Consider the following 220,641-nt stretch of genomic DNA (forward strand, 5'->3'; position numbering starts at 1 on the left):
GATGATAGTGGCCTTCTGGATGACATGACTTTTGTCAGTGGTCACACGCGGGTTCCATAATGAGGATTGCAAATCACTCTCCATCTTCTTGGAGCCGGTCCTATAATTAGATGATTAAACATTTTGTTTAAATTAGTAATTTTCCCCCTATCTCCTCCGTGTGCTTACCATTAGAGAAAGATGGAGACTGGTTGTCTGATACTGGGCTCCACATTCAGTTGTGATTGTCAGCAAGAGGTTCAGGAAGTCTTATTTTAATTAAAAAAGCAATTTTGGCCATGGTTCACCTTGTGTGAGGCAGAGGCACTTCTGACCATGTGAACTTTTCGATTGCTATGTACAGTGCATAGAGCTTTTTTCAGGAGCGTGACACTGAGCCTAAAAGGATAATATCAGGAGACGGTGTGTGGCTGGGCTTGAAGTCTTGCCTCTGCATTAATGGCAGATTTGCCTTCAATTGACAGATTGTGTTTGTGGCAAAAAAGGGTTACTTACAGGGAAAGTATGGTCCTGATTTGAAGTGAATGAAAAGCAGCTCATAGAGGAGCTCGTAGAAATTTCAGTGTGGTAAAAAAGAGTATGTGTTTTCTCCCCCTCTGCGCCACCACACCAGAACAGAACAAAGGGCTAGGAACTACCAGCTCACTGGGAGCCAGGTACTGTGCTCTTCAGTTCATAGGTGTTACTGCATTTCATCCTAAAAGCAACCCTGGGAATGTCAGTATTCTTATTCCCATTTTGTACATGAGGAAAGGAAGTTCACAGAGGTTTAGTAAACTTGCCCAAAGACACAAGATAGCAAATGGCAAAATATTTTCCTAATAGAGGGCTCTGGTGGGTGAAGGGAGCTTAAAAACAGAAGTGTCTTGGGAAATAGAATGCAGCAGAATGCTACCATCACCGCAGTCTTGTACTGCCTGAGTCTACCATGTGTATCATTCTTGTCCATCAGAACACCGTGCACTGGTCATCAAACCCAGGGGAGCAGAACACTCCCGTCCGTTACCAGTCCCGGGAGAGGACTCCAAACACTTCTGCCCATTGCATCTTGGTACTGGAGTTGCCAGTGAAAACCCCACACAGTCAGGTACTGGATGGACTAATGCTTTACTCACACAGAGAAGAGGCAAAGCAAGACCAGCTACTGGGATGTACATTAGTCCCTTGTGGCTAGCGGGGCCCTCCTCCTTCCTCTGAAGCTAGCGCAGGGCAGTGACCTACATGTGTCCATCTCTCTTGCAGCAGAAGGACCCCAACCTGAAAGCTGGTGGTGTGCCTGAGGGGCACTGATGTACATGTTTAAGCAGAGCAAGGGGACACTCGTTGAGCAAAAACAGACCGTTATTGCCATACAAGGTGTTAAGCCTGGCACAAGCCGTATGGGCTCCTTACTACCCATTCCAGGCCTGAGGCCCAGTCCTGTGCAGCCGAGTGGGGGGTGGAAATACCGCACGCGTGGACTGCCTTTCCCAGCAGTTCTGTATTGAAATTACTTGGTTATGTGTCTTTCTTCCCATTAGACTTTGAGTTCCTCAAGGACACTGATCAGATCAGTGCATGCTATGTAGTACAAGCTCACTAAATGTCTCTTGACTGAAGAAAGGAAAAGAAGAATGGAAATAAGGAAGAAGGAATAAGGAAATGAATGAAGCAGTGAATCAGTGATTAGCCGCTGAATTTGGTTTTCTTCTAAAGGCATCTTTAGCCTTTAGGTGCCGTTAGCACCTTCACAGTTGCCTTCTCCTTCTTGTCTCTTCTTTCTCAATGGAGAGTAGAGTAAGCCACTGTGACAGTGATTCAGTCATTGCCTTAAAAAAACAATAGATGATCTTCATAAAAGCTTGATTCTAATACTGTCATAACCTGAGAGTGATGGCCTTTTTTTTTTTTTTTTTTTGGACTGGAGTTGTCTCTGACTCCAAAGCAGCAGATTGATTGATCCATTTATTTGCCCAGGATTTGCTGTAGGTCTGCTGTGGGCCATAATTGCTATTTTCTCTTTACCCAACCTTAGAGACAAAAAGTAAGAGATAATACAAACAACAAGATTAGTTTTTATTTCATGTTGTTGTATTCGGCATATCCATTTCCATTTTTTTTTTTTCCCCTTATATAACATGTATTAAGTACTTTACTGGGTTAGATGCTTCCTCACTGGGACAGCATTTTTTTCCGGGGATGAGGTGGTGATTTACGCAGGGTCACACTCTAGTAACAGACTTGGATGTCTGACTGCTGAAGTCCATTTTCTTCTCAATGCACCAGTCTCTCCTTTTCATAGGACTCATTTAGCATCAGTTTCTTAGGTGCTTAGGCAGTTCGCTAAGCAAGTCACCTGAGCCTTGGTTTCTTTACTTGCAAAAACAGGGAACCGATGTCCCCTACCTAGCAGGGCTGTGTGGGGAGGAAAAAGATAATGAACATAATCACACAGTTAATGGTAACTATTACACAGCTTGGATAATCACTTGGTGAGAAGCGGTGGAAGAATTCTTTATGGTTTCTTTAAACCCTAAGATTCTCTGACCTCAGTGCCTCCTAAGAAGCCCTTTGCAAGATTTATATCTGACTTTGCCTGACGAGGCCCCGCCTGGCTTCCTTATGCAGCTTTTGTTTAAAAGAGATGGCCAAATTCCTTTGTGTGCAGGGTTTTTCAGCCAGCGTCTCTCTGTTTTTTGGTATGTTTGCCGGGATTCTCAAGTTTCTAAGTAATTTCAGTCTGAGGCGAGTTGGATTGATGGCAGGCTGCTTTAACACAGGTGTTATAAATAAGATTAAGAGGTTGTTGAGAGGTATCAGTGGAGCTCTGGGACTGGCTTTCTGGAGTCATTCTAAATTGACAGCTAATGGGTAGTTTGCCTTGATGGCTTTCTCTGAGTTGGTTGTAACTGACTAGCGATTCACCCACAGAGGAAGCTTGCTTATGAAAATTCACTTTCCTTTCCTTTCTCAGAAAGTAAAGCTACCATAACGTGTAATAATGGCTCTGCATTGTGCACAAAAACAGTTGCCGTTTGTTTTCAGGTACCTTTTTCTAAGGCAGCCGGTTCTGTAGGGTTTTTTGGTTTTGTTTTGCTTTTTGTTTTGGTACTGAAGCCTGCCAAGCTTCAAAGAAAACTTTAAAAAGGGGCGAGATGGTTCACATTATTTTATTTTTTAATTTATGTTTCTCTATAAGACAGTTATTTAATTATCTTAATCCTTGGTAGAGTCCCTTCCTGCCCAGCAAAATGGGCATTTTTGCCTTCTCTGGTCTACGAGATGCTACTGCTAGGAAATTGAGTGTCCTAAAATGTTCTTGAAATGAAGAGTTAGTAGTTTAAAATCACTTTAAAGTCAGTTTTATAACCTTCTTGCAAGAGAGTTGTAGTGGTGGGGATAGAACTCGCAGGGGGAGTTTGTAGGTGGCAAGAGGCATTCACCCAGGCTCCCAGACAGTTCCTTTTGATCATATTCCTTGTGGCCATGTGGTCAGTGTTTGTTCTGTGTTCTAGGTGGAGGAAATATTTTTGACTATAAGAAGAACTCATTTCCCATACTTGTCTTTATTGGGAATGGAGGTGTTTTGCAAACTTGAGCAGTTTGTAAAGCTTCTAGAAATAGTAAGGCCTTTGAGTTGAGGAAAATAAAGTGCATCTTAGACAAAAGTAGACATGAAAGCATCTCTTTTCATTGTTTTTGATGGGCTCATCAACAAGCATGTATTGAGGCCAGATACACCAGATACTTTGTTCAAGCTGAAAGAGGTAAATGGGCACTAGACAGCAAGTAAATTATATAATCATGCTATGTTTTCAGACTTTAAAGTATTACCCATAATGTTGAAAAATACTCTCTTTAAAAAACAGGATACTCAGGGTAAAGTTTGATGTGAGTTCTGTCTTCCTTGAAATAAATGTGGCAGCTATTGTGTAACAGGCTTATGTGGGTTAAGTTTTAGCTTTGAAAGCAAGTAATGGTGGTAGCTAATGTCTTAAGTTCCTGAGATCAAAACCGGATCAGAACCGTTGAATTAATGAGCAGCTGTGAAAGATCTTGATTATGTAAATGAATGAAATTATTTATTTCTTACTTACGATTTGGTTCTCACTAATTCAGTCCCAGCTTATTCATCCCCCCTCCTTCCCATTTTTTCAGAACATCTTCAGTTTTTTCTTTCCTACCTGTCTCCCTGGGAGTGTACATACTTTCTCCCCAACCACTCTTTTCTGTTTGAAAGAGGAATGAAGTTTTAAGTCTTGGCAGTGACCTCAGAGGCAACTTACAGAAAAGGTAATTAAAGATTTCCTTGCCCCACTTTAGCCTTAATGAAATTGTCCATTGCTAGGAGCAATATTCCTCTGGCTGGAATCTTCTCTGTCAGCGTAATTACATGTAACAGGTGTGCCATATTACGTGCAGAACCACTCTGTGGGGCTGCTGCTTGCTGAACCAGTACTCTACCTCTCCCCTGCCTCTGTGACAAGCACTTACAAAGTATCTAACCTTTGTGTCACCCAAAAGAATAAAGTGAATTCATTGTATCTGAGCTTTGCTTTAACTATAAATAATTTAAAATAACATTGCCTTATTAATTTTTTACTTAATATTTAAAGATTCAGAGTGGACTGGGTAGGTTCCCTAAATGGTCTGGGGGAGGGAGTTCTTAGCGCAATTTCCGTACAGAGAAAAAAACGTTGCTTTTACAAATGAGCAAGGAGAAGTGACAGAGAAGAGCTTTCCTGGTTAAAGCCATAGATAGAAAAGTAGCAGAAGAAATTTTAAAGTTAGTTGAAAGATGATGGCAACAGGGAGCAATGACGAAGATTAGGCCTTTCAGATTATAGTTCCTAGGGTTGTGACTAAGGAAAGGGATCGGGAGGTTGTGTGTACTGCTCCCGCAAAAGTGAGAGGTTTCAGGGGCACCTGGGTGGCTCAGTGGGTTAAGCCGCTGCCTTCGGCTCAGGTCATGATTTCAGGGTCCTGGGATCGAGTCCCGCATCGGGCTCTCTGCTCAGCAGAAAGCCTGCTTCCCTCTCTCTCTCTCTCTGCCTGCCTCTCTGTCTACTTGTGATCTCTTTCTGTCAAATAAATAAATAAAATCTTAAAAAAAAAAAAAGTGAGAGGTTTCAGACCTCTTTCTGTCTATGATTTCAGGCTCAAGTCCTGTCACTTCTTGAGTCTTGGTCTATTCATTGGTAAATTATGAGGTTGAACTGATAATTTTTGTCTGAATCTGAGTTTTACTGTTCTTATTGTTTATATCGCTTGATGCCACCATTAGAGAATTAACAAAGCGATACATGAAAATACAATCCAGGATGGCATAAAATGATCAGATATGTAGGTGCGAATGAATCCTGCCTAGCCGCAGTCAAGTTAAAGACCCAAGGACCCCTGAGAATATGTGTACCTTATATATATTTGCTAATAGTAAGTTATGATTCCTGGGTAGTTCATTGGTTTAGCTGTCCTCCCCCATCTGTCAATCACTGATTTAGCAACGTGGGTTGAGTTCCTATTCTGATGTTGGGCACCGTTGGATGCTGAGGTGTTAGCCACAAGGGTCGGATCCCATGGTTCCTGCTCTTGAGGACCCAGTTTATGAATTGGTAGAGGAGATGGAGATTTATCAATGCATGTGTTATGTGCTGATAGAGGGATGATCAGATACACTGCTGAGGAAGCTCCAAGGTCTTACTGGAGTTTTGGGAATACCCTTAGAGAAGGTGACCTTAGAGCTGGAGCTTAAGGCTGAGTAGGATTTCTCCAGAATGAAAGAGGAAAGGAAAGTGATCTGCTATTCGTGGTAGCACAGTACGGATTTACCCCATTCCAGGGCATTGTTTAAATAACCCAAGGTGACTCCTGGGTCCTTCCCTGAATCTTTGCTGATGTCCTTATTGGTTTTCCCTATAGCAGGGTTTCCAGACCCTGTACTGTCCGGCTCATACATTATCTAGATTTAATGCCTCTTGTTCATGTGTGGTGGCTAATTCAATGCTGCGAGACTGTAGCCAGATTGGATATTACACTTCTGATAGTGTGACCTTAATATGCATTAGCTTTAAGGATATTTAAAGTTGGTCATCCTGTTGATTCATTGAATTGGAGATTTACTGAAGCCATCAAGCTCTTTTCTGACTGAATTTTTTTAAGTCACATTTTTCCTGACAGGGACTTTATGTATTTGCTATTTTGAGTTTAAACAAAAGGACTCCACAGTGCTTATACTCTTTTGGTTCGACCAATTATGGTTCTACCTATCTGTGCTGCCTGCCATTCATCCACATTTCTCTTTCTGCCTGCTTGAGTAACTTTGTGAAAGATCCTGTTGAGATAAAGTTACCCAATATGTGTTGTAAACCCTTAACCTGAGTGAGCCACAACAACATCAAGGAACTGCAACCAGTGGGGCATGACTTGTTCTGCATGATTCCCTGCTAGCTTCTAGTGGTCCCCCTTTTCTCCCTGTAACTGTGTGCATAACCATACCATTTTGCCAAATTTACTTCAGATCTTTAAGAAATAAAATTTTATAAATACAATTGAAGTCTCCTATATACTCTTTCCTAATCCCATTTTATTGTGTGCCCCCTCCCTAATCCAATTTATTACTCTCTTTAGAAGCAATCACTATCTTGAATTTGGTGATTATTATTCCCACACATTTTATATTGTTATGTGTACAGCCAGTGATGGTTGAAATTTTCTTTTTTCTTATTACAGATATGTTCCAGTGAACATTATTTAAGTATTTCCTTGTACATATGTCTGACAATTTCTGTGTATATACCTGGGAGAAGAATTGCTGGGGTAGTCAGAATATATGCATTTTCAGTTTTATTAGGTATCACCAGTTAGTCCTATACTCATTTATACTTCTCTATCAGCAAGTTTTTTTTTTCTAACATTTTATTTACTTATTTAACAGAGATCACAAGTAGATGGAGAGGCAGGCAGAGAGAGGGGAGGAAACGGGCTTCCTGCTGAGCAGAGAGCCCATGGGGCTCTATCCCAGGACCCTAGGATCATGACTTGAGCAGAAGGTAGAGGCTTTAACCCGCTGAGCCACCCAGGGACCCCCTATCAGCAAGTTTTAACAGTTCCTGTTTCTCCACATCTTTAACACATGGCTAGATTTTAAATTTTTCATTTTTTGCCAATCTGATATCTTATGGTTTTTATGTGCATTTTCCTCATTACTAGTGACATTGGGTCCCTTTCTAGATACCTATGGGGTGCCCGGTGTTTTTTTTTTTTTTTTTTTTTTCTTTTGTGATAATTGTGATGATATTCCTGGTCAAAAGCTGATTTTAAGTAAATCTAAAAGTGTTGTATATATTAGAACTTTGCAGTCATTAAGGGAAATTAAATCATAGTTTCTGTTTTCTTTTCAAAGTGCTATGTCTTTATCTTATTTAATCTTACTTTCCTTATCTTACTAAGACAGTCCTGTGATGTAGAGCAAGGGCAGAGCGTTTTTTTAGAAATGCTGCACTGATAAGTCAAATGACTTATCTAAGGTCATGTGACTCTTAAGTGATTCACAAACACCTACATTTTCTTTCTGATTATTGGTTTGCTGCTCTTTGCATTGTACTATGCTGCTGCTTTTAGATCAGTGCAATTCTGTTGTTATTGTTATTGGATTGATGTCTGATACTCCCTCTAGCACCTAACAGAGTGATGTTCAGGTTCTATTAGCTTAGTAAACACTTCCTGAGTGAATGAATGAATGATGATGGTTCGGGTGTAACTGACAAAACATTCCTAATAAGTCTGCTAAAATGGGGGTAGTTTACCTTCCAACAATTTTACAAGTATCTGCCTCTGTTAGCCTTGATAAATAAAGAAACTGAATCAACATTCAGCTTTCTGATGCAGCTGCAGAATTAATCAGAGAAGATGTCAAAGTAAATCATGGATGCTAAAGTATAGTTTGTACTTTTAAAAAAGGAAATCTACACACCCTTTGGAGGTGAGATGAAGATATTTCAGGCTTTAAAAAGAAGTAAGAATTTTTTTGGTAGGAAAAATGGATTAAGTAGAATCTTAATGACTAGTGATTTAAATCCTAAATCACATCCATGTTACTTGTCAGCCAATCAGATTATAGATCTTAAGTGAGAGTCTTGGTGATTTTAATTTTTGTTACATTGATTCCTCCCCACCCCTGACTCCTTGTGGGCAGTTAAAACCCATGTTCTCCAGTAATTATTGTGTTCTCAGTACCTTTTTTTTTTTTTAATTGGGAATCAAGTAAATGAGAGTTTTGTTTTATATTTGCAATAATTTTGCTTTGAGATTTTGAGGTTCTGGTACTTGGTTTTCTTCCAGAAAAAAAAGGTAGTAAATTGTCATGATTCATTGATTTTTGTTTTCCCTAAGCTTTAATTCTTATAAAGACATAATATGTAATTGTGTATGAATACCTGGAATATTTCTTGGATATTTCTTAAAAATATCTATGATAATCCTTTGTTGATATAGCGCTTGATAGTTTACATAGGGCCCCTTTGTAAGGAGTTTTAGTCATCACAATAACCTTTTGAGTTGAGGTAGGTAGAATTTTCTGTCTCTGATGGCTTTGATCCCTGATTATGAACTTTGGCTGATGGTAGTTGCAGCATTAGAGATTGTGAGCTTTTTCAGTGCTGGTGCCTTAAGCAAATTTGCAAGGGAGCCCTGATGTTAACTTTGGCAGGTTTCATGCCTGCAAATATTGATTGAGCCAGAAGTCCTAGCTGTAAAATGTCACCAGTGAATGTGCAGCCAGCAAAGGCAAGGGAAAACTCATTACTGCAGCTCATCTGTAACTTCTGGGTCAGGCCACTCACTACCATCTGGTAAAAATGAATGTTTGAAAATTCCCTTTTATTCTGACAAAATGTAATCAGGCGAGGTTAACAGCAGATGATTTCTGAGCATTTCAAGTTGGTTATACCAATCCATCCACAGCCTGGGTTCGTGACATTCCATATGTCTAATTACCTTTAGAGGTATCAGAAAGCTTTAAAATTACGAAACCTAATGGCAGGAAGGAATTTAATTATCTGTATACCTACCTTTGTCCCCTGCATTGTGTGCACCCCGCCATATTGAAAGTGTTTATTCTGAAAAAGAAAAGGTAATGATAGAGGAAGAAAGAAATAGGATTACTGTCTTGAAATAATCTGAATTTTTTTTTTTTTAAAGAGAGAGTGGGACTAATCTTGTTTATATTGCTTTAAAGAGAAGATTAAGGACCAAGGAAGAAAGTTGTAAGTTGGAAGGTTTCTCCTCAATTTAACAAACTCTGTGAGTGATCCAAAGATTGGTGGGGGAGGGGGCACGGTTTAGGGAGGGGTTAAGTTTCACTGGAAGTGTTAGGAAAGCCCCAGTCTATACCCAGTGATCGTGTTTTAAAGGGGATTCAAACCTCAAATAGATGATTGGGTTAGATTCAAGACTTCCTAAAGTCTGGGTGGCTCTAGTGGTTCAGAATTACTGTAGGAGATTGTGAATTGAGACAAATGTACACAGGCATTTTCTGTAGAATGAATCTCAGTCTCTCAAAATCTCTCTCAAAATTGATCTATGTCTCTGTGTAAATCTTTCGTAAATATAGGAGTTAAAAACAAATGCAATTAAAGTATTGTAAAATAGTAATATATTTGTGTTCTTTTTCAGTCATTGGATATTAAAAGGTGCAGTAGCAGGTGGGGCCTGTCATATTTTGACATAAAAATTTTTAAAAAAGGATTTTCCCTTTAAAACCTATTAATGGTTAACACCCTTTCCAACCTTGGAGTTCTTTGATTTTTGAATCAGGTGTGTCCGAGAGGTGGAGGCTACATGTACTATCTTCTATGAGCCAAACTCTGCTGGGCACTCTAGAAACCTTGGCCTTTTTGTGCTTACATACATATATACACATAAATGTATGAAAGTGTTATTGTTTCTAGCTTATAGATTGAGAAAACTCAAGCTTAGAGGGCCTAAATTACTTCCCAGGACTGCTAACTAAGTAGAGGGACTAGGATTTGAATTTAGAAAGATTTGACTCCTAAACTCATTCTCCATGTAGGGTATCACCAATTGCAAATAGGTTAGCAATGACTAGTTAGTATTGCAAAGTAGGAAAAGCACTATATTGGGAATTAGAAGCTTTGTATTATCTGCCTATCACAGACAGATTGCTTAAAGCCACAGAGCTCTGATTTCCTTATTTCTATAAAGAGAGGGATAAACTAGATTATTCGTTTGAGCCCAGATTTCTAAGTCTTTCCCATTGTTTGATATTGAGGAAATCGTACTTCGGAAGTCGGAAGTCCCTTTTCTGAAGTTCGGAAGCTTCTTGGTGCTAGGTGAAAAATTCCTGGCTTATTATGAGGTTTCAGAAGATTTCCTTTGACTTTTTCCATTTTTTAAAATAGAATCGAACCTATTTTTTTTTCCATTAACTTGAAAGTACATTTTATGAAAATCACCCCCTCCTAACCCAGGTAACCTGGAATACTGAACTTACTTAGATGCTGCCCCCTCCCCCACATCTCCACTGTTATATCCTGGTATAGATGTGCTCTTCACATTAATAATTGTGCTGTGTGTTTTCATAATTTATCATAATGATGCCATTATTGCTTATTATAGAAGGCCCCTTTCTCCCACCCCCACCCCAAGTCTAATTGAGGTCGAGACAAGACCATAAATGTGATAATATAGATTGCATGCTCAGAGGAAATGGAGTTGGTTTCATAGTGGAGTTTTAATTTAGGATTCGTTCTGGTGATGTAGCCTCTTCCTATGGTACATTACTTTGAGCCCAATATAACTGCATTTTCCCACAGCTCCTCATTATAGCTACAGCTTCTCACTGCTTTTTAATTAAAAAAAAAAAAATAGAGAGGGAGAGAGGGAAAAATGAAACCTACAGCTTAGGTTGGATATTGTCTGGGTATGCAGGGAGTATCCTAGGCAGATTACTTACTTAATTCTTTAACTCTTTCCAAGCTTTCGTGGAGATGTCTTGATTTCTGTTTCCAGGGGGATGGATATATATATATATATCATCCATCACGCACACACACACACATAATAGGCTTCAAGTTTTTGGGAAAGTAATAGCATCTTATGTATATAATCTTGAAGCTTACTATAAGCTTTGAACAAGTGGAAGTCCTTTATGTAACCTAGAAAGGCTACCAGCTGTGTGGTTGGATGGTGGCAAATGCTTAGAGAGCATTTATACCACTCACAACCTATTGGGAGTAGGGCAGGGAATGTAGTAGATTTTTTAAATCCTTAAAGGCTGATGTTCTGGTACATCAGAAGTTAAGAGTTAATCATTTTTTCTCTAGTCTTGTGGGCAGCAGAAACCAAGAAATGACTTTATGAGTAACAGTTTCTTTTGTCATTCCTTCATCTTGAGGGATTCCAAACACCTTTCAGATACCAAAACAAATTAATCTCCAAAGGTGACTGGTAAGAATGGCTTAATCCTTTTGGGATTGGTTTTGTAAGACACAAGGAGAGCTCATGCCTGAGCCCTGACCTCTCTGACCGGCTGCGAGTGTTGTATTCCCTTCCTGAATCCAGAGCCCTTTGGCTCTTCTGTAGTGGGATCCATCTGACAGCTCTGAGATTCTTCCCCACTTATATATTCTTGCTTTGTTTTGGGAACTGATCACTCTCTCCCTCTCTCCATAGCAAATATTGGCAAATACAATGTAGACGTTTATTTCCAGGTCAGAATCTTGTTAGCTTTATAAATTTTTGTGGGGACCTTTCACAAATAGGACTTCAGCTTTCTATGAGTCTGTATTTTATGCAGGGTTGCTGGAAAGATGGTTCCATTTTGTCTTTATCAGGGATCAGGAAGCCCTTGGATGAAAATCTTCTAGACCTGTGGAGACCTGTGGTAGCCAGTATGGTAGCTGCTAGCTGTATATGGCTGTTGGGCATTTGAAATGGGTCTGGGTCTGGGTTGAGATACACTCTGAATGTAATAATATGCCAAATTTCAGAGACTTGTTTAGTATGAAAAAAAGTAAAATATCACATTAGTAATTTTTAAAATATTGATTACATGTTAAAATACTATTTAAACATATTAGATTAAAAACATTAAAATTAATTTCATCTGCTTTTTTTTTTTTTTTTACTTTTTAAAATGTGGCCCCTAAAAAATTTTAAATTACATCTGTGGTTTGCATTTCATTTTAATTGGGCAGCTATGTCCTAGACTGTTAAGCCCCATGATAGTAAAGCAATGCTTGTCTTACTTTTATGTCCCAGTGGCCAGCAGAGGCCTTATGCATAGTTGGCATTTAATAAATATTTGTTAAAGAAATAAATCCTAAACTTTATTCTTGAGAGTGGTCAAATTTCAGATATGAGTAGAAACTTCTCTTTTGGAGGGTTAGTGTCTGAAAAAGAGACAACGCTTGTTGAGAAGAACAAAAGTTCGTGAAATTTTGCCCTGGGAGAAAAAAATGGCTGAAATAAAATATCTCTGGGCCTTTGAATGCCTTACCTGTCCGCTGGAGGTGGGAGCAGATGATGGATGTTGGTGAAGGAATCATGGCAGAGCACCCTGAGGGGTTCTGCTTTGCTCCGCTGGAGAGTTGTCCTGAGAGGAGCTCGAGCTGGATGTCCCGTGTGACAGAGCGGGGAGTTGTAGAAAGAGTTAGCGAACCTGAAATTTGCCCTCTTAGGGGTGTTATGCTTAGACTATTCCTAAAGATTAACAGAGCTATTCTTGTCTCAAGAATCCATCCTGGCCCTGGCTGTCCTCGTTTCCCCATTTAGACGTGACCCAGATGGAAGCCTGGGACTGCCACTGGGCTGCCTTATTACTTGAAGACCTTCAAGTCCTGCCGTTCTTCAATACATCATTTGTTGAATGAATGGTTTAACAAATATCATTTTAACTTGACCAAGTCATATAATCTTGACTGAAAGTCCCTCAGACCTGTCTCAGTTAGGGCCCTGGCATCATGATAGATTAGCAAACTTCCCGGAGATCAGGTTCAACTTTGAGAAGGGACCAGGTTGTCTTTGCAGGAGTTTATTAAAGGATCTCAGGCATCCTGTCTCCCCTCTTAGAAAATAGAACTGTTAACCTACTTCTCTTGCCCAGAGATGCGGTGAAGATTAAGAGAGGTGCTTTAAGTTCTGCAGGAGGAAAGTGCTATTTCAAGGACAATTATTAGAGGTAAAAGTGAAACTCCTCCCCTACCTTTGAAATGTTTGTTTTAAAAAAGTAGATTGGAAGATGTATTCCAAAGAGAGACTGCCAGTATTCTTTAGGTTTGCATTTCTTAACTGTGGCGGTATTTGGCTTTCTCCTTTTAATTGTGGTCCACTGCCTTTTCTCTCTGCCCTCAGAGATAAACAATCCAGAAATCTCCTTTCCGTGGAGAACTATGGACCTCGTGCTTTGATTTGACTGCTGCAGCAGCCTCACGCTAATCAGAATCGCAGCAGGCCTCGTTTTATGAGCCTGAAAGAATTAGTGCTCCCAGGGGGCTGAAGTTCCTTACCTGCTGGGGAGCTGCAGATTTCTGGTTTGAAGTCTGCCCTCCTTTAGGATCAAGCTACCTTTCCTTCCTTTCTCACATGAAAACCACCACCTCCTTTTGCTTATAGTCCATGGTGACTGGCATGTTGATTTCTTTTTGATTTCTTTCTTTTTTTCTCCTCTTTTTCTGAGTGCCGACCAGTGATGATGACAATAGATTCTTATAATTTTTGTATTTATGGAATAGAGTGTTATATGAAATTATAATCTATCTCATGGAGACTAGGAACAGAGTGAAAAATAGCAGGTGGTAACCTACAAACTGAATTGTCTAACGTGAGTTTTCTAAGCAATGTCATATGCTTAGACTTACTGGCACACCTGGTATGTGGAACCAGCAGGGTATGTGACTATAGAGGGAAATGACTTTGCACCACTGGGATAGTGGAGTTCAGTAGCAGTGTGGGTTATAAGCCACAAGGTGAGATGTGTAATGTGTATAGTAGAAATTTGTCTCTTATCACCACCAAACAACTTAGCAGGTTGGCAGGAAATGTGGCATTCTTTTCTGTTGATCCTAATAAATCATGTTGCACCTAGCACACTATTAGTGTGCAGTTATCACACACTATGTGTAGTTATCATAACATATAAAGAAAAGTTCATTGAGCCTAACACAGATGTCTTATATTGAGGAAGACAGAATCATGTGGATTACCTTATAGTAATAATCTTTTCTATTTGTTTAGTACTGTTGTCGTTTGCGTTCTTTTTTTTTTTTTTTTTAAAGACTTTATTTGAGAGAGAGAGAGCATGCATGAGCCCGGGGGGAGGGTAAGGGTAGTAGAGGGAGAGGGAGAAAGACTCCTCACTGATCAGGGAACCCAATGCAGGGCTCCATCCCAGGACTCCGGGATCATGACCTGAGCTGAAGGCAGACGCTCAACGGACTGAGCCACCCATATGCCCCTTGTTTACCAAGCATTCTTTCACTGAAGTTTGCACCTTGTAGTACAAACTACCAGTTATGAATAAGTTCTAGGAACCCAATGTATAGCAGAGTGACTATAGTTAGCAATATTGTATAGTATACTTGAAAGTTGCTAAGAGAGTAGATCTTAAAAGTTCTCACTACCAAAAAAAAAAAAGGGTAATTTTACTAGGTCATGGAGGTGTTAGCTAACTAACAAATGTAATCATTTTGCAATATATATATGAATCAATATCACATTGTATGCATTGGTATATGTCAATTATATCTCAGTGAAGCTGGGGAAAGAATGGTAAAAATACACACACATAGAAGCGTCCTTTGAAGCTCACAGAGAAAAAGGCTAGAATTTCCATTTGCCATTTGAAGATGAGGAAGCGAAGGTATAGGGAGATTAATGACGTGCCCAGAGCTGCACCAGTAGTAACCTGAGCTGCTTGGAGACATTGGGCTCTTTGATTCCTGGTGCAGTGCTGTCTCTCCTCAGCTCTGAAGCCCATTCCAGTAGTGTTTCATTTTATTCCAATTTAATGGAAGGCCGCTGTTAAGAACTCCTTCATGGACTGCAGTGTCAAAGGCAAAACGAGGACCTAACAGTGTGGCAGCCAGAGCCCTGGACCAGAAGTCAGGAAGCACTGATTGTGTTTTCAGTGCTGCTGCTGGCTTTGTGACTTTGGGTAATACTACCTCTGGCCCTTACTCTACCCGGCTCTTCCGTAAAGTAGGACTTCGGAGTGCAATAGACCCTTGGATGTTACATATGTAATCTTCTCTGTACGGAGTACTTGTGAGTGACTGTACTCTTTCTTAGACGTGAATTAAAACCTTGCAAAGGGTTTGGTGTTGGGGATTGTATCATAACTAGTAAATTGAGCCTAACCCATCTCAAGAGTGTCTGTGTTCCATGTGATTTCTGTATACACAGCAACTTTTGTAAAGTGATAAAACTTTGCATATTAAAAAAATTCTGTTAAAAAAAAAAAAAAAAGCCAGCTCCCGTGTGGGAGACTGGAGACTTGAGTCATATATTTATAGAATCACTACAGGTCTGAAGAAATGACCACTTGGAGCTTCATTTTGTGGGAGAAATCATACTGTGGAGCTTTTCATTGGTGAATCCTTGAAAGCTTCTAGAATGTCTGCTATTTGTGCCCTTCTAGGTCTTTTCCAGCTCTGGAATCCCATGTTTCTTTTTTTTCTTTCTCAGCCCAACAGGGGCACAAAACGTCCCCGGGATGATGAAGAGGAAGAGCTGAAAATGCGTCGGAGGCAAGCTGGTCCCCGAGACCGTGGCCGCTATCGGGAAGAGGAAATGACGGTGGCAGAAGAAGCAGATGATGACAAAAAGAGACTGCTGCAGATTATTGACAGAGAGGGCGAGGAGGAAGAGGAGGAGGTAAGGTGGCAGGCTAGGCTGGCCCAGACTCAGTGGCTCTAGACTGTCATTTTAGGTCAAATCCTTAATTTCTCTGAGCTTTGCAGCTTCATCTGTAGAATAGGGTTAAGAATACTTAACTGTACAGTGTTGACATGAAGGGGAAGTGTGATAATGGAGTTGGAAAGCATTTTCAAATTGTGAAGATCATTTTTAAAGTATTCTGGATTATGTCTCCTAATCGAGGCCTGAGCACTGAACTGTGGGCTTGTTGCTGTTGACTGGGGAGGGCCAGGGAGGCCTCTCAGACTGGACACATGGACGGCACTTCCATTTTTTAATGTAGCCATTAGTCTTTGAAAGAGGAGCAGAATTTTATCAGATTGGTGAAAGAAGCCTTTTCAGTTGAGATGGCATTAGCAAAGCAACAGAGGTGGAGAAGTTCAAGGTGGAGGTAAGAGATTAGGTATTTAGGTGTAACTGAAAAAATACAGTTTTGGAAAAGAGGTGCTATTTGCTCATCCTCAGGATGCCTTAATGCGTACTCATTCCTACCTCTGGACCTTTTTTCTTCTGTGCCCTTTGTGAAATGCTCTTCCCCTAAGGCTTTGCATGGTGGGATTCTTTCTTCTCATTTGGGTCTCAGTTCAGATGTTTCCTCCTCAAAGAAACTTTCTTCCTCTCTCTGAGATAGACATGTAAGTCATTCTCCTACACTTTGGTCAGTATATTTTCTTCATGGTGCTTACTGTGATCTGAAATCCTGGCTTATTTTCCTCATTTGCTATCCTCTCCTTCACCTTTTAGGCAAGGAGGGACTGGCTCTGTTTGTTCACAGCTGTATCTCTAGCACTCAGTGCAGTGCCTAGCTCTTGGAGGGCCTTAATAAATATTTATTGAATGAATAAATGAAGCTAAAAGAGTAGAGGTAAAATGCCAGTGATTAAAAATAAAATGACCTTACCTAAGTGTCTTTTTATATCCTTAAGTGTTAACTTGTATGTTATTTCACTCTGGCATTTTGTTCAATATGAATTATGGAAATAGATTCTTAAGAGCCAGCTGTTTTCTGGTTCCCTGAAAGATATGATGCTAAGTTTGGATTTAAAAAATGAAGCTGGAGTGTGAATCTGAGAAAGAAAAAAAAAATGGATTCATATTCCAAAAAGGTCTTTACTGTGTTGTGACAATAACTCTCTCCTCATTAGGATTTGTACCAGTGCTAATTTGGGGTCTGCCCCTAAAAGATGGTGACACTTTGGAAATCTGTGGTGGGAGACAGTCCTGAATTTCCTCTCTTGAGGGCAGTAACCCTGCTGGCTTAGACAAACAGTGACAGTGTGTGTAGCTCATCCTCCCTTCTTCCTTTGCTCTCCACTCCCCCTTCTTCCCTTTCTCCCTCCCGCCCTCCTCACTAGCTTCGGCTCAATCTGTTAGCCCTGCAGCAGCAGTTAATTGGCAGGTATAATTCCCATGTAGGGCAAGGCTGGTACTGGAGGATTAGGATAGTAGCTGTCATGGGTAAGTGGTTTCTAGCCTGGGAGACAGAAATGTAGTGTGGGACCAGGCCTTCTGTTAAGGGACAAGGGAAAAAGAGATCGCTTTGTAAAAATGACACATGGAAGACTGCAAGTCCAGGAGTTATTTTCTCACTGCCACCAAAGTCCCATTTAATGAAAAACAAGTGATGTTTGCCCCTGTAAAGTCACGTGGGCTTGTAAAATATTATTGTCCTTTTTGTGCTACATCACCAGCATTCATCTTTCTGAAATCTCCTTCTGGTTTCTGACATTGAGCTATTGGCGATACTGCTGTGGTCGATGACTAAGATGGATAATTCAGTTTTCCCCCAGCGTTGGAGGGAAATTAAAGGAGGGAAGGCCAAACCCTGGAGAGGCTAAGATTTGGGGGATCCTGTGAGAGCTGTACTATTAAACCATTTTTTTCTACAGAGTGGGCAAGATGTTAGCTAGGGGAAAGAAAAGAAGTGGCGATTGAAGTTGTTTGAAAGTGACTTAACCCTTCCTAAAAATTTAGATTATGTAGTGAAATCCATGTGGCACATTGGATACATCGTCCCTGTTGCTAGTAGAACAATAAGGGTTTACGTTAAGGAAGCGTCCTTTCGTTTGTACAACAGTTTATGCCCATCTCTATAGGTCATCTCCATGACCTTGAAAGAGACAGGTAATATTTTCCCCCTCCATCTCTCCCTGCCTGCTTGCCTTCCTTCAGCACATCTTCCCTGGGAGCTTGCTATGCGCCAGGCACTGTGGTGGGCACTGGAGAGTCAGCAGTGAACAAGTAGACGTGGGCCACCAAAAGGGGTGTTTTGGAGAGATTGTCTGGTTGGGGGTTGGAGAGATTGTCTGGGCTAGATCCTGCCAGACCTTCTTTACATGGGTCATGTGAAGGATTTAGAATTTTATTCTGAATGCCAAGTGGTTGAATTCAAGGACTTGTGAGGTAGAGGCAATTGGACTTGGTGAGGGTTTGAGGATTATATTCAGCAAAGTAATATTGCCATGTGGCTAGTGAGTAGTGAAGCTTGACTCTGAGTCCTGACTGAGCCGGGACACTGAGTTCAGTTTCTGAAATTTCTCTTTACGCTACAGATAACTGGGCAAGGGGTGGGAGTCCAAAAGAGGCCCTCAGGGGCCAGGAGTCATTGATAAAATCTAAGAAATCTGTCATGCCCAAAACAAATTTATAAATAACTCCTACATAAAACCCGATATATATTGGCTAGCTGAACATAAAACAAAACAAAACAAAACAAAAAACCCCCAACATATGAACATTGAAATTTAATAAAATAATATCTAACACTTTTGAGTACTTATACAATTATGAGATGATTCAGTGCTTTCCAAAAGGATCTGTTTCTGGTTCTCTTAATAGCAGTCTTCGTATTGCTTTTAGTTGTAAGCTGTGGTCAGTGGCCACAAAAACTGTGAAGCCAGGAGTTGGGTGTAAGAGAGGCAGAGTGCATCGCAGCAAGTGACTGTAACCTTGAAAAGAAACGGAGGAGAAAACATTCCTGAAGTCTTAATGTAGATTTTTTGGGGGGAAATGATTCTGTTTACAAAAATTCATTTTATTTACCTTTGTAGTTATTATTCCAGTGTTTGAAATAAGAACACTGTATGGTCTACTAGTTTTTTATGTCTCCCCTGAGTGAGTTTCCTAAATTCTTGATGCTGTATTGGGCCTCTCTGATTTCCTTCTCAGCAGCTAGTAAGGACCCAAAACAGTAATGTGTAAGAAATGCAAAGCTGTGACTGTTGCTATTTAACAAGCATTCTTATGGTATGGGCTGTCCAGAAATAGGCTGTGAGTTGGATTTGGCCTGTGGACTGGAGTTTGCTGACCCCTGGCCGGGGCGGAGGAAAGATTGAGGTCTGCTGTCACTGACTCAGGGTTTGACCTTGAACACGTTCTTTTAAACCTGAGAGTTATCTTACCTGTACAACAAGAAGGATGGGTAAGTATTAAATAATACTATCTAATATTGTTGCTTATTCCATGGCATACAGTATGCTCAAGAAATATTTGTTGAATGAGCCGTCTTTCAAACCTTAAACTGAGCTTCCTGAACTAGTTGTGAGACAGTGATACAAAGTAGCATGTGATCTAGACCCTTAACCTTCTTTCCAATGGGGGAGATAAGTATGTACTGTATATTTAAGCCAGAAATGTGAGTGGCAGAATACCATTTAAGAGCTGGGGAAAACAAGTAGTGATCAGTGAATCAGAAATCCCTTTGGACTGAAATTGTTGCTGTTTGTTCCCTTTGTACCAGGAGGAACCTTTAGATGAGAGCTCCGTGAAGAAAATGATCCTTACATTTGAGAAAAGATCTTATAAAAACCAAGAGTTACGGATCAAGTTTCCAGATAATCCAGAGAAGTAAGGCTCTGTTTTGCTGAACCTTCTTTCCTCCTATGTGTTGTGCTTGTTGTTTTTGTTTTGTTTTTTGTTTGGTTTGCCTGCTTTGGATTTGTGATTTGTGTCAGGAGTTCCAGGACAACCCACCTATCTGGGAAATCACTGCAAACACTCAAGGCTCTGAGCCAGTGGTATTCGAGGGCACACAGCAGGATCAGCAGGAGGGAAAGACAGATCAGTCAGACTCTGGAGTTCATGCATAGGCTCCTTGTCTTTTTTCTTCCTGGGATACACGCAGACATGTTCCTTTCTCCAGCAGTGAAATACATCAACATGTGTGGTGTTTCTGTCCAGGGAAGCCCATTTGAGTGAGACTAAAGAGTCCAGGATATTTATTGAGGACAAGTTATGTAGGCCTTCTCTGTCAACAATGACTATCAAAATTCCACTCTCCCAGAAGGAAAGCAGAAGTTAAATGCTCCAGGTAAGCAAAACCCCCTTACCACTTAGGGAATCTTTCAAAAGCCAAGTTCCCAGATGCCAACCTAGGACTAGAGTCTTCTAAAGATCTGGACTACTAAGTTAGCTCTTTTCTGTATTATTCTTCTCAAGGCGCAAAGAAAATGGACCATGCCTGTCATCAGTGATAGCTTTACTGGTGAGAAAAATGTCCAAGGCTTTGCAGTTAGACAGATATGGGTGTGATTCCTACATGACCTTGAATAAGTCGCTTCTCCTTTCTTAGCTTCAGGTGTCTCATCTGCATAAAGAATACCTCCTTCACAGGGTTATTGTGAAGACTGAGTGAGAGTGATGGCAGGTGTTTAGCTCAGTGCCTGGCACACAGTAGGTGCTCACGAAATGACAGTTCATGTGATTTTACCACACCTGTGCCTCCATGTGCTGTGTGGTGCCGTCATGAGGAATCTGGTGTCTTCTAGTCCATCCTGATGAGTACTGACATGGAAAGAGCACCTGTATGTGACCAAAAAAATCAAGGTGTGGAATATATACAGTCTGATTTAGGTAGGGAAAAAAATGAATTCTAACTAAAGGAATTTTCATATTTATACAGATTATAATGTTCTAAATTTTTCTTCCTTCCCTGTCTTTCTGCCTCTTAGGATGTACACTTTTAATGAATCTTAATAGACCCAAGGCCTCTAGGCAATTAAGAGTTGAATCGTACAGTCTTTGTACTCCAGTTTATAGGGTACTAGGGAGACTGACTATAAATGCAGGGTAGAAGGAAATATACTTTAAAAGAGATACAAGCAGAGGGCTGTGGGAGCATAGGGAAAGAAACCATGAATACCAAGTTGGGGGCAAGTTGAGGGCTTCACAGAAGAGGTGGTATTTGAGCTGGGCCTTGAAGAATTATTTTTATTTTAATAGGCAGAAAAGAACCTAGAAAGGTCTGCCAGGCAGTGTGATTGGCATGAACAAAGGCACAGAGTCCTCCTGGCAACCTAGTGAGGCTCATGTGATTCAGTATGTCCTCTCTGTGCTATAGGTGAGGAGGTGTAGGGAGAGGAGAGCCTTGTTACCAGACCCAGGCCACAACCGTCTTCAACAGGAGGAGTAGCTTGATCAGAGCTCAGCCCTCTCAACATGAGAGACCTGTCAGTTTAGTGCTGACCTCTACCATGTAGTAGCACTTGTAAGACTGCACTGTGTCTGTGTGTCTGTATATGTGCATTTGATTACACAAGTAGCACACGAGCAGGCTGTCATTATAAAAAACACCAGCCGGGGGCGCCTGTGTGGCTCAGTGGTTAAGCCGCTGCCTTCGGCTCAGGTCATGATCTCAGGGTCCTGGGATCGGGTCCCGCATCGAGCTCTCTGCTCAGCAGGGAGCTTGCTTCCCTCTCTCTCTCTCTCTGGCTGCCTCTCTCTCTACTTGTGATTTCTCTCTGTCAAATAAATAAATCTTTAAAAAAAAAAAAAAAACACCAGCCGTGCATAGGTTAAGTAAAAAATGAAAGTTCTCCTTCACTATGCAGACCCCTTCTCCATTTCGCTCTCCAAAGATTGTCTCTGTGAGTTTTCTTTTAGATTGTTTTCTGTACATACATTTACATATGGAAGCCATTCCCCTACCTAAATCATACTGTACATATTCTGAGCCTTGATGGTTTTACCTACATGACAGGAGATCTTTCCATGCATGTTTACCTTATGTTTTGTGACTGGTATGGAGTGTTTCGTGGTGTGAAGATACCGCAATTTATTTACAGTTTTTTCTTTGGATGGATATTTGGTTATTTTAAATACTGACTTTTGTGAACAATGCTGCAGTGAACCTCCATTTACATGTGTCTTAGTGCACATTATTTCTGTGGGATAGATACCTAAGTGTTAAATTCCCAGTTGAAGAGAATGTATTTTAAACTTTGAAAGCTCCTGCCAGATTTCACACCCTGGCCTTTTATTCTCCCACCAGGAGGTCTCTTTCCCTAAATTCTTGCCCACGGTGAATTGGATCAGTTTTTAACATCTTTGTCATTTGGTCTATTATTATTTCTTTACTCAGTGGTTTTCCTGCATTAGACTCCATGTGCCTTTCAGGAGGTAGACTGTGTCTTGTTTGTTTCTGTTTGTAGTACCTAGCACAGTACCTGCCATACTGTAGGTGCTCAGTAAATATGAGTGATCTTACACAGTTGAGGTCATCCTTACTACATTCCCATTGCTTGGAACCTGAAGATACAGTATGAGGAAGCTGTGCTGTAGGTTGGTAACACTAGAAATTTAAGAAACAGTACTTCTTGGAATGCTAATATTGCCTTTGTTGGCTTGTAGGTGTACTTATGTCAGAGCACTGAGTTTCTGTGGGTTATATTCACCATCTATATCTTAGGTACCACAGATGCTCCAGTGTTACCATTTATAAAGTGTTTCTAAGAAAATATTTTGTTTAAAAAACAAAAAACAAAAAAACAGCAACAGTAGTGTTTTCCATCCAGACAAATTTATACACTATTTTAGTTTTTAAGTCACAACATTTGAAAATTGAAATTATGCATAAAGAACATTTTTTTTCATATCCAAAAGCAGTTAGGAAACTACATTGTGTTTTAACCTTGAGTTCTTGAATTCTTACTGGTGCAGTGTCTTTTATAATTCTCTAGACCAGCGAGGTGCAATTAAGATGAAAATTGCTAGAGCATATTTGAATGAAGCTTTCCGGTTGAGATCAGAAACGTTCAGATTTATTTTCCCATATATGCAATTGTCATTTTGATTGCATACCCAAAAATGCCTCTCTTCATCTGGCTGCATTTCAGATTCAATTGACAATTCTCCTTACACAGCGTCTGCTTTGCACCGTGCGATCATTCTCCCGAACATCACACCGAATAGAGTGTGCCCCTTCACTCGTCCTCTTCATTTTTGTAGGGCTGGAATTCTTTAGGTTAGTGGCTCAGGACCCCTTTGTACTCCTAAATTTTTGAGTACCCCAAAGTGCTTATCTTAGGAAATTTTAGAATATATAAGCACACATTTTATTGCCCTCGGGGCAATGATAGCACCACGTGTTGTGCAGCCCTCTGGAAAATTCTGCCGTACACTCCTGAGAGAATGAGAGTGAAAAAGGCAAATAATGTTTTGGATTTACCCTAAAAATAGTTTTAGCCTTATAGACTCCTGAAGGATCTCTGGCTACCTCCTACCCCACCATGGGGTCCCAGGACCACACTTTGAGAATTGCTGATTCATTTGGGCTCAAGAAACCTCATACTTCCTATGCATTGATAGCTGGTTTTATGATTGCGGGAGATCTCATTGGTTTCTTTTGCTTTTCTGGTATTTTTTTGCTTCACTGGTCATTTGCTAACATTCACTCTTGTGGTTGAAGGAGAACATCCTGCTGGTCTGAAGCAAATGTACGTGAGCAAATGAGCAGAATATTCTCTGTCATACCAGATGGAATTGATGACCCTGCCTGAGACTGGGTTACTGTTTTAATATGTTGCTCTATTGCTTTCCCATTGACCTCTAACTTGATCCTTTCTTCCAGCTATGCATCAGCTGTTTCTAAAGGTATGTCTAATCCCTAGACGGTCAGTCCTCTACAAATATTGTAGTGTGTGCTTTAAATGAGTAAGCTTATTCTTGGTCAGCCAAAAGAGAAGAACATTTTTTTAGAGCAGAGCAGACTTGAAGTTATCTAGATTTATTGAGCACCTGCTATGTGCCTGCTGTTGTTAGGCACATTACATTTATTATCTCTTTTAATCCTCACTATAATTTAGCTAGGAAGTTTAAGGAAGTTGAAGTTTAGAAATAGATTAGTTAATATTCTCTGTCTGCATTGTTCAGACTGGGGCCCTGTGATCTATGTTCCAGTAACAGTTCTCTTGGGTGACACTGGACATCCTTACAATTAATTGCATTGAATAAATTGTTTAGATTTGTGCCTTGCTAGAAGCTCTGTGAGGACAGTAGCTGGGATTGTTTTGTTATTTGGTATTTCCTCAGTGCCCAGCACAGTGACTGGCACCTAAGATATGTCCCATGAATGCTTGTTGACACACTACTCTTGGTTACACAGCCTATAAATATGGCTTGGGGTATGACCCCGGTGAGTCTCATTCCCAAGCCCAGGCGTTTCCTACTGTAACTCATTACTAATATAACACTGGACCCAGTGGTAATTTTTGATGTTTCCCTCCTCATAGTTGAATTTTTGCTTATTTTGTTGGTTTTGTTTTGATAATTTTATGACTTTCTAAACTTAAAAACATTGGGTTAAAACTGCATAGTTGGAAGAAGAATTTCCAAGTTGGAAGGGACAGAAAGGTGCAGTCCATTCTTCCTTCTCCTTGATCTTTTTTTTTTTTTTATGTCACTCATTATTAATTACCCCCAGTGACAAGGATCTAACTTTACAAAGAAACCTGTTTCATCTTTGGCAGCTCTAACTCCTAAGATTTCAACTTGGAATGAAAAAGAATTTCAACACATTTTTATGAGAGGATGTCTAGACTCCTTATAATCTCAGTTGCTTCCCTGAATTGTTTACTTAGGTTTCTACATAAAGTATGGCTCCTATAACAGATGTCCTAGACCTTACGGGTCATCTGATCTGCATGCTAACTCTTAAGTTATCTTCTTCTAAGCAGGCTAAAACCACAGCAGCTTTTGTGGCAGCTACTTTGCTCTGCTCCTTGCTTTGGCAGGTATCTGCCAAATTTCTGTGGTGGACCAGGGAGTGTTGCCCGGTGCTGGGCGTCCAGAGATGAAGGAGAATTAGTCTCTGCCTGGCAGAACTGTCTCAGGTCTGATTTGCATTGCAGTTAAAATTGACTAAAACCGTCAAGTCCTTTCTGCACATGTGCTCTCACTAAACTGTATCTTTCTCACCCGTGCATTTGTACCTGACTATGGTTCAGTGCGGTATTCGGTGTGAATCCTAGGTAATTTTCATCCTGTTGGATTTGGCCCATCATTATTGCTTGTCAGGAACTTTTGGAATTGAGTCTGTCGGCTGCTGTGTTCACTATCTCTATAAGCTTTGTGTCATACAACATTTGTTACGTTTGCCGTTTATATATCTTCACCCAAGTTGTTCATCAAAAACAGGCTTAATAGGCGCTTGGCTGACTCAGATGGAAGAGCATGTGACTCTTGATCTTGGGGTTGTGAGTTTGAGCTCCACATTGGGTATAGAGATTACTTAAAAATAAAATCTTTAAAAAACAAAAAACAGGCCTAAGGATGGAGCCCTGCAGGATGCCACCAAGAGGCTTCTCTCCAGGGTGACATTCATTCATTGATTATACCCCAAGGTCCCAAAACTTTTCCTTGCACTCAGCATGACTTTGCTTAGACTGTTAATGCCCTTGCCAGTTCTTCCCAGTGAACTGTAAAAGTCTTTTGTCAAGTTACTCCCTAGTATTCACGTAAGGCAAATAAGCCTTAGAATTTACTGAGCCTTTCAGGTTCAAGGATTATACAGATCTACTGTCTCAATACCTAAATTGGACACCATCCCTCCCAAGTCTTGATTCTGATTTGGCTTCCACGCCTTAGGTGATAAGGAACCGAGTGATCTGAAAGGATAATCTGTTTGTAAGCATAGATGAAGCAGCCTTAAAAAAACTGGTGTGGAGGAGAATCTTGAGAAAAATAATTTTGAAATTAGAATAATAAGCAGGTGAGAATAGATGAGGAAGCATTGGAAAAGAAGAACAAAGGAGTGTTTTGTAATAACAGAGGTAAAATATGCCATGATAAGGTGGAAATGTGGTTGGTCCTGGCTCAGGAATTTGCAAACAAATCCATGAAATGGAGTGAAAAGCCCATAAAAAGATTAGAGTATACATTAAAAATTTAGTGTATGATAGAGGTGGTATTTCTTCAGATCCGTGGAAAAAGGATAGATTATGGTTTTGGGACAACTGGCCAAACATTTGCAGAAAACAAAGCTAGATCTTTGCCCTATTTCATATGCTAAAATATATCTCAGAATTACTTCTAAACATTTAAATATGTATAAACACAGAAGTAGTATATCGTAAAATATATTTGATCTTAGCGTAGGAAAAAATCTTACTCAAGGCACATGTAGCATAGAGTTCATAAAGGCTAAGATTTAACTACTCAGACTTTTAAAAACTTTTATGTTAAAAAGCACAGTGTAAAAATTAAAGGGCAAATATTTTTCACTGGTTTATTGTTTTTTTTTTTTTACAATATATGACAGAGATTAATTTCCTTAATATATAGAGTGCTTATAAATCAGTGAATAAGTTGAGCACCCTTATATAAAAATGGTCAAAAAGAAACACAAATAATAGTAAACATTAATAGAATTTTAACATATTATCAGAAATGCAAAATAAAAAATGTTCTATTTCTTCTCCCAGAGGAGATTTTAAATAGATAATACCGGCTTTGAGGAATGTTGGGAGGAAATAGGCACACCTGACACTGCTGGGACCTTTCTGGCAGGCTATAGCAAAATCTCTTAAGTTATTTATTCTTTCTGCCTGGGCACCTTCCTGGGAATTTATCCTAACACGGTACTGATGAATACATACATCTTAGTGTCATTTGTTATAAGGGAAAAGATTGGAAACCAGTTGAATGTCTGACAAAGGGGGGACTGGTGAAATAAATTATGATAGATCCACATAAGGAAATACCATGTAGCTTTTTAAAATGTGTTATTTAGAATAGAAATTTCAGATGGGCTTAATCTCCTACACCCACTGTGGGACTGATTAGTGGTTTCTTCTTGAAACACCGTGTTGAGAAGGATTCTGAAGTCATGTCTGGGCTAACCACGGAAGGGCGCTGGGTTCAAAGAGGGATTTTGCCTTGGGAGAAGGAGTGACAGCTGCGTCCGACACTGGCTTTTCCTATTGTAGAAGAATGCTTAATGATAAGAGAAATCGTGTCAGTCTATGTTAACAACAATAGCAAAAATTGAATATAGAACTGTATACTGTGTAGGCTCCTTTTTTATTTTATTTATTTTTTGGGGGGGTAGGTGGGGGAGGTTAGGGGTTTAGAAAAACTACTTAAATCCACCAGAATATTACCAGTGGTTATTTCTGGTCACTGAGATAACGGATGATTTCTGTGGTTTTTTTTGTTTTGTTTTGTGTTTTTGTTTTGAGAGACAGCAAGAGAACATAAGCAGGCAGAAGAGCAGAGGGAGAAGGAGAAGCAAGCTCCTCACTGAGCAGGGAGCCCAATGTGGGGCTTGATCCTAGGACCTTGGGATCATGACCCGAGCCAAAGGCAGTTGCTCAACCAACTGAGCCACCCAGGTGCCCCTGTTTATTTTTTTGAAGTTTATCTTTTCCCAGTTTTCTATAAAAAGTAGTATTTTATAATTATAAAAAATATGTAAATGTTACGATTAAAAATAATAAGGGGGGAAAACAATGGTAAGGATATTGTCTGTGTGTTTTAAAGAATAGACTAAATAGTCTAGATTATTTTCCTTGCAGAATCCAGATTTCTGGAGAGGTGGTCTTTGCCCAGGCCCTCAGCATCTGAATGAGGCATATGTAACTTCAAGAGTCCCTGCTTATGTTTCTTTTCTTTTTTTAAATTAAAGCACCCTGATATAAAATTAAATTGAGGCCATTTGATTAAGCAGGCAGCTGTGGATATATAGAGACAAAAGATATAATCTCTGTCTTTAAGAAGCTTACATTCTAGAAACAAAGATAGACAAAATAATAATGGTAGTGGCGGGAGAAGAAGAAATGAGAGCAAACACATAGCTTTTTATAGGCCAGGCCTTTTTCTTAATTTTTATATATTATATATATATTCATTTATTGACTCTTTACAGTAGCTCTGGGAGGTAACTTTATGGTATTATTTACAGATGAGAAACTGAGGCTTAGAGAAATGTATTAAGTGGCTAAAGTCAGGTTCAAACCCAGGCAGTCTGACTCAGAGTCTATTAAACCACCCACCACTGGGGTGCCTGGGTGGCTCAGTTGGTTAAGCGTGTGACTCTTGGTCTCAGCTTTGGTCTTTTTGTTTTGTTTTGTTTTGTTTTGTTTTTAAGATCTTATTTATTTATGTATTACAGAGCGAGTGAGCATGTGAGCAGGAGGAGGGGCAGGGAGAGAGGGAGAGGGAAAGAATCTCAGGGAAACCACACTGAATGCAGAGCCTGACGTGGGGCTTGATCTCAGGGTCATGAGTTCAAGCCCTGCATTGGGCTTCATGCGGTCATGGAGCCTATTTCAGCAACAACCACCACCACCACCACAACAACAACCACCACAGCAACATCACCACTGCTTCCCTTCAGTTACTCTCAGTCGGGTATTGTTCAGTTGCTTTACATGGATTGGCTCACTTCTTCCTCAGAGCAAACCTTCCTGTCTTATTCATCAAAGGCTTAGTGGGCATTTCTGATATGTCAAACACCAGGGGAGGACTGGGAGAGGTAAATGCACAACAGTTTTGTTCTTAGCGCCTGGGCACAGGTTTGTTGAAGGGTTCGGGTGTGGAACTATGAGTGGAGTATCTGCCATGCCACGTAAGGTGTGGTGGTGATTGCAGGGTGAGGGAGACTAGCGCTGCTTTACTGTGGGATCTGTCTCCAAATCAGCTCACTGAAGGGAGAGGGTTGGTGGAAGGCAGGGTAGTTTTGGATGGCAGGAGAATCTCAGTATCTTCCTTTGGGTAAGGGGGATAACTGGCTCTTGATCCGAAGTGGCAGGTAAGAGAAACCCTTTTGGGATTAGTGGGAGAACTATGTCAGGGCAACACCATGGTCATGGTAGCTAATCCACAGGACTGGTGGGCAGATCATTTAATGCTACAAAATGTTTCAGGAGCCTCTAAAAGGCAATTTGTGACTGCAAGAGTAAGGGGAACCCTGTAATGAGATCTGAATCCAAGATTGATTTTTGTAATGAAGAAATCGATTTCTCAAGGAAATTGTGTGACAATATGATGTTTGGATGAGTGTACTTCCTGGTTGGTCTGTTGCAGACACTTTGACAGATTGTTTCCCTGTCTGGATTATGTTGCTGTTTGCTCCTCAGTGCTGATGGTACCCCTTTCCTTTCACTGATGCTGTCTTGTTTTCCCCTCCTAGGTTTATGGAATCTGAGCTGGACCTAAATGACATCATTCAGGAGATGCACGTGGTGGCCACCATGCCAGACCTCTACCACCTTCTGGTGGAGTTGAACGCTGTGCAGTCTCTCCTTGGGTTACTTGGACACGATAATACAGATATCCTTGCAGATCTGTTCTCAGTAGGAAGGCTGACAGGGTGAGGGAATACTGTTTACTCTCTTCTGTCTGTCTCTGCTGATGTCTGCTGTCACGTCTGGTGTTCTATTTTCATTCTAATTATCTCCCATCTTGAAACACACGCTGCTCTTTACTCATTTGAAAATCTGTTTTTATCTATGAATAAATCTGGGGCAATCCTTAATTGTCCTATTTTCTCTTATTAGTGCTGGAATTCATTGTGATGTATCTGTTCATACCTTAATAACGTTAATTTCTCAGGGTCTTGATTTTCCAGGTCCATTATAGCAGCATGGCCAGATAGGATTTGAATCTGTTGATCTAGACATCATTCTGCTAACAGATGGCCCAGTGGAGTTGAGACAAGAGGAGGCAGTGAACCGTGGTAGAAAGCACACTGGAATGTCCAGGAAGACGGGGATTTTAATTTCTTTTGTCCAGCGCTACATTCCCTATTCCTTAAAAAAGCCTCAGTGCACAGAAACACGTAATATTTGTCGAATGAGCATTAGACCTAAACAGATGATCTAGCTTACTTACTGATCCCAGCTTACTTTCTTGTGTGAAATTTGATGGCCCTCCAGCCCTCAGTATTGTCCTCTGCAGAAATGGAATCAATAACTTTTGCCTTTCATTGTTATGGAATATTAAAGGAGACCATGTGAGGGCCAAGCGATTTCTGATACACAGTAGGCACTTAGTAGATGTTACTTTTAGCTGAATCTGAACCATGACTTCCAAAACCATTTTATACTTTGTCTTTGCTCTCAGATGTGCAGCAGCTTCCTGCAAACGGGTTTTGATATGCCTGTGGTCGGGGATGTGTTCATTAAAGCGAATTCTCTTCCAGTGGTTCTGTTTGAATCCAGATTTCCGAAGGTAGGAGACAAATGTAGTTAGTCTGCCTGAGTGATATTCACGGGGAATCTGCTGCTGCTTCATGTTATTTTCATCTTCCTGGTAATCTCTCTCCTGAGAGCATGTCTGACTAGGTTCTTTCCTGCCTGATAATTCTCATAGAAATAAATCAGTGAATAATTTTAATGCAGGCTTCTTGAGGGGTGATCTTAAGCCATTTCTGAGACTTGTAAGGTTAGGTAGCATTAAAAATCACTCTGTCTGTCCCCAGGTTGCTGTGTTCCTTAGGGTTTACTGCTGGGTTCTGGGTTGTACGAGAACCCTGGTGGATCAGCTTGTTTCTGGATCAGTTTAATATAGGGTCTCATGAACTCATGCAGTAGACGTGCTTTGAGTGCTTATTATGTACCAGGCACTGTACTAGACCCCGAGGAACCATGGACTAGACTGGATGTTCAAGCAGCATCAGTTAGTAAATATATATTTGAATATCTACTATATAATCAGCCGTATTCAAGGTAATGACTAGTCCTCACAGAGTTAGTAAGGTAGAAAGAGTTCTTAGTTGTGACTTCACCTTTTAATTCACCTACAGAACGATAGATTTTCAGAATCTAAGCAGACCTGACACATGATTTAGCCCATTGCCTTATTTATTTATTTAGTGACAAATCAGAGGTCCAAATAGTGGACAGCTAACTGTTGAGGTTGAGTCTGGCCCTCTGGGCCCCCAATTTCCAGGCTGGCCTTGTTTCAAATGCGTCCTAAACCCTCCCCCTGCAGGACTTATTACATCCCTGAAAGAGTTGCATAGTGTCATCTGCTACCTTGTGTATTCACACAGGAATCACCAAGTTTGTTTCTGGAAACACATCTCTCGTTCTTTTTCTGTTCCTGCTAACTCAAAGTAATAGTGGCAGCTTCCCGAAGATCCTGACATTTTGCTGATTCACCAGCCTGGTTCCTGCTGGGGAGGAGACTGACACGAGAAGTGCTGCTCGACATCAGCATACTTGGGAAAGGCAAGGGCACAGATGTTCCAAGTTGTTAAGTTCTGGTCTTTAAAAAGGAAAAAAACAAGTCCCCCTATAATAACTTTGACAGACTGCCATTTCCCTCCTGTTTTCTGAGAGCTAAACTGCGTTTTGTCCCCCCCCCCCCCGTATGCCAACCTTCACCTTACTGCCCTAATGATATTTTTTAAAAATCTGATTTTTAATTATGCCCTACATCAAATTTAAAGTGCATTTGAAATTTTTTTAATTACCTAATTTTAATTAGATGCAGCAATTAGGGTAAATGTCATCCTCCTCAAAGTACAGTTTTTCTTGAAAGTGGTTTCAGGATAGGGTAGGCCCTCTTGACTTGCATCTGACACATCCTCTCCCATTCCGGGGCGCTGATCTCCCAGTAGCAGTGTACTCTGCATCTTGTCTTAACTGTGATCTATAATGGAGATTTTTCTTTGGGAGATGCTTGTTAACAATTTACTGTTGTACAGCTGTAACTGCCCGAAACACCTTACCATGAATAAATAATTTCATGGCAGTCATGACTTAAATTTTTCATCTTTTTTAACTCTTCATTTATCAACCAACACCTTATGTGGCTGGTTGTGCTCCCGACAAGCCCAGGTCATCTTTGCTTTGTCCTTCTCTGAGAAAACATCAACTGTAGGGATTTTAATTGGATCAGAGTCTGGTTCGTTGTAACCTTAAGAGGCAGAGGATGCGAAAAAACAGCTTGTGCCTTGTCCTTTCAACCGTGAGAAGCAGCTTCAGAGTTTATTCCGGCGCTCTGCATCACTGCTGCTCGTGAGGGCCTGTCAGCGCTTCTGTGCCTTGTCTCCCCCCTTGAGAGGCTGGAGCCGCCATCGGCTGGCTACAGAGTGGAATTCTGGTCTGTGAAGAGCACCTCTGGGGGTGAGGGGCAGAGAGGGAGGGGCTTACCCCTCACACGGTATTGAAGAGTCGCTCCGAATGTGCTAGAAGGAAACACACGGTATGATCCAACAGCTGCTGCCTTTTAGAAATACTGTTTTTTAAAACCATTTTTCCTTTGAAGTAGTCATTTAAATGTGTTTAGAGCCCTTTTTTGTGAACCTTTTGGAGTGTTTCTACAGAAACATAAAATCAAAGGTACGTTTAAAGATATTTTCTTAAGGTACTGCTAAACAAACAGTTTTTGTGGCCCATTTTAAGCCATATTTACTCATTTTGCCCAAAGGAACAAGGAGGAATAAAACAAGGGGAAGATAAAACCCCAGATGGTGACTCATCACCCCTTTTACCACCAACCAAAAAATAAATCACCACAGCACCAAATCCAAAAACATCCTATCTTTGTATACAAGCTGCATTCTCAATTTGAGTGAGTGGAATCCTTTCTAAAGTCTTTGTGGTAGATCATGGCATTTATGGGCTTCCTCCTTTTGTGATAAGCCCTGTTGGGTCCTGTTGGGGAAACAAGAAATGATAACTCCAGTAGAGTAAAAAACACTCACTCACTTACAAGTTACTTACTGTGTGTGGTAAGTGCCCTTGGAGTATTACGCTCACGAAATGCCTTTGGAGTTCTGAGGTGTGAGTCATTTCTGGCTTAGGGGTGATAAGGGAATTGGGCATTGGAGATGGGTAAGCTTTTGACAGATGTGGAGATTAGAGTGTGTCTCTAGTTTATTTTCATGGTCTGTACCTTGGCAGTGGAAATTGCCATTCCTTACATGCTAGAAGCTGACGTGCTCATGTGGTCACTACAAACTAACCAGGATATCAGGCTCAGGACTTTATTAAAAACAAACAAACAAAACAAAAACAAAAATAAAACACCAAGACTACTGCTTTCCAGCTAAGTGCTCTATTATTTAAAAAAAAAAAAGAAAAGAAAAGAAAAGAAAGAAATTGGGTTTTATTGAGTATCCCCATTTGTACAAAGACTGCTTTGTCTCTACCTGTTTGTGACTCAGAAAAATGAGGTCTCATCGTAATGTTGACCTAAGGCATTATTACAGTGTGTTGCATACTAATAATGCGGGAAGGGAGAAATTTGTTAGTTACATAGGAGATCATTGGTGTTGATGGGACAGCTTTTTTTTTTTTGGTCTGGGATAATTTCAGGGAATGGTTGTTAGCTCTGTTCTTTTCTATACTACTGCCTAGTTTTCTTTGACTCTAGAAAGCCAGGAGGACCTGCAAAGTTGTCCTTTTGGATTTTGTGAAGAATTACTGTGGGGGTTGGAAAATAAAGAGCAGGCAAACTTTTCTTTTTAGACCGCAGGGATCAATTGAATTTGAGCAGTTTGGGTCTGAGAAAGCTGAAGGGAAACAAACTGACTGCAACACACCATAGTGTCCCACAGGGTGTGTACAATAGTCAGGGGTGCCATGTATTAGAGCCCCAGTGTTAATGAGCAGGAATAGGGCTGGGAAGGGTTTGAGCCTCTTAAGGGCTTTCTTCTAATTGGACTGGGAGGGAGTTGGCTATTGCTCCAGTGCTTTCCTGCAAACACTGTCTAACAAGACTTGTGAATCTTGAGCTATTACTTTGCTGGGAGCTGTTCTCATCTTGACATTTCCAGAATCAAAACTATATTGCAGAGAAGGTACTTCTTTTTCTCATCAGTAGTCTGACATGTCTGATAATCTGTACAGATAAATCACCCATTTTTCTGGAGCCTTTTAGATTCGCTCTGGAGAAAGTCAGATCAGGTAAAAAGAGCCAAATGTCAGTCTAGGAAAAGGACCTCTTAATGCAGCTTTTGTTCTTGTTTATGAATTTTAGGTGAATGCCATGCCCCTAGAAGGTTAGGGTGATTATAATGTGCTTTGGACATCTCCCCTGTGGCATAATAGTGCCCATTAGCATTTGTAGGTACTTAATGAATCTTGAATGAGTGTATTTTCTCCCTCATCTTAGTTTGATCTAGGAGTGGGAAAAAATTAAGAGTCCAGGTTTATTCTAGGTAGCTCTGTGCCAACTGTTTTAAAAGGAGGAAAAGACCATTGTGTCTGTGTTTTGAAATTGATCTACATTAACTGAGCCTTTTCTAATCATTGTCCTAATCTAGAAGTAAAAGAAAAAAGTTTGGTTTTTTTGTTTGTTTTTAAACCAACATTTGTTCCATTAAATCAGTTGTAGTCCCTGAATCTAGACTGGTTTATTTTTCTTAAGGAATTCTTTTTGAGATGACTTATTTATTTATTTTTATTTTTTATTTTTTAAAAGATTTTATTTTTTAATTTATTTAACAGACAGAGATCACAAGTAGGCAGAGAGGCAGGCGGGGGGGCGGGGGGTGGGAAGCAGGCTCTCTGCTCAGCAGAGAGCCTGATGAGGGGCTTAATCCCAGAACCCTGGAATCATGACCTGAGCAGAAGGCAGAGGCTTAACCCACTGAGCCACCCAGGTGCCCCCAAAATGACTTTTTCAAAAAAACCATCTGCTTACTACATCTTATTCTTATTTTTTTTTAAGTAACTTTGTTCCTTACAGACACATCTAATTGGAGATTAATGAGATTAACATTCAGTTTCTGTACCAAAACTCTACATGGATCATACCCAAAAGCAAATGTATAAACCAAAAAGTGGAAGTAAATACTACCTCTTTTTCCAAAAGCCTTTGTATTATGGACCATTTTGTGCCCAGCTGGTCTTTTCTCCTTCACCTCCTATTACACTAGCTTATTGCCCCAGTAGTGGACAGGTACAGAGGGAGTGTGCGGGGTGGCCTTTCTACTCGACATGACAAAATAGGCTATCAAAAACTGTGTTTTAGTAATTCACAGAGAGACAGGCTCTCTGTTTTCCTATTATACTTGGACGGGAGAGCCTTTTACCTTGTGAAATGAAATTGTAACTACAGTGGAAAAACCTATCACCCATGCCCAGAGTCTGCTTGTGAAGAAATGTTGGATGGGCGGCAGACCATGCTGAATTTTCTCATCAAGATAGAGAGTCCCTTTGTCTATCTTTAGTTTGGGTTCTCATTCCTCTTTCCGGTCTTCAAATGACCTCTGTCTTCTGGGTAATATTATATTACCCAGGAGTTGCTGATTACAATATGGACTCATTACTGCCTTGCTGAAATGTTATTTGGTGAAAGTTAGGAATTTATGTAAAATCAGCTAGCAGTAGAATTGAGATGTTTACCAGACCCAATAGCTGATATCTCCTTTCATGTTTGACTTCTCAACTGAGGCAGGAGGGTAGGCAAGGAGATAACCACTGGAACATTTCTAAAAGTGATTTTCCTTGGTAAAAAGTTAGACATTTATCCTGTCCTACATAAAACCACCACCATTGTCAATTATTTTCCTTTTAAAAAAATTATTTTCCTTTTAATGTGACACATCTGTGAGCATGGTATAAGACTAATGAAAGAAATATATGATACCCGGCCCATAGACCTTAGAGGCTGGAAAAGGACTTGATCTATCTGAATGTCTGTAGCATAGCCAAAAAATAAAATTAGATCTTCTAACCCATTGTGACCCAGAAAGGGAGACCATGCTGTTGTTAGCTTACATTTTAGATTTTAGAGGCTTCAGGAAAAAGTGAAGGCAACAGGGAGGGCCTTGGCCATTCTGTGGGAAGACCTGACTAACAATCTTTATTATAGAACGTTTTCATATTTTCTTAGTACTTTGATTTGCTTGGCTTTCGACATATGTAACCTTATTTATTCCTTTTAGCTACTCAGCGAGATGGGCTGGGCAGAAACTATTGCCACCATTTTACAGGCGAGGAGACTAAGCTATAAGGAGATAAAGGGGCTTGGACAGGATTACATGGCTAGTGATAATTTGGGGATAGGTCAGTTCACTAAAGATAGGAAGCAGAGATGAATACGACATGACTCCTGTCCTCATGTTTGCTCTGACTCTTCATCTATTGTTCTTTCAAATATACCCCATCTGTGTTTTAAGGCTGTTTGTGTGTGTGTGTGTGTGTGTGTGTGTTTAAATTTTATTTATTTATTTGACACACAGAGCGAGTGAGCGAGCAAGACAGAGAACAAGCACAGCAGGGGGAACGGCAGGCGAGGGAGAAGCAGGCTTCCTGCTGAGCAAGGAGCCTGTTGTGGGGCTTGATCCCAGGACCCTGGGATCATGACCTGAGCCGAAGGCAAATGCTTAGCCAGCTGTGCCACCCAGGCACTCTTTGAGGCTGTTGTTTAATGAACAGATGAGTTAATAAATACTTAGTTCTGTGTGGCATTGTTCAAGGGAGGTAATGATAGTGCTTATTACGTGCCTGATTCGTATTCTTGTCCTGTTGACATCTGGCTCCACAGTGGGTCGATGGATGGATGGATGGATGTATACATAGATGAAATGTCATATATACATTAAATAAGCATGTGAATAGGTAAGATTTTTATGATGTACATGTAAGAATTTTTCAAGAGAATTTATTTGGGAGTTTCTTAGATGAGGAGGATGAGGAGGAGTTTTCAGCATCTTGTTTGTTCCTGAAACTTCTAATAAGTTTTGGTGGAAATATGTGACAGATCTTTGTAATTACAGTGGGGTCATTGGCTAGAACTTCCTGGAACCTAGCCCTGTTTAAAGCTGGTTTGTATTTCCCTGTGCATTAATCTGGAGTATAGTGGCAAAATTATCATTTTTGGAATCAGATGGACCAAACATTCCCCCTTACTATTGCAGCGCCTTTAGGTGAGTTACTTAACCGCTTTGAGCTTTTAGCTTTCTGACCTGTAAAATCTTATAATGCCCTTGTGAGAATTTGGTAGCTCAGCACTTGGTGTAATGATGACTTTTAGACATGTTATTACAATGGTGACCATTGCAGTCCTACTAATTCCTACTAGTCAGGGGTGGCTCTGGAGTTTCTAGGGGTTAATTTGGGAGCCAGTTTTTGTTTTTTAAAATTAATTCAAACAACTGTGTTTTGGTTTACTGTATGTCAAGTATGTTACGTGGTCTTTTGTGTCAACCACTTTCTGGTTAATGAAGACTAGACACGGCACATAAAGGAGTTTTGTCCAAAGACCTTTCAGCTCTTTTACATATTCAGTTTTATAGCACTCCAGTGTTTTGGGTACATAACACTTTAAAGAGTGAAAGAAGATGACACTGATAGCTTAGTTACTTGTGCATGATGATCAGCCGGTCAGTTATAAATAAATAAACCAACACTCCAATAGCATTTCTTTCGGCAAAAGATGTTCATAAAATACCTGGAACATTAGCTGGTTGTTAGCAAGCCCTATCATTCCTGTTATTGTGTCCTTTATCTTTCCTTTTACTTTTTTCTTTCCAGTTCTGGGGAAACTGCCCTGATTCTGACCTTGTCTCACTCTGGACTCTTGTATGTGGTATCTTTTCCTCCAGACCTGGCTTCCCGCCCAGCCCAGCCCCTTCAACTACCTGCTCATCCTGCCTCCCATGTGCCCAGTCCTGCCCTGGCACTCTGCTTGAGTGCAAGTCCGTACACAGCTGTTAGGTTATTCTTTCGAAATATTGTTTTCCTCATAGAGCTCTAATTGTAATTTTCTCCCTGTTCTCCCCTTTCTTCTGTCCTTCCCTCCCTTCCCTGATCCTCTGTGTCCTCTTCATGTGCCTTTGTGCCTTCCAGTCTCCTTCCTCTTCTTCCCATGGCTTGGCTTTCTCGCCCTTCTGCCCTCATCCTTTTTAGTTGCCTGTTTTCTGACCAGTTTTTCTCTAGCAGATCATGGCTGATTTCTGAGTTCAGTTTGATCGCCCCCTTTGCAGGACATCTGTATTCCTCATTTGTTACATATTGGCAGTTGCCTGTGGTGCATAATTTTTTAAATGTCTCTGATTATTGAACATCCTCGTTTTGTAGATGAGGAAACGGAGGCCCAGAATGAATAGTGGATTTGCTTTTGTCACCAGCACAGTGCTTTCTCCATCGTAGACATTCAGAAATGCAGGTTGGCAGAGCATGGTGTGTGTGTGTGTGTGTGTGTGTGTAAGAGTGAGAGAAAAAAGAGAATGTGTTTCCAAGGTGAGGAGGGAAAGCGGTTTCGTTCTGCCTTCTAGTTTCCAAACATAACTCCTTTTTTCTCTCTTTCTTGTTTTCTTTCTTTCATATATATCTTCCTCTATTTTTGTCTTGTGTTTATCTTGTCGTTCTTCCTTTTATGTCCATAGTAGCTCAGTGTTTGAGGGGAGGGAGCTGAGGGGAGGGGGAGGTCTAGCACAGTCCAGTATAAAGCCTTCCCTCTACATCTGAAACTGATTTTGTCCTGCCCCGCTCTCTGCCGACCTCTAGGTGAACACCAGCCATCTCATCTCAGAAATCATTACTGCCTTCGAAGGTGAACTGTACAGGGTAGTTCAGATTATACTGAGTTCCAAGAATTTAAATCGTGAGATAGGGTTAAGGGTGTTGGCCTACTTCTCACTGGAAAAGCAACCTCCTGAGCAATTTATTTGAAATTTTGAAATTTATGAAAATGTAGTGAACCTATGGAGTAAGTGACCAGGAAGGCAGCATAAGGAAAAAGACTGAGTCAGTTAACAACATTTACTGAACACCCACCATGAGTAGAACCTCATTGAAGAGATGTTAATAAAACCACAGTGTATTAAAGGTGAACGGTAATAAAATGATTGATAGGGAAACAGAAAGGAACCAAAGATTTTAATAAAATGTCAGTAAGGTTTCAGTATGTACGTGATGCCCTTAACACTTTTCACATGTGTCCATAGCTGTGGTTGATTTGCTTCAGGAATTAACAGATATAGACACCCTCCATGAGAGTGAAGAGGGAGCGGAAGTACTCATCGATGCTCTGGTAAGTTGCACATCCAGCGGGGGTTTTGCGGGTGTGTGTACGTGTTAACATCATCACCATTTTCTCTGAGTGTACCAGGTGGGTGTGAGCTCTGTGGCAAGGCTACACTGAATGAGGAGAATAGAAGGTAGAAATGCAACTTGTGGGGTTGTGGGGTACATGATACTCTGGAACTGTGTTAAGGAGGGGTTATAGAGGCCTAGCATTTATTAAATATCTGCTGTGGGCAGGCCTTTTCTCATTTTTTTTTCCACTTTATGTGATCTTCACCATATCCTCTTAGATGGGTATTACTGCTACTATTCCCATTTCCAGCTGTGACACTGAGGCTTAGAGAGGCAAAATAGCTTGCCCGTGGTCACGCAGCTGGGATTTGAACCTGTATTCTTTTTGACTCCATGTTCCTGTTCTTCTGTCTCCAACTGTGGTGCTGCTGGTCTTTTCACAAATGTTTCTTCTCTCCTCTGCCAGCACCAGTGAGGACAGATACCATTATTATTTTATAGATAGGGAATCGGAGAATGTTAAAAGCAAGAACAAACCTTCTAACTCATCCAGCCAGAGTTGCAGCCCCTCCTTATAGAGACAGGACCAGTGGATTTCTGTGTGTCTTTTTCGTGGAGCCTGGGTGAGGCTTTACAGTCTTCTAGGCAGCAGCCAGTCAAAAGTCTATACGTGAGTTAAACCAGTCTATTCTCCTCGCCTCCCTTTACATGTGAGGAAACCCAGATACAGAAGGGCAGCCATCCAGTGGGTCATTCAGCCAGGCCCTGTACAGCAGAAATGAGAGCCCGTGTGTTCAGATCCCCGCCACACCAGCTTCCCTCTTTCACCAGTGATCGTAGAGGCCTCCAAGACTGGAAAGGCACCACAGCCGGCAAGTGGAGGAGGGAGTCTAGTCCAGCCTCTTACCCTGACACCTGTGGGGCTCTGTCCACCATCAAGCTGTCTCCCTCCTCTAGGATGGAGTTAATTTTCCTTCCTCTCTGTTTTCTGTTGTCTGGTCTTTTCTTTCTGCTAAGAATGTTAGTAAATACTGGTTTTGATGCAGTTTAACAGTTTATCAGAAAAGGCTGTAGTCCCTTGTGTTAGAAGCACCGGGGTGTGTGTTAGGCTATATTCCGACCCCATCCCAAACCCACTGAATCAGAAATGGTTGGGACTGGGGCAGGCCTCAAATGGTTCTGACACCCCATCGGTGCTCCACCCACCCTCTCCTCACTCTGTCTCTCTCAAGGTCCTTGACACTGGAAATTTCCCATGTGCCATGCTTGCTGCTGGCATTCGGTGTGAATGGAAAGGCTGTGAACCCACTGGATATGAAGGACTGTCTGCTACAGAGCGTGAGGCTGGAGTCCAGCAGGGCTATTTGTGACTGAGTTTGATGAAAATTTCTATTGCCATTTTTCTTTCAGGCTCAGTCCTAGAGCGAACTGCCACTTTTGTAGAATTCAGGACCTTTATTTTTCCCTGGAACCACTGTGCAGAAAGAAAAGGATGATGTTGGGTTGTCTTTTTGTTTTGAGGAGCATCTGAAGGAAGGCTGTGGCACTTGCTCCTGCTCTGTGTCCCCACAGTGTCATTTGTGCAGTCTTACCTTCCAGAGGTTAATTACAGTGGCCCTGAGTGAGCCTTCCTGCCTGGTCCCTGGGCTGATTTTAATTACCATCCTTTGCCCGTGTGAATAGGGGAGACGAGAGAGGAGCAGCTAGCCTGGCTGCTGCTGTAAAATGCACCCAGAAACAGCAGTTCACACAAAAGCCCCCTTTGTGTTTTCTGTGTCGCTAAGCCCACCAACCAAAGCTGGATCGTGCAGATTTTATTGTTTGTTTGGAAAGGAACAGTTCATCCTCAGTCTGGGGAGCCATTAGGTAGCTGCTATACAGGGTTTTCTGTTTGTTTAGGGTTTTTTTTATTATCATTTTAAGATTTTGACTCTTACAGCTTTATACTGGTGGGGCTGGTGTGAATCACAGTTGAACATTCCTAGCCTCCTATATATGATTTGCTCGTCTGCAGCCAGTCAGAAGGCATCAGTAAATAACAGAGCAGAACTGGTGGGTGGTCTTTCATTTATTTATTTTTTTACCCTTGTGCTGCACTCAGGAAGAAGTTTGATAAGTATTCTCATATTACAAGGGTTGAGTTGTCTTTGTAGTTTTAATTTGGGGCCAGTATCCGAGGCCCGGAATAGCACGAGCAGAGGCTAGAGGGCGCAGAGCAGAATTTATTGTGGTGTGCAGTTTGCAGTTATTGCCTCGGTCTTTTTCCCAATTGGAAGTCCTAGGCAATGAACTAGCACATTTCTGGGGAGAGAGTGCTATCCTGGCATTCTTGGGGGATCTTTGGGGCTTAAAATTTGGTTCACTTCCACTGCTATTACTTATGCAGAAGGTGAATATTTGTGCTTTGTAACAAATTGATTTGGTAGCCTAGAAAATAGTGTCTTTTCTAAGAGTAGTAAATGCAAGGGTATGTTGCTTTAATGGCACTTCTCTGAAGTCTTAGGACTTCTTGAGAGTTGTGATTAGATGACAGCCATTTCCTACTTTCTAGTCCCCAAATCTGCCAGGTGCTTGGCAGCCCCATGCCTTTGCTCCCATCTGCCTTCAGCTTGGCAAGCCTTGCTTTTCCTGGGCTACCTGGAATACTCCTGCTCATCCTTTAAAGCCTGACTTAAAGCTTATCTCTTCTGAGGTTTTTGTTTTGTTTTATTTTTGTTTTTTATTGGTTTTTTTTAGGCTCATCATCCTAGCCCCGAACAGAATTTGTGTATTTGTGTTCTTTTAGCACTTTGTATATCCTGGCACTTGTCACATTGGCTTATAAATATCTGTTAATAAGTTTGTCTTTCCTGAGATGTGATTTGCATCAAGAGAGTGGCTTGAGTGGTAGCTGTATCATTTACCAACTGTGTGTCCTTGGGAAAGTTACCTAATCTCCATGTACTCGAGTTTCTCCTTCTGTAGAATGGGGATAACAGTAGTGCCTGTTGCATAACATTGAAGTGAAGAATAAATGAGTTATTGAATCTTCAGGACAGTGTCCAGCACAGAGTGAACACCCAGTAAATGTTGGCCATTATCTTCATAAAAGTACTATGCCTGGAACATACTAAGTTCTTAGTAAATGTCAAGTTAAAATGATATGTATCATCGGCCATACAGCGAGAGCAAACATTTTTCTCATTTTGACAGATGTTCAAAGAGCATTTTGAATGACTACTAAAAAAAATTTTATGAAGGGAATGGACCAAAGTAAGGCATGAGAGGATAGATGTTTAGCTTAAAAAAAAAAACGAGGATGAAATGAGTAGTGATGATAATGCAAGGCAGAATATTAAGAACAGTTACGAGAGATGTAAGCTTCTGTGGAAGTGGGGAGGAGGTAGCAACCAGTTGTGAGGGGAAGACTCAGGAAGGACTGCAGAGCTGCAGGTACTTTCTGTGCCCTCAAAGGGAAGCTCAGTGGGAGGATGTGTGCAGGTGTCCCAGCAGAAGAGGTAGGAATGTGGCTGGGCCACAACATTGGCCATAGTGGCTAGGAGCCACCATTTGTCATAAAGAGTTTCACAAAAGTCCCGTTGATGTGGAGACTCAGGGGACTGCCCTCCATACCCATTCTCTTGCACTCACTTAACCCTTCGGTAAACATTCAGCTTTGAAGTTCTGGAGTGCTGTGGCTTGGGCTGCTTGGCACTGCGTTTGTGTTGCTCAGGTGAGGCTGAGGTTGGCAGGTTTTCAGTTGCTCTAAAGGTATTTATTATGTAAATTTCTGGATCCTGTCTTTTGTATCCCTTCTCATTTCTATTAATGTCCACCTTCATTTGTATTTGTTCCCAAGCAAAATTCATTTGTTCATTCATTCTCTGAATGTTTATTGAATACTTTGTCTGTTCTAGACTGCAGAAATGGGGTATATAGCAGTGAGCCAGACTGACAGAGTCTGCTTTTGTGGAGCTCAAATTCTAGTGTGGGGAGAAGCAGTAATCAAACGAGAAAGCAGATAGTGATTCTCTGTTACATAAAGAATTAAAATAGGGAGATGTGACATCCGGTGATTGGGAAGTCACGTTAGATTAGCTAGTCGGGGAAGGCCCAAGTTTGGCATGACACGAAGAAACCAGCCATTCAGAATGACGGAGGGCAAGATGGGACAAGTGCAAAGGATGACCTAAGGCAGGAATGAGCTTGACAGACTTGAGGAACAGAAAAACTGTTTGAGCACAGCTGGAGGGAGGGGAGAGAACGCAGTCAGGGGCGTATTGCTCAGGGTTTTATAGGCCATGGTAGGAAGCTGGGGTGGAATTGCCGGTGTGAAGGGGAGTAACTGGAGTATCTTGGGCAAGGGAGTGTAGCATAGTCTGACCTAACAGTTTAGGAAGACCGTTCTTGACCGCTGGATAATGAATTGCAGGAGCAAGAGGAGAAACTAAAATATTACTAGGTAGTTTTGCATTCTGACCATACTACCATTTGTACTCTCATAACTTTCTGCTTGATCAAGATTCAGTGGATGTAGGAGGTTTTTTCTTAGTTTTTTAATTATGAAATTTTCAGAACTCACAGCAGGTAGAAAATTTAACTCCACACTCTTAAGAAAGTTTATTGACAGATTGTACAAGATAGAAAAAGAATCCTTCAAACCTTCTCATCTGTCCTTTTTAAAAGTGTTTTCCTTCTGTCTTGTATCCATCTTCCCTGGGCAAGTGGGAAAGGATATCTGAACATGCCCTTGACCTTTGTCTTAGTAGGACCTGCCGGAATATTGTTTAGGAGACCTGCTAATGGGGAGAAGTATCTGGTGGACTTACCAGAAAACATCAGGCTTAAGACAATCTTGATTTCCAAGGCCAAGGTTTCTCGGCTGACACTTTGGTCCTTGACCAGGATTCATTTTTGTTTTCAGGTTTAGTCACAGGTCCAAAAAATTGGCATGAAGGTGGTAGACCCAAGCGGCTAGAGTGAGTGAGACAGAATGCTAATTTGTGCTTCTTACTAGGTGATATTCAGAGCTATGCATAATACAGATATTTTTCCGAGGGTTTTTTGAGCTAAATGTATTTTGACTGCTTTGACCCTCCTACAATCAGATAAAATTGCATTTAACCCAGCTAAACATAAACTTTCATACTTTGCAAGCTTGAAAAGGCTGTCTCTTAGAAGTTAGATTTCTGTGGCAAGAAAAAATTTCCTCCAGCCAGATATCCATTCAGTTCTGGGATTTGAATGCATTGCATACTGTCACTTTCCCCTTTACCATTTTCCAGATAGCAGAGATGGGAAACATAACTAAGAATCAAGGAAAGGGGGAAAGTAGTGCAGATAAAGCAGCAATAAGCAATTGAAACGGGTGAAGCAGTTTGCAGAACCAACAAGCAGTGTGATACCCAGTGGATTTGCAGTGTCTGCTGCTTTAGGATTCAGGGAGATTATAAGTCAATCAGGGTGATTTAGGGAAAAACAAACTGTGACATGGTTCATATTTTCCCCCCAGATGTTTTTCTGTTTCCTCTCACATACTCAGATTGTCCAATTAATTAAGGAAAACATTGCAATGGATTTCTTTGGTGAAGCTTTTGCTGGCTGTGAGATTTGAGAGTGAGATTGTATATCTCCTTGGGATAAGAGGGGAAAACAGCTCATTCTTGTATTTACGGGCACCCTCAATTCTGGCATCAGTATCCCCTCAGATCTGCAGCTAGTGTCTTGCATTGTTCTTCACAGTAGAAAGGGCAGAGCCTAGAAAATTCTACCTTGTTTATGATTGAGGTTCACAAATCAGTCAATAATTGCAGGTTTTCCCCCCTTGCCAGCTGCTTTCTTTAAGTGTCACCAGGAGTGGAGGCCTTATTTCAAGATCTGTCTTTCTTGCCATTGTTCCATCCTCCGGCTCAGTTTGAGCTGTGTCATAGGGTATCTTATATACAGGTGCTCAGGCAGTATCAGCTGAGTGAGCTGATATGTTTCCGTATCTCTCCTTTCTTTTCCCCCTCCCCAGAGTGACAGGGTATGATTGGAAAAAATAGATGCTTAGAGTCAGTCACTTCTGCCCCAACCTTTGTGGCATTGGCCAGGCTAGTTATCCTCTCTGGACCTTTTTTGGTCACCTATAAGAGCTGTGAGGATGCGTGATAGCAAATGGAACAGTTTCTATAAAAGACCTGATTGCAGCACACAAAGTAAGTGTTTTCTCAGTTTATTTGAATTTAACAAAATGACTGATTATCTGTCATGTACCATAGCATTGCACTACCCTTGGAAGAGTATGCCAGGGTGGGAAATCCTCCCGTTTGCTAAGGGAGGCAGTCAGAGAGGATATACCACAGACACACGGCAGGTTTTATTTTCCTGTGCAGGTTACTGACTGGCTACTGATGAGAAAGTTATTACCAGGTGGGTAATCACTTCTTGATTCTGCGTTTCCTTAGTTACCTTCCTGGGTTTGCATAAGGGTTACCCAAAGGGCAGTATCCCTAAGAATACAGATTGTGTGCAGAGGGAAGCATGAGGTAGTATAAGTGTTATTTCACCAAAGAAGGAAGGTTGATTTTTGCTTTTCTTCTACTGCCCAGTAGCCATTTGGTCTTGGCTAAGCTGTTAATCTTTGAATATCAGCTCTGTGACATGGCTACTGAAAGTTTTCTATAAGGTTGTATGAATTAAATTAGAGAAATTTAATTGCTGTTCTATGTGTTAAGTGTAATACAAATGTCAGGCATTTTATTACGTTAATACTCTTCTCAAGAAGGAATTAGAAATTCATCAGAAGTAATAGTTTCATAAAAGCTTAACACAGAACGTTAGGAATGTTTTGAGTTTAACCCTAAATTTTGAGGTCAGTGTAAAGTATGGCAAATAAACTTCCCAACTAAACATCTCTTGGTGCTGTGGTCTAGAAACATGATTTTGACTTGAACAAACTATTGACCCGATTTAAGATGGCACTTCTGTGAGGTGTTTGTTTCAATTCCACAGGGAAGTAGAAAGAGCAGTGAACTTGATTTCAGAAGGCCTGGGTTCAAGTGCTAGGGCTGATACTCACCAGCTTTGTAACCTTGAACTTTACTTTGTCTCCTTAAGCTTAGATTTACTCATCTTAAGTTAGGGGTAAGGAAGCCTGCCCTTTCTTTGTCTTGGGGTCACTTCAAGACCCAAAGAGGTAATGAGATGGAAGAGCACACTGTAAACCATGGATGGTTTACAGTTGATTTGTTCTTTTGTTGGTGCAGGTGAGAAGAAAGTATGGGAATGGGAACATTTTGGGACTGTTCTGTGACATGTATCCCTCTCTCCCCTTGCTCCCCTGTTGCTGAAGGTGGATGGGCAGGTGGTGGCCCTGCTAGTGCAGAATCTGGAGCGCCTGGATGAGTCCGTGAAAGAAGAGGCGGATGGTGTCCACAACACTCTAGGTGAGGGGCAGGGCAACCAGTGATCTGAGACCTTTGTGTTTATTTGGGGGTTCGGTGCTCATTTCTTTCTTCCTTCATAATAGAGTCAACAGCAGTGGTGTTTTCTTTCCTTCTAGTCTCCGGACTGCTTTTCCAGAAATGAAGACCCTTGTGTAAATTTCATATAACCGCAGCTTTGCTTTGGCTTGCAAGTAATAAAAGCAGAAATCCACTAAGTCGGGTAACTTCCTGGACAAAAACTGGCCCCTTTTAGCAGACCTCTGCCTCCAAATGTTAGGGTCATGTCTGTGCAGGATGAATTTTTTTAATTTTTAAAATTTTTTTAGCTTTAGAAAGTATATATTTTACTATTTTTAATCTCTCTATATTGGTTTTTCTTCCTATTCCCTTCAGTGGGACTACAAACTTTGGAACAGTGGAATACCTTTATAAGACAGTTTATTTGGAAAACAGTTAAGTGTGTCTTTGTCTTCTTATGTGTAGTTTGCCACGTGAACCAAATTGAAATATTGCTGTTAACTTGGATGCACTTTCATCATATGTTAATTTAAGTGGGTGTCTTTGCTGTATTTCCCTTCCTCCTCTTCAAATCTCCCAGATCTTTTCCCCTGCAAAGTTGCTGAACCATTATCCTATTTAAAATCGTGCTTTTGAGTAGTCCTCTTTATCACTGGTCATTGTCTTATTTAAAAAAAAATAAAGGTGACATATCTTAAGCAGAGCTTGAGAAACGAATGAAGTCCAGCTGAAGCAGAAATTTTGATGAGATTAGATTTTTCTCTCAGCTATTTTTGTCTACCACAGATTTCTCTTATAATTTTATACTCTCTTCTGTGAGCATTATCATAAAGAAGAGGGAAGACATATCACCGAGGGAATACGAGAAGAGAGAACACAACAATCTAACTTTGGGGTTGGCTTTAGTCTAGAGCTAGAATTTAGCGTTACCATCTGTTAGCCTAATGCTGGATTTTGCTGGATAGAAAGCTTATCAAAAGTTTTAACTGATGGGCGCCTGGGTGTCTCAGTGGGTTACACTGCTGCCTTCGGCTCAGGTCATGATCTCAGGGTCCTGGGATCGAGTCCCGCATCAGGCTCTCTGCTTGGCAGGGAGCCTGCTTCCCTTCCTCTCTCTCTGCCTGCCTCTCTGCTTACTTGTGATCTCTCTCTGTCAAATAAATACATAAAATCTTAAAAAAAAAAAAAAAGTTTTAACTGAATGTTAATAAAAAGGGCCTGGTGTAATGAAAAAAGCCCCAGGCTTGCTGTCTGTAGAGATCTGTCTGGTTTCAGCATAGTCACCTACCAGCAGCTCAGGAGGTCCATCCCACTCTCATTTATTGAGCACCTGCTGTTTGTGAGGCACTGGGCTAGGCACTGGAGTAGATTAAAGATGAATTGGGCATGGTCTTAACTCTGGGAGAATCTTGATCGGAAAGAAAAAATAATACAGGGTGACAAATGGGATAATAGTCAGTGGAGAACAGTGTGGAAGTGAGGAAGGGCCTCCAAAGGCAGCTGAATGGGGCTGAGTATGAAGACGGGTACGTTTTGACTGAGAAATGTGAGAAGGACCCTTGGGTGGGAGAGAGTCACAGTTGCAAAGCCAGGAGTGGGCGTGGACTGGGGAAAGAGTAGAGATGTATTGTGGCAGTGAGAGGTAGCAGTAGTGGAAGATGGGACGGGAGGCGTGAGTTTGCCCAGACGGTGGAAGACCTTGTAAACTGAGGCAGGATGATTGGATTTGACTGTAGTGAGCAACAGGAAGCCATCTAAAGTGTAAGCAGAGGAATCAGATAAGGGCATTGGAGATTAAAATGAATGAGTTGATTTTCCCAGGAAATGTGAAAAAGTAATTTAGGGTATTGTGATGATCCTTGCCTCTCCCCAGTCTCTTACTACTCTGCTAACCTGGCTTTGTATTCCATGCCCTGAGGAGGCTGCCCACTGAGTCATTTAACTTGCCACTGGCTGACAAGGGTAGAGGAGTGAAGATGAACAAGAGGCATGGTGATTTCTTTATCCCTTTCTCCTTCAAAACTCAGATCTGATGTCTGGGCATTGGGCTTAGAGAACGTGGAACTAACTATGTCTCCTTTATAATGTAACATATCCTAGGATATGGAGCAGAAGGGGCCCTGAAAGAAATGAAAACATTGGATGTGTTAGAATGGAACTGAAGGGGGTTTTTTAAAATATCCCCCTTTTTTAGTATCATAGTCATGTAATAATTTTTTTCTTTTGGCATCCTAAGTTTTAATTTTCTATTAAGCAGCAATTTGACCATTGTAGGAGATAGCAAGACCAATTATATTTGCTTCGAGTACCTGACAGTTACCTCTGCCGGCATGGCCTTTCCCCTCTGTGCACTTTATTTTGTGCAATTAAGAGGATCATGCTTTCCTCCTTTGCTGTATCCAGAGAAAGAGAACTGAAAGTGAATTAATCAGAAAGGGAAGAGACTGAATTCACCATCCCGTTTTTTTTCCTAGGCTTCCTGCCTAGTCCTGTCTCTTCAGTTACGGGTCTCTGGGACCCCAGTGCAATGAGTTAAGAAGGCCTTCCCAGGCAGATACCCACATTTCCCTGTGTTCTGCACTGGGGTTGTTCCCTATGAGCGCAGAACATCTATCACATTCCTTTTGTGAATTTCATCATTTTCATTATGAGTTTTACTTGCAACATTACTTGAATTGAAAACAAACCATAGCATCTCCCTGGTTAATCTAATAATGACAACATAGCATCTGGCTGGGAGGAATACAGGAAGTGGGAAGAGGAATATGGTGTCTGTCATGGGCAGGGAAGCTGGCTTGTTGCAGATGGAAACAAAATTGCCCTCCCAAATGACTGGTGTCTGTCTCCCTTTAGCTATTGTGGAAAACATGGCAGAGTTCCGGCCTGAGATGTGTACCGAGGCTGCCCAGCAGGGTCTTCTGCAGTGGCTGTTGAAGAGGCTGAAGGTCAGTTTGGTGTTGTGGGACGGCAGCTCACACCACCCTTTGCTCTGGGTCTGGCTGAAGCTGGCTCACCCACACCGATGTTTGTCCCTTTTGCTGTGGGATCTAGTTTGGAAATCTTCACTAGAAGATCCCTTTTGTCTTTTTCTGCTTTTCCTTTGTTTGTTTTAAAAGAAGAGGCTTTAAAAGTAGGCTTTAATACCTCCGAAAATATTTAAAACATTTTGTAAATACAAATAAATTCGTGTGGTACAGAATGCCTTCTGTAAAAGTAAAAGCTCTTCTCAGTAGAGTCCTTCTAGTTCAGCTTGCCAGAGACAGCTACTGTTAACAATATTTTACCTATCCTTCCAGAAGTTTTCTGTGTATCTAGGAGTGTGTGTGTTTCACAAATAGAATTATACAATATTTTATTTTGCAAGTTGGCTTTTTCAGTGAACTAATAGCTGCCTAGTAGTCTGTTTTATGCATATACCAAAATTAATTTAGCCATTCCCCCTTTTTATAACACTTACTCACTGCCGTATAACAATTTTCTACTGTTACAAGCAGTGCTATAGTGACTATTCTCATATACACATACACATTTTTTTTCTTGCACACTTCTTTTAGTTTATCTGTAGGATAAATTCCTGGAATTAGAATTGATAGAGATCAAAGGATATACACATTAACATTTTTGGTGGGTATTGCAAAGTTGTTCTGTGTAAGGGTGCCCCACTGATTTGAGAGTATCTATTTCCCCCTAGCAACGTTGGGTACTATCAGTCTTAAAATTTTGTTAATCTGCTAAATGAAAACGGGTTTTTTTTTTTTTTAATTTTGGAATTTTAAAATCAGGGAAAGAATATTGGCTTCTACATGTTTGTTAGATATTTGTATTCAACTCTTTTAATTTACTATTATCCTTTGTGTATATTTATATTTCTGTTAGATTATTTATTCTCTTTTCTTCTTAGGGTAGCCCCTTTGACTATCTTTTTAACAATTAGTGCTGTCCCATAGAGTAAATGAGGAATAAGTGGCAAGAGCTTGTCTTAAAAGAGTAGTTTTAACCAAAGGCATGATGGGAGGCAGTTTGGGATTGCTTATATGCTACTGAAATGGTTAGCAAGCAAGGATTCCCAGCTTTTCTGTGAGAAGGAGGCATTTGTTCATAGATAGAATGATTCTCTAAGTGTTCATGGCCTTGCTATGCTTCAGAGCGTCACAGAGATCCAGAAAGTCTGAGGTACGTCAGGATGTCAGGTCAGATTTACCCCGCCATTGTCTTGGCAGGACTCAGAAAGAATGTTCTGCCTAAGAGGGCATATGCCCAATGATTACCCTTCTTTCTGACCATCTAGGTCTTCCCCAGTCCTACTTTAAATAAGTTAAATACCATTTGTTTCCATGAAATCTGTAACAACACAGATTATATAGCATGACTTGAATGTATTCATATTCAGCTCGTCTAGATACTTCCATCAGTGGGAATGGGCACATTTGCCTGGCAGACTATAAACTCAGTGCCTATTTCAGTAGATTGCAACTCCCTTTACACACACACACACACACACACACACACACACCTACTTTTTAGGGGAAAAAAAAATCAGGTCTGGTTAATTCATGCATTGTCATCTTTGCAACTTCCTTGACCTCTTCTCATGAGTCTCGATGTCTTTGGTTTTTAGGGCTAGAACTGTTTCCCCATGTAATTCTCAGTTTTTTCTTTCCTCAACATTCAACACATTTTTATTCTCCAAAGCCTTAAAACATTTGGGGAGTGAGGAGTGGAGGGGAGGAAAGTAGGACACAGAGTTGAGGGGATGGGATAGATTGCAGGGACCTGAGCTGTTCATGGGGGTGGCCATAGGTGAGAGCTCCAATGGTAAAATATACAAAACAATCCAATGACTTTTGTCTCTGAAGTCAAGACCAATTCCTTTTAGTTCCTTGAGACTTCAGGGATCCTTCATTAAACCAGGATGTCAGGCCTCCTCTGCCCTTCGAAAGGTGTTGACACTTGCCAGTCTTTTTTTGAATTGGTAACAGGAAGGAAAATTGAGACCTTTGGGGGTTTAGCTTGGATTATATTACCCTAATGAGAGTAAAGAGTCCCACTTCACAGTCTAGCAAGCTGGTGACTCTTGCCTTTTAGGCACAATGTTTATGTAATCCTCAGGGCATAAATAGCCATGTTGCTGTCTCTAAAACCGTTTTTTCAAGGTTTCAGGGTATCTAAACATTAAAATGCTATTCAGTTATTTTACTAGTAAGCAAGTGCCCTTAGAAAAATCCTGTGCTGCCCAGATCATTAAGAAGAATCCTGCTTAAGTATGAGGCCAGCAAGAAGGCATGTTTTTAAAAAAACAATGCCTTGCTCTTTTTTCTCATCATCTGGGACAGTGCTTGCTATAACTTTCACTGTCATAAACATTGAATCTGAGTGCTGGGCATAGACCCTGATTTTTACCAGCAGAGCTCTAAAAAATTCAGATTTCCATGGGGCACCTGGGTGGCTTAGTTAGTTAAACGTCTGCCGTCAGCTGAGGTCATGATCCTGGAGTCCCAGGATCCAGCCCCGCTCAGCAGGGAGTCTGCTTCTCCCACTGACCCTCCTCATCTTGTGCACACTCTCTCATATACTCTGTCTCTCTCAAATAAATACACTCTTAAAAAAACAAAACAAAACCAGTTTCCCAGACCCATTGTCTAGTCTCTGTCTTTGGCATATTTTAGAGAAGTTCCGCCTATGATGCTAATGGACAGCCCTCACTGATACCCTCTGTTCTCTGGAGATATGAACATTACTGTTAGCCATTTTTATTCTGCTCTACTCCTGCACTAGATTTAATACTCCATTTTCAGTGTGCCATTCCCTATTCCAGAACCTTCCTCTACAAGATGCTGATGACTTCTCCACCAGAGCCCACCTTCTCTGCCTACTTTTAAAGTCCCCTTATACCTGGCCTAGTCTGACTTTTTCATTTCTCCCTTTTTAAACATTATTATTGCCTTTCAGGCCTTATTACCTTTCAGGCATCTTTTTTTACCTACCATCTGCTCTGCAAAGGTCAGAATGATTTTGACCTCTGTATCTGTTTTGTTGTTCATGCTCCTCTTTCCACCAGGAATGACTCCTGTCTTTCTTATGTACTTCTCAAGTATACACAGCCTTCATTAACCAGTTTAAATCCCTAATCTTCCACGTAGCCACCATCATTTTTAGAACTGAAAGAAAATTTATAACTTCCATTGCAGATTAAAAAAAAATCAAGACAGATCGAGTCCCGAATAGGGCTTCTTGCTCGGCGGGGAGCCTGCTTCTCTCTCTGCCTCTGCCTGCCACTCTGTCTGCTTGTGCGCTCTATCTATCTCTGATAAATAAATAAATAAAAATTAAAAAAAAATAAATAAAATAAAAGCAAGGACTGGGTCTCCATTATTTTTGCTTCTCTCAGTTGTTCTTAAGGTGTGGTTTCCCTGGCAACTTGTTAAAAATGCAAATTATTGAACCCACCCCTTCACCCACTGACTCCACCCCTCCTGGGTGAGACTAGTAATCAGTTTTAAGAAGCCCTCCAGGTGAGTTGGAGGTAGGTTAACATCTGAGAACACCGTAGTTTATGTTGCCTTTTAAGCCCTGTTCTTTAACTGATCATCCTGTATTTATTCAGTAGTCTTTGAGTAATTCTTTAGTGAGTGGCACCTTGATGAGTCCTCTTTTTGTGCTGGTAGCCTAGCAGTATATAGAGATACGGATTTCTTCATCCATTAAGTGAAATGTCACTAATTTGTGCTAATGAGGATGAAACCCACTGCAGACCGATTGCATTAAATGGGTTAGCAGGTGAGCAGATAACAGGATTGTGAGTGAGACTATCACAGTTCATTTTTATGGAGAATACAAGCCTTTAGGACATTGTGTACTATTGAAAATAATGCCCAAACCCAAAGTTTTATTTTTCCTTTTTTAAAGAAACAAAATTAGGATTCTCTTTGTTTCCCAGTGAGGTCAGTGTTTCAGAAACAGTTGCAACATTCAGCATATGAGCTAACGGATTGAGAACTGGCTACACGATACTACATGTACAACTGGTTGATGAGAAGCTCTTAGCCTCCTATGACCAGGAGCTGGGATTTTACAGGGCACAATCTGCTTCAGCAGTTGTACAGAGCTGTGGATGTGTCTGAACCTGCCCCATGTGTTCCAGGTACCAGAGGTGAGCTGCAGAAATAACCTGCAGCTTCTGGCTACGGGTGGTAGCATAATTGTTTTGTACTTTCCAAAAAAGCAGCAGTTCCCAGAAAGGTGAAGTTTAATTTTATTCAAGGCTGGTACATGCTGAGTACAAACCTATGCTTGACTCTGTAATTACTCTGACAGCTGAAAGATTTAGGATCACCAGGCTCCTGGATAGAAGAGAGCCCCCAGAAGCTTCAAGTCCCATTGGTTAACTTTGCAAACTCCAAGAGACCATACCTCCAAACTGAATTCTCCTTTCTCCTGATGTCCACTAACTATCCTTGTAATTTGTCACTTTGATATTTTGTAAGCTTGGAGGCCATCATCTCTGGCTGATACTTAAGTAGAAATAAAACTTCCTTGGTGACTTTTTGTCTTTGGTTAGACGTGAAGGATTAGACTCCTTCCTTCCCACCAGTCCCACCATTTCTTTTATTTCTTTACCACAAAAGTAAAATACTTGGTTGTCATTATAATCATCATTAAGTTTTTCCCATCTGATACAAGTGTCATGTGTTGGCTGTTGATTATATGGGAAGCGTTATTCTGGATACCTCACATATATTATTTCTGATCCTTACGCCCTTCCAAGTGGGTGCTCCTGTCCTCAGTTTACAGTTATTGGAACAATTCTACAGAAGGGAAGTGATTGTCCTAACCCCACAGGAATTACATGGCAGAGCCTGTGACAGTTGGGGCATGGGTATCTCCAAAGCCTTCCCTTCTTGTCAAGGTACTTTCCAGCTGGTACCCATTTCAGGCTCTGAAGCATTTTAGGGCTCAGTATTGTGGAGTTATGGGGTCTAATCATTTGACTTTCTAATTAGATTCCTCCTTCATGCCAGTTTTTCAAAGAACCTTTATTTTAACAGAAAAAGTGATGAAATTATTATTTTGATTTTTAAAAACTTACTTTGGGCACATTGGAAACTCCTTGAAGTGTCACAGCAAAAGCTGGAGATTTCCTGGGGGACTCCTTCTCAGTAGAGGGGAACTAGCTATTGGGTACCTGTGATATATAAGCTGGTTAATTTAATCCAACTACCCCCTGAGGAAATTATTACTTATTTTTACTTAACATAAGAGAAATTGGGCAAGAGAGGCAAAATAATTTGGCCAAGATCATGTAGCTGGAAACCATTAAGGCTGAGATTCTAGCCTGGATATTTCTGATTCCAGTCATTAGAAAAAATTCTAGTACTTAATTTATGTTAGGTACTTCCATACTATAACCTTATTTATTTCTCATAGTAACTCTCCTGATATTATGTTATCTTTTATTATTTTATTTTTATTAGGCTGTTATTTTATTATTTGCTTTTTACAGATAAGGAAACTTTAAGAAAACTTAAGATCGAGATACATTTCTTGGGTCATAGATGTCCACTCTCCGTTCCTGGTGCCCTGGATGTCTTAGGAATTTCGTTTTTACGTGTTTACATGAAACTGTGCCTCTATGCCAGAGACCTAACAATCATGTTTATTAAGTAGTTAGATCCAAATGATTTAATACATATTTATGTCCTAACAATTTAGTAGCCATTTGAAAAAGTAATACACATGAATTAAAAGAAAAAATATTTTTATTTTATACTTAAAGACCGCAGTTACTTATTAATAGATGTGTGTGCCTTTTGAGTGCTGCACAACTTCTAAAGCCTTGGAATACAGTTGAACACCACTACCCTCATTCCTGCTCCATACTGATTTTCACACAGTTCTTTTATTACAGCAACCACCAAAAACCAGCTTCACAAAGACAGGATGTCATCAAAAGAGTATACCTGGAGCTAGTAGTTAATGCAGTGTTCAACACATGTCATATGTCACTGTGCTTTCTTTGGAAATTTTAAAGTACCCTGCAGTGCCCCTGTGAGTTGAGTTTGACACCCTAGGTACCTTGGCACACAGTTTGGGAACTGCAGATTTTGTCTCATGTAGGTAGTACATGCTCTTGAGTCAAACCTAGGTGCATCAATCCTAGATTGATATTCTTCTCTTTTTTTTCTTTAACAGGACCATATTACTTTCTAAAATTAATTTTAATTCAGTGTAATATTTTTTAAATGCCTTTAACAATGGACAAGGTTCACGTCTAATTCACATCTAATTCAAGGTTCACGTGTGCTTTCGTGTTTATTTCTTTGTCTTGCATACAGCAGATGCCCAGCAAATACTTGTTGAAAAACAAAAAGAAAATCTCCCCCTTATCTTGGAGATAAGATATATAAAATCAAATAAAAGACAAGAGGCATCGAAAACACAGAAAGGCTGTGAGATCTTTTGGCTTCTTTTAGTTAAGTGCATCTTGTTTCAAACAAGAACCCTCGTCCTTGAAAAACTGCATATAAAGTGAAGTGGTGTGGCTTAAGTCATTTAAAATACCAATACTTATAATTTAAATAATTTTGGATAAGTAATTTTATTAACAAATTCTTGATTCTGATAGAGATGCTTACCCCTTGGCTTATCACCATGTTTTCATTTTCATAAAACTGTTTTCCTTAAAGTGAAACACGCTACAAATTGCATTTAAACCCTGGCTGTTATACTGAATTTCTTGAAACAAGGCCTCAAGCTTGCCCAGGGAGCATACCCTGCAGTCAGTACACGTAAGACTTTGCATTAACAGATCTTTTAACCTAAGATGGTCAGCTTCCTGAAACCCTGTGGGGTGCACTTAGGCTTGACGAGAAAGACGTGCATAGGAAACTGAAAAGTTGCTGGGTGTTGCTTCATTAGGGGCCACTCTTCCTTCTTAAGTACAAAATCAATGTCCAGACAGAACTGGGAATAGCTCTGAGGTGATGGAGGTGTTAGCTCTAAGATGAACACTTCCCTGTCCTTTCCAGGTACAGAAATGATTTGTCATTTCAAAAACCTGGGTGGGTAGCAAAGCTGCTGCTGATTAACAATTGTTGTGTATGTGCCTGCATTTTAAGGATCAAGGGACAGTAAATAAAAACACGTCAATGAGGTTTGCTCTTCTCTGTGCACCTTTATCCAAAGGAGCCTTATTAGTGGTGAGATATTTGCATCTCGCTACGGAAGCAACAATATGGACAGCCATAAAAGATAGTCTCTGCAGTAGATATGTCCCCTCTGAAACACCAAGTAGCAGAGCATGCAGCAGGGAAAGAATTGTGGGTAGTAATTTGGGTGTTAAAATATTAACACATTTCTGCATTTTTAATGTGGTTTCCTTTTTAAATAGTAGGCAGATTATGGCACACGAGCAGATAGGTTTATGATTTCAAATTAAATTTTAAGCATTAAAAAAAACCCAAAAGGAACTACTTTGTTATAAATACATTCAGCTATTCTAAACAAGAACTTGCTTTCTTTTCACCTTCTCTGATCATCTGTCAGCCTAATTTTATGATTGTAATATGTGAGCAAAGCTTCAAAATGGATTTTAGTTTAAAATTTCAAAACTTTCAGTCATTCCTCTAGTTCACATTTCAGTATATACTGTGTGCTAGACAGCAGTCCCTGGACTCAAAATGGGGAATCTGGGAAGGCTTCACTGAGGAGGTGACTTTCATACCTGGGCATGAGCAATGTGAGAGCCGTTGTGTCCATCTGCCATTTATGGTTTTACTATGTAGTATTTGAGTCTGACCTCTTGAGAGCAGAGGCAGGCTTTTCTCTTTTCTTTTTTTTTTTTTTTTTTTAACCTTTAACCTGCCTTTTTGCTTTCTAACTTCTACTTTCTAACTCAGATCTTAGTTTTTGTGAAAAATTCATCTTGGGGAAGGAAGCAAGGCCCCTTAATGTTTTTTTCTCATCTCTCCTATTTCCCCACAGGCAAAGATGCCTTTCGATGCCAACAAACTGTATTGTAGCGAAGTGCTGGCCATATTGCTCCAGGACAATGATGGTGAGACTCCCTCTCGGTATTGATATTCTGTTAGGATAGGAGCCAGCCTTGTTTCAGATCATGACAGCGAGCTCTCTTGCCTTTGGCATCCCCTTGCTCTCCCTCTCGCTCTCTGTGCAGCTTTTGTACTCTGTCAAGCTGTATTGATTTTGTTTGCTGATGTATCAGTGTTAGACGGCTGTAAAATCTGACAGTTAGCTTCATTTTTTTCTTCCTCTATTTTTTTCCTCTTTTAGAAAACAGGGAATTGCTTGGGGAGCTGGATGGAATCGATGTGCTTCTTCAGCAGTTATCCGTGAGTAATTCTTATGCTTCCTGTCTGCCATGAAGATACATGGCTTGCTTTAAAGGGGAGGTGGAGCTGGAAATTGTGGGAAGAAATAGGCCATGTGATGCAAGCCATATGGAGTATGTTGGCAGGTTTGAGGTTACAGTGGAGCTATGTAGTTTGCCTCCCTTTCTTAGTCATTTGCTCTTTATGCCCAGATACCACTGTCTATCTGCTGTGGATTTTCTCCGTCTTCTGATATTGGTCAATTCAGAAGAGGTGTGCTTCCTGCTTAAGTGTATATTCTTGGGCCAAGAATACCAAATTATTTCCAGTTGACCCACTCCCAAGATTTTTCACTTCCTTTCCTTTTAATCTCCCAGTAAAATGGATTCTCTTCATTTAGAATCCTCATAAGCTCAAGGAGTCCCAAGTTCCAGTGCAGTGGGATGGAGGTCACAGAGGAGGATAGGGAAAGATGTGGTTCTAGAGGCTGGAATAAGGAATTAGAAAATGCCATTTTCTCATTGTAAGACATGTAAATCTACTTGAAATGTTCTGCTGGCATTCTGAAAATACTGTTAAGATTTCTTCTAACAAATCTCATCTGTGCTATTCCAAAACCCAGACTGAAAATAGACCATTTGGATAAACTCTTGAGTGTTGGGAGTGTCTGAGATGTCAGTTTGCATACAGCTGCCATCTTGGTGCCAGCAGCAGAGTGGCTTGGCCTCCACCCCAAAAAATAGAGCTTTGAAATATGAATCTGTTTCCAGTTTTCTGGGAAGGTGCTTAGTCCTGTTCTGCAAGATTATTGATCATTTCGTAGTAGAGTCTATGGGTATGTATATACTGTTAAAAGGCTTTCCTCTTAACATGCCATATATGTCTGGCAAAGACAAAACGTCTGCTTTCAGCTCTTTCCCTGACTTCGAGCCACAGCTGCTGTGTGAGGCAGTTCAGTAGCCCCAATGGTTAGAAAATTCTTCCTCGGGTTGTGGCCCTTCCGGATTGTGGTTTCTTTTAGAAGGAGTAGAATAAGTCATGGTTCAGCTGGGCAAATAGAGGGCTTTTGAGGTAGCTGGCAAAGTTGTTTTTTGTCCTGGAGGTGGTGGTTTCAGCTGTATATGCCTTTTATAGAATAGTCTGTATCTGTGTTCTATTTCACAGAAAAAGGGCTTTGTTGGTTCGTTGTTGCTGTTGATTTTTTTTTTAATCTTTTTTTTTTTTTTTTTAATCTGCCTCCTTGAAGCCATCAGTCACTCATGGGCCCAGTAGTCAGTTGAGTGTTTTGTTTTTTTTGTATGAACTGATAGCTATCTAATACCTGTGACTCAGAAAGTCCAGGTTCTCTAACATGGAAGCTGCTGAGAATCTTGTTGGATGAGCTTCTGCTTCCTCAATTGTTGGGGTTGTCAGGACAAGCAGACTTTGGAAACTGTTGAGTGCTAGCTGATGAAAGACATTCTCTTATGGCTCTGTGCTTTCTGGTGTCTTCACTTGACAGGTGTTTAAAAGACACAATCCAAGCACTGCTGAGGAGCAGGAGATGATGGAGAACCTGTTTGATTCACTCTGTTCCTGCCTAATGCTCAGTTCCAATCGTGAACGCTTCCTGAAGGGTGAGGGTCTGCAGCTGATGAATCTCATGCTCAGGTAGGTTTATCTCTTAGTCCTCTGTTTTTTCTGTCCAGCTCCTCACTGTTAGCCCAAATTCCAGAACACATGTCCATGGTCTTTGAGTCCATTGAGTTTCTTAGATGTGAAAAACAGTTAGGCCTTCAGGGGTGGGTGTGTGCATGGGCATGTGCCTCTGTGTGTGTGGGGGGGGGGGGGTTCAGGTTAGGGTATGTAAGTAGAAGGTACATTTTGGTCTGTTTGTGCCCTGTTGTGCCCGCTCCATTGAAGGGAAATGTCTTTTTGCTCCTTCTCTTACTGTGTTGGTTTTGGGAAATCTAGTCATGACCTTCTAAACATAACCTATGTTAATTTTTAAACTTTGTATCACACATAGACCTATCAATGCCATATGTTTGTCTGTATTTTTCTTATTGACAAAATATCATTTTTTATTTATACATATTTTTCATTATATATTATTTTCTATAAATTGCACATGAGCTATGTGGCTAGTATAGGAGATATGAAAATGTGAAAGTTCTAGAACTTTTCTTTATAGTACTTTCTTTATAGATCTTATTATTGATGTTCTAATTCCTTAAGATATTTAAAATGGATATCATGTTTAGTATATTTCATAGACTCCTACTGTTGGAAGTAAATGGGAGGTAGCTTATGTCAATAACTCTTGAGAAATCTGGCATGGAAGAAGGGTAGAGAAATGGGGGCAGGAGGTATGGTGACCAGAGTGTGGTGTGGAGTCAAGGGACCATTTTTTAAACTGAGAGCCACTAGAGCATGTTTGTATGGGTGGAAGACACTAGTCATTATTATTCTTAATGAAATTGAGCTGGAGTCTGCACTCTTAAAACTTCTGTTCGTGAACATGCAAAACGCTGTTAAACTAGTTCTTTGAAAAAAATTTTTATAAATTCAATAAATATAGCTATTAAGTATAATTTAGAATATAGACATGCAAAACTGCTGTTAAAATGCTGATAAGTGCTGTGCTTACAAAGAAAGGAAGAAGACACGATTCTTGCCTCTAAGAAGCTAGAAAAACAGCTATCACATAAACACAGCCCAACTTTGGGTGTAGACTTCTTTCACTCTTTTTTTTTCTTTCCTGTAATAATTTCCTTGTTTTTACCAGCTTTTTAGTCCTGTCACACATGTAATTTTCGATACTGTTTCTTTTTGAACTTAACATGGCATTTCCCATGAGGTGACATAATCTTCGTGAGAGTTTTCAATAAATGCATAATGGGCTCCAAGGAAATATAGCTTACTTAGTATTCTGTTGGTGATATTGAGACTGTTTCCATTGTTTTGATATTGTAGCAAATTCTACAATGATCATGTTTTTGTTTAAAACTATTTTCATATTTAAGCTTATCAAGGCATATGTTTCTAAAATATCTTCTCTTTAGGCCTGTGGAGGGCTGGGGGCACAGTAGACCTCTTCATTTGTCAGCGCACACCAGACCTGGGATTGATTGAAAATTCCCTTTGTGGAATTGCTCTAAAAAATCTTTTTTAAAGTGCAGAGTGGGGCATTGGAATTATTCAGAGGCCTTTAGTGTTCAGCTGATTTGCTAGCTTTATTCTCTTGAGTCTTTTGTTTGTTTATCTCCTTTACCCTTTTAATTGCCTGTCCTTTTGTTGAAATGACCCCACCGTCTCTCCAATAAATAGCATATAAAGAAGATGCATTTGGCTTCCTGGGCCTTTTAACCTTAAAACTGTACTCTACGGGGACTTTTCCCTAAGATTCTTAAAGGTCTGAACTGCCAGTGTCTGTGGATGGTTGAGCACAAATATGAAGTGATGTATTCCTGTAGCATATGGCTTGGTAATGTGCAGCAGTGGGGAGCTGAATAAATAACCAGAAATATGGATTATTCAAACAGGAATGCTGAGATTCTAGGAGCCTAATTAAAAAGGTGCTCCAAAAGCCTTAGAAACTGTACCTCTCTAGATCTCCTAACTTTTCATTTTTGAACACTGAAGTTACTGTTAGATTAATTCTTTTGCATTAACTAGCTATTATAGCAGATTCAGCATTCCCTTTTTTCTCTTTCCCATCCTTCTTTGTTCTGTGTTTTTTTTCTTCTTCAGACTCCCAAGTGGAAAGTTTAATTGGGAGGGAATTTTTTCTCTCCTACTAGATTCATCCTGATCTAGCAAGAGCTGCCAAGTTGCTCTCTATCTAGAGAGAAGCCCGTTTAGGACTTGGAGGCTATAGTACCAGAAGTTCAGGAAAGTTCCTGTGGTTGCACTGTCCCTAAGTATTAGTCTTTACTATGATTCAGGCATTGAGCAGTCATGAAATGCCCTCCTGGAAAGGTGGCAGTGTGGTACAACATGGAAGAGTGGGCTTTGGGAGTTGAGGTCAGTGTAGTTTTGGAACATAGCTCTTTCACTTATTAGTGGATATTTGGTGAGTTACTCTAACTTTCTGACCTCTAGCCCTTAGTTTTTCATCTGAAAAATGGGAGTAACAATGCCAAATTTGCAGGGATTTTATGGACATTAAATTACATGTAATGTGCCTGGGACAATTCTGTAGCTATTAAAACACCGATAAAGTACCATATTAACTCACTGTGTTAAAAGCTAGGCTTAATACAGAGAGGAACAAGACAGGATTCTTGCCTTCAAGAAACTCAGTCACTAGTGAAGGAGGCTGATGTTAGTTAAGTAATGGCAGTATAATTTAATATGTTAAATGAACCGTTCCTCTTAAGGGTTTGCATGTCTGTGAATTTTTTTTTTTACATTTCTGATTATTGATAAGCAAAGGTCATTACAAGATAGTCATTTACCCATACACATTATCACACATATACATATACTACCCAATTTAATATTTATCAACTTTATTGAAGCACAATTTATTTATAATAAAACAATGCCCATTTAAGTGTACAGTTTTAATTTTAACAGAAGCATCCATCTTTGTTTTCAACACAATGAAGATATGAAATGGCAATGTCCAATAGAAATGTAATGCAAGCAAGGTATATAGTTTTATATTTTACAGTAGCATGCTAAAAAGGTGAAAAGAAACACAGTTAATTTTAATAATACATTTTATTTAACCCAGTTTAATAACCATGTAAAAACAAGTAATCAAAAATCAAAAAAATACTGCTGAGCCGTTTTACTTTGTTTCCTACTAAGTCTTTGAAATCTAGTGCATGTTTACATCTCAATTCAGTGCTAAATTTTCATAAAGTACTTGCTTTGTATCTAGATTTCCTAAGATTTCTAGTTGAAAAGTAGATTCCCATACCTAAGTTTCTCCAAACCTACTTAAATATTTCCTAATAACTGAATCAAGTATCAGTGTTTAAATTTAAATTTATTTAGTCCATGTTTTGTTTAGCTCGTGTCACTCAACACATTCTTTCTGAGATTCATTCATTTTGCATATATCAGTAATTTGGTTCTTATTCACTTTTAGCAGTATTCATTATATTTTTGCATTCCAGAGTATATCCTTTTTTTTTTTTTTTTTAAAGATTTTATTTATTTATTTGACAGACAGAGATCACAAGTAGGCAGAGAGGCAGGCAGAGACAGAGGAGGAAGCAGGCTCCCTGCCAAGCGGAGAGCCCGATGTGGGGCTCGATCCCAGGACTCTGGGATCATGACCTGAGCCGAAGGCAGAGGCTTTAACCCACTGAGCCACCCAGGCGCCCCGAGTATATCCGTTTTTTAATTTAGTCACCTATTGATGAACATTTGGGTTGTTTACAGTGTCTTGCTATTATTAATAAAGCTGCTTTAAAGTCTTTGGATGAACATGTATTTTCATTTCTGTAGGGTAAATACCTAGGAGTGGAATGACTAGGTCATATTGGAAATGTAAGTTCACTATTAGAAACTACCAAGCTGTTTTCCAAAGTGGTTGTATCATTTTCTATTCCCCACCTCCCCACACACGCCAGCAAAGCATGAGAATTCCAGCATATCCTCCTTAACACTTGATAATTAGGCTAAATGTCTTTAAGAATCTTCTCCTCCCATGTCACTTCCTCAGCCCTGTCCTTACACCCACCCACCCACTCACAAATGTTGAGAATTAGCATCCTGTCCTTTGCACTGTGGGAGCATTTACCATTCTGTGTGGAAGGCATCTGTTTGTCTCTGACTGTACTGGAAGACTCCTGAGAACAGAAACCAAGTCTTCCTCTTTTATCCCTAGCACCTAGTAATAGATAAATATTAGGTTGTAAATATTTTCTAAATGAATGAGAGAAGGATCTGAGAAACATTTTTGATGTTTTAAATCATTGCGTTACAGAATTTCTAGCAAATCCTATTCAAAGACCCAAAGAATGAGGAGTGATTTATTAAAAGCTGTATAGTTGAGACTTCATTCTTCTGCCTAGATATATTTAGTCCTAGTTTTTTCTGTCAGATTTTTTTTAAAAAGATTGATTGATTGATTGATTGATTGATTTGAGGGAGAGGGGCAACTGGGAGAGAGAGAAAATCCTCAAGCAGATTCCATGCTGAGCGCAGAGCCAGGTGCAGGGCTCCATCCAATGACCCTGAGATCATGACCTGAGCCAAAATCAGGAGTCAGCTGCTCAACTGACTGAGCCACACAGGTGCTCTTCCCTGTCAGATCAGGTTTTGAACCTGATCATCAAGACTCTGGGGAAGCCAGGCACTAGCTGCAATACTGGACTTGCTGCCCTGTTCGGCCCGTGCTCATGCTGTGCTGCAGAGAAGAAGCCAACACAAGTGTCCACACTTCACTTTATCTTCCTTTGGGACACTTGAACCTCTCAACACTCTTCCTCCATTATCCTCCAAGGTATTTCAGAGTTATGGTTAGGCATTCATTTTTTGTAACCTTTCTACTCAAGGTCCAGAGAATTCCTTCATGCAGATTCATAGTTTCTCAGCATTAGTTTATAGGGGCTGTAAGGAGGTCTACTATGCCTTTGCCTTTACCGGACAGGCCTTTTCTGCTTTGCCCTCCCACCCAGGTGTTAGTTTAGTTGTCCGGTGACTTTTTTTCACTCCCCTATGTTAAGAATGTTTGGATTTTACAGTACTCGACAGAATCAATAAGAAAAAAAAAAGCTTTTCATTTTTTGTTTTTCCTCTGTCAAAGGACAGACGAAGCATTTTGGAAAGGAAGAAAAGATTGTTGAGATGATATTTAAAAATGGAACTCATGCTTTGGAAAAACCCGCAGATAGCCATTCTAGCATCTAGGGAACCCCCCCCCCAAAGGAATTTCTTATTTAGTCATAGTGTTTTGATAAGGAAGGAAAAAAGATGGAGTGAGGGTAGAAGGCGCAGAACCTCTTGGACAGAATATTCTGTGTGTGTGTACACACACACACACACACACACACACACACTGTGCTTTGAGTGTCAAGAGTTATGGCATAGGGAAGAGATGTGCATGGTCTTTGGCTAGTAGCAGAAGAGTTAAGATACGACTATGAACCAAGTGGTATTTTTGTAGTCAGGGATAGTGGAGAGAAAAAGACAATTTAGGGAAGTCACAATTTATTGTGAATTTAACAGAATGATCAGATTCAGAGAGTCCAGTTCAGAGAAATAAAACTAACTTATACTTATGGGGGAATGGCCATTATAGAATTTATCCAGACATGAGGGTAGAACTATACAAAGTCCTCTTTACCCCTGAATGGAGACTGATTTTCCATTTCTGCATTCTTGGTTATAGATGTCTCTCTGGTAAGATGGTTGCTGCAAATAGATTTCAATATATCAGGTTTAATTATAGACTGTACTCCAAATCATTTGATTCCTGCCACCACAAAGCGCTTTTTTTAACAGTATGTCCTTGTTTCAAATGGTTCAGTGTTCTTTAAGAAACAACAAAGCCACTGGGAGACAGAAGAATTACATTGTCAGTTTCCTTGAAAATGTTGACATGAAGCTTATTACTTCTGTTGTAAAACCCTGTTCCAGTTAGAAAAAGAAGAGACCACTGAGATCCCAAGGGATGTGTACAAACGCAGCTTGGGGTTGTGTAGCAGAAACACAGTGAACCCGTCTTGGTTATTAACTGTATAGATGGGTGAAGAAAAAGAAAGAAAGAAAGAGAAGGGTACATAGACACATCCCTTTAGGAACCACCATTTTTTTCCCCCTGAAGTTTCTCAGTAAGATTTTCCTTAATCTAAAGAAAAGTGTCTCCGACAAAGAAAACAAAAAAATGACGATGGTATACCATCTGCAAAGTCGGCTTTTGCAGGCCCAGTTCTGGATTGTGGGCTTGAACCAAAGTGTAAAGGTAGGCCGGCCGGCCTGGGAAACTTCTAAATCTTGGAATTTTATTCCCTTTGTTTTTACCTTGTTGTGTGTTGGTTTTATTCCTAATGAGCATGGGAAGGTCCAAACTCGGTTACATTTTTATTCTTGTGGTCCTTTTCAGGTTTTTGTTGTTTTTTTAAGAACTACAGCATTTTCTTCTTTCAGTCTCTGAAATTTAACTGAAAAAGCAAAATAATAATGCTGACATTTTAGAAATCAGTTGAGCTTCCTGGTGGGTTTGTATACAGTGTGTGCTCCAAGCTGCGTACTCACATCCTGCTTACTGTTTGTCCAGTGAGCAAGCGTTCCCTTTCCCCATTCACTGAGTATTATCATTCTTTCTTAGATGGATAATAGTAGTTTGCACCTGTTCTCTGGGAACCAGAAAAACGCTTCAAAGCACTAAGTAATCCTTCCGACAACCCTCCAGGGTGGTGTTACCTCTTCATAAATGGAAAGTGCTGTGGCTGGGAAGACAGATTAAACTGAAGCAAGATTACTTGGCAGGAAATGGTGAAAGACCTGTCGGAGCCCTTCCATCAGACTTCATTGCTGTTCATCATTCCAGGGCTGCTAAATTGTACATATTTAAAGTACACAGGTTGATGAGTTTGCAGCATGTGTCCACCTGTCATACCATCACTGCAAACATAGCAACAAACATATTTATTGTACCCAAATGTTTCCTTGGCCCTTTGGTAATCCATAACTCCTTCCCCTCCAGTTCAAGTCTCCAGGCAACCATTGATTTGCTTTCTGTCCATTATAGGTTAGTTTGCATTTTCTAGAACTTTATGTAAATGGAGTCATATAGTATGTACTCTTTTTTTTTTGGCTTGGCGTATTTAATTATTTCAAGATTCATTTCATGTATATCAGTAGTTTATTCCTTTTTCTTTGCTGGGTAGCATTCCATTTTGAATATATCACAGTTTATTCACTTGTTGATAGACATTTGGGTTTCTAGTTTTTTGCTCTAATGAACAAAGTTACGAATATTTAGGTACATATCTTTGAGTGTACATATTTTTCATTCCTCTTGGATAAATGCCTATGAGTTGAATGTCTGGGTCATATGATGGGAATATGGTTAACTTTTTAAGACACTATCTATCTGTTCTTACAAAATTGTTACTCCATACCATTTTTATATTCTCACCAGCAGTGTATGAAACTTCATTTACTCCATATCCTCACTAATTCTTGGTTTGGTGATCAGTGTTTTTTGTTTTAGTCATTTTAATGGGTATGTATAGGTATCTTGTGCTTTTAATTTTCAATTCCCCTGTGGCTAATGGTAATGGACTTTTCCCATATGCTTATTTGGCACTCATACATCCAATTTGGTGTGGTGTCTTTTCAATCTCTTGCCCATTTTGGTGGGAGGAGGGGGAGTTGTTTGTCTTATTGTTGAATTATAACAGTTCTTTATATATCATGGATACAATCTTTTGTCAGATACATGTTTTACATATAGTTTCTCTGAACCCATAACTTGCTGCTTCCTTTTCATAGTTTTTTGAAAAGTTTAAAATTTTAATGAAATCATTTTTAAATTCATACCAATTTTTTTCCCCATTTGAGTAAACTTAGGTAGTCAGTGTCTTTCAAGGAATTCATTTTATCTTAGTGGTTGAACAAATTGGTATAAAGTTATTCATGAATATTCCCTTATTTTTTAATATCTGTAGAATCTGTAGTGAGTGCTCTCCCTTATTCCCAATGTTGGCCACTGATGTCTTTTTTTCCTCATCAGGCTGGTTACCCATTTGGTTGATCTTGTCAGAGAATCAGGTTTTTCTTTATTGATTTATCTCCTGTTTTTTTTTTTTGTTTGTTTGTTTGTTTCTATGATCATTATTTTTTTTCTTCTAATTATGTGGGAGTTCAGTTTGCTATTTTTCTGATTTCTCCAGGTGGTAATTGAAGATCATTTAATTGAGATCTTATTTTTTTAAAGATTCATTTATTTGTTTATTTATTTTAGAGAGAGAGCACACAACTCAGGGAAGGACACGGGGAGAGGAAGAGAGTCTCAAGCAGACTCCCCGCTGAGCCTAGAGCCTGATAGGGGACTTGATCTTACCACCTTGAGATCATGACCGGAGCCCAAATCACGAGTTGACCTCTGAACCAATTGAACCACTCAAGAGTCCCAAGATCTTATTTTTTAATATGTTTGATGCTATAAATTCCTAACTGCTGCCTTAAGCCTTGTCACACACATATTGGTATGTTTTCAGTTCAAAATACTTTTATTTAGGGGCGCCTGGGTGGCTCATACAGTTAAGCATCTGTCTTCTGTTCAGGTCTTGATCCCAGGGCCCTGCGATCAAGGCCCAAGTCGGGTTCCCTGCTCAACAGAGAGCCTGCTTTTCCCTCTCCCCCTGCTTGTGCCCTCTTGCTCTCTCTGTCAAATGAATAAATAAAATCTTTTAAAAAATACTTTTATTCAGTTCAAAGTACTTTCTGATTTATCTTTTCATTTCATCCTTGAACCATGAGTTATTTAGAAATGTATTATTTAGTTTCTAAATATTTGGGGATTTCCCAAATGATATTTCCGTTTCTTATTTCTACTTTAGTACCATTGTGGTCAGAGAACATTTATTAAAACTTGTTTTTAGCCCAGGACATAGTCTGTGTTGCTAAATATTCCACGTGCATCTGAAAAGAATGTTCTGTAAATATCAACTAGGTTAAGTTAATGGTGATGTTTAAGTCTTCTGTATCCTTACAGATTTTCTGTCTACTTATTCTATCAGTTATAAAAGGGGTGTTGAAACCTCTGACTATAACTGAATATGTCTGTTTCTCCTTTGAGTTCTGTCAGTTTTTACTTTATGTATTTGGAAATTCTTTTAGGTGCTTAAACATTTAGGAGTATATGCTGTCTTGTTTAATTGTATCTTTCATCATTATGAAATAACTCTCTTTATCCCTGTTAATGTCCCTTGATCTAAAATCTGCTTTGTTTGATATTAGTGTAGCCACCACAACTTTCTCTTGATTACTATAGGCATACTACATCTTTTACCATCTATCACTGAGTAAATTTTGTCACTCCTCTATTTATATTTGAAGCCCTAATTCCCAAGGTGGCTGTATCTGGACATAGGGCCTTTAAGATGGTAATTAAGGCTATATAGGGTCATAAGGATAGGTCCATAATCCAGTAGAATTGGTGGTCTTATGAGAAGAGGCATCATCAGGAATATGGGTACACAGAAAAAAGGCTGTGGGAGGACATGTTGAAAAGACAGCCATCTGCAAGCCTATGTGTCTTTATATTTAAAATACGGACTTTTTTTGTAGGCAGTATTACATTGGAGTCTTCTGTAACAATTTCTGCCTTTTAATTGAGATGTTTATGCCATTTACATTTTTGCTTTGTTGCCTTCTTTTTTAAAAAATTTTATTTATTTAAGATTTTGTTTCCTAAGTAATCTCTACTCCCAGTGTGGGCCCGAACTCATAACCCTGGGATCAAGAGTCAGTTGCTGTACCAACTGAGCCAGCCAGGTGCCCCACATCTGCCCTCCTTTAGCTTAACATTTTTTATTAATCCATGTTATTTTCTTGGGTGGTTTCTTAGCTCTTTGTCTTTGCTTTTTTAGTGGTTGTTTTTAAATTTATAGTATACATCTTTAATGTATACAGTCTGTCTTCAGGTAGTAGTATACCATTTCATCTATAGTATAAGGACTTTGCAACAATAAACTTCCATTTCTTCTGGTTTTTGTGCTATTGTTGTCATATATTTTACTTCTATGTATGTTATAAATATCAATACGTATTGTTTTATCTTTCTGTTTAAATAATCAATATCTTTTATAGAGTTTTTTTAAAGTTAGAAAAAATCTTTTATTTTTACCAACACATTTGCGATCACCCAGTGCTCTTTGAGAATTCTTTGTATAGATTCAGATTTTCATCTGGTATGAGTTTCTTTCTTCCCAAATGATGTCCTTCAACATCTCTTGTAGTGCTGGTCTATTGGTGATGACTTTCATCAGCTTGGGTATGTCTAAAATAATATTTGCCTTCACCTTTGAATGATATTTTCATATATAGAATAGAATTCTGTTTTAATAGAGTTTTGTTTTGTTTTGTTTTCATTCAGTTCTCTTAACAACATTGCTTAACTGTCTTCTGGATTGCATTGTTAGCTTTGAGAAGTCTGCTGTCATTCTTATGTTAGTTCTTCTGTATGTAATGATGTCCCCTTTTGTCTGGATGTTTTTAGGATCCTCTCTTTTGCTGATTTTGAGCAGTCTGGTTATGAGGTACCTTGATGTAATTTCCTTCATGTCTCTTGGGTGTGGGCTTCATTGAGTGTCTTGGATCTGTGAGCTTATAGATCTCATCAATAGTGGAAATTTTTGAAATCACTGGGATTTTCAATTTTTTTTTTCCTGTCCCCGTCCTTCTGTCAAGAACTCCAATTACATGTGTATTAAGCTATTTGAAGTTGTCCAACCACCATTCACTGGTAATCTATTAATTAATTTCAGTCTTTTCTTTCTTAATGTGTTTTAGTTTCTATTATGTATTCAAGCTCACTCTTTTCTTCTGCACTTAATCTCATCTAGTGTGTTGTTCATTAGACATGTATTTTTCTTCTGTAGATATCTTCCCTGTTTCTAGTTAGCATACTGAAGCTTTTTTTAACCTTCTTGAATATATCAAATATAGTTATAATAAAACTAATGTCTTCTGATTCTGTCATGTTATTTTTATTATTTTTCTCCTGTTTATAGTTCATATTTTACTGCCTCTTTAAATGCCTGTTAATTTTTTTCTGAAATTTAAATATTGTGAATTTTACCTTGTTGGATGCTGGAAGTGTGTGCCTGTCTGTATGTGTGTGTGTGTTTCTGTTTCTCATAAATATTCTTGAATCTTTTTCTAAGATATAGTTAAATTACTAGAAGTAGTTTGTTCCTGCAGAGGCCTACTTTTAAGCTCTGTTAGGTGGGACCAGACTAGCCTTTAGTCTCTGGTTAATTTTGCCTCAGGACTGAAGTAGTACCCTCCTGAGGACTCCACCTGATGCACTGTGAATTCACAGTTTTTCCATTCCAGCTGGTGGGAACACAAACTATTTCTGGCCCTGGATGAGTTCTAGGCATTGCTTCCCCTTCTTTCAGGTGGCTCCTTTCTGTAGCCTTGGTTAGTTTCCTCACAGGCACGTCCTAATTAGCACTCGGCTGCAGACTTAGAGACCCTGTGCACATCTCTGCACGGCTCGTGGTCTGGCAGTCTGCCCTGTGAGCTCCAGCTGCACTCGTCTGCCCTATTGCTTTGCCCTGTGTCTCTACCCTGTTCTGAGGCCTGGAGACTCTCCCAGGCAGCCAGCTGGGCTCATGGCATGTGTTTTCCTCTCTTGGGGATCACTGTCTTGTGCTACCTGATGTCAAGTGAAAACCGTTGCTTTATATGTTTTGTCTTTTTGTGTGTTAGTTTGTTTGGGAGGGAGGATATAAATTTAGTCCCTATTACTCCATCTTGGCCCAAAGTGGAAGTCCAAGAGTGTATTATCCATTTTTAAAAGTACTTTCTAGTTGGGGTGCCTGGGTGATCAGTCGGTTGGATCTGCTTTCAGCTCAGGTCATGATCTCAGGGTCCTGGATCGAGCACCGCATCGGGCTCCCTACCCATTGGGAAGACTGCTTCTCCATCTGCCTCTCCTCCTGCTTGTGCACTGTCAAATAAATAAATAAATAAAATCTTTATAAAAGAATACTTTCTAATAGACATTTTCTTACTGTTCAGTGCTAGTGGACAGTAATACAGATAACTTTTATATATTGATCTTATATTAAGCAACTTTGCTCTGTCACATATCAGTCTGGTTTTGTTGCAGTAGCAACTCTGCAACCTCAAGGACTTTCAGTGACATATTTATTTTTCACTCCTGATACATCCATCACTGGCCATCTGAAGTTCTGCTCCACATCTTTGTTTTGGGATCCACACTAAAGGAACAGTGTTCAATGGGATGTGACTTTCTCATAGCAGAGAGAAAGGCTGAATAATGCAATAAATCTTTAAACTTCTCCTCTGAAGACACATGTATTACTTATGCTCACATTTTATTGGCCATAAAAAGTCACATGGCCAAGCTTGATGTCCATGGTGTGGGGAGGGAAGTATAAACAGTAATATGTTTGAGCTAGCTCGTATAGGCTCATGAAAGCTCACTGTACACCTCTCTTTCCAACACCATGTTTAGTGGGATCACATTGGTAACTTGAAATCCAGTATAGTGAGAGTATTTACACCGTGTAAATTGGAAAATAAGACAAATCAGCACTTTTTTCCTGGAGAGCTAGTTGAACTTTTACTAGGAAAGCCCAGGGTATATGCCCCTATTAGGGAGTAGTAGTTAATAGGTGGGAACAAGATTATTTTCTGTCACATTTCATTTCAATAATTTATTAGTTGTGTGTATGTATGTATTTACATTTTACTAGCTGTGACCTCTAATGTGGGGTTAAATAGGAAGGAGTAGTGATCAAGGGCAAACTTTTCCTATTCCTGGTGTTACAGGGAATGCATTTTATTGAGTATAATGTTTGTTTCGAGGTTTTTGGAGATAGCACTTATCTGATTAAGGAAATTTCTTCTCTTACTAATGTCACAGATTTTACATAATTGATCAACCAGTTTTATCAGATGCTTTTTCTGCATTTATTGAAATGGTTTTTAAAGTTAATATGGTGAAAATTGCATTAATGGATTTTCTAGTGTTGAACTAGCCTTGCTTTCCTGGAAGAAGCCCATCTTTTTAATGTTTTTTGAGATTCTGTATTTTATGTAGGAATTTGATACCTATACCTCAGTGAGTTTGGCCATAAGTTTACTCTCAGAGGGTTGGGTTTTTTTTTTTTTTATAGCTTTATTAAAGGAATCGAAGAATATAAGAGTTTACGTAATACTGGAATTATTTCCTTCTTAAATATTTGATAGAACTTGATAGTGATTGCTTTGAGAGAAGGTTTTAACTACTGATTGAGTTTTCTGGATGGCTGTAGACCCATTCAGGTTTTCTTTTTTCTTTTTGTTGAGTTACTTGGGGAAATTTATATTTTCCTAGGTATTTGTCCATCTCACCTGTTTTCCAAGTTTTTGACATAAAACTATGCCTTATGCTCTGTCGTCTTCATATCGGCTCGATCTGTAGTTCTCACCCTTTCTTACCATACCCGTTATTGGTTTTTTTCTGTGTGCTTTTTTTTTTTTTCTTTCTTGATTACCTTGCCAAAAGTTTGTCCATTTTATTGGTGGTTTTGAAGAACCAGATTTGAGCTTTGTTGATCCTCTTTATTGGGGATTGGCAGCTAAGGCCTGTTTTTCTGTGACCAACAAACTAAGAATGGTTTTTGTACCTTAGAAGTGTCGCATGTATTTTAAAACAAACACAAAGAAAAAGATGCTACAGAAACCATACACGGCCCATGAAGCCTACGGTTATTTTCTGTCTGGCCCTTTGCATAACATTTGCCAACCTGTGCACTTCAGAGCCCTGGATTTTGGTCACTGATTGTTCATCTTACTTTACTGTCAGCTCAGCCATTCTGTGAGTGGTTTCTCTGCATATCTGGCCCACCATAGTGCTATACACTGAAATCTTAACCTCTGTTTTCTACATATTTGTTTTGTTCTCTGGCAGTTAGTCAAGCAGTGGTTGGTACTGGGAGTTTATGAAAAATGGATGGGAATAGAAATGGAAAATTGGAAAAACGATGTCTAGTAACATAGAAGATCGCCATTATTGTGTTTTAGCGGTGGAGTATCTCTTAACATCTCCCAGAGCACCACTGTTCTTTGGCACAATAGTTTGAGAACAATTATTAGTTTAGTTACATTGATCTCACGGTCTCATTCATAGAAATCCTAGATCGTGGAAAGTGATCTTCTGTCCTGGGAGCTAAAAGGAAATTAACTTTATTGTGTACATTGTCAAACAAACAAAAATGATTTCATATGGCATTATCCAAGTTTCTTGCCAGGACTAGTTTGTGGTTCTCAGTATCTTTTAAAGATTGCCTGTCACTTTTTTTTCCCCATTCACCAGTCCCTTAGGGAGGGAGTAGACTTTACCTCTTTCACTTGTTCTTCAAGTCACTTTCCTCCAAGGTTCTTCCCTTTTTTCTGTACCCTTTCCTGGTAGGTACCATGGATTCAGACACTGCCCATAGATTGAATAATTCTTCCAAATTTGCCCCTATTTTTAATCTTATTCCCAGACTTCAGACCCATAAGTTTAACGTGTACATCGACACTATGTCTCATAGGCACCTCAGGTTCGATCTGAATTCAGTCCTTTCCACTCCTAGTCTACTATTACTTTGCTTCCCCCCATCTAATGTATTTTCCCTCTGTCTTCTGCTCCCCTCACCACCACCACATACTGTTCGATCCACTGTGGCAGGTGTAATCTTTCTAATACACAGAGTCAGCAGGCTTCATGTTTTGCTGCTGCCCCTCTTGCTCTTCGTATTCTAACTGTACCATGCACCACTTTCCTGAATGCTCCCAGCTCACTTGTGTCTTCTCATGTGCTATTGTTTCCATCTGCTTGAAACACCCTCTCCCTTTTCACCTGTCTGGGAAAGACATCCAGTGAATGGCTGATGGTTCAGGCATCATCTCTTGTGAGGCCTCTGTGCCACAGATACCATCAGCCCTCCTTCCTGCAGTCATTTTCTACTTTGTAGAACAAAACCTTTACTGTGGTGCTTTGCTTTTCTCATTATACTCATCATCTGCGTATCTGTCTCGCCTGAGAGCTGAGTTCCTGACACACACAAGCTGTGCCTGCCTCTATGTCGTCAACTTATATCTGGCACCTGTTAGGTACCTCATATATTTGATGAAAAGAACAAATGAACAAAACAAAATTATAGTCAAAATGTGTGTTTATTGCAAAAGTGGTTTTGCATAGTAAAGAAGAACAAGCTAATTAAGAAACTTTCCTTTCCCTATCCCTTTCTCCTCATCATAAGGTTCATTTTGGCAGAATAAGGAGCAGTAGATGACTCTGTGTCATTTCCCCAACCACCCACTTTTACAGAGGCTAGCATTCACTTTGGTCCTGGCGTGATCGACAACCCGATGAACCCAGACAAGACTAAGATAAACTACTTGTCCTCCAGTAGAATAAATATTTCAAATAAAGTCAACCCAAGAAAGTCAGGCCAAACAGCTATTGATTGCTAAAAGCCTGAACTTAAGCCAATGAATATTCCAAAGTTCACCTCCATGCAGCTTGCCTAAATGGTGATCAATATGCAATTACTGCCCCCTTTAAACGTGTCTTACACTGCCTACATGAAGAAAGGTTTTACTTTTTAAATCTTTTCTTTGTTGAATTTGCTTAGGCAGGAAAAAAGAGAGAGGGAGACTTGGCCAAATCAGAGTCTTTTACCTTTAGTATTTCCAAGATTGCTGTGTTATTTGTGAAATGGTTTGAATGTATGCTGCATGGTAACTGAAGGTGCCCTGGTACACGACCATCCTTCATGTCAGGAGGCCTTTTCCTAGTGACTAAACAATGAGGATATTATAGCTCGGTTTCCTAATTTCTGCTCACATCGTTATGTGCCCTAGTCATAACCTTTGCAAATTCAGCTTTGTGAAGTAGGATGCTCGAGTCCAGCCGCAGTGAAAACAAATGTATTATTTGCCTTGTTTCCTGTTAGAATTCCAGCTTGGTGCAAAAAAGCCCTTTTCTGCTGAATTTGGAACCTTGTTTACCCTACTCCTGATATTTAAGATTTCATGTCTGACAAATATGTCTTTTTTTATACTAGTATGGTAGGTAAACTCTTTGTCATTTTACACTGATAGCAGTATCATGGTCTCCTAACTGTCCTCCTTGCTCCCCAGCCCTGTCTTCGCTCTAGTGCCTTCATCACACAGCCACCAGAGTAAGCTTTCTAGAATTATCCATCCAGTCCAGTGCCCTCCTTTTCTCCAACATCTCATGGCTTCTCAATGTCTGTGGCATGGAGCCCAGGGGCCCCAAGAACACATTTAGGGCCTGTTGTGACCTCTGCCCACCTCTCCTCAGTAATCTGCCAGCCCCAGTCATTCACAGCTACCTCTGCTTCCCCTGGGTGGCATAATCTTATGGTCTCCCATAAGATTATACCTTTGCACGGGCTGTGTACCCACACCGTCACCAGTGGCCACACTCTCCTCTCTGTCTGGCCAATACTCATTCTTCAGACTGTGTTCAGATGTTACCTACATGTGACACCTTCACTGACTTGTCCTAGATAAAATTAATTTTCTCTGCCTCTCACCTCCTTAGACTTAATTTCCATCACTTTGGGCTTTTGATATTATTTTTGTTTAACTGTCCTTAAATTGCTCAAAGACTGGGAGCTTAGAGTTTCCAGCAGCTAGTGCAGTGCCTGCTGCATGGAGGTACGAGCTCAGAAGGAACCTTTTTTTTTCTTTTAAACTCAGTAGTTATGTTGAGTGTTATTTGTGAGTATCTGTGAGCTATTTTGATTAATTCTTTGGTGAGGAGAGTTAAGGTAGGAATATTTACAATACATCCTTGGTCTTTTGAGGTTGACACCAAGTAAGATGTCTGTCGTGGTTTGTCTGGGACTAAGAGGTTTCCCAGGATGTGGCACTTTTAGTGCCAAAAATGGAACAGTCTCAGGTAAACCCAGATGGGCTAAACCCAAGGGGCACTGTCAATGAGATTTTTACGTACGTAGGGGTGCCTGGGTAGCTCAGTGAGTAAAGCCTCTGCCTTCAGCTCAGGTCTTTTCCTATAGTACTCCTCCAAAGACATACAATCTCTCCCTCTAAAGTAACTGAAACATACATAATGGTCTCAGAACAAGTACATTGAACTAGATCTCCAACTCCTAGAACCAGTTCTTTACTTGAAGGTCTTATTGTATCATATAAGACAAGGTAACATGGCCTTTGGTATAGTTCATTTTTCCCTTCAGATCTAAGCTAGGAATACCATTTCTTTTTGCTTCAGAAAGCCAGCCTTCTGTCTGTTCCTAGAGCATGCCAGCACATTCCCACCTTAGGGTCTTTGCACATACTGTTTCTTCTGCCTTTAATGTTTGCCCCTAAAATGTACAAGACTGAATCCTCTCAACACTCAGATCTCAACACAGATGTTAACCCTAAAGAGGCCTTGCTTAATAACCTAACCTAAAATATCCTCTCCGTTCATTCTTTTACATTGCAGTATTTCCATGACACTTAACACTATCAAGTATCTTGACTTTCCATTTGTCTCCTGCAGTTAGAATATAAGCTCCATGAGGACTGGAACTTGATCTGTCTTACTCACAGGAGATGTAGCCAGTAAATATTTCTAGATTGAATAATACATGGGGGAGAAATTTATTTTCTGACTTCTACTTTTGCCTTATTATTTCATATTAATTTAGTCTCCCTGAATAGATTTTCATGTTTTTGAAAGCAGAAGCCATGTCTTAATTTTTTATTTTCTCTTGTGTCTACTACAGTACTGAGTAAGTCCTCAGTGAATACTGAATATTGGCTTGGTTGGTTGATTTACCAGGTATACTAGGATATGAAACAATTGACTTATTCTTCTCTACCTCATAGAGTGTTAAAAGAAAACACTGTAAGGTTATAGAAAATCATACCCCTTAAAGAACTGTTTGCAAGAACAGTAGCCAGCGGCAGGGGAAAGATCACCTTTGTTTTTTCTTGAAAACAGTTGAACTTTCCTAAGTCTAGAAAGTAATGCATGTTCATTATGGAAAAATGAAAGATACTGAAAAATAGAGAAAGGAATAATAAGATGCAGAAAGCATTTGACAAAACCCCACACCTTTCATGATAAAAAAAAAAAAAACCCTAAATTAAGAATAGAAGAGAACTTCTCCAACCTTTCGTATTAGAGCATCCACAAAAGATCCACAGCTAATATCATGCTTAATGGTGAAAGACTGCATGCTTTCCCCCCTAAGATCTCCAACAAGACAAGGATATCCTCCTTCCCCACTTATATTCAGCATTGTACTGAAGGTTCTAGCCAGATCAGTTAGACAAGGAAATGAAGTAAAAGGCATCCAGATTGGAAAGGAAGAAGGAAAACTATTTCTTTGCAAATGACGTTATCTTGTCTGTAGACAATCCTAAAGAATCCACCAAAAAATTATTAGAACTAATAAGTGAGTTCAGCAAGGTTGCAGAGTAATGTAGAGATTGGTGTATAAAAATCAGTTGTATTTCTGTACACTTGGAATGAACAGTCCAAAAATGAAACTATGAAGACAGTTCCATTTACAATAGCATCAAGAATACAATACCTAGGAATAAATTTAACAAAAGAAGTGCAAATTTATACTCTGAAAACTATAAAACGTTGTTGAAAGAAATTAAAGGAGAGCTGATAAATGGAAAAATATTTCATATTCATGGATCGAAGGCTTAATAGTGTGAAGATAGCAGTACTCCCCAGAATGATATACAGATCCACCACAATCCCTATCAAAAAGCAAACTGACTTCATTGTAAAAACTGACAGACTGATCCTGAAATTCATATGGAATTTCAGGGGACCTAGAATAGCCAGACAGTCTTGAAAAAAGAATAATAACGTAGGATTCCCAATTTTAAAACTTACTACAAAGCAGTGGTTCGTAATCAAGACAGTGTGGTACTGGCATAAATTAGAATATATTTGAGAATCCAAAGATAAAAACTGTGTCTGTGGTCAGCTGATTTGCAACAGGAATACCAAGACTATGGAAAGGGGAAAGATTAGTCTTCAACAAATAGTACTAGGACCGTTGGGTATCCCCATGCAAATGAATGAAGTTGTATCATTTTTTCACACTACATACAAAGATTAACTGAAAATGAATCAAAGAATTAAATACTGGAACTTAAACAATTAAACACTTAAAAGCAAACATAGGTGTACATCTTTATGACATTGGATTTGGCAGAGTTTTCTTAGCTCTGACACCAAAAATGCAGGTAACAAAAGATAAAACAAGTCAGTTGAGGGACTCCTGGGTGGCTCAGTTGGTTAAGCAGCTGCCTTCGGCTCAGGTCATGATCCCAGCGTCCTGGGATCGAGTCCCACATCGGGCTCCTTGCTCAGCGGGGAGCCTGCTTCTCCCTCTGCCTCTGCCTGCCGTTCTGTCTGTCTGTGCTCGCTCTCTTCCCTCTCTCTCTCTCTGATAAATAAATAAAATCTTTAAAAAAAAAAAAAAAACAAGTCAGTTGGATTTCAACAAAATTAAAAACTGGTGTTCTTCAAAGGATACCATCAGGAAAGTGAGAAGATGACTCCTAGAATAGAATAAAATATTTAAAAATCATATATCAGGGACTTGTATCCAGAATAAAGAGCTTTTACAACTAAGTAATAAAAAGAATTAAGCTAATTAAAAAACAGGCAAAGGATCTGAATAGGCATTTCTCTGAAGAAGATAAAAAAATGCGTAATAAGCACAGGAAAAGATGCTTGACAGCATTAGTTATCAGGGAAGTGTAAATTAAAACTACAGTGAGATAGGGGCACCTGGGTGGTTCAGTGGGCTAAGCCTCTACCCTTGGCTCAGGTCATGATTGCAGGGTCCTGGGATCAAGCGAGCCCTGCATCGGTCTCTCTGCTCAGCAGGAAGCCTGCTTCCTCCTCTCTCTCCCTGCCTGACTTTCTGCCTACTTGTGCTCTCTGTCTGTCAAATAAATAAATAAAATCTTTAAAAAACAAACAAATAAACAAAAACTACAGTGAGATAACATTTCATACTCACTAGGATGGCCAGAACCAACAAGTCAGCTGACAGGTATTGGTAAAGATGTGGAGAAGTCAGGACACCTACATACTGTTTGTGGGCGTGTCAATTTGGACAGTGATTGTTCCTCAGAAAGTTAAAGAAAGAGTTACCATATGGCCCAGCAATTCCACTTCTATGTGTACATACATCCAAGAGAAATGAAAACATATGTCCACTCAGAACCTTGAACGTGAATGTTTTTGGCAGCATTATTCATAATGGCCAAAAGGTAGAAACACCCCCAATGTTCATTAGTAGATGAACAGAGAGACAAATTGTAGCATATGCATACAGTGAGGTGTTACTTGGCCACAGAAAAGAAATACGACACATGCTACAGCTTGGATGAATCTTGAAAACATGCTAAGGGAAGGAAGACAGTCACAAAACACCACATTTTGTAGGATACCCTCTACCTGACGTGTCCGGAATAGGCAAAGGCATAGAAACAGGAAGTAGTCCGTGGTTGCTAGGGTGAGATGGGGGGGTGGTGACAGCTAAAGAGTAGGGGATTTCTTGTCAGGATAGTGAAAATGTTCTGTAATTGACTGAGGTGATAGTTGCACATATCTGTGAATATACTAAAATTCATTGAATTATGTATTTTGTGTGGGTGAATTGTGTGGTATGGGAATTATATTTTGATAAAGCTATTAAAAGAAAGAAAAGGAATAATAAGGTAATCCATAATCCCACCACCCTGAAATAACCTGTTAACATTTTGATCCATTTCTTTCCAGTCTTTTTTAATGCATATTTTTCACATAATTGAGGTATTGCTTCATATAGAATCTTGAATATTACCTTTTGTGCTTATCACTCTGACCATAGGAATTTAGTCATTCTATTATGGACTTTCCTAATTATTAAGAAGTATATAATATTCTGTGTAAATCTATCATTATGTAATAATTTTGTCATTGGTGGACGGTTGTTTTGTTTTTTTCTTTCTTTTCCCCCAATTATAATGAGAAACCCAGCCCCCCGCAACTTTTTTGGAGACTAGAACATTCCTATGACATGCCTTATATGAAACCTCTTTTGTTCCCAGAGAAAAGAAGATCTCCCGGAGCAGTGCCCTGAAAGTGCTGGACCATGCCATGATTGGACCCGAGGGCACAGACAATTGCCATAAGTTTGTTGATATTCTTGGCTTACGAACCATCTTTCCCCTCTTTATGAAATCTCCCAGGAAGATCAAGAAAGTGGGAACCACTGAGAAGGAACATGAAGGTAGGGTTCACTGGAAAAATCAGCCTACTTTAGGTGCATTAGAAGGAATGGGGGTGGTGAGAGCTACTTTGAAAAACTGTGATGTGCGGTTGAGGAGCGGACTCTGAGGGCCACTTTTTTTTTTTTTTTTTCCTTCCCATTTTCTGTGCATGTAAATGCAGCCCGGAGACCCCAGATCACTGATGGTCTTTGTTGCTTTGGTTCTCTGCTCCCTTAAATCCTGTGGTTCCATTTCCTTCTGTTCTATTAATAAGTCTGTGCATGAGGGTTTTGTTTTCTTTGCTGTAATTTGTGGTGAGGTGTCTCTCTGATGGAAGACCCTTTTGAAAAGAGTAATGAGGTGGCAACACATGTCACCTCCAGAGTGGTGCTTTCCTGTATTTCTGTATTAAAGTATGATTCAGCCAACATCAGGAATTGCCGAAATAAACTATTTACAGCCCAGGTTCCCCTTTTTATGTTTCTCCTCCCTGGTGGTACACACTCCCAGCAAAATGCTGCCATGAATTGCGATGCCGTAACCAGAGTAGTTACTGCTCGGCCAATCTCCTCCTGCTATTGTCTGGTGGCCTGCTGCATCCCTCCCCCAAGGAAGAAGCTACAGTGTAATCTGGAAGGCCAGCAACTTAGGAGCACTGACAGTTCTGCTGGAGACTAACAGACACTTGCACCGGGCAATTTACATGGTTGGATGGTTATTTTAAAGGAGGGAGGGAGAGGGGGTAGCAGGGGCACTCTGAGGAGCTGGTGTGTGGAGCTGATTGGCCCATTTGGTTGTCTTGTCAGAAGTTCATGTTTGTTCCATGGTTTGGATGATTTTTTTGTTGGCTATTGGTAGAATTGGTGTGGGTATCTACAGGATCTTTTGCACTCCTCACCCTCGTAGGTAAAAGTTGAGAGTTCCTGTCTATGCCTTCTCAAATGGATTTGGCTTATTAGCCTCTTCCAACTCAGAGTAGCTAAAGGGAAGGAGACGTGGCTCTCTTTAGGGGTGTCTTCTCTGATCACACCAGCCCTCCAGAGACAACAGAGAGTCTGGCAGGGGTGAAACTGGCAGGGCAAAGAACTGGACTTGAGATCTGAGATCAAGGAGAGAGCTCAGTTGATCCCTGATCAGTTATTGGCCGCACACCAGTGGTGAACACGTTAACCCCATGGCCAGTCTGTTTTCTCTCCTCTGTGGGAATTCAGCAAAATGAGGCCCCAGGAAAGGGAATGGGTTGTTTCGGAGATCTAAGAGACAAAGTTTTGCAGACAGTCACTAGTCATTGGACACTTGCCACCTTTCTGGCACTGCTGGGTTACAGGCTCTCTTATTTAGACCTCACAACCTACAAAATAAATCTGTTTTTTCGGTAAAGAAATCAGCTGAGAAAGGAACCAACTTGTAGTTCTACAGCTCACTGGCTGTGTGATGACAGACCTTTTACTTGACTTCTCTGGGCTGCATTTTCAGGTCTATAATGAGGAGACTAGACTAGTGAACTAGAAGCTCTGATATCTGTACCTTAAAATTCCGAGGCACAGGCCCTAGTTGTCAAGGCTTCATCATGCCATCCGGGAAACTCCTCAAGAGCTGGGCCATGGCTGACCCGCTAGGTTCTGTTGAAAGACCTGATGCTGCCTCTTGAGCATGCTTGAAGGAAGGTAGAGTAGAAAAACAGCCCTCAGCCGGCTCTTGTTCTGTGCGCATGGTACCAAGTAGAGGAAAAGTGACAGATTCAGTGAGCAGCTGTGTCCTTCTGAAAAATGTGCCCAGTGGCGTGCTGGTAACAGTACATTTGCTTTAGAGTACCCGCATTAGAAATTTGATAACATTATTATTAGTGAGGGCAATGGCTTGGTAAGACAGCTCCTGGAAGGCATGTTTGGCCTGTAATGGCTGGTGAGGACGAGCGCTGCATTCTGAACACACCAGCACCCAGGCAGAAGTGAACCCCAAGAAGGAAATGCAGCCCTGGGCCTCTTCCCGCCCCTGCCAGCTGCTGCTACTCCTGGCACACTGGCCCTCAGGCCTTGATGGGAGTTGAGAAGGGAGGCAGAGCAGAGCAGGGGCACATGGTGCAAGATTTCTTTGTCTTGTCCTCTCCTCTGGGTTATTCTCCCTTTGCGGCCCTTCTGATGCAAGTGGACCAGGTTTATGTAGTAGTAAGCCGGAGCTTAGCAGCCTCAGACCACTAGGAGTATCTGCAGACATGCCCAGCTCATTCTGGCCCCCAGGCTTCTACCCTGCTCTCCCCTCCATCCACAACAATTTTCTCTGACCTTTCTGTCTGGATACCTTTCAGTCATTTTCAGGTGCTTAGTTTTTGGGGTTTTGTGTCTTCTTAAGATTTACTTACTCAGAGAGAGCAAGAGCATGAGAGGGAGAGAGAATCCCAAGAGCAAACTCTGGGCTGAGTACAGAGCCCAACAGAGATCTCCATCTCATGACCATGTGATCACAGCTTAAGCTGAAACCAAGAGTCAGAATGCTCAGCCGACTGTGCCACCCAGGCACCACTTCAGGTCCTTAGTTTTGGTGTCCCTTTCTCAGTGAAGCCTATGATGAGCCCCTAGATTAGAATAGAGCCTCCTGTTACATGGAGTCTTGGTCCTAGGATTTTGCCTTCCTAGCCCTATCTAAGATTACGGAACCGATGGCCGGGTCACCTCTCAGATCCAGGGCTCAGCCTGGTGCTCTGCTTGTGGGGGATGCACAGTAAACATTCACTGACTGCAGGAATGAGCAGCCACTTCTCTAAAGGACTTTTCAAGAAAGTTAAGCACAAACAAGGATTTGGGACTCTCCCTAGAACCCTGCATAGTTGAAGTCAATGCAGTTGACTTTAGTAGATTGTTTGAAAGCAAAAACAAGTGGGTGGCTAGTCATAAGTTTTACTTTGTCTCACTGGCTTTGAAATTATGGCAGAAGCCCCACTTTAGAGCCATGCCCTTAAGAACCACCTCTGAGGGTGCCTGGGTGGCTCAGTGGGTTAAGCCGCTGCCTTCGGCTCGGGTCATGATCTCAGGGTCCTGGGATCGAGTCCCGCATCGGGCTCTCTGCTCAGCAGGGAGCCTGCTTCCCTCTCTCTGCCTGCCTCTCTGTCTACTGTGATCTCTCTCTGTCAAATAAATAGGTGAAATCTTTAAAAAAAAAAAAAAAAAAAAAAAGAACCACCTCTGAAATTGAATAAAGAAAACCTCATTTAATATGGAGCGAGGAGGCCAGAAGGGGGAGCTCTCACCCCCTAACACTTGCTATCAGTTGCAGACCCCAAAAGGAAGAAACAGATCTTGCACTCCCCACAGGAGGAAGCTTATAATTTACTAACCCAGCAGGAGGAAGAAAGATTTTCCCCTTGCCCAGTAGTAGCCTAGCCAATGACAAGCCACTACACTTCAAACTCTTGGTTTATTCAGATGTACTTTTGTTCATCGCATCTCCTCAGAACCCTCCTTCTCCCCCCATAAAAGAGCAGACTTCTCCTTTGTTCTCTGGACTTGCTTATAATTTTGTCATAGCTTGAATGGCCTGAATTGTAATTCTCTACCAATCCTGAGAAAACCCCCTTTTTTTTTTTTTTTTTCGGTAAAATTACTAACAGTTTTATTTTTAAGATTAACATACATTATGGATAGAACTTCCTTATATAAGTGAGGCCCTCCTATGACAAGCTTCTTCTGATAATCCAACAACTCCTAATTAAGCACCCTAGGCTGGGAATTAGCTTGCCAGCCCAGAACCTCTAGAGAGCTGCCCTGCGCTGCTCCCTTTCTTATCAAACCTCAGAGACTTGTCACGTGTAAGAGTGGATTGCCTTAAAGTTCATCCTGGTCAAGGCTCAGCACTTGTCATCTTTCAGCACCATCCACTAAACTCCTCAGGTAGCCATATTGCCTGGTGCGCTACCAATAGCTCCACTGCTTAGGAACCGTGGTGGTCTTCCTAAACTTCTCCAAGCCTTAGTTGCCCTGTCTGTGAAATACTAGCTCTACCACATGGGGTGGTTGTGAGCGTCAGGGGAAATGACCTATGTAAACTCAGTGTGGACGCCGGAATAGAGTAGGTTCTTTAAGAAGTATAAGTTCTCATGTCTGCCAGCCCTGTCTCCCCTGCCCCTCTGGGCCCTTGTCCCATGCACCCATCCTGAGAGGTCACCGGGAAGCCGGTGGGAGAGTGTGAGTTGGTTTTACTAGCCTGCGGTGTAATTGCTCCATGAGATCTGCGTAGACTGGGCAGACTGCTTGTTGATGGGCATGTACAGTGTCATGATATGCTAACTAGTGGGGTGGCATAAACACAGCTGTGTTCCCCACTCCGACAGAAGGGGTTGGGAGGGAAGACTCTCTAGATTAAGGTGACTCTGGAGGGAAGGTAAGAAGCAAAAACCACCGTTATGGCCTAGAATTGCTGGTAATTTAGTTCTGCTTTTGTGAGTTGGGCTGGAGAAGGACAAGAATTATTGTAATTGAAATCCTTTAGGTTTGCATAATAAAACTTTCAGAAAAAGATCAGGGGAGGCACTTAGCTTGGGGGTTGGGTGGAAAGAAAAAAATTTGCCCTTGGGTATAATAGCGTGATTGGCTGCCTCCTTGGTTATAGGGATTAGTACAGTGTGCGTTGTCTCCTTGGTATTAACTGCTTCAGAATGGGAGGGAAGAAGAAAAGAGCTGGGATCCAGAAATGGCATTTGACCTTTACGTCTTGTCTCTTTTAAAATTCTTATTAAAAGAGGTCCAATTTTCCTTGTATTGCTTCATTAGGTAGGTGAGTTATTGAGTTTGTAGCAGTTCTAGTTAATTGCGCTGTTTTAACATGGTTCCCCTGGAGGCTGTTACAGGCTTGGGGGGGGTGCGGGGGCTAGGAAGCAGTGTGTAGGTGTGTGGTGTGCATGCTAGGCATATGCACACATTCTACCTCATCAACAGTGACAGCAGTTGATAACAAGTCAGTGTTTTAAAGACTACTTTTCTGTCATCAGCAAAGAATTGTGATTCCAGTGGACTCCACGCATCAGGAGTGCTGGGTGCTTCTTAGACTCCCAGCAGCCAGGAGGTGTAGACCAGAGCTCCTGCCACCTGCCTGAGTCAGAAGAGGGAAATGGCAAAACCTTTCCTACCGTCGGAAGAGAACCGAGTTTGGTCAGCATCAGTGAAAAAGAAACATTTTTGATGCCTCCACAGTAGGTCGTGGCAGTGACATGGCATCATTGGTGCTGCCTTTTATCAGGGCTCCTGCTATGTTCAAAATTTAACAAAGACAGGAACAAAATCCTGGGTCCTGCTGCTCTTTCCTGGTATTCCATCTCCGGATCCTTTTTTCTTGCCCTGTCCCCGTTCCTCAAGCGTTCATTTTTGCATGGGTTGGCAGTGTCTTCCCCTCAGTTGTTTTTGCGTTTTACTGTGTGCACTCTCCTTGATTTCATCTACTTCCTGCAGCTTTAACCCACATCTCTCTGCTGTTGATCCCCAAATCTTCAACCTTGTGTCTCTTCCAGGCTCTAGTCAGTTCAGCTAATTAACAAACGGGAAAATCCCATCAGACAGGCCAACTCAGCTCATTCAAAACCATTCCTATTCCTTCATTGCCCAAGACTCATCTGCTTTTCCCCTCTGGAAATGGTTACGGCACCACCCTCCACTCCACCAGCCAAGGCAGAGATCCACACGCCGTCTTAAGTCTCATGGTCCCCACACATAATTGATTACATTGTGAGTCAGTCCCCTCCAGTACCAGTGTCTCTGCCCTTACCACCTTTCCTAACTCACTACAGCCTTACTAAGTCTCTCTGCCCTAGCCTCCCAGCTCTCATGTCTCCTCAAAATCTGTCCTGCATGCCCCCACCCAAATGAGAGAGACACTCCCAGCCCACAACTGTAAAATTACAGTTCATAGAAGGGAAGGAATAAACATAGGGAATAAAGCAGTTTTACCTGTATTTACCAGAAAGCCATATTAGCAAATATAAAAACATACCGAACAAGAACGACTTCATTATTAAAGGGAGCAGGAGAATAGGAATGCTCAGTGAGGAAGGCGCTTCCGGTGGAAGGGAGAGGAGGGGTCTAGGCTAATAACAGACAGTACCAGGATTTCAACGTGCCAGTTTGCCATTACTGTATTCAGCGCTTGTAGCAGTATCTTTACATATCTGATCGCGTTCGAGTCTTACAGCTACCCCACAAGAGTAGTGGCTTTTCTCTTCCTGAAAATGAGGAAATTGTAATGACTTCAAGTCATATAGTAGGTAAGTGTCTAAACGAAGACCTACACCCTCAGCTTCTGACCACAAATCCCACACTCGGCTCATGAAACTAAGCCATCAGTATGTGTTCTGCTGGATCCAAGCCAGCTTGCTCTTCTCTGGGTTGCTGGTGAAATCAAAAGATCTTAACCAGAAGACCTTGGTTCTAATCTTGATGCTTTGACCCAGGGCAGGTCATTAAGATGGTGGAGACTTTAATTACTTACCCTTTCAAATTGCTCAAGTTATTAGGAGCAAATGGCAAAATGACTCAGTGAGATTGTGTCTAGGCAATTCGAGTGCCCTTCACGGGGCTCACTTATGGTAGGTGCTCAGTAAATATTGGTGGAATGTACAGATGAATTTATTTAACACCAGTGTAACATTAACCATCAACGGTTAGGATCAAGGCACATGTTAGTAGTTAAAAGCTTTGCGCAATTCAAGAGATTCTTGCCATGGTAACCAGTGTATGGTTCTCCCACAAGGCCACTCAGCTTTTGTCCACCATAGTGTTTAAAATATATTTGTTTATTCATCTGTAAGAATAGGATTAATACAGACTTCCTTGGGTTAGTGTGAGATTGTGAGGTGACTGGCTTAATTCAGGTCTAATATCATGTGGGGGTCTGATAAATGTTAGTGTATTATAGATTATTATTTTAATACTGACCCTAGACATCATACTATACTAAGACTTGTTATACTAGAGGTTGCAAAGGCCTAGAGGAAAGAGTATTCTAGGGATTCTGGGAATGCTTAAGAAAAGAGATGGCACTGGAGTGTTCCTTAAAAGATACATAGTATTCCTTCTTGTACAGTGAGGGAAATGGCAGGGGTGGGGGATAGTGAGTGCTAAAGCATATATAGGTAGTTATTGTGATATAGATGATTAAGAATATGGGCTTTTGATTAAAGCAAGACTTATGTTGGTGTCTTGGTCTTGTTGTTTATAAGCTGTGTGACTTTGGGAAAGTTGCTTAACCTCTCTGAGCCTGTATTTCCTCAGTTGTAAAATTAGGATGATATTGGAATCTTATCTCGGTGCTATGCAAGGATTAAGTGAAATAAGACAGATCAAGTGCTTATTAGCACAGTGTCTGTTTCCTTAGTATTAGTGGCTGGGATGAAGATGGGTTTCCCATTTGTGTTTCTCTTCTTTCTACTCTGTTGGTGATTTTTAAAGTATCTACCTAAAGAAATGCTTTCCCTCCCTGAGTCTGCCATTCATAGCTGTGTACTGGTCCCCTGTGGAAGGTAACAAAAACCTTCCTCAGAGAGGACTTACCAGGGAGTCCCATGTCCCTGCTTCTCCACATGGTCTGTAAACAGAAACATCAAAGGTTTTTCCCCCTTTTTATATTCCTCAAGCTTGAAAATTACGAAAGGGTTGGTTATAGTGGTCAGAACAGTAAGCAAGTGAAGAGCGAACGGTATTTAATTTTAAGAATAGCATTAAGTCATGTACTAACAGGCACTTTATGTTAAACAAGGATGGAAATGTCTTGCTGTTGTTTCGTTGCTATTTGAAAACCTCATAATTGAACAGTTTCTGGATCAATTCCTTTTCTCTCCCTCCAGCTGCTTGTCTCATTCCTGACCTCAGATGACAAAATGTAGGGATGCTGAAATAAGCAATGTGTTTGTGTTCCTTTCATCAGGCTTGAGGGGATGATTTTGAGTGTTGCACATCTGGCTTGCTAACTGGTTCCAGTCATATTAAGGATTTACCCACAGGCCTTTCCCAACTAGAGCACAACATAGTTGTTTGCCAGTGAGGAAGACCATGAAGCAGGATTTATTTGCCATCCCGGAAGAAACTGCTCTTTTTTGCAGGGCAAGAGGGAAAGTAGGCTCATGGCCAGCTCACATTTATTGGGCATCTACTAAGAGACTCAGGGCTTTACAGGGTACATACTTTATGAATTAGGCAGTTTAATCTTCTTTTTAGAGATGAGTCTTAGAGAGTTTGTTAATTACCAAATACCTTTTAGCAAGTAAGTAACAAAAGCAGAATTTGAGCCTGGGTCTGCTTCCAAAGCTCCTTCCCACACCAAGGTGGCTCCTGTGGTCTTCTGGCTGGCATCCAGAGGCAACACAGAGCAGTGGAGGGAGGGATTGTCTTTGAGGCGGATGGACCTGGCTTCAAATCCCATCTCTACCCCCAAACTACCAGGTAGCCTTGGGCAGGTTATGCTCTCTGGATTTTGAATTCCTCTTCGATCAACAAGCTGGATAAAACCTTTCTGAAAACACTGTGTGAAGAATAACGATCATGAGCATCCTATATAGCCAGCATATGACAGTTTAATAAACGATAATATAGGGTGCCTGGGTGGCTCAGTGGGTTAAGCCCCTACCTTCGGCTCAGGTCATGATCTCGGGGTCCTGGGATCGAGCCCCACATTGGACTCTCTGCTCCGCGGGGAACCTGCTTCCTCCTCTCTCTCTCTCTGCCTGCTTCTCTGCCTACTTGTGATCTCTGTCTGTCAAATAAGAAAAATTAAATCTTTTAAAAAAATTAAAAAATAAACGATAATATAGATATTGCATATCAGTCTCCTTTTGTCAACCTGTTCCAGTTTTCACGTTTATGTGTAGGATGCCCATTCATTAACTTTTGTGGGTGTGAAGCCCAGTTATGGACCAGGACTTCATGTATGGACAAGCTGGGTCATAGCAACACTTCCAAAGAAATAGAACAGCCACTGTTCATCTCGATGGCCTGTTATCATGGGGCCTCACTTATCTTGATCATGCTAATCCCATCAAAATATATCATGTCTCAAATGAGGTACCAGACCCTTCTATTTGAGTTTGACTCGCATGTAGAGGGTCTGTTTCTATGGATAAGAGCCCTGAAGATAGGTTAGTGGGGCTTCATTCATTCTTTCATTAACAGATCACTAGCCCCTGTTTTGTGCCAGGCTTGGTGCTATAGATGGACAGTGAACAAGCTCACAGCTCAATTAGGGAGACATAGAAACCTGTATTTATATTGCAAGGTAAAAGGCAGAAGCAAGCATGAAGCACTGTGGGAGCAGGGACCAGGGACTTCTCTCATCTGTCCTGGGTGGTGAGAGAGCAAGTGGATATTAGAAATCATTCCACGTCACATACATGGCTCTTGAGCCAGTGTTCAGTATGAGTAAGCCAGGTGAAAGAATAAAGTAGCACGTATAAATAAAAGTTGGAAGGGATAGACTGTACTGAGCCTTAAACCTAGCTGCCTGTAAGAATCATCTGGAATTTTGTTTCAAATGTATTCTTCTGGGACACCTTCTCATACTTCCCGGTTTCACCAGTCTGCCTGATGTCGGCAGATCTATATTTATATTCGGCTTCCCAGGAGTACCCTCTGAGACCAGTCTGGCACCAGCCGTGGTGACAAGAGCATGGAGGCAGAGATGAGGTAGTTAAGCAGAAGCCAGACCTTGAAGGATCCTATAGAGCTGTTATGAGGACTGACTTAGTTAATTCATGTAAGATGCTTAGGACAGTACCTGGCATATTAGCATTCATTGTTGGTGGTGGTTATTGCTATTCTTATATTATTTCATTATGTTATACTAAGAAACGGACTCCCCCAAATTTCTACAGATCATGGTATAGTAATAATTTTAGTTGTTTGACTATCTCAGCTAATTTGGCACAAATCTGAGTGGAGAGGATGAAGGAGAAATAGTCCCTCCTGTTTTTCTTTTGCGTTTTTCATTTTGCCAGGTAGAAACTTAGTTCTCTAGTGACAGCATTAGCTGAATTTGTATTTTGGATATAGAATTTTCCACCAGTACATTTATTATTTTGTCAATATAACTCTGTTAGTTTTCATTTATAATCTTGATTAAATTTTATAGAACTAGTTTTGTATGCAATGCATCTCCTTCACAGAAAGTAAGACAAATACCAGGAATGTAGAAGCAACAGTAGGGAAGTAGCCAAACCTTTTTATGGTATTTCCCCAGCATTTTTAAGTGGTGCCAAAATGAGGAAGTAACCTAGGGGCCAGGCACTGAGGGCTCTGGTTTCTTAGAATTCAAAACATTATCTTTAGTCAAATTCGCTTCCTAATGTTATCATTTGGGAGCATTTGGTGTTCTGAGTACTCTGGAAGCTTTTTACATGCATTATCTCATTTCACCTAATAACCCACAATAACCCCATGAAACGTGTAATTACCCACATTTTACGGATGAAAACACTGAGGCACAGAGAAGTTGTTGTCTTGGAAAATCACAGAGCATAGGACATGGCCTTTGCTAGGATTTTTCTGTGGCTTCCAAAAATTGAATCAGTGTTCTTCTTTTAGTCATAAATCAGGGCTGGTCACTTGTAGCGGACCTAATTTAAACTGCCCACTGCCTTTTCCTATTCAGTTTCTTTAAGTCCTCAGTAGCCCTGCCCCCAACTATTGCATAAATGTCCTCTGTCTCTTAATCCTGAACATTTGCCCTGTTACACTTTATTCATCTTTTCTTGGCTTCCAGCTTTAAGTGTACCTACCTACTGATAGCCTCCTCTCTCCTCATGGTCTCCCAGACCTGAAGCTCAATACCTCTTCAGCCTTTGGTTTCTGTTCCTAAACAGTCCTGTCTGCTTCCCTTGCAATTGCCTGCCTTTCAACACTTCACTCAGCACTGGTCTGTTTTCTCCCTCCGTGGGGCCCCTTTTGAGAATGAGACCTAAATCTGTAGTTTTTGACCCCCCACTGATCAGTATCACTCGAAGAGCGATACACATGCCTGGGCCCCACTTCCAGAATTTCTGAGGACTGGGACTCCGAGCCTCTATATTTTTAAACAGCTTCAGAGCCCGTTACTTAGCTAGTTCTGAGAACCACTGGCTAGAAGTAGAAGCATAGATAAGCATCCTTTTTGCTTTCCCTCTATGCCAAATGAAGATTCTTGACATGGTGGGTCTTAGGGGGAGGCTTGCTAAAAATGGCTTTGTTGCTTTTTCTGAGTATGAATAGAATAACCTAGGATAGGAAACTCAAGCATTGTGGAAAGGATGGAGGGAAAGTAAAAATCACCCCAGTCTCACCACCCAGAGTTAATTACTAGAAGCATCATGGACCCCATCCATTCAGACATCTATGTTAGGAGTAGGGGTTGTGTCTATGTGCATATAATTTTACATAAATGGAATCGTGGTGCGTGTGCTGTTTTGTGACCTGCTGTTTTTACTCAGTGTGTCTTGGGCATATTTGTGGGGGGTGAGTCTTTTAATACAGTTAGGAAGCTAGACGGTATTTGTAGAAGGCAGGCTTCATTTTAGGTTTCATGATCAGCTTGTGGAGGAGATAGTTTGGAAAGGTAAGCTGTGCTTAGATAGTCAGGTGGGCTTTTCCAAGGATTGTGAATGTGCTGGGACTTGAGGATGGTAAGGAAATGAGGCGTGGACTGAAGGCTAACACGTCTGCGGTCCCTTGGTCACAGGGTAAGGGGATGTGAAGAGGCCTTTCAAATGGTATTTTTTTTTTAATTGTGTGACTTTGAATGTGTTAGACATGTTGGCATCTAGCAGTAGATACAATGTGGAAGGGGGTAAACTGAAAATAAACTTGTATACATTTCACTGATCATAAAGAATACAGTTACACGAGTTCCATGTTTGTCGGTATCCACCTTCCCAGACTCTTGGGGTATGGGATGTGATTTTTTTACGTGCAGCCGCCTGCAGCTTGCTGGGGAAATGCTCTGTGTATTTAATCATGTTGCAGTCTTACTTGTTTGTATTTTTTTGTTGTGTTTTTTATGGTAAGAAATGTTTTTGGCTTGCCTTTATAGTCAGATTGATTTTGCTTGTGGGTGTCCAGATGCTGATGAGCTGTAATTAGCATAAGAAGGAGGTTGGAAAGATGTTGAACATTCTTCTCTGGTAGCCAAACGAAGATCCCCAAACAGAAATTATTCTCAGGTATCAGGTCCAAGGGAAGCAGCTCTTTTCTCTTTTAGGTGTGGGTCTATTAAAGTGTAGGAGTGTTGGCTGAGGAGATCACCACTGGGAATGGGGCTGGAGAGTCACGGGGCATGGGGGTGATTTTCTGTCTGCAGCTGAGTGCCTCTGTGACATAGTAACTTTAAATCCCTTCAGTAGCCTGTTAGAAAAGCTCCTGGGCTGGGTTAGGGGATCTGTGTTTATGTTTCTGGCACAACTGAGGCTCAAGCTCTGTGACTTGGGTTAAGTAGTTTGCCCCTTCCAACCTGTTTCCCCATCTTTAAGAAGGAAACAGTAACATTTTAGTGTGAGAATTGCTTAAGATAATGTATGGGGGGAGTGCTTTGTATACCATACAATGATGCAGTGTCTGTAGTGTGGCGGTGTGTGTTCCATGGTCTTTCCCTGGTCTCTTCTACATTCCTTATATATTTTTTTTCTTTTAATAGTTTTCTTCCTTGTTCCTGGCTCCAAAATAGAAAGAAAATGATTGTTAATATGTTCCCTATTTGCTGCAGGGTTACCATAAAATAAATTAAGCGTATCATTTTGATAATCACTAAAAAATATGCCTACAACTTTCTTAAATGTATTGATTACTAATAAATCATGTCTCTGTTAAGTACGCCTGCTGGCTGGCAAGCTTGCAGAATAACAATGTTTGCCAGCCTCAGTAACAGGCTGATTTTCCTGCTGACCAAGGCAGCAGTGGTGTCATGTTTATGGAGTATATTGGCTGTGTTCCTTGAATATGTGCTTTCAGTGTCCCTACCATCAGCCCCATGTGGGTTGTCATTAGTCTGTTTCATGACTGAGGAAACAGCCCCAAAGAAGTTAAGTACTTTTTCAAATCATGCACGTGGTTTAAATTAACATCTGCTGGGGGGCACCTGGTTGACTCAGTGGGTTAAAGCCTCTGACTTGGCAGGGTCTTGGGATCAAGCCCCACATTTGGGCTCTCTGCTCAGTGGGGAGCCTCCTTCCCCACCCCGCTGCCTGCTGCTCTGCCAACTTGTGATCTCTGTCAAATAAAAAAACAAAATCTTTGAAAAGTTAATTAATTAATTAATTAACCTCTGCTGGAACACAAAGCCCATATTCTTGACCTAGTGCTTCAGTTTCCCAAGGAGACATCTGAAAACCAAGAAGTTAAATGACTTTTAATCACCAAAGCAACAATCCAGTAACTTTAGTTATTTCTAGAAATATAATAGGAAAATTTATAATACTGGCATGGCCATAAAGTTCTATTAACAAATGCTCTGGTATCTGGTAATGGGTTGTGAATTTTTTTCTTTTTCTTTCTTCCTTTTTTTGGCGGGTGGGGATGGGTGTATTTTGTAATGTGGGATGTGAAAATTTTTTTACATCAATCTAGATTTTTGAAATAATGACGCTTATTATAATAAAGTTCTTTTCTGTACATTTTATATTAAGTTGGATATGTTTTTCCGAGCCAGAAGCTTGGCATGGTTCTTAATATAGAAAGAACGTGATGCAGACTTGAGTTCAAATGCCACACCAGTTGTGTTTTGAGACTCAGCTTTCAGTGTGATGGAGGAGGGTTCCTCACAACAACAAGCAGTTCATGGGCACCAGCATACTTTCCAGCAAGAATTCAGCTCCGTTCTGACACTATCTACGCAGAGATAGCTTCACATTCCACAGATTCGGGGCTCAGTCCTACAAGATTACCCTCCTCCATCAGATGCCATTTGCAAGCCCAGGTTTTTACCTGTTCTTCTGACCAAGTGGCTCTAAAATCAGAGGTTCTCAGGACCCCCTCCTCTGGTTCAATTAATTTGTTAGAGCAGTTCACAAAACTCAGAGAAACAATTTAAGTACTAGGTTACCAGTTAAATATGAAAGGATGAGCCAGGGACAGCAGACGAAGAGCTTCACAGGGCAGGTTATGGCTGTGGAGCTTTCATGCCCTCTCCAGCTGCCACTCTCCCAACACCTCCATATGCTGACCTGCCTAGAACCTCTCCAGACCTGTCCTTTTAGGTATTAGGGAGGCTTCCCTATATAGGCATGGTAGATTGAACCTGCAACCTTTCTCCCCTCCCGGGAGATCTGGGGGTGGGACTGAAAGTTATAACCCTCTAATCACAGGATGGGTTTTCCTGGCAATCAGCCCCTCACCCTTAGGGCATTCGGGAAGTCACCTAATTAAAAAAACAAAAGACACCTTTATGGCTCTCTTCACAGGAAATTGCAAGGGTTTTAGAAATTTTAGGCCGGAAAGGGGGACAAAGACCAAATATATGTATCTTACTATAAATCACAATATCACAGTAACCTTAGGCACATTAATTACCTTCATTGATCCCAATGAAGGTTGAAAGTGAGTGGGAGTGTCCCAAGTGGACAAGAAAGGGAAGCGCTTTGAGGTGAGTGAATAGCATTTACCAGAGTACCAGAGGATGTGGTGTGGGGCTCTGGAAGAGGCAGGCATTTGATGTTGTGGTCTTAGGGTTAGAGTCTAATAAACACAGTGAACCAGACTGCTGACTGTATTTGTCAAGGCTAGTTGAGGTGACCAAGAGGGCAGAGGACCTGGGCCGGGACAGCCTTCTCCTAACCCAGCCGGAGCAGACACTCCTAGACTCAGGGTCCTAGCTCTTAAATGTGCCTAAAACCTTCAAAAACTGAGAAAGGAAACAGCCACAGCCCGTGTATTGTTGTCCTCCTTGGCTATCATTGATAAATCTACTAAATTTATTTTATTTTTCTAGCCCTTTTGTAGATTCTTCTCTGTTAATCCCAATTTTGGTATCCTTAAGGCATATCTCTCTTTCAGTGTCTTTGCAGTTAATTGATGGAATTAGTTATAATCATAAATACCTCCTTAAGTTAATCTCATTATAATTCCAGTAAGTCCACACTAACCCCCATTCCCTTTTAGTTCCTTTCTCAGATGAGGATAACATTTTTCTCCTCTTACAGACTCCCTATTGGAATCCTTGCTTCTCTCCAGTCCATTTTGCTTCTTCCAAAGCACAGGTGAACTGCCTCGGGCACCTCTAAAACACGTATCTGATCACAGGACTGTGCTGCTGCTTTCTTGAGGGCTTCTTCGTGCAGGTCCAGGAGAAAGTCTAGATTGTTTAGCATGACCTGGAAAACCTCCCCGTATGGTCTTCTCTTGCCGTTCCCCGTTCTCATCCCTGCCCTGTCTCCAGCCTGCACTATAGTAGTTCCTCCGTGTCTTGACTGCCATGTGTTGACACTTGATGCTTTCCCTTGACCGAGACACTCCTTTACTTCCTTTTCTGTGGGACTGATTACTTACTCCTTGGAATTTCCCCCAAACCTGCTCCCTCCTTGAAGCATTCCCTGGTTTTCCACATTTGTATTTAGACTGGTCCCTTTCTTGGGCTCCTAATAGCATCCTCGTGTGTGGTGGTCTTGGCTGGCTTTTTTCCATTCATTTGTGAGTTCTGCCCAGCCATAGGATATGGCTCAAGCTGAAGCGGGGGAAGGGGTAGAATCCCTTTGATCTTTTATATCCCTCTGAATAAAAACTCACTTGGAAGAAAAAACACTTTTACTATGAAAGATTTCAGGGACACCTGGCTGGCACAGTCAGTAGAGCAAGCAACCCTTGATCTCAGGGTTGAGTTCAAACCCCATGTTGGCCATAGAATGTATTTTAAAAAAGAAGAAGAAAAAAAAAATATTATGAAAGATTTCAAAAACACAAGGTAGAGAAAATTATACCTTGAGCTTTATATACCCATCACCCAACTTCTATGATTAACATTTGCCAACCTTATTTCATTCTCCTCTTTTTTCTCCCTGGAATATTTTAAAGTAACATTAGACATTATATAATTTCACTGTGTGTGTGCAATTTGTAATTTACAAAATTAATAAATGAATGAGAGCCTTGGATATAGGCATTTTTCTAGCTAGAATATATATTCTAACATAAGGATCTGTTGATAGCATAGTGTCTTATTATTAGATGTTAGAGGTAGCTTCAATTGTGGCGATTCTCAGCCTGGGCACTACTGACACTCTGAGCTAGTTAACTCTTCGTGGTGGGAGGCTGTCGTGTGCATTATTATAAGGTGTGCAGCAGCATGCCTCCCCTCCACCCAGGAGATGCTGGTAGCACCCCTCAGTTGTCACAAGCACACACATAAAAATTACAGACTGCTTCCGACAGTGGAATCTTTCTCTCAACATCTTCTTTTTCTATGTCAAAAGAGAAAATCTTTCATTTTCAGTTTCAGGCTAACGAACTAAACTGTTCTCCAAACTTGCACACAAAAAAACATTGCGAAAACATGTGGTGATCTGTGTGAAGATGCTTCCTGATCATATTCTGACAGGGATGTGAAAGGTCCCTCAAAAGAGAAAGATTCTCTCTTTTGACATAGAGAAAGAAGAATTTTGTAGATTTTGAGGGCTAGGAGCACTGTTCAAAAGACAACTGGGGAAACTGAGGTCCCAGAGGAAGAGTGCCATTCTGATTATTACTGTGCTTGTGAGTATCTTGCTAGAGAAGAAAATGTTTCCTTGTCCCTGTGCCAGTGTGTGTCCCTCTCTACCACACAGACTTTCTAGGAGCTACCAGAGTGATGTCAGAAGCCTGTTGGGGGTGGCTCACTGAGGAGGGAGGATCATGTGGCTCGGCTGAGGGGAGTTCTAGAATCCCAGGACCAGCAAGGACATGCTGCTGCTGATTTGCTGTCACGCCAAGTATCCGCCGAGGCGGCTCATCATTCTCCTTTACCAAATATTTATGATGAAGCAGGCAAGGGAATTTTTTCCTTGGGAATGCATCTGGGGTTCCACAGTGGTAAACAAGTAGGATTTGTTTCACAGAAATTACTTTGAAGTCAGTTTTTGCCAGAAACCATCTGTTTTATATAAAGCATAGGGAGGGACATTGGCAGTTCAGTTTGTAGGTTTGTTCAAAACGGCCTCTTTTTATTTCTCACAACTCAGTTTGCTAAGCAGTACCCTGGAAATTTGGGTGCTAGTAATTTTAGTTCACCACTAGAAAGGCAGATTTAGGGTGACAGAAAGAACGCTGGCCTTGTTGGGGGTTGCCTGCATGGCTTAGTCGGTTAAGCATCTGCCTTCAGCTGAAGTCATGATCCCGGGATCGAGCCCTGCATCGGGCTCCTTGCTTGGCACGGAGCCTGCTTCTCCTTCTGCTGGCCACTCCCCCTGCTTGTGCTTGCTCTTTCTCTTTCTCTCTCCCCCTCTCTCTTTGACAAATAAAATCTTTTAAAAAAAAGAAAGCTAGCCTTGGAGGTCAGATCAGTCTCAGACTCTCACTAGCTCTGAGAACTTGGGTAAGGCACTTAACCCCAGTGCACCTTATTTTTTCTCCTCTGTAAAATGGGGAGAATATTATGCTTTTTTCCTCCTGAGAGAGACCCCTTGGGAAAGTCACGTTGACCTCTCAGACCCATCATTCTTTCTGGGACAACTGGTTGCAGTGGGGGTGGCAGACCACTTCATCTATTTGCCAGTTGTTGATGATAGCCTCTTATTAACCAGAACATGGAGTTGCTGTTCACAAGTGCAGTGTTTCTTAAGATTAAGCAGCTTCCCTTCTCTCCTCCTTATTAAGGGCCTCATCCCTGTTAGAATCTGATCAGGAACCATCTTCACAGAGATCACAACTTGTTTTTGCAGTGGTTTTGTGTGTGCAAGACTGGAGGACAGTTTAGTTCGTTAGCCTGAAACTGGAAATGAAAGTACTGCGTTAGTGCGACACCGAGATGCTCCTATCCTCTCCCTCTGTGGTGTTACTGGCTGATGGAAGAAGGTTAAGAAGTCAGACTTCAAGAAAATGAACATAAGGCCGCCTTGGGTCTGCAAGCAGGGTTTTCTGGTTTCTGTGGAAATCAGCTGAAGCCCCAGAGTCTGGAGGAAGAGTGTGCGGAGCTCAGCAGTTGGTGAGGCCACAGCAGCTGGAAGGAGGGCCAGGCTGCTAACTGCGGAAGAATGGGAGGAGGGGCCGGTGGCTGTTTGAAGAGCGCTAAGGCAGGCCTGGTGAAGCAGATGAAAGGAGCGAAGAGCTAGGTTTAGATCATTCCCTGAAGGCCCTGAAAACAGGCTCTTCTTTTTCTTTTTTTTTCTTCTCTAAACTGAATTTCTAATCTAAAGCAGGCATCCAGGGATGGCTTTCAGAGCACAAGAACACCGCCCTTGCTTTGGGGCTGTGATGATAAGCTCTGCTGCTCCTTGGCAGGCGGGTACTTGGAAAGTGGGACTTGGAATGGTGGACAGATCATGGAGAGGAGAGAATGTGGGGGAATTCTGGTACCCATGCTTAGCCCCAGATATGTCCATACATACCCAGGTATCCAAAAAACTGCCTGGATTGTGCTGAGCCTTCCCAGAGAATATAGTAAGCTAACCATTGAAAAGGACTCTTAAAAAAAAAAAAAAAAAAAAAAAATCACACTACACACATTCATGGGGATTATCTCATTTTAGGATCTGAAGGTTTCTATGTTTTTGTTTGGATGTGGGAAGGAAGATGATGGTAACTGTATCATGCCCTTTTCAGACCCGAAGAGAGCTTCTAGGCCACAGAATGAGTTTAAATTCACTTAGGTGGAATACCCCTAAAAGTGATATGCTATGGAAAAGGAAGCTGTAACCAGCCACACCTGACATTCAGCTGTCTTCATTACTGGAGGTATCAGTCTTGGGAGTCAGAAACCCTGCATCTGGGCCATCTCCGGCCATCTCAGACCAGTTCTTCCCAATACTGCCGGGTGTGGGTGCTACCAACCTAAGTATTGGCAGGAGTGCAGAGAGAAAACAGAGGTCCTGAAACACTAGGCATTTATTTCTGTCTTCACAAGGATGAGGGCTAATAACCTAAAAAACAAAAACATGTTAGTGCTTCCAGCCAAGTTCTCCAGAATATAATGGAAAAGCGTATAGAACCTTAGAGACATTGAGGCAGAGAAAAAAGGGAATGTACCTTCTTACTAGCTGTTACCTCTGGTTCTAGGACTTTCCCCACTGGGATGTGTGGCTAGCTCCCCCAAAACAAGTGGGACTGTATACTCAGCTTTCTTGGAATGAATACCTGACTTCTAGGCACACAGTGTCTCTTTGGACTTCCTAGAAAAGAACTTACCGGATTAGTGTTATCAGTTAGGAATTACAGTTCATTGCTAGTAACAGAGACTGGAAATAATACTGGCTTAAATAAAATAGATCACTAGAGATTTATTTTTGTCTCAAATAAAGAAGTCCAGAGATCAGGACTAGACTGGTAGCTTTTTTTTTTTTTTTAAGATTTTATTTATTTATTTGACAGACAGAGATCACAAGTAGGCAGAGAGGCAGGCAGAGAGATGGGGGGAAGCAGGCTCCCCGCTGAGCAGAGAGCCCGATGTGGGGCTAGATCCCAGGAGCCTGGGATCATGACCTGAGCCGAAGGCAGAGGCTTTAATCCACTGAGCCACCCAAGCGCCCCTAGACTGGTAGTTTTAAGATGTCTTCAGGAACCCACGTTCTTTTTGTTATTCTGCTCTGCTGTCCTTCTCACAGGACCAGGGATATTTGTTTCCTTATTGGTGCATCCCAAGCGCATATAAATGTGCCTGGCTTCTGTTTTCAAGATTGCCTCATGGTCTTGATCATGGAGTTCCAGTAACTGTGTCTATATTCCAGGCTGCAGAAAAGCAAAAAGGGGAAGGAGGCAGGGCAGAAGGTGACATATCTCCTCCCAGAAGTTCCATTTCCCCATTTTTCTTAAGTCTTGACCCAAAGTGAGTCACTTGGGTCACTTGGGTCAAGCTAGGTCATACCTAGCTATAAGGGAGTCTGTCGTTTGTTTTTCTGCCTTTGTTTTTTTTTAAGCTGAGTAAATTACCAGACATATATGGGTTCTATTGGTAAGGAATCAAAGAAAATGGGTAGGTAACTGGCAGTCCTCACTAGTCAGGATGCTACCAGTTGGCATCTCTCTTCGGTGGAGATAGTCCAGGCCTTCTGAAGAGTTCCTGAAGTCACTGGTGGCCAGTTCATTCCTCATGGTGCCCACCAGAACCAGCATCATTTCCCAGTGCCCACTGCCGCCACTAGAGTGATGGGGTGATTGGACTGGCACAGCACATTGTAGGAGTCATCAAAAACTACAGGTTGGAGTCATTTTCCACTGGAGATGGTTGGGTGTGCACTTAGCAGACCCTTAAAGCTTCATGGACTTCCCTTTCAACCCATCTGAGGTACGGGCTTTCCCTGATACACAAACATTTGACCTAGAGAGCTTCATGCTTTTCCCCTCAAACCCTGAGATGGAATGTTAGCTACCACATCATTCTGTTCTTTTCACTCGGAGCCCTTGGAGAATAGTTGTGTAGCAGAAAGAAGTATTTTTTGAGCATATGTATCCCTTTCTTGCTGCAAGGCCTATTTTCCCACAGATTCAAGGCTGTAAATTAGTTAAGCTAGCACTTAAACACTTTTTTAAACCCTTACTGGTGCTCAGGCTCTGAAAGGAGGGGCATATCCCATGGGAAAGAAAAAATAAATCAACCAAAAGCAACACCTATCATATTGCTTTGCAGTCAGTAGGTGATTAGGCAATGTTTGTGGAATCTCATCGCAACTGAAAAATGAGAATACTGAATTAATTTTGGCTATATTTCAGGTTAAATGGGTTTCAGTGGGCCTATTTCAATGGAAAATGCATTCAAAATTTCAAACAACAGACATATTAAAAACTACTTTTTGGAAAAATAACCTTTAGGAATCTCATCCCATTTATATTCCCAAGTGCTCATCTCTCACTTTTTTCCCTTGCCTTCTTCCTCCCAATATTTTCTTACAGAAATTTTCAAACATACAGGAAAGTTGAAAGAATTGTACAGTAAATGCTCACATACTCACCACCTAGATTCTGTAGTTAACATTTTACTGTATTTGCTTTGTCACTTCCGTCCATTTCTCTCATCCATTCATTTTAATTTTTGATGCAGGAAATAAGTTACAGACATCAGTACACTTCACCCTAAACAAGAGTACAAACCTAAGTTTGTAACAATAAGTTACAAACATCAGTACACTTCACCCTAAGCAGGAGTATTAGCCTAGGAGTAGGCTAATAGCCTAGAGTTTAGTTAACAACAAAAAGCACATAGAGTGAAATGCACACATCTTGAATGCACTGTTTGGCAGATTTGGACAAATACATATTCTGTCAAGGTCCAGAATGTTATTGCTACCCAGAAAATTCCCTCATGCCCTTCCCTAGTCAAGCCCTCCCCCACCTTACAAAGGCATCCACTGTTCTGAGGTTTTTACCGTGTCTTAGGTGAACCTCATCTAGAGCTCCATGTCTGCAGGCTTAGGCAACGGATACCCTTTAGGGATAAAGCTTTCACTGAGCAGACTGTTTTTGACATTCACCTATGCTGTTTAGTGCATCAATAGTTTGTTCTTTTCTGTCCCTGAGTAGTATTCCATAGTGTGGGCGCATTTTTCCATTTTTCCTGTTGCCGGACTATTTCAGGTTTTTGATCATTACGAGTGGAGCTGACCTGAATGTTGTTTTTGTAGAATGTCCTGTGTCCGAGTCTTTTTGTGGTCATGTGTTTTCATTGTCTCTTGAGTACTATCTGGGAGAGGAATTGCTGGGCCACTTGGTAGTTTACATCTCATTTTGATAAGTAGAATCTTGTAATTCAATTAAGGGAAGACCTTACTTGTGTGTCATCTAGGCTACTTCTCTCTTTTATAGACAAGGATATTGAGGTCCAGAGAGTAGATGGACAAGAGACCTATGCAGAGCCAAGGAGAAGACTTTTTTTAAAGTTTGTACTAGAAATCCCTGTAAATCCTTAAGTCTTTTCTGGTGTTCTTTATGTCATACTTTACTTCTTCCCTCCAGAAGGGAGCAAGGAAACTGGGCTTGTTTCTGAAAGACCATTAACTATTTCAGTTTTTGCTTAGGGAGAAGTAACTCTTAGATATACCCAAATGCAGTTTATTGCATTTGTTTCCTGTGTTTCTGTAATGATCTGGATCTGTTCCTGCTTTCCCTCCAGTGTACATTCTAGTAAATCTTCCAGAATGATCTTTCTGGAACATAAGTCTGAGCATACTACTTATTCTCCATCCTGCGTTCTTTAGGTCTTATGGGACAAAGTCCTGCCTCTAGTTGAGTGTTCAGGGTTCCTGCTTCTCTTGCTTCATCTTACACGCCACCACCCACCCCTGCAGCCTGTCCCCTGTTGTGCTCCTTCACACCTCCATGCCTTTCAGCCTCTTGTGTTTTGTCTAGAATGGTGTTCCTCCTTTGTGTCTGATAAATTCCTCCTCAATCTTCAGAGGAGACTCTGAAAATTCCCTGATTGACCCAGGCCCTCGCAGGAAATCAGTTACTCCTTTTTTATGCATAGATATCTGATGGCTAACTCTTAAAACCATGGTGTTCTCTTAGGATGTCACATTCAGTATTAGTTGAATTTTTGTGGTGCAAGACTAAGTGCTGAAGGTGTAGAGATGAGTATGATGTGGCCCCCACTTGGGAGGCGGGCTTGCCATCTCTTGAGAAGACTCCTACGGCAGAGCAGTGGTTTCGGTGCAGCGGCCCGAGTACTCCCGTGGCCAGCAGTGTAGGGAGCTCACTGCCCTGCAGCCTTCCAGGCATCAGCTGTTGTGAAATTTTCATCGCATGAAACTACCTCATGGCTTTATCTGCAACACTAGTGAGGTTGAATGGTTTTTAAATCTACTTATGGAGTATTTTTAACTCATGAGGAAGATAATCAAGTTTTAGTATAGTGGAACTAATTAGGTCACTTCCTAGCTGTGAAACCCTGGGAAGCAAACTTTTTTCCCTGGCTGAGTCTTTGGTTTCTTATCTATAAAATGGGGAGAATAATAAACATGTTTCCTAGGATTGTTATGAGAATTCAGTGAAGTAATACATGCAGAGTACACACAGGCACATAGTAGGTTTACAGTAAATATTGATTGCCTCTTTAAGTCGCTACTCTCTAGCCCAGGGCCTGCCTCATATTCAGGAGTCAGTAAATGTTTATGAAGAATAGGAATGTATGCATTTTGTATGTATGTGTCTAAAGCGCTATATATAGATGCTAACACAGATCCATCTGTTTCGAGAAGAGTGTTTGACTTGACTTGCATCAATATTCGACTGGAGTGGCTGAGCACACGCGCGTGACTCTTCTTGGGTTACCACATCCCCTGCTAAGCAGATGTCCATTATAATGGAATGTAAAAAGGGAAAAATAATAATAAAGGCAGAGGAGTGTAATGTTGTGGCTTGATTTGACAGGGCCTCCTGCTACTTCAGCTGCTAGTGCCGGGCATGAAGCAGATTAATCTGTATTCCAGCACACTACTGCTGAAGTCGGGATCGGTTTAATTAGGATATTTTAAACATCCTGTTTGCATCTAGAGTCTTACCAGGAAGCAGGATGTCTGTCTGTCTGTCTGAGGGAGTTCAGGGACAGGTAGGCAGCAAGGATGGGCAATAAAACAGAGATGGTTTTAATTTTAGAAACGAGAGAAGAACAATTCTGTATGATCTCCTTAAGACAAAAGAGCTAATGGCCTTAGATGTTCCATGGAAACAAAGGCAGCCCTACTGCATGGCCTTGAATTTAAAAGTGGCCCTGCAAGATGTTGCCAAGACATGGGCCTGCTGGTTGAAATACAGGGACCATTTCCATCCTAAGAGTAGAGCTGTAGCTGACCCATATCTTTCTTAACCATTTGGGCTTCTGGAAGGCAGGTGCAGGCTCTGAAGCTGGATGCGCCTAGGAGGGGCCCTGAATTCATTGTCCAACCACACAGGCTGGGCCAGTATTGAGATGCTAGGCTAGCAAGGCAGTGATCAGGGTCCATAGTCCAGCATTTGTACTTATCTATGGTCTGCACTCCACCCCCACCTTTCCAACCTCATCACCTTTCATCCTCCCTTCTCTCTGCCACACAAATCCTTTCCCAGTTCTTTGTCCGTAACCTGCGCATTCCAGCTTAACGCCTTTGATGCAGGCTTTCCGTCTGGTTGGAATACCTTTGTTCCCATTCCCTCCCCTCCCCTTCAAAGCTCTTTTCTTGCTTGCTTCTCTTCTCTCAGGCTCAGCTCACATGGCATCTTGCCCACCAGTCTTCCCAGACACCCTGGCTAGCAGAGTATTTGCCTCCTCAGTTTCTGCCTCTTTCTCATCACTACCACTGCCTGTCAAGTAATTTTAGACTTGATAGACTGCAAGCACCTGGAGGGCAGAGTCAGTGTCTGGATGTCTTTGTCCCCAAACACTGTATCTTAACATTGTAGGGTTCTATTTTATGAATAAACAAATGAAGCTATGTCCGTTCCTGTGTCTAAGACCCCTGGAAGCTGCCTCCTGTGGCCCAGCTCAGGTTGTTAGTACCTCTTCTTTTGGTGGCCTCCTGGAACCAAAACTTCAACAGATGCAAGCAGGACACCTCTGACATCTGGAGGCCTTTTTCTTGGCACAGAATGGTAAGGAAGTCATTTAGGGATTGACACTGTGCTCCCTGTCCCCTCCATCCCCCTGTTCCCCACCTCCCACTCCAATCCCTACTTTGGGAGACCTGTAGGAACTAAATGTGTCCATAGAACCCAAAATCCTGGCCTCTGTTTCTCTATCCGCTTTCCCACAGAGAGCTTGGAGCTCTGAGCTTACAGCCATTCACTTGCCTATGTAACGCACCCAGCTCTGTGTCACTTCCAGGAGTCTGAGAATGCGAAATGACGAAAATAGCCAGCCCTGCCCATTCCCATTCCTTCCTTTTTCCTCCCCTACCCCAGCTGAGTTAGGGACCCTCCACATGTGTGCTCTGCGTATTCCACGTGTACCACACACTCACGTACTCAGTGGTAGGTGTTTATTTCTTGGCCTCGCTCCTAGGATGATGAGCTCCTTTAGGGTGGTCTGTCTTCTTTCTTCTCTGTGTCCCAGCACTTGCTACATTGCCTGGCACATAGTAGGTGCCCAGAAGTTTGAGCTGGTGTATGCACCACTTCATGCCCTGTAATTAATTATCCTGTGCTCACAAAACTCATAAAAGAAGAAGGTATTTTTCATTACCTCTACAGATCATGGGCTGTGTTTTCAATTCTACAGCAAGATCAAAAGGCAAATGATTACCATGGCCGAGTACATTTATTTTTATTAAAAGGTAGGACCATCTCTGCTTCGCTGTGCTGTGTCCTTCAGCTTACTAGTAAATAGCCACCGCCCACTGCAGGGCTGTCTGCAGGTCTCCCAGAACTTGTATTATCTGGCTTTATAGGCAGTCATGCACAAGCACTTTATTTTAATTTATTCTAGGATTAAAGAGTCTGAGTGAAGTTGGCCTTGCGCCATCTTAGGGTTAGAACAAATCTCGAGTTACAGAAGATAACCCCACCAGCTGAGAAAGTCAGGCCACCTAAGTTCCTGTTTCCCTCGGCACAGGCTAGTGAGGGTGGCACAGGCAGACTAAAACACATTGAGTGGCAGGCACGCAACCAGGAAGCACTGTGGGAGGCGCTAGGTGGTGATCTGCGACAGGTATGTGGGCTGGAGACTGTCTTGCCATGTTCCTCATCAGCACAGAAAATCTCAAATGAATGTCTGTTGGGTGCCTGTTGTGCACCTGTCTCATTTGATACAGGGGATTTAATAGCTGGAAGGGACAGCCGCATTTTACAAACAGGAAAACAGACTTACTGATTAAACAATATGCCCAGGTTTTAGTGAGCACCAGAGGCAAGACTCAAATCCAAGTCTGTCTGATCCTAAAGCTCCACATAAGGTTAGTTAATTGTTGGCCTTTCTGGAGCAGGTCCTAGAAGTTAGACTTCCTGCTGTACCTATGCGTCTTTCTCAGCAGTGGGCCACCAGTAGGCCTGGTTGTTAACAGACCTATCTATGGATAAGGAGCTCTCCTCACAGAGAGAGGTGTTAACCTCCTGGGGTTTGGAGACCACCCTTTTTTAAGACCGAGGATGAGAAATGTTAGTCCATCTCCTCCTTTACAAAAACAGTGCACCCTGTACGAGGCTAGTTGGAGTCACTGCCACTGTCTGGTTTGTTCCATTCTGGAAAGACCTCTGATCTGGGTATACTAGATCATAGGTTCTTAACCAAGGAGCCATCCCCAAGAGATGGAAACACTCTGAAAATCAATGGAAGTGTTACATTTGTATATAATACGTTTTGCAAAGGATAGCATGCATGAGTTCATCAGATTCTCGAAAGTTTCTGTTGTTATTTTTTAAAAAGATAAATTGCAGATCTAGATGCCAGCGGTACTTTTAACCTGAAGCAAATCACATCCCTTATCAGGGATATGGTTTCTATACTCAAAATTCCAGAGGAGTTGAGGCAAAGATTTCTAATTCTCCTTCCAGCTCTGAAAATGACAGAACTCAAACTGACCCCAGAGAATCAAACTGCAGATACCCAGGGGTCTAACCCATTGCTAATCACCCTTGAGAGGCTCCTAAAGCTAGGGAAGAGGGGCCAGAACCACCCCTCGCAGTGGTGTCACTGATTAGTGCCTGAGGCTGGCAGTTGTCTGTTGAGCGGGGCACAGGCAGGCAGGGGCTCACACTGACACAGTGTCAGTACTGGCTCTGGAATATTCCACCAAGACCCCGGCCTCCCTACCTAGTGACTTGGAATTGTAGGTTGGCTTGGCCTTCCCATCTAGAAGCCTGTGGCTTCCTTTACCGTGTGTGTGTGTGTGTGTGTGTGTGTGTGTGTGTGTGTTCATTCTGCTCTCCCCGAGCCCTGTGTGTGTATATGTGTGTTTGTGTTCTGCTCTCCCTGGACCCTGCCTTAGAGGTTGTTTTCTGCAGTGGGAATCACCACATCCACGCCATCTGCGTTGACAGCTCCATAGCCATCCTTCGACTCCATTTTATCCTGTCGAAATGACAGAGCAGCTGAGTGGTGCTGGCCAGCAGATAAACCTGTTATCTCCCCTGCTCTCTGTGCCAGCAGTTCTCCCCATCTTCTTGGTGCATGAAAAATTGACACTACCTTGGGCTGAAATCTGTTCCTAGGGAGGCTACATTTATTAGTGGCTAATGAAACTGTGAGTGTGTATGTGTGTGTGTATAAAACTTGGGGTAGCTGAAGTGTTTTCCTATCTGTCAGGTACCAGTGACCTACAGCCAACCACAAGACCCAGAGAGAAAGAGACAGAAGGTACCTAAGCTACCTAAGCAGCTTCGGGTCTCCTGAAATTAACAACCTGTTTTTTGCTTAAAATCCCAAATAGGTGAATGCCATTTGTTCTTAGTATATACTCTGTAATAGATCAAGGTATCTCCTGCTCCAGGCTGGGATGAGCTGTAGAAATGCATGCTAATATGATCTAGTGCCAAAAAAGATGATTATTCTGTATATTACATTTTCCTCTTTGAAAATTACAGCTCCTGATAGCAGCACTATTCCACTGGCACCCCACCCTCCCATCTTGTTTGGGTATATAGAGAACATTCTCTTGCAACTCGTCACCCTCCATCATAATCAGCATGATTAAAAGGGAAATTTGAGAAGTTCTGGTTCAGTATTTGCAGAACTGCCTAAAACCCAAAGTCTCTTCTTTATTTGGACTCAGGTAGAAATCACCTCTGGAAAGAGTAACTCAGTAGGAGTCTTACTCCATATGGCCTGTTGCTTCATTTTCTCTCATTAAAATTGTTGAATTTTTTTTTAATCCACATTTACATAGTGCCAACCTTTTGGACACAATGAGCCCCACATGAAGCACATCATCAGGCTTTGCATGGTTTACTTTGTGGTTTCTTTTATCTTCTTTAAAAGCTCTGATGGTTACTTTTTATATCCAGACAACATATAACAACATAGTAGGAAAGCTTATTGTTTAGAGTCAGGCATCTTGGGTTCCGACCTAGTTCCCACCACTGACTGAAGGACATGACATTAAGTAAGTTGATGAACCTCTCTGAGCCTTGGATTCTCCATTTATAAAAGAGGGATGAGAATGGTACCTTTCTCATGGCTTAGTAGTGAGGATTCGGTGAGAAAATTGTGTACAGACTCAAGCCTACTGTCACAGATACACAATTGGTGACAGTTACTATTGTACCCTACTTACTTTCAGCTAGGTACTTGAAGCTACTTGTAGCAAAACAATATGGTGACACTAAACCTTAGCTTTGAATAAGAATTTGTCAAAACACAAATGTCCAGCTGGAGAAAATATTTGCAGTGTATATGACAAAAGGATAATAGTCTTAATTTACATAGAGCTCATAGAAATCAAATTGGAAATAAGGCCAGGCAGCTCACCCAGAAAGCAATACAAGCGGTCAGTAAACATCAGAAAAGCTGCTTAACCTTGTTCATAACAAGAACAAAAACATGCTAATCAGAAGAAGAGCCCACTTTTCACCCACTAAGTTGTCATAATTTTTAAGTTGGATAGTATCCAATCTGAGTGAGGATATGGGAAAATGGATACTCTTTATATGTAAGAATATAAATACATATATATATGTATTGTATATCTATTGTATATTCATATATATATATATATATAGTATATACATACATAAAATTTTGCTTCCATTCTGTGTGTGTGTGACACTGAGAGTGGACCTGAAATTGGTACAACCTTTTTGGCAAATAACTTATCAGCGTCTTTCAGTATATTCTGTATGAATACTTTTTGACTCACCCAATTCCACTGCTAGGAATTTGCCATAAGTATACACATGCAGTGGGTCACCTTGGTTAAAGCCTCTGCCTTCAGCTCAGGTCATGATCCCAGGGTCCTGGGATCGAGCCCTGCATCGGGCTGTCTGCTCAGCAGGGAGCCTGCTTCCCCTCCTCTCTGCCCACTTGTGATCTCTCTCTCGCTGTGTCAGATAAATAAATGAAATCTTTTTTAAAAAAATACACATACAAAGGTGTATTAATGCCAGAAAAAAAGTACACATGCCAGAATATGTGCACGTGGATGTTCGGTGCAGCATTGTTTCTAACAGCAAAAACAAAACAGACAACCGAAAACTGGAAACCACCTAAAATACTCATGATTGAGCAGGACACTAGTTAAATTATGATAAATAAGGTCAGTGGAATCCTAGATCGCCATTAGAAAAAAACGAAGTGTGTACTGATATGGAAAGATATATATATATATATATGTATATATATACACACATATATATGTGTATTTTTACATCTTATGTGAATGTATATTACTATTATGTATGTATATTATTTTTCTTCCTCTCCTCTAAGAATATACACAAGATATCTTATAGGTATTTATCCCTTGGGAGAGAAGAAAAGGATGATGACAGCAGTATGAGAAAAGACAATAAATACTTGTTGAATAGTGTTTTAGACCTTTGTGTATGGTCTCATTTTTACCATGTGTATCCATTACTTCTATTTTATTTAATTTTTTAAAGATGTTATTTATTTCTTTGCGAGAATGGGAGAGGATGCAAGCAGTGGGGAGGTGCAGAGGGAGAAGCCAAGCAGGGAACCAAACATGGGGCTAGATCCAGCACGATGGGGTTATGACATAAGCCAAAGGGAGATGCTTAATCAGCTGAGTGACCCCGTACCCCCTTACTTTTATTTTAAAATCAATTGGTGGATCATGGTGGGAATCCCTAATAAGGCAGTAAAAGAAATTGTTTCCTATGGGTGAGCTGAAACTCATCTTTGAGCTTCCCAGTAGCCAAGGCAAAGAGGGAGCCCTGATAAGCATAAAAAATTCATCAGGAAAGAGAAACATTTTCCTGATCTTCATCTCTAAAAGGACTCTAGCGCTAAGGGTTGGTCTAAACTCACATTTTGTCTTGTCTCTTCCCATCTTGAAATTCATGGGTGGATTCTTGCAACTTTTTTTCATGATCTACCCTCTGCCACCTAACTGGCCTCCCCTCCTCCATGTGGTTATGACACTGCATCCAAACTGGCCTTTGCATATATTGTTCCTTCCGCCTGCGTTGCTCTCTCCTCTTCTCAACCTGGTTGTCAGCCAGAGCTGTTGTATTGGAACTTTTTGAAGATGTTCAGTTGTTTGTTACCTCCAGTGGGAATCCTTTTAGGTCAGATATCCTTTCTCTGTGCTCCCCAGGTCCCCTGTGTACCTCAGTGATGGGACTTGTCACACTACCCTGTTACCATTGTTTTGTTTCTGCACTAAATAAGGAGCTCCTTAAGATTAGGGATAATGTGGGGCGCCTGGGTGGCTCAGTGGGTTAAGCCGCTGCCTTCGGCTCAGGTCATGATCTCAGGGTCCTGGGATCGAGTCCCGCATCGGGCTCTCTGCTCAGCGGGGAGCCTGCTTCCTCCTCTCTCTCTCTCTGCCTGCCTCTCTGCCTGCTTGTGATTTCTCTCTGTCAAATAAATAAATAAAATCTTAAAAAAAAAAAAAAAAAGATTAGGGATAATGTGGTGTTTATTTGTGGGCCCCCTGAGCTCCAGGTGCTTGCCAGCACAAAGATAAGTGAGTAGCCAGTGAATGATGGCGTGAGTCATCTGAAGTTTGAGTTCTGCCTCTTTCACCAGTTAGCTGTGCAGACCAGTCCCTGTGCTCTTTACTCCGTCTATACAATGAGAGGTTTGGCCCAGATAGTCTATGAGAACTCTGGCTGATTTCTTTTTCTTCCTCTGTGGTTGTCAGATTGTCATATGTACACATGGAGATTATTGCCACTTGTTATGCTGAGTAATTTCAGAGTTTCAGAACTGAGCCTGTTAGAGTTCACTGCATTGATTATGGCTGGTCCCACATCTGCTCAGCAGCTGAAGAGATCAGAGCCTAAGATTGGAGAACTGATGACGTCCCCTACTCTGCCCTTCTCTCTTCTCCTTGGCATGCAGTGAGGTCAGAGAACTTTCCCTGACATGTGCCTCCAAAAATGGCCTTGTCTTATCCTACATTCTCACCCTGAGCTGAGCTGTTTGGTTCACTGTCTTTACCCTTGGTTCCATGACAGTCTTTGCCTTCTTGTGAAAACAGGTCCTGTGCTGTCCACTCTCTGCTTTCTGCACTCACCCCATCCTATTCCCTGTTCTCTGCTCCCTTCATTTTGTTCAAGATGGAGATTATACCACCTCAATCTCAGCTTCACACAAAAGTTGCAAGAGAGAAAGAGAAAGATTGGGGTAAACCTGGGGCATTGTTTGGGGACCAGGGAGGGATAGACCAATGAAAAAAGCAGACAAAGATTCCTGCCTTTAAGGAGCTGACATTCTGATTGAAGGGAGACTGAACAGAATGAATGAATGAATGAATTATATGATGTTTTAGAAAGTAATTATGCTGAAGAGAAAAATAAAGCAGCTAAGACTTGGAACTAGGTAGTGTCAGGGTATTGCGTTTTTAAATGGGGTGGTCAAGGAAAAGTCTCATCTAGAAGATGGCAGCTGAGTAAAACTGGGTGAGACGATAGAGCCATGCAAAAATCTGGTGACGAGACCAGGAGCTCGCCTGACGTTAAAACGGCATTTAGTCCAAGTGATTTGGGGAGCCATCAGCGGGCTTTAAACAGAGAGATGTTGGGCTCTGACTTTGGGTTTTAACCTAAAGGATCGTTCTGACTGCTGTGTGGACATGGGGCCAGAGGGAGCAAGGGTGGAAGCAGAGAATATTGAATTGAATATTCCAAGCAAGAGAGGACAGTGGTGTGGACCTGAGTAGCCGCCGCAGGGGCAGCAGGAAGAAGAGGTGGGATTCTGGGTATAATTTGAAGGTAAAGCTGACAAGGTTTCCTTTGAGACCTGTGAAGAAGGAGAGATTAGGGGACATCTCCACTGTTTTCAGCCTGAGGAACTGGAGAACTTGGTTGCCATTAACCAGGTGGGGAAGACTGTGGGGAACAGGTTTGAGGAGGCAGAGCAGGAGCTGGATTTGGGATGTGTCCAGTTGAAAAGGAGCTGTTGTCAACCACGTGGACAGAGCAGGGAGAAAGGTGAGCACATGAGTCTGCTTTCAGAGAACAGGACTGGCCGGTACACCCAGGTTTGGCAGCTGTCAGCATGGAGGTGGTTTTTAGAGCAGTGGGACTAGCGTGGGCCTTCCCAGAGAGGTGACTGTGGATAGAAGACAGGATGCCAGACGGCCTCCAGCAGTACGAGACTGGGGATGTGGAGAGGCAGGGAATGCTTCCAACGTAAATGAGGGGCAAACAGTTGTATCTGTGCTGTGGTGAATGCCTACCGGGGGCTTTAATTAATAGGTGACTTTTTGAGAATTCAAGGGGAGTTTGTCATGTGAAGATGTTCTTCAGTCACTTTTCAGATAGAGTATTTGTTGCCTACGCTCTGGGCATTATCTCAAAATAAACTTCCCTCTGTCATTTCTCCACGACTAGACTTCTGCCGCCTCCTTTTCAAGGTCATTATTCTTGATTTTTAAAAATTCTTTTTAAAGAAAAGAATCTCTTCACAGCTAAAGCCTATAATATACCCTTCAATTACCCTCTTCTTCCCACGGTAGAAAAATAGTAGCTCATAATAGAAGCCTGTGGGTTACATGAACTCAAAAAGCATCGTTACCATTTTGAAGTACTTACTGGCCAACTGCTTTCAAACTTGAAGGAGTTTTAGCTGCACCAGAATGGCAGTGATAACCCTGGTGCCCTGTCACGTCTCTTACTGAATTCCAGGATATTTACCTGGGGAAGGTATGAGGGAATTTTGAGGATTTGATAGAACACGTCTTGTTTGTTCATTATATACTCCTCTCATAGCAGACATTCATACTGTGTTCACAGGTTATTTCTGTAAATGGGGGATTAGTTTAAGGTTCTGTTGTGGACAATAAAAATCAATTAATTCCAGGTGGACTAGAAGTTCTGACTTAGTTTTGATTCACTCGTTCAAGTTGTCCTTGAGGATATCATCCCTTTTGAATATGTTTCTTGTGCAGCGTGTCAAGATCAGTTCAGGTTTCCAATGACACAATTTAAGTTCTTGTCTTATTAATCAATAGCAGCAGTCAGGGAAGGCCTACTTATTCCTCCTCCAATAGAGCCAGATCAGGCTTGAAGAGAGGTAATAATTACCGCTCTGATCACAGCATGTTCCCTTTTCTCCTTCCCAACCCAGAGCATGTCTGTTCGATCCTGGCTTCCCTCCTGCGGAACCTGAGAGGGCAGCAGCGAACCCGGCTTCTGAATAAATTCACTGAAAATGACAGTGAGAAGGTGGGTGTGCCTGCTGCACGGTAAGGCCGGGCCTAGGGCTGGGGGGCTGGAAGAGCTCTTTACCTGATGCCATCTAGGGGGTGCTGGGCTGAGCGCTCCTGCCCTAAAGTATTTTCTCCAGCATGGCTTTGGGTCTCGGGTTTTTCTGTGACTCTGCCTCTCCTCTCCAGATCCATCCTTCTGGGAGTAGTAGCACCTTGGGGTGGCAGCAGCTAGTACCGCAGGGTGATTTTTAGACCCAGTGAGAGTGGGGTTGTAATAGGATTTGGATTGGGGCAAAGTCATCAAGAACCATAGTCTGTAGATTCAGACGTCTGGATTTGAACCTGGTTTTGCTATTTTCAACATGTGTACCACTCTGAGCCTTGTTTTCCCTGTCTTTGAAATGGACATGTTAATTCCCATCTTCAACAGTCAAGGAAAGGAAGACTAAATGTGGCCTTCCTAGGTGGCAGTATGGAAGGTTCTGTTATGGACATAGAGAAGGGAGAGCCTGTCTTCCACATCCTGTGGGAAAAGAGAATAAGAAAAAATATATATATGTATATATATATTATTTTATCATATATATATATTTTTTTTTAAGAGTCAGCATATATTTAATGATTGCGGGGCTTAGCAGGCCCCTTTCATTGTTTCATGTATCCTCCCAGCACCGTGGGGTTTACCTTCTGTGTGGCTTTCGTCCACATTTGCAGGTTAGGAAATAGGCTTGAAGGCATTACATTGCTTGCCCACGATCACGGTCTACTATGGGCGTGCCGCTAGTTACGAATTAGATCATTCTAGATGAATGAAATCAAAGACCCAAACCTCTTTTATAACTTACCATAATTCCTTTCTGTGTCCAAGGAAAGGCTGAAAGTTTGTCCTCCTTCCGAGGGAGGCTTATGGCTGTCTCTCTGAGCTTGCGCCTGACCGTTTCCTCTAGCCTCGCTAGCTGTGTAGCATGGGGAAGAGGCCACCATGAGGTTAGGCACAGAACACCTTAGAGGACATATCACCCTGGTGACATTTAACGTCTGTGCTTCAGTTTTTTTGTCTCTAAAATTAGGGTCACTATCTTTCCTGCCTACGTTCTCAGGGGTTTTTTTTTAAGGTGTAAGGAAATAATGGACACGAAGATACTCCATCAACTGAAATATATAAGATCTTGGGGTCGTCATTGTTATCCAGAGAAGATTTGGGTACAGTCCTCCTAGACTCTGAGGGCGTGTTGAAGCACCATCTGGTGTTAACCACTATAAGCTCTTGAGTAAATATCAGGGTTGCCAAGAGCCGTGGTGGTGCCATCCTAGTAAAGAGATAGTTTAGAACTGTAAGCTGGTTTCACGGTGTTTGTTCAGTCTTTTGGAAGTCTTAGGGAAAAATGAAACTTTTTCAAACCCACCAAGTGTTCCTTGGGCCATGTTTGAAGCATGACTTTTGCTAAGTTGAAAACTGATTTTTAAGTTATTGCTGAGCAGAAGTCAGGGCCTTTTTTTAAGTTGCTGAAAGAGTTTTTTTCGTGTACTCTCTTCTAACTCGAAAGCAACTAAAGAGATTTTACTCAGACCTTTTTAAAAAAAGATCAGCTCTGGGGTAGAATCTGAACATGAAAGGTTTCAGTTGGAAGAAAGAAATTTCTATAAAGTTCTAAGTGAATACCAAGTATGTAACTTCAGGCTCCTTCTCTTTGCAAGAAGGGACTTGAATTTTTATTTATCTGTTTGTTTTTAACAACTCGAATTCACAGGAGCCCTCGAAGGGCCGGAATGCAGTGCCCTTTGAGGAATGGGTGTGTTCGGACTGCACCCATCCTAGGTGTTGGCCTGTTCTGCCCCGGCTCTTCAATCCATTAATCCATTCCTGCTGTGTTCCTGAGCAGAGCTCATCCTCGATGTCAGAAGTGGGAGAGTGGGTCTCCTATTGTACGGAGTGACAGTGAGATGAATGGGATCCCCACTGTTCTCTTGCCTTGGTATTCTTTTTCCTTCTCACTCATGTCTGAAATATCTCTCTTTCAGGTTGACAGACTGATGGAGTTGCATTTTAAGTATCTGGATGCAATGCAGGTGGCGGACAAGAAGATTGAAGGGGAGAAACACGTACGTATCCCTGCCTGTCTTTTGCCGACCGTCGACTTGGCATTTCATTTGGGTCCCTTTGTACCTTCTCTGTCCCCATAGGACAGGCAAGGGCAGAGGTACCACCTACGCTCATGTGCCGCCTAACCTGTTAGAGCAGAGCAGGTGACAGTCTGCCAGTGGTTAGATCTTCTAATAGGAGTGCATGTCCTTTAAGAGGGAGGACGTGTCGGAATGATACCTGTCCAGCCGGGGGTCTGGGTGATAGCACAAGTACCCTTGACATGAGCTGCTCTTAAAACATCTGGCCAAAGTGCAGTGTAGTGACTTGGTTCCACGCTGGCAGAGCTGGCAGAGTCCATCTTGGTTCACACCCTGCTGGCTTCTGTAGTCATAGGGGAAGCGTCCGAGGGAAGGGTGATCATGGGATAAGAACTGGAAGGAAAGGTCGAGGTCACTCATTGACATAAGAAAAACTGGAGACCTGGAGAAAGGGCCTCAGAGGTATTGCAGCAAAGCCTGTGTACCAGGTTCCAGAGGACTGACCCTAATTTCTTCCCCTCATGGCTGCTGAGGGAAGTGAAGCCTGTCAGGTTTGTTTCTTGAGTTGTGCTTGCTATGCTGCTACCCTGCCTTCTGTACTTTCCACCTGCTTCCATTTTGTTCTCTGCCATCTCTGGCCTCTACCTTTCTCATCTGTCACCTTCATTGGGGGCAGGCATTTGTGTTGTTTAATGTCTGGTCTCCTCCCCGCAAGACATTCCTCAGTCTTCGGTCACATTGCCAGAGGATCCTTGCCTTGCTTTTTTTCAAAGTCTCTAATAGACTTCATTTTCTTTGTGATCTTGATTTGCTCTATCGCTCCATTCTCTTTTGTTCTTCTTGCCTTAAAGATATACTGGAGGCTTTTGAGCCGCACAGGTGGGAGAGCCAGAGTTGGGCCCCAGCTCCCATCTGTGGTGGAGCAGCGCAGCTATGGGGCAGAGCCCAGCGCACAGGGGACTGCGCTGGCATTTGCCCCCAAGCTAGGCCTCAGGCCAGGGTGAGGGCCCTGAGCTTATGGGGAGACAGCGACCCTCTTGTCTGTGTCCTGTTTCTCTTCACCCCTTCATAACCACCGCCCCCACTTCATAAGCTATACCTTCCTTTATGAATGCCAGGGGACAGGTCGCTATGGGTGTCGTGCACAGGATCTCCCTCCCCCTAGTAAGTCCTCAGATGTTTGTTGATTGATTGAATTGACTGACTGGGACATTCCTCGTTTATGCAGTGATACTCCTACAAGATAAAGGCAGAGGCTCCGAATCCTGAGGCTGGACTGCAGAAGTCAGCGTGTTGCATGCGCAGTGCTTGTTCTGCCCTCTCACCCCCTTTATTTTTGACTGGGGTTTCCTTCTCCATCCTTTCTTCCCTTTACAGTAACTTGTGCATGGTGGACACTTAGTGACTGTTTAAGTGGCAGAGTAATGTCTTCTTTCTCTTCGTCGAATGATAATTGGAAGAAATTTCCCTAGACTTTTGTGGGGAAACAGCCACAAGACAGTTAGAACTCCAGCTCTGACTGAAGACCTATGTTATCTGCAAGAGGAGATTTTCAGGGGTAGAGGGAAGACCTGGGAGTTGAGGGACCTAGAATTTTAGGCAGGCACCCCTCTCCATCACTGTGTGGCCCTGGCTTGTCACCATGCTTCATGTAGCCAGCTTCTTAGCTATAATGTGGTATCAGCAAACACCTCTCAGATCTTTCCAACTCAGTGTTGCCCCTCAGGTTCAAGCGCACATCCGTGGGTCACTGGGCCGGCTTCTAGCAGTGGGGTGGAGTAAGAGCACAGGGAGGGGGTGATCGGTGACCACGCGGCCCTTCATCAGAGGAGCGGCAGCCTCCGAGAAAGTATTGGGTGAGTGGGGAGTCACAGAACCCTGGGTTTGGATTCCAACTCTGCCACGTCCTAGCTCTGAGACCTTGGACAAATGAGTTGACCTCTCTAAACTTCGGTTGTGTCATCTGTAAAATGGAAATAACACTTCCCTTTGGGGGTTATTATAAAGAGGAAGCATAAAGTACAGAAAGCACGTCGCTACATTTCTGAGAGCCGCTGCTGCTTGGTGTTCGTTCTTGCGCAGCTTTTAAAGTGAGCCAAGCGGCCCTTCTCCTGAGGGCATCCTCCTTGCCATCTGTCCCAGAAGGAGTCCCCCTAACAGACCAGAGTGTTGGCCCCATCATCTACTTCGTTTGAGGGGAAGCTGGAGTAGATGGCTTTTCTGAAGGCGACCGAGTAAGCTGTGGGGCGTGAGGGAGCAGCTTGCATGTAGCCGTTAGGAAACTTGGCCCGCTTCCCGCAAGATTATCTATTATCAGCGCTGAAGAGGGTGTGAAATTGATTAGCACTGACGGAGAGTAATCGCCACAGCCACTCTCCCCCAGCCTTCACAGAGCGCCTGTGTACCACAGGCACCGGGGCTCCTGCCGTTCCCTGACAAACATCTGTCTCCTTGATGCCAAGGCCGTTTTGCTGGGCACTGGCAAACATTCCAAGGCCATTAGTGCTCAGCAGCCCCAGTGTTGCTCAGAGAGACAGGGCGGGGTGCTAGGGCGAGGGATGCATTAGCGAGCAGTGCTCTCTGCCAGCACTCCGGCTCCGTCCTGGCAGGTGCAGCCGCCTGGCAGGTGTAGAGTGACTCGGAACAGAACGACCTCTTTTTCACCTCTCCTTCATGCACTCTTCTCTCTTAAGTCATAAGCAATTTGTTGCCTCACCCCACCCATCTCTGTTAAACTCAGATGTCCTACACCCCTTGGGAGCTCAGCAAATATTTGTTGACTTGAATTGAATGCTTATTTCTCATGCATTTGATGACATTGACGGTCAGATCAGTAATGAATAAATATCTCCCAGACTTCCACACTCCACCAAGTCTGCAACAACAACAACAAAAAAAAACTTAGATAGCAGGGTCGGGGACTGCCCCCAGATAAGGCAGGTCAGGTATTGACAGCTTTAGTGTCTCAGAAACCCCATCTTCCCTGTACACTTCAGACGTCCACGGGCATGGTGCGAATGGCCGTGGTTTGCAATTGACCAGGAGTCACTGGACAGAATCCAGTCATTTGGCAAATATTTCTCAGGCGCCTGCTCTCTGCGAGGCACCGGGCCAGCCACTGGCAGGGGGTGAGAGTTGGAAGTGCCCATGGAAGAAGGGGCCCCAGGAGCGGTGCTGCTGACGAGGCCTAGAGAAGCCCAAGGATGGGAGCTGTGGACTGCACCCTGCGGGACCCTCAGCTGTTTGTGTATGATGCAGGGTACGAGCTGCACGTTAGAAGACAGAGATGCATCAGGCATTTCCAACTGAAGAGGAGCAGGAGCAAAGGAGGGGCAGGGAGAGCCGAGTTTGGGGGGGTGAGTGGGAAGTTAAACCCCAGGAGAAGAGGGTGAGACGGGAGAATGTGGGCTCTAGAGCCCGGCTTATTTCTGCTTTCTGACTTCGGACAAGTAGCTTAACTTCTCAGCCTTATTTTGTTGCTTAATAGTGTTTTCTTTCTAAGGTGTATGTCCCAACCTGTGTACCTTGGTGCATTCAGAAGGGATTTGGTGACCTAACATCTGAAAGCTCTTTCACAGGGCTTGGCACATAGCCGGTGGCCAGAGAACCTTTCGTTGTCTCTTTAAGGACTTCTGTACCCCATCACCCTGCATACACACACACTTCCTAACTCCCCTAGGACTGCAACATTTCGCATGATCCGGGTGCCCCCCGTTTCTTTAGTGTCCTCTCCCGCACCTGGGCACTCCTTCCTGCCTTAGCACCTTTGCAGTTGCTTCTCCCCATTGTCCTGGCTCTTCCCTTGCTGGAGCTTCCCTCCACCTAGGTCTCAGAGAGTTTTCGGTCATCACTGTGCGTAAAGTAGCATCACCCCAATCTCCAGCGCCCTTCATCACTTCTCAGTATTTGTTTATTCTCTGTCTCTGGGGCTGTAATCTCTCTTGTTCATCATTTTCTCAGGGCTTACATAGTGATTGACATGCACTAAATGAAGGACCATCACTTACGAGATGAAATTAGTATTTGTCCCTGAGTATTAAGGAAAATTGAAGGTCTGAGGGTTTTTTCCTACATTGTTCCTTAACTCTCATTTTTAACCCTCTTTTTTGGTTTGCTCTATGATTAGCCTTATCATCAAAAGTATCTCAGGACCTCTTTGTAGGTTCTGTGGCCTACCTGTGGCGATGTTCAGTAAGGTGAAACAGGCCTATTTAGAAGAGTCTACAGGACAAGCTGGTAACTGTATACACATTCACATTACTGCAATAATCTGTGACTGGCAGAGACTTCCACGTCTGGAGCCGTGGCCCACTGCATTGGTATGTCTTCCGTGACTGCCCGACTCAGGGCGGCAGTGTATCTGGACATGCCCTTGGGGCTCCTGGTTAACAAGATTTGACCTGAACTTTTAAAGGGCATGTAATTCTTAGACTCTTCTAGTGAGCCTCACTTCTCCGTGATCTGTAAATATTCAGGATGCTTGTCTCAGCAGATTTCACCTGACTCCCAAACCAACACCAAGCCCGGAAAACAGCAAGGTCCCTGTTATTGGGAAGATGTCCTGACTTCTCGTTGGTTCCTTCTGGCTTCTCTTGGTTAAATGTACAGAGATGCCTGGCTTCTGACTGTCAGAGTGAGACATAATTATATAGGTACTGGCAGGGATTTTAAGAGGGAGGAGAGCCTTGGAGAGAGGTTTCCCTTTTTTAGTTCCTGGGAAAATTATACTCAGCAGGTTTATTCAATAAAGTGTTCTCACCACATACTTTGCACTATAATGACTTACAAATTGCATGCTAATTTTGCCACAGTTAAATCATTCTAGGCTTTATCCTGGAAAGAGAAAGATGGACTCCTTGTAATGAAACAGTATCCACAGGACTTGATGTCTGGAACAGACTTGGACTATTTCCTTAGCATTTGAAACTCATTTAAAGATCTGTACAGAGCGGGGGGAGCACAGGAGTGGATGCGTGCAGAACGTGATCCTAGAGCACTGGGGAAGGATGTAGACAAGAGAAGTAGGAGACTGCCATTGATTCTTCTGCTAACTGGGCGGCAGGCTTCTGGGATGCGCTTTAAAAAGAGAATCCTGCTGAGAGTTCCTCTCGGCTGTTCTTTAAGCCAGTCGTTCCCAGACTCTCTCTGTTCAAGAATTTGCCAGGACACAGCTGATAGCCAGTAGAAGCCAGTGATGGTGGGGGAGGGTGTGTCCTGGTGCTTTTTCCTCTCTTAGATGCCTGCTGATGTGCACTTTTACCCTCCGTAACCCCCCTGCCTGCCCCCTTCCCAGTCCATCATCCTTTCTGCCAGTAGAGGGGAAATCAGAGGAGCTCAGTTCTGATCCTGTGCCGCTCTCACTTACCTCGCAGTGTGGCCCTGCATGCTCTGTTTGGCTTTTGTCATCCTCCCTGCCTTCCTGTTCCAGCGGGGTTCATAGGCTCTAGGGCTGTGCGCCGGGGACTCCCGGGTGTCTGCTGACTCTCATAGCCCCTCCCACGGGCCATCACGCAGAGGCTTTTGTGGCTCAGCCAGTCCAAAGCCTGGTCTGTGGCCCTATCCGTGTATCATCCCCTCCCCTCCTTCACCGCACCGGGGCCAGTCACCAGTGTCACCAGGTCAGAAACCTGCACTGCATCTGTTTCCTCCTTTCTGCCTGCTGGGTCTGTCTGGTAAGTTTTACCTCTGATCTCTATGCATCCTCTTCATGTTCCCTGTCCTCACTACCACCGTGGACACTTGGGCAGCCAGCATCTTTTCTTCTTGTAGGAGTGCAGCACCCTCCTCGCTAACCTGTTTCCTCTCTGATCCATTTCTTACACAGTAACCAGAGATTTTTTTGAAACTGAAAATGCAGCTATGCTACTCACCTACCCAAACCCAGTACACACTGGCTCTGTGTTACCTGCAGGATATGCTCTAAATTCCTTCCAGGCCTTGCTAGGCTTCTCCCACCGGGGCCCCTGCCTGCCCCTGCCTCCCCACCTCAGGGCTGCATCCCTTACCGCCCCTCCCCTTGTGACGTGCAAAAACAGCTCTGTACCACCTGTGCCTTCCTAACCTTTCTCTTCTCTGCCCAGAATACCTCTCCGTACCATGTTTCCCACAGCCATCTCCTGCAGCTGGCTAATTCCTCTGTATCCTCAAGAGCTTTGGCAGAAAAGTCTGTCAATAGATGCATGTTGAGTGTGTACCATGTGCCAAGCATGCTGCTTAGTGTTGCTGGGCCAGTGCCTGCAGAAAGCGTCCCGGCCCCCATGCTGCTCCCCCCACCCCTGTGCTCTGTGCTCCCTGTGCGCAGCAGCTTGCAAGCCATAGACCCAAATCTTGCCTCTGCTTCAGTTTCCTCGTCAGGAAAAGGGGGAGAATGGTAATACCTATATTGAAGGGTTACAGGGAGGATGAAATAGATCAATATACAGAAATCACTTGGAACAGTTTCTGGCACAAGCAAGTATGCCATAAGTGGTAGCTATTATTGTAAGTGTTTTTGGCCTGTATACTTGTCTCTCTCTCTCTAAAGCTGAGGCTCCACAAGCCTGTCCTGATCTTCCTTCCTCGGCACCTCCAACAGGACTGTTATTTTCTGGCCTTGTGTTCTTGTATCTGCTGTCGCAGAAGCTCCGGTTCTCTCAAGCCTGGCTTATATGTTGTCAAGATTCAGATGAGCAGTCATGGGTATTTTTTGTTTTGTTTTGTTTTTTCAGTAAATTTAGAAATGTAGAAATGGAAGACACACGCATCATGGAGACATGGTAGCTAGAAGGAAGCGTGAATCCTGAGGTCATGCGGCCCAAGGTTGAATCTCAGCTCAGCCACACACGACCTCTGTTTTGGGGGAGATGACTTGTCCTTTGCGTGTTTTAGTTTTCACAGTGACTTTGCCATTTTAAAGATTAATGAGATTGTTTATAGCAATGAGTCACATGCATGTGTGCTAGGGTTGGCCTAACACATAATCAGTTCTCCACCGTGGACAAGGGTCTGGCCTGAGGTTCTTGGACCCTTATGAGAGTTTCTGCCAGTTAGTTACGCATTCTCCCCTCCCCCCAAAATCCTGTTTGTTATTTCTTCAGCCTCGGTTTCCCCAGCTAAAAATGACTGGCCGTCTCTAGGATCCTTCTCTAATAGTCTGCCCTATTTTAGAAGCTCTTAGAAGAAGGTTTCATTTGCTGGTGTTTGTGCGCACCCCACCCCCACACCCCAACACACACAGCTCCACTTACCTGTCTCTCCCGTGGCTTAAACTCTTCCCTTGCTTTTGAAGAAAAAAGAGATGGGCCTTTTGTAAATGGTGGGGCGTTCTTACCCATGACTACAGACCGTAACTGTGACCCATCGGGGCTCTGAGTCGCGTCCCCTCTTATTAAGGCAAGAGGAATTCTTATTGGCTACATAGCAGCTTCTTTTATGACTGTCTCCTTCCATCAGCGAGGGGCAGCTCGCTGTCTGTCAGGGGCAGATTAGAAATGGCATCCACATGCTCATTTGGAGGCTTGTGACTTGCCTGCTGAGAGAGATAGAGGCTGGTGGAAAGGTGGTGATTCGGTAGTGCTCCTGACGACAGATTAACATTTAAAGTGAGGATATGGCTGGGGGAGGGGAAAACAACACACAGCCCTGCAGAAATGGCACCTTGACACCACACGTACCACCTCCTTGTGTATCTTTGGAGATGAATCTGTTGATTTTAGCAGTCCCCAAACAGGCTTATGCTGCTGTGAATTGCAATCTGTTCTACTTAATGCGCCATTCACTGAATTACCATCTAAGTTTTTATTCTAGCCTTCTCTCGTGGAATGAGCAACACAAAACCTTTCTGAGTGTCTTCCGTTTTTTTCAACTCTTCCAAATTGCATGTGGAATTTGCTAGCCTAGTTGTAGATTCACACACACACACACACAAACACACACACACACGTGCACCTTTTTTTTAAAAAAAAGATTTATTTATTTATCTGAGAGAGAACATGCTTGCAAAGAGAGAGCTTGCAAAGCAGGGGGAGCGGCAGAGGGAGAGGGAGAAGCAGACTCCCCTCTGAGGAGGGAGCCTGATGCAGGGCTCAATCCCAGGACCCTGTGATCATGACCTGAGCCGAAGGCAGACACTTACTTAACCTGCCCCCCAGACCCCCTTTGCCTTTTTTAAAATTTCTATTTATTTATTTTTTAATTTCTTTAATTTACAAGCTAAAGACAGGCCCAGGAAGACACAAGAGGACCACACATTTAATATAGCTGGTTTGCATTAGACCCTAGATAGGGCATCAAGAAAAAAATGCTCTTTGTTCATATGCTAATAATGGAAAAGGTCTATAAAACAAAGTTTTTCCTTCTTTGGACTGTGAAAGGTATCACAGGCTTGGAGCCAAACTGTGTGTGTTTTATCCTGTCTTCAACTCTTACTCAACCATGAGCTTTGTGGCCTTAGGAGACATTCCACCTCTATAAGCCTTCCTTTCCCGTCTGAAAGGCAGACACAAAGTTCCCAACTCCTCATGAGGAAAAAATCCATGAAAGTGCTTAGCCCAGCACCTGGCACACAGTGAGGACTCAGGAAAGGTTGCTGTTGTCATTATCCATGTGCTACATCCCATCTCTTGCCAGAGTGAAAGGACAAATAGAAAAAGGTCTTGGACTAGGAAATCATGTTCCACCAGAGTCTTTAACCGAAACTCAGTGACAATCATTTGACATCTGTCTCAGTTTTTCCATCTGTGAAATCTGGAAATGATATTTGAAATGTGCATACCCAACACAGGGCATATACAGCAAGTGAGGTTAATGAAGATACTTTGCTCTCAAAAGTAGAAAGCACTCCAGTGGATGTCGAGTTGTCATAGCTTCACAAAGAGGACCGTCACCTTCACTCGCCACAGCGGTGAGAGTTGAATGAATTTGTGGAAGACTTCCTTTATTTACATCTTAACTCACCTGTCTCATTTTAGATGTAGTTTAGTGTACACACACATTTTCACTCTGAAATCTTTTTTTTTTAATTTATTTATTTGTCATAGAGAAGCGAGAGCAAGCACAGGCAGACAGTCACTCTGAAATTTTTTAAAGTAGATATGTTTACGATACTTGAGGAAGTTACTGGATTTTTGGAATTTCTCTTTAATCTCTGTTAATCGTCTTGCCATTTGAAGAACACTCGATTTTCATGACTAGATTGTTTAAAGATGTCCTGTCCAATGTAGCAGCAGATCCAGGGCTCATCTCTTTGGGACGAGGAAGTCTAATTTACTGTGAGAGAATGAGCTCGTTGTCAGTGCTGACCACTACGTCATGTCAGGGTGATGCTCCCTGTCTCCTACCTGAGGCCTTTGTCACAGTGGCTCTTCTGACTGTCTGGGAGCACCACTAGTCAACAGCTTCAGTCCGTCCATACCAACACCCAGATACAGGCAGAAATCCATCCTGTCTGGTGATGGAGGTGGCTCAGTTGTAGATTTGCCCTGGTTTATCAAAGCTGAAAGGAGCCATCTAGAGCACGAGATCAGGGAGACAGTTGGCGCCTCCTGCCACTCCCCACCCTGCCGTCAGCGCAGATACAGCTTAACTGGTCTCAGGGCTCCTCCTGCACAAGCTCCCATTAGTCCCCCAGCCCTTTTCCACTTTGAGCACTTGACCACCACTGAGGTGCGTGAGAGTGGGCGCTCCAAGTGAAACCTGTTTTCCTTCCCTGATCCAGGGCAGGCTTCTCGTTTCCAAGCAAAGAAGCCAAGGCCATGAAAAGTTAGATGACCTCTCTAAGGACACCAGTAAGTTAGCAAGTGTTAGTTTATTTAGTACTCTGTCCAATCTTGGCAGAGGAACCTGTTTATAGAATTAATACATCATCATTCAGAAAATCCAGTGTCTAAATGCTTCTTGTAATGTCAGAGGATCTCTTAAGAGGGAAAGAAGGCAAGGGAAGTTAGGTATCTTTTTAGAATGGGGCTATTATACTCATGTTTGGGCCTGTTATACTCATGTTACTAGGTTTGGTGCCCACGTGCTGAGACTGGGGAGCTGCAGGTTTAATCTCTGCGTGGGCCAGCCAGCCTCACTCTTTTCCTTGTCAGTCACTTTGAAGGATGTCTCACTGGTCAATGGGGCAGAAGTCATTTGCTCCCTACCGCTAGTGAGGCAAGTCTACTTATGTGCTACTAGTATGTAACCATCAGAGTTTTCTAAATCGGACTCCTTCAGTTCTTCCAGAGCCTTCTGTGAGGAAAATAAGACAGTAGGGAAAAGCTTGTGGTGATGCTAGAATGTTAATGTTACTTTTCTATTACTTCAGAGACTGAGTCCTAGCCAGATGATCATGAGTATGAGTTGGGTTGTACCAGCAGCTATCTTGGAGTCTTAGACACCCCGAGAAGTCTTTCCACGGTTAGGTCCACTTCCTTACGTCCACATCAGTTTTTTTAATCTGGTATCTTAGAATCCAGAAAGGAAGCAGAAATTCATTAATCCATTTATAATAAAGGTTATATATGATCCTCCTTCTTCTTAAGACAGACCAAAACTCGAGAAGATATTCCAAAAGAACTGTCCCCAAACTTTCTTTCTTTCTTTTTTTTTTTTTTTTGAGATTATTTATTTATTTATTTGGCAGACAGAGATCACAGTAGGCGGGGACAGGGGGTGGGGGGAAGCATGCTCCCTGCTGAGCAGAGAACCCAATCCAGGGCTCGATCCCAGGACCCTGGGATCATGACGTGAGCAAACGCAGAGGCTTTAACTTGCTGAGCCACCCAGGCGCCCCTCCCCAAACTTTCTTATTTGCTCTCAGAATGATACATAACCATCTTGCTTCTTTTATTTCCCTTTAAACACTGAGTACACGTTTCCGCTCAACTTTTCTGAATGCAGTCAGCAGTAAATATTCCCTGCCACCGAGTCGTACCAGGCTAGATAAGGTGCTATCCTGACAGCAGTCACCTTCTCTGCTTGCTGGTTTCTATGATGCTTCTGAAACTGTCAGGGCAGAGACTTCGTCTTAGAAGCCAATCTCTGTTTCATCTTTGTGCATGTTCAGCCCAGCGACGGTGATGCCTTTCTTGGAGATGAGCTAAAGCCGCATCTCAGATCTACACTTGAAATTTTCCCTTTCAAATCATCTGGCCGTATATCTAAAAGTAGAATGTTGACTTGAACGTTGTCAGAGTCTTGAAGTTCTAAGGAGAGAGACAAAAATGGAGTTTGGCATTGGTCTCTTGGGTCCGTCCTTTCTGGATGACAATATTTAGAGAAACGGGAAGGTACAGTATGTGCCTGTCTGGTTAAAAGAAGATAAGATCGTAGGGGAGAGTGTGGAAAAGGAAAAAGCACCAGGAAGGAAGAAACTTAATTTTGCTGTGCTCCATTCTTGAGCCTCTACCACTCTTAGTGAGCATCTTTGTTCTCGGAAACAGCTCCGAAACCCGCACCCACGCAAACATGGCAGCATGAAACTTGGGTTTGAGCCTTGGTTTTGAGTCCCAGTTCTGCCACCCACTGGCCTTGGGGAGACTGCTCTGCCGAGTCCCATTTCCTCCAATATTTGTGAGAAGCAAAGGAATTTAAACGCACTTAGACTCAGTCTGACACGCAACGAGCCCTCCGTAAACACTGGCTGGCCCTCTGAGGTGGATGGATGGTGGCGGCAGAGGTCTGTATTCAGACCTCCTACAGTGCCTCATCTGTAGCAATCAATCAAAATAATATCATCTGCCGACAGCCAGCGTCTTTATAAGCAAAAGACCACACTCCCTTCTTCCTTTCTAACCTTTCTTTTAGTGATACTGATGTTCCACTGTTGATCTCTCTCACCCTAGCCAAGCTGACTTTTCCGTGCCTTGATCCATGCTGTTTCTCCTTCTGCTTAGAATGCCCTTTTCAGCCTATCAGACTCCTACAGAGTCCACCTCAAATGTACATTTCCTATGAAGTCTTTTGACCCCTCTAGACAGACAAAGTGTGTCCTGGGTGCCCACAGCATGTGGTACCATTTGAGAGGCCCTTGATCATAGGCATTATTACATTTTTAAAAATTAATAATTTGGCAATGTTATTAGGCTCTAATCTCCTTGACGATGTGGACTCTTAATTCATCATCCAGTACCTGGCCCACCTTTTGGTGTTCAGGAAATCTTTATCAGGTGGACAAATGAAATGTGTTCCTCTCCCAGTTTCCATGTTTGCAAACCTCTAAGGGCTTCGTCACCTCTTCTCTCACCTCTTCTCTCCTCCGTCTGATCAGCTCCTCACGGAGGCTGGTACTGCAGCCTCCCAGCCATGCACTCTGCTTGCCTCTCAGGGCTGTGAGCCGGCGTGTCTGTCACACAGGAGTTGCCTGTTCCCCTGTTTGACATTTTCCTGCACAGGCAGCCTGCAGCCCTTTTTTTTTTTTTTTTAATTTTTTTTTTTTGAAGATTTTATTTATTTATTTGACAGACAGAGATCACAAGTGGTCAGAGAGGCAGGCAGAGAGAGAGGAGGAAGCAGGCTCCCTGCCAAGCAGAGAGCCTGACGAGGGGCTCGATCTTAGGACCCCAAGACCACGACGAGCTGAAGGCAGAGGCTTAACCCACTGAGCCACCCACACGCCCCAGCCTGCAGCCCATTGTGTCTCAGTTCTCTCGCCAGCATTCAGGCCCCCATCAGCTGGTCCACCATGGTCCTGTCCCTCACCACGTCTGATGCTTCCCCCTCTCCCTATCCACGGGAGTCTTAGCACACACAGCTCCTTAAGCAGCACTGAACTTCTAGCTGCGTTTCCCAGTCCTGTTTGACAAATGCTTTCCAAGAGCCTGCTGTGCTCAAAGTGGTATGTGAGGTGCTTTCTAGGGCACAAAGAAGACTGAAACACAGCTCTTCTAAGGAGCCTACATGTGAGAGGCACACATCGGAATAACTGCTGGAAGGCGGGTCATGGGAGACGCCGTAAATGGATAAATCAAAGTCTTGAGGGTTTTCCAGACTGAAAAATCCTAGTAGTTGGAAAAGTTTACAAGTTGGAAAACTTTGAAAAGTTTTCCAACTTGTAAAACTCTCAGGAAAATTTTTGAAAGCAATATCCCATTATAGGCTTTAACTATATTATGATAGAGATTAGGGGGTGGGACTAGTACCAACATCGCCAGCAACGGTGAAGAGACAGAGAGCAGAGGGCAGGCCTGTCTGTTCTGTGTGCAAGGCAGGGGGGCTGGGGGGGCGAGGTTGCTGGTGAGCAGAGAGCAATGAGCTGCACGAGGTCTCAGACCCCTGTAAGGCCTCATCCTGAAGGCCTTCATTCTGCTGTCTCTCAGGAGCTGGAAAGGCTGCCCGGGAGTCCCTTCTTCCTGGGTGCCCTCCTGTCTTAGCCAACCCTGATCAGCACCCACCACCTGTCATTATCTTTAATATCATATTACTCTCTGGTCATTTCCTGGGTCCCTATGGCCTCCCCAGACAGTCGGCCCCTCCATGACTAAGACCAGAGCATCCCCTTACCTCCATTTTCATTCTTTTTCTGCCTTAAGTCAATGCTTAGAATGGTACCCTTGCTGCTGGGTGCTTACCTGGGCTGCGATCTGAGCACTTGGTGTTACGTTCATCTTCTCCACTTCAGAGGTGAATCAGACAGGATTCCCATCCCCAGGGGGTCCATATTCTAGTAACTGGTAATCATGTAATTACAGGCAACTTACTTAACCTCTGTGTGCCTTTGATTCTGATTTGTACGATGGGATTAATAATCCCCCCCCCCCGGCTCTCTTTCAATGTGGTAGTCAGAACCGTAGATATAATGACACTTTAAACTCTACAGCATTATAGAAATGTAAAGTATTAGCAGCAAATGCTCTTTGCATGAGTGGAAGTCAGGAGTGATTTTGCTTCCTGTGCCCCCAGCTGCTGAACACTTAGGAGTTCTGGAGCAGGAAGTTACAATTATGAGTAAATGAGAAAGTAAAGAGACCCTTCTATTTTTAAACTCCTCGGACATCAGTCCAGTGCTCCATGACTACCTCATGAACATTAACACCATTACCAGATTACCAAGGAATTTGCTACTAAATGAAGCTAGGAATTAGCGGTGCTGATTTGCCAGACAGGGCAGCCGTCCTTTGCCTCAGACAGAGGCCTTTAGGAGCGAGATGAAAAGTAGCCTTGTGTTGCTACAGGCCGGCCCCTTGGGCAAATAAAGAAGAGCATTATCTGCGTCTAAATAGTCTCTAAGGGTTCTCTTTGGAGATTGATGACCAAGCAGTAAGTCCTCCAAGTTTGGGAGAGTGGAAAGCAGGGTCCCAGGGGCTTCCATCAGTGATAGGAGCCCGAGCTGTCAGAGGGAACCGCAGCCATAAAACTACTGACAGAATTAAGAAATGGATCGTTGTCATCAAAAGCATGTGTCAAGCACCTGTCTTCTCAAGCCAGTCTGCCAGTCACATGGAACGAGTCCGACTCCCAGTTCCTACTCCTGAGAGCCGACAGCCCGAAACAGAGATGTCTTTTCCCTTTCGTTCAGTGTGTGGATGTTTACTGAGTGGAGACATGAAGACAGAATTCAGTCCCTGCCTTACCAGAGTTCATAGTGCACCCTTATGAAGGGAGTTGGAGACAGGGCGTTAACAACGGAGGAGGGTTACGGTGGGGATCTGTGCGAGCGTGGCGTGTGGGAGCAGGTCGTGTGCGGAAGAGGCGTGTGGAGAGGAGCAGTGTTAGCCTTGTCACCAGGGAAGGTGAGCGGTGGAGGTAGCATAAAGGCAGCACTGGCCTCAGAGATACCCCAGGATCCCGAGGAGGGAAGGCAGTGAAGGCCCAGAGGTGGGAAGAGGAGCTCTGGTGGCAGAGGCGGTGATAATCTGCTAGCTGGGGGGCTCAGGGGTGGTGGTGGACTTGTCCTACCATTGTGCCGGTCACACAGCTCTGAGCGCACCAGAAGCCGGTACACAGTGCACTTTAGACGGGCAAATTGTGTGGTATGTGAATTGTATCTCAGTAAAACTGTTTAAGAAAAGAATCTGCTAAAGAGGAATACATCTGGGGACAGCAAGACGGATAGGTCTGGAGTTGCCGCGGTTGAGGAAGGAGACTCCTGTCACTCGTCGGGGTGTCGGCCTAGGGGAGTGCCTGCTGGTGAAGCGCCACAGAAGGGGTGGTGGCGTTTTGCTGCTGATGTGGTGTGAGCCCGAGGGGCGCGTGTACGGCCTGTGCCATCGCCCTCAGCCTCACCAGGGCAGCAAGACAGACTTGTGGACACGGAACCACTCCTCCCAAGTTCCACCTGACTGCGAAGGGAAAGAGATCCACAGGTCTTCCAGAGAGGTGATGTACGGGGACCAGAAACAAAGAGTGAAGAATGGCTGGAAGCAGATAGAGCTGAGATTTGTGTCCCTGTCAGCTTATTTTTCAGATTGAATATGGGGATGAGATCATTTTGGCCTTGACTGCATAGGGAAAAAAAGGGCTTTAATCTGACTCCCTGGGCCTCTAGTCCATTAAAAATGAAAAGGTAAGGAGGAGACTTTAGAAGATAATGGGCGGAGCAGGAGACCACAATGGAATGGTCTCCTGGTGCTCTTGTCATTGTTGTTGTAGTTGCCATTCTTTTGTGTACTGTGGGCTCACTGGCCAGCTCATTTGTCCCCAATGCTCATTTGCTTGCAGGACATGGTCCGGCGCGGGGAGATCATAGACAACGACACGGAGGACGAGTTCTACCTCCGGCGCTTGGACGCGGGGCTCTTTGTCCTTCAGCACATCTGCTACATCATGGCGGAGATCTGCAATGCCAACGTGCCCCAGGTAGGAGGGGCTGCCCCCAAGGGGCCTGTCCACGCCTGCCTCCTTCCTGAGCCCCTGCCTGGGCGGAGACTCCGAGAAAGAAGGGGATCCACTCTCCTTGCCTCCCTGCGCTCTGTGTGGGCCCGCTCCATCAGGGGTGGGTGTGCGGGGCATGCTCTCCACAGGATGGATGCTGGTGTCTGCCAGGACAAACAGTGCTTTCCCTTTCTCTCCCCTCCCTTCCCCTTCCTCGTAGATTCGCCAGAGGGTTCACCAGATCCTAAACATGCGGGGGAGCTCCATCAAGATCGTCAGACACATTATCAAGGGTGAGTTGGTGCTGCTTGTGTCTGAGGCTCCCGGCATTTGGTGCCCAGCATTCTCTGCACCGCAGGCTTCAGTGTGTTGTCACGTGCACTGTGGGTCCAGATCGTCTCTGTTAGGATGCCGAAGACTAGCCTAGGTATTCATTCTATGCCTCTGACCCTTCCGTTCCAGCATTTAAAGAACGTGTAACACACGAGAGGCAGCAAGGCTTAGAAATATTTGTTAAGAATTTAAAAGAAAAAGAAGACAAAAAAAAATACAAAATCCAGTTGCAAACTACATGTAGTGGAAGGAAATGGCTTTCTTTGGGAGAAAAAAAAACAAGGAAGTAACAGGAAATCCCCAGAATCATGCAAGACCGCAGGAAGTGAATCTGAGGCAGTGTAGTGTGGCAAAAAGAGCAGACCTGCCATGCAGCCTTGACCCTGCCTTCCCCTAGCTGTGTGAGTGTGATCTAGAACTTTTGCAAAGGTTCAGGAGACACTGCATGACAGCGTCCAGTCTAGTGCCCAGTGGTAGGTAGTGCCTGCCACCCAGACAGTGCTTGGTCAGGTGAGCCTCCCCACTGCCCTCAGTTACCCCAGGGAGTCCCTCAGATGCCGTGACATCTTTGGGACCTTCCTCAGCTTGGAGTGGCTTATGAGGCCTGCAGTGGTGAGCAGGCTCGCACTCACAAGGATACCAGAGCTGGACTCTGTGGCCATGCCCGTGGGCCCCTTAGCACAGACTCACACACACAGCAGTATAGATGCTCGTATTGGACTTCGTGGTATGGCTCCTGCCAGAGGTCAGAGAGAGCCAGGACAGACTGGTCGCTATGAGCAGATATTCATTTTCCCACTCTGGCCCATATTCTGCCCATTTACAAGGTGAAGGAGTAGGCTAGGTTTACTCTAAGGGTTTGCCTGTAAGTGGCTTATAACTCCCAGTTCAGGCAGGGGGATGAAATGTGAAGATAAATGGTATATATATTAAGGTGGAGAGAAATTAAGAGCCATGGTCTCTGGGATCCGCCTCCTGGAACTGAATCCTGGCTCTGTTACTTACTGTGTCACCTGGAGCGAGATACCCATTTGCTATGTGATCTCATAGTATAGGTGAGAAAATTAAATAAGATGATAGATTGAAATACCGGCCCTTAATAAGTTCTCCGTAAATGTTAGCTGTTATGAATATTATGAAATACGATGGTGATAATTGTCTTCATCGTTACTGTAAGTGAGGCATGGCTACAGTCTTATGGCAAGTCTTGTGAAAGTGGCATCAAAGTGGGTCTTAGCAGCTGGGGCCAGGACATCCCAGAACGACAGAACGGTGTGTGTGAAGGCATGGGAGCAGGAAGCCCCGTGTTCAGCACAGCCGCCCCGGGCAGGTGCCAGCGGGACCGCCATCATGTCCATTTTGCAGATGGAGAATTTGAGGTATTAGAATCTTGTTTTCTCCCTCAGAGAAAGCAGAAAGGGAAACCGTTCACGAAGCAAGCCCAGCACCCTGCCTTCCACGACGGCATCCCGGGTGCTCCTTCCCCTCTCGGTGTCGCGTTCACCTGAATTACCGCGCAGCGTGGCATGCCGCCTCCTCCCCGGGGTGTAGCTGTGCTGATTTGCATCTCCGGTTCTTAAATGGCATTTCCGTCTAACGCCCACTTGTTCAATTAGAACTTTTTATCACTCTCAGCTCTTCTCTCTCGCATTTCTACTTCTTCCTGCACCTCCGTCCCTGCAATCAAAACAGTGATCTTCTGAGGAAGAAAAGGTGTTTTAACGGGTACTGACACGGAGTAGGTGGATGTTTCCTTTGTGAAATCCTCACATGTATACCTTAGGTTATTCGGAGTTTCCAGTGGTTGTGAGCCGGGCTCTGTCTCCCTCAGAGCACCGTCTAGCCCCCCAGGGTCTCGTGGGGTGTCGGGCACACACTGACGCAGAGCGGAGGTTTGTTTGCTGATGCACAGATGCCGCCTGCGTTCCCGCCACTCTTGGTCCTGGCCGCTGTTGCTTTCTTTCCCCCCAGCTGTGCCGGAGCCTCGGGCCAGCCCTTCTTTCTCCCTCCGCGCCCTGTGCAGCCACAGAGTAGTAAATCCGCCAGATCCGCCTCTAGACTCCATCTTGAATCCGTGCGGCTGTCTCCATCTGTTACTTCCCATCATAGCACCCAGTTTATTTCCTTCCTAGCCTTTATTACAATCTGTAATTGTTTTTATTTATGGCTTTGTTTACTCGTTTTGTGTGTCTCACACATGAAAATGTAAGCTCTGTAACGTAGGGACGTTGTCTGGCTTGTTCACCATGTCTCCTCAGCCCCCAGAGCCGTGCTGGGCACGGAAGGAGAACCCACTGAGTATCTTACATATTGTTAACTTCAGCCCCACCTTTGTGCAAGTTGAATTTGGCAGATGTTTGCTGAGACTTTCCTCAGGGCTAAGCACCGTGCTGGATACTATCCTCGGGTGCTGCACAGCGCCTGCCCTCATGGGGTTTATAATCCGGGGGACACCGGTGTGTAAGTGACCAGCCATACTTGAAGCGAAATACATGCTCCAGCAGCTTCTCAGCTGGCATTTGCCGAGTGCCTGGCTCTGGGTTCAGGACTTGAGAGGCAAAGAGAGTGAGCATAAGCCGTATTTTTGAGACTTCACGTCTGGTGGGGAGAGATACTTGGAACTAATTACAGCATGCTAAGTGCTGGTTGAAGTTGTGAACGGCCTGCTAACAGAGTGGTAAGAGCAGTTCTGGAGGGACAGGCCATTCCTGTGGGGAGAGGCTCCTCCCAGGAATGGAAAGAGTGTTCCAGGGGTAAAGACACATTCCAGGCAGAGAGAGAAGAGACCCAGGGGTAGGACAGGACATCAAAGGGTTATCGACTCTCTGTGCACTGCAGGCGCCCGCCCTGGCTCGCTCCCACTCCCACCTCGGGGAAGCCCTTCTGCATGTGGTGGTGTGCCAGGAAGCCGAGCCCTGTGGCCTGCCTGTCTGCAGCCAGCAAGCTTCTCAGGGCCCTGTTGGTGTTGAAAAGGGGTCAGGCCGGCTGGGGCGGGGTGGATGACGAGGCTCTGCTCAGGCCCTCCCCTTTAAAAGCCTCCACTCCCTCCCCCTTCTTCCTCCACCCTTCCTTCCATCAAAAACATGAGAAAACAAAGGCCCATAAAGAAAACCAGCTCATCAGTCTGTCCTCTTTGATTTTAATTTTGTTTTTCAGTTTGGGTTGCTTCCTTTTTTTTTTTTTTTTTTTAACATACTAATTAGATGCAAGCTCTTTCTTTGATTTTATGGCCTACATATTTCCTAAGTTTTGCTGGCAGGATGACAGCTGATGTATCCCTTGAGGTCGCAGGAAAACGCTGATGAGGCAAGCCCAGCAGGGGACTTTTCCCGTTGTATCTCAGTCCCCTTTCTCACCATTTTCCTCCCTCCTCTTCTGTTGGGGGGTGCCAAGAGAGCTGGGAATAATTGATGGCTCATTAAAGTCCCTCTTTCTGCAGACTGCTTACTCGGCGCTCCCAAAGTCCAGCCTTCCCTGGAGCGGGCAGCTGCTCCAGGCCTGAGCACTGGGGAGCGCACGTAGGAGAGGGTGGTCTCTTCCCGGGGAAGGGCGGGCCACACCGTGTGCTCCAGGAGGACCTGACAGTCTTCCTGCCTGTAGTCTTGTGCCCTGCACGTGAGTCACTAACACTGTTGAAAACCAAACCAAAACTCGGAACTATACACAGTCGGTCTTTCATCTGGCAGAAAGGAAACCTCTAACTTTGTCGATTGGCTTAAACAGTCCTCCCATCTTTTTTTTTTTTTTTTTTTTTTTTAAGATTTTATTTAGTTATTTGACAGAGAGAAACAGTGAGAGGGAATTCAAGCAGGGGGTAGTGAGAGAGGGAGATGCAGGCTTCCCACTGAGCAGGGAGCCCGATGTGGGGCTCGATCCCAGGACCCCAGATCATGACCTGAGCCAAAGGCAGGTGCTTAACGACTGAGCCACCCAGGTGCCCCCAATCCTCCCGTCTTTTAAGAAAGAAAATTGAGGGCATCCACTTTTATGGAGCACCGAGTTGGCATCACAGGGCACTAGGCGGGCTCCTAAGATGAACAAGACACTTAAGAGTCCCTGTCCCCTGGGAGCATACAGTCCCGTCACAGGTGAAATGACTGATCACTACACAAGGCAGCATGAAGTCAGTGTGAAGACATAGAGCAGGAATCATGAAGGCATGGTTCATTCTCCTGCAGATTAAAAGGAACAAGGGTCCAGGGGGGCTGCACAGAGGAAGTACTTTCTCTTTGTGGTAGTAAAATATACGTCAGATTTACCATTGTAACCATTGCGACCGTCACCACCACTTATCCACACCTTTAATTTTCATCTTGCAAAACTGAAGCTCTGTACCCATTAAATACTCACTCCCTGTCCCTCCTCCCCCCATTTCATTGGTTCTTGGCAGCCACCCTTGTCCTTTCTGTCTCCGTGAAGCTGGTAAGTGACTAAGGAGGTTCTGGAAGCACATGATTGACCTCTTAAGGGCAGGCACAGATGCCCATCATCAAGGGGTCACCTCCTTGGATGTGGTGTGGGAGCTATGACCTGGAAATACTGTTTAGTGTAAATACTTGTGCCAGGGGTTACCGTGGAAGCTGCTGGCAAGTCTCTTCAATGTTTTGGTCGCTGGCGAAAGTTACCAGAAGACCGCATGGCTGCTGGGCTGTTGTGCAGGGGAAAGCTTAGAGGATTACTAACCCCAGACTCTTTTATTGGTGGCAAGAAGACTGAGCCAAAGACTTCAAAATGCTTTCAGAAATTGGCTCCTGGCCCTTTGATTTGTTTTTTCATTATGGCTTGAAGTCTCCTCTAGAAGCTCATAAACATGTATTTCCATGTTGATTTGGGGCTCTTGGTAGCCTGAGCATTGCCTCTGCCATTTTGAAACTGCAGAAGCTGACAGGATTTCTTTTTAGATGACCTCTTGATATGTGCATGACTTGCCCCAGGTCATGGCTGCTGCGACCACTGGCAGGAGAGAATCCTGGAGAGAGGCGTGCATTTCACCCTGGGCAGCTCGTTACCCTCCGTAAGCCACAGCCGTTCATCTGTGAGGTGGAGATAACCTGCCTCACCAAGTTCTGTGAGAGTCCGGGGAGGCGCCGTCCGCACGCACAGCCCTGACACGCAGCTGGCACGGAGCACGTGCTTGCTACATGTCAGCGCCTCTGCTGCTAGAACCCATGTGTGATCTCCTCCGGCAGGAAACAGATCGGAGATGCACAGACACGCGTGATTCTGGCTCTCTCTGCAACTTTGGCTAAGTTGGTAGATAACACATTCGAGCCTTGGTTTCCTCTCGGTAAAACACAGACCCAGAGTGAATATTGCCCCTTGGGAAGGCTCAGTCGAGCTACAGTTGGGCGGCTGGGACAGTATGTGCTCAGCGAATGGAGCCTCCTTCCCTGGCTTCCTCAGCCTAATCCTTTGACCTGGAGGTGACAGCAGCCTGGACTCAGGTGCTGGCAGGAAAGCCAGTGGACCAGCACCCGGACAGATTCCTTCTCGGGGCCTGGGAGGGGAGGGGAGGGGAGGGTGTTTTCCCAGCAACTCAGGCGTCCTCGGGGCAATGGGAACATGACCCCTGTTAGCATGAGAAGCAGATGGTATCCTTTTCCTTTAAATGGGTGTCACTTCAATGGAATTTCTGATGGACTTGTGTCCTGTAGCTACAGGTGAATGTCCTTCTAGGGAAGTATGACACTAGACCTTCCAGGCTTGTCACTGTCATTAAGGAATCTGTTAGACATGCATTTTCCTTTACCAGTTTCTTGCGTCTTCCAAGTTTTCAGTGTGACAGAGAGGGGCATTCTTCTCCTCCCCTCACCCCTCTTCCTCCGGCATTTCTTGAAGGGTGAGCATTTGAGGCTTCAGTTTCAGGGGTCCGAGCCAGGCTTATGAGTGCGGCATAAGTCTCTGCCCTGAAGATAGTTCTCCTCCGCCAGCCCCGGGGCCCTCCCTCTCCCGTTTAACATAAACAGAACAGCTTGTATTCCATGTCTGAATAGTAAACCTGCTGTCTAAAGTTTGCTTTAATATTTATGCGTTCAGCACTGCTGCCTGTTTTTGAGCTCCATCAAAGCCTTTATTATAAGAGCATTTGAAAATGCTGGGGCAGTAGAGAAGGGAGTTGATGTGCGAACCACCTTTCTCACTCTCTCCAGCCCGACTCACCCTCTTCTTCTCTCCCGTCTCCCCCAGCTCCCCCACTCCTAGTTCCCCCTTCATCTAGCATCTCTCTTTCTCCTGCATTCTCTCTTCCTTTCTTACACACACACACACACACACACACACAAACACGCGCGCGCGCACGCACACACACACGCACGCACAGAGCAAAGAGAACTCTTCCCCAAGACCTCTGGGAGGGATCTGTTCAATATTTATAAACTGCTGCAGCAGCTGTAATAACCAGAGGTAGCTGGCACCACTAAGATTTTCTCTAAATAGGATTCTACTGTGGAAACAAAGAATGAGTAGGGGTAGGGGGTGGAGGGCGAGGGCGCATGGCACAGCTGTGCCAGCTGCCAGGGGTCGTGGAAGAGCACTGGGGCCTCGTCAGACCTGGTTCTGGGCCCGGCTCTGGCTGGCTTGCTGTGGGGCGCTGGCCGGTCACCCGGCCTTCAGAGTTGTACTACATTTCTGAGAGCCCTGCTGGTTCTGACATTCTGACCCGCTCCACACCTGTGGCCACTGGGGCCCCTTTACCACAGGACATGGCATTTGGAGTCTTAGCCTTCTGGAGCACTTTGTAGCCAGAAGCCCCGGGGGGCTGGGCTGCTCTGGAGCACTCACAGAGCACTTTCCTCCCCAAAGGATGGAGAGCAGGCCAGGCAGCATATTGCTTAAGGAAGACAATGCCAATTCGGGGCCTGGCTCCCCCGCCCCCGGCTCTTCAGGTACCTTTTTCCCAACTCCTATACCTTTTGGGTTGAATCCCAGCCTCTCTACCGTCCCAGACTTGGGCACGTTGCTCCAGTTCTCTAATAAGCTTCAGTTTCCTCATCTGCAAACCAGAATGGCTTCTCTCCCTTGTGTGATGCTGCGAAGATCAGATGAGCCACCAGACACACCCGCCCAGCACGCGCTGCGCTGCGGAGGAGACAGCCCCTCTTCCACATCGCGCCTGTTCCATTCACCACCCATTCGCAGAGAAGGGCGAATCCGATGGCTTCCTCCTTCCCCACAGAGAGCCGCGGGAGACAGGCCGTGGGATGGGTGCTCTGTGTGCTTGGATTTTCGAAGGCCTTGGTGTTTTCTAATCCCCTTGATACGGGCTCTGCTTTCCTCTACCTTGTAGGTCTCTAGAAAGAGATTAAGTCCCTACAGGGAAGCTGGCTTGAGTTGGAAAATCACTGCCCCAAAGGATCAGACTGTTTCTCCACTTCCCTCCCTCCTGGGTCTGAGAATACATTAGGAGAGCAAAGTGTTAGTTCAATCCATTAAGACTCTTGCTTCCAGACCATGCCTCTGGGGGTATTAAATGCTATAATGGTCATTTCTCTGTCTCCTGGGGCATCAAATACTAGATCATTCACACGTGAGTAAGAGATAACACTTACATATGGCCCCGTAGCTGTCTCCGCAGCCCGGATCCTGTTCTCCCATCACCCCAGCCCTTTCTTTAAGGGGCCTTTAATAGAAGGCATCACAACCATGTGCTGCTGGAGGTGATGGATGCATCTAACGGAAGAGGATGATTTCCAGGGGGAGACACACAGCTGGCACATGTCTGAATCCCAAATCCCGTTTTCCGGCACATGTCCAAAGTAATAAAGAGGAAGGAGGAAAAATGAAGAAGTGGCAGGAGCAGAGTTATTCCCCAGCACAGTGGGGGTGGGAGGGAGCAGGGGAGGAGTTGCACACTTTCTTTTCTCTCCCCAATCTTTGTCTGATTTGGCTCAGCAGATGTTTTATTATATAAAAGCCTCTGGCCAGGGTTCTCTGTTCTACCTGAAGCTGCCCAGTGTGAGGAGTGGGGCAGGGAGGCAAGCCATCGCCCTAATCCACTGCTCGGAGAGCTTGTGCACCTCGCCACACTGATAGTTGACTCTCAGCCAGACTCTGCTGGGTATTCAGCCAAAAGTAAGGCACATGCCTCTGCCTTCCTGAAACTCCCCATCTGGAGGGAGAGGAGAACAAGTTCAGGGTGGTCTAGAATTCAGGCCTGTGATGGGGACCCTGGCCTGACGACAGGAGCCAGAGGAAGAGGACCAGGTAGGCTTCACCAAGAAGATGGCCTTTAAGAGGGACCTACAGGATATGTGGGCTCTCCACACGTGACTCTGCTGGCCTGAGCAAAGGAGCCTCGGGGAAGGAGCTAGTGTGTCTCGAACATCTGTTATTTGCCAAGTACTTCCCATACATTTTCAGAGGAGACCCTCCCAAGGTCACTTAGGATTGTGAGTTGGAGACAGGGTTCAAACCCAGCCCACGATGTCACACCATCTTCCCTCTGGGATTGTGGGCAGTGAGAATGCTGGCCTCCCTTCCCTTCTGGCACATTCTGTATCCTTCCTCCTGGGACTCACTATAGGAAGCCCACTCCCCGCCCCCATTTCCTGCCCTCCAGTCCCTAAGATCCACAGCATTTCTGCACCATATGCCCCCACCCCCTAAAACCAGCGTGAGTATATAATTGGAGGGGGGATACTTCTGAAAATGAAATGGAGAGCTACAAGTATTGTGCTGGGGTGTGTGGGTTAAGCGGATCACGCGGTGACCTACGTTGCCACTCTGATGGTGTTCTTTGGAGATCTGTCTTCAGTGCCATCCTCTGTACCCTCCTCCCTCTCCTTGCCTCTGGGCGCCGGAACCCCCCTCTCCCGTGGTGGTGCTTTTTTCCCACATCCTCCTGCCACTGACGACAGGGGATGGGCATCTCGACGCCATTGTTTCTCCCACCTCCCCATTTACCGAAAAACTTCCAGCTGTTTGAATCTCACATCAGGGGACTGTACTCTGACCCCTCCTTAGTGGTGCAGCACCTGGTCACCTCATGGGGGGAGTTCGAGGCTTGCTGTCACCTTCTCCACAACTCAGTCATACTTCTTGGTGGTGTCAATATCCACGTGTCTCTCTGCCGCCCCACTTCCAGCCTGGCTTCAGAATGCATGTAAGATCTGAAGACTTCTCGCCCCCACTGTGACCTTCTTGGTCCCGGTCACCATCAAATCACATCTGCCTCCTTCTGCCCTTGTCCCCTTCAGGGCATATCCCACACAGCCGCTGGAGTGGAGCCCTCCCACAGCTCTGGTCACAGAGGAAAGGCCAGAGTCTTTGCAGCAGAGCACAGGCCCTGTGGTCTGTGCCTGCCCCTTCTTGTCCCCCATGCGGAGCTCGGGCCACACAGACCTCCACACTCACCCTCCACCGAGCCAGGCGAGCTCCCCACTCAGTCTTCACTGGCCAGCCCTCTGCCGCTCACTCGCAGACCTCCCCACAGGAGTTTGCTGCACGTCTTCATCACATGTCTGTGAGGCCTTCTGACAGCCCCGTCTCTGTTATTTATTTACCTGGTTGTTTCCCCACTAGAAAGTAGGCTTCACAAGAGCAGAGATTTTCATCTCTTTTGATCATTACTTTATCCCCGTGGCCTCAAATGGTGGTTCTCAGACTTCTGTGCGTCATTCCCTGAAGGGCTGGTTCACACGGACTGCGTGGTCTGTAAGTGGGTCTGAGTTGGGCCCCACAGTCTGCCTTTCTAACAAGTTGCTGCCTGCTGCCGCTGCTGCTGGTCGGGTCACACTCTTGACAAACACTGGCCGGAACGAACGTGCCCGTTACAGGCATCCACTTCTCGTGCGCGGGTGAGGGGTGCGGCTGGGGAGGCCCCTGAGTGAGGACGGGAGAGCTGGGCCCTGATGACTGAGCTTCTCGAATGCAGGACCCAGGAGTTGGGCCCCAGCTGCCCTGGGGCGGGGTGGTGGTTGGCGTCGGGGTCTTTAGCACGGCACGCGCCTCAGCAGGAGCAAGATTTAGGGAAGGGCATGTAGGGACCCAGCCGTGCACCTTGGATCCACGCCTCACGTTGTCTTTGTCTCCCCAGAGTATGCAGAGAACATCGGTGATGGCCGGAGCCCGGAGTTCCGGGAGAACGAGCAGAAGCGCATCCTCGGCTTGCTGGAGAACTTCTAGAAACCCCTTGGCCTCAGGCAGCATGGACTCTCTCTGGGCCTCCATCCCAGAAAGTTTTTACATGGCTCAATGTGACTTTTGGACAAATTAAAGCTAGTTTTGGTATTCCTGGCTGGCATTCTTTGTAGCAGAGCAGTACCCTCTGCTCTTTCCCCAGCTCTTTCCCAGCGGCTGTCCGGGGACACCTCTGAGGAAGCTCAGTGGTGGGCCTCACTCTCCCTGGGAGGGAACCGAGGCCCAGAGAGCGTCTCAGTGAGCCAGCGGTGCAGCGCACCGTGGCCGCGCAGCTGCTCCGTGGTCTTGCAGGGAAGGGGAGCACATGGACTGGTGACCTCTTTGGTCCAGCCCTGACCCCAGCAGTGACACAAGCCATGTGGCTGGGGCCGAAGCAGCCCTGGAAGCCTCCATGGCCCAGCGAGGCCCCTGCCACCCAGAGCACAGACCTTGGAACAGCATCCCGGACCCTGGCATCCATCGGAGCCACTGGTTGGGAGGGGAGCACGAACAAACACGTTCTCATCGGGCCCCACCCTGGGCTGATGAGTCAGGGTCTGGGGTATGGCCGGGTGCCGGGCTGGGCTCTAGCCCCTGGGCAGCTCCATGCGTCAGGGTGAGCGCCACTGCCGGAAGTAAGTAAACAGGCCTTGGGCCCAAATTCCAGCCGCACCTGCCAGTTTACCTTCCTTCCTCTGCAGAGGAGGGATGGTGTTCAGCGGGGGTGAGCGGAGTCATCTGAGCATGCCGCACATAGTGGGAACCTTAGAAGTAGGATTTCCTGTCCTTCCCCCCCACATGCTGGGGCTTCAGCATTGGAGTCCCACTCATTTTACACAGGGTGTGAGAAAATGGCTCTCCTCCTTTACAGAAGTCAGCGGGCCGTTAGCATGCTTTTAGCGTGTCCCAAAGAAAAGCGTCCTCGTGAGCGAGGTAGAAGATGAGCCAATTCAGAAAAGCGGCATTTCATTAAAATGGCCCAGGGTCAGCACATAGGCTACGGGGCTGCCGCACACCCTGCCTGTGCCCGTGGCCAACACTGCCAGGCGGCCCAGCTCTTCTCACCGAGCCCCAGGTATAGGGCTGTGGGCGCCCCCACCATCTGGCCACAGTCAGCGAGCCGGGGGAGACCCAGTTGCCGTTCCGGGCAGCCGCCTAAGGGGACGCCGAATGAGATGGCACCTGCGTCATGCCCAGTGTCGGGCAGCTGGGAGGGTATCGAGTAAGACCACCCTGACCTCCTGGTGCTCTCGTCAGCCCAGCGGGAAACAGGACAGCGTGCCCATGCCTGTCGTGGGGTGGGTGTTGCCCCAGGACCTAGCCAGAATCAGAATGGCCTTATAGTGTTGTTTTGGATTTAGGTGTTTGGTGTTTTTATTTCACTTTCCTGTAACTACGGTAGTGCCCGTGTATCAAACACCTGCTGTGTGTTTCTTGCTGTGCATCCATTCTTTTAACATGCGCGACAGCCCTGCTGGCACCATTACCCCCCACTCACGAGAGCAGAGACGGGGGTCCCAGAGAGGGTGAGGGACTTGTGCGAGGTCCTGGGCCCAAGAAGCAGCAGCACCTGCGTTCACAGCCGCGTCTGCCTGCCTGTGCGGGCTGCGCGCTTCCCTCCACCCGCTGCTTCGACTGGGAGACCACCACGGATCACTGACTGACATGACACTTCGATCGGTTCCACTGTCGATATGTGGTGTAATGAATTCACAAAGAATAAAGCATGTCCAGATGTAACCTGCAGAATCAGAGACTTCTTGAATTAAGGATGATACTTCAGAGAGCATTATTCCTTCAGCATTGTCCTCTTTCTTAAATTCTCTTTGTTTTTAGCCAGGTGAGGCTTGTACGCGGTACGGAAGTTCAAAATTCTACAGAAAGGTAGGCAGCCAGCCATCTCCTCTCCCACATCCCGACCCCTAGACCCGCCTTCTCCCAAGGCTCTAGGTTTCCCAGAAGCGCGTCAGAAGCCAGCACAGAAGAGGGTGGGCCGGGCTCGGGGCCGCTCACCCCGCTTCAACCACAGTCGCTCCACTCTGCCTTGCTTCCCACAGGGGGGTGCCTCCTGGGGTTGGTTTGACAGGTCCCTCTGCCAAAAGGAGGTTTCAACTCCTGTCTTCACTTTACAAATGAGGAATTGGGTCCCCTTTTCTATCAGTTTTGTGACAGGAGGCTTTGGGGGGTGGGGACATGAGGTATATAATCCCTTAGGATTCAGAAGGGGGTTGTAGTTCAGAGGTGCTGCAGGGACTGGGAAGACGGAATGAGGAGAAATCTTGACCCTCTGCTTTCTGATTGTAACAACCCCCTGCACAGGGCTAAGAAAAGGTGTTAAGAACAAGGTAAAGATACTCATTACTAACCTTGCTAATCCATGGGCTCCTGGGGTGTGGGCCTACCTTTTGTGTCTGCTCATTGCTGAGACCCTATCTGCCTCATCAAGCAGCCCCAACCCCTCCAGAAGGACTTCTTGGGCATCCAGTAAAGGCCGCCCATGCCATATGAAGATCTGAACTTGACTTCCACGTCTGTCCACTGTTGGGGCTCCCAAACTCTTCCCTTCAAGCCAAACCCCCATGGCCATCCTTGTGCCAGCACCCACCATCCCAGCAGGGCAGTACGCCTTTTCCTATCCAAACACGGCAGTAAAGCAGCCTTTAAGCAGGATTAGAATTTCTTCACAAGGGAAGCGAGGATGTCACGTACCTCTTCCCTCACAGCCTGCTGCTCTGGACTGGTCCGCACGCCTGAGTTCAGTGGCAGCGAGATCGGTCGTGTCTAATTTAAAGAGATTGTTAGGCAGGCCACACTCCTCCTTTATCTGGGGGGGGGCGCTTTGTCAGGGGAGCTAGAAGCCACCCTTCTTGGGTCACCCCCAACCAGAGCAACCATGCCCCGGGGGGCATCCTCTGCCATTACCAAGAGCGTCAATTTAGTGTTGACAGAGAGGCAAGACTCACTTTCCTAAAGGCAAAAACTTCCTGATTAGATTTTCTTACCTAACAGCAAAGGTTAAGAGCAGAACCACAGTCTTCAACCTGTCTTCCTCCTTGGTCCACATGGAAAGTGGCTGCTGTCCCAGCGCTGGGCCTCCGTTCTCGGGGCTGCGGGAAAGACAGGTGCTCCCCCCGCCACCTTTTTCTTGATCAGGTGACCTTGGTGTAAACTTGAGAAGGTCCGCGAGGGTATTTCATGTCTGATACCCCCACCCCCCGCAGCGCCCTTCCCCAAAAGCAGCCACTGCTGAATAGCCAGACTGTCCTTTCAGGGATGTGTTTTTAAGTGAATAAAAACATATTTAACACAAACGGGAGCATAACATGCCCTCAGTCCTGCGCCTTTTTGTTCGCTCTCCACCCTCCGTACACACCCAGTGGCCCCGCTCCTTCCGTTGCTGAGCTCGACTGTGGCCGGGGCACACGTGATTCCGCTAATCACATTCAGGGACGTTCGGGTGTCTCCAATCTTTAGTTGTTAAAATGCTGCAGTGAACATCCTTGGCCATTTCACACACGTGTGAGTTTAAACGCCCAAGCAGAATTGCTGAGTCAGAATGCGCGTTTTTCACTGTGATACCTGCTGCCACGTGGCCCGCCCTCCATCGAGGGCTCCTGGGCCACCCTCCCACACACACTCCCCCCACCGAGCACGGCGCCTGCCCTGGCGTCTCTGCCTGTCTGATGGTGGCAGTGGTTGTGTCTTCACTTGCATTTCTCCCAGAAGTAAAGTCATCTAGTGTTTTAGAAGGATGAATTGATCGCACATGGACGTATTAGCTAGTACTCATCGAGCCCATTCTGTGAGCTCATGCTTCTCTCCAATCAGTTCATGGCACCCTCATTCCTAAGGGTAAGTCCAGTCCGGGGCCTGTGGCTTGCAAAGTGACAAATCTGGGCCCAGAACAGAAGCAGACTGGCTCTGAATTCCATACTCCTGACCTCAGAGCCGCCCTGTCTCCCAATCAACTGGCAGAGAAGGAGCTCGAGGGAGGTTGGAGAGTGGCAGCAGATCTCTGGGGAGCTCCCCCCCCCCCGTTCTGTCCATACGGAATGCATCAGAGGCAGAAGCCGTTGGTGCACTTGTGCAGGAAGCCCCAGAGAAGCAGCCCGTTGATGGCCTTGTGACGGGAGCCCATGGTGGCTGTGCAGGTCCCTGCTCCCTGAGCCCCTCGCTCCCACATCTGGGCAGCTGGCTGTAACACTTGCCTGGGGAGGGGGGGGCCCAAGGCCAGGTTTCCTGGCTGGACATGGGCAATCACCTGAGTGTGGCCCTGGCTGCTCCACCATGCGAAGGGGTAAGTCCAAGAAACATCTGGAAGGTTAGGCTTTCTCTCTGCAGCAATGGGGAGGAGGAGCCACATTCCAGCAGCTCGTAGTGAGGATCCTTGTGTACCTTCCCCCATCTACTTGCTCCTCACCTGTCCACTGAGCTCAGACTCCTCTTCTGCACCCCCCAACCCATGTCACATGTCACTGTAACCTCCCAGCGCACGTCTTCCGGCTCCCGACTCCCCCCAACCCTGGCCAGGGCATGTCTGCTGCACACGTGCTCTGTACGGGGCCTCATGCTGGGCACGGGGGCGTGAACCCCAGCCTGAAGTTAACTCCCCATGTTGCCCAACAGGGTGTCCCAAGGAAGCGATAACGAGCTTTAAGAGACTCAAGGGACAGAGAGGGTCCCCAAATCTGACAGGAGGGATCAGGAAAGCCAGGACAGTGCGCCATATCTGTTATCTCGAGTGACATTCAGGGCTCTTAAGAGGGCCATGAGTCTCAAAAAATAAGAGGTAGAAAGTCCTTCGAGACAGAGGGAATCGCACAGGCAAAGGGGCAGGGGCCAGGTAAAACGGGCCTTTAGGGATGCTGAGACTGCTCTGAGGTCCCAAGGCAAGGGCTGAATGAGCTCCTGGCCATGGCAGAACCCGGCAGAATCACACGCATGTGGATTCCTCTGCTTTCTGGGAGCTTGGCGTCATGTCTAGTCACAGAGCTTGTTCTAGGACGCATGGCCTCCCCTTCCTGCAGGCTCCCCCAGTCCTCGAATGATGCAGAAACAGATTCTGACCCCTGAAGCAAGATCTGACCTCCCAAGTTTGTCTGGGAAGTAACCAGGCCCCAGATAATGCTGGTGACAGCTGAGCGACAAGCAAGGCCTCGGCCCCTAAGGCAGCAGGAAGGCTGCAGGAGGCCCCCAGGGCACGGATGGGAAAAGGCACCAGAGGTAGGGGCTACAGAAGCTGGGACCTAAGTCTGGCCACTGCCGAGAAAGCTCCAGCTCGTGGGTGGGGCCTCAGTGAGGGTCCCAGACTGGAAATGCCATGGAGCAGAAGAGCAGGACACTGCGGCCTCAAGCCCAGCCTCCTTCAGACAAGACCATGGCCCTCACCTCTTGGAGTCTCGGCTCCAAGGAGAGTCTCGGCTCTCCTTCATTCTGAACAAGAGGGTGTCTGAGGGGTCAGCCTGTGGAAATCCACCTGCAACCAGCTCGGGGCACCCCCGTAAGCTGTGTGGGGAACAAGACAGGTGTTGTTGCTGGCCTCAAGGAGCTCCTGGGACAGACAGAGAGACAATAAACAGGAAAACAAAGAATGAGTACTGGGGAGTTCTAAAAGGGATAGTGCCATCATTCTCCAGAAAAGAGCCAGGAGCCATGTGGCTGTTCCCCCCATGAGGCAGGGGCTGCTGGGGCAGCAGACCAGGGAGGGAGACAGGGGCCAGATCTGAGGGCCCCGAGGCCTATGGAGCAGTTTGGGCCAGGAAGGGACGCCATCTGAGTTTTGCTTGATGGAGGACTTGTCGTGGACAACAGCGTAGGAGCAGGAGCTCCAAGAAGAGGCTGGGGCACGCTCCCAAGGAGGAGAAGCTGGTGCTGGGGGCCAGGAGGAGGTGGCCTGTGGGGACAGGCTGAGGCAGAGCTGCGGGTCACCATGCAGGGAGGGGACCCTGCCCCCAGAGCCTTTCCCCAGCACCGAGGGCTGGGAGCCACTTAATGGCCCAGCCAGAGGCGGGTGGGGCCGCCCGAGAGAGCCGCTCAGTATATAAATATCTTTAATGAATAAATAGAAGTGCTTTTAGGGCTGGCGGAGTCCTATCATTTCCACCTGCCGTAAAATTTCATTAGAAGCAGGCGCTGCAGGGGGAGAGGAATGGCTGCAATGAATCTGCCCGCCCACCTACCCCCCCCCGGCCCCGCCTCCACGCTGGGCCCACTCAGCCCCGCTCCATGGAGAATCCGGACCCAGGCCCTCCTCCCCGAGCATTCCTGGGACCCCCACCCCACCACAGAAGTCTGGTCTTTTCCTGCCCCAGTGCAGCGCCCCCAACCCCACTAGAACAGGCAAGAAGCAGCAGTGAGCAGGAACCTCACTCCCCTCGGGAATTAGACACAGCAATTCCTGCCTCCTCCCCTCTCCACTTCCAGCTCCTCCCAAGAGACTTCACCCCCTCCCCGCTAGTGCAGTTGAGGTGGGTTTCAGAGAAGACAGTAACCAATGCTGCTGAATTCCAGAAACAACAGAGCTGAGGGAAAGCATGCCTGGGGTCAGACCGTTTTACAAACGAGAAAACAAGAGGCCCAAGGAAGTAGGGGACTGTCCCACTATCACTCACGGTCAGCAGATCCAGCCCTCCCAAAGGTGGCGGGGGCTCCTTTATTGAGCACCAACTAAATGCCATGACAGACCACCACACTCGTCTCCACATCACCAGTGTGTAAGGAGGAGGCAAAGAAATGGCGCCGTGCCATTTTACAGATGAGAACACGTGAGGGCCAGAGAGAAGTAGGATCCAGGGCACCGCCCGTGTCCGCGACAGCCAGATGAGAGACTGTCTCTGCCCGACCATAGCTGCCTTTCTCTCCTTTATGCAAATGTTCTGTTCTTTTCTGAGACCTTCCAAAGACTGGAGTAGAAAATGTACCGATTGCCTACTACGTGCCAGGTAGTCTCCAAACTGAAGGCCATCGTCCCCTGCCCCTGGCTGCGTCCCGGGAGCATCTTCCAAGAATGTTGCCATGCTCACCTCCATTTTATAAATGAGCAAAGGAAGCACAGAGAGGTCAAAGAATGTGTCCAAGGTCACACAGCTGTGTCACAGAGACCGGCTAATTGCTCAAACAGCTGGGGATCCTCAGGCCCCGCCCCCTGGCCCCATGGCCACCCTCCACCCTACCAGTGGTGTACAGCTGGCAACCCACCTAAGCCCGTGGTTATCAGTTAAGCTCATTAAGTGGCCAGGACAGGACAGGGCCCTGGCCAGCTGCCTTCCCTCCTCACCTCACTCCAGCCCTCCTGAGAGCAAGGCCTGAGGACAGGTTTCTGCTTTTACCAGCTGTAAGCCAGTGTCTCTCTGTAATTAAGATGAAAAGATATGCAAGCAAGCTTCACCGGGCTGGCCCCCGGACCAGTGGGCACCGGGCATGAGTGCTGGAGACAGGCTCCCTGGCTTCAAACCCAGCCCTGCTCCTCCCCAGTTGTGCGATCCCCACTCTGGGCCTCGGCCTCCTCATCTGTAAAATGGGAATAGTGCTCAGCAATACTACTTGCCGTCTCGACCTGAGACAAGCTCATACATAGAAAGTCATTGACCAACGGTTAAGTACCGATCAAGGATCGGACCATCATTAACAGTCATCCTTATGTTAGCGGATTTTCTTGTTCCCTTTCCCCACTAGACTGGGAGCAGATTCATCTTTATTTATATCTTCCAGAATGAATGAGCAAACCTGTGAGGCATCAGTCCTTCTATCAGCAAACACTCATGCCAAGGTCCTTTAGGAGCAAAGAGTGAGTGTGCCATACCCCACAGCTGTTCTCTAAGGGGCTGGGGTGTTGAACCAGAGTGGCGTGGGTGGGCCCCACCTGACCACCTGCCCAGCCACTGCTTACAGCCTCTCTGGTGCTCCCTCCCCCCAGGTCTTCGTCCATCCCTGTGTTCCTGCTCTGTGATGATTCTGCTGTCGCTCAAGACTCACCCAGGGCCAGACGCTGCCCTCCCTGGGGACAGGAGCATGGGTCCCGTTCTCATAGGCAGATGCACCCCTCATCAACCAGAACACGACGAGCAGAGGTCCTGAGAACCCCATGCACTTTGCCTTCCACCCCAAAGCCCCTAGTTCCTCTTTCACCCCCTCTCTGCTCTCCCCAGATCCCCAGGGAGCCTTCCCCAAGCCTGCTTCTCCTGACCTGCCCCGTGAGCTGCCTCCATTTCTCTGCTGAGTGCTCAGCACGAGCCCCTGCAGCATTTCCTGAGCAAATCTTTTCTGAGCACCTACCATGTGCCAGGCCCCATGTGCGGTGGTGGGGTTAGAGAACAAACGAGGCTCCTTGTCCCGCAAACTAGCAAGACAGCTCAAGGTGGCCCTGGGAGCTATACACAAAATAAAAGAGAGTGACAGGAAGGAAGAGTAGCTCCTTCTGTCTGGATGGTCAGGGAAGGGCTTTCTGAGGAGGTGATGCTGAGTTGAGACAGAATTGACAAGCAGAGCAGGTGCCAAGGAAAGTTGGGAATAGGATTCTAGGCAGAAGGAAGAGCAAGTGCAAAGTCCCTGGGGCAGGAGCATGATTTGCCTATTAAGGAACAGCTAGGTGCCACGTGAATGAGGAGAGCTACGTGAATTTGCAGAGATGGGCTGGGAGCGGGCTGAACAGGCCCTTATTGGTCACAGTGAGGAATTTGGATTTTCTTCCACACACAGTGGAAAACCATGCAAGGGTTTGAAGCAGTGGAGGGAAAAATGATCCCAGGAGTGTGTGGAATATAACAACCCAGTGAAGGAGGGAGAATGGGAGGGGGTGGGTGAAGGAAGAGAGGATGAAGGAATGAATGGCAAAGCAAAGGGAAAAGGACCCAGCTGGCTACCTGCATGAAGTATGCCACCACGGATGCAGCAGGACCTGGGTCCCTCCTGTCCTTAACCTCTGTGTCCCTTCTGGCCCACTGTCTAGAGTGGTCGCACCTAGTCCAGGCTCGTGGTGGTCAGAGTGACAGACACAGAGGCACCCTGAGTCAGGGTGGGAAGCGTTGATTCTGGGAATATCTGACCCGAGTCTTGGGAGTTCCTGATGCTTCGCTTCCAGAAGGAGGCAACAATGGCCTGGGGAAGAAAGGGCAGGAGGAACTTTACCAGGAAAGGAGACAGCAGGGTCTCCCGGGAAAGGCTCTGAGAGGGGCAGAGGCAGAGAGGCAGGAAACAGCCCAGATCTGAGCTGGGGGCCTTACAGACCCAAATCCAATTAATTGTCACCACAACTCTGTGAAGGGCAAGCTGCTGTCCCCATTTTATAGATGAGAGAACCGAGGCTTGGGAAAGGGAAGAGGCTGGATAGCCACACGACCCTTCTGGGCAAGAGCTGAATCTTGACCTCAAAGCCCAAGAATCCTCAATAAAACATATCCCAACACTCTTGTGAGGGTTGGGAGTCCTCACGGCAGGCAGGAGGGACGATACTGTCAACGACACACACACACACACACACACACACACACACGCACAGACACACACACACAGAGTAGGCATTGCTGAGCAGCTCATTCTTCCTGGGGTATCATGGAGCTCACCGTGATGGAGGTAGCATTTGAATTCAACCATGTAGGGTGGTGAAATTTGATGGGTGGGGAGGAGGTTGCAGAGGAGAGGAGATAGAAAACGGGACTGGGAGGTGAAGAGGAGTCAGGTTGGAAACGCTCCAAGGCCAAGGCCAAGGCCAAGTGGTGGTACTCTATTCCGAAGACACAGTGGGGCCCTGGAAGGGCTCTGAGCGAATCTGAATGACCCTCCCGTTTCATGCTGAAGGAGAGGGCTGGTGCTGTAGTCTAGGAAGGCCTTCGTGGTGACCTTGAGGATGGGGAGGAGAGAGCCTATTTGAAAGCTATTATGGAGTTAGAGTGGGCCCGACTTGCTTGGGTGGAAGCGGGGGAGCACAGGTTACATTCCCGAGGGCGTCAATTAACTCGGTCACCTCCCCTGGTCAGAGACTAAAGCCATTCATTCACCCACCTCTCTGGCCACCTGGCCACCAACCCACGACTTCTCCTTCCTTCCGTCCAGCATATGTTAGTCTCTGCCTTGGGCCAGTCCCTGTCTTTGTTGGGGGGCAGGGTACGGACGTGCCTGTGCTGGTCCCTGGCCCTCTGGAGCACTTCTCGGTCTAATGGGAAGACCATCGTGACAAGAGGCATTTCCAACCCAGCGTGCGGAGAACAGGTGATCAGAGGGAGTGGGGAGAGAAGAAGGGATCACGGGAACTCGGCACGGCCCAGCTCCACCTCCAGAAGGTGGGTTTGCAATGTCATCATCCCAAAGGACAGTCCATTATTAGCGTTATTAATTACCATTAATCTAATTAAATGGCAATTACATTTAAGAACACAGTGATAAAAATGCCACCTTGGGCTTAAATGGATCCACAAATGACTTTCCATGAGCTCAGCCCACCCCCCGCTGCAGCACCGCTGGCTCAGTGGGTGCACGGCCCACCCGCCCATTTCAGAGTCACCACGGAGGGATCGCAAGGTCCCACTCCCGTCGTTCCACCAGTGAGCACACCGAGGCCCGGGAAGGGGACAGTACGGGGCCCCGGGCTCACGCCCAAGTCGGTGACAAAGGGAAATTCAAGCCAAGGAGCCGGATACCAGCCCACCTGCCTCCCAACCTGCCCCATCCCTAACTGCCTTTTTTTTTTTTTCCTAGGAAAAACAGCTGTCAGAGGCAGCCATCCTGTTACCGATTAAACAAGGCAAATTCTATCGGAACAGAATCAGAGACACCCCTGGACACCTAATTACACAGTCTGGAACGAGAAACATGGGCAGGGAAACAGGAATATGAACAAACAGTGCAGCCGGCAGCAGAGCGCTCTCCCCATCGCCAGAAGCTGTCATCTCCCTGAGGCCTCTAGACAGGAGGACGGGGCACAACTCCTGGTCCTTGAATAAGGTCCCCGCTCCCAGGAAGGGGCTCCCCAGCTGGAGGAAGCCTGGCAGAGCCCCCCACACTCCACCTGCTGCCGCCAGTCAGGGCTCCATGACAAAAGAGCATGTCGGTGGGAGCCTGTCTCAGCGCCCCCTCGGACCCGTGGGGGACAGGTGTCGTTCTAGGCCTCCAGCAGGCAGGACAGCGAGCTGGGGCAGAGCTGAGCTGGAGCCGCGCTGGCTTGGCCTGGGAACTAGGGCTCCATCTCCCAGCTGGAGGGCTGTCCGAGCAGGTTCTGTCCCTGTGGCTGTGCTGGGTGCAGGCGCCGGGCTCGGCTGCCCCCGCCCCCATTGTGATAACCTGTGATTTTATACTGAGCAGGATTGTAAGCTAGGGAGGGCAGGGGCCCTGTGTGATCCTGTTTCCATGTCCCCCACATCAAGAGGCACTGGAGCAGACAGTAACGACTGGGTAATTTCAGGATTCATTTTGCCCTATCCCCGCTGTGTTCGTGCTGGTCTTGGGGAGACAGGAATGAACAAAACAGAGGCCCCTGCTCGGGAGGAACCCATGAGTTTGGGGGACACAGACACTGAGCAAGGCCAGGCCAATTAGAAGAAGAGAATTAAATGATGTAACTTTGGGTAGAAATAAGTGAGATGCAGGAAACAAGGTGATGGAATGAAGAGTGAATCAAATCAGCCCGGGGGTGGGGGTGGGGGCTCCTGGAGATAAGATGCTTCTGGAAGGTCTCTCTTGGGAGATACTTGAGCTGAGACCTGAACAATGAGAAGGGGCAGCCAAGGGCAGAGCTGGGGGGACATTCTAGGTGACTCCAAGTCAAACGAACCAGTGCGTGGGTATGTGGACGAGTGAGGGGAGGCAGAAGGGGGTGCACTGTGGGAAGACAGGCCCGGAGCCCACGGGGTCCCCTTGCTCTCCACTGCAAGGGGTCACAGGCTCCCCTGAGAGTCCCCCGCAGGCAGGGCACGGCGCCCTCAGTGCCCTTCCTTCCCTCCTCCGGGCGCCGGGCCCTCCCCACTGCAGCGAGCCCAGATGCCACCCCCACAAGGGACCTCCTCTAAGGTGACTCTGCTCATTATTTATTGTTAGTATTATTGGTGTGCCATTAATAATCGTTACCCCTCACCTCCCTCCCTGCTTCTGTCTTTGTGCGGCAGCAGTTTGCGTCCTCTGCGTAGGTCACGGAGCCTGAAGACAAGCTTTGGGGCTTTCTGAGCCCCTGGTGATCCATCCCTCGGGGGGAGAACATAAGAGCCACCCATAACGCGGGGCTCTGTCTCTTCAAGGCCATGGGATCTGACTGTGGCCATCATGTTGCATGACCTAGAACAAGGCCTGGCCTCCCTGGGCCTCCCTCTCGCCTCCAGCATGGACAGGACCTCGCACCCCTGCCCCAGGCTGCTTCCCATGCACCGGCTGTGGATGTCACACAGCAGCCCTGCGTGGTAGACTTCGGGTTCTTACCTCTTCCACCCCCTTCACAGAGGCCAGAACTGGGCCTCAACGGGGTCCTGTGGCTCTGCCCACGGCCAGTAAGAGGGCCCGGCTGAGATGAAAGGGTAGTGATGCTTCAACACGAACTCCAGGATTCCGGTGCCTGTACTATGGTTTTATAGGTCTTTGTTCTAGAAAATGCGTGCTAGAATATTCAGAGACGGTGGTGTACCACATGCTGTGCTTGCAACTTTCCCCTGAGTTGAAGACGAATTCAAATTTTTTAAAAATTTTAAACGTTCAAAATGTGGAAACAAAACCCAACCAAACCAGCCAGGCCCATGACCCTTCCACGCTGGGCATAGTGTTCAGGCCTAGCCGGGCCGGCCTGGAGATGGGGACCCCTTTTGGACTCATTGCCTACACGCAAAGAGGGGGATGGTATTTGATCCCTGACTTTGCAAACAAGGAAACAGAAGTTCAGAGTCGCCAAGGCATTTTCTGAGGACGCACAACCAGGATGTGGCCGTGCGCCTGCCCACGAGGAGCTCCCCACCTGGTGGGGCAGAAAGCCCAGAGGGAAGGGAGCCTGTGGGGAGACTGAGGGGTGCAGTGTGGCCCCTGGGGACAGGGGTGCTGGATGCCAGGGCACTGGGCCACTGTACCTCCCCACCCCTGCCCTTTAGAGCCCTCGGGCCTCCCTGGAGGGAAGGGGAAGCGAGGCTCCCCCCCCCCCCCCCCCCCCCCCCCCCCCCCCCCCCCCCCCCGGTCAAGGGCTGATTGATCTGCCACGGTCCCTGGAGCAGGGACCCAAGTCCGCACCTCGAGCTGCTGCGTGTTTTCTTGTCTCTGATTGTAAACAGATTTGACTAAAGAGGTAAATTAGAAGTTAATTAGAGAGAACATGATTGATGAGGCAGTTCGCCGTGATTGGGAGGCATGGAAAGGAGGGGGCTCCCTGCACAGAGGGGTGGGGGGAGGGGTGCAGGAGGAGGCATTCACAGGCCCACGGATGGCAGGCCACCCGGCAGGGTGAGGGGGCCTGCTCAAGCCTGCCCTTCCCTTGGGCACATGGGTCCAGCTAGGGAGCACCCCACACTACCTGTGACTGGGGGCCGGGCGCTTGCTGGACTCCAGGGGTGAAGCAGCCTAACGGTCCTGTGTGCACCCCGAACTTTCATCATTCTGGACCTGCAGGCTGGGCGGGGTGGCCCCGTGCATCTTCTCAAGACATCGCACGTTCAAAGCTCTTCCTCTGTGTCCTGGATTACGCCCCCTGAGAGATTCAGAGAGCTGAAGCAACTTGCCCACGGTCACACAGCTAATATGAACAGAGCGGAGACTGACCTCCACAGCCTGTGCCTTTCTGAGTTCTAGACCGGGTACCCGGTCACAAGTCCGGCTGCTTAGACAATACAGGGGTCTTCCCTATGGCCCCCTGATTACATGCCTCCAGCAGTGGTGAGCTCACTTTTTTTTTTCTTTCTAAAGATTTTATTTACTTATTTGACAGACAGAAATCACAAGTAGGCAGAGAGGCAGGCACAGAGAGAGGGAGAGGCAGGCTCCCCGAGTAGCAGAGAGCCCGATGCAGGGCTCGATCCCAGGACCCTGGGATCATGACCTGAGCCGAAGGCAGAGGCTGTAACCTACTGAGTCACCCAGGTGCCCTGTGAGCTCACTTTCTCCCAAGACAGCCTGTCCCTTGGCCAGACAGCTCTGGCTAGGGGAGCATTTGCCCTTGCGTGGACCTAGTCTAACCCTCCCCAGCCCCACCTCCAGGGCTCTGCCACCAGCCTGCCTCCTTCACATACCAGAATAAAGACCCCCAAGGGGTGGGGAAGCCTTCCAAGTCTCGCCCAAGCCCCTCATCCTCCTGGGAACACTGAGGCCCAGAGGAGGACCAAAACACCGGAGTGGCACAGGGAGCTGATGTCACAGTGGGGCTCGCCCCCCGCATGTCTGAAATACAGCGATCAGGCCCCCGGGAGCCCACAGCCTCCACTCCCCGAACTGTTACAGCTCTTCATTTCTCCATGCCTTCCCTCCCCTACTCGTTCAGTGGGATTTACTGGGGCCTGATCCTGTGCCAGTCTCAGAGAATGTGAGAGGGAGAGAGGGAGAGAGATCTGACCTTCCTGTGGAGGTGCTCATGGCCCCGTCAAGGTGGCAGCGCTGTGCAGGAAAGACGAGGGGTAAGGAGAGTCCCGAGCGGGAGAATTGGCCCCTCCAGGAACTGGCACAGGAGCCAAGTTCTGGAAGAGGTGCGAGCATGTTCCAGGCAGAGGGAACTGTGGTGAGAGGGAGCGTGGTACATTCCAGAAACCGCCAGAAGGCCAAATGGCTGGAAGCAAGAGTGAGGGGGAGCTAGTGGGAGGTGAGGTCACCTAAGGAAGCCGTTTGGATTTTATTCTAAGCAGCAGGAACCATCCAGAACTCTATGTGGGGGAGGGAGATGGGATTTGCATTGGTCAAAGCGGCTCCCTCTGACTTTTGGTGGGATGAGGGGTGGGCACCGGGGACACGGGAAGTTCCTGCACCGAGGAGGTGCCCACCCACCTGTCAGCTCAGAGAACGTGCATGCCGAGAGGGGTTCCACGAGGGGCTTAAGGACAGATTCCATCTCTGGGGGGCAGGCTAGCTGCAGGGGATTGGGAAGGGGACATTGCCTGAGACAGGGAAGCCTAAAGCAGGGCAGGACTGAGGGCAAAAGCAGAGCCTTGGAGGGAGGCGTGTTGGATGTGAGGGGCCGTTCAGGAGGGGGTATGCTGTAGACAGGTGATGCCTGGGTCAGGGCCGATGACAGCCGGAGCCAGACCGGCCAGTCCTTCCAGATGCTGAAAGCATGTGGTCTGCAGGCCCATCCCATCCCCATGCCCCCTTCCCCGAAAGGGGCAGAAGAGGTTGGGGCAGGGATAGGGGAGACCAGAGCCGGACAGAGAAGAATAGGACAAACCATCTCCTCCCTTGTTCTAGGCTGTATGCTCCTGTTAATGCTACCAGGGGCTACATGGCCTAGCTGACAGCCTCATCCCTATTGTTGCCAGTGGGGCTAGAAGCCCCCCGAGAACCTTGAGGAGAGGACAAGGGATGAGGAGAGCCCTGAGGGGGACGGTTGGCCCCTCCAGGAATTGACACAGGAGCCAGTTCTGGAAGAGATGCGAGTGATTTCCAGGCAGCACCATGGTCATCCATGAGAAATGAGCTTCCCTCACTCCTCAGACTTCCCCAGACCAGAACAGGAGCCCACCTGGGGAATATTCACTGAATCAAACCAGTGACCCAGGAAATTGGGCCATGGCAAGGGTTTGGGGCAGGTGGTATTTGGGGAAGGGCATGGATGGGAGCATGGGGAGAAAATTGCAGTGGGTGTGGGTAGAAGTGAACGAGAACAAGCAAATGTGGCTCCTTGGCCAAGTTCTCTGACCTCTCCAGTCTCCGTTAGGGAGAATCACGGGCCCCCACCCCCAGGGCTGTTTCAATGAGCTGGTATGCCGAGAGCTGGCCTGGTGCCTACTTGCTAAATTGGGTGCCCAGATTCTATGTCCTCTGCTCTTGCAACAGCTCTAGGGGGAGGGAAGGGCAAGCACATGTCTCAGACAGGGAAACGGAGGCTCAGAGAGGTGAGGACACTTGCCCGGGGTTCCAGTGGGTTCAGATTTGGACCCTATGGGCAAGCTCTCATCACATCCCCAGCCAAGATCAGATACTGGTCGGATGGCCACTGTTGGATGTGACGGGGCCTGCAGTACAAGAGGATGAGCAGAAGCAGCCTGGTCCCTCCCTCGAGGGTCTCCCAAGCTGCGGGGGAGACAGGCACAGACAAGTTTCAAAAATCACACTTGTGATTTTTCAGTAATCACTTTTTTTTTCAGTAATCACTTGTTGAGCCTGCACTGTTCTCTGGGGCCTGGCAGGAGCACAGGACAGATACAGCCCTTGTTCCCATGGGGTTCACACTGCAGGGAGAGAGACAGAAAGTCAAGATATCAACAGGGACAGTGGCAGATAATGATAAGCGCTGAGACAGAGAAAGGTGAGGGGCATTTTGGGTAAGATGGTCGGGGCAACATTTGATCAGAGACCAGATCTGAAAGAAGCGTGTTTCAGGGAACATGAGGAGCAAATGCAAAAGCCCTGGGGCATTTGGAGAGCCACCAGGAGGCCAGGGTAACCAGAGCAGGGGGGGCAGGGGGACAGCAGGGGAGCCAAGGGCAGACTAATGGGAGGTGTCCAGCCCAGGTCACGATGGCTCTTATGAGGTGTGGCGAGTGCCCTGGTCACGGTGCTGTGACGAGTCACCTGGATGGCGCCAGTCCCAGGTCCCCAGGGTCTCATTCCAGCGCCGAGCACACCCTGCACGGGATCCGTGGACATACTCGTCCCAGGCCTCCCCTTGGAGTGGTCCAGCTTGGTGCGGTCTGCTGGGGAGGCCCTGCCCCCCATGGGGCTATTGAGCCCTGAAAGTGGGGCCCCCCAAACTGAGAGGCACCGTGTATAAAAAACACCGCAGATTCTGGTGACGAGGTACAATGAAGAAATGTAAAATATCTCACTAACGTTTTATATTGCTCACGTGTTGAAATGACGATATTTGGGGTATGTATGTATGTATTATTAAACTAAATTCACCTGTTTCTGTTTACTTTGTTTTTTTATTGTGGCTACTAGAAAATTTAAAATTACACCAGCAGGCTGCATTTGCTTCCCATTGGGCGGTGTCGGTCTAGCTAATTAGTCACAGCCGTGGAATATTTAGACTGGCGTGAAGCGTGCCATCAAAGTCATTTCAGCACTTAAAAAAAAAAACACTCCTACAAAGCAGAGCCTCGAATTGGCAAAGCCTCTGCTGTCCCGTCGTGTTTAATAAGCACCCAGCTTGCGGGGCGAAGGGCCCAGGAACCCCGTCTCTCTGATGCAGTTAATTGCTTTTGATGGAGATTATCACTAGGCCTCCCGCTGGGAGAACACAGACGCACACCACGTGCACACCTTACTGGCCTTGGTAGAGCCCAACTTCTCGGCTTGGGTTACAACGTGAGGGTCAGAGCTTACAAGTGCTCTCTGGACCTCGGAGAGGTGCCCCCTATGGGAAGTCATGGGGTGGAAGGTCTTTGGACCCTCTCTGCCCTCCTCAGGCAATGACAGTGGAAAGACCCCTCTGGAGTCAGGGGGTTTCGGTCTTTGGCCTGGCTCTGCTGTTTCTTCCCTGTGAGATCACAGGCTTGTCATCATCCCTCTCTGGGCCTCAGTTCCCCTCTCTCTACAATGGGAGAAATGGGGGCTGATCCTTGATGACCTTTCTCTGTTAAAAAAAAATGGTGACATTTTAAATTCTAGGTTCTAGATGATGCTTTCACTCTGTGTGGTGCACTTGGGTACCTCCAAGGGGCCCCACAGGTCTTCATGAGGTTACGCAGTCTGTCGGGACGACATCCTCCTGCCCCAGGCCTCTGGCCCAGGCCTGGCGCTCGCTCAGCCTGTCCTAGTTGGGACATGGGTTCCGAGAGAGGCAGAGCGCAGAGGGAGGCTCTGAACCCGCACAGGCGGCCACCTCAGTCGGCACCAAGGGTGGGGCATGTGGACAGAGACATCAGAACCTGGAGGCTGGCCCCTATGACAGGCGCATGGCCCAGCTGTGGAGGCCACTTCTGGATCCTGCCACTCTTGTGGGGAATGGATAAATCCATCAGCAGAAGAGAAGAGTCCCCTAGACCTGGGTGGGGGTCACCGTTTGGCACACCCCGTGCCACCCTCCAGATGAGCGGTGGCTTCCTGGCCCCAGAGGCTGGCTGGACCCAATTCTAGGAACAGGAAAGGAAGAGGCCCTGTTCTTTCACCCTATTGCAGTCCTCTCTGTGGCCTCCTGGATCCCTGCAGGAGATACACCCTGGGGCCCAGATACCTGTTCCAGCCAGACTGAGAGAGAAGCCCCCTGGCGGGGCTTGGGTCTCCACAGGCACAGCTAGACTCCTCAGAGGCGTTTATCCACTAACATCTCATAATGGTGTCAAGGCCAGTGGTGCTCGACCCCAGCTGGCATCAGTCACCTGGGGAATGTTTTAGGAGCCTGATACCCAGACCTCAACCCAGACCAATTGTGTCAGTATCTCTGGGGTGTGGCCTTAGAATTAATATTGTTAAAGCTCCCCCAAGTCATCCCAGTGTGCCTTCAAGGGCTGCCCCAGCCCCAGGTCAGTTTTAAGTGCCTCAGGATGGATGTTTAGGGAAAGGCGGGGGAGGGGGATAGGACTTGTGAGGCCCAGAGAGGGGAAGTAACTTGCCCAAAGTCACACAGTGAGGTGATAGAAAAGCCCATCCCGGAACCCAGGCCTCTTTCCTGAGCTTGGGCCAATTTCTTTCCCGAGGCTCCATCTCCTTTTACAAACCAGAGCCCAGGCAGGCAGTGCTCACAGTATTTCACTTTAATAATATTGGAACCTGGTACAGTCAGGGCCACCACGGTGAGGGGCGGGAGCTTGCATTGGCGATTAGCGGAGCCGTAAGTCTTTCGCTTTATCCAAATCTTGGGCAGTAATTTAGGAAATTTAATTAAAGGGGGAGAAACGGGGACACCTGAAGCTCCTTGCCTCCTGTTATAATGAGTGAAATACACCGGGCTGTAAAAGGAAATGCTGTCTGAGACGCAGCTCCGATGTTTTATTGCCAAGTTTTATTCGCTGATGTAAACGTAATCGCTGGAAACCCGAGCTCTATTAACGCACATATTTTCACACATCCGGGACCTCGCCTGCCTCCCCCCTTCCTCCAGGTTTGTTCACCCACCTCCACGGGTCAGGCCCTGCACTTTCTGGGCATGTCCAAGCCAAGTCTGGATTTCCCTGCCGGTTTCACACCCTCCCATGGCAGATAAGAGTCTAATAGAATTCCAGTGCTTCTCAGAGCTCAGTAATGCATTCTGGAAATTAGGCGGCTACATACTGAAGCCATTGTTCCCCCTTATAAATGGGCTCCCTCGAAGCCAGTGACCGTGGGGTCTCTGATAAGCTCTCATGAAGCCGTGCTGCACATGTTATTGGTGTGTTAAAAGGCGCAACTCCGGGCTCACATTGCTCATTGTTAGGGGCTGATACATTTAAGTAGTTTCTCCATGAATCAGGCAGCTTAGGTATTTCCCCCCTCTTGGCATTGATAGATGAGCGAAAGGAAGCCATTTAGACGGCGCTATATAGGGCCCTGGCCCACACGGTGAATGATTTCCAATGCCTGGTTTAATTTATTTTTAAATGAAATTTGTTATTGATTCTGGATTAAAAGGACAAATCTTACCGCTGTTACCACTGACAGAGCTATGGTGCTCAAGTGACACTTCTCAAGGAGGGGCGGGAGAGGGTGGCCTCCCAGAGTCAAGGGGAGGGTGGAGGCTCTCCAGGGAGCTTGGGTCAGAGGCAGGGGACAGTGCAAGATGCCCTGCCTAGGGTGAACTTGAAAAAGATTGTCTTGGGGCATCCGGGGGACTCAGTCGGTTAAGCGTCTACCTTAGTCTCAGGTGATGATCTCAGGGTCCTGGGATTGAGCCCCATGTCCGGCTCCCAGTTCAGCAAGGGAGTCTGCTTCTTCCTCTCCTCCTCCCTCCCACTCATGCTCTCTCTCTTGCAAATAAATAAGATCTAAACACACACACATATTTATAAAATATATATATTTGTATTATATGTAATAACTATTTAATATATGTATTAAAATCAAAGGATTGTCCTTCCCACCTGCAATACCCAACATGAAGTTTGCCTTCGGAGTCTCATCTGGGAAACACGATATTTGTCTCATGGCATCCACGTCACCACGGGATGCGTGCCTCCAGGGATGGGACGTTTACTCTCTCCTGGAGCATTCCCAGAATGACGAGAATCACCCACCCTAGTGAATTCCTGGACACTATTTTCTGGGATAGTCTTCGGTTCCCTCCTTCCTCTACCAAGCATCTAGCTTCCGCAGTGCCTGCACTTGAATCCATGAGCAGAACAGACAGAATTACACGGGGCTGGAGTAGGGGCTGGGGGTCTTCTTTCACCTCCAGCTTCTGCCCTGCCTCACTGTGCCAGCTTGTGCGTGTTACCACATCTCTCTGAGCTTCAGTGTCCTTATCTGTAAAAGAAGGAAGGTAATAATTTTGGCCTCAGGCTTTGTTGCATGAATTATATGAGATCATGGATGTGAATGTGATTTATAAACTACAATTTAGGTGCTGTAGGAAATAGAAGGGACAGTCTGATATAGTGTGAGAGTCCTGAGCTGGGAGACAGGGCACCTGGATCTAGTTCTGTCATGGCTGGCTGTGTGACTCTGAGGGAGTCACTTACTCTCTCTGGGTCTTAATTTCCTACGTTTCCTCAAAAAGGATGGTTGCATTAGAGGTGCTTCAGTATTATGCCTAAGAGCATGGGCTCTAGAATCAAACATGTTTTGGCTGTATAACTGCCTTCTGTGTGACATTCGATAAGATACCTAACCTCTCTGAGCATCTGCTTTTATCTGAAAATAAGAATAGTAGTAGTGATAATAATAATAGCCAACATGTATCGTGTATTTACTCTGTACCACTAAGGGCTTTCTATGTAGTGCTTTTCATTTAGCCCCCACAATAATCTTTATTTTACAGATGAGGAAGTTCAGGCACAGAAAGGCTAAGAAACTTATCTAAGGTCACACAACTAGGAAGTAGCATGATTCAAAACTAGTATCCACACTTAGAACCACACTATTCTACTCTATTTGGCCTGGTTGTTCTGAAGATTAAGTGGGATAAGTCAAGTTCTTAGCACAGTGGTGTGTACGAGTGATGAGCCAACAGAGGCTTGGGGGCTGGGAAAATTCATTTCTCCCTGTGGGGGACTTAGACTGGGCCTTGGTCAATGGGACACTTAGCTAGACAGAGGGGAAGGCATGCAAGAGGAGGGGGAAGCACTGAGAAGAGTAAGGACATAATGAAGATCAGGCTTGTTGAGGGAGGAAACGTGGCAGAAATGGTATTTGGACCAAGGGCATGTGCAGAAGGTGAGACTGGGACCTGGAATACAAGCTAGAGAAGCTGGGATTTCTGTAATAAACAAGGCCATTGGAAGGTTTTGGGCAGAGTCTTCACAGTGTAAGCCTTTTCAAAGTCAGACAATCCCTGGATATCTGTCCTTGAAGGAGATTTAGAGGTCACTGTGTTTAACCCTGTTCTAGACTATGAGGAGAAACGATTCTTGAAGGTCAAACAATGGGTTATTGTCAGAGCAGCAGTGGGCTGTGGTCCCACTCTGACCTTCTTCCTTGGCAGCCCCCAAGTGGAGTCTCTTGTTTTCACTCTTCTAATCCCCTCCCTTTGTCTGTGCCCCCGCCCCCACCTACAATCTGTAGGTTAAGAGGAGAAAGCCCTAACTTTGAGACTGACTTCTACCACCACATTGTCCTGGAGAGGTCTCAGGTTGCAACTTAAGAGTCTGGGTTTCAGTCTCAGTGCTGCTATGTGATTTCAAAGATTCTTTTCCTTCATCTTTATAATGGGGGCATTGGAGCCCATTTCTATTGGGAGTGAGGTTCAAGTTAATGAATGAGAAAACACTTTTGTAGAGTCCAAGACACCTGGCCGTCCCAGGATAACCTAGGTGCTATCTCTGTGTAGGAAGGAAGTGAAAAGAAGGGGACCAATCCGACAAAACCAACCCCTTCCTCTAGTGAATGCGGTGGGTCAACGGCGGGGATCTGTCCGCAGTTCTGAAAGTAGCTTCCCGTTGGGGCTCAGTTGTGTTGAAACATAGCATTTGTAATTGGGGACTTCAAGGGGCTGTCCATAGATGTGAACGAACCGGATTGCTACTGGCGACCAGAGGCCCCATCCAGTGTGCTGCCCACCATAATACTGGGAAGCGGGGGGATGCAAGGACAGAGTAAAGATGGGGTGGGGAGCTGTCCCTCGGGTTCTAACCTCATTCTCAAACTTGGGGCTCTGTCTACAATGCTGGATCCACCTGTAGTCTGTGGAGAAGGGAGTGGTCTGTTTGCAGCGTTCACTCCCATTCCGCGGGGCAGGAGAGGAAACTGGAAGGTCTGTCCATGGTGCTGAATCCTCGAATCTAAGAGCCCGGCCTAGGCGAGGTACTTGAGGCCAAAAAGATGGGGGTCGGAGTTGACGCTGTCGTCCTCCGTAGTGCTGAAACCGCGGCGGACATGGACGTGTAGGGAAAGAGGCCTGAGGAAGGATAAGGGATGAGGGCAGGAAAGGACCTCTCTGTGGGACCTCGGAGAATCTACCTCTCCGATTTAAATGAAATTTAAATTTAAATTAAATTTAAAGGAGGCCACCGGTCGGCCCTCTTGTCTCTACTGAAGGTCTGTCCCAACAGCTCCAGGAAAACCGTCAGGGAAGGAATCGGAATCGGAGGCTTTCGTTGGATTCCTGGTCTTGGGAATGGGAGTGTCTTTGTTACCTGCCCGCCTCTCCAACATTTCATCTAGGCCCATCGATCCGAGGAACGGAGATTTACAGTCCAGAAGGGGGCGATCCAATCCACCGCGTAGGGCCCAGCATCTCTAAGCTAGAAGGAGCCCGAGCAACTGGCCAGCCTCACTCCCATTATGCAGACAGGAAAACTAAGACACAGAGAGGATAACAACAGTAAAATCTATCCAGCTCCTACCATGAAGACGGCATTATGCTAAGCGCTTTAACATACACGATTTCATAAATCCTCACCAGGACCCCTGCAGGTAGCTGCTTTTCCCATTTCTCAGATGAAAACTTTGAGGCTCAGACGGGGTTAGACATAAGGACACGTCCGCACAGGGAACTAAAGACTATCACCAGGTCCCCTGTGCCTCAGCCCAGGTTCCTGCCCGACCTCACCCCCACCTCCTCCGACCCCCTGACCCCAACACCGCGCTGCTAGCAAAGTTGGGAGTCCCTCTGAGCGCGCTGGGTCTGGCGGCAGGTGGAGTGGTTTTTCTCCTTATCCCGCTGGATAGTATATCTGTTTCTGAAGCCAGCTGTCTTATGCTTTGCGGGAACTAGGTCCCTAGGGGGGCTTCCTCCACCCCGTCTCGCTCTCCCATTTGCACTCTCTCGGGCAGGGGAAGTTGCGGGTACCGCTTTAAAAATCCCAGCCTGGGCAAAACTTTGATGATAAATCAAGCTGCAGATCCCTCCGCCGCCGCCTCCTCTGGGCGGGCGGGAGGGAGTGGGAGGGAGGGGGTGCGGCGGCAGCAGCGCCGAGCGGAGTGGCCTTCCGCGGAAGGGAAGAGTCCCGCAGTCGGAGGCGGCCGGCTGGGCGTGCGCTCGCTACCCGCAGCCGGGGCTGGGCCGGAGCCGGGCGAGGGCTGGGGCCGGGGCCGGGCCGGGTTCGGCGGGCGAGGGGCAGCGGCCGGAGCTGGGCAGCCAGGCCGCATCGGGCAGGGAGCGACGGGCGCGGGGTCTGCGGTCTCCTGAGCCCCGATGTGAGGCGGCGGCGCCCCGGCCCGAGCGCGCACCATGGGGGCCCCGCTCGCCGTGGCGCTGGGCGCCCTCCACTACCTGGCACTTTTCCTGCAACTCGGAGGCGCCACGCGGCCCGCGGGCCACGCGCCCTGGGACAACCACGTCTCCGGCCACGGTGAGTTCGGTCGCCGCCTCCGCGGACTTCCCCACCCAACCCCACCCCGGACTGCGCCGCTCCAACTTGACCGTCCCCGGGGCTGGAGCCCGCGCCGGCCCTGGCGGGAGTCCAGTGGCGCCCCCTGCCGGGTCCATGGACCCACCCTGGCACCCCGACCACCCCTGCAGAGGAGGGGGCACCCTGTGTGCAATCCGATCCCGCCCTCGCGGAGAGCCTCCTACTCCCCAACACACTCGCGCCGATGCACCCACCTCCAGGACTACACAGATATTTGCAGCCAGGGGCACACTCACTGTTCTCACACTCACAACTCCTGCCCTCATACATCTCCAGACACCTTCCAGATCCCCTTCCTCACTCATAAACACTCACACGTATGCCCGCTGCACACACACACAGGCACTACGGTTGGGGGCTCACACCCTACCAGCTGGTGCCCAGGCGCACACACTCTGCACAACTCTTGCCTGCCCTTCTGCCTGCAGACACACACACACACACACACTTGTGAACACACTTTGCTCGCCCACTCCTCTCTCCCCATCTGCCTTTCCCTTTTGTGGGCTTAACCCTGCAGCTGCCCTTATCCCCTCCCACGCCTCCCCTGCCCCTTATGCCACTGGGAACCACTGGGAAAGGTCCTAGGGGACAGCAAACCCTGCCTATTGAGAACCAGTAGTCTAGGGCTGCAAGTGTCCCTGCAGGGTGGGTGACGAAAGCTTGGTGGGAGCCCCTCAAAGACATTGGAATAGTTGATTCCCATGCAATTCCCGTGCTGCTTCCAGCCACGGGCGTGAAAGGGGGAAAAGGATGCCAGGAAAAGGATATTCATCTCCCTGTCTGTCTCTGGGGGTGGACAGAAGGACCCTGCCATCCTTCTACCGGGTACCCACCCATCCTCATCCTTGGCCCCGAGGACTGGAAAGGTGGGAAAATCAACTCAGCCACCATGGGAGCCAGGGAGCAAGCAAGCAATCCCACATGGGTAGCCTGAGTGTCAGAGGCTCCGTTCAGCCCCAAAGGAGCCCAAGTTGGCAGCAGAGTTGTAGCTTCTGAGGTGGGAGCTGTGGGGGCTTCCCCTACCCCTGTGAGCCAGGCTCCAGAATGGGGACCAGAGCATAAATGAAAATGGAGACCTTTCTTCTATCAGTCCCTTTCCAGTCTGGTGGGAGAGGCTGCAGGACCAAGGTTGGGCATTGTAAGCCCAGAGCTGGGTGCAGGGGGAGGTTTGCACAAAGAGCAGAGAACTGTGTGATTTATTTTGGTGGGAAAGTGGGGGGATGTAGGTAATTAGAGGAGGCTTTGATGGGGACTGACGCACGAGTAGGATTGTTGCAGGGGGTGTAGGTGCTTCCAAACCCCTTCTCAGGGTCTCTGCTTTTTGGGAAGCCTAACTCCCTGCACCCTTCTGCCTCACCACGTTTAGTGTAAGTGCTCTGTGTTTCATCTCTGAATCTTTCATATCCCTCATCGAATTTCTACTGACCTGGCTGGAGCACTGGTGAACAGGCGAAGGGTTATTTTGACCCTCAACTCACAGATGGAGAAACCAAGGCTCCGAGAGGTGAAGGGACTTGTCCAAGGTCACACAGTGAGTGAGTGGTTGAGCTGGGACTGGCCACAGGGTCTGTTGGGTAAAGGCAGATCATTTTCCAGGATATTCATCTCCCTGTCAGATTCCCTCCCATTTAAAGGAAACTGGGAATTCCTCCTTCCCTCCCCTCCTCGCTCTGCTCAGTTCCTTGGCACGGTTAAAACTTAGACTAGGAGGGTTTTCCAAGGAAGGGTTTCCCTGAGTTTGCAGTCCCAAGAGATACGAGGACTGGGGCTCTGAGTTTTATGGTCATCCTGTCCCTGGAGCAGCAGGCCCCAAGGATTTGGGTGCTATTCTGTCATTCCTGCGGCCCTGAGGGGCCCCCTCATAGGAAATCAGGTTTTGCCCTTTGCATGGTAGTTTCTGTCTGCCCCCTGGTACCAGGTATGCTTAGTAGGGGCACAGCTCTGCCCTGCCGGCTGTATGTCACCTCTGAACCCTAGCTAGGTCCCGCTAAGGCCCAGAAGAGGGGCTGGACAGAGAAGTTGCAGCATCGACTGCAGAAGAACCTGACTTCTCTCACTGACCCCATGTGCAGTTCTGGGCAAGTGGGTCAGCCCTCTGGGGCTCCTTCTGTCCCTCCTGAAATGAGGAGACCAGCCTGCTCTGCAGGGGCCAGACTGCCTTCTCCCACCATTGCCAGGTTCAAAGTCACCAAGTAGTGGATGCCAAGGAGCCCCCATGGCTGCCCCTCTGCTGGGCCAAGCGCCCGACCACAGGAAGGTTTTGGAGCCACTCACTTAATCACAAAAAGAAACTGTTATTAATGATAGTGAGACGCGGAGAATAAGTGGGTCATGTCTAATAAGCCATTTGTGTTCAGGAGGAGAATACCAATTTGATAAAAGCTGTGTGTGCTGAAAAAGCCCAGAAATTGCTGTTTAGCAGATTGGAGCCTGATCGTTTCATTATTCCTGGGCTCCGCGTGTCCTCAGCTGATTCAGGAGATGTGGCCGGGTTAGGGAGATGTCTGTGTCTGGGGTGAGGATGGGAGGCTGGAAGTGGGGGCTCCTCCAGAGGAGCCCATGAACCCCAACCACTTGGTGGCGCCTCACCTCTCCAGCTCAATCTGATCCCAGCCCAGCAGCCAGGCTGATGCCTTGTGCCCGCCCGGGACTTGTCACAGGGAGATCCCGTGGTCAGATGGGTTGGCAAGGACATCTGGCTCGCCTCCCGTCTCCCTGCTATTTCCACTCAGCCCACTTCTCAGAGCGCCTTTAAAGGCATGAGGAATGAATGGGGGGTGAGTGGTACGTGCTCCTTGGAGAGGCATAAGGGATTGGAGGCTGGGTTTGCACTGGTCCGTGTTCGTACCTACTAGGTACTCAATGAATGGCAGCTGTTTTGATTACTCCTTAGGAGAAAGGGTCAGCTCATTGCCTTCAGCCCAGCAGAGGTTGGGGGGGGGTCAGGTGGCAGGGCTAGCATTTATGAACTGCCTACTGTGTGCTCTGTGCTGCTAAACCCCTTGCCAGTGTTCAATTCCTTAAGGCTGATGTTATTCACGCAGGGCTGGTGTTGGGCATATGAGAATACTGAGGTTCAGAGAGGGCCAGTGACTTGCCCAAGGTCACTGAGTCTGTACAGAGAGCCAGAGAGCTGCGCCTGCCTCCTCTAGGATGACCTCGAGGCAAGCTTGGCCGGTCACGTGACAGGACTTGTTCTTTCTATCGCAGCGCTTCCTTCCAGCTCCCCAGAGAACTGGTAAAGCTGTGGGGGGGCCCCAAGAGGAACCGGCGGCTAGACGGGATCTTGCTGCGGCCACATGCAAGTTAGAAAAAGATAGCTGGACTGGACTCTTTCTCAGGTCCGTTTTCCAGATCTTGGCCAGGGCAGGGGACCGGAAGGCAGGATCTTTGCGAGGATCTTTGCAGACCTCCTGCCTTGGACTCACCAGGGGGTTTGTTAAAATGCAAACCCCAGGGAGCAAACTCCCACCCAGACCCAGGGGCCAAAATGATTGTTGATGAGACCCTGGAATCTGCCTTTTATAAGCTCCCCCAGATGATTCCCACACAGCCTGGAGTTTGGGAGCCTTGGCCTTGCACACTCAGCCAAGCCAGAGGACACATGTAGCGATGGAACGTTGTCTGGTGCCAGGGGATGCTGGGTTGGTTTGGTTTACGAGATAGGGAGAGGACCAAGCTGGGGCAGGCATGTGGACCCTGAGAGGATCCCCAGGAAGCCTTACACTGCAGCAAACATCCGTCCACACACACACACACACACACACACATACACACACCCCTCGGCCAGCACCTTCAATTATTAATACACCCCAATGCAGACACAGATCCTGGCTTGGCCCGGCGCTTTGTCCATGGAGTGATTTGCTGTCCTGAGGTTCTCTCCGTTGCCAGGAGGGAGCGGCGGGGTGCGGAGGCAGGGGCGGGGGCCACAGGCCGTTTGGCCAACAGCCCATGCGCCGAACACCCACCCCGGCATTCTCTCATTCTTTACCCAGCCGTGGGTACCTCGCCATCAATAAGGCAGCCAGTTTGGTGGCTGGAAGATGGAGAAAATTGAGTGCTGTCTTCCGAAGGTTATGATGTTAAAAATGTGTTCGCGTTGTCTCGGGTGTTGGTGATTACTCTATCAATTACGCCCGTAAACACTCAGCCTTGGGCTGAGGGTTCCCGGCCTCCTGTGGGGAATTGGCTCTCACAAGCGGTTTTCCCCGAGTCCTTCACACCAATTGGTTTTGACACCTTGCCTATCAGCGGCTCCGGCGGCCTTTTCCCGGAGCAACGGGAGCCGTGGGCGGCCAGCAGGACAGAAATTCAGCTCATCTCCACGGTGACACGGTGACACGGTGACAGCAGGGGTGCTGGGGGGAAGTCTCCTGGTGACAAACAAGTGGGCAGGGTTGGGGTGAGGGAGAGTGGTCAGCCACCGGGACAGGAGATGGAGGTCCTAGGCAAGGGTGCATTTTACCCAAATTGGTGGGGAGGCCAGCGCTTGGCTTGTGGTGTCCCCTTATTCAACTCTGTGCAAATAAGGTGAGAGATCTAGGGAAGCAAATGCTGACCTATTGTCATGCCGGAGCCTTAAATGGCGTTTGACCCCCACAAGAACCCTCAGAGGAGGGGACTTCCCCTGGCCTGCGGCATTCATCCATTCATCGGGAACTGAGTCTCTGTGAGGTTACAGCTTGCCCAAGGTCACTCACCTAGCAAGGGTTGGAGCCTGCATTCCATCCCAGGAACATGACCCCAGAGCCCAGGCTCACAATGCTGCTGAGTCCTGGAGAGGGGAGGGGTGGAGTCTGAGGTCCAAATGCTAAAACTTCTGTGTATTCTAAGTTATTATAGTTTTAAACATTCCCATGATTTTAATTTCGTAAGGAATCCATGTTTTTAGTGGAATGATCCAAGATCACAATCCCTCCCTCATCCTTAGGGACCAGTACAAGGACACCCTGGGGTGGGCAAGGCTGACTTCACTTTGCAGTGGGCGGACCTGGACCGGGCTCCTTGGAGCGCATATGATATGCTAAGACCCTAAGGTGATGGGGTCCTAGGGTCTGTCCTCTTCTCTGCAGCCCTGGGGAGGCAAGAATCTTCTAAGAGAAAAATGGGCCGTGATCTCACAGAGGGTGGAAATTTACCCCTCTACCTGCTGGCAACCCTGAGTTCCCTCTGGTGCACCTTCAATTGTGGGGCAGCGGGGGCGGTTGGCGAAGCAGAGAGGTTCCTGCTCCTCCAGGACGCTCTCTCCACGGTTGGGCCCCCTCCCCATCCCAGAAGTGGGCAGAGGAGTCTCTGAGACTCTGCCCCATCACACCCAGTGGAAACCCCTCTCTAAGAACCCCCAGGATCCTCGGCAGGATTTGGTCCTACCTGAGAGATGGTTTTAGGCAGAACCCAGACAAAACCTCTTACATTTTAATAGTTATGCATTTATTTTAATGTGGATTGGAAAAATAAACCCAGCACATCAAAACTGTGGTTTCGCAGATATGATTGCTTAGGAGGATACTAACAGGGATATTCAAAAATAGTAGGTTGGTTTATAGGAAAACATTAAGGACAGAACAGTACACGGGCAGGTCTGTGGGCAGGAATGGCTGGACGTGGGGGCTCTTGGCCCAGGGTCTGCCCCTCCTGCCTCATACTCTGTGCTGTTGTCGCGAGCTGCTGGCCTAACAGAGGCTGCTGTCAGCTATTGGAAGTGAGCATTCATTTATTCCTTCATTCATTCAACAAATAGTGTTTGAGCACCTGCCATGTACCAGGCTCTTTTAGCCACTGGGGACATATCAGCGAAGAAGACAGATAACGTTCTTGCTCAGACAACTAAACCTATAAAAAAATATAAGTATAAATTGTGATAAGAGTGAAGAAGCAGAGATGACGCTCAGCCCCGAAAAGGCACTCCCGAGGCAGCGAGGGTGACTGGTAGTGAGCTCCCTGTCATACAAGAGATGCAAGCCGGAGCCCACCATGTATTAGCTGGGGGCATTATGGGAGAATCCCTGTTTTATTTCCCCAAGGAGCACAGACTGGTGAAGTGGGCAGAGAAGTCAGAACACTGTGGGTGCTCATAGCAATCTGTCACACAGTAATTTAGTGATGGGCCCTGAGGGGCAGAGCTCCCAACTCAGAGGATGCCTGGCCACCCCGCCTCCAACCAGGGAGGCCATGGCAGGGGTGAGGGCCTCTGCTGTCTTCTGTGTGAAGAAGTGCGGGCAGTGGCTCCTTTGTGACTCACTTCAGCTCCGGGTTAAAGTGCTCAAGTTTGGGCAAGAGAAGTAGACCTTGAGCCTTGATCCTCCCTCGGCCTCTGTCTACCTGGGTAGGCTTGGCGGGTCTCTGCCCTCCTCTGGGCCTGCCTCAGTGACCCCTGAAAATGGTGAGTTCACCCAGGCTCTAAGCCTCCAGAATCCTTCCCTCTGTGACCCTTTCCTTTGTCCTCTTAGCGACAGGTGCAGAGGGAGCGGAGAGGGATTCTGTCCTGCACGTGGTGCTTAGTCTCAGTGGCCTTCAGGGCTCTAAGAACCAAGATGCCAGACAGCATCCCCGGAGCGTTTTCTCTCTCCCTGGCATCTTCCTCACCTCCTCCGTTCAGCCTCTTGCAGGCCCATGTGGAGGATGTTCCCATTTTAGAGACCAGGACATGGAGGCTGGGGGGGGTTGCTCTGGGATCGGCCTGAGGCCACACGGCTGTTGAATGACAGAGCCGGGCTTGAGCCCAGCTTGTGGGGCTACAGGGCTGGAGTTCTGTCCCGCTCCTGGCTACCGAGCCTGGAGGGCGTGGGGACGGTTGCTTTGTTCTGGAGTGGCACTCTGGCTTTACTGGATTCTCTCAGGGTCCAGGATGCCAAAATGCTGGGAAGGCCTGGGTCTGGCTGCACGAGCATGATCTGAGAGCCTAGGCTCCTGGATCCAAGCCCAGCCGTGTCGGTGGGGGTGCTGGGACCTTGTGAGTACGCGTGGGGCCCTGGGTGCACCTGCTCGGGTATTCTGCCAGGGGCTGGTGGTTTTGCCTGACCGTATGTCTGGAGTGTATGTGTTCGGCTATTTGGTCATGTGCAGTGGAGGAACTGTGGGCGGGAAGGAACCTGGGTGGCCGTGTAGCGTCCCAGCCGAGAGGGCCAGACTGGGCCCTCTGCTCCGTGCGGCATGCAGACCTGCCTCCCCAGCCCCTGCAAGCAGGTGCCCGTGGGACATGAGGCATGGAGGCTCTGGGAGCATCTGGAAGGTTAGAGCTGGAGCTGGAGGGGGGGTTCACTCAGGGCTATCAATTAGGGGGCTGGCAGTGCCCATCTGTGGCAAGTGTTCTGCCTGCCCCTCTCTCCGGCTCACTCTCTCCCAGGGTCAGACGCGCGCTCTCTCTCACTCTCTCTCTCTCTCTTTCAAACTCTCCATCTTTCTTTGTCCCTCTCCCTGTGTCTGCTGCATCCACCTCCCTCCCTCTTCTTGTCGCCCCACCTCCCCCTCTCTGTCTTCACACGCACACACACACGCACACACACACTCCTCTCTCCAGGTGACACCTCAGGATTACACATGCGTCTGTTCTGTGTGTCATCGTGACACCCACGCAGAGCAGGCACTCGACAGATGCCAGGTGAATGAATGAAGTGGAGGAATGAATGACCAAGGGGGAGGGGCTCCAGGGGGCCCTGGAGCTTGCCTAGACACATGGTTCCTAATTTTCTTGGAGGTAGCCGTCTTCTGGAGCATCTGATGAAAACTGGACCATTGCCTCAGAAAAATGCTACATGGGTTCGGGTTCGTTCCAGCAGGTTCGGGGAGGCCCCCAAGGCTCACCTGTGGCTCCAGGGGAAGCGGTCTTCATTTCATCTGCGAAGAAACTGAGGCCCAGGGTGGAGCCAGGCCGGGCCCCAGGGATGTAGGGTCAGTGCGCAGCAGAGCCAGGAGCGGGTATGGAGTCCCCCCCACAACTCCACACTGCAGCCCTTCCATAACAAGCTTTCCTGTCCTTCCCCAGCGAGCTCTGGGTGAGTGTCTTCAGCGGTTGGGCACGGGGGAGAGGTCAGGGAGGACAGCAGACCAGAGATGGGAGCCCTGGAAGTGGCTCAGGCAGGTGAACTCTCCCGCAGGGGTCTCTCTCACCAGAGTGGTGGCTCTGTCCCAGTGCAGTCAGGAGGACTTCCTGGGGGAAGTGGGCTCCTGGTCTCTAGGGCCTGCTGGGGCTGAGTGGGGACTCCAGAGGCTACAGGAGCTTCCTGGGTCTGGCAGGGGCTTCATCTAGAGAGCGTGCATGTGTATCAGGCGAAGCAGAGGCCAAGCTTGGTGCGGCCCCCACAACCCGGGGGGGGTTCTGAAGGGGAAGGCGCGGGGTGTGGCTGGCGTGCAGGTGGGACTGAAGTGGGGGTCAAACAGGACTTGGAGACTGGGGGGGGTGCTCTTGGAGGGGGAGGGGGAGAGGCTGCTTCCTGGACTAGGTCCGAGTTTGCAGGCTCGCAGGATGCTGGGGCTGGCCGCAGAGGGGTTAAAGGAAACATGGGTTGGGCAGGAGAAAGGAGCTGAGCACACATGTGTGTGTGCGTGTGTGTGTGTGTGTGTGCATGTGTGTACCTACCCTGCTTCCTTTCTAATGCTCACCACCTCCAGGATCCCTCCTGACTTCAGCCCAGCGATTTCACCTGACTGGCAGGCTCTTCCCCACCTCTTCCACCTTCTAGCTCTCTCCATGCTCTGCAGACCTCCTCATGGGGCCCCACCACCTGTCAGAGCCTGACCATGGTGACCCCAGCAGGCACCCTGCGGCCCCCATCAACACGCCCATCTTGCACAGGAGGAGACAGGCTTCAGAGGTGCAGTCGTTTGACGGCCCACACTCGGCCAAAGCCAGGGGGGCAGAACCCAAACTTCTCTTCCCTTAACCACGCGCACTAAGGTGGTAGGGGATGGTGCCTGGCTGGGCTTCGGGGTCAAACACTCTTGGGTTCAGATCCCGGCCCCCACTCAGACTCTCTGAGCCTCACTAGCCAACTTGGGGTTGGGGATCTTGACCGAGGCCCCCTTTCTCACAGCCCTTGGGCTTGATTCCTAGCCCAGGGCAGGGAAGGTGCGAACAGACTGCAGGGTGTCTGTTTTGCTTTGTGAGGTTCTAAAAAAACTATTTCCAGCCTCAGAGGCAGCGGCAATTAGGGCTGGCTCACTGGGGAGCTGTTTGCCGCCTGTCATTGGCCCCAGGAAAGGGTCCCTAATGGAGGCCCGGCGGCCAGAGTGCATGGTAGTGGAAATTGCGTTCAAAACAACCCTACACTAATGGTCTCCTGGCAGGCAGAGGAGAGGGAGGGGGAAGGCAGGCTGGCTGACAGCTGATGGAAGACCTCTGGGCAGGGGCCCTGAGATTCACCAGCTGGTCTCCTTGTGTCCCCAGAGGCCCCAGCAGTGGTCCCTAACCCAGTTAGGCACTGGGAGTCCTGAGCCCCATCCTGGCCCTTCTGCTTTCCATTAAATCTCCTCCCGAGCAGAGGGGACAGTAAGTACAAAGGCCCTGGGGTGGGCCAGAACCCCTTCAGCTAGAGATTCTCTGGTTCCTGAATAGCCCTTGTGTTTCAAGAGGCCAGGCCAGTATAGTCTTCTAGGTGAGGAAAGGGTAGGTGGGAGCCTTGGAGAAAGAGGAGCTGGAAAAGTCCAGCCTGTGAGAGTCTAATAATGCTTCACAGAGCCCACTAGGTGCTGGATGTTTACAGACATGGGTGATCCTCTTGGGTCCCCACGATACCCATTTTCCAGGTGAGGACACTGATGCTTGGTGGTTTGCCCACCACAAGGAGGTACAGTTCAGGTTCACTTTGGGGTCAGCCTGACTCCAGAGTTCATACGTTAATGGCTGGGCTGCTGGATTTCCCACACACAGCCAGGCAGGTGTGGAAGGCTAGGGCAGGGCAGGCCCTGGGTCCCACGTGGGGCTGCGTTGGCCCCACACTAGGTCGCGGGGACATGACACGGCTGCCAGCGTCTGCTTCAGTTTCCCCCTTCCTGTTGGTCTCTGTGCTTGGCTTTCTTGTGCCCTCTCCCCTTCTGCTCTGGTCTTCATGGCCCTGGAGCTTGTTGGCCCCTGCCTTGGTGCCCCCCACCCCTCTCCCTTGCCTTCTGCTTCTCAGTGAACCTGGGGATGCTCCCTTCTGGGCTCCAAGGCAGCTGCTCCGCTGTGGCTGTTGCAACCTGCCTCTGCTTCCCGCACTCACCCGCTCTCTGCCTCTGGCAGGCAGTAAGGATGGTGCGTGCCTGGGCTTTGGGGTCAGACTCTAGGGCTCAGATCCTGAGTTCCCTCGAGCTCTCCAAGACTGACTACCCGTCTGAGCAGTGGCCTCACCCCGCCGGCTTCGCAGGCTGTGCAGGTGAGGAGAAAAAGACCTGCCGTGGGCACGACCATCAGGATGCCTGTTGGCCTTCTCCCGTCCCCTGCTCCCCCATTCCGGTCCCGGCCCTGTCCCTGCCTTCCTGTGCGTTCCCACCCGTGCCTCCCTCCCTCCCAACCCTTTCTCTCCCTGTGGCCCAGATGTGTGGGAAGAGGAGGCGGGAATTCCACTGGGGAAACCTGCTCCGCTCCCACATCCTGCAAGTGCCAGAATATTTTCACTCTCCTTAAATCTCCCTAGATTTGTAATTCCACTGCTGTCTCCCTCAATATGTGCCCGTGGCCTTGGGAGGCACCGTGCCCCCAGCTGCAGCCAACGGCACTGCCCGCCCAGCAGTGTCAGGAGGGCTGGGCGAGGGACCGGGCCAGTCCCCCCCACTCTCTCTGTGCCTCAGTTTCTTCGTCCCCAAGAAGAGGAGAGTCAGAGTGGCTACTTCCCATGTTGTGTGGGGAACCAGTGTGAGATTTTATCTGATGAAAGGAGCGTCTCTATAAAAAGGAACGCAATCTGATATATGGGACAGTGTGGGCGAATCTCGAAAACATGATGCTAAGTGAAAAAAGCCGGTCCCCAAAGACCACGTATTATATTCTTCCATTTGTGGGAACTTTCCAGAACAGCAGATCCAGTCAGAGACTTGACATTGATTGGTGGTTGCCAGGGGATGGCAGAAGGGAGCATACCTGCTTCAGGGGCACAGGGTTTCCCTTTCGGGGGATGAGAATGTGGGGGGACTAGAGGGAGGTGGGTGACACAACACTGGGAATGCCCTCAGAGCCCCCGGCTCGGTCACATGAGAACAGTCGATTTTGTGGTGTGAATTTTACCTCAGTGACAAACTAAGTAGAAAGGACCCATCTCTATAGCAGTCCTCTGTGCCAGATCAGCCACTTTATAATTGTCAGCGTACCTAATCCTTACAGGGGCCTCGTGAGGTTGCTGTTACCATCATCCCCATTTTACAGATGAGTAAACCGAGGCACAGCACCGCCAGGCACTTAGCACACAGCAGGTGTTCAAAATGTCAGCTATTTGGATTTCTTAAAGATTTTATTTATTTATTTGAAGAGAGCACGAGAGCGAGGAGGGTCAGGGGGAGAAGCAGACTCCCCACCGAGCAGGGAGCCCCATGCAGGGCTTGATCCTGGGGTTCCAAGATCCTGACCTGCTGAAGGCCGATGTTCAACTAACTCAGCCACCCAGGTGCCCAGCTATTTGACTTTTATTGGTTGAGGCGGCCCTCCTTCCCAGTTAGTGGGTCAGGGCAAGGACCCCCCCCAACCCCCCCTGGGCGTGTGTCCTTCTGCATGTGTGTGTGTACACATGCGTGTGTGTGTGTGCACGTGTGCGCATGTAACTCAGCAGTGAGCAGCTGCCACCAGAGAACGGCACGTAAGGAGGCTCTCCTGGTTCCCGCACATGCAGACACTCTTCACCTGCATTCATTTCATCCTCACAATGAGCCACGTGGAAACGGACGCTCAGAGAAGGCAGGCAACTTACACGAAGCCACACAGCAAGGCAGGGCAGAACCGCAGCTTGCATGCCCACGCGTAAGTCCTAGGTTTCACTGCCCACCCCCCCATCCCTCTGCCTCCTCCTGGTTCCCCTCCCCCATCTGCCCCCTTAGGGACACATCAGTACTCCTGCGGTGGAAACAAAGGAGGCCTCTGACTGGACCAGGCAGAGGGCCATGGACTTGGGGGGATCAGCCCACGAGGCAGAGCGAACAGTACCCCCATGAGGGGCAACGTTTCTTTGATGTTCTCCTGTGTCATTCAAAATTCATGAATTCCGTATTCTATTTCATAATATATTTATGTTTGTTTTAATACAAAAATAATGTTCTTTCCCCATTTGGGGCCGTGGCGGGGATCCACGCCTCAGGAGGTCGCTTCCCTGGTTTAAGCAGCAGAGACCGTGAGGGCATCCGCCCTTCCTTTCTTTGTTCCCTCCTTCTGCAAGCAGGCCTCCTACGGGCCTCGTTGAGCCTGAAATGGGCATCAGTCCTCCCCACGTGCAAGATGCCGTAAATCAGACAGAAAGCTGCCCCGTCGGGCAGGATTGGTGGGATCGGTAGGGTTGTGACAGGTGAGTGGCAGGGAGGGTCCAGTTCCTGGGCCTCTTGGTAAGCCAGGGCTGGGAGGTGGGGACGGGGGATGAAGGTGACAGAGGGTCAATAGCAGAGGAAGCCAAAGCCAGGCCACCTCTAAGCAGCCCTGCATCCCCGCCCCTCAGCAGCCTTGCATCCCAAGCCTTTCTGACTGAGAAGCATCTCTACCTGGTCCTCCCCTGAATTTAATGCACAACTCTCGCCAACCTCCCCTGTTCCTGCAAGAAAATGGACAATGAGACCCATAGCCTTCAGCAAGCTGCCTTCCCTGGCTGGAATTTATAGACACTGTATGGTTCTCATGGTGTTTATTTTTACAGTTACCCTCTATTTATGGCAAGTGATGCTGATTTTCCGTTTATGGCAGCAATAAAAGTCTCCTTTTAAGCTGAATTTATTTAAGTAAAAAGGGAAAGGTGCTTTGAAAATAAATATTAAGTAAATAATAGTGCAGGTGCTTCAGGGATCCTGCAGAAATGGTGAGGGGGTGTCCACAAAAGGTTGGACTTGTGAGACTCTCTCCCTCGGGCATGCCCTTTCCTGTTCAGAGCTCCTTATAACCGTGCTAACCCCAGCCAGCCTTCAAGTCCAAACGTGGCCCACCTTCCAGAAGTTATCCCTGAGTCCAGGCAGATGTGGGCATGCCTTCATCTTCCCTAACACTTGCACCTCCATTCTGAGCTTCTGCATATCTCTGGGGAGGACAAGGGGAGACCACGATTCATGGCTCTGTGAATGGTGCACACCCTGAACAACTGTACATGGCGATACATACAGGTTCAGTTCCAGTCATTGTCCATACAGTGGTCACAGGTCTGTGTATCTGCCCTTCTTGTGGACTCTGGGCCCCTTGAGGGCCAGAGCCTGGCCAGTGCATCCTGGGAAGCCCAGCACAGGGACGGGTCCATGAAGGCTGATCTTCATTGCTTTTGCAGGGAGGACTTGAGGTCCTTCTGCACGCCCAGGCTGCCATCTTCCCACCAAGGCACACTGCAATTCCCCAAGCTTTTGTACAAACGGGCTCCTTGCACTTCTTGAGAAGAGGAAAACTTGTCCACTCCAAGATCAAACAACCTTCATCGACTCACACCTCGATCCTTCTCCCTCCAGGCAGCTGGCCAGAATGCTCCCCGGGGCCCTGCCCCTCCCAGAGCAGACGCTGTACCCATCCCCAGGGAGGAGAGGGCTCCTTCTACAAGCCTGGCTTCTCAGTCCGCAGGGGCTTTGTCATTCAGTTTATCTGGTTTTTCCTCTTAGGGACATTTTACATCTCCTGATTTCAGGAGCAAGGTGAGGTTCACGGCTGAGCTGGGGCTTCCTCAAACACTCCCTCTGCAGCCTTTCCCTGTCCTGCCTCCCAGCTGAGAGTTAAGGTGGCCATGGGTCTTCTGCAGCTCTGACCCCCAGCTGAGCTGGACACAGAGCAGGCTTTCTGGAAATAACCCCCAAGGAGTCACACTGCATAAAGCTGAAGGAGACGAGGGCCCAGGGAGGACTGGGCTTCTGCATGGGAGATCCCTTCCGCCAGCCTTGGGGCTGACATCTGGCTTTGTCCCGTCATACTGTGTGGCCTCAGGCCCTGACACACCCTCTCTGAACCAGGCTACCTCCCTCTGTGAGATTGGGCAGGTGATAAAGAACACCACCTCCTCAAGTCCTTGGGTCCCGTGCACGGTACCTGGAGGAGCTTGCTTCCTGTAGTCCCTGGGGCGGGCCCCCAGGTTCTCTGAGCGATGTTGCTCAAGTCATTGGAAAAAGCTCAGGTGGCTGGAAGGGGTGGGTGGGGGGGCGCTGCGAGAGCCCTCAGGTGGACTTACTTCCTGCTTAGAATGGGGTGGGGGTAGAGGGTACTCGGCATTTGGGGTTCCTAAGGCCTCAGTCTGAATCCCACCTCCTCAACCTACCATGACCTTCTGTGAGCCTCAGTTTCCCCACCTGTAGTAAAGAGTCAAAGACCCCTGACCTGCAGGGTCACTCTGAGGCTTACGTGGGATCAGACACTTCAGCTGTCGGGTGCCTTTCTCATCTGGTTCCCGATGAGAAAGGTGAGCCCAGAGGGGGGCTGGTGCCGGCCCTGGGCCTCAAGGGTTCAGAGAGCTCCCCGTGATGCCGCCACAGCACTTCCTGGCCCTGCTGACCCGTGTTTCTGCCCCATTTCATTTCTGGGCACATTTCATATGACAACTTTAGGGGCCCTCTCGGGGCGCTCAGGCTGGGCTTGGATGGCCAGGACAGAAGGAGGGAGGGTGGGGAGGGGTCCAGCCGCTGGGGCCCCATTCAGGGCCTCCCAGGATGCCTGTGTCCACATTGTTCATTTGTCTGTGCCTATCCCTGCTCTTTTGGGCACAGTACCCCCCCTGAAATTCTCTTCTGGCACATAGTAGGTGCCTAGTAAATGAACGATGTCTGTCTCTCTCGGTTTGTTTCTTATAGTTCCAAGAACTGAACTCCTCTGGGTTTTTGTGTGAACTTCCTCCCTTCGCGCATTTGTTCACTCCTTCAGCACATGCGGGACAGCTGGGCAGTGCTGGAGCTGGGGGGGGCTCCCAGGCAAGGGGAGACACAGACACCTTAGTGTCCGTCACAGGACACGCTCCAGGGGGGCCATCCAGGGCTCCAACGATGGCTTCCACACCTGCCTGGGCAGGGAAGTCACCTCCAGGCCCAGGGCCCCCCCGTGAGCCACGACTCTGGGAACTGCGCCCAGCGGGCAGGGCGGGTGGTTCAGTTATGGACTCTTAGAAGTGTCGGGAGAGACAGGAGGGGCCGACACAGCTGGGGTCCAGCAGAACCAGAGCCACAGACTTTGGATGCCCAGCCCAAGAGCCTGACTCTAGCTCTGAGAGCTGGCAGTTTCCCATGGGGCATCCTGAGTGTGAGGGTTTCCTGGAGCTCCCAGGTGGCCCAGAGCTGAGAAGAGAGAAAGGGATCCTTTCTCTGCCTTCTGCCAGAGCCACTGTGTGTGTCTGGTGTCACAGCAGCCAGTGTCCCGCAAACACCTACCGCATGCCTGGTGTGCTTGGTGTCCCAGCTGCCGGGACGTAGCGGTCAACAAAGCCGACTCCCATCTCCCGCCTTTGGGGAGGCTTACACTCAGGGTGGGAGAGGGCTAGCGGGTGAGGGAAGTCAGAGAGAACTAAGTGGTAAGGGAAAAGCGTGAAGTAGGGAAGAGGCAGACAGACGGGGTAGGGAAGACTCAGGCAGTGACGCTGGAGCTAAGAATTGAGGGCGGTGTTACCCTCTCCCCCCCCCCCCCTCCCCGCTCCTGGCGCCACCCCACCCCCACCCCGCCACCGTGCACTGGGGAGCACTCCCGGCACAAAGTCCACGGAGAGGCTTGTGGTGTGAAAGCCACTGCTGCGGGCCGGGGAAGCCCAAGAGGCTTTTAAAAAAAATTGTAAAACAACATCAAATTTACCATTTTCACCGTTTTTAGGTGTACAGTTCTATGGCGTCAAATACATTCAGGTTGCTGTGTACCCGTCCCCACCATCCGTCTCCAGAACTTTGGCATCTTCCCCAGCTGAGGCTGTGCTCCCATCCATTCAATGCTCCCCGTCCTCCTCCTCCTCTCCCCCTGCCCCGGGGCAGCCACCCTGCCACCTCTCTCTCTGAGTTTGGCTGCCCCCGGGCCTCGCGGAATCAGACAGTATTTGTCCTTTTGCTTCTGGCTTGTTTCATTCGGCGTCACATCCTCCAGGTTCGTCCCCGTTGGAATGTCCCTCCTTTTAAGGCTGGATAATATTCCGTTGTACGGAGAAACCACATTTTGTGTATCCGTTCATCGCTGGAATGGGCCACAACACAGTAGGACTTGGCAAGAGATGGGCTGAGCGGGGACCACGGGGAGCCTGCTCTCACTCTGGCAGAGACTAATGGGTGGCCTAGGATCCAGTCCCTGCAGGCTTCATGGAGGAGGCAGCCTCAAACCAGAGATTTGAAGATGAGAAGGGCAAGGAAGGCTGTGTGAAGGGAGAGAGGAGATATGGGGCTGGATCAGAGGGTCAGGGTTCGTGGGCTCTGGCCTCAGAGGTGGAGGGAGCCGGGGGGTGGGGCTGGGCTGAGGCTGCCTCTGGTGGACAAGTCCCCTGTGGCCTGCCTGTGTGTCACCGGCTGCCACGGGGCAGGGGGCTGGCGGGAGCCAATGAGGAAGGAGCAGAGGTACAGGACTGGTGGACAAGAGGTTTCACATGGTCCAGGCATGAGGGAGGTAGAGACACTGTACTCCTGCTTGATCTGATGAAGCTAAGAGGAAGCATCTTTACAATCTTTCTGGCGATGACAGAACTTTGAGGTAGAATGTGAGCGAAGAGAATGATGCTTGTCAAGCACCGACTCTGTGCCAGGAATGAGGCACGGGTTGTCTTGTGTCATCCTCCCCTCTCTTTCTCTCCTTTTCTCATATGAAGAACTGGGGTTCTGAGAGGCAAAGGGGCTTGTCCAGGTCACACAGCTGGGGAGTAGAAGAAACAGGATTCGAACCCAGGCCTGAAGACAGAGCCCTCGATGTGGTATCGAATCGGGGTCTGGAAGGTTAGGAAGGAGGTCAGGCCCTGGTCCTGGGCAGACAAGATCTTTCCAGGTCCTCCTTTGCCTTTACCAGAAGCCAAACCCACTGACTCGGGCCAGGGCCCCGGAGCTGTTTCCTGCAGACCATGCCCTGATTACCAGGCTTAGGGTTAATGACTACATTGCTCCCCCAATTAAAAGCAGAAAGGAAGAAGAAGTTGCATTCAATCAAGCCCCTTTCTCCTTCTCTTGCAGAATCCTAATTTGTGGACATCGGTTTTAATTGTCTTCCCAGCAAGCCCAGCCCTGCTCAGGCCCTGGGGCAGGAGAACACAATTGCTTCCTTCTCAAAAATCTATAATTATACCAGCCTCCCCTGAGACGGCTATGGGGAGTTACCTGAGCAGGGGGGCAGGGCTCAGGACAGGGGGACGTCAAAGAGAAGAGATGGATTTTATGTCCCAAGCTCAGCAGGAATGCTAACTGGAGATGGGCAGGGTATGGGGGGGGGGGTGGTCTGGGTGGCTGAAGGGAAGGACATAGGGCAGGGGATAGGAAGAGGGGCCGCTGGAGCAAGGTCTAGAAGTTATGGGCTCCACACTTAAGTGCTCTGGAACTGGGTTCAAATGCAACTGCTTTCTCTGTGGCCTTGGGCAAATCCTTAACCTCTCTGGGCCTCAGCTTCCCCACCTGAACAATGGGGATAATAATGATCCCCCCGCTCCCACAGCATCGTGGTGGGGACAAATGTCCGTGCAGAGCTTCGCACAGTGCCTGACACAAGTACTCTGTATTTCTTCGACGTTATTACCGTGCCATCATCATCCTCAAACTTAGTGCGGGCCGCCTTCCAGTTTCTGGTGTTGATGGGGTACCCTTTCTCACAGACCTGGGACAGGGAGTAAGAACCTCTTGCTGGTGGTTAGAGCTGCCTGCTTCTAGTGGAGGTGTGAGGAGCTGAGCTCCCCATCTCTGGAGGTATGCAAGTGGGATGTAGAGGTGTGGAGCCTGGTGGCTGACCTTTTCCTGATAATTTGGACTAAATCCTGATGGGGGCTGATGGAGCCCCGGGGCTTGGCCCCAACTGCTGGTCAGACCCAGGTTCAAAACCCAGCTCTGTGTGAACTTGGACAAGTCCTGCCTCCTTTTTGAGCCTCATTTTCCTCATCTGTCGGATGGGGATGAGCAGATTAGAGAGTCTTAGAGATAGTGCCTGCATAGTGCTCGGCATGTAGTAGATGCTTCATAAATGGTATGGATTCTTTTTAAAAACAATGAGAAAGCTTCCTGGAGTTCCCTCCCCCTTGCCTTGGCTCACACCATTTCTTTTCTCCTTGCCTCCGCCTATCAGGATTCACCCATCTCAGGGCCCGGCTGACATGCTCCTCCTCCCCCAAGTAGCAGTGACCCCTCCCCTTCCCAGTGCCCAGGACACTGCTCTTAGTACATCACCTTCTCCCCCAGATTGTCTGAGCTGGTGGGGTTCTCGGATCTTCAGCACCCACCCCCATTGAACAGAGGAGCAAACTGAGGCTCAGAACAGGGGAGAGATACTCCCTAGACCACATGGCCCGTCCGTTGGCAGAAAGAGGCTCAGTCCTCCATCTCTGGTTCCAGCCCTGTGCCCCGGATGCTCATTGGCATACGCCGCTTCTCCATCAGGGGCTCCTTGGGACAGGCCCGGGGACAGGGAGACTCGGGTTATGCCCTCAAATGCCTGGAACCTCATTCCCCACTTGTCTTGCAGACACGTCGCCCCTATTATCACTGATTTGGGAGACAACGGGATCCTGAGGGCCCTCCCCCATCCCAACTAAGCAGTTCCTAGCAGGATCTGAGGGGACCAGAGAGACCCTGGGACAAGAGTCTACTTTGGTGGGGGGAGGGAGCTGGTTTCTGCACACACAGATGACTCACCTGGCTCCAGAAGCCCTTGCAGTCAGATTTCTATCCTGCCTCCTCCCCAAAGCCCTTCCCCACTCTTGGCCCCAAACCATGTCCCCACCTGGAGCTGGGGTGGGTGGGCAGGGAGCACAGCACCTCCTTTGAGAAGTCTTCCCTGATTGCCTTAGGGGTGAAATGCCTCCTCTATGCTTTTCCCAAGTCTTTGTGCACCCCAGCCTGCCCCACAGGACCCTATAAGGCTGACCATCTTAGACTGTTACTTTTTAAGAAAGACCTCTGCAGCCAGACAGAGTTTAAATACCCCGGAAAGATCATGGCCGTGGGTGTCAGACAGGCCTGGGTTCAAATCCTAACTCTGCTGTGTGGTCTTGGAAGGGTCATTGCCCTGCACTTGGCCTTGGCTGCCTCTCTTGAGCAATGGGGACGTGTGATGGGGAGGAAGGATTCACCTGCCAACACGCGCCCCGCCCCTGTGACAGCTGAACACTGGGAATGTGGCTTGTCGAAATTGAGATGTACTATAATCGTGTCCAATTCATGCTGGATTTCTAAAACTTAGAGCAAAAGCGAATGTAAAATATCTCATTAATCATTTCTATTACATGTTGAAATAATTTTTTTGATATCTTGGGTTAAATAAAATACATGATTAAAATTAATTTCATCTGTTTAAAAAAATTTCTTTTTAACTTTTTAAACGTGGCTACTAGAAAATGGCAATTTCTGCATGTGTCTGCAGTTCTGGGCTTGCGTGCTGGGCTGTTGGACAGCGCCCTCTAGAGGGCCATTGCTGGGACAAGGGAGAGGACAGGTGCCCCCTGGGTGAAGGGGTCGTCCCCCAAGTGTGTTTGAGAGTTAAAGGGCCTGGTGAAGGACTCAGGGCCTGGCACCTGACTTTGCTGTCCCCTGGCTGCTGTGTGATGCCAGGCCAGACCCCACCCCCTCTGAGCCTTTCTTGATACATCAGTAAAAAGAACCAGTGGGCCAGGATTGGCTTTTCAGTTTGGGGGTGCCCGTGGGCGGGGGAAGCTGAGCTAGGATGGATGAAGGCCTGGCCCTTCTCCAGGTCCCCCGTTGGAGTTCCCACCCAGGGAAAGCCCATTTCTGCCCTTCCTGCCACCCAGGAGACCCTCCACATACCTGTTGGCCAGACATGCTTCCTCCACTCACACATCTCTAGGGGAGGAGAAGCGGGGGGTGGAGTTATACAGGCACGGGTTCCAGGGCCGGCTCCGGCCTTCCTAATCTGTTGTCCTACAGCCCTGGACCCCTTTTACCCAGGTGCAGGAGGAAAAATGGTGAGCACATTCTGATTCCTGTGGCTCAGTAGTTGCACCTGGAGAAGGTCACAGCTGTGTCCCTCTCACTGTCCCTTAGCCAGCCAGGTCTCACAGTTGGCAGCTTTGGATCCAACTCTCCTCCTCCCCTCTTCACAAAGGCCACTGGGTCTGGATCAAAATTCAGCTGTTCCAGGAGAAGGGGCCAAGCATTCACTGTGATCCCTCTCAGTCCCTCCTGATGGCTCAGAGCCTCCATGGCCCCCTGCAGTCCTACCTGAGCTGGCAGGTTGGCATCAGGGAAGGTGTCGGGGGCTGGGCCTGGCCTAGGATGCTCAAGGTGGGGACCTGTTGGCTCTAGACCCTGCTCCACCACCGCCCAGTCTTATCTGTCCTTTTGTTCACCCGGCAAGTATTTACTGAGCACCTACTAGGTGCTAGGCAGTGTTCTAGGAGCTGAGGATATATCAGTGAATAAGGCAGGCTCAGGGACAGTCCCTTCTCCCAGGAGAGCAGACAATAAACACAAAAGAAGCATTTTCACGGTGCTGTCTGGTACAGTAGCCATTACCTACAAGTGGCTATTTGTTTAACTTTAAATGAATTAAAATGAAATTAAATCTAAAATTCAGTTCCTCATCTGCACTAGCCACACTTCAGGTGCTCAGTAGACATGTGTGCCTGGTGGTTTCTGGATTAGCTCAGATATAGAGCATTTTCCTCATTGCAGAAAGTTTGTCAGACGGCACCAATAAAGTCTTAAAAGGGAACAGTAATTTGAAGCATGGGTTTGGGCGAGAGACGTAATGTACATGAGGTAGTTAGGGTACGCCTCCTTGAGGACGTGACGTCTGAGCAGAGTCCTGAAGCAGGGGAGGGTGGGAGCGATGTGGGAATCTGGGGTCGAGGGGAAAGTGTTCCAGCCAAAGGGAATACCAAGCAAGGGCAAAGGTCCTGAGGTAGGATCTCAACTGGAATGTTCAGAGAACAGCCAGGAAGCCATGGTGGCGGGAACAGAATAAGCAGAGGAAAAGCAGAAGCTGACACCAGAGGGGACGGACCCAAACATGGAAGCCCTTCCCTTTCATGGTAGACGCCATAGGAGAGTTTTGAGGAAAGAAGGAGTCGGCATCGGTTTATGTTTTGCGGAGGTAACTCTCACCGACCAGTTGCAAAGATATTGTCTGGAGGACAGATGGCCGTGGGGAGGCCAGTGGGAGGCCACTGCGCTGCTATGGGCAGGAGGTGGTGGCACTGGCCCAGCACAGGGGTGGCGGTGGGATTCTGCAGACATTCAGGAGGTGGCGTCCCCAGGGCTCCCTGCAGACTGAATGTGGGCTAGAAGGGAGGGTGAGGGGGGTCGAGGATGACTCTGGGGCCTGGGCACCCAGCAGGGAAAAGTGGGCATGGGCCGGTTTTGTCTCTTGCCCAGTGGGAATAAGGACAGTCCCAACTTTCAGATCGACTGCACGTGAGGGCACCTCGCACCTCACTGGGCTTGTGTTCAGTAGTTCAGCCATTCTCATTAAACAGGCTGTGTCCATGGGACGGTGGCCAGTCCTTCCCAGCCTCGCGGAATGTGGGAAGCCTCCAGAAAGCGCCTCATAAACCTTTAACCTCAGGGGTTAGGGACCTCACAAACTTTCTCTTAGTCCAGAAACCAGTTCCTGGAGTCAAGCTCCACATGGAAACCCCACGCGTAGAGCAGAAAAAGCAGAAGCTTCCCGACGGAGGTTCTTGTCCATCCTGATGCTTTCAAAGCCCTCGGAATCCTGGGGAGGGGTGGGAGGCAAGTGGCCCCCGGAGCAGGACCCCCACCTCCCAGCCCAGGGCCCCCTGTTCCTCCCGCCCCAAGCTGCTCGGGGAAGGGGCCGTACAGGGGGGACCCTTGGGACTGGCTGGGGGCACATCTGCCACTGGGGAGGACGGGCCCCCTGCAGGCTGCAGCATCCAGGAGGGGCCGGGGGTGGGAGCACTGATGGACACATTCCCCGGGTGACCTGCATGCTGCCAGGCGTCTTTCCCGGGCGAGATAATCTCTCCTGAGAAGAGGAAAGGATTCTCATTACATCTCAGGACAATATTTGTTTGGAGAGAGGAGAGACAGAACATATGGCGGGGAGGGGTACGGGCCACATTAAATGGGGATTTGTTTTCTCATTTACCTGGCGGTGGGGGGGGGGAGGGGGCGGGGCTCCTGCTAGGTCATTGGGTGGGGGGTAGGGGGGACCACCTGCCTCGGAATTTTCCTGGGGAGCTGGGCCTTGTGGAGGACAGGAGGCAGATGTGGCTCCCAGCGCACTCTGGGGGCCCTCAGAGGATGGAGAATGTTCAATCTAGTCACGGAGAGCCTGCTGGGTGCTGGGCACTGCACAGCCCCAAACCCTCCAGGTCCCTGTTCTCACGGAGCTCAGCAGGCATTGCATGCAGTGAACAGATATATGGTCTGATGGGGGGGTGGGGTGCCAGGAGGTCGGGTGAGGGGGTTCCTGCTCTGGGTGGTCAAAGACGAAAGGGGTCATGTTAGAGCCCTGAGTGACTTGAAGGAGCCAGCTGGGCAAAGAGAGACCAAGGATAGAGCATCCCAGCACTGGGCACAGTCAGGGCAAAAGTGAGGGGAAAGCGAGGCATGCCCACAGGACAGAGAGGAGAGCACGGGGCAGTGGGCAGGCCCCGAACCCCAGCCTGGTGGGCTTTATCCCAGGGGCAGTGGGGAGTTAGAGCAGGTTCTGAGCAGAGGTTTCCCCTGGTCTGACTTGGTTTTACAAAAATTGCGGCACTGGCTCCTGGGCCCTCGGGTTGAGAAGAATCTGGAAGGGAGACCAGTGGGGGTGACTAGAAAAATCTGGAAGAATTGATGAAAACCACAACCTCCTCCGAGGCCTCCTTGCTCCCGCCTTCCAACCCAGCCCTGCCCTGATCCCTCACTGCCCTGCGTGGGTCTCCCATGGCATCCACAGACTCCGGGATAGAGACCCAGCTCATGTGGGACCCTCAGGGCCCTGGACCTGCCCCGTCGTACCATGTCTTGCCAGCTGCTATCGCACAACCCTTGTCCGGCCTCGCAGAGCTCCTCCAGGGGCCCCTCGTGAAGCCGGGCCGTTCCCACTCCCAGCCGGCTGCTCCCACCCTCTCCCCGAACAGCCAGCCCAGCGCCGACGGGCCTTGCTGTTTCCTGAGCCCCAGCCACTCCTCACCCGCTTCTCCACACAGCCCTGTTCACAGAGACGCCCCACGACATGACGGCGCGGACGGGCGAGGATGTGGAGATGGCCTGCTCCTTCCGCGGCAGCGGCTCGCCCTCCTACTCGCTGGAGATCCAGTGGTGGTACGTGCGGAGCCACAGGGACTGGACGGACAAGCAGGCATGGGCCTCGAACCAGGTACAGCCCCTGGGGAGACCCCTGAGCGGGGCTGGGACCACCCTGGCCTCCAGGGTGCGGACGTTTTGCTGCGCCCTGAGCAGGAGGCAGAACTAGGCTGAACACTCAGGGTGGCGGCGGCATGGAGGGCCCTGCAAAGAGCACAGAGGCCCTCCCATCAGTGTACAGGTGGGGAAACTGAGGCCAAGGGTTCTGGGCACAGCAGGCACCCCCATCATTGCACACGCCCTCCCTGGAGCGGATGCTATTGGTGCCAGGTGCACACGCCTGCCACCAACCCCACGACTGACCCCTAGCCCTGCCACTCTGCCTCAGAATCTTCTCTGGGTGACAGAGCCCACCGGCCTGCAAGGCAGCCCAGCAATGACTGATGGAGCTGGAGGCCGCATCCCCCAGTGGCCTCGCCCGAAGCCGGGGTGACAAGAGAGTTCTACATTCTCTCCCTCGGTGGGGGAGGGTGAAGGAGGCTGTGGGAATCCGTTCTGGCTGCCCACGGTGGTCCCGGCTGGATAACACGCACACTACTGACTTCCTTCCGCCCACTCCCCTCCTGATGCTCCCTGGGGTCCCCTCCTGGGGAGACCAGTTGCACTTGAATCTTTGTCACAAGGTCTGCTTCTGGGGGAACCCAAACAAAGTCCCTTCCATTCTTACACGGGGGTAAATGCAGATAATGGACGAGCACGTGCCTATCTGCCCGCTCGCTCCCCGACGAGCACGGACATTCGCACACCTGCATGCGCACACATGGGCGTGCCCACATATGCTTGCGTGTTCATGAAATAGCCTCTATTTGTTCACAAATGCATATTAAAGATTTTTATGTATGCCTGTATTAGAGAGAGAGAGAGAGCACACAAGCAGGGGGAGCAGCAGGCAGAAGGAGAGGCAGGCTTCCCACTGAGCAGGGAGCCCGATGCGGGGCTTGATCCCAGGACCCTGAGTCCATGACCTGAGCCGAAGGCAGAGGCTTAACCCACTGAGCCACCCAGGTGCCCCTCACAAATGCCTATTAAACTCTGTCTTGCTCCTGGGGGCTGTCGACTCTCCAACACTCTCAGTCTGCCTCACGGGGCTCAGAGGACTAGGCAGATTGGGAGGGTGGGGGTCCAAGGAAGCCCGGAGGCAGAGAGCCTGTGGGTTTTCTGCAGTTGGCTGCATGGGCGGTCGGACTGCAGGGAGTAGTGTGTGAGCAGGACACTGTTGGGATTTGCCACAAACACATGACCACGGGTATGATACACCTAGGAACGAACACGTTCACAGACAGAGACCCAAGTGTAGAGACAGACATTCCAACAGACTCAGAAGGCAGATTCACTCACCCCCACAGATACCCACCTATCTAAATGCACAGCACACGTAGCTTTACAGGGACCCTCTGCATCGTCCTTGGCTCAGACTCACCCCCCACGCCCACCCCAAGGTGACACAGAGCCGAGGCATGCCCAACTCCAGACCCCCTGAGCATCGCTCGTCCTCCTGGAAGCTACAATCTTAGCTATTGTCCGTGCTCCCGCCCCATGATGCTAACGCCTTGTCTCTGCTCTCTCTGCCCCTCCTGCTCCCTCCCGACAGCTAAAAGCATCTCAGCAGGAAGACACAGGGAAGGACGCCACCAAAATAAGTGTGAGTTTTGGTAATGACTTCTTGCAAGGGCTCTAATGGAGGACACAGCTGTAATTTAAAAAAAAAAAAAAAAGGGTCCAGTTCAGCTGGGAGCTTGGGTGTGAAGATGGAGAAGAAAAAAGAAAGGGGGGAAAAACCAGCTTCGTTCTGTTTTTTAAAAGATGCAGATTTTTCAGGTTCATTGAATGACAGGCATAAAAAATGACAGGGGGAGAGAAGACACATTCTCTCCTGTCACGACCAAGGCTGTGGGTGGCCCGGATGCTTTGTGGCTCTGTCAGCAGCATTTTTAATTTGGGGAACCAACAGGGTCTAATGGGACCAAGCTGACTTTTTTTGGCCCATCATGACTGACTGGGGTCATGTCACGGTCACTTGGGTCATGTGGCTCCCAGGGCTGAGATGGGACATGAGGTTCTCCTGGGGCTGAGAACTACAACCGAAGGATTTTGGGATTGGCCAGGTCTTCTACATGCACTTGTTTTATCATTGCTACAACTCTGTAGGGAACAGCTAAGCATTCACCCATTTTATAGGTAGGGCAACTGAGGCTTAGATGGCTCAAAGATTTGCCATGATGTGTCTGAGCTACCTGTCTTCAGGGCTTGAGCTCCTTGTTCCTAGACTCTGCTGGGGCCTCATGTGGGAACCCAGGGGGCTCAGGGAGCGCCAGTTTTTGTGCAGGAAGACTGGATCAGTGCATGGGGTATCAGGTCCGCCAGGTCGCTAGTAAGTCCACTAACAACATCAGAAATGCAGGTGTCCACAGGGGTATGAGTGAGTATGGGGCAGGGAGTGACCTCCAAATTCACTCTTTGCTGATTCTTCCACAATTTTTCAAGGGTTTGTGGGGGAGCTCCGGACCCCAAGGCCAGTGAGACACAGATGTTCTGCCGCAGAGCAGAAGTCACAGCGCAAAGACCGAGCCCCAGCAGGCAAAGGGGGTTCCATGCTGGGTAATGAAGATGGGAGAACTGAGGCAGGGAGGCTCCTACAACCATCCGAACAGGAGGTGGGCAGACTAGAGAACAAGGGCCTTTACAGCAACTTTTGTGCAGTCTGCCCAAGGCCCTTCCCAGCTGGAGTCTGGAAATTCCAGCCACTTCCAGATTAGGACAGCCGCAGCTCCCCCTACACCCCTGCCCCTTCCCCTCTGCCAAGGGCACAGCCATCGGCAATACCCCCTTCCTTGCCCAGACACCCAGCGGTTAAGCCTGGGTGGGTAGAGGTCTGTGTATACATTAACACGCCTGCAGCTCTCTCCCCTGGGATTTTGTTTGGGGTTTAAGGAGTGTCTCAGGCAAAGGGAAGAATAATCTAATGGACTTAGAGGATTAGAATTCGAGGCTGCTAGGCCCCACGTGAGGGGAATGCGAAGATGCTAATTAGTTAAATAAAATAAATGTGCTCGCGTGATGGTGCAATCACTCTCGACCCGCAGCCCCCACAATTCCTGCTCCAGCTGGGGCTCCGGGGGTCTGGGGAGGAAACTCACACACAGACATCGGCTACCTCCTTGTCCAGACAGTGTCACACACACGGCAGTTGTTAAATACACAGACGTGGAGTCCGCCAACACCTGGAAACAGATGCACAGACCGGTTTCCTGCAGGCTAGAAGGTTCAGACTTTTCTCCATGGCCTTCAAGGCTCTGCTCAACTCGTTCTGCTTGCCCACTGGGCTGTCTCATCTTGCTTGACCTAACTCCCTCTCCCCTCCCAGCTCTGGCTGCTTTGCCACCATCCCTTTCCTGCCCACCTCCTGGCCTTTGCACGGGCAGTTCCTCCACCCAGAAAACTGTCCCTCTCTCTTCCTTCAGAGCTCAGCTCAGGATGCCTCCCTTAACCCTGTGGCTCAGCCGGCATCCCATTTCTGCCCTGGCTGCATTTCTATCTGCAATCATCCATGTGTGAATTTGTTTTATATCCATCCCCTGTCACCCCCGGACTCCGTGGGGCCAGGACTGGACCTGCCTGAGTAATTGTTACATTTCCAGAGCCTAGTACAGCATCTGAGACATAGTAGGTGCCCAATAAATAACTGAATGACTGTCACGCACCCAGGCCAACAGTGGTATAAATCCAGACACAGATTTTGGTATGCAGACTTGCCAACACACCGTGCATCTGTGCCTGTACGCGTATGTATACAGGTGACTTGAAGGCACAAGGTGGCTCATGGGGAGAGCCTAGAACCCAGGCCCTGTATCTGTAGGATGCAGCTGAGCCAGGCAGGAATTTGGCCCCGTAACTCCTTGTCTTCTAAAAGTCCTGATGACGATGGACAGCTCCTGATTTTAAACTGTTGGGACCTACTTTGAAAATCACCATGGGAGCTGAGCTCATGTCACGTACTAGCGAGGTGTCCTGGGTGCCGTGGGACCTCAGGCTCTGGGGGAGGAAATACCTTCCACTTCCCAGAGCCTGGTGTAGGAGGGCTCTGTGGCCTGTTGGGGCTGCAGCGGTAACCCTGGGAAGGATCCGAGTCAGCAGTGCTGAGGACACAGTGGGGCCGGCACCTCGCATCCCTGTACCGAGATCACCTTGTACCCTGGGAAGTCCTAGAGATCAGCTATCTGAATGACAGTGGTTACTAGAGTGAAAACTTCTATGTGTAAAGATCTGTCTGGCTGTCATGGAGAGCAGATCAGAAGGGACCACGGTGGCTTTAGGGAGCCTGGGAGGAGGCTGGGACGATGACCAGATGGGAGAAGCTGCGTCCCTAGTCGGTGCAAGGGGGCTGGACTCTGGAGGGGAAGAGAGGGGCCCGGTGATGGTGAGAAGGAAGAGCGTGGAATTCTGGATCAGACTGTGCCAGCGTGCACAAGGAGCAAGGGCAGAGATGACTTGGAAGGGTCTGGCTGGAGTGGGTGAGGCCTCCTGGGGTGCAGATTCAGAGGGACCCTGAGCTGGATTGTGAACACACGGTGTGGGGCAGGGAGGGCTGGTGGAAGTGTCTGGAAGCTGCTGATGGAGGCCTGGGAGCGGCAGAGCTCAGAGCAGGTCCTGGCCTGGGGCAGGGACCATCCTTCCCTGTCTCTCGCAGTCTCAGCCATAAGGCCACATGTCAAAGAGGTCTGACCCCACGAACATATATCAGCATGACTCATTCCTTCCGGCCTGGCTCTGGAAAGACCCCAACCTTGAGGGCCCCGGGGTGCCCCTGCCATGCCCAGAAAGGCCCGGGTCCAGGATGAGCAGGGAGGAGGCTGGGCTTGGTCACGGCATGGACTCGCTGTGTCTCTTTCAGCATAATTAGGTGCTTAATTACACGCGAAGGCCTGTCGATGCCTGTGCCCAGGTGATTATGATTTATAGCCAGACCTCGGTGCGGGGTCTCCTCTCCTCCTGGCCTCTCCAGTCTTCCTGGACAGCTGGGCCATAGAGTTTTCCACTCAGTGTGTGAATGAGGAAATCCAAGAGGCTGCTCCTTTCCCATCCAAGAAGCTGGCGTAGGATGCTGCCCTCCCACTGAATATGCCTCTGAGGATGGGCCGGGCTCCCCCAAGACAAGGAAGGCTGGGGAGCTGGGGAAGGAGGTAGGAGGAAGTGAAAGGTAGCCCTGTGGTTTATTGGTCATGGGAGGTGCCTCAGATATCTTTGTCCCCAGCTGGGTAGCCTTGGGCCCAGTACTTTACCTCTCTGAGCCTCAGTTTCCTGACCCACCATACAAAGGGTATCCTGGCAGAGCCTATAACACGGGGTGATTGCAGGACTTAAAAAAGATGTATGAAGCTTTTAGCCCATTACCTCTCCGCAGTCGAGGGCTCGGTAAACACTGGCTGCCTGTGTTGCTGTTACGGCTGCTGTGGGTTTTTTCTTTGCCTTCTCGATGGTGCTTCAGGGGATAGACACCAGGGCCGGAGAGAGCCGTGTCTCATGCTTGACTCTTCCCGAAGTACCGGTTCAGCGTGGGGTCTGGCTCTCTGTGAGTCCATGCAGCGTTGCTGGGGTCTGGCTGATTCCCAGCAGTGACCCAGCACCCAGCTTAGAGCGGGCGTCTGCTGAATGTCCACCACGTGCAGGAAGAACGCATCCGGGGAGCCTGGGTGCTGGTGACTAGTCAGGCCAGACACAGCCTCCCAGCTCCCTCCCCGACTCCCTCCTCCCGTCTCCTGAGGGCCACCTTGTTTGCTGGTGAGGGGGCAACAGGGTCAGGGGCTGGGGGTGGGGCGCAGACTGTCAGGGGGAGGGCCTCGCCTGGGGTCTGGAGCAGGAGGGGTGGGCTGTGTCTGGTGCTCCCTCCCTAGCAGCGGCTTCTCCCAGTGCTTCGCATTATTACTCCATTAGCGCCTTGTAGGGTTGACAAATGAAGGATAATTAATATCCGTGAGGGAAACAGATGTTGAGGTAATTCGCTCCCCGCTGTGCATTTGCAACAGCATCTCCTAACTCGCCTGAGAGCATGGCAGGGCCACGGGGCCTCCCTGTGCCCTTGGTCAGAGGTGATGGAATCAGCAGGGCCTGTGGCCTCCAGCTGGGCCAATCCCATGGCTGGGCAGGGGAGGCTGGTCCTCCTTAGCCCCACGCCAAGAGGGGCGGCTGGGGGGAGCCTCCCGCTGCTTCCTTCAGGGAGCTCTGTCTGTGTCCCACCTCATGCCTCCTGCTCCACCAGAAGCCCACAGTTTTTCTGCTTCGTGGAAGTGATGGCCAGCTGGAGATCTCAGACGGGCAGGCTCCTTGCCGCTGCCCACCTACTTTTCCTCTTCCCTTCTGGAGCCTGGGACATGCCCCCTCTGACCCTGCCAGCCTGGGTGACCATGGATGAACCGGTCATACTATTTGGAGGCGTAGCATGCATGGAGTCAGGCCTGGGTTTAGTTCCCAGCTCTGCCCTTCGCTGACTCACTGCCCGCAGGAAGCCTCTCCTCTTTTCCGAGACTTCATTTCCTCATCTGTAAAGTGGGTATAGTCATGTGTACGTGACCTCAAGTTAGAAAGCACGATATCTGGGTACCACTTCACATGGAGGAAGAAGGACCTAGAGGGAATCTACTCATTCAACAAATGTTGTCGCTGTCATTTATAGGGCACAAGGCCCTGGAGGGTCACTGAGATGAACAAAATTGATACCTTCCCTGCCTTCATGGTGTTTATAGTTTGGCCAGGGAGAGAAACAAAAAGCAAGTCGACAGACAAGACAATTGGTTCTCAAACTGTAATGACTGCTATGAAGAAGTTAAACAGGGGGTTGTGATGGAGGGCTTCTTGGAGGAGGTGATGTTGAAAATGAACAGGAGTCAAACAGGTGAAGACAGGTGGGGAAGAGCACCAGGGCAGAGAGACCAGCACGCGCAAAGGTCATGAGGTCAGAAAGAGCTTGGCGTTTGGAGGAGTTGAAAGGAGGCCGGAGGTCCGAGCAGGTCAGTGAGATATTGTAAGTCAAGTGTGCATGTGCCCCGCACTGCAGATGTGAAGACTGTCCTCTTTTGCATCCCGGCCTCTTCATGGCAAGGGTGACCTGCAGGGACCAACCCTCCAGCTGATTTTCTATGCCCGCCCCCCACTCGGGAGTAAGGGGCCAATAGGGCTGGGGCTGTAGGGCTGACACCCACTCAGCTCCAGCCTGGGCCTGGAAAGCCTACAGTAATGCCAGGTGGGGAGGCAGGTGGTGAGGTCAGGGACACGGGCTTGGGGACCGATCTCCCCATTCTGTGTGGGCAGGGCATGGGCTGCAGGAGGCGGGGGCGGGGGTCTCCTTTCAGTGGCAAATAAGAAGGGGCCAGGGAAGGATGGAAGCCTCTTCCCACCTTTCCTCTCCAGGCCCACCACCTCCCTTCCCACTTTCTAACTTCCTACATTGAATTGCGGACTCACAGAAAGTTACAATGATAGATCACAGAGTCCCCTGTGCCCTTCCCCGGGCTTCCCCAGCCATGTATCTTATAAAACTGGCCAATTGCCTCTTCTCTTTTCATTGAAGAAAAACTTTTAGCATTATAATCACTGCAGGTTTGTTCTTAAGAGCTCTGATCTGGAAACCACCCACATGTGCCCACCCAGGTGGCTGGATAAACAAATTGTGCGCTATTTCTCCGATGGAATATTACTCAGCAGTGAAAAAGCACAGAGTTTTGGGCAAACAACATGGAGCAGTCTCACTAATATTCCCTTTTGAGAAAGTGGCCACAAACAAAAGAGTTCAAGAACAGACCCAACTAGTCTGGAGTGACAAAAGTCAGGGTGGGTGGGGTGTTGATGAGGAAGAGCCACAAGGGTGGGCTCTAGAAGGTTCTGAGTGTCCCATGCTTTGCTTTGGGCAGCGGTCACACAGGTGTGCATGGATACAATTCCATCAAACTCTATGTTCTTTACTGCCTCCAAGGTATATTTCAGTTTTAAAATAAAAATGTAAAAACCTAATCAAATAAATAAAGAAGCAAAGAGCCAAAGTACAAAGACAACTTGCACAGACACTCTTGATCCCTGAGAACGGTGTGAGGTTATTAGCATGCTGATAGGTTTGCGGTCAGCCTCCTTTTTTGTGTGTTTTGTGTTTGAGGCAGTAGGACCTTTCACACAAAGCTGAGACTTGACCCTGCTATGTCCCGCGGCTCCCCGGCCCTCCCCCAGGCTCCAGCCCAGACTCAGCCCCTGTTCTGGGACCCCCGCGCATTCCCTCCAGTCTGTTTCCACACTTGCACACACATGTCTCCAAAGCCAGGACCGAGTGTTTTTATGCGTTTGTTTACAGAAACGGCCTGGCCTGGCCCCGCAGGGGCTGTGCCGTGAGATCTTCTTCCTCCCCGCGTCCGCGTGTCTGGGAGCCCAGCTCTAGCTCAGGCTTTTTAACTGTTGGGCAGTAGTTCATGCAATCAACCACCGCCTACTTATTCGTGCTGTTGATGGACACTGAAGTGGTTTCTGCTTTTTTTGCTATTTGACTCACTTTCCCGCAAGCCTCTCAGTGCCGTTGTGGGAGTGTCTCTGGGGCCCCTGAGCTACAAGTGGGCTCCCAGAACCGATGCTCTCCATCTTCCCAGCTGCTGCCTGATGGCCAGGTCATGGTCTCTCTCTCCCCCTCTCCAGGTGGTCAAGGTGGTGGGCAGCAACATCTCCCACAAATTGCGTCTGTCAAGGGTGAAGCCCACGGACGAAGGCACCTACGAGTGCCGTGTCATCGACTTCAGTGACGGCAAGGCCCGGCACCACAAGGTCAAGGCCTACCTTCGGGTGCAGCCCGGAGAGAACTCGGTTCTGCACCTGCCGGAAGCCCCACCTGCCGCACCCGCCCCGCCCCCGCCGAAGCCAGGCAAGGAGCTGCGGAAGCGTTCTGTGGAGGAGGAGGCCTGCAGCCTCTAGACTGATGCCTACCCGGCCACCCACCTGCCCCACGCCCCTACCTACAGCTGTACAGAGTGCATGAGGAGCCGCTGGACCGCTGGGGACGGGACTGCCTGGGTCCAGCTGCCTCCCCATCCCCAAGACTGCCTGTGGCCACCACGTCGGCCCTCTGCCCACCACTCCCTCGCTCAGCATGTAAACCCTGCCCAACCCTTCCTTTTCAGACCCCTGCGGTGACCTGGCTCGGAGAAGGTGGCTCTGTGCGCCAAGGGGACGACCACCCCAAATGCTGGGGCGGGCACCATGCCGGGGCCAGGCTGCCTCTCTGTCACCAGCTTCCGTGGAGTCCAGTGTTTTGCTTTGCTTGCTTGTCCCCCGTCCTGTCCCGAGCCGGGGCCTCCCAGCTTTCCTCTCCCTCCTTCCCCATCATCCTCCGCTTGAACCTGGGGGTGTGGACTATGGCCCCTCCCCGAATTTGGACTGGAATCTTCTGAGCAGAACTAGGGCCTCTACCCTGGCGAAGAACAGAGGCACAGAGCCCCCAGGAGAGCCTGGATCTCCTTGCCCATGGCCTGTGAACAGGGTCACTCACAGGCATCCTGGGAGGAGAGGGAGATACCCCACGGCCTCCTGAGTCAGGGGGTTCTTCACGTTCAACGTCCTTATACCTAAGAAACAGCTCACTGTCCCACTGTCCACAGAGGTGGGGGAACCAGGAATCTGCCCCTTCGCATGGCAAGTCCGAAGGAGGGCCTTTCCCCTCTGACCCAGTGGCCCTATGCAGAGATTTGCACCAGCAGGACCCCTTCAAGGGTCTTCGAGGCTCTCCCAGGAGCCCCCCTCTGCCAGCTCCGTATATCCCAGCCCCCTCCTGGGGCCCATGCCACACCCACCCAAGGGCCTGGGGCTGCTGGGAGCCAAAGGACCCCCAATACCAATCCCCTCACAATTCTGATTAGGGGGACACCCACCCCCTGGTAATTTGTAAATATTTCTCTTGGGCCCACCACCCCCTGGGAACTGGCTCAAACCTCTGGCCGCCCCTCAGTGATGGAGTTGGGATGTGGGAGAGGCCGAGGGCTCTGCCCAGGGGTGTGTGGGTAACCTGTACACATGATCCAATCCGTGACTACCAGCCAACCTGAATAAAGCGGTTTCAAGAAACCTCTGGGCCGTGTCTTTCTGGGACATTTGTGTCTGGAGCAGTGTGGCGGGGGAGGGGCCGGCCTCACTCAGCAGCTTCTCACTCCTGCGCTGGGCGCCCCACCCCACCCCAGCACAGAACAAGAAGTTGGCTGGGCACAGATAGAGAGCGAAGGGAAACCGGCCTTTGTCCAGCTACCGGGTGCTTGATTTATTCTTAGATTTTGAGATACACACACAGAGGAGTGCATAAGACATGTTTACACTGTTTGTTCAATAAATACCTTAGAAAGCAGATCAAGGTGAGCCTGTCACCTATGCAGCTCAGCACTCCAGAACAGAAGCCCCCAGCCCAGCCTGTGTGTCTCCCTGCTCACACCCTCTCCTCCCTCTCAGAGAGGAATCACCACCCTGACTTCCTTGGGAGGCACATTTTTCATGTGCTTTTTACAGCTTTGCTACCTAAATATACGTCATCTTTAGCAATGGAGTTGAGTTTTGTCTATCATTTAGACCTTTCTATGCATGGAGTCACAGCCCATCCATCCCTGCACTCACGCCTCTGCTGGGGACATCCATCCATGTTGTTGCGTGTCTGTAATTTGTCCATTTTTATGAGTGCATGTATATCCCACAACTTAACTTACTGATTCTTCCTACTGTTGACAAGAAGGTGTGTTCCCATCTGCTCGGCAACACTGCTGAGGGTATTCTCACCCATGTCTCCCAGCGCGTGCGACCCTGAGATTCCGGGGTGTGTTTCTGGGGCGGGAGGGTGAGTTACGACCCATTAGGGATCCCATTTGCCCTCAACAGGGATTGCCAGCACCTTCTTATATTCGAGGAAACAGCATCAGAGAGCTTAAGTAGCTTGCTCAAGGTCACCCAGTTGTTGAACTCTGCTCTGCTACAACTGGACCGCCCCCCCCCCCATCGCTCCTTTACCCCTCGAATCTCACTGCCTCTCCCATCATGCCCTGGGTTCGGATCCCCCTTGGCTCATCCCTGACGAGAGTCCCACCCACCATGGTCCTGCTGAGGATCTGCCTGAGGGCGTGTACTTCTGGGGTTCTCAGGTGAGCCCCTCACACCCAGCTGATCCCTCATTGGCACCTACAGGAAGCACGAACACCACCTACACTGTCCCTACACGCAGAGGGACATCCTCAGGACCTCCAGCCAGGCTCTTCATATCTCTGAGCTTCAGTTTCCTCTTCTGTAAAATGGGGAGGCTCCCAGGGAGATAGAAATCAAAATCCTGAGTTACCTCTTGGCACACACTAGGATGGCGAGAATCAAAGAGACAGATAATAACAAGCATTGGCAAAGATGGGGCTAAACTGGGACCCTCATGCTCTCCTGGTGGGATTATAACGTGATGCAGCCACTTGGGAAAATAGTCTGGGTTTCTCAGAATGGTAAACAGAGAGTTACTGCATGACCCAGCAATTCCGCTCCTGTGTATATACTCAAGACAGCTGAAAATCTATGTCCACACAAAAGCATGTGCATGCATGCTCACAGCAACCTTTTGCATAATAGCCAAAAAAGTGGAAACAACCCAGGTACCCATCAACTGAAGAACAGGTGGATAGAATTGTGATGTCTCCAGACGCTGGAATATTACTCAGCCATAAAGAGGATCGCAGTCCTGACACACGCTACTCCATAGACGAACCGTGGAAACATTATTCTAAGAGCAAGCAGCTAGACACAAAAGGTCCCACAGTGTATGATGCCATTTATATGAACTGTCCAGAATAGGAATAGGCAGACTGCTGGTTGCCAGGGCCAGGGGAGAGGAGAGTGGACAGGGACGGCTAATGGGCGGGTATGGGGTTCTTTTGGGGGTGACTGAAATACTCTAAAATTGATTGTGGTGATGGACGCACCACTCCGTGGAAATCCTAAAAACCACTGACTTGTACACTTTCCCTGGGTGAACTGGATAGGTGAATGAATTATATCTCAGTAAATCTGTTGAGGGAAAGGAGAGTACTCCTAACTATAGCTCCGTGCCTGAGGGCCCCAACCAGGCACATGGAAGGCCCCCAGGGGATTCTGGCTCCCATTAATATTGCTGTGACTTTTATATGGAAGCCAGAGCCAAGTTGTGCCCTCCCCCTCAAGGACAGGAGAGAAACATGAGTCCTGGGGCAGGGAAGTTCATATAAATTAGAGCTCATCCTGTTCTAGAATGTGCAGGTAAACCTCTGCACACCCCCAGGTTAGTTGTGGGCCATGGTCCCCTTTGGGCTGCGTTGTAAGAATGGAGAGGTGGTATGCTTGTTATAAATTCGGATGTCCCCAGCCCCCTCTTGGCCTTTAGATCTCTGCCCATGTCGGTAGCTAGTAACCCCAGGTGGTTCTCATGATCCTGAGAGGCACCAGACCTCTGACCAGGGACATCCTCCCCTACACTCGCTCTGCTCCCAAACTCTTGCATCTCTAGCCCCCAGCTCCCTTGGTCTCCAAGGCCCTGAATTCTGGCCCCAACCCCTTCCACACCCTGGATGCCTGCCCCGCCCCCCAGTGTGTGCCCCTATCAGGGCTCCCCTGCTGACCCTGTCCCAGAGCTTCTCTTTCTGCCCTGTGCAGGGTGGGGATGGCTAACTGACAGTAAGGACAGACTTCTGTTCCCCCTTCTTGGTCCTTTACCCCAGGATTCAGAGTATGAGGCAGGAATGCCCCATCTTAGGAGGTAAGAGTGTAGCCACTAGGTTTCAACCCAGGGGTTGGCCCTCCTGGTTCAGGGCAGGACTGACTATGCTCCTAGTCCTGACAAGGGCTGGCTATGTGATTAGCTAACTAAGAGGGCCGGGGTCAGTTCGGAAATCATCCCGGCACCTGAATAAGGAATGAGGTCAGGGGCAGGGGATGATGGGGGCCTGGTCCAAGGGAGGGGGGAGGGACTCAAGAGCCCCACCAGGGACCCTGGAAGTGAGTGGAGTCTCCTACCCGCCCAGGCCCATACTTTGCCCAAACCCGGGCTTCTGAGTCTGGGGAGCTTGTGAGCAACCCAGGTTTGGGGGCTCCGTCCCTGGAGATTCTGACCCAGGAGTTCCAGAGTGGAGCCCAAGAATCTGTATGCCCCATAGGATTCCAAGGGAGGTGGCCAATGGATGGTAGTTTGAGAAAAATTTTACCATATGATCCCTTAAAGAGATAGACACACGTAACTTAAAAAAAAAAAAACCAAAAACTTTTCATATAAGAGTGGGTGTTTGTTTCACTCACCCACATGCAACAGGCCTTGCTTCTCATCAGCGCGGTCTAGGGCTGCTAACCAAAGAGCCTTCCAGCACATGGATGCATACTCTAGCACAGTTAGCCTAAGGGCTCCCCTATGGATGGACAGCTAAGTTATTTCTAGTGATTTGCCGTTACAGGTGATGAGTCTCTAGCTATGGTTCTAGGACCTGCTTGGCACACCTGAGGTTTTTCAGGTGTGTGGGAGATCACCGGCACCAGGTAGAGAAATCTACACTTTCAGTCTGAGGCAGTTTAACAAACTGCTCTCCCCAAACAACACTGACAAACTTAAAAAACGGAGAGGGGTGCGGAATTTAAGGGAACACCGTGAAATCAGCATTTGGCACACTGAAGCTGCTTTCATTCCCAAGAATCTGCATTGCTCACAAGCTTCCGCACAGGCTCCCTTGTGAGCTGTTGGGATGCCCTGCATGGCTAGCAAGTTGTCTGAAAAGACACCCGCCACGCTGAGACCTGCGGTCACTTCTAAGGAGTGGAATGGAAGGGACACACCCCAGTAGGCTGAATATTTGCAAAGGGCAAGTGTTCCACCTGTAACTTGATATGCATAGAGATATTTTTCAAAAACCAGTGAGGAAACAAAGGTAAATAAAAAGAGGGGGGCACTTGGGTGGCTCAGTGGGTTGGACCTCTGACTTCGGCTCCGGTCATGATCCCAGGGTCCTGGGATGGAGTTCCACATCGGGCTCTCTGCTCAACAGGGAGCCTGCTTCCCCCTCTCTCTCTGCCCGATGCTCTGCCTACTTGTGATCTCTCTCTCTGTCAAATAAATAAATAAAATCTTAAAAAAAAATTTTTTTTTAAGTAAATAAAATGAAGGGAATCCTGGTATGTGCCACGTGTGGGGTCCGAGTGGTCTTGCCAGGTCTCTCGCTGCGGTGGTGAGGAGGTTCTCCTTCTTTTTTTTTTTTTTTTTTTAAGATTTTATTTATTTATCAGAGAGAGAGAAGGGGAGAGAGCGAGCACAGGCAGACAGAATGGCAGGCAGAGGCAGAGGGAGAAGCAGGCTCCCTGCTGAGCAAGGAGCCCGATGTGGGACTCGATCCCAGGACGCTGGGATCATGACCTGAGCTGAAGGCAGCTGCCCAACCAACTGAGCCACCCAGGCGTCCCGAGGAGGTTCTCCTTCTGAAGGAGTCCCCGGTGCTACGTGGAGGGAACGCTGGAGCCATAGCCATCTCACTCTTCTGCCACGATGCTCCGCCATCCCCTCCCCAGTCCCACTTCCTGTTTTGCTTGACTTGGCCGTGATTTAGCTTAGGAATCCACGCTTGTCTGAGGCCACTTGTCTCGGTGAAGACTTGCCCACTCCCAGCCCTACCGTGTGAATCTTGATTAATCTAAGCGAGGGGCACTTCACGGGGAGTCCACAGCTCACCCCAGTGAGGGGTGGGATTCACAGACTTGCATGGGGGGAAAGTAATAATCCATCTCATCTTCACTACCCTCCAACGGAAATTTAGCATTTCCTCCTGCTATGAACATAAGCAACAAACCACAGTTAGCCGTAACTTTGTGACTTTGTCCCCAGTAGAAATCACAAATGTTTTCATATCACAGAAGTTATTACAGTATCTCGGAACATTGTTCACACTCATCACTACTTTGAAATTATGGTTGTTATTAGATCGGCTGCTAGAATTTGTTATTTAATGCACTAATAAAGAAGCGAGTTTATTCCTCTACCACACGTTTTCAAAAATATATTTCAGAAACTGTATTTCAATATCATTGGTTTCCTTTGTAATCCCATCATTTTATTTTATGCAGTCAAAAACAGTCTTCTGAGAAAGGGTCCATAGGTTTCTCCAGACTGCCCAAGGGGTCCACGGCACAGAAGAGGTGGATGAACCCTGGTCTAAGCCAACGCTGGCAATTCTGTTATCTAAGCTAGCTGGGGATTAGCTTAGGAAGTGTCATGTGACCTGGTTGGTGTGTTACCTTCACAATGAAATTTGAGGGACATCTGCTGAAGGGACAGTGGAGCCCCTGTTGGGAAAGGTTTCTTCAAAGGAGGTACAAGGAAGTCATACTTGCTTCCTCTGCTTCTTAGTGTCTAAAACGTGTGTGCTTGGGAATTTCTTCTACCGTTGGGCAACCGTGTGGAGAGTGGCTGATCCACTTGAGATGTAGAAGAAACTGTCGGGAAAAGCCTGGGTCTTTGAGAATGTGGTTGATCTGGTCTATTAGTTAGATAAGAACTTCCCTATCCCTGGATTCCTGTCATAGGTGAATAAGTCTCTTATGATTTAGGCCAGTTGTGTCACTTGTCAATGACTTGCAGACAAAAACACTTTCTTTAACCTACCATTATTTTTGTTCCCTCATATTTTCCATGCTTGATGAGGACCATCATTGGAGAGACAGGGAGAAACAAGTCAGCTCCTTCGTCCTTTCTGATCCTTATTTAGATTGGCCACATCACCTTTCCTTAAGGCTGAACATCTTCAGGTCCTTCAACTGTTCCCAAGAGACATGGTTTTGAGATCTGTATCTACAGATCTCAAATGTATGTCGATCTAGGTCAGTGGTTCTCAAACTTCAGCATGCATCGGAATCATGCTGTTTGTTAAGATTAGCTTGTTAAAACACACCTTTCAAAGTCCCACTCTGAGAGTTTCAGATTCAGTAAGGCTGGAGAATGTCCCCATAATTGGCTTTTCTAACAAATTCCCTTATCACGCTGATGCTGCTTGTCTTGGGGACCACAGTTTGAGAACCACTGTTCTAGGTCCCTATAAAAGCATGGCTTCCCCAGAAGAAACCACTACTCAAGCTGGGGTCTGACTAGTTTGGGTTTTTTTTGTTTTTGTTTTTTAAAGATTTCATTTATTTATTTGACAGACAGAGATCACAAGTAGGCAGAGAGGCAAGCAGAGAGAGAGGAGGAAGCAGGTTCCCTGACAAGCAGAGAGCCCGACTCGGGGCTCAATTCCAGGACTCTGGGATCATGACCTAAGCCGAAGGCAGAGGCTTTAACCCACTGAGCCACCCAGGTGCTCTGGGTCTGACTAGTATTACGCAGAACTATCACCTCTCTCAATATCGACAGTATGCTCCTGCTACTGTAGCCCAATATATAAACTGCTGTTTTATACTGTTGAACTCCAAGCCACCAGAACTCTGAAATTTGTATCATACAGAGGGCTCCTAAACAGTCTCCATATTCTAGAGAATGGGAAGCATCACTTGAGTGCTTATTATGTGTCGAGTGCGTTAATGAGTTATCCCATTTCATTCTTTTTTTATTTTTAAAGATTCTATTGATTTGACAGAGAGAGAGAGATCACAAGTAGGCAGGGTGGGGGGGAGCAGGCTCCCTTCTGAGCAGAGAGCCCAATATGGGGCTCAAGCCCAGGACCCTGAGATCATAACCTGAGCCGAAGGTAGAGGCTCAACCCACTGAGCCACCCAGGCACCCCATTCCCTTTCATTTTTACAATAATCCTTGAAAACAAAAAAACAATAATCCTTGAAATGGGCAGTATCTCTCTCTACGGAGATTAATATTCAGAGAAATAAAAAAATTCCCAAGGTCACCTAGCTGGTCAATAAAGGAGGGAACCAGGATTTGAGCCTGGCTTACAGAACTCTACAATGAAGAACTCTCCTCCTGCTTTATAGCATCCATTAATCAGCTGTCCTTTGGGGCCCAAGATAAATTTACCTAATTGTGCCTCGTCCAGCTCATTCATCTTTCTTGTCTACAAGGTTGTCAAATGTGATTTTTGTCAAATGCCCCAGCTTTCTTGAGCCTGCAATATCTCCTTCACCCACAACTCAGCCCTTTCACTGTGTCCACTCCTGCCCGCAAAGAGTGACTTAGGCTTGCTGGGTTGCATTTGGAGCCACATGAGTTTCGTTTCTGAAAGTGTTAACTGTGGGCACATTTTAATAAAGACCATTTTCTAGGCTACAGTTACTTAAACGTTCTCATTTAATATGCAAATGCACCACAAGTGATTGAGGGTGTGCGAGGCCTTTATTGTTCTAGTTGCAGTTATGTTGATTTAGCCCATAGCTTTATGGTTAATAATTTAGTAAGCAACCTCATTTTTTAATCTCCCATTGTCCTCATGCCTCATCTCTTTCCACATTAAGGGACCTAAGCCTGCGCAAAGATTGCATTTAATGAACCATCAATCTTTGAATAAGTGTAGCTGAAAAAGGATTCCATTCAAATTCTAGGGAAGGTGTTATGTTCACGAGTTTTCACCTTCTTGATGGGATTCTTGGTTTCATCATGAATATAATGACTCACTTTATCCTTAGCAGTGCTTTTGGCATTATATTCTAATTGGCTTGATATTAACCATTGTTAGACCAGTTTTCATTGGTTAGTATTTGCCTGGGAGATATTTTTCTGTCTGCTTGGAACATTTGTGTGTCCTTGTCTTAGGTATAGTATCTCTTATACAGAGCTTACTTATAGCCAGATTTTGATTTAAAAAAAAAAAAAAATCATCTGGTAGTCTCTGTCTTTAATAGCTAAGTTTAGTCCACTTACATTTATTGTGATTACTGATTTATTTGGATTTCTTTTCTGCCATCTTATTTTGTGTGTGTGTTATTTGTGTTTTTCCTATTACCATGAGATTTGGTGGGGGGAGGCAGGGTGAAGAGCATGTGTGGTTAGTTTAATTTTTTTTCTTCTTTCTTGACTTTTGATGACTTTAGAACTCCATCCCTTTTCCTCCCCACTTATTTGAAGGCTATAAGTCATTTTTCTTTTAGTGATTTTATTTTCGTTTTAACATACTTATTTAACTATGTGTTTTGTTTTGTTTTAAGATTTTATTTATTTATTTGACAGATAGAGATCACAAGTAGAGAGGCAGGCAGGGGGGCAGGGGAAGCAGACTCCCTGCTGAGCAGAAAGCCAGATGTGGGGCTTGATCCCAGGACCCTTGAATCATGACCTGAGCCGAAGGCAGAGGCTTAACCCACTGAGCCATGGGGCACCCAGGCGCCCCATTAACTATGTGTTTTCTTAACAGTCTAAAGTTATTCAGTATCTCTATTTTCCTGTCAAGACAACCCCTTTAGGGGCACCTGGGTGGCTCAGCGGGTTGAGCTTCTGCCTTCCTCTAAGGTCATGGTCTCAGGGTCCTGGGATCGAGCCCCACCTTGGGCTCTCTGCTCAGTGGGGAACCTGCTTCCCCCTTCCTCTCTGCCTACTTGTGATGTCTCTCTCTCTGTGTCAAATAAATAAAATCTTAAAAAAATAAAAAGGACAACCCCTTTAACACAATGTAACTACCAGTTGAACTGCCCTGCACCCCCATCTTCCTTGTTATTGTCTAGAATTTTAATTATACTGTTTTTCACAAAAATTAATATTATATGATCAGAAATTAATATTTACCAATATAGTTGTCCAATTTCTGACTCCGTGATTTTCTTCTTTCACTTTCTGTTTTGCTGAAGTACAGGCTCTATTAATCCTTTCAATGAGGGTATGGGTGGTAAACTCTATTAATCTATGAAAGTCTGAACAAGTTGTAATTTGCTCTTCTTTTTCAATGTTCCTCTAGCTGTGTATTGAGAGAGGTTGATTATGCTTTTCTTTTTCTTTTTTTTTTTAAATGTTTTTCTTTTTAAAAAAATATTTTATTTATTTATTTATTTGAGCAGGGGGAGCAGTAGAGGGAGAGGGAAAAGCCAGCTTCCTGCTGAGCTGGGAGCCTGACTTGGGTTTTGATCCCAGGACCCTGGGATCATGACCTGAGCCAACGGCAGACACTTAACCTTCTGAGTCATGCAGGCACCCTGGATTATGTTTTCCCTCTGCATGTTTACGATATTACTCTCTCACCTCTGTCATCCATTGCTGTTGATGAGAAATCTGCTGTCAGTTCAATTGGCATTCTTTCATAGGCAATTTGTCTTTATTCTTTTGTAACTCTTAAGATTTTTCTTTTTATCTTTGACACTTTGCTCTATCATTGTAATTTTTCTGGTTGAGATTTTTTTTTTTTAGATTTATTTTTTACTATCCTATTTTAACCATTAGTGTGTATTTTTCATCTGAGGACATTCTTTTCGGTTCTGAGATACTCTCAGTCACCATATCTTAAATATTGTAACTCCATTACATCCTTTATTCTGTCCTTTTAGAGTTTCTATTACACATACATTGGAATCTTTCAATCTATTTACTATGTCTTAACTGATCTTTCATATTTTCCATTTCTTTCTCTCTCTCTTTGAGTGAATTACTCAGAAATATTTATCAATTCACTAATTGTCTCTTCAAATGTATCTGATTAGAGTTTATTCCATTTGAATTCATTTCAATAATGATACTTTTCATTTTTAATATTTCTCATTGTTTCTTTTTCACATCAATAGTTAATTCTGGGGGTGCCTGGGTGGCTCAGTGGGTTAAAGCCTCTGCCTTCGGCTTAGGTCATGATCCCAGCGTCCTGGGTTCGAGCCCCGCATCGGGCTCTCTGCTCAGCAGGGAGCCTGCTTCCTCCTCTCTGTGCCTGCCTCTCTGCCTACTTGTGATCTCTGTCAAATAAATAAATTTTAAAAAATAGTTAATTCTGTTTTGGGGCACCTGGGTCGCTCAGTTGGTTAAGCATCTGACTGCTGGTTTTGGCTCAGGTCATGATCTCAGGGGCATAGGATTAAGCCCTCTGTGGGCTCCATGCTCAGTGTGGAGTCTGCTGGAGATTCTCTCCCTCTCCCTCTCTATCTCCCTCTGCTCTCCCCAACCCCCTCACACATAGAGGCATGCCTTCTCTCTCTGAAATAAATTTTAAAAATCTTAAAAAAATAGTTAATTCTGTTTTACTTCATAACTTTTTCCTTTCTATAGGAAAGGAAGTCATTCCTTCTTTTACCTTTATTAAAGTCTTAAACTTATTTTAGAGTCATTGCCAGATTGCTCTAACATTTGCACATATCACAAATGAATCCATTCATTAAGAGTTGAGTTTACTGCTGGTCTCATTGTCAGTTTTCTTCACAGGCTTATTTTTAAGAGGAATATTTCTGTCCATTCTCTTTCTTTGTCCTTGTCTAAACCCAGACCCTTGGGACCCTACCCAAACCAAGCTTCCTAGTTTTGGGTCATATCATAGATGTCACAGAAAAGATTACTGAGTCAGGGTGATTTAGCTCAGGTCCCACTTTCCAGATCTGCATCTGTGCCCTCATTACCCAAGATACAGTTTTAAGCAGTGAGTCTGATGCTAGGCCTCCAGGTCTCAAAGAATCTATGTGGTCCCATTTACTCTTCAGGACTTGAATTCCTAGTCACTTCTGGAACCTGAATCTGGAGGATCTGAGGTTTCAGCCTCCATTTACTTTGTATTTCTCATCTCTTTCCACCCCAAAGAGAAGCTTAGCATATCTGTGAATGTGTCTATGTGATTTTATTTTTAAAACATTATTTATATATTATTGTAGTGTACAAACAGAGGTTATATTTTCCCCACTAATTCGGGACAATGTGGTTAATCTTTCCTACATCAGTTTTATTGAAGTATGATTTATACCCAATAATAGCACTAATGTGAAGTGTAAAAGTCAATGAGTTTTGATAAATCCATAATCATGTAATCACCATTATAATCAAGAAAAGAATACTTCCATCACCCCCAGCCAAACTTCCCTTGTGCCCCTTGACTATCAATCCTCTTCCCCAAATCCCAGCCCAGGTCATCACTGATCTGCTTTCTATCTGTAGATTAGTTTCACCTTTTCTACAATTTCAAATAAATTGAATCAGACAGTAGATACTCTTCTGTGTTTGGCTTCTCTCACTAAGCAAAACGATTCTGAGATTTACTCGTATTATATACACCGATACTTCATTCCTTCGTACCGTTGAGTAGTATTTTGTTTGTGGGTTTATCACAATCGGTTTACCCATCCTTCTACTGATGAACATTTGCACTGTTTCTAGTTTGAGGTTATTATATAAAAATTGTCCACATACATTCATATCCAAATCTTTGTGTACACGTGTTTTCATTTCTCTCAGGTAAATATGTAAGACTGGGATTACTGGGCGGTAAGCTAAGCATATGTTGGGCTTTACAAGAAACTTCCAAACTGGTTTTCAAGGTGGTCGCACCATTTTGCATTTCCATCTGCAATGTCTGAGGGTTCTGGTTGAGCAGCAGGTTATTTTTAAAGCATGAATTCAATGCCATCTTGACTGGAGGTGACCGTAAAAACACTTTAGAATGTATCCTGAGTTATAAAATGCCAGGAATGGTAATGAAGGCTCTGTGAGGGTACAGACTCTTAAGTGTCCTGTCTACTGCTGCATCCCCAGCGCCTAGCACCAGTCTGGGTTGACGGCACACACTCTGTAAATGAATCAACAGATAAAGATTTGTCTCTGACAAACACTAGCAGCGCATAAGAGTTGGGCCAAAGTTTGGACCTACTGCCTCTTATCTAATCAAAGGAGGTTTGGGGGAGCCCTGTTTCTCCTTCCTTAAATGTCACAAAAACCCTTGTTTTGAGCTAGTCGGCATTTCTACCTTGAGCTCTACCATCCCTTCAGTCAGGCTTCTCTTCACAGCTCAAGAAGGCCACCCCACCTCCCTGCATGGAGCATGCATTTCAGTCAGCTGGCAGGAGAAAAGGGTGAGAAGGGCACATCTCTCTTTAAAGACCCTTGCTTGGGCGCCTGGGTGGCTCAGTGGGTTAAGCCGCTGCCTTTGGCTCAGGTCATGATCTCAGGGTCCTGGGATCGAGTCCCGCATCGGGCTCTCTGCTCAGCAGGGGCCTGCTTCCTTCCCTTCCCCTCTCTCTGCCTGCCTCTCTGCCTGCTGTGATCTCTCTCTGTCAAATAAATAAATAAAATCTTTAAAAAAAAAAAAAAATAAAGACCCTTGCTGGACAATGAAGATCATTTCTGCTTATCCGTCATGGGACAGAACTTAGTCACATGGCCACATCTTGCTGCAAGGGAGATGGGGAAATGTGGTCCTTATTCTGACAGTTGTGTGCCTAGATAAATAGCAGGGCTCTTTTACTCAGAGGAGAGGGAAGATAGACACTGGATCACTTTCTGGAGGCCACACTGCGAGCCCGATTTTGTCCTGAACTCCAGGCACTTTAGGCTCAACACACCATATTATTTAAAAAACATGTTTATTCCTCAACTCCGGGGAGAAACTTCCAATTCACTATGCAAAAGAACAGACTGGTGGATATCGGAGGTGTCTCACTCAGCACCTCTAGGCCCAAGCCCCTGGCTCCATCCATATTAGCTACCCTGGATCCTCCCTCAAGGTTGTCTGCTCTAGCTACAGGAGGGAGCAGTTGGAGGATGGTGCATTTATAGATGGGGGACGTTAATGATGGGCTCTGTAGGGGAGCCTACGCTGCTGAGCTCCCTGGCACCCTGGGTGGCCTTCCTGAGGAAGCTCTGGTGGATCCTATCACTGAACTGGGTGCAGACAGCTGGGCCCACGTGGTCGCCCTTCTCACAGTTCATCAGGCTTGGGCTCTGGGAAACTTAGAAGTCTACAGAGGGTAAGGCATGTCCCAGAACTGAGTATCTAATACAGTAGCCACCAGTTGCATAGATCTATTGAAAATAAAATAAAATATTCAGTTCCTCAGTTATACCAGACACATTTCAAATGTTCAGTAGACACATGTGACCAGTAGATACTATATTGGATAGCACAGATACAGAATATTTCCATCACTGAAGAAGGTTCTATTGGCTAGCACTGTTGCAGAGGATGACATCTCAGGTCATATTAACAGAGGCAGAGTACCAAGAAGGAGAGCAGCTGATGGGGCTGGTCTACACTATGCCAGGCAGACCCCAGCTGGGCCACTATGGTCTTTGGGCTCCAGAGTCTGTCCGGGGAACAAATGAGAGAGGGGAAGGCTTCCAGGAAAGGATGACTAGAGTATAGAGCTGTAGGAAGTATCTATGTCTTGTTTAAAGTCGTTTTAGCCTGGGTTCCTCCAGAGCAGATACTGGGCCAAAAATTCAGGGCAAGGAGTTTACTTGGGAGGTGATCCCAGGAAGTACCAGTAAAGGGATGGGGAAATGAGATGGGGAAAGTGTGCATAGTCATGCAAGTGATCATTATGAGCAAGTGGGGCCTCATCCTACCTGGGAGCTTTGAGAGCCAGGGCAGAGCACACACCTCAAAGTCATTCTGCCAAGGCCTGGGGACCTGTGGTTTTTCTACCTCAACTTCCTCAGTCATTGACTGAGAGTTGCTTCTGGGTGTTAATTCACCAGCACTTCTGGCCTACAAAGTATAAAGACAGAAGGCCTTCCTTACCTGTAGGAAGTCCTCAGGCAAAGAGATGCAAACAAGGGGCAGCTGGAAGTTGGCTGGAGCCTACTTGAGTAGTGAGTTGAGTAGGATATGGGCTGCGAACTCAGCACTGTCTGCTACAAAGGAGGAAGATTGACTTTTTTTTTTTTTTAAGGTTTTATTTATTTGACACAGAGAGAGAGAGACACACACACACTGAGAGAGGGAATACAAGCAGGGGAAGTGGAAGAGGGAGAAGCAGGCTTCCCACTGAGTGGGAAGCCCAATGTAGGGCTTGATCCCAGAATGCTGGGATCAAGACCCGAGCCAAAGGCAGAAGCTTAACGACTGAGACACCCAGACACCCCACAAGACCAACATTCTTAGCCCCAGCCTCATCTCATACATGCATATACATACACACCCCCACATACACCCCACATACGCCCTTGTACATTTCTCGCACTGGCTTCTTCCTTTTCCTCAGACTTACCCTGCTTCCTTCTCACCATAGGACGTTTGCATATAGTGTTCTAGCTGTCTGAGACACTCTTCTAACTCTTTCGCATTCCCTTTCATCTAGTTAAGTCTACTTATTATTCAGATCTTGGCTCAGATGACCTTTCCTCTAAGGAACCTTCTTTGAGGAACACCCCATCACTACCCCAAAGTAAGAATAAGTCCTCCAAGGGGTGCCTGGGTGGCTCAGTTGGCTAAGTGTCTGCCTTCAGCTCAGGTCATGATCAAGGGCTCCCTCCTTCTCCCTTTCCCTCTGTCTGCTGCTCCCACTGCTTGTTCTCTCTCTCTCTCTCTCTGTCAAATTAAAATGAATAAAATCTTAAAAAAGAAAAAAAAAAAAAGAATCAGTCCTCCTGTTGCACTTTGTCCCAGCTCCCTGCCCTATAAGTGTGCCATTATATGTGAAGTTAGTTAATCCTGTCTTCCCTGTTGGACTGTAAAGAAGTGATCCTGCTTGTCTTGTCAACACACAGTAGGTCTTCAAGAAATGTATGGTGAGTGAAAAAAATGAATGAATTAAAAAAATGAAAAAGTGAATGAACGAATTCCAGTCAGATTGACTATGACTCCCAGTAGCCAGAGAGGGAATTTACAAGCTAAAGACCCCAGGAAGAGGAGGAGGCTAATTAGCAATTCATTAGGATCCATTTTCACTTCTGTAGTCAATGCTAATCACTTGTTTGTTTAAAACGGGAAGTTCTGCACTCATTAAATCCATTAGTAAATGAAAATGTTTCTCAGGGAAGTCTGGCCTCCCGCATTGGAGTGTAAATTCAAGGGCTGCACCCCCTCTTTTGTACAGACCTCCCAGATGTCAGCAAAGCAGGTGCTCACAAGCTGGAAATACCCTAGGTGAGGACCCTAGTCCTTTCTCACAGGAGGGGCCTGTTTCTCCAGCTTTCTAAGCTCGGGTTCTGCCCCTGTACGATGGGCACAGCGTTCAATTTCATGGCTAGCAGTGAAGATTAGAAGGAGCTGAGCGGTCGGGAATGTCAACACTTCGATATTATCCTCCTTGAAAGACTATGCGGGGAGGGAGTCTATTTTGAGGATGTAGCTACCCTGCAGCCCTACAGGTCTGAACTCTTTGGGTCTTGTTAGCAAACAGGTTCCTCTTTCCTTTTCCCTATGCACAGAGGGTGCTCCCAGGTCACACTTGCTTTGCACTAGTCATTTAATCCTCACAGCCAAAGCCACCAGGTGGCCATTGTTGTATGTATGTATTTACAGGTGTGGAGACTGAGGTTTGGAGGGGAGGGGTCTTGCCCTGGGTCTTTTCTCTTTGCTGACACGTCTCCTCAGGAAGCCATCTCTGACTCTTGAGGAAGAAATGGTTGCTCTCCCCAGTCTTGGGCTTCATTAGGTGGGTCTGCCATTCCTGGGTCTTACTCATCCTAATGTTCCCAGGAGCCTGGTAGCTCTGCAGAAAAGAAACAGCTATGTTTGTCTGAGTGTTAACTAGCTTCAGGGCTCAGTGTGTGCCATGCATTAAATTACCGGAGTTCTCAAACAATGCTACAGGGATGAGCTACTATTATCATCTTTATCTTACAGAGGAAGAAACCGACTTCTCAAAGATCACATGGTTAGTGCTGTAGAGGAAAGAATTTCCTCTGCCCTTCAAGATCCTTCTAGCTGGACTAAGAAACAGATTGACAGGAGACAGATTAATAGGAAAAAATAAAATTTAATAGTGTGCACACAGGGAATCCACACAGACATGGACATTCTGAAGACAGTGAAGCAGCATGATGCTTATTTGAGCTAAGGAGAGTGAGGGTAGGGGTCTGAGGATACAAAGGAGAGAAAGGCCATTAGTAGGAAGGTGAGCGGAGATGTTTGGAAAACAAAGGTTGTCCTGTTGTGCAGGTAAAGTTCCTGAGGTAAAAAGGAATCTCTGTGAATAGCTCTCTTCCCAGTACAAGCAGGCCGTTGAGGAGAAGGTAAAAAGTTTTCCTGAATGGGATGTGATTGCTTTTAACTCAAAATAATGTTCATGCCAAAAGCGGCTCATCTTGGGGTGGCTTGTCCTTGACCCCCACACTGCAAAGTATGTAAATGGCAAAAGCAGTCTGCCTTCAGAGCCCCATGCATTTCACTTCTGGAAGGACTGTTTTGCCTACACTACAGGCTTCAGAAACTGTGGACAGGGAAGAGAGGTGCTTGGGGATGACATGGCAAGGGTAAGCTCTGCCCTCCCCCAAACGAAGCCCTGCAGAAAAGTCCCAGGAAACAACTTCCCAGGGGGATAATACCAAGCCAATCCTCAGGCACCTTTCGGGTGCCCACTGGCAGGGGAGCCCAGGTCCACCTTTGGAATGTTAACCTTATAAGTAAAATTATGAGTTATTTTACCAGCAAAAGGTGGTTCTATTCGGAAATAAAGGAGAATTGCAATCTGGGACAAACAAAACTATAGGCAAGTTGGGAACAGAGGAGAGATACACTTTTATAAGGAGAAAAGGGGTAAGTTGGGAAGCTGTTAGGAACTAAAAATCCACTGGAGTAAACTGGGAATTTGAAGTATGATGGCTTCTCATTGGCTGAGCTGTTGCTGGGGGGGCGGGTAAAGAAAACATCTCTCTCCACTTTGGGGTAGTGAAGTAGTATCCACGTGCAAGGTCAAGCCTGCCCAAGGTCAAGTCTGTCTCTTCCTGCTGGGTCTGACATTGACTATGAGTGGTAGGGCATGAGAGCTCCCTCTGCAGAAACCTCCCCACTCCATTATAGTGACGTTTCTCATTACTAATTTTCATAGGGATATTGAATAGACCAGCCTCCCTTCCCCAAGCTTCCTCCTTTTCTTCAGTCTCACTGTTAATGGTTCTTACCTCCCACTGACATGAGCAACGCCCTGAATGTGCTTGTGAGCCTCTGTACATGTGCTGCTTCCTCTACCCAGAGGGGTCCTTCCCCTCTGTGTCTGACAGGCAAATACTGCAAGCTAGCTTGGTTGGCTTCTCATCCATGAAGTCTCCCAGTTTCCTTTCAGTTCAACCTTTGTGATGCTATTTATACCTTTAAGGTACCATCGTCTGCATCATGATGACCAGCTCCTATAGCACACTGCTCAGTGGCCAGGCCCTGAGTCCAGCACTTTACTGGCTGACTTCTCAACATGCTCTCAGGGAGGTATCTATCTATCTATCTATCTATCTATATAATGTATATATAAATAAATAAAATCTTTAATGAAATATATATGTATACATATATATTTATACAAATCTTTAATGAAATATATATGTATACATATATTTATTTAGTTATTTATTTGAAAAAGAGAGAGGGTGCATAAGCAGAGGCAGGGCACAGGGAAAGGAAGAGGGAGAAGCAGACACCCCACTGAGTATAGAGCCTGATGTTGGGCGCGATCCCAGGACCCTGAGATCATGATCTGAGCTGAAATCATATGCTTAACCTACTGAGTCATCCAGGTGCCTTGGGAGGTATTATTTTTATTATCATTCCATCAAGGTATTATTTTTATTCCCATGTCATTCCATTCTTAGAGTGATGAAGAGACTTGCCCAAAGCAGCAGGGTGAGGATTCAAAGCCAGGCTGTCCATCTCCAGAGGCCATGCTTTTTTTTTTTTTTTTTTTTTTTTTGAAGATTTTATTTATTTGACAGAGATCACAAGTAGGCAGACAGGCAGGGGGTGGGGGGAGCAGGCTCCCCATTGAGCGGAGAGCTTGATCCCGGGACTCTGAGATCATGACCTGAGCCAAAGGCAGGGGCTTAATCCACTCAGCCCCCCAGCCGGCCCATGCTCTTAACAGCTGCTCCTGACCTCCTCCTAATACAGAAGATAGCTGCCTCCTCATGACATGTCTTGTTTAGCTCTCCTTTGAGCCTAGCCCCTAGGAGGCAGCATTTATGTCTTTTTGTCTCTGGGCCTGGCCCATAGAAAGCCTTGGCAAATGCTTTTTGAATTGAATTGGTTTCCAACCTGCAGAGTTTGGATTCTGTTGCATAAATCTGATATAACTGGTCATGTGATGTTAGTAGCCTCAGGTTCGAATCCTATGTTTGCCCTTTACTTGATGCTTTGGGGCCCAGCGCTGGAGAGCTCAGTCATCCTAATGTTGAGAGGACGGTGGAAACCCCAGTCCTGTCCAAGGTGCTGAAGATGCGGTAAGAAAGGTGACCCTTCCATGGGGAAAAGGCGGCAAGCCCCAAACGAAGCTGTGGCAGGACAGAGGGCATCATGCAATGCCTTGAAAGCACTAAGCATGAGCCCTAATTTCTGTCTGGGCAGTCACGAAAGTCTCTGAGGCTCGACCTGCTTCTCTTGGGGGTTCTAAGCGACTCAGGTAGCTAGGGCATAGAGGGGAAATGGTTTTCCTACATGCACACAGGAGTCGTGGGGGTGGAGATAGGGGCTGCCTGCCCAGTGCCTGGCCATTCCCTCAAGAGATCCTCTCCGAGATCCCTTTGCATTTTTGGATTAAGCAATGCCTCCTCCTCCTCCAGCCCTGGTTCTACTTGAGAAATGCAAAGCACAGGAGAGGAAATCCCGATGATATCAGACTCCTGTCACCAAAATGTAAGTTTATCATAGCATTATGGACTCACAGATGTCTATTTTAATAACAAAAAGTTTTTAAAGATTTTATTTATTTGACAGAGAGAGACACAGCAAGAGAGGGAACACAGCAGGGGTAGCGGGAGAGGGAGAAGCAGGCTTCCTGCCGAGCAGGTCGATCCCAGGACCTGGGACCATGACCCGAGCCGAAGACAGATGCTTAACGACTGAGCCACCCAGGCACCCCTAATAATAAATTTTTTGTGAGTGGACAAGTTACACATGTATATTTTTTAAAGATGTGAAGAGCATAAAGGGTATAATGTGAAAAGACTTCTTATTGCTGATCCTGTACCCTTCCTAGAGCCTGTCACTTGGGTGTTCTTTAAGAGAAATTCCACACTTAAGGTACTCTCATCCCCCATAAACAGTTGCATTGCTCCACTTGCCGTTTTCTTTAATATGTATCCCGGAGATACACACAGAGAACTAGCTCTTTCCTTTAAAGGCCACATGGCAAACTACATGTTAGTCACAGACCCACTAAGCCAGGCCTCTCTGGATGGACTTTTAAGTTGTTTCCAACATTTTGTTAATGCAAACAATGCTTCAACGAACACTTTGTCGTTTTTGCACATGGAAAAGGAAATTCCTAATAGCAGGATTGCTGAGTCAAAGGGGATGTGCATTTTAGATTCTGCATTTAGATAGTATTGCTGTTTTATTCATTCTTTTATAGGGTTGTACCATAGTCTATTTAACCAATCCATCCCTCCCTCCCCAAGCTCTTCTCCTGCTTTCTTTTCGATTTCTATATTTACTTTTAGGAAATAGTGAACACTAACATTTCATGACTTGTGATGGATCATCCTACAGTATGTACAGTTCGCCAGAATTTTCTGTGTTGTGAGGCGGGGGTGGAATGGGGGTGTTTTGGCCTCTTTTGGATGGATGTTTCTATCCTATGATTGGGGTTTTTTTTTTCTATCTTTTGCACCCAGTCTCTTGAGATATTAATGCAAAGCATTAGGCATAATGCTTGGCACATACCTGGCATTCGGTATTTGTGAGTTTCTGTAAATTACAATGTTGCAGTGAATTGCCTATGCACGTACATCTTTGTGCACATGTGTGAGCATTAAATTCTTAGAAGCAGAATTGCTGGTCAAAAGGTGCACGCATTCAAATTTGGTAATACTGCCAGACTGACCTCCAAAGAGCTTATACCACCTTACATGCCCGTTTCCCTACATACTTGCCAACACTTTATTATCAAGTCACAGATGTTTTAGGGAGGGGAACAATGCTTGGACAGTGACTGGTTCAAACCTTTTATGGAGCAGACAGAGACACTGAGGTCCAGGGATGGGGAAGGAGTGCCCAAGGTCACCTGTGAGCTATAGCATAATTCAATTAGCATATGGGGCCTCTCTGCCCCTTTCTAGGGAACTGGGCAGTGTCCTGGGTGGAATGTGTGGGTGCACTGGAAAGGTTCCATGAGGTGAGAGAGGACACGGATATGGGGCAAAGGGGAGGTGGGTGTGCAGAGATCTGCGTCTACTCCACACCTCTGCCTTGGGGAATGCCACATTTTTATTTCATGAAAGAACTTCTGACTCTTCTCCACTACTTCTCTCCACCTCTCCCCCCACCAACATCTTCTCCCTTGGAAACGGCCTCAGAGATTCTGAAAGGTGCTTTCCTTACTTCTGAGCCTGCCTGTGTGGGAGGAAGCTGAGGACGTGAGGGTACTGATTGAGAGAGCAGGTTGAGACCCAGGAGCTGTTGTGCAAAAAGAATGGTAAATTATATAAGGAGGGAAAGCGGAAGGGTGGGGGGGTGTGGAGGCAGCCATTCATCAGTGCTTTTTAACCCTTTCCTGCTGCAGATGCAGGCAGCTCCGGACAGA

At 46.5% G+C, this 220,641-nt stretch overlaps 2 protein-coding genes and 2 long non-coding RNA genes across 5 annotated transcripts; 2 read left to right on the forward strand and 2 right to left on the reverse strand.

The window, feature by feature from the left end:
- Window positions 1–15,662: 15,662 nt before the first annotated feature.
- CTNNBL1 (catenin beta like 1) lies at window positions 15,663–142,627 on the forward strand. The gene is made up of 15 exons (XM_082746316.1): window positions 15,663–15,870; window positions 19,652–19,758; window positions 29,318–29,457; window positions 39,023–39,120; window positions 46,438–46,531; window positions 49,403–49,494; window positions 57,530–57,602; window positions 57,839–57,897; window positions 59,378–59,526; window positions 80,659–80,840; window positions 114,091–114,188; window positions 116,195–116,275; window positions 131,915–132,052; window positions 132,288–132,360; window positions 142,434–142,627. The coding sequence occupies exons 1-15, from the start codon at window positions 15,733–15,735 to the stop codon at window positions 142,520–142,522; spliced, it is 1,611 nt and encodes a 536-aa protein (XP_082602442.1). The 5' UTR covers window positions 15,663–15,732; the 3' UTR covers window positions 142,523–142,627.
- LOC309872305 lies at window positions 115,326–123,768 on the reverse strand. The gene is made up of 2 exons (XR_014315772.1): window positions 123,523–123,768; window positions 115,326–119,171 (listed from the first exon to the last, which is right to left on the reverse strand). It is a non-coding gene; the product is annotated as an uncharacterized lncRNA (long non-coding RNA).
- A 19,909-nt stretch (window positions 142,628–162,536) lies between the features above and the next one.
- LOC309871915 lies at window positions 162,537–165,969 on the reverse strand. 2 transcript variants are annotated; one of them, XR_014315568.1, is made up of 3 exons: window positions 165,591–165,969; window positions 165,325–165,487; window positions 162,537–162,997 (listed from the first exon to the last, which is right to left on the reverse strand). It is a non-coding gene; the product is annotated as an uncharacterized lncRNA (long non-coding RNA). The 2 variants fall into 2 exon arrangements; XR_014315569.1 differs by lacking the exon at window positions 162,537–162,997 and adding an exon at window positions 164,841–165,086.
- Window positions 165,970–166,227: 258 nt separating this feature from the next.
- Window positions 166,228–199,451, forward strand: VSTM2L (V-set and transmembrane domain containing 2 like). Its single transcript, XM_082745423.1, has 4 exons — window positions 166,228–166,482; window positions 189,939–190,108; window positions 191,687–191,737; window positions 198,766–199,451. Exons 1-4 carry the CDS (start codon window positions 166,362–166,364, stop codon window positions 199,036–199,038), a joined length of 615 nt encoding a protein of 204 aa, XP_082601549.1. The 5' UTR covers window positions 166,228–166,361; the 3' UTR covers window positions 199,039–199,451.
- The last annotated feature ends 21,190 nt before the right edge of the window (window positions 199,452–220,641 follow it).

This window comes from Mustela nivalis (genome assembly GCF_964662115.1).
Source record: "Mustela nivalis genome assembly, chromosome: 8".
Lineage (NCBI taxonomy): Eukaryota > Metazoa > Chordata > Mammalia > Carnivora > Mustelidae > Mustela > Mustela nivalis.

What these genes read in the sequence shown, in the direction of transcription:
- CTNNBL1 (XM_082746316.1), top strand. Translation starts at nt 15,733, where the DNA reads ATGCGTCGGAGGCAAGCTGGTCCCCGAGACCGTGGCCGCTATCGGGAA. An exon ending in TGCTTCTTCAGCAGTTATCC is followed by an intron (nt 57,898 to 59,377) that starts GTGAGTAATTCT and finishes TTCACTTGACAG; the next exon opens with GTGTTTAAAAGACACAATCC. An exon ending in AGATTGAAGGGGAGAAACAC is followed by an intron (nt 116,276 to 131,914) that starts GTACGTATCCCT and finishes ATTTGCTTGCAG; the next exon opens with GACATGGTCCGGCGCGGGGA.
- VSTM2L (XM_082745423.1), top strand. Translation starts at nt 166,362, where the DNA reads ATGGGGGCCCCGCTCGCCGTGGCGCTGGGCGCCCTCCACTACCTGGCA. An exon ending in CAACCACGTCTCCGGCCACG is followed by an intron (nt 166,483 to 189,938) that starts GTGAGTTCGGTC and finishes TTCTCCACACAG; the next exon opens with CCCTGTTCACAGAGACGCCC. An exon ending in AGGCATGGGCCTCGAACCAG is followed by an intron (nt 190,109 to 191,686) that starts GTACAGCCCCTG and finishes CCCTCCCGACAG; the next exon opens with CTAAAAGCATCTCAGCAGGA.